General features: G+C 40.1%; 3 protein-coding genes and 1 non-coding gene across 11 annotated transcripts; 1 reads left to right on the top strand and 3 right to left on the bottom strand.

Annotated features, from left to right (window-relative positions):
* Positions 1-4,150: 4,150 nt before the first annotated feature.
* HINT3 (histidine triad nucleotide binding protein 3) lies at positions 4,151-22,037 on the bottom strand. The gene is made up of 5 exons (XM_044249409.1): positions 21,728-22,037; positions 13,980-14,097; positions 9,846-9,915; positions 7,295-7,421; positions 4,151-5,157 (listed from the first exon to the last, which is right to left on the bottom strand). Exons 1-5 carry the CDS (start codon positions 21,926-21,928, stop codon positions 5,125-5,127), a joined length of 549 nt encoding a protein of 182 aa, XP_044105344.1. The 5' UTR covers positions 21,929-22,037; the 3' UTR covers positions 4,151-5,124.
* A 15,967-nt stretch (positions 22,038-38,004) lies between these two features.
* NCOA7 (nuclear receptor coactivator 7) lies at positions 38,005-198,978 on the bottom strand. Of its 7 annotated transcripts, none has more exons than XM_044249430.1 (16): positions 198,317-198,978; positions 165,446-165,558; positions 116,581-116,801; positions 97,574-97,653; positions 93,992-94,099; positions 89,447-89,560; positions 88,760-88,885; positions 87,030-87,214; positions 81,694-82,739; positions 80,640-80,808; positions 56,570-56,717; positions 48,544-48,669; positions 47,028-47,180; positions 40,998-41,093; positions 40,485-40,558; positions 38,005-40,113 (listed from the first exon to the last, which is right to left on the bottom strand). In XM_044249430.1, exons 2-16 carry the CDS (start codon positions 165,496-165,498, stop codon positions 39,978-39,980), a joined length of 2,835 nt encoding a protein of 944 aa, XP_044105365.1. In that variant the 5' UTR covers positions 165,499-165,558; positions 198,317-198,978; the 3' UTR covers positions 38,005-39,977. The 7 variants fall into 7 exon arrangements, with proteins under 7 accessions (XP_044105365.1, XP_044105373.1, XP_044105387.1 ...); XM_044249438.1 differs by lacking the exon at positions 198,317-198,978 and adding an exon at positions 189,959-190,194; XM_044249452.1 differs by lacking the exon at positions 198,317-198,978 and adding an exon at positions 189,257-189,680.
* Positions 198,979-199,440: 462 nt separating this feature from the next.
* TRNAE-CUC lies at positions 199,441-199,512 on the top strand. Its single transcript has one exon. It is a non-coding gene; the product is annotated as a tRNA-Glu (tRNA).
* A 15,360-nt stretch (positions 199,513-214,872) lies between these two features.
* Positions 214,873-224,838, bottom strand: HEY2 (hes related family bHLH transcription factor with YRPW motif 2). 2 transcript variants are annotated; one of them, XM_044249477.1, is made up of 5 exons: positions 224,602-224,838; positions 222,580-222,658; positions 222,361-222,444; positions 219,962-220,043; positions 214,873-215,697 (listed from the first exon to the last, which is right to left on the bottom strand). In XM_044249477.1, exons 1-5 carry the CDS (start codon positions 224,682-224,684, stop codon positions 215,009-215,011), a joined length of 1,017 nt encoding a protein of 338 aa, XP_044105412.1. In that variant the 5' UTR covers positions 224,685-224,838; the 3' UTR covers positions 214,873-215,008. The 2 variants fall into 2 exon arrangements, with proteins under 2 accessions (XP_044105412.1, XP_044105421.1); XM_044249486.1 differs by lacking the exon at positions 224,602-224,838 and adding an exon at positions 223,461-224,107.
* Between the last annotated feature and the right edge of the window lie 63,520 nt (positions 224,839-288,358).

Raw genomic sequence — 288,358 nt, forward strand, 5'->3', positions numbered from 1 at the left:
AAAACAAAAAAAAAGTGTGGAGACCAACTGCAATAATTTAGACAAGAGATGGTGAGAATCTGGCCAAGATGGAGAAGTACAAGTGGGGAGAAGTGGCCAAATCCTGAATATATTTTGAGAATACTGCTGATAAGGTTTGCCAAGGGGTTGGATATGAAGTATGAGAGACAGGAGTCAAGAAGGACTGCAAGATTTTTGGCCTGAGCAACTGAAAGATTGCAGTTGCCATTAACAAAGATGGAGAAGATTGAGAGGAATGCAGAGGGGAGAGGGAAATAAGCTCGAGGTGCCTGTTTTACATCAATAGGAAATATAATACATTTACCTGAAAGATTTTTGACTTAGGGATTGGTTTAATTAATGGATAATGGTTGATTGTGGATCCATCTCCAACTATTTGACTTTAAATAATCATACAAGGATTTTTCTTTTTTTTTTTAAGATTTTATTAATTTATTTGAGAGAGAGGAGGGGGAGGAGCAAAGGAAGAGGGACAAGCAGACTCCGCAATGAATGTAGAGCCTGACATGGGGCTCGATCCCATGTTCCTGAGATCATGACCAGAGCCAAAATCAAGAGTCAGACGCTTAACCAACTGAGCCACCTGGAAGCCAGATTGGATTCTTCTTAATCAGAGGTAGACATAAGCATTTTAATTAAGTTTATTTAAGCTGAATCAGAGATTTTTTTGTATTTATATTGCAGAAAACAACTGATTCATAAGCAGATAAATCAAAAGGTATCATTTTCATTTTAGTAAACTAGAGTAGTGGGCACTTAATGAAGGCACGGGCATCAACTTTTGTTGATAGTTTTTTGATATCAAAATCTAAAAGTGTGTGAGCACTGCAATAATAAAGTGTGTGACCATGTATTCTTATAGAAAGAAGTATGTCTACAACTCAGACAGTGAATCTTTCATACATTAGGGCCAACCAATTATTAAACATTTGGCAAAAACAAACAGATCAATGGAACAGAAAAAAGAGAGCCCAGGGGCGCCTGGGTGGCTCAGTGGGTTGAGCCGCTGCCTTTGGCTCGGGTCATGATCTCAGTGTCCTGGGATTGAGTCCCGCATTGGGCTCTCTGCTCAGCCGGGATCCTGCTTCCTCCTCTCTCTCTCTCTCTCTGCCTGCCTCTCTGCCTACTTGTGATCTCTCTCTGTCAAATTAATGAATAAAATCTTTAAAAAAAAAAAAAAAAGAGAGAGAAAGAGACCCATATAACCAGCTAATCTTTGACAAAGGAGCAAAGGCAATACAATGGAGTAAAGATAGCCTTTTCAACAAATGGTGCTGGAACAATTGTACATCCACATGCCAAAAAAAAAAAAAAAAAAAATCTAGACACATAACTTACAACCCTCACAAAAATTAACTCAAAATGGACATGGGTCTAAATGTAAAATGCAACACTATAAAACACCTAAAAGATAATAAGAGAAAACCTAGATGGATCTTCGGTACGGCAATGACATTTTTAGATACATCACCGAAGTCATGATCCATTAAAGAAATAACTGATAAACTGGATTTCATTACAATGAAAAACTGCTCTGTGAAAGACGTGTCAAGAAAATGAGAAAACAAGCCACAGACTGGGAAAATATATTTGCATAAAGACACACATGATAATGGACATTAATACAAAATATAAAAAGAACTCTTATAACTCAACAATAAGAAAACAACTCAATTTAAAAATGGGCCAACAACTTTAACAGACATCTCACCAAAGAAGATACACAGATGGCAAACGACCACATGGAAACATGCTCCATATCATATTGATATCAGAGAAAAGGAAATTAAAACAGTGAGAAAGCACTGCACACTAATAGAGTGGACAAGTCCCAAACACTGACGCCACCAAATTCTGGCAAGGATGTGGAGTAACAAGAATTCTCATTCACTACTGTTAGTATTGGAAAATAGTATAGCCATTTTAGAAGACATTTTGGCAGTTTTTTATAAAACTAAGCATATGCTTATCATGTGACCCAGTAATCATGTTCCTTGGTGTTTACTCAAAGGCACTGAAAATTTATGTCCACACAAAAACTTGCATATGGGTGTTTACAGCAGTTTTATTCATAGTTGGCAAAACAAGGAAGCAATCAAGGTATCTTTCAGTAGGTAAATGGATAAACTGTAATATATACAGACAATAGAATATTTAGCACTATAAAGAGATGAGCTATCACACCATGAAAAGACAAAGAAACTTTAAATGAATATCACTAAGTGAAAGAAGCCAATCTGAAAAAGCTATATACTGTGTGATTCCAATTACATGATATTCTGGAAAAGGCAAAACTACACAGACAGTAAAAAGATCACTGCTTGCCAGGGATTGGTGGACTAAGGATGAACAGACAGAGCACAGAGGGATTTTAGGGCAGTGAAAATACTCTGCATGATACTATAATGAGAGATACATGTCATTATATATTTGCCCAAACTCATAGAATGTGCCACACCAAGAGTAAGCCCTAAGATAAACTACAGACTTTGGGTAATTATGATGTTTCAGTGGAGGTGAAGGTTTATCAACTGCAACAAATGTACCACTCTTCTGGGGAATGTTAATAATCAGAGAGGCTATAGGGGAAATCTCTGCACTGTCTGTTCAATTTTTCTGTGAACCTAAAACTGCTCTAAAAAATAAAGTCTATCTCTCTCACACACACATATATACACACAAAATCCAGAGAGTCAAAACTTGACACAGTATTTTTCCATATTTATTTAGCTTTCTTTCAGCTAAGTAAGCACATGACTTACCAATCACTTTACAGTTCTGCAATTACAAATAATATCATAACATGCAAAAGAAATGCTCTATATAGTACTTTAAACATTTTAAAGATAAGTTATAAATTGGTTTTGTGCTGAGCTAATGTTTTGGGTAGCTACTGAGTTACCAAATAGTCTTTAACTACTGAAAAAGCTGAGTGAATTTTAATTGTAATTTATTAATCTTTACAAGTAAATGAGAAAAGCTGCTAAGAATGTGAGGATCAAGGGTTTTCCAACAAAGAAGGAAAACTTAACTATGACAAGGTATAAACCTATATAAATCAAATCAATTGACTAATCATATATTTGAGTAAGTCCATAAAGTATTTGAGAATTCCTTACATACCTCCATGTTATCATCATAATAGTGTCAGTTATATCATTTCAAGTTCACATAGTACAACATGTTGTACGTATAGAAAATTCCTTTTCCAAAGCTGGTCATATTTGAGCTGATTTCTACAAACTTGCAACTGCTAACCTGTGTAGGTGGGTCAGTGAGCTACTTAACAAAGCAGTGCTGAAGAGCCTGGAAATCTAATTTTGAGAGCTCCAAACCCCTACGTCCATTTCCAGTGACTAAAACAGAATGTGAACGTTCATTTCTTTCTTTCTTTTTTTTTTTAAACTTTATTTATTTATTTAACAGAGAGAGAGGGGGAGATCACAAGTAGGCAGAGAAGCAGGCAGAGAGAGAGGAGGAAGCAGGCTCCCTGCCAAGCAGGGAGCCCAATAGGGGCTCGATCCCAGGACCCCGAGATCATGACCTGAGCTGAAGGCAGAGACTTAACCCACTGAGCCACCCAGGCACCCCGTGAACATTCATTTCAACTGTAAAGTAAATAATAATGGAAGCAGAACTCAGGAAAGTACATGTGGCCTAAACTTCCACTGTCTACTTGACAAACACTGAGTCTTAAATATTCAGTCCCACTGCCACCTGCTCTCAAAATTGTGTCCTTTCCACAGTCTCTTCTGTGAACGTTACAGCAGATAATCAGTGATTCTGTGATTACAGCTGTAATCACTGGTTTTGTCTGACCCTTGTATTAGCATGAGAAGGCAGACTATCCTTTCTCACCTGTATTTCCTGATCATTGCATGTTAAATATTCAGCAAATATTTGTTAAATGGATAAATGGATAAATATTTATTTCAGATGTTTTAACTAAATATCCCAGATATTTAATTAAACATTGTAATAAGTATTTCATTACTTAAAACTATGTTTAATATCATGCCAAAAATAAGAACAAAACCTAATCATCTCAGCCTACTTCATCAATACTTCAATCCTTGTGTTCCTCTATATTCATGAACATGGTGTTACTATACATTGACACAATGTAGGATCAGCTTTCAGTACCTTACTCTTTATTCACATTCACTATTAGTGTAGATCAGCACAATCCTTAAAGAAATATGTCTCACAAAATGATGTATCAGTAATGCTAACATTTAGCTATCAAACGTTCTCATCCAAGCTTATCTGTTCCTACTTTCAAATCAGGATTTCTTCATGATAAAATCCAGGCCTAAAACTTATTAATTCTACTCTTCCTTTGGTACAATAAATCATAAAACAATAATTTCCACCAGTTTTAATACATTATGATAACCGTTTTATGTTTCTTCCCCATTTATGTTCTTGCAGATAAAATGCTATTACAGTGAATTCTCTTGGATAGCCAAATTGTTCTTATAAATCCACCATTAGAATTTACTTTATGTATATTTTACAGCTTTCAGGAACAATTTATCACAAAAATATTAGTGAAAACCAGCATCTGAAATCTGAGTAAAAAGTGACATAAAACGATTCTTTCAATCAATAAGAACATAAGTCACTATGTAGTATGGTACTTTTCATTTTGAAATTTTGTGTGTAAACTTATATAACTGTCAAGAAACAGTTAATTTCTGTCTCCCCTTCATAGTAATAAAGGCTCCAATAAAGTACTTTCCATACCAGTTTATTCTTCATAAATAAATCACTATTATAATAGACTACTAAGAAATGAAAATATTTAAACTTTTTGAAAAAATAGTCCTTCCTGATTAACAGGGATTTGTTTTAATGGGATTTTATCTATAGTATTTTATACCTTAAACAAGTAACCATTAAAATAAAGAAGTCAATGACAAAGTATCCATGGAATTGTATCACGTATCTCAGGAAACAGACATTCAGAAAAGAATTAAGGCTAGCCAGTAATAACCTCTCATAAAACCCAATGAACCTTACAATTGTAATTAGACTTCAAAAGAATGAAAATATTAGTTTATGTTGAGCCAAGATTAGGAAAATCTTCCACTGTTGACATTTTCATATTCTTAGTTTTTCAATCAAACAGTCAGCCTGTAATTTTGAAAAAACATATTTTTAAATTCTGGTTATTATAGCCTACATGAAATAATTCTACTGGCACCCATATTATAAAAAGTCATAGCAGAAGAGCTGGTTATTACATACTCTGTTCCTAAATATATCTTATAAAAAATTTCTCAACAGTTTTATAAACTACAATAAAGGCATTCCACATTGTATATACACAGGCAGATTCTTATCTTATTTGTTAAAAAGCTTCAAGAAGAAAAGGAAAATAAATATAATACTAACATTTTACAAAGTAAACTAGATGTGGAGGAACCTTAAATACGTGTTACTAAGTGAAAATAGCCTATCTGAAAAGGCTAAATACTGTATTTTTCCAACCATATGACATTCTGGAAAAGGCAAAATTATGAAGGCATAGATCGGGATTACCAGCAATTAAGGGAGAGGGAGAAATAAATAGGTAAAGTACAGAGAATTTTATTATACCATAATGTTGGATACATGTTACTACACATTTGTCCAAACCCATAAAATACAGAACACCAAGTGTAAATCATGAACTTTGGGTAAAAATGATGTGTAACTATAATTTCATAGATTATAACAAATGTATCACTGTGGTGTAGGATGTCTATAGTGGGAGACTCTGAGTATTTGGGGAACAGAGAGTATATGGGAACTCTCTGTACATTTCCAGTCAATCTGGATGTGAGCCTAAAAGTGCTCTAAAAAAATAAAATATATTTAAAAAATTAAAAAGTAAACCAAAGTCTGTTAGTTATCATTATTTCAAATACTTTTCTCAAACATAAACATTATAAAAGAGATTTTAAAATAAATCCTAATGTCTTTATCTTGATTTTTTTCAAAGTCTCATAATATATGCTGACAGATCTAAGGAGATTTCAGATCCACAGAATGAACCAATAACAGATCTTATAACCTTGTTCATTCATTTTTTTCTAGCTAAAAAGTCATGTAAGGAAATATAGTTAAAAACATAACAAAAAAATGTATTTTTAGTTACTTTATTATAAAAGCATGGAGCACATAGAAACTTAGAAATATAAATAAGGAAAAAAATCCCTTTTTTAATCACACTGAATTTTTAAAGAGACCTCACCAACTGCCCTATCGAAGTCTACTAATTTTTATTTCGGACACACACACACATAAATATCTTAAATTATTTTTAAATTAAATAAAATCATCTGCACAAGTTGAAAAGAGGGATAAAAGTTTGAAACATGAAGTTTTTATAAATCATGCTTTTTAATTTCTTGGGTACCATGACTATAATAATAATAATATGCATTAACAGCAATTATTCAATTTGTAATTCAGTGACTACTTAAATATAGCAACTACAGGTCTCCTTACCATCACAGATACACAGTGACTGGTAAATTATTAGTCAAGTGGCTCTGGAAGGACAGTCACTTAATAACTTAGGCTTCACTGTCAGGGAACAGGCCTGTAATCAGCTTGAATTCGATTCTACTTTTGCCCTAGCAAAGCAGAATTCTGCAATTTTTTAGGTTCAATGGCTTCAACCTCAGATCTGACAGTTGATGCTACCAGGGAAGTCCTTTTCTAAACTAGAAAATTACAGAAATTCAATTTCTACAATTTCTACAATAATGTTGGTGATGATAACAGAGGCAACAGGTGATATTTACTAGTACTTACTATTTGCAAGGTACAGTTTTAACTGCTTTAATATAAATTATTTTATCAATCCTCTTATCCACCCTATAGCTGGGCAGTATTCTTTATAGGCAGGTAATAGATAAAGAACTTGGGTCTGAAAACATTTAAGTAACTTGCAAATGGTTCCTCAAGTAACTGGTAGAGCCACAATTTCAATGCAGATTGGACTCTGGGTTCTGAACTGCTAATGCCGCGGCTCTTCTATATCATATCCTCTGCTTGCAATGGAAAGACTTAACTATAACTTCTCTTCCTACAGATTTGATAACCTGGAAAATCCCTTAAATTAAAAATACTGCTTTGGGTACATGCAAGCAATACATTAAAGGAGAGGATCAAACCTACGAAAGCTGTTAAGTGCCTACTGTTGCCACGAAAAGAAGAACTACACCAAAAGGACAACTACTGTAAATATTTTTATATACTGCTACTAAATAATAACACTTACTGTGATAAACCAATAGGAATTCACTCTATAAACCAATTTTGATAAGAAGCCAAGTTGATCAACAGGTGCCAGCACATGAAGGTGCAAGTGGGAGATGGAACAAAATGGTGGCATGTGGAAACCCATTCTAAAACAGAAAGGTAAGAGAGTTGACTAGTCAGTTCTACAATAGTTTAAAGCCATTTTTTCATGCTAGAACACATAAATATTAAAGATATTCAAAATAGGTTAGACAGATTGCCACTCATCACTTTTACTGCTTTATATCCTTCTCAGTGTTTACACACTTCCTTGTCTTTCTGTGCTGAAGTTCGCAGTAACAAACTCTTCATAAGGGCTTAAGAGCATATAACGTCTCAGTAAATCCTTTAATAATTCTGAGTTGGCATTATTTTTTATCACCTCAGTCCTTATCACTTTTAACCTTTAATTCTCCTAAGATATGGCTCTGCAATGAATCTTTAAAAAAAAGTTACAGGGCACTTCTGAGATCTTTAACTTTTAGACTGTATAGCTGAGGCATAAAGTTGTTTGCTGTGTACTATGTTTGGCATAAATTCCACCTTTTTCTTTAAAAAAATTACATGACACTCAATAGAAGGGTTTCTTTATTCCAAGACATAGCCTTCTCCTTTAATAAAGTAGTCATTTCCTCATCAACCCATCTTCCAGTAGTGAGATTATTTATATCATTATTAAAAAAAATTATCATCAAATTTCTTGCTTAATACTGAAAATAAGTAAAATGATAGTTATTCATAATCATCTGCTTTATAAAGACATTTATAAGATAATTCCTTTGACTACTAACAAATTTCTACTAAGGAATTTTTTAAATATGATTCTATATCTTAAAAATCAGTTTACAATTTTATAAATCCACTTAGAAATTCTGAGTGGAGCAAGGCACACACATAACAATAATTCAAGCCAAAAACCTGGAAATATTTGCCCCCTCAATCTGTAAGTGAGTCTCAATTAAAAAAAAAAAAAAAAAGACTACAATGAGAGGGAGTGTAAGAGGGCATAGGAGATGTGGTCTATTGCAGCAACACAGGACTGATAATGGAGAGTCAGAAATACAACACTTACTGAAAAGCTTCCCCCAGGGGTGCCTGGGTGGCTCAGTGGGTTAAAGCCTCTGCCTTCAGGGTCCTGGGATCGAGCCCCACGTCAGGTTCCCTGCTGAGCAGAGAGCCTGCTTCCTCCTCTCTCTCTCTGCCTGCCTCTCTGCCTACTTGTGATCTGTCTGTCAAATAAATAAAATCTTTTAATTAAAAAAAAAAGAAAGGAAAAAAAAGAAAAGCTTCCCCCACTACAGGAAAAAGAGGCTGAGTTTTCCTTCTGGGAAACAGGATTCAGGTAATGTAGAATCAAGTAACCTAAAAGCTAGAAGCAATTCAAAGGTTCATTAACTCTTTCATTTCAAAAATGGGAAAGCCCAGATCCAAAAAGTAGGAGACTTCTCAGGGTCACAAAGTGAGGCAGTAATACAGCAAGGATTGAGACTCTTGGTCCAATGTTCATTCTTCTACTACACACTCCTCTGACTGGGAAGGGAATATATTGCTTTTGGCCAAAGGGTCTCAAATACCATCTGTCCCTTTCACTTGACTAGCACTTCATAGTTTTCAGACGATTTTCACACACACAATCTTATTTGAATCTGTATGTAGGCAGAACAGCTATTATCTTGGAGAGCATAAATGCCTCAAGTATCATAGCCAGTATGAGCCCAGTACACAACAAGTAGCATGGAAAGCGTTAGCACTCAGGTCTCTTTAAATTCCAGGTCAGATATTAGAAGTAAATCTAACCAAAATCTAGCCACTGGTCACACAGGACAAAGTCCAAAGTCTTTTATTTTTTTTTTTTAAAGATTTTATTTATTTGTCAGAGAGAGAGGGAGAGAGAGCGAGCACAGGCAGACAGAGAGGCAGGCAGAGGCAGAGGGAGAAGCAGGCTCCCTGCCGAGCAAGGAACCCGATGTGGGACTCGATCCCAGGACGCTGAGATCATGACCTGAGCTGAAGGCAGCTGCTTAACCAACTGAGCCACCCAGGCGTCCCAGTCCAAAGTCTTTTAAAAAGGAAAATACACTATTTAGATTAAGTAAAATAACTGCCACATTGAACATTATATGCTTTTTGCTCAAATGTTGGTGAATGCAGAGATCAGCTCAGCAGGCAACAAATTCAAGTTAATTTCACACTAGAAGTATAATATTTTTCAATCACATAAAATAAAATATTTTCTAAAGAAAGAAATTCAATTTTTATAGAAATAGACATACCAAACAAAGAAAGGTGGACTTGTAACTGTTACCTACCCACTGCTTAAATAGACTTGTCTGCCCAAACTCCAAGCGGTGATTATTAGATGCTGAGACATGAGAGGAAGAAGTTTTATTTATTAAATTTATACTACCAATGAACAATGTATGCTCACTTTCAGGAAAACTGTACTTAAGCCGTCTCCCCATTTTCTAGGAGAGAACAACATTTCAGAAAACCAACTACATATATTGGTTTCTATGTGGAAGTATACATACCTCGCATTTTTGAAGTCAGTGAAATTATTCCTTTCAAGAATAGTTTTTCCAACAGTCACCATGCTCTCAACTAAAAAACATGAAAGAAACTACATTACACTGTAGAAGACATTATTAAATTGTAATTAATTTTAAGTTTTCTAATCAAAAGTCATGTTCAGTGGGTAAACATTTAAAGACCTGTTTAATAGTTCTAAGTTACTGAGAAGTTTGCTCATCAACACTGACATGAAGGTTGAAGCTATCACAAAGTATGGTGTGCAGGCTGACTTTGAACAGCTGCTGAAGAGTACTAACAAGTGACTACTTAGGAAGTCTGATCCTATTGAGGTCTAATTCTAATCATAAGGAGACCAAGTAAGAAGCAAAAACATGTTTGAATCAAAAAGGCAGACAGGAAAACTGAATTTGTCTTTCAGCCCAAATTAAGGATATGATAGTCCTTTATGTCAACCTACCTCTGACTAGCTAAATGTTCATATATTTGTTTTGGCTTCTGAACTCTATCTGCCTTAGCATCTTTATTATCTTGGTGCTTTATGGCCTTCAAATAGAAGTGGGTTTCCAGAGGAGAAAAAATTTGGTAACCTGCAATCTCCTAAACACAATGCCAAACTTGAGATCTCTTTTGTTTCCAAATGGTGTAACCAAGTATTTGTAAGGGGGAGGAAATGAGAGAATCTATAGACGATGGTTGTTATAAAAGAAGTTCATAAAATTGTTGCAAATGTTTAGGTCTCTAAATCAGGCTTGAGCAAGGAGGATGACAGACTTCCATGACTAAGTCAGTACCATATGGTCTAAAAAAACAAACAAACAACTTATTACTTCAAGCAAGACTGTATCTTGTTTTCTTTTAAAATATTCCCAAGATCCCAGACATGGGAGAAATGTTTTCTCTTAAATTTTTTTAAGATTTTATTTATTTATTTAAGATTTTATTTATTTATTTTACATAGAGAGATCACAAGTAGGCAGAGAGGCAGGCAGAGAGAGATGGGGGAGAAACAGGCGCCCTGCTGGGCAGAGAGCCCAATGTGGGACTCGATCTCAAGACCCTGAGATCAAGAACTGAGCTGAAGGCAGAGGCTTAACCCACTGAGCCACCCAGGCGCCTTCTTAATTTCTTTAAAAGACATATGACTGGGAAGCCTGGGTGGCTCAGTCATTAAGCATCTGACTTCAGCTCATGTCATGATCCCAGGGTCCTGGTATGGAGCCCCGCATAGGGCTCCTTGCTCAGCAGGAAGCCTGCTTCTCTTTCTCCCACTCCCCCTGCTTGTATTCCCTCTCTCACTGTCTCTCTTTCTTGTCAAATATATAAATAAAATCTTTTAAAAAATAAATAAAAATGTAAAAAAAGACATATGACTGCTTAATGCAATAACTTTAACAATACCAAGATATTATAAAGCATGTAGATGTAATATATATGACAACAATAACACAAAGTGTACCAAAGTTTATCACATTTTTCATGAATTGATACAATGTGAATTCTAATTAGGCTATGATAATTACACTAGTATTTTAATATCTCTAGAGCAACCATTTAAAAAATTTGAAGAGGCATACATAAGAAGGCAAAAAATAAAGTAGAATAACAAAAAATATATCTGATTAACCAAAAGAAGGCAGGAAAGAAACAGAGCAATAACAACAAAAATGGGACAAACAGAAAACAAATGGCAAGATAGAACACCTAAATCAAACTGCATCAATAGTTACATTAAAGGATTATGAACTAAACAATTAAACACCAGAGATTTTCACACTACATTTAAAAAATAATAACAAATAAGCAAAATGCAACTATATTGCTATCTTCAAGTCTTTATTAATATTCACTTTGGTTGAAAGTATAGAAAAAGATACACAGTGTGGACAGCAAGTAACAAGAAAGTTATAGTAGTTAAATTCATGTCTTACAAAATAGACTCGAAAAGTATTTCCAGAGATAAAGAGGGACATTTTACAATGATAAAAAAAGGATCAATTCACTGAGAAGACATGACAATCTTAATTATGTATTCACTTAAAATCAGATTCAAAATACATGAAGCAAAACGTATAGTTTCTTTTGTATCTCACCGTTATCTACCCTATTATTTCTTTCTTTATACTTATTTTGGTCTAATTCGCTTGCCTATTTCTAGCATCCTAAAGTAGAAACTTAGGTCATTGGTTTTAAACATCCTCTTCTAACATAAACATATACAGCTATAAATTTCCCCATAGGTATTGCTTTGGCTACATTACACAAATCTTGATATGCTGTATTTTTGCTATCAATTCTATATTGTTGTCTATATTTATTTAGAAATTATTAAAAAGTGTGTTAATTTAAAAAATATTTAATACATTTCCAGGTTTTATTATTTTTCTACTTTACTTCCATTGTCGTCAGAGAACATATATTACAAGATTTCAATAATTTGAAATGTATTTAGACTTACTTTATTGCCTAGAATATGGGCTATCTTGGTGAACATGTGCTCTTAACAAAATGTGGATTTTATAGTTGGGTGGAGTTCTAAAAGTATTAATTATAATCACAATGCTTGATGGTGTTATTGAGCTCTTCCACATTCTTATTATTTTGCCAACTTCATAGATTGTATATAAATACTAATTCCAAGAAACTTTAAGCTTATTACGGAATATTAAAATACAAACAAGATCAGAAAGAACAGTATAATGAAATCCCAAATACCCACCACGCTGCTTCAAAACTGGTTAACATTTTATTTGCAACAGTTATAAAAACTTTCAATTAAGCAGAATGCTAGAAAAAGAAAACCAAGCACAAACATATTTCTCCCTCCTTAAAAAACATAAAAAGGAAATACTTAAGGCATGGCGGCTGCTGCTTGATACTAAATATTGCAAAAATATTGGCCTTTATCTGCTGGAGTAAATATGAAATGTACTCATAGAAGTACAGATAACAAAGAAATTTTGCAATATTGAGAAGAAACACTTGAAAAACTGGTAATTCAATAGTCTAAATACTAAATGAACTACACATCAAAGTTTTCCATCAAAGAATTTCTTATTCACCTCCAAAATATCTGGCCCAATCTATCTATCTTGTCAGCTACTTAAATATTTTTTTTAATTTATTTGACAGACAGAGATCACAAGTAGGCAGAGAGGCAGGCAGAGAGAGAGGGGGAGGCAGGCAGAGAGAGAGGGGGAGGCAGGCTCCTCACTGAGCAGAGAGCCTGATGCGGAACTCGATCCCAGGACCCTGAGACCATGATCTGAGCTGAAGGCAAAGGCTTAAACCACTAAGCCACCCAGGCACCCCAGCTATTTAAATTATTAACCAAACTAATCCCAGGCCCTGGAGACAAAGACTATGAAAGCAGATATGAAGTGAACTAAGAAATGTCTTGGGAAATGACTGGTAAGTCACAGAAATCATCAGTAGGAAAATACAGGATAATCCTAAGAGACATGATTCAAACTCTTCTTTTCAGAAGCTAAAAAGTCATTGCTTAAATCTCATCACTAAACTTTGGGGTTAGTACCTCTACACAAGAAACTTACAAGACAGGTACCAATATGGTCTCATTTTTGATAACACCTTCCATTTTCAAAGTCAATGAAAGCCATCATTTTAAAACATAAAGAGGCATTATGGACTCTGAAGAACAATCTGAGGGGTTTGAAGTGGCGGGGGGGTGGGAGGTTGGGGTACCAGGTGGTGGGTATTATAGAGGGCACGGCTTGCATGGAGCACTGGGTGTGGTGAAAAAATAATGAATAATGTTTTTCTGAAAATAAATAAATTGAAAAAAAAAGAGGCATTATCTTTTAGAGATTTTAAAGATTAAATAACATGATGTTTAGAATTCACTTTAAATCCACTGTGGGAGAAGGTTAATAGATGAAAAAGACTGGCCACAAGTTAATAAAAGTGGTACTTGGGTGATGACCACATGAAGATAAAACTATTTTCTGTATTTTTGTACATATTTGAATTTTTTCATAATAGAAGTTTCACAAAGTCATAATGTTCCTCTTTCGTTAACACCTGGCTAAGTTGTTTCTTTTTATTGTCACTGTAACTACTATCACTCATGCCAATTCAGGATGATATAACCATGAAAAATACTGTCGTCTTCTTACCCAGTTCTATATGATCTTTCTTTAGCTCTCTGCAGTTTCCAAGATGCTTCTTTGGCACCACAAGATAATGATGAGGTGCTGCTGGTCTGATATCTTTGAAGCAAACTAGGTCTTCATTCTGAAGGAAAAAACATCATTTGTCAGTGAATTTTTTAAAAAGAATTTTAAAAGAATTTTAAAAAGAATATTTTTTTTAAAGATTTTATTTATTTATTTGACAGAGAGAGAGAGATCACAAGTAGGCAGAGAGGCAGGCAGAGAGAGAGAGAGGGAAGCAGGCTCCCCGCTGAGCAGAGAGCCCGATGCGGGACTCAATCCCAGGACCCTGAGATCATGACCCGAGCCGAAGGCAGCGGCTCAACCCACTGAGCCACCCAGGCGCCCTAAAAAGAATATTTAAAAAGAATTTCTGCCATGTCTTACACACCATAAATCTCATTCTGATAGGGAAATGGTACTTATGTTATACAACTAATCCCAGCTGGGCATTAAGTTTATAAAGACATGTTTTAGCATTCTTCATGAGATGCTCATTAGTTAGCAATGAGCAATGTTGAAGCCTTATATAAAGCAATGTTGAAGACTTATATAAAGCTCATTTCAGGAAAACAATTATCAATGAACTTTAATAAGACTTCATTACCAAAGGGGTGCCTGGGTGGCGCAGTGGGTTAAGTGTCCCACTCCTGATTTTGGCTCAGATTGTAATCTCAGTATCGTGATCTCAGGGTTGTGAGATCGAGCCTCATATCCATTTCATGCCTGGGGCGAAGAGGGGGGGATGTCTGCCTGAGATTCTCTCTCCCTCTTCCTCTGTCCCTCCCACTCATGCTCTCTCTCTCATATAAATAAATCTTTTTTTTTAAAGATTTTATTTATTTGACAGAGAGAGAGAGAAATCACAAGAAGGCACAGAGAGGGGGGGAAGCAGGCTCCCTGCTGAGCAGAGAGCCCAATGTGGGGCTCGATCCCAGGACCCCAAGCCATGACCTGAGCCCAAGGCAGAGGCTTTAACCCACTGAGTCACCCAGGCACCCCCTCATATAAATAAATCTTTAAAACAAAGCAAAACAAAACAAAAAAACTTCATTACCAACAATCCCAAGGTTTTTTAAAATTTCTTTATCTATTTCTCCATCTCTACCTAAGGGTTTTTCTTAATATGTACTTTTAAAGGTTTGACTACAGAAACATAGCAAATTTGATAAACTATTTTTTTAAATTTAATTTTTTCCAAAATGGCACATTCCACAATTAAAACAGGAAAATAATCTAGCGTCCATATATCCAGAGGTTGCCTTTCTATACATTTTTATAGCACTTATACACAAATACTTTTTTGTTCTGTTTATAGCATTAAAAAGCCCTTAAAATGCTAAAACAAACTCCTGTATAGTACACTAAGTGTCCAATCCATTATATTAGTTTTCTGATTTACATACTCCACGAAGTTATGAGGAAAAAAGAAATGAAAAAGGGAGTCTTTCAACCTACTGACACTTGAGTTTCAAGCTTTTCCAAAAGAAAAATCAATATTCCCGAAATATCCTTATTCAATATCCTATCTAAAAAATTTTTCAATGGCTAAACCACACATGAAAAGATGCTCAACACCACTCATCATCAGAGAAATCCAAATCAAAACCACAATGAGATGAAACTTCACACCAGTCCAATGTTAGTATTAAAAAGACAGGAAATATGTGTTGGCATGTATGTGGAGAAAAGGGAACCCCTGGGCACTGCTGATGGGAATGCAAACTGGTACAGCCACTATGGAAAACAGTATGGAGATTCCTCAAAAATTAAAAACAGAAATACCATATGATCCCCAGTTCCACTACTGTGTATTTATTTACCCAAAGAAAATGGAAATACTAATTCCAAAAGATGTATGCACTCCTATGTTTATTGAAGCATTATTTATAATACCCAAGACATGAAAACAACCTAGGAATCCATCAATAGATGAATAAATAAAGGAGATACAATGTACATATACAATGAAATATTACTCAGTCATAAAAAAGGATGAGATCTTGCCATTGGTAACAACACAGATGGAACTAGAGGGCATTATACTAAGAACAAACCGGTAGCTGCGAGAAGGAAGGTTGGGTGGAGGCAAAACAGGTGAAGAAAAACCTATGCATTTTAGTCAGCCAATGCAATCAATGATTGAATTAGATTTTCATTAAGCTTTCTAAAATATTGAAATTGGCCCTCTGATGTTACTCTCTTTCCTGTTGCTACTACTAAACTAGCCATTATTTAGACTCTTCATTTTAAGACAGACTTTCTCCTATTCCAACGATAAATGACAAAAAATATGAAATGATACATGTACAAAGCTATCCTTTGCAGCATGATTTGTAATAGCAAAAAAAATGAAAATAACCCAAAGGTCCAAAATTCAACTAGGAGACTAGCTGAATAAATTATAGCAAATCCATACAATGAAGTACTATGTAGCTATAAAATATAAGAATGAAGATCTTTATACTTAAAAATCATTTCTGAAATGTACTTTGAAGTTAAAAAAAATTAAGGAGCAGGAGAGTGTGGTAAGGCCATCTTTTTTTTTTTTTTAAGATTTTATTTATTTATTTGACAGACAGATCACAAGTAGGCAGCAAGGCAGGCAGAGAGAGAGGAGGAAGGAGGCTCCCTGCTGAGCAGAGAGCCCGATGTGGGGCTCGATCCCAGGACCCTGAGATCATGACCTGAGTCGAAGGCAGAGGCTTTAACCCACTGAGCCACCCAGGCACCCCAGTAAGGCCATCTTTTATATAAGAAAAGGGAGTACAAATATAAACATACACATACAAATTCTCACAATGGAAGGATAAACTAAAAATATATTTTTTAGTTTTTTGTGAGGGAAAAGGAACAGGGTAAAGATGATAAGAGAATGGATGCTAGACTTTTCCAAATGTACTTAGCTTTACAATTCTGATGTTAAAAACATGAATATTTAATACTCTTTTGGGCTTCAAAATAATCCCTATGAATTGAAAAAAAAACAAATAAATAAACCTAACTATCTGTCACCTTTATAACATAACTACATAAAGAAAAGATTTCTTTTTTTTAATATTTTATTTATTTGAGAGAGACAGAACTAGAGTGCATGAGAGAGAGAGCACACAAGTTGGGGGAGATGGGCAGAAGGAGAGGGAGAAGCAGATTTCTCCTCAGAGCAAGGAGCCCAAGCAGGGCAGCTCTCAGGATCCAGGGACCATGACCTGGGCTGAAGGCAGATGCTTAACCAAGTAAACCACCCAGGCACCCCCAAAGAAAAGATATTTCAAGTGACTTTAAAACACAGAGTTTTGGCTACCCATCCTAATGACAACTAAATGAAAACTTTTCATTTATGCTTTCAATGTAGATCAGAAGCAAGCTTCTCAAGTGTGGAATGTGCCATAGTCATCCTTGAACTACAAGTGAATAACATATAGTAAACTTGAAAGATTAATAAATAAAAGATGCTTAAATAGAAAAATAAAGCTACCAATGCTTCCTTCTCTACTCCTTAAAAAAAATGGTGTCATTATAGTTTTTACTACTTTCCAAGATCTTTCAGTCTGTCCTCCAAAACACATTCTTTTTTTTTTTTAAGATTTTATTTATTTATTTGACAGAGAGAGACATCACAAGTAGGCAGAGCAGCAGGCAGAGAGAGAGGGAGCCCTATGCAGGGCTCAATCCCAGGATCCTGAGATCATGACCAGAGTCCAAGGCAGAGGCTTAACCCACTGAGCCACGCAGGTGTCTCCAAAACACATTCTTAAAGTTGGAATCATGGCCACTGTTTGATTTTAACAGTGTTTCTCAGCCTTTTTTCATTACCATCCCCCTAAGGAAACTTTTTAGATTTTTTTTCCCCTAATGGCTGCTCTCCCCCTGGATATTTTAATACCACAGCAAAATTGTACATGTGTTTCTATCCTAAGTGCTATACATACATTTTATATATATAAATAATAAACTTTTTTTGCCCCTGCTCCTGCCCCAGCCAAGAACATCAATTGTTACCCCTTTTGAGAATGCATGGATTAGACAACAGCTAGTCCATCTTCATTATCAGCACTGAATCCAAGCATCTCGGCTTAGCATCTATTAAATATGACAAACTATGGTAAAAAAGGTAGATGGGCACTCAACCCCCATTCCAAATGCAGTCTTTAGTACTGCAGAAATTTAAAAAGCTAAAACCCCAGATGGAATTTAGATCTTGCAAACTAGATGTACTTCAGACTTCAGTGCTTTGACAAGGTAACCCAAGAAAAAGTCCTCTTTCTGCAGCTTCCGCTAGTTCCACCAGGCAAACATGGTCAGCTCTAAGGAACCGAGATTGTTTTTTCTTTCTCCCCTGCCCCCATTCCAATGTCTGGTCAATTGCTAGTCAAGAGACAGACATGAGACATCCACTTTTCTGGTGCCATGACCTACCAGTGCAGACCCAGGAGGTACAGTGTAGCTCTGAACCTGTTATTTGTCAAAGTGGAAATATGTAGATGCCGCAAGCATTTAGCGCCCAGAGGTTGGAAATGGGAAACATCCTACAATAGGTGAAATAGCCTGAACAACAAAGCAGAATCCAACCTCAAATTCCTCAACCGTGGCAGTCACACTGCTTCCTCAACTCCGAGTCCCATCTACAGAGACATCTTCCTGAAGTCTAAGTTCCAATGGCAGTCACCTGACTCCTAACTTCCTGGCTGTGGCAGATGAAACAGGTCCTCACCATGCAAGTGCTGTTCTGGATGTTAGTTTATTGATTGATTGATTCATTGATTTTTTAGATTTTTATTTAAGGACACCTGGGTGGTTCAGTGGTTGAGCACTGCTTTCAGCTCAGATCATGATTCCAGGGTCCTGGGATCAAGTCCCACATGCATGTGCATGTGCTCTCCCTCTCTCTCTCTCTAAAAAATAATAAAATTAAATTAAAAATATATTTTTATTTATTTGACAAAGAGAGTGAGCACAAACAGATGGAGTGGCAGGCAGAGGGAGAGGAAGAGAGAGAAGTAGGCTCCCCACTGAGCAGGGAGCCCAGTTTAGTACTTCATTCCAGGACCCTGGGATCATGACCTGAGGCGAAGGCAGATGCTTAACAGCCTGAGCCACCCAGGCACCTCCTGGATGGCATTCTTGAAGGCTTTTCCTTCAACCCTTGCAATGACTTTTTTAGCAAATAACTCCCTATATTAAATCCATTTCTGCTTTAAATAGCGAGTTTTTCTTTCTGCAAATAACCCCACTGATATCTAAAGCAAGTAAGTAACATTTGAAAGAACATTTCAGTACCACCCCATCTGAAGTGGAGGGCAAATTTGGTTAAAGAGGAGGGAGGACATTAAAATTAAATTAGTATTTCCTCTGTGTGGCCTCAAGCAAGGTGAAAATAAACATTGAGCCTGGTATTTCTCAACCATGTTTTCACCGTCACCGCTCGGAAGACATTCTTAAGAACTCCCGGTTCCACTCTCATGATATTTTAATGCCACAGACATACTCTTTATCTGTTTATGTCCACTATGTTTACTTTTGCCTCACAGACAAAAAGATACTGTCACCCTAAAACCAACTTTTATCCCTCTCTGAGAACGCATAGCCTAGTATTAGCTTAGTTTCAACTCTGCAGTGTACAGCACAGATACACTATACAGATGCTTATGGAGTAAGGAGTCTTCTCTAGCTTTTGCCAGAAAGATTTCCCAGACTAAACCCACATGACGCTGGTAACTCCAATTATTCCAAATCACATTTTCTCCTCTGGACTTAATTAAGTCTACCCTACTTTATATAAACCCAATAGTTTCTAAATATTTACAATAAACATATATAAATGAATATAAGAATAGACTATATATATAATGCAAAATACACAAATTAAAGATTAGATTCTCTTTTTGAAAAGATAAATCTTTGAGCTCTTATATATGAAATCATTTTAGACTCAATTTTAAGATCTGCAACTGGGGCACCTGGTTGGCTCCAGTGGGTTAAAGCCTCTGCCTTCGGCTCAGGTCATGATCCCAGAGTCCTGGGATCAGGCCCCGCATCGGGTTCTCTGCTCGGCAGGGAGCCTGCTTCCTCCTCTCTCTCTCTCTGCCTGCCTCTCTGCCTACTTGTAATCTCTGCCTGTCAAATAAACAAATAAAATCTTTTAAAAAAAAGAAGAAGAAGAAGATCTGCAACTTTTTGAGGCACGTTGTACAAACATGTGCATCTTGCTTATGTTCTGTATTATACAGACTACTGTATATATTAATCCTATGCCACCTATGTAGGGTATAAATTAGTTAAAAGTATTTAAGGTGTCTAATTTCTCCTATAAAAATGTTCCAGGCTTTTTACATAGTTCACTCTGAGAATGTTCTTCATAGAGAAAAAATCCTGACCTTTGGCCTGGAAAAACCACGACAGAATTCTGGACCATCCCAACCCCTACGGGTGACCGTTTTTATTTTTAAAAATTAATTTACTCTTTTCCTAAGATAATTTATTTATTTGAAAGAGAGAGAGAAAGAAAGATCGATCATGAGCCCAGGGGAAGGGGAGGGAGGAAGGAGACTCCCAGCTAACCAAGAAGCCCAAGGCAAGACTCAATCCCAGAACGCTGGGATCAAGATCCGAGCAAAAGGCAAACACTTAAGGACTGAGCCACCCAGGTGCACCCCTCCATGACTATTTTTAGACAAAACTTTTTACATTATTAGTAGCTATTATTTACCAGTTTTCCTCAACATTGGTACTGGAGTGTGCATAATTTTTTATGTGGTGCAGTCCTGACTGTGGCTCAGTTCAGCAGAGGCCTGCTCTGCAGACAACTGATGTACTGACCCCTCTCCCTATCAACCGCTTCCTGTCTTCACTCCTTCCCCTGGTCAAGCACAGATTTCAAGGTCTATCACTTCAGTCGTCTCTCTAGCCATAAATTCTTACCTCTGTCTCCAACACTAGGTGGTTAGAACAAATTCAATTCACTTTTAACAAATGAATTAATGATTACTAAAATCAACAAGAACCAAAAACACAGAATCTTTGGATCTGATCCTCTCCAAAGGCTGTTTCTTTAAAGGCAAGTAGAACCAGCAGATGAAAATGATTTCCAGATACCTGTTTTCAAGTACCTGCGCAAAATCTCAGTGCTCCGAAAATGTGCATACGTCCCAACTGACAACGCCTGTGCGAACTTTACCCTTCAGTGGAAATCTGGGGCTTATTAAGAAACAGTTTGACCTCAGCTCCACCCCCGCCCCCTGCCTCACTTCTGTCAGTTCAACGAAGCTTTTCCCTATTACCATCGTCTCCTTTCTACCAGTTCTTCCCCTCAGTCGCAGAATGAGAGTGTGCAGAATTGAAAAGCGGTGTCGAGAAGCGCAGGGGGTGGGGATGCGGGGGTGGGCGGAGGATTCCCTCCAGTAACAACAAGCGACAAATGCTATTTTCTGCCAAATACCTCGTACCTGCAGACAGAAGCCCAAGTGTCTGGCTTTATCGCTACATTGTCCCCCCGCTGCCCACCCCCTCGGCACAGCAACAATAATGCTGGAGACAGACCCCACTCGCGAGAAGCAAATCCGTCATTAACACCAGGACACCCCGCCTGCCCCACTCCGGTCCACACCTGCGAGGTCTCCCTCCCGGGGGCCTGACACGACCCCACCGCGGTCCGCCACGGCGCGAGGCCTGCGTCCCTGCCCCGTCCCACGCCCGGTCCGCACGCAGCCCACCTCGCAGTACAGGAGCTCGGTGCCGGGTTCCTGCTTCGCCGCGATCCGGCAGAACACGCACTTGCTACTGTAGTCCTCCGCCTTCGATGACGTTGCGACAACATCTGCAGTCTTCGGTGAAGACACCTTAGAATCTTCAGGCTTCACTGCCTCAAAACCAGCCTCGGATTCGACTCTACCGCGCACCGACTCCTCAGCCATCCTAGCCGCCTCAAGGTGGACAGGAACCTTGACTGCTCTCGCGCCGCTCGCCCTGGGTTGAGTCCGCCTCCTGCAATGCCTCACTTTTACCTGGAGGTGTCGCCCTCCGCCTGCCGCTGGGAAGGGCAGGGATTTGAGCGCATGCGCAGATTAGTCGGACTGTAGAGTAAGGGCGACGACGCGACCCGCCTCACAGCCCGAGGCCAGGAAGGGGAAGCAAGAGTACGCACTTGGGCGCGACGGGAGAAGCTGGCGGGGGGTTTACGGATGTCGCTCCGCCCCCTGCGTCTCCTTGGTAATGACGCACCACGTCCTTCGAGACGCAGGAGCGTGCACCGCCGCTGTGACGTAACCGGCACGCCCTAGTGCCCGGCCAAGTGGAAGCTGGTGGGTGTGCTGGCGGTCTTTTTTCAAGCTGCATTTGGTATCTCCCAGGAATGTATTGTGTTGTTAAAAAAAAAAGTTTTTTTAAAAAAATTCATAGGTTTTAATAGAGAATGAGCACAATTTCTTTTCAACATAGATTATGTTTGATGTTTCGTGTGTACATTTTCAGCCACGACAGTTTTAGGTCCCTAAGTTCAAAATACCCAAAACTGAATTTCGTATCTCTTTTCTTTGTTGTTGAAAGCATTAGCTAGTTCAAAATAGTGGCCTTTATCTCACATTCCTTAAACACAGGTAGATGCGGAGTCGTTAAGTTTATAGTCTGTACTATTCCACGAATTCGTTGCTCGTGCTTCATGCCTCAACCACTACAGTAACCGGTTTCCCTCCTTGACTCTCTCATCACTCAAAAACCCGTAGGTATGGGGCACCTGGGTGGCTCAGTGGGTTAAAGCCTCTGCCTTTGGCTTGGGTCATGATCCCAGGATCCTGGGATCGAGCCCCATGTCGGGCTCTCTGCTCTGCAGGGAGCCTGCTTCCTCCTCTCTCTCTGCCTACTTGTGATCTCTGTCTGTCAAATAAATAAATAAATAAAATCTTTACCAAAAAAAAAAATGTACGTAACCGTCGCGCCCAAAAGAGAAAGTCTCAGTTAACTTGGTATTGAAGGTGGACTCTGATTTGACCCAGCTTTTCATTTTAATAATACTTGGTATTTGCTGAACACCTAAAGTGTGCCATGTATTTTCTCAACCAAACAAGGTTGGTTTTACAATCCTCATTACAGAGATGAAGAAACAAACTAAGAAAAAGGTTTGTCTAACTCCAGAACCCACCAGCCTTTTTAAACACAGACTCTTTTTAATTTTTTAAGAGATTTTATTTATTGAGAGAGAGACAGTGAGAGCATGAGCGAGAAGGTCAGAGAGAGAAGCAGACTCCCCATGGAGCTGGGAGCCCGATGAGGGACTCAATTCCGGGACTCCAGGATCATGACCCGAGCCCAAGGCAGTCGTCCAACCAACTGAGCCACCCAGGTGTCCCAGAACTCTTTTTTTAACACTGAAAAATTTCTTAAACTAGCTCATTATAGTATCCTTGTTATTTGTTGACTTAGAAAATACCTAACAACAAAGTCTTATTGTTAATTCAGTCTTGTTTTTGAATGATTTCTATTGTATTAATTGAAAGCATTTATGTATTTTTTAAAGATTTTATTTATTTATTTGACAGAGATCACAAGTAGGCAGAGAGGCAGGCAGAGAGAGAGAGGAGGAAGCAGGCTCCCCGCTGAGCAGAGAGCTCCATGTGGGGCTCGATCCCAGAACCCTGGGATCATGACCTGAGCTGAAGGCAGAGGCCTTAACCCACTGAGCCACTCAGGCGCCCAGCATTTATGTATTTTTAAAGTAGTTATACATAGGTGTTCAAGACTTTTTTCATTCGTCTTTCAGTTTGCCAGTGGTGTGGGGGACCACTATAATAGCTTCATACCTTGTTGGGAATCCAAGGCAGGGTTCAGAATCTGTACGTTACTTTGCCTTCCTAACTATCCACTATTTCCGTGCACTATACTACAGACACCATGTCACTTTTTTAATCCATGCTGTTCCTTCTGAAATATCTTTGTTTCTATCTCTGCACATCCAAATCCACCTTCCAAACCACTCCTCAACTGCTCTCTACTTCATGACATTTTTTTTAATTAACCAAACTGAAATAAGTACTTTATCTTGTGAATTCACAGAGTAGTTTTTCAGTACTTCTCTTGTAAAACTTAATGCTTTGTATTCTATACTATTTATGTGCATATATTTCTTACTAGAAGTCATATTCCTTGATAAAGAATGGGTGTCTTTGAACCTACTGTAGTGCCTCATAGAGCGCTTTGCATGTAGGTAGATCCTCAACAGCTGTCTGATGAATAAAAGAATCATTAGGAATTAGGCTGCTGCATGCATGGGACTGTTCAGATCACACACTGTAGAAGAACACTATAAATAAGAATATGCTAATTTACATTGTAGATAAACATTACCATACATAAAGTCACAGGCAGGCCTAAGAATTCTGGAGCAGTGAAGAGCTAACTCCTGTAAGAACCCACAATCAGTATGTGTAACCACATGCACACACTCTAGAGACCATTCATTCACCTACATATTGGTGCACATTTGCACAAGTTGTACCTGTCCTGACTACATTCCTAGTGACACCTGTGATTGGTCCCTCACTTGTCTGGCACTTTCAAAGACTTGCTTCCCATTCACCAACTTTGAATTTGATATCGTTGTCTATCAACGTTATTCTATCATGGAAGTGGGAGAAGCAACACAAACTGTTTAAAACTTGTCTGAAGTAGTGGTGTGGGATCAAGCAAAAGCCCGGGCAGTTGTGTGGCACACACAGGCACACACAGGCAGAACTGCTACCTATTGGTCCTCTGGTTAGCTCCTCTGGGAAACCGTCATTTGGGTCTTGTGACACAAACTACATTTTACTTGCAAAATGGAATGTTTTCTGATTTCACCAGGGTACCATATGGGCCAGTAGCAGCCCTGCTTCAGGCGTGCTCTGGAGTCAGACAATTCTACAGCTTACCATCTGTGAAGATTTGAGCTAAAGTGTTTATCTTTCTGTGTCAAGGCTGTTTCTTCATCCATAAAATGAGGATAATAACAATGCTTACTGCACATCTTATTTTGAGAACTGAAGCCTGGCAGCCTGGCACAAAACTCTAGACAGATGTTAACAGTTATTTCCAATAGGTAGTGATGGTATGTAAAACAATTTAAGGGATCAGATGTTTTACTTTAATTTAAATTCAGAAGCTTCAGTGCTCCAATCGAACACAGACTGAGTGAGGGTTTGTAAAGCCATTTCCTCTTCTCCTTCCTCCCTTCCCTTCCCCACTCATCTCTCGCCCTGACATACAGAAAGATACACATATTTGGTAAGATTCTTTTCTTCAGCTCTCTTGGTAATCCCGCATAGTTTGTGGCTTTGAGCACATATATGCCAGTGACTCCCAAATTTAAATCTCTAGGATAGACCTCTTTCCTGAACTCCAAGCTGCCAATTCAACCATCCCACACATGCATCTACCAGATATTATGTCTGAAACTAGGCTATGGGGAGAGTTCTTTTTCCCCTCCCAAAATCTTCTACCTTCTTACTTGAGGGAAAATTCTGTTCTGCCATCTACTGAGGACAGAAATTTTGAGATCATATTTGATGTTCCCCTTAACTCTTCATATCCAATCCATCAGGAAATTTAAAGTACATCCAGAATCTGATCTCATCACCACTGTCAGCCTTGACTGAGCTACCATCACCTCTCATGTGAATTATTCAGTACCCTAACTAGTCTTCCTCCTTCAGCGTCTTCCCTCTCCCTTCACCATGGAGTCTTAACACAGCAGCCAGAATGATCCTTTAAAAATATAGATCAGATCACATCTCTCCTCTGTTCAACATCCTCCAGTGGTTCTGTGTCTTACTGAGAGTAAAAGCCAAAGGATTTCGCTCTTAGGACCCGTAAGTCTTGACACTGTATACCACCTACCCACCTCCTCCCATTCTGACACCAGCGACCGCCACTTCCATGGCTTACTCTGCTCCAGCCCCACCAGACTCCTTGTTGCTTATGCCAGCCAGGCTTGTGCCCACATCTGGGCCTCTACACTGGTTGTCCCTCCGCCTAGAATACACTTTCTATTACTAGCCATGCAGATTTCTCCTCTCACCTTTACATCTTTGCTTAAATGTGTCTTCCCCAGAGGAGTCAATTCTGACCACCTTGTCAACCTACCCCCTCATTCTCACCCCTAGCTCTCCCTTTCCCCTGTTTTTATTGCACCTATTATCTTCTAGATACTTATGTTTAAATATTTAATGCTACATGGTAATATTATTATATGTAAGTGTTTAAATATCACATCATTAACATATTGTGGTTCTTTATTATTGTCTATTTCATTCTCATTGAATGTAATCTCGGGAATTTTTATCATTTTTGTCAGTTTTTAGTTCATCAAAGTATCCCCAGTGTCTACATGTGGAGTATGAGATACCAAGGGTAATCAAGGACAACTCAGAGGTTCTTAGTCTGAAAACTGGAAGGTTGAAGCCCATGATTACTAAAATGGAGAACTCTGGAAGAGCAGGCTTGAGAGCAGGGAAGACCAGGCATTCAGTTCTGGGTATACTAACTTGAGATGCTAGCTCAGTCTCTTTAGACTAAGTCTGTTGCAGTAAGCAACTCCAAAAAGTTTCATGCCTTAAAACAAAGGTTTATTTTTTACTGACACATGTGTCTGTTGCTTGTTGGCTCTGGCTGTGCGGACCTCATCCCGTGACCCAAGGTGAGGGAGCAGGTATGGTCCTGGTGTCAGAACAGAGGAAAGACAGAGTGCAGTGGAGCCTCATGATGGCCCTGATGGCTTCTCAGGACTAGCACAAGTCACTTCTGCTCCTATGTCTTGATCACTGCAAGTCACACGGCCAACTCTGACATCAGCAGACCAGGGTTAAATTTCTAGGACTGGAAAAGGCAAAAACTTTGGAACAATAATACAGTGCACTGCAGAAACCTATTTGACATTTAAGTGGCAATATCATTAGGTGACTAGATACATGAGCCTTAAATTCAAGAGAGAAATCCAGGCTACATGTATGAATTTTAGAATCTTTAGCATGTAGTGTTTACATTCCTGAAGTTAAAAAATATCACCAAAGGAGTAAGTATAAGCAAAGAGAAAATTTCAAAGGACTGAGCTAGGGAAACTAGGCTTTTAGAAAGTTTAGTGAGCTTTAGAAAGCTTAGAGATGGGGCGCCTGGGTGGCTCAGTGAGTTAAAGCCTCTGCCTTCGGCTCGGGTCGTGATCCCAGGGTCCTGGGATCGAGCCCCATGTTGGGCTCTCTGCTCAGCAGGGAGCCTGCTTCCACCTCTCTCTCTGTCTGCCTCTCTGCCTCCTTGTGATTTCTGTCTGTCAAATAAATAAATAAATCTTTTAAAAAAAAAAAAAGAAAGAAAGAAAGCTTAGAGATGTGAGGACAGGCCAAACATGCCTGAGAGAAAGTGGCCGCAGGAGAAAGTGATGTGCTGGACGAAAAGCAAAGATGGTCTTGGAGGAGGAGGAGGGAACAACAAGCTCTGTCAGAACCTGCTGATGGGATGCAAAGAGGACCGGGAATTGAGTGGAGCTTTTTGGTAAAGTGGAGAGAAGCAGTTTTACTGCTGTGTTGGAGGAGAATCCTTATTCTAGTGGGTTTGAGAGAGAAGGGGAGTACGTGAAGTAAGAGGAGCAAGTATGAACAGTCCAAACAGAGTATTCACAGGAAAAAGAAAGTACTGAAAGAATGTAGCCAGAGACTACAGCTACATATAAAGATCAGAGAGGCAGAGATGCTGGAATGTCTGAGCACAGGAGCAGAGTGGCTATTGCCAACTCAAAGTCAATGCACATCATTTAAGGTCATCCACTCAGGTGTCTCCATTCTTTGCAGTCTGAGGAAGTGACAGTAACTCACCATCCTTTCTCCACCAATTAACTCTACTTTTATCACATGTTTTAACAGAGGGAGGGGGGCCCGGGAGAGGGAGAGCCTGGGGCCCAACTCAAGGCTTGATCTCACAACCCTGAAATCATGACCTGAGTCAAAATCCAGAGTTGGACTCAACAAACTGAGCCACCCAGGCACCTGTACCTGCACATTTTAAATTCTTTTTCCTTATACGTCTTTTCTAAACTCCTCGTGTTGGATGGAGTGCCCCAGGGCTTACTCCTTGCTCTTCTTCTCAATCTATATTCACTTCCTTGATTTTATCCAGTCTCAAAGCTTAAAATATCTACACACCATGACTTTCACATTTCTAGCTTTATTTTTTTTTAATTTTACTTATTCATTTGACAGAGAGAACATAAGCAGGGGGAACAGCAGACAGAGGGAGAGGGAGAAGCAGTTTCCCCACTGAGCAAGGAGCCTTATGCGGGGCTTGATCCCAGGATCCTGGGATCATGACCTGAGCTGAAGACAGATGCCTAATGACTGAGCCACCCAGATGCCCCCGTTTCTAAATTTATTCATACTTTTCTCCAAGTCAGAATCAAACTGCATATTTAATATTTCCACTCAGGTATTTAGTAGCTTGAACTACTGCTCTCCCCAATACAAACTTCTTACTCACAGACTTCTGACCTTGGCTGATGGCATTCTAATCCTTCCAGCTCTAGATTCTGTGACTTCACTGCTCAGAACCTCCATTCCCATTGGCAGAGTGATTAAGAAACTTGCCCTGTGCCATCCCATTAGTCAGTGACAGAGCTGAGACCCCCAACCCTAGCAGCCTGTTGGGAAACTGTGCTCCTCACCACGGTCCTTTGACACTCACGTCTGTTCAGTAGCTTACACAATATTATGTCTAACGTGAGTCCACATTTGTTATATATACATAAGGATTTGTAAGAAGATGCTGAAGAGATATATATACCAATATATTTGCACTGTGATCTCTGGATGGATAAATGATGGCTTGATATTTTCCCTTAATTTTGTTGGTGTATATTTTACATCTTCAACAATGAAAATATATTACTTTTGTCAAAAGAAAAGCATCCTCACATATTTTTTTTAAATTCAGGATTCCAGATGAACTTCATTTCCTTTAATCATTCTGTGTTTCACAACATCTCATTCCATAAATTTTTGAGTTGTTCAACCCTGAGGTCAGAGGATACAGGACATTTTCAGCAAATTTCTTGGTATTTCTGGCCGAGATGGGCTATAGAACTGCTACATCTATGTGTCTGATACAGTGTAGTGTTTCTTTTCATTTTTCACTGAAATATGGAAATTATATTGAGGGATATATCTTAATCTCATAAAGTATGATCTCCACAGTAGGCACCCTTTTCCACATCCTAAATAGAAATTTCCTAAACATAAATACAAAGACCTTTCATGACTTCTATTTTTTTTTCATGACTTCTATTTTGTAAATGGAAGTAACTTTTTGTTATTTCGCCAGTCTCAAGAATGTTGGATTTTTCTGAAGGTAAAAGACAAGCATGAACATATTTCTCCTTTCTTAAGAAAAACAGTATAAAAGGAAATACAGGCTAAAATGACTATTGCCTGGTACTAAATATTTGCATGTGTATTGGCCTCCACCTGTTAGAATGAGTGAAGTGTTTAGGCAAAGGAAGGGGGAGGGAAGAGTGCTTGTATGTGGGAAAGGAGAGAAATTTCTAGCTTCTGACTCTGAAGCTGTCTTACTTAAAACACTCTTTGAATATATATTTGCAAGTGGTCCAGAGTCCCAACTTGTGGCTATTTGAGCTTTGCTAAAAGACTTTAAGGAAAGTTCCGAACTGTTGTTCTGAAGTGGAAACTGTGTAAATCATTTGTAATGGAAAGAATGACAAAAGAGAAAAAAAATCTCGCATAATGACTTTTGCTTCCAGCTATTTTCCTGATGAATTATTTTATGTACAGAATATAATACAGACATTTCTGGGTTTTTTTTTCCATAGTGTTTTCCTGAAAGCCATGTCTTCAAACAAATTGTTAATAGTAATTCTTACTTTTATCAGGAAAAAGGCTACACTTGGACTTTGTATTTCTGGTAAAGAATTCAGTATAAACACAGTTTGATATAATTAACATCATAACAGTACTAACTTACCTTCATCTGGCATTTTCTTTTCTTTTTTTTTTTTTTAAGATTTTATTTATTTGAGAGAAAGAGAGAGACCAGAACAAGAGAGAGCATGAGTGGGGAGGAGGAGAGGGAGAAGCAGAAGCAGGCTTCCTGCTCAGATGGAGGGATCCATCCCAGGATCCAGGGACCATGACCTGAGCAGAAGGCAGACGCCTAACTGATTGAGCCACCCAGGCACCCCAGTCTGAAGACACTTTCTTAAACCTACCATTTACACCCCATTTTCAAAGACACGTTCTTAAACCAACATTAATTTGATTCTCTGACAACTCAGAGAGGAAGATATTCCTGTGCCTGTTTTAGAAATGGATAACACGGGACACAGAAGAGGAATCAACCTACTCGGGATCATATAATTGGTGGTTGATAGAGGGGGGCATCCTGCAGCCCTTTTAGTAGCATCAGAGGCACATTCTGTCCCCCCAAATCGACAGAAGACAGCAGCTGTGTAAATCAGTACACCCCCTCCATCTTGAACTTAATTTTACGTCAAATTCAGACCTGCATTTCTTTAGAACTTCAAGGTAAAAAAAAAAAAAAAAAAATCTCATCTATACCATTCATTCTTGTTATTAGTTACCTTCAAACTCTTTATTCATACACAAATTACCTATGCTTCTTTCCCCCCAGCTTCTTTCCACTACCAGCCTCTTTGAAAATTTCCACTGCACAAACCACAGTTTCACTGTAAGCATTCTGTATCCTCAGTGTCCTCAGAGAACCATACCTTCTCTTTCTTGCCTTAAATGAAATCTGGCATTCCCCCCAAAGACATAACTTCCCTTGAGCCTTGACAAAAAAAGTTGCTTTTTCTCCCTGCCTTTCAACATGCCGAGAGAGATTTGAAAGGAGTGTTGGTATTCTTCTAGCCTCTAACTGCCAGTTCGAGGTGATTCCATGCCTATCTGTATGCAAATCCCCCACACTCTGCCGCCTTTTGAGTCTCATGCCGTAGCATGAAGCATAGTCATCATTGTCCACCAACTCTACGTCACTTGCCTGGATTCATAGAAAGCTTTAGCACCTGGGCCACAAATGATGCCAAACTCCCACTGTAATCTCAGACAACCTGCACGTCCATGACTCAGCTCTTCCAACACCTGGATCCCATTCCTCCTTAACACAGCTGGCAAAATCCTAACTTTACATTTACCCAGATGCTCTTAAAACCTAGAAACTCTAGGTGACTTTAGTAACTCCTCACACCTCTGGAAACACTGTCCCAGCAACTCTGAGATTCTCCTGACTTCTCAGTAATTTCTGTTCTTGACCTTTTTTCAATTCCTTCAGTTGCCCTCCCATCTTCAACTTTTATCCCTGCCCAGAATGGACCCCAAAGGGCCATCAGTACCCTGAATAGCTTCTGGGCACCCACCATGCCCTCCCTCCATCTTTGCTATACTCCCAGCCAAGTCCTATGGTTATCTGAATGGTTAAAGGCTGAATGTGCTAGGGAAGCCTTTTCTACCATTTGAAGTCTATTTCTGTCATTTAGTAATTCTATCCAGGACAAGTCATTAATCTTTCAAGGTTTCCATTTCCTCAGTTGAGACATAGTCATAGAAGTATCTGTCTCCTGACCATCATAAATTATCATGAAGATTAATTGAGATAATATATGTAAAGTGCTTAGAATAGTACCTGACTCATAAGCACTCAATAAATATTTACTATAGTTATAATCAAACTGCTTGTTGATATTTCTTAAAAAAAAAAAAAATCACAGGGGTGCCTGGGTGGCTCAGTTGGTTTAAGTGTCTGCCTTTGGCTCAGTTATAATCCCAGGGTCCAGTCCCATGTTGGTCTCCCTGCTCAGAGAGAGCCTGCTTCTCTCCCTGCCGCTCACCATTTGTGCCTTCCGCCGTCAAATAAATAAGTACAATCTTTTTTAAAAATCACAAAACCAATTTAATAAGTGCCAACACATGCCCAGATCTGCCAAGTAAATCACAATCTAACAAACATCCTCCTTTTTCACCCTTCCCTAGATATTCCCTGTTGCAGGGAGACTTTTGAGAAAATACCCATATAGGACCTGGGAACCTCAGATTTCATCATATTATTTGTCCTCCTCATCAGAAGTAGATAGGATTAGCACGCTGACATATCTGTTATTTGTAAGGCAAGAATGGCAAAGATTTCAGGTGACCACTTCCCAGAAAACAGACTAGAAGAAACAGGCATTAAACAGACATCTCACAAGAGAGAAAACATGAATGAGCAAGAAACATATTAAAAGATGCTCATCCTCATTAGTAGTCAGGGAAACATAAATTAGGATTACAATGAAATAAATTTGCACACTATTGAAAATGGCAGAAATGAAGAAAGTTAATATAAGATGTTGAACAAGGTATTCTTAGGATGGGCATATAAATGATACAGTTGCTTTGTGAAACATTGTGGGGTATGTTGTCAAGTCAAATAGTCACATGCTGGAGGGGCCAGTAGTTCCATCCAGTGAGTGTTTTGTTGCCAAAACAAAATAAAAAGCACATCCACTGACAGGAGAATGGATAAATAGTGGTATAGTGATACATTCACCAGAGGAATTTTTTTTTTTTAAGATTGATTTACTTGAGGGAGAGAGAGAATGAGCGAGCAGAGCATGCACACAGAGGAGCGCAGAGGGAGGGGCAGAGAGAAAGAGAGAGAATCTCAAGCAGCCCTCCACTAAGTGTGGAGCCTGAGGTTAGGCTTGATCTCACAACCCTGAGATCATGACTTGAGCTTAAATTAAGAATCTGGATGTTTGGGCACCTGGGTGGCTCAGTCAGTTAAGTGGCTGCCTTTGGCTCAGGTCATGATCCCAGGGTCCTGGGATCGAGCCCCACATCAGGCTCTCCACTGAGCAGGGAGCCTGCTTCTCCCTCTGCCTGCCACTCTGCCTACTCGTGATCTTTATCTCTCTGTTGAATAAATAATAAAAATCTAAAAAAAAAAAAAAAGAATCTGGATGTTTAACTGACTGAGCCACCCAGGCACCCCTCCCCAGAAGAATATTAAACACACACAATAAAATATAGCTGCAATAACAACCTGAACAAATCTTAGAAACAATATTGAAGGGCAAAGAAAAAACAAGTAAACATATCTATTATAATGACACTTTACTTATATTAATCAATTTCATTCTCATAACATCTCTTTGAGGAAGGTACTATTGCTCGCGTTTTACAGATGAGGAAACTGAGTCACAGAGGAAACAGTTACAGGTAAGTGACTTACTAATAAGTGGAGGTTGCAGGATCTAGCTAACATTTACTACATGCTTACATAGTATTGGGCACTGTATTAACTTGCCTAGATTATCTGTTTTATGGAAGATGCTCTTAAAAAATGTCCTTGTTTTGTTTTGTTTTGTTTTGTTTTGGTTTGGTTTGGTTTGGTTTGGTTTTGCATGGGGAGCTGTTGCTGATAAATCTCCCTAAACCAACGCAGTAAGTTAGACTGAAGAATCCGGTTTATCATTTGGCTTTGCACTCTTCTCTCAACCCATTTACCTAAGTGCAAAATCAAGGGATAGTTTGCTCTTCATTTCAATGGTCTTCTGTACCATTTTCTAGGTTTCACTTTTAGAAGTGTGATGTAACTCCTAGGCCATGTCCTAAATCACTGAAGCCCTGGAACTTCCCTTCAGTCTACATTTTTCAGAATGCCAATAACTGAGAGATCTGAAAATGAAGGCATTCTTTCCCCAAGGTCGGCTACACATGCCACCACCACCACCACATCCCCGAAATCTCTTCTCCTGTCTTCTTTCATTTATACCCCTAAGACTTGAGCAACAAGAGGAAGAACTTGAGCAGCTAGAGGAAGGACCATTCCTTTCTGTACCATAACCTTAAGAATCACGCTTGCAAGTTTGTGGCTGCATATACAAAGAATGCTTACAAATCCGTAAGGTGATTTGTATGGACATGGATGGAACTGGAGGGTATAACACTAAGTGAAATAAGCCAATCAGGGAAATGCAAGTATCACATGGTTTCACTAACGTAAGGAATAGTGCAGAGGACAATAAGTGTGTGTGAGGGGGGAACTGAATGGGAAGAAATCAGAGAGGGAGACAAACCATATGAGACTCTTGACTCTGGGAAACAAACTGAGGGTTGCAAAAAGGGAGGTGGGTGGGGGGATGGGGTAATTGGTTGAGGGGCATTAAAGAGGGCACATAATATGATGAACACTGGGTGATATACCAAACTAATGAATCACTGAACATTATATCAAAAACTAATTATGTACTATAAAAAATCAGTAAGATGATGAAAATAGAAAAAAATACGAAGGACTTGGATAGAACATTCAGGAAGAAAGACACAAAAATAGCCAATCTGTGGGAAGTTTTCAACATCATTGATGCTTAAAAATGAAAATGAAAATAAAGATACCCTTTTAGCAAAGATTAAAAAGAGATGGCCATAATCTCTAACTAGTGTTGGTCAGGATATGAGGGAACTGGCAAGTTAGTATAACTTCTATACAGGAATAATTAGTATCCTTTTAAAAAGAATGTATGTAACTCTGACTCACTGCTAAAAATTATCTCAAAAATATATCATTCATAAATGCACCAAGTTCTATATACAGGGATGTTACTCAGAACTTTTTAATAGCCAAAAAAACTTCTACTAATGAAGAACCATTTAACAATGATAGACCCATGCAATGAAGAATAAGTCTAAATATACTGTTACAAAATGTTGTCCACGGTATATTGAGTTAAAAAGACAACTAAAGAATGGTATATACAGTATGCTTCTATTCATATGAAGAATTTATAAATAAGTATATGTGTATAGAAATGCTCTAGAAGGAAGCCCAGGGACGTTTGATGGTTGATATCTGAGAATATAGGGAGGAAAATGTTTGCCTTTTACTGAATTGCCTTCTGTACTCTTTGAAAACGTTACCATGAACATGTATTATTTTTGTTATTAAGAAAGGAAACAAATCCTTAGTAAAAATATCTAAAGAGGAAATGGGAACTATTGCAGTGTGTCTGAAAATAGTTTTTATAACTAAATGAGTTGCTGTCTTAGAAAATGAAGTTTCCTTTGCAACTCTCACATTATTTGTTTTCTCCATTTGAAGGGGAGGAATTCTTTTCTTGTTTAGTAGTGCTTACTTTATGCTCAGCACTCCTGTAAGTGCTCTAATCATCATACAATCCTGGGTGGTCATTATTATTATTCTCACTTAGTAGATAAGGAAAGTGAAGCACATGGAAGTTACATTACTTAACCAAGTTCACATAGTAAGCTCTAAAGCAAAGATTCAAACCCAGAATGTTCACGCCTTGGGCACTATGCCAGCTGCCTTTTAAAATGTTTAGAAGCTCTGAGTTCTACCTGGGTGATCTGATGATATGACCCATGCTACATGCCCCCAACTCTTCTTCATGGACTCCGGGTCAAACCTATCCACTTTTCTGACCCTTTGGAAAACCTAATCGGGAAACAAGATGCTGCCAGAGAACACGACTAGGCCTTGTTGAGTATGAAGTAATAATGGGGCCTTTTGACAACTCCCAAGGTTGACACAACACCTCAACACAGCATGTCTTTGAAGAAAGATTCTTACTGTTAACTCGAGTCTTCAAAGATGAAAAAGCTGATCTCAGTCAGCTGTTAGGTAAAAATATCATTGACCCATCAGCTCATGAGTGAGATGAAGTCAAGAAGGATTGCTGTAGGGATTAAAAGCTGAATTGATCAGCTGAATTCCAGTGTTTTCAGAGTATGTCAAGGTAAGGAGGATTTTTTTTTAGCTGTGGAGACATGAGAAAACATGCCTTACCATCCAAGTTTATTGAACATGCGTGTGTTTCTTGCTGGTGTTTCCTGTTTAATATTTTCTTCAAGGGTTAGGTTAAGAAGCTCAATCAGTTACTTTTTGTAACCCTAGAGGTGAAGTGGTTGATCAAATGATGGGCCCTTGTTGATGTGTACATAGGACACTAAGATTATCCAGTGGCCTTCAGTGCTTTTTGATCATCCTTCATTCTAACAGGTTGATATTGAAAATTTGGTCCATATGCAAGCAGGTTCTCTCAGTGTGCATGTAGCTAGTGAGCATCCCAGTTGACAAGCTTAGTAAAGAAGATTGGTCACCAAGTATAACTATTTGGGGCACTCTTGGTGGTTCATTATTCTTTGATGATTCAAAAGCTGGATATACAGTTCTGTGTAAGCAATAAATAGTTTTTCCTTCCTGTGGTTCATTATGCATTTTGGACGGATGTCTGATGAGGGATGTGGCATCCTACGGGGCTACCATGAGCAGCAGAATGTCCAGTGCAGGAACAAAACACATGCTAATGGCCAAGGCAGAAAATCCCAATTTGAACCAAGGCCTGGGAGAGGTTTTCATTATCTTTGGTTAGCAATGGAAATCAATAATCCTATAGAGATTCAACTTTTCAGCTTGGAAAGATTCAGAGAACTCAGTCCTCTGGTCACTTACCTAAAACAGTAAGGATACACTGTTACTTTAGGTGGTGCCAAGTTGTGTGGATAATGGCAGAGATAAATAAAAGTACTCAGAACTCAACGTTCTCTTCTGGTGGAGGAATAATAGTCTGAGTTCATAGCTGATGGAAGAACGATTTGGCTGTGCCAAATCTTGATCTAGAGCTGGGCTGTTCACGATGGCAGGTGCTGGCCGCATTTGGCTAAATTTAAATGAAAATGAAAACTTCAGGTCGTCAGTCACTCAAGTCACATTTCAAGTGTTCAACACTAGTATGGTAGCTAGTACCTAGCATAAAGGATAGTGAACAATTCATGGAAACTTTCCATTATCATAGAATGTTCTATGGAGCAGCACTGACCTAGAAAAATAAACAATAGGTCCTCAAAGAGATTCTATCAAGAAACACCATTTTGGTGGTTTGACTGACCACACCAAGGAGGCCCTATCTACTTTTTATTCTGAATCACTAGATTTGAAATAGAAAGACAAGCAGTAAATTGGAGTGAATTTTAGTTTTTGGAGTGAATTGTAAAGCCTAATTTTCTCAGTAAAGACACTTCTGTTAGGGGATCACTGTGGATAACAGTCACAGGCAAGGAGGTAGGAGTAGAGGATGTGATGCTCTGAGGTTAGGGTTTCCTCTGAATGAGAAGTAGTATGTGACCTGATTGGGCAGAAGGAAGTGGTCAGAAGCACTTCTGACATTTGCATAAGGGGTGAATGTAACTGACCTAGAATTTCTGGAACTGCATTTGGTTTAGACTGCCTTACCTTTCTTATCTGATTATGTTGGTAAAAGTAAGTTAGGCATCCTCAAAAGAATAGGCATCTTAGCTTCCCTTTCTTGTTTAAGGGACTCTCAGTGCCTTCCTCAAAAGGAAGGGAGTACTTTTACTAGTCTCATTTCACATGCCTTTAGAAGTTTAGAATTAAAGAAAAGAACATCAAATGATGGGCAGTAATACTTCTCATGCTCATCAGGATGTCCCTGGTGACTCGTAGCATGGGGATATATCTAAATAATTTTCAACAGAGTCTAGTGAGCCATTAGGTTGCCCCCTCCCACTCTAGTGTTTTAATGTAGACTCATAAACTGAGGAATTGAGAAGCTGTGAAGACTGAGGTCTTCGTCTTTAGGGCTAGAAGATAGGATGCCTGGGATCAGAAAAACTAATGAGAGGGTAAGATCCTTCATGGATACTAGGAAGTAGATCAAGAGAGATGTTAAAAAGAGGGGGTCACTATTCAAAGAACAGCTAGAAGGATTAAGAACAGAGAAACTGGCTCAAGAACTAACAGGAGTTTTAATGAACTGATTAGAGAACAAGAGGGAGGCTAATGGGAACAAAAAGGGGCTTTCCAAGGCAGCAATAAAAACATGAGCACTGAACCTTGTTTAATTTTGGATATTTCATCATCCTCTCACACATGGAGAACCTCTAGCATCCAATAAATACCTGTTGAATTAATTCTCGGGAAAGAAATCACACTGGATGCATAAATTCCTTTATTGAAAATACTGGGCTAGCACTGCATTACATATACTCAATATCCATAAATGAAGGGCCACACATTTCTGATTGGACAATACTGTTTTAAATAGAGAACACAGCATCTGGATATGCTCTCACAAGTATAGTATCATGGACTAAACTAGGTAGGAGTGAACTATATGCAAAATGACCATTTTGTTCGTTAATAGCCTATGGTTGCAAATGGCATAAATGCTAAACTTGATCATCATGAGACATTCCTGATATCTCACACCAACACATCATTTAACAAGCAGATTAAGGTTAAACTGTCAATATGTTGTTAATCCAGAGTTCTCAATAGGAGGACTTGGGTGAAAGCACACCCAGATAACATATTTAAGACTTAACAGAATTCATTTAAACTTGCATGGAATGTGAGTGGGGTGAAGGAGTTGCTGATCTGACAGGAGGCTACTTGGTAATTTGTTCTCTTCCATAAATATCCAAACATAAGAGAATAATTTAAAGGAAATTTTCTGCCAGCTTAAGGCTAACATTCTATAAAGATGATTTTATTTTTTTTAAATGCAGATATATAAATGCTACTTGTTTTTAATTTTTCCTTTCAGAGATCACTGGGGATGAAATTTATGACAGACTACTTCTCAGCTTTGGCTATTATTTGAAAACTTTTTCCATTAGCAGTCTTTGGCTTTCATAAAAGTTTGGCAATCGATAATATTGTTTAATTTTTAACAAGGTTTTTAAAATAATTTTTAACAAAGAGTATTTTATGATATGAAAATGGGTTGTTAAAAAATAGGGTTTTTTAAATTCCAATTTTGGTATGAATGTACTTCTTTGCATTGCTTTTTCTCAAACGAGTCTAGAAACCAAGAGAATTGGGCTAATTTGACATTTTGCATTTGATATAAAATATGCAGAAATTAAAACATTCAGTTTCTTTTAAAACAGGGGCATATTCATTAATTTAAGAAGCTGGGGGAAATTATGCACAACACACTAAGAAAATAAAGTTTTTGTTATCAATACACATGATTTTGTAGGAAACAAAACATTTTCTTTTCAAAAGCAGGGATTGTTCTAAGTCTAGATTCAGAAAGGTACCATTTTTGTAAATACCAACTTATGACTGTGAGAAATGGCTGCTGCTGCTGCTTCACACAATTATGATCAGAGTAAGTAAAAATGTACCTTTTTAATGACTAAATGGAAGGCTGGCCTATAATAGTCAAATCAATATAAACATTGGTAATGAGTTTCTAAATTTCAGAATTATGCATATACATATGCTGCTTAAGACCTATCACCCTAAACAATCAGGGCAAAAAAAAAAATTCAATATAAAACTATATAAATCAAATGGGTTTGTTGCCAAAACATAGCACAAAATGTATACATTTCTTTATTCCAAGATTTGCACATTAAAAGAAAAAACTGCCAACACATTTCGACAATATACTAGAAATAATAAATAAGACAATTTTTAAAAAAATCATATATTCCCTTTAAGTGCCAAGCACTTTCAATTTTTCTAAATGAGACTAATCTTTTCCATGGCAAACAATAGTATGCTGTACATTTTGGTAATGAAAATTATGTTGATAAATACACAAGGCATGTATGTATTTCCACAGTATCTTTTTTTTTCACAGTTACCAAAAATAAAAATTGCATTCAACTCATACATCTATAAATATTCTGATTCCTCGCTGTATGGATGTGAAGGAAATGGGAGTACAAAGTCTTTCAACAATCCGGACTTCAACTCTCTTTCTTCGTTGTCTGCCTTCCACATGTCCCTTTGAGAATCCCTCTGCGGTGTGGCCGTGCTCTGAGACGATGGCGGAAAGCAAGCAGTATGGACGAGGCAGTCAGGGCCAGGGCCTGTCTTCCAGCCAGCTTCAGGAGGGCTGATGGAACCCGATCTTTATCATGTGGTATTTTAAGGCAGTCTGAGTGAGTTTCACTCGAATGTCCACACCTCAAGGTCCTGAACTATGAAGTCTTCCTTTTTGGAAAGGATATCATTATTGAAAGTGCTGCAAGAGTTGCTCCGTCCATGGTATAAGTCAGCATCTAGCCATAAACCAAATCGTCCGCTGAAATAATCACAAATACCAGAAGGTGAAAACACTTCAGTCTCATGTGACACACTTTCTGCCCTCCCTTCCCCCACCTTCTTTCCTTTATGCTACCAACGGACAAAACCCTAAACTGCTTGGAAAACAATACATTTCCTTTATTACATTTAAATGACCCATCTTTCCTAAAAGACAAATGATACCAGTCCCTCATTTAGACACATAAATAAATCATTTTGTCTTTGACTCTGAGGTTCATGCATTGGGCCACTGTCCTAATGAAGCAGATGGCCTAACTGAAATCATCTGACACAAGGTATTGGTTACCCCGGTTAAAACAAATTCTCACAGGTCAGGCAGTGAATTAATAACAACAAGAAAAACCTTACCCTCCACCACCAAGTTCCAAAGAGCTTATGTCTCCATTGATAAAGTATGAGTTTTCTCCACTCCACTTAAAGACCTTAGGATACAAACACAAGACAGAACAGACATTTCAATCTGGAGAATCGGGGAAGAGGGAATTATTGGGATAGTACGTCTGTGTGGAAGGAAACTAGCCCTTGAATGAGGAAGCTCCAGATTGCCAGACCTTTCCTATACCAGGATGAGATCTTCAAAGGAGTTATAAAGTAGGAAAGACCTCTTCAAGCACATGTTGGCTCTGACCTGCTATCATCCCTCCCTAGATCCCAGAACACGTGAAAGAGCAGTTTGCAAGGCCCAAGGAGGGACCCTAAAAGCAGTCTGTGTGCTATAGCCATGAAGAACAGACTCAGCCTCGCATGAGTCCAGATAAGGTTGTGCGACAGCTGCTGCTCCACCCCCACCCCCATGATCCTGACAATGCAACAGTGGGCATTTCTGTTATAATACAGTGGGTATTTCTCCCATTTAGGTACCTTGAAATTGGGGCTAAATGTGTACAGAAACGTTTCGCCTGTGCCATAATAGTGGTCACTGAACTTGAAAGGATGAGTTGCATATGCTCCAAAAATCTGTCAAAAGAAAACAGAAACATCTTTTTTCAAACCAAACCTCCCAAAGAATGGCTTTCTGAAATACTCCAACACAATCCTGTTCTGAGTTATCATTAAACCTCTTTCAGCAAAGACCATTACTGAATTAGAGCTCTTAAGTTAAAAAGATGACCAACAAACAAATAAAATATCCTTATTCCTAACTGGAACTCAAGTGGCTCAGAGAATGTATTTGTCAAAGGCCAGCAATTGTTCCAATTTTAAAACATTTCTGAAGATCCCTATGGGGTCAGATTTCCTCTTGTGAGTACAGATGACATACTGGGAACATTAAACAATAAGATGCATCTTGCACACAGAAGTGAGTGGTTGAGGGCGCCTGGGTGGCTCAGTGGGTTAAGCTGCTGCCTTCGGCTCAGGTCATGATCTCAGGGTCCTGGGATCGAGGCCCACGTCGGGCTCTCTGCTCAGTGGGGAGCCTGCTTCCCTCTCTCTCTGCCTGCCTCTCTGTCTACTTGTGATCTCTCTCTGTCAAATAAATAAATAAAATCTTTAAAAAAAAAAAAAAAAAAAAGAAGAAGAAGAAGTGAGTGGTTGAAAGAACAAAATCATGTGTCCTGTGTGTTTTATAAGTGCATTCATGGCCAGTCACTTCCCCAGAGAAAATCCATTTTTCTTTCAATTTATAAAAATGAGTTGGCAATATGCTTATTAAGATTGTGTTCTTGGGGCGCCTGGGTGGCTCAGTGGGTTAAGCCTCTGCCTTCAGCTCAGGTCATGATCTCAGGGTTCTGGGATCAAGTCCCGCATCGGGCTCTCTGCTCAATGGGGAGCCTGCTATCCTCTCTCTCTCTCTCTCTCTGCCTGCCTCTCTGCCTACTTGTGATCTGTCAAATAAATAAATAAAATCTTAAAAAAAAAAAAAAAAGGATCGTGTCCTTAACATGACTGATCTAACATCTCTTGGCTCAAGATGGCTTTTAAGAAAATAGTAACAATGCCATAAGACTATGGACTTTCAGGATGATTTAGATGTATTTGAACCAATAATTTTTCTGTTTTTTCTTCCTCACTGTCCTTGTTTCCTGTCTTCCTGCTCAGATCCTGACCAGTCCTTGCAAAGGGTAAGAGCTGGCAAGAGTGAACATACATACTTTGAAAACCTCCCTAAGTGATTCTGATACACCTCCTACTTCAGAAACCCACTGGAGAAACACTGCCTTAAATGGAGGTTATCTGAAAAATGTCGTTAACTTTTGAAAATTATTTTATTATTTTTTAAAATGATTTTATTTATTTATTTAACAGACAGAGATCACAAGTAGGCAGAAAGGCAGGCAGAGAGAGAGAGGGGGAAGCAGGCTCCCTGCTGAGCAGAGAGAGCCCTATGCAGGGCTCAATTCCAAGACCCTGGGATCATGACCTGAGCCAAAGGCAGAGGGCCTTAACACACTGGGCCACCCAGGCACCCCTTCTGACAATTATTTTAATTGGATTATCACCATGAATTATCTCTCTCTTCTTCACCAGTTACACTTAGTTCCTGGCAACCTGAAATACTAAAAATTAGGTAGGGGAAAAGTTTCTAAACTCTTTCTAAGTTCTTCATACTTCCTGCTACTAAACCCTTCTCTACAGCTGCTAAGAACGAACAAAAACAAAACACTACCAAAACATCAAAAATCCATTTTCCTTCTCCTGGTGATCTTTCAGTAAAAGAACTAAAATACAACTGAGATAGGCATCTACTTTTAAAAGCATGTGCTTAAAACAGAACAGGATGGGCAATGGCCATAGGCAGACAGAAGTGGGTCCTTTCCTGGAATGAAAAGGAAAAGCTACCTTACTTTCACCCTCTCACGATTCTAAATATATTCTTTTTTAGCTAAAAAACCTTCTTAGCAATCGTGGACATCTTTTTAAGGATTAGGGACTGGATGATACTAAGGAATTACTGTTAATTTTGTTAGGTACATAGCATTGTGGTTATGTAAGAAAATGTCCCTTTTCTATTCATTTATCTTGAAAGAAATTTTATGGTGTGTATATAATGTATATAATGATATTGTTGAGTCTATACCATTAAAAATTTAATATATTAACAATAACAGAACAAAGGAATCCATGGAGGAAAAAAAAGGTGAGACAGCCAGAAGTGGTAAAACAGAAACCAAAAAAAAAGGTTCATATAACAAAACCTACAAATGTGTATTTGCTCTCCTCTCCTCTCTCAGCTTCTTTAGTAGAAAACATTACATGAAGTAGTAATCTTTTTATATTTTAAAATTTATTTATTAATTCAATTTAATTAACATATAGCATATTCTTAGTTTCAGAGGTAGAATTTAATGATTCATCAGTTACCTATAATACTCAATGCTCATTCCATCAAGTGCCCTCCTTAATGCACAATTTATCATTGGGTTTTTAATATGTATCAATGTAATATGTATAACAAAATTACCATAAAAATGGGAAAATGTAATTGAGCAATATCAAAGTAACATTTCCGTACCTTATCTGGAATTAAGTTAGTATAAATCAGACTCCATCCATTGCCTGATGACTGCTCTATTTTCCACATGCCTTGTGGTATAAGTTACTCCACAGTCTAATTTGACTAAAATTGGGCCCTCCCTGCAGGGGTAATTTCTTTGGACAGTTTATGAAGTTTCTCCTAACTCTAGGAAGGCCCTCCTTAGCGATCTCTTTTCCTGGTTCTCTCTGCTCAACTAGACGCTCCTCAGTTTAGCTTGTTGTCTTTATGCAGTTACTAGCCTCCTCTTAATTGTTTACCCCCAAACTGTCATCATTTTCTAGGGTTCTCTTTGGCTTGAACTTGTCCATACTCTTCTAAATAAAGTCCGTTCCTTTGGGGACAGCTTCAGAGCTCTATGTCCTTTTTTGTTTTTGTTTTTGTTTTAGAGATATGCCGTGGACAGGGGTAGGCCAGGGTAAGTTCAGCCACTGTGTCTGACAGGCCAGGGGGTGTGGTAGATAAGTACAGGCTCAGGGAGCCCGTGCAAGGGGCTTGGTGGGAGCCACAGTGGACAAGTAGATGAGTGCAGGGCTGGGGAAAGTCTGTGTGCTACGTCTGGAGAGGCTGTGGTGGATGAGCACAGAGCTGGGGCCAGCTTCAGGGCCGGGTATGGCGGGGCAGAGGCCAAGCTGGGTGAACAGACGGCTGGCCCGGTGGGTTGGGGCACAGGGGAACGTGGAGTGAGCTGGTGGTACTAGGAAGGGAAACTGAGTGCACTAAAAATGGCACCCACCAGCCCCAGGTTTGCAGTAAAAAAACCAACAACAACAACAAAAAACCAGACCCCTGCCCTCAGGTATACTCTCCGAAACTAGTCAACTAGTCAACAAATCTCCCTCACGGGCAGCCCAGGTGCTTCTCAAGCTATTGCCTCTGTGTTGAGACTCAGAGCAAGTGAGTCTGTGTGTGAGCCCTTCAACAATGCAATTTTCCCTTTCCTATAGCCCTCTTGCTCCCCCAGAGATCAGCCGCGTTTTCAAAATTAGCCTTTGTTTTCAAAGACCGTTGTTCTGGGAGCTTGCCTTTCTAGTACAGGTCCCATGGGCTGCCTAATGTGGGACTGGACCCCTCACTTCTCAGAGAGGAGCTGCATGTTTTGTGATCTCTCTCCCTCTTGTGGGTCACTAGGAGGATGGGGCAGAGTCCTGTCAAGACTGCTTTTCTGCCCTCCTACCCATCTTGATGTGGCTTTTTTTCTTTTGTCCCCACCCTACCCCACCCCCAGCCCCGTCCTATGCTCTACAACATCTGTTCTGTTAGTCTGCAGGTCTTCTCAGAGAGAACTGCTGTACAGTTGTAACCTTGGTGGGTTCTAAGTCTTACAGTCTGCTTCTTCTCCTAGAGCTGGGAGCCAGGGGCTGGATAGTGGCTGCTTCCCTCAGGGGAACACTTTTATTTTATGAGGAGGGTAGCAGGCAGGGGAAGTAGCTCTTGGTCACAGAACTTCTGCTCTAAGAGCTGTGGCAAGGGCTTTTGATATTCCTTCATTCTACCATGCCTAAGGTAGAGCATATCCCCTACAAACAGAGGTTGGGTAGAAGAAAATAATCCTCCACCTCCAAGCCATACTTACCAGGAATTTAGCCTCTGAAACATAGGTCTTGGGTAGGGGTAAGAAGTGCTAGGGACCTACTCCTTGAGGATATATCACAGCAGTTTTTTAGAGACTTGAAGTGACTGTTGTTTTTATAATTTCTACCAGTTATGGTTGTTTCTCTGACTATTGATTCTGCAGAGCTCCCTTTGGTGCTGTTCTGCATACATAATGCTTTTAAATTAGAATTTTACATAATTTGTTCCCAGATAAATTTACAGGTGTTATTCTACCCTGTTCTCAAACACAGCAAAGCCACATTCTTGCCTTGGGGGGGGGTCACTGGGTGCAGGTGAAATTGTGCTGCATTCCTGCTCTGTGCTGCCAACACATTCCCCAACAAACTTTGTATCTTTTGGTAAATTAGTAGAACTAATCTGTACTTATGATGAGGGTTTGTATGTGATAAAACCCTCTAACCATAGCTCATATAAAACAACTCTAACATTTCACTAAATCCCTTTGTAATTCCATTTTAAACCTTTGTTGTTATTACTTAAATTTTTTAACCTGACCGTACCCATTTGGATAATGATTGAAGTGTCATCAATCAAGAAGTAGTAACAACAATGATAATAGGTAAACTACTCCTCACAATTCTTTATCTATAATAACACAGCAATCAAGTCACAGGAAAGATCAAAGCTGAGAAAGACAGTGCCTCCAGTAACCCCATCTCTCTGCTAATTTCTCCCAAGACAAATTATGATAGTAAAGATCGACTTCCCTAAAATGCCCACAATCATGTAGCTTCAGAGCAAGCAATGCTTCATGGTGCCCCACATACAACAGGCACTCATACATTTTCTCAACATATGAATAAATGAAAGGCTGTTGAACAAAACCTGCTTCAATGCCTGAAAGAGAAAAGAATGACATCTACATCTTAAAAATGTAAAGAAATTTCTTCTTGCTATAGCAGAGACCAAACTGAAATGACTAAATCCTGAAAGATGTCTTCCTTTTGTGGAGCAAAAACCTGAGTGGGTAGTATATGAAAGAAAGCCGCCCAGATTCCACTCACACCCATGCTGACAGAATACTAGTGCGGGTGCATGGGGCTAGTATCTAGAATTCACCACTGCCTCCAAGACCAAGAGAAAGGGCGAGGAGCAATGGTACAGAATATCCCTTGTAACAGTTGGGTCCTTCAGGTGCAACACACTTCAGCCCTGACTTGCTCTCCATCTGGGCAACCACGCAGGCAAGGTTTGTGGGCACTAGTTCAGCTACCTGTAAAGAGTTCTGGTATGGCACTGGAACTTTTTTCTGCACTATCTGCCAATCCAGACTTGACTTCTGTCCAGCTTTAGGTTGCAGAATATCATTATTGCTTCCTACTATACGGCGAGCACAGGAAAAAAGAATTCCTATATGTAACTGTATTTGGAAATACACTCCATTTTTTTCTATAGATACATTTGGAAGTATATTGGGGTGAGATGATATAATAATTGGGATTTACTTTAAAATACTTCAGCAAGGGACACCTGGGTGGCTCAGTGGGTTAAGCCTCTGCATTTGGCTCAGGTCATGACCTTGGGGTCCTGGGATCAAGTCCTGCATTGGGATCCCTGCTCAGTGGGGAGCCTGCCTCCCCTCCTTCTCTTGCTCTCTCTCTGCCTACTTGTGACCTCTGTGTGTCAAATAAGTAAATAAAATCTTAAAAAAAAAAATACTTCAGCAAAGAAAAACCAAAAAAGACCTATGAAGTGTATGCAAAGTCCTGCTAGCTATGAACTCAAGTTCTTACACTGCTATTGTGTAAGTTTGAACATCATCATCACAAAATGTTTTCTGTGAGATGAACAAGCCTCACCTGATTATCCATATCTTTGATGACCAACAGGACAGGACTGTCGAGGGATGCTGACTTCCGATAGAGAGTTTTCAAACTGGTCCCATGCTCTAATGTGCTGTATGCGAGTCTCCACGGATACCCCTGTACCCGTGCTGGAAGGCGTCGGGCCAGCTGCAAATCCAAAGACGGAGATGTAAATATACAACCTGTCCACAAATCTAATAAGCTTGTACCACTAAGCAAGTACCTGAGGCTCAAGCTCAAAATCACCCTTCCTCACATGTTCCTCCTTTTTAATCTGACAAATATTTGTAACTATACCCCAGGAAAGAGAAGGGAAAAATCTCTTCCTTGATGGTGCTACCTTGGCAGGGATGCTAGCCAGAGCATACAGTCCCTCTTAGGGACTTGAATGAGGGGTCACCAGGCAACTATACATCTGGAGATACAGCACCTAGCCTGTAGGAATTAGATACCTGCTTTCCCTTTTACACTTCAACCTGAACTTCAACAAACAGTTCATGGTTCTCCATTTGTTCTTTCTAAATGCTCATAAGCTCAGAGCTGCTACTGACAACTCAGTGCAGCTTCCCACGGAAGTGAGAGCAAAGAACACGGGTGTTTTGTGCTAGTAGTCAAATGTAGTCTGTATTCACCTTGCTGTATCTTTCACTTACATTAACATTTAGCTTAAACTTGGCTCCCATAAATACCAATAATGCATCTCTCTTCAAAAATACCAACAAAGGAGGCTATGAAGTACTGAAGTCTTCAGAATGCTTAACATCAGTTGTAATATCAGCATGAACCCCATTTCTGTAGCTGCTTGGTCAAATCTCTTGGCTTTCCTGAGCCTTCACAGATTCATTTGCAAATTGAGGGAGTTGAACTTGATTCTTTAAGGTCTCTGAAATTCAGGTTTCTAAGCTAACAGGAGAAATGCAAGAGATTCCTTACTACAGTTCAAATACAGCACATTACAGTATTTCATAAAACTAAAGTTACAGATTTTCAGAAAATATAAAGTGAACAAAGGAAATCACAGAAAAAGGAAAATTACTCCTAGTGGTTGGTAGTTTTCATACAGCTAGTAAAGTGTATTTGCTATATAACCTTTATTGATCCCAGTTAAGTTAAAACTATTGGAGCTCTGGCAATCATCCTGGTAATCACCAGGATAAATCTGGATCCTTTTTTAAGTATTAGGGATATGCATTAGTACTACAGTAGGATAATTTAAAAATTGGTATTGAAGACAAGAATGGGTTTTCATTCGGACTTAGAAGATGGATACAGTTTCTGGCCAAGTCCCCAAACTCCCGAAGAGGTGACAGGGAGCGCTAATGTAACCTCTCAGATGCTGGTATTGGTTAGGCTGCTGGTGTTCTTCCAGTAGAACTTAGCTCTTCCCCCCGCCCCCCTACCGTGAGAAGAGCAAGTGCAGGCAGGGATGGGAAATGCTTCTTTAAGGCCTAGGAAACAGGCACCCCCCACCCCACCCCACCCCGGTCCTGAGTCCCCTGGGAGAGCCCACCTGCTCGATGTGCATGTTCTCCAGGAGGGCACTGTGGGGCTGCAGGACCGGCAGGGCGGCCTCCTCATCATCCTCATAGTAACCGCAAGTGCTCTTCCTGCGCTTGGCCTCCTCAACGGTGATGATCTGAAATGCAGAGAAGCCCCCCAGACCTGATATAGCTGCTTTTCCTTCGCCTGCTAAAAACGACCTCAGGCACACAAGTGCTTGTAACAAAGGGTGGAGTTTTAGCAGTAGGACAGAAACTGAACCGGGACTTTGGGAAAAGGGCTAATTTCAGCTACAATTTCTGAGCAAATGCAGAATTTAACACAGTGCAGCGGAGACACTAAGTGCGTACAAATTAAAAGTCACAGGTTTTCCACTTTTACTACCACTGCTGAGTGCTCATGGAGTGTGAATTATTCCACAGGTGACTTACACCCCTGAAAAGCCCTAAATTACCCTCTTTTAGCCTGCATCTAAATTTGAATTGTTAAGGAGCTAATCAGCAATCATTCTGTAATCTTTTATAGATAGGATAATTGGGAAGATAAGGATAGTTTTTAAAATCAAGACTCCTGTTTTCTCTCAAGGCTATGGCACAAAGTCACAAACCCTGATAGAATTAACAAATGGTAACATCCACCAGAAGCAACAATACAAAGAAACACAAAACTTTAGGCTAAGTTACAATTAGGTTACATTTCTTTATGTACAATTCAGAAACTATCAAAAAAACCTTTCCTTCAAAACTGAGAAACTTAAAAAATGTATGTTTATAAAAAATAAATTAAAAAATTAAACCGAGAAACTTGATTTTGTACACATTTATTATTTCATTGTAACTATGCTTATGAATGACCAAAGTCAATTTCAACTTAAAAATCTATTCTTCGTCCCCCTTAATTAACATCTGGATAAGTCACTAAATGATATAGTGACTAATTCATCAAAATACCTGGGTACTAGCGTCAGTGGACTTTTGCATTATAGAGAAAAGGCATTTATGTACATCTAATCAAAGTTGCCAGGTACCACGCCACTCAATTTGCAATATGTACGGTGACAGATATAAAGTACCTACCACCCAGATTTACAGGTAAGGAAATTAACTAATATATTTTATTATCTTCTCATGGGGCTTTACCTAAAACCCTGTCAAAGAGTCACAATCACAGGATTTTAAGTGTATTAAATAAAGCACATATTTTTTATAGTGAACTCTACATTTAACGAGGTACAAACAGGGCTGAATGAAAAAACTATAATGTGGATTTTTTACTCCAAGGAGGAGGGACAAGCCACATCATATCCATCTCCCAAAACAAATAAAATACCTGCTTTGGTTGAAATGTCAGCACATCCTTTCTAATTAGGAGGCATTTGGAAACATACCCAGTGGAGGATCTCTGAGGAATCACCAGTGCCTCATTAGCTCTCAAGGACTCCCACATACCTTCACAAAAGGCTCTTGGTCAGGTCTGGCACAATAGAAAATCTGAACGTCCAAGGGCAACCTTCGGATTCTCATCCTGAGTGGGGGAGAACCGTCTGCTTGCTAATGAGATAGAAGCAGCGTTTTCCTGGCCGCCACACCACTGTTGCTGCCGGCCACGAGGAGCTACAATAGTTTGTGCTGCATCTAGCTTCCTGCATAATTGAGTTTCTGTTTCCCTCAGGAGAGGGTTCAGCATTTCTGCAGGAACACACCCAAATTAGGATTTAGAGCAAACACACACTTCCTGTCAGGCATACCTGTGAGGCAGTAAAATGACACTTTCACCTTTGAAACGGTAAGTTTCCTAACTGAAACAAAACTCCATTGGTTGGTTTGTTTGTTTTTCTTTGTCTTCTTATATTTTTCTTCCTTATAGTCCTCTGGCTAAGCTAGCTCTTCCAGCCCTGCCTTTTTGGAGTTTTTTCCAGCACCTTCTCTAAAGCTAAATTTCCATTTTAAAACTTTATGGATGTTGCCAGCAGTAGGTTTGAATCTTGAAGGAAGGATAAAAGGAGCCTTGACCCGAGGTAGGTTCATTATACTTAGGCCAATGGTATTTCGCTTCAATACCATATCATGTTTGTTAGATATGAGGAACTTAAAAGAATGGGAGAACATCTGGTTTATATGAGGCTGAGAAAAATGTTACTTTAGGTTCAGTTTTTCAAAAGAGCTGGCGAAGGAACATTTACCCTTAGTGACTAATAAGCACGATCAGCCCTCCTCTGCTTTCTGGATTCGATGGCATAGGGGGTTGGGAAAAAAATGTGGATTACCATTGGATCGATTTTTAGCGATCTTTCTGTGCCTCTTCCACATCAAAATGGTCTTTGGTACTGCTGAGGGGGTCAGGGGCTATGGCATAGCTCATCCCAAGGGTCTGTTCTAATGAGAACTCTGCCAGATACTCAGTAACCCGACCCAGGTGAACTAGAACTTACGTTCAGTGCAAGAACCACGACACAACCTGGGGCAGAATCACTTGGATTTTGTGCCCGTGAGCATTCTCTCCTCAGCACTGACCCTTTGCAACAGCTAGCATTTACCGGCTGCCTTCTCTATGGTGCCATGTGCCAGCTACTTTGCCAGACCTGGGGACACAAAGCAGTCCTCAGTCTCAAGTCTCAATCTTTTTTTTTAAAGATTTATCTTAGAGAACATGATTGGGAGGCGCATAGAAAGAGGGAGAAAACCCGAATCAGACTCCTTGCTGCGCCCGGGGCTCAATGTCACAACCCAAGATCACAACCTGAGCTGAAACCAAGAGTCTGATGCTCAACAAACTGCACTCCCCAAGTGTCTGAGAGACATTTATAAATAAATGAATGCCATTCCATGTAATACAAATGCTAATAGTAGCAACTCAAAGGTGGGAGGGGCCACCCAGAGAGTCTGGAGACGGCTAATTCACACAAAGGTGATGGGGCCTCGGTTTGAGAGCATAGGGTAGGGTGTGGGGAGATGTCCAGGTGGAGAGTACAGGAAGAAAACTGAGCTGTGTTCTTATGGTTCACTATGGCTTGTGAACAGAAAGCAAGAGAAGTTGAGATGAAGCTGGGGAGGGACAGAAGTGGTGAAAATAAAAAATGGTAATGCCATTAAGAAGCTTAGAACTTATTCTAGAGGCCACTTTTCCTAATATCTGGCTATTCTTCAAAATCATCTTTTTGGATGCTTTTAAAAACACAGATTTTGTTTTTAAAAAAAGGAGATTTTAAAAACACAGATTCTGATATTAGACCTACTGAATTAACTAACATCTTTAGTGGTAAAGGTGTAGGTTTCAGTTAAAAAAAAAAAAAAAAATTCACCAAGTGGTGATTCTGATGATTGGCCAGTGGGTATGACAGCTCTAGGCGATGGGGAGGCACGGAGTGTCATAAGCATGGGAATATATGTTCACAGGTGTTATTTCAGCAAGTAAAATAGCACAGAATATGTATAAGGGCCTTTTTAAAAAAATATTTTATTTATTTATTCACTTATTTATTCATGAGAGACAGAGAGAAGAGGAGGCAGAGGGAGAAGCAGACTCCCCACTAAGCAGGGAGCCTGACGTGGGGCTCGATCCCAGGACCCTGGGACCATGACCTGAGCAGAAGGCAGAGGCTTTAACTCACTGAGCCACCCAGGCGACCCAGTATGAATGCCTTTTACAAAAATAAAAAGCAAGACTTCCTACCCCTCACCCCCTAGATAACATCCTAAAATAAGTGAGGGAGAAAAAAGGAATTGAATAAAATGCACAAAAGTGTTAAGTGTGGTCATATTATTTTTTAAATGTTCTGCATTGTACTTTTCTGTAGTTTCTAAATTTTTCCACAATAAGCAGGTGTTACTTATATAAAATTAGGAAATAAAGCTTATTTAAAGAAACTCTGTATGGAAGAACAGGCTGGTGGTTGGGCTGGGATTAGAGGTGCCCTTGGAAGTCCAAGTGAAGGGTGCAGACGGGCTGACTGAGGCATGTATGGTGGAGGGAGTAGAGGTCCTGCATCACGGAGAATCACAGGAAGACTCTGACTAGATAATGAAGGAAAAGAATCTAGGATGGTAGCAAGTTTTCTAGCTTGGGACACCACTAATTAATATGGGAATATGTGAGAAGAGGCAAGTCTGTGGGCAAGAGTCTTCGTTTTGGACATGCTGAGGATCAGACACCTGCCAGCTTCTGGGGGAGTGAAGGTGCCTCTTCCCCACCCACAGAGGAGGAGCGGTGCCCTCACAGTGGCCTGGCTTTACGGTGAAGCTAGTGTGCAGAGCTTGCTCCTGCATGGAGGGATCGCGGCCAGCATGCTTCTACTCATTGCACTTTTGGACTCTGTCATATGGCAAGCAAACAGAGATAAGGTGGCCTGACCAGTCCAGCCACCTGTTTCTCCAGTTGTCAGCGCAAGCACAAGGAGCTTAAAATAGGCCAATGAATTTCTTCCTCCTTCTCTATCCCTTCCTTTCTTCTTCCTCTTCCACTACAGATGTAGAGAGTATTCTCTAGAAAAGAATCTGCCCTCCCTTTCCTTTTCGGCGGCTCAGCCCGAGAAGGCCACATCAGGTCATGTAGCAGAACTTTCTCTCCCTGCATACCTCTGTAGCTCCTTTTCCTCTGGTGCTGGTAAGAGTGGCCTCTCCTCCCACTGGGGTTGTCAAGAGCTGAGATTCAAGGATGGGATTAGAGGAGAGAGGCAGAATAGTCCTTAAAGACAGCTGCTTTGGCTCAAGATATTCAGGCCTTCATCAGGCGAGGATTCAGTCCCCAATGCAATCTACACCTTCCCTCTGGGCCTCCACACTAGAGCGAGAAGCCACCATCTCAATAAGAAAATGCACACTTCCTGGCTTTGCTTCATCTGTGCACATACCTTATGGGGGCCTCTTGAACAGAGCAGAAGAGGTGAGGACAGGACTTGATATTCCTGGGTGCCTTGGCCAGAATACGTGTATCACACCACCTCTTCCACCAGGGCCTATGCGGCAGCTATGAGCTCTAATGGAGCCGCTCGGGGGAAAGAAGCATGTGGCGGGGGCAGATGCGGGGGTCAGCAGCACAAGCCACAAGAGCTGAGCTCAGCCAAGAAAGATGTAACAGATGACAGGTGGTCAAGGACAAACTCCTAGGGAACAGCATGAGAAAAGGAACCAGGAAAGTCGACTGGGAAACACTGGCCAGAGACAGGAACAAAAACTGGAAAAAAAAACCCTAAATTGATAGATAGAGCCAAGGGAGGAAGAGCCCGATAGGCTTAAATATCTTCAAACAGTGGTTTCAAGCAAGAAGCTTTGTGAACTGCAGGAGACACGGAAATAAGTAAACTGGTGTGCGGTACACCAGACAGCTCTGAAGGATGAGCCGTGGGAGGACAGGACAGGGGACGGACTGAGAGCACCACAGCAGTGACAAAGGAGTCACTTGAAGGGTCCTTGAAGGAGGGTAGGAGTTTGCCACAGGCAGCTGTGTGTGTGCCCGCTGCACATTCAGGCCATGAGGGAGTGACAAAAAAGGAAGTGTCAGTCCAAGCATACATATAAAAGGACCCAGCGTTCCAGAAAGGATCAGACCCAAGGGGCAGGTTTATCACCCTTGCTCATCCCAAACTGGCAAGGTTCTGGCCTTGGAAGGATCCCACTGCCCACTCGAACGTAAAACCAGGCTGGGAGTGCTGGAGAATATCACCGCTCACTGCAGCCTGGAGCCACAAGGAAAGTCCAGTGCCCTCAAAAGCAGACAGCCGCCCCATGACAGTCTTCTGTTAGCATATTTCCTAGTGTCTGTAACTGCTGCTTCATACCTTCTCCATATTCCTCTGACTCCTCCTTCACCTCAGGAGGTGACCCTCCTTTCATTGCAAAGAAACCATTATTTGAAAAATGCCACAATTTACCACCACTGAAGCTGCATTTTTGGGTACACACTCTATCCTTTTCTACTACCCACGCCCACCTAAGACCAATCCTATCCCCCACATTTCCGCTGATTCTCAAGAGATCTGCTCTCCTGATCATTCCCTTCCTCCTGTCCGTATCTTCTGTAACTTTGACTTTGGCGTTCCCACTGACCTCATCCAAAGGTTAAAGTCTCTCTCAGGAGCGGGAAAACATTCTCCACCTCACTTCTTCCAGCTTATCATCTCATTTCTACTCTCCAAAACCAAATGTGAGTTGTTTCCCACCTCTATTAGTTCTACTTACTTATCTCCCACTCATTCTTTGAACCACTGGAATCTAAATTTTGAACTTACCACTTTAACGAAACTGCTTTTGTCCAAGTCACCAACTACCACCTCAGTTTTTGTTTTTGTTTTTGAAAAAAAAAAAGATGTATTTATTTATTTATTTATTTAACAGAGAGACCGAGATCACAAGTAGGCAGAGAGGCAGGCAGAGAGAGAGAGGGGAAAGCGGGCTCTCAGGGAGCCCGATGCAGGGCTCGATCCCAGGACCTTGATATTATGACCTGAGCCGAAGGCAGAGGCTCAATCCACTGAGCCACCCAGGCACCCCACCACCACAGTTTTAAACCCAGAAAACATACCTCAGTTTCTAGTGTCTGACTCCTCTGCAACGTAAGTCATTCTGACTGTTACCCTCCTCTTGAAACATTCTCTTCCCTTGGCTTCTAAGACATGACTCTCCCTATGTTTTACCTCCTTCCTGGCTTTTCCTTCTCAGTCACCTTTGTGGTCTCTACTGCTTTTGGCCCCTTAAATGCAGGTGTCCTTAATGGTTCTGCTCTGAACCCCGTTCCCTACCTACTGTATATACTCTTCCTATGATGACCTCATCTATATTCCTAACTTCAACTTTGCTAAGGATTTCCAAAAGTGTATTTTCAGATCTTTCTCCTTTTATTTTCAGCTGTCTCTTGGAAATTCCAGACACCTCAAATTTAGATTAAATCCAGAATGCAGAGCATTTTCTACTAAATCTAATACTCTTGCTATGCTCCTGTCTCAGTGAAGGGCAGGTACCACTACCCTCCAGTTCCCACTCTGAAAACCAAGAGATCAATCTTGACGTCTTCCTTAGTTTCCACATATAATAATTACTCACAAAATCCTGTATACTCCACCTTCTAATTCTTTCAAAAGCACTTAATTTTCTCCATCCCCACTGCCACTCTTTCAGCAACCATTAGCTCTCAACAATGATGACTGGAAAAGAGTCTCCTAATGGATCTTCAAGACTCAAGTGTTGTCCAACTCCAATCCTTGAACATCCATCAAGAAGGAGCTGTCTGAGATGCATATGCGTGTATAATTCTCCAGAGTCAAAAGGGTTCAATGCCTTCCACTACCTTTAGGAATATGCACAGGGCTCATAGGTCCTTTGTGATGTACCTTTGCTGGCTTCCCTTCCCTGTTTCGTTTCTTTCCCCTCCTTCGGCTTTGTACCCTATGGTCCAGCCACACTGACCTTCTCTTAAGTTTATTAAATGTGCTACATGCTCTGTTTCTCCCCTGGGTCAGTCCTCTGCACAGACTTTCCTCTCTGGCCAGACCGTGTCCCATGTCCCATGCCACCCCAACTGCCCAAACTACCCCTTCTGATCTTTGTTCTAATCACTCCTCCTGGGCGGCTCTTCCTGATCCCCCGGCTCTATTCAGGGACCTGGCTCCATGCTCCTATAGCACTTGGCACTTCACCTACAATGGCAGTTATCTCATTATACTGTAAGGATTCATCTATAGTAAATTCTGCTTATCTCATCCATTGTGCCCCTGACATGGGAAGAGCTTGGTAAATGCTCAAAAAAATTATGAAGGGCTTTTCAGGCGACATGAAGGAGCTTGAACTTCATCCTGTTCATAAAGGGGACCCATCAGTAGTGTTTAAAAGGAAAAGCAAAATGACCCAGCAGTGTGGCATTTATCTGACACATAAAACTAGCTCAAACAGAGGAATAAAGCTTTTCCCCTGATCACTTTCAAAGTACACAAGAAACCTAACTTCTTGCCAGCCAAGAAGTTCTTGGTGTCTGGACCCAAGAAGACTTCAATTACATACTGTAGCTTAAGGACCATGACGGTTCAGCCCCTCCTGAGTGCTCACCTCCCAGCTCTTGGTGGTTGGCTCACTGAAGAAGTTGTCAATCATGTTCAGTTCTTCCTTTTCCACCACCACGAAGCCTTGCTCTTTGGCATCTTTCCCATAGACGTCAGGAGACCACTGAACAAAGAATGTGTACAAGTGATCCACCCTGAAAAACATGTTTGTCATAGGAGTCAACACCAAATTCACTTTCCTGGCAGGCACAAGTGGGGACTTGAGCACTTAACAACCGTCTTTTCCCTCCTTGGCAAATCCATTGTACTAACTGGGAAAGGTCCCACTGTGAAGATGGTCTCTACCAATATATTCCAAATTTGGAAAATAAGTCAAAAAGTGAAAGCAGAGGTCCACAGACACTGAGAACCTGTCTTTCAATCTGAGGGAAAGATCATGAGATGGGACATGAAACTGAAAAAACACAATGAAGCATTTACACCAAATATTTACTCCTCATTTGGTCTTCATTTATTGGGCATTTGTATTCAATGGGGGAAAAAACTGATCTGATCCTTTAGCTGGACAAGATAAACAATACTTCAATGGGTTTTTATGTGGTTGACGCACTGTTACAATTTCAACAGAATACCTTTTGTAACTACAAAGTAAATAATACTAGTTGTTTTAATATTAGAAAGAGACCTAATTTTATTGACATGGGAATGTGGTCAGCTTCCTATTTCTCTGTTCTCTCATACATACTTAACATCTGAAGGTACTGTAGCATCACTCCAGACTTAATCAATAGATGGTTAATTTCCAAGCAGAGATTATTGCTCATCTTAAAATATTATAGTTATGTAAACAGTTTATAACAGTGTTGCTATACCTTCAATGTTTGTATCCCCCCCAAATTCATATGTTGAAACCTAACCCCAAATGTGATGGTATTTCAATAAAGGACCTTTGGGAAGTGCTTAGGTCATGAACCCTTGTTATTGGGATGAGTGCCCATATAAAAGAATCCCTTTTCACCATGTGACACAGTGAAAGGACAGTCACCTATCAACAAGGCAGTGGGTCTTTGCCAGACAAATCCAGCACCTTGATCTTGGACCTCCCAGTCTTTAGAACTGTGAGGAATACATCTCTGTTGTTTATAAGCCACTCAGTCTATGGTATTCTGGTACAGCAGCCTGAATGGTTGAAGACAAATATTAACAGAACTAAAACAAAAAAGAAATGTCCCTCTCAATTCTGAAATCCCAATGGATCAAATGGTTTCTAGGTTTTTATATATTTTGATCTGTCCTTGTTCATATATATAAATATAAATATATATATATATATATATACACACACACACACACACACACACACATATAATTTCCTTTTCATTGTCATCAGGGCAAGATATAATTGTTTGTGATATGTAACATTAAATTATGCACATCTGCTATGTTGCCATCTTTGTACTGATTCTTAATGGCTAATTTCATGGAAGTAATAAATCATGAAGAGCCTGGATTCCCGTGTCCTCAGGATATTTAGCTTGTTCCCATTTCTTCAAGTGTACAAATGTTACAGTGATCAACCTCAGGGTCTACGCCTTTCACCATCTTTTGAATTACTTCCTTGAGATTAGTTCCCAGAAAAGGGATCACTGGGCCAAAGGGCATGATTTTATAGCTTGTGATTCATCCTCCCGGGTTGGTTTTGAAAGGCTTTCGTTCACTCTGACACCAGCCCTGCAGTTTGCATTAGAGTTTCTTAACACTCTTGCTTATTACGCTTTTTTCAAAAAAAGAGTTTAATAAAAATTAAAGTTGCATTTCTTTGAGTGTTTGTGTGCTGAACAATTTTCACGTTTCCTTCCTGCTGCAGCTTTTCTTTCATGAATGGGCTCTTTGTGACTGTGGGGTCAGTGTTTTCCTTGTCAGTTTGTGGGAACTTTGAGAATGTAAACATGAATGACTATCAAATGTCTTTCAAAGTCCTTGTTTCCCTTTTATATTAATCATATCTTTCATAATACAGGATTATCAATTTTCGTATACTTGAGACATGTATTTATTTCCTTGGAGATTACTCCTACTCCTTCAAAACATGGAGAGCTGGCATCCAAGATAAGGTATGTATCAGTGTGTATGATATGCTGCCATTTCTATTAAAAAAACACAACAAATATAGATATAATTGTGCATGGGTGTGATGGTTAACTTTATTTGACAACAACATAGCCATATTTTAGTCAAATTCTAGTCTACAAGAGGCATTGAAGGTGTTTTTTTTTCTAAGATAGTTACCATTTAAATCAGCAGACTTTCAGTAAAGCAGATTACTCTCCATAATGGGAATGGGTCTTGTGTAATCAGTTGAAGGCCTTTCGAGAAAAAGACTGAGATCTTCTGAGCAAGAAGGAATTCTGTCTCTAGACAGCCTTCAGATCTGAGATTACTTGATCAAATTCTCCCTGGGTCTCTAGCCTGCCAGGCTCCCTGACAGACTGCAGACTGGTAAACTCTCACAACCACGTAAGCCAAATCTCTTAAAATGAATCTGTGTATATTTACATATACATATCCTTTCAGTTCTGTTTCTCTGGAGATCCCTGACTAGTGCAATGGACTCTTCTGAAATGTTACATATGAAGGCGATCAAAATGCTTACCTTTGGGGAATGGAAGAATGACATATTTTATATCATCTATATCTTTAAGTTATTTTATTTTTTGGAGTAGAAAAGACAACTTTTATGATTCAAACATCAAAATTAGATTTTAAGAAGCAAATAATGAGAAGTTTCCTCTCACTGACATCTCTGTCCACCACATCCTGTGCCCATCCTTTTCCCTTATAGATGACTCTATTCATTTCCTATATATTTTTATAGTGTTATATAGATATAAGTAAATATATATATATTCTTTTTGTTTTCCATTTCTACGAAAGATAGTACTATTCTATATCTTGTTTTCTTCATTTAACAATATATCCTAGATACCATTCCATGTCAGTGTATCAATGGTTTCCTCATTCTTTCTTTTATAGCTACCCAGTACTTTACTCTGTGGATTTACCAGAGCTTACGTAATCATTTCTATAGATGGATACTTGGGTTGTTTCCAAGACTGTGCTGTTATGAACTAAGCTGTGACGAGTAACTTTGTATGTGAGTCACTACACACATGTACAGGTATAGCTGTAAGATATATTCCCAGAAGTGGGACTGTGTTTTCAGAGGAGCAATTCCCTTACAACTTTGCTATATAAAACCCATGTTGCCCTTTTTAGGAAAGACATCATTGTTTGTCTTCCTATCCTAACATATCATTGGTGCCTTCCTTGAATCTTTGAAGTATTTTCACCATGTAGTATAAAATTTCCCATTAAAAATTAACTTAGAAAAAAATTAATCACTCCAGAGAGGTTTGATGAGTATACAATTCTAACTCTTTCAGTTTTCTAACACTTAAAATTTTGCCAATCTTAACTGTATTTTGTAACAGGGAACCAAGTATGCTTCACTCTAACTCTTGGAAAAGAAGGCAATTACTATGCACATACCCACATTGAATAACATGATTTCCTAATTATTTGCTGGCAAGCTTAGCCGTGAGAAAGAGAAAGTCCTGATACCTGGAGCTAGCCTGGCACTCCTAGCTAGGCCCTGGCTTTCTCCTGTTGAACATAACAATTTCACAAAACTTCAATGTCAAACAAGACTGCTCTATGACTATGACGAATCGTGACAAAAACAAGATCACTCCGAGATCTTATATCTGAACACAAACAAAAACATGAACATTGTCCAGCCATAAAAATGACCAAACATCCCTCCAATTTGGCTACTGTGAATAACTATGCTTCTTTATGTATTACAGCATTAACCTTTCTAGTCTGCCTCTCTAGTCTAGTTCCTGTCAGATAAGACTGATAAGACACCCAATCACAGCAGGACTTCAGCTTCCTGATAGCATCTAATCTAGAACAAATTCCCACTTCCTTAAATCCTTCCCTGTATCACCTAACACAAATCTAAATCCTATACCTCCTTTCTAGCACCCTCTTTCTGAGATGGCCCATGGTCCCATGGTGTGTGTTCCCCCTTACAGCAATCCGTCAACCCAACTCATTCAACTTTAGGTGTGTTTCTCATGGTCTCCGGCCATATGGCATTGTCTCCTTCAGAAACACTTCCTATACACCCACTCTGTGCTAGTGACCCTCCCCTCACGGAGATTACCTTCAGAAATATGAAAGCTGATGGGAATACTGGGTATCATTTAATTCAACTAACTCTGCTTAGATATAAGGGAATGGGACTCTGCAATCTGTCAGCATCACAGCCAGGACTAGATCTTCTGAGGTGACCACTGGGTTCTTTCAACCACACTACAAAACCCTCCCCCTCATTCCACCTTGGTTTCTAAATTATTCCCCAGTTCACTTCCTGGCTATGACACCAGACACATTTTTATCACTTTGTGGACTGACTTTCATGAAGGACTGCTCATGTATTCTCTGTTTCTATGTTTCCCACATAGGGAAAGTCACTGTGTAAGCATGAACATTGAAGAAGCAGTCCAAGAAATGCTAAAAGCTCATGCTGACACATATCCCTGTCTAAGACTTCAAGGGAATGAGGAATGAGGTATAGAGTTTACATCAGGGGCACCTGGGTGACTCAGCTGGTTAAGCATCTGCCTTTGGCTCAGGTCATGAACCCTGGGGTCCTGTGACTGAGTCCTGTGTTGGGCTTCCGGCTCAGCAGGGAGTCCGCTTCTCCCTCTCCCTCTGCTCCTCTCTGTTCCTCTGCTCCTCCTCACCCAACTAGTAAGTCAATAAAATCTTAAAAAAAAAAAAAATTTCATTCCTCCTTGGACATTTAAGAAAATATAAATTGTGCATGCAAACTGCAAGTCAATAAAGATTTTAAGGAGAGATGCTATCCTAGCAATTACCAGTTACTTCTCTTTTTGGTGACAAAGACGTTAAATTGCCTGAGGAGACCATTTAAGCAGTCCTGTTTATTTTGTAGATGTAAGGTTAGTAGGATTTATTATACTGGAGGGAGATATAATTAGACATTCCTTACTTGAAGACGAATTGTGCTTACAACCTGTTGGGTTAGAAGGTGGGAGAGAGGAAAGATCTGTATAAGGTCCAAAGATTTCCTAGGACGAAGGAATCCTGTGCCTAATACCCTCTCTTTGGAAGAGATTTTCAAGATTATTAGAGCATCTTTGACTAATTAAGGTGGTCTTAATAGAGATAAGACCACAGCATAGGACAATACCCCTCTCCCCACCCTACCCTTCTTGAAAAGAAACTCTTCAAGGCAGTGGAGGGAATGGTCTATATTAATGACCTGGGATCCATATGAATGCCATGATTACTTTAGGAGCAGGTCAATTTGGGCAGAGTGTGCCATTGGTAAAACTTAGACCAAACTATCGGCCACACCAGGCATACCATGGAAGGGAATGGCTACTTAAGTTATATGTAAATGTGTAAGTTTCTCAGGAACTTTTAACAGGTTAGGGCAGAGGGGGACAAGGTCAATTTTGGCATAAAGCATTCTTGCCAGCCAATGCTATTCTCTCTAGAAGAAATATCTCAGCCTGGGGCAGGAATCTGGGGTGACTTGGTGAGAGGGCCTCTTCTCCCAAACCTCTTCCCTTGGGACTGCTGGGTTTCCAGTGGGTGGTGAATCAAGCCTCTGGATTTGTTTGTCGCCAGAGTGAGTATCCTATTCTGCAGCAGTCTGTAGTGTGTAGTGTAGGAGCCAGAGCCAGTTCTTTAAACTGGGTAAGCACTGCACATCTTGGACTGGCTAGAGAAAGAAGTAACTAGAAAGGAGGAGAGAGGTACTCTCAAAATATCACAGACAACAGGGTCAGAGTCATAAACATTTTTAATATCAAACACAGAAGTGGCCTTATGTTTTAAGCAATGCCAATGAACTCTATCACTGACCTAAAGAGAAAAGATGTGATTCCTGTTTCAAGGACCTTCCATTGTACAATAATTCTAAGAGATAAGTATTATTACTATGTCCAGCCTGAGGCCCAGCAAATAGAATGATGCCCCAACATCCCATCTCTGGGAATGCTGCAGCCAGTCTAAGCTGACCGCCTCTTCCCTTATAACACTCAACTCCAAGGAGGACCCATCCACAGTCAGAGGTCTCAGACCATAGGTCAACTACTTCCTCGACTTCAGGTTTCATTAATGAAGCTTAAGTAATATTACCCAGATGCCCTAGGTGGCCCTTAAGGCACATGCTGCCCCCCCCCCCCGCCCCGTTTTTCCTCCTCCCACACCCTTCGTCAGGAGGCTCACAGTACCACCAAGACTGAGCTCCATGCTCAGGCAACATCACAGGGCAGCCGCCTCCCTTCAGCCATGCTTCTGGGAATGGTTCTCCACCAGCAGCAACATACAAGACAGAAGCCCTGAATGGCATCTCTACTGTCTCAGGTGGTAAGCTCCATCTCTGTTCCAAACAAGGTCACCCCAACCTTGGGAAGCCTCAGGTATGTTGAGATGAAAAACCTCAAAAGTATGTTGCACAAACAGGGCATCCTGATGGGGGATGTTCACGTCCCTTTTCTCAGGTGTTCGGAGCACTAGTACACCCTGCTTGTCTCCCTCAGCAATAGCCTCCCACATAAAATCTCCTCCTATCATGTAGGCAGAGTCTTCATCCTATGCCTCTGAGGGCAAAGAAAGAAGAACGAAGAATTAACACGGCCTGTTTCTCAAGAGAAAATTAAAGTTCATTTGGAACCAATCTGATTACTTAACTCAAGCCTCTGGAGACCAAATGGAAGGAATCAACGTCCCCCTCTTTCCAGCTCCACTTCTGCACAATTCTCGAGCCTTTGTTTATTTTTACTACTTGATTGGGGGGAGCAAGGAAGAGGATATGACTTCATCTTTTCTCCTTCTCAATTAGAGTGACTGTAAGTTTATTTAAGTTTATTTAACCTAATTCTTGGAATGGTTCTTTTTGGCTAACTGGGTTTTCCTGGTCATTAGTTCCCAGAAGTGAACCCTTCTGGAAAAAAGCCTTGAAGTTCTGGAAATCCCCCTCCTTGTCCTTCGGCCTCCCCTTCACCCATTCCTTCCCCCTTTCTGTACCGGCTCTACTCTCACCTTGACCCCTCCCTCCCCAACTTTCTCCAGCCATTAGCCCCTCTGGGATTCACACACTTCAGGCCAATCTTTCCATCTCACCCTCACTGTTGCCCCCTAGAGGTGATGCTTTGATCCTCCTACTCCACGGGTCCCTCCAAACACCTCCCAGAAACAGTCTTGCTGACTCCTCCCTTGTGATGATGGACATTGCTGGGTTTTCTTATTTGTGCTTAATGGATTACTCAAATCAAAGGCACCTAACTTTGGTCAAGAAAACCCTCCCTCACAGGGCTCCCTACTCACCTCTAACTCACTTCCTGTACTACTCCAAGTGGTAGCTATTCGAGACCTCTGTTTTTGCAAGCTCTCCACCTCTCTCTCCTACCAACCTTCCTCTCTGAACACTCTCCATTGTACCATCCTGATAATGCACTCCCCTGCACTGTCCCTCTTAGCATACTTCTCTTTAGAAAAAGACACTTAAAAAAAAAAAAAAGATTATTTATTTATTTACTTATTTGACAGACAGAGATCACAAGTAGGCAGAGAGGCAGGCAGAGAGAGAGGAAGGGAAGCAGGCTCCCTGCTGAGCAGAGAGAGCCCGATGTGGGGCTCCATCCCAGGACCCTGGGATCATGACCTGAGCCGAAGGCAGAGGCTTAACTCACTGAGCCACCCAGGTGCCCCAGTATACACCCATTCTTTTTTTTTTTTTTTTAAGATTTTATTTATTTATTTGAGAGAGAGAGACAGTGAGAGAGAGCATGAGCGAGGAGAAGGTCAGAGAGCGAAGCAGACTCCCCATGGAGCTGGGAGCCTGATGTGGGACTCGATCCCGGGACTCCAGGATCACGCCCTGAGCCGAAGGCAGTCGTCCAACCAACTGAGCCACCCAGGCGTCCCATTCTTAAACCTGCCTCAGATACTATCTGGATGGAGGCAGTTTTAACCTTGTTCCCTTCCTCCCTATTTCAGTGAAGCTGATTTTTTTTTTTTTGAAGGTGATTTTTAAATTTTTTTTTTAAGATTTTACTTATTTATTTAAGAGAGAGAGGAAAACAAAACAAAACAAAAAAACAACCAGGCAGGGAGCAGGGGCAGAGGGAGAGGGAAAAGCAGGCTCCCCATCGAGCAGGAAGCTCAATCTCAAGGACCCTGAGATCATGACCTGAGCAGAAGGCAGCTGAGTATGCCTCTAGGTGCCCCTGATTTTCTTAAAAGTGACCTCTTGTCAAACTCAACAGACTCGGTCATCATTTGTCTTCACTTCTGAAAGCCAGTTGTTAATGGTTCTTTCGAAATCCTTTCAGTAATTCACCCTGTTTCTGATGAGTCACTGGGTTTCTCTGGCCTCACCTATCTCAAGATCCCTCTAGTCCAGCCAACACAATTACCAGTAATTACTGCCAAACAGGCTGCTGTCCTGTAGCAATGGGTGTGGTAAGCGCATGTGAGCAGGGAAGGAGGTCAAGTGCTGGACTGTAGGAAAGCTGGTATTTATGGAGGAAACAGTGAAAGTAGTCCTGAAAGGGAAGCCAAGACGAAACAAGGGGAAGGCAGAGGTGATCTTACAAAATACAAATCTGATCACTTTCACCCAGCTGTATTAAAATCCTTCCAATGTCTCCCTGGACGTTTTAGGGTAAATTCAAAATCCTGGGGGTGCCTGAGAGCTCTGTCTTGTGCCTGTCTCCAAAATGTGCTCTTTGTTCCAGCCCTGTGTTCTCATACCTTGGCTCCAACAACCATTCTCATGCTGCTGCCTCTTTTCTTTATTATTTATTTTTTCTTAAAGAAGCATGATAACAAGGGTAAGCCTGCAGGAGAATCATCTCAGGCTGGGATCAGAGGCAGTTACAGGAGGAAGGGAGATGGCATTCCCCACAGGGAACATGTGCAAAAAGACATGGCACATGAGAGACCAGGGTGATGCTAGAAGGAGGGCACAGTGGACACGTTTGAGAGAAAGCAGCGCAATGCAGTTGGGTCACTGGTGCCTTCTGCCAGAGGGTTCTGTGATGCAGACAGGGCCAGGGGACCCAGACCCTGCCCTAGATCACTCAGGTAGAAGGGAGTAAACAAAAAATCCAGACAGGGTTCCAACAGCACAGTGATGGAAGCCACTGGGTGTCTGAGCTGGGACGTGGGCAGAGCAGGAATTCCTGAGGAGTGCAATGAAAGAGCCAGACTGAGTCTTTGCCGATTAGAATGGCAGGAAAGGAGAAAGAGCGAGCCAGAGGGGCTGGGTCACTGGGTGGGTCAGGGAGAGTCCTGAGCACAAGATAAATTGCTTGGACCTCTCTTCCTGCCGCTACTGTTCCCCAAAGTGTACTAGGGCAGTTCTAGCGACTTCTGAAGGTACACAAAGGACCGTATGTTAATAGCTACACATTTACTTAAAGAAGATTGGCTAAGTGAATAAAAAAGGACAGAAGTCCTTGGAAGACCTCTATTAAGCAAACAGTAGTACAGATGGCATGCAGATATGGGGTCGTTTGTGGAGGAAGCGTGTGAACAAGAGAGGCACGGCTTTGGGCACTGTGGAGGCAACGGCCTGGGCCTTGCCAGAAGCAGCCGGGCCAGATCTGTGGTTCAGAAAAATCGCTGGGGAGCCAAGGACCGAAGAGCCGGAAAAGCTAGGCCGAGAAACAAAGGCTGTGTGGAGCCGGCTACACTGGTGATCCGCCAAGAGCTGGTCAAGGCCACAGACCACACGTGGCAGCGGACACGGGGAGAAGCTTGCCATGCATACTCCTCTGGGCACGGTACTAGTACCAACCCATCCAGCAACAGTCAATACCAAAACTCAGCCCTCAAGCTTTGTTTAAGTTTTCTACTGACCAATTTGGGCTTAATCAAATTTCTTCATAAACTTCAAAGGTCTTTATCATCAACACAAGGTTCCTTCAGGGATCCACCCCAAAGGAGACATCCTATTCAAGTTACAAATCCCCATTTAGCCGTTAAAGTTGTCTGTGGAAAAGAAATTCAAAGCAATGATACAAGTTTTTGAAGGGCAACAGGCTCACCTCCGGGGCAACAAAGCATTAAGGGAAGGAACAGCAACAGCAGCAGCACAAGTAACTTTCATTAAGTGCATGGATAAGTTCGTTTTTTTCCTCATAATAACCCCATGAGGCAGCCACTATAGTCACTATCTCTGTTTAATGGAAGAAGAGGGTGCTTACACAGATTGCCTTGACCAACACCACAGAGTATGTTGGGGGGGACCGGGATCAACCTCAGGTCAGATCATGGTCTCAGTCAATATGCTTCACCTTTTCCTTTATAGTTATTTTATATATATATATATATATACACACATACATATATATATATGAAATATTTATTATATTATTATTATTTATTATTATAGTCATTTTCTTGAAAGTCCAGCACTGATAAAACTGTAGAGTCGAGGGGCACCTGGGTGTCTCAGTCAGTTAAGTGTCAGACCCTGGGTTTTGGCTCAGATCATGATCTCAGGGTCACGAGACCGAAACTGCGTTGGGCTCTGTGCTCAGCAGACAGTCTGCTTGAGATTCTCTCTCTCTCTCTCTCTCTCTCTCTGCCCTCCTCCACCTCTAAACTAAATAAATCTTTAAAGAAACTGTAGGGTTAAGGAATATAAAACCTGATGAAAAATCTGAGTTGATGCTTGGAACAAAACACTGCTGTTTATACTTTAAGTGTATGGGCTTTAGGCACAATTACAATCTATTTTCTCAAAATTAGCTATGGTGGGATTTTATTTACTGTTGCCTTTTTTCTTTCTTCTTCTTCTTCTTTTTTTTTTTTTTTTAACACAGTTGTGAGGTAAAGTGGAAAATCACACACATCTAAGGTAAAGACCTGAACTGGTCCCATTTGCTATTAGCTGGGGGCTTTGGGAAAGTTCCTGAAACTCTCTGAGCTTCTAAAATGAAGGTAAGAAAACCTAGCTCCTCCTATAGGTGTCTGGAGCATTAGATGTATAAGGAAGTTCTATCTACCTTCAGACAGACCTTTTACAAAGTCCCTTCCATGTGATTATCTAAAATCTTGCTACCACATAGACCAACAAATAGACCAAAGTGACCCCGAAGCAGTTAGGCATTCTCTTCAAGGGTCACTTCACTGGCAGGAAAATAAATTGGGGCTACACACAGGAAGATACAACCCCTAAACCTGCCTCATGATTTAAGCAGGAATCATCAGTTTCATAGCTATTACATTAGAAGCATACTTTACAATACATTAGGCACAGAGAATGGGAAATAATAACAAGGAAAGGGATGAAGAGTAAGAATGAGTAAGAATGTGACTCAAAGAATAAGGGAATACATGTACATGAAGTCCCACCATTCACTTGTATTGTTGATTATAAATTAAAGATACTCCAGTGCACTTCAATCTAGAACATTCCCAGGCTCCATACAGTCACAGACGCCCAGCAAGGCAAAGCACTCTGGACCTCCAGAGGTTGTTACCAGGAAACCACCACCTCTTAAACCCACATCAATGGCCTGACCCAAGGTCCTTGCAAGATAAAGGTCATTTCCCTTGCCCTGAAAGGTCCCTTTCAGATTCAGTATTCTACAACTCTAAATGAAAGCAATGGTTAGTAATGCCCTGGTATAATGCCCACTGTTAAAGGGTCTTGGTGTGTTTATAAAAAGGTAATTTATTGGGACGCTTGGGTGGCTCAGTTGGTTAAGCAACTGCCTTCGGCTCAGGTCATGATCCTGGGATAGAGTCCTGCGTCGGGTTCCCTGCTCAGCAGGAAGTCGGCTTCTCCCTGTGACCCTCCCCCGTCTCATGCTCTCTCCATCTTTCTCTTACAAATAAATAAAATCTTTAAAAAATTATTTATAAATTACCAACTAAATATGCTTCTTTGTCCTGGTTCACCAAAAATAATAGGACAGTTCTTTTGAGAATCCTTGATCAGAACAATAATTACAGTGATAAAAAGGATCACTTAAAAATAAGTAGAAACTAGAAGTTTCTCTTAATGTCAGTGCTGGAGGCCTTAGGCTGGCAGGCCATAGCCTTGGACTCAGCATCTGTACTTCTCTTTGTTAATTAAATAGTGGCTAATACTTAAAGATTGGAGAGATTTGACAGACATAATCCATCTTTCAATTTATTTTGAAAAAGACAGGAAGATCAAGCAACACCAGGCTCACATTCCCACACAGAGCATTCAGCTGGAGGGACACAGGTACGCAGCAGCTGTTCCCTAGAGAGGCTCATTAACACTGGCACCCCAGCCTCTCTCCCCCCGGTCCTCCATCCCGTTCCTACAGGCATCCAGGCTTGCACTAATTACTGTTTCTGCATACTTACTCCCAAACAGTGTGTGCGGCCCCCATCAGCATTGACTATTGTGCAGTGGAGACAGGCTCCGCGCTATGCTCCAGAGTGCGGGCGTCCACTCCTCCAGCAGAGAGCACAGCCACCACAGTGATGAGCCCCACGGAAGGGGATTATTTTTTCATGAACTTGGATCTGGCTACAGAGTCACTGATTAACTTGAGGCATTTGCCAAAGCTGGTTACTGAAATTACTGAAGGGTGGCTGCCTAATAGTGCTTCTGGAAGGGGATGATGAATTTCTAGACCCTTAAGTTAATGAGATGAAGGGTAAGGTGACCAGAAAAAGAATGAGAGGAAGCAGTATCACTACAAAACATTTTAAAGCATGATTTTAAAGCATTTAAAAAAAAAAATACTGGCATCAGTAACTAATAATTCTATGGCTTCTACTTGTATAGCAGTTTTCTAGAACTTCAACTTGTGTTAAATACAAAGGAAGATCGCTCCTTTAGGGTTTATTTTGGAGACCCCCCCCCTTTTCTTTCTTTAATAGTAACACTTTTACCTGAAAGATCACAATAAGAATACAGTATGATATGTGCTATACTTGAAAATCACAGGGCTTATATTCTCAAGTGTATCTGGTTTAGCTATGTAGGGCCTAAACTGTTCTAGAAAGTACAGTACTTTAAAGGCTATTTAACACTATGGTCTTACTGGCATTGACAATTATTAAAGATTTCAATTTAGCCCTGACCCTGCTAAAAAAACAAGATGACTTTGGATCAGAAAATGCAGCACTAACCATGGTTAAAGATTTCAAGCTAGAAAAGTAGGTTAGTTTTTGATTCCTTTAATTTATGCTTCTTTCTTCAAGGAAAATGCTCTTGAGTGCACTTTGTTAGTCTTCATGATGGTCTTATGATTTGGACATTTTTTCCTTATAAATCTAGTTTAATTAGAGAATCAGTTTTCTTTTTTTTTTAAGATTTTATTTATTTATTTATCAGAGAGAGAGGGTGAGAGAGCAAGCACAGGCAGACAGAGTGGCAGGCAGAGGCAGAGGGAGAAGCAGGCTCCCTGCAGAGCAAGGAGCCCGATGCGGGACTCGATCCCAGGACGCTGGGATCATGACCTGAGCCAAAGGCAGCTGCTTAACCAACTGAGCCACCCAAGAATCAGTTTTCTTTTTTATGATTTTGCTTGTTACCGTAAAAGTAATGCATGCAAACTAAATGCATGCCCAACATTTAATGGCAAAGCAAGATGTGTTTACATAAAAGCAGTTTACAAAATACATATATACCCACACATACACGCACACCCACAATTATCAGATACAGACAGATACACAAATGCTATCATTACATTCATTCATACATAGAAAAAGGGCCAAAAGTCTACAAAAATAAAAATAAATTGTAGTTAGCTTGGTGTAACAAATCTGAACTTTTTCTTCTTGCCTTTTTGTATTTTTCTAATTATATAAAGTCTGTGCATTATTTTAGTTTTAAAGAATAAGGTATTTCAGTATTTTTATCTATGAGACTATAAGCTAATTTATTCATGCATCCATCCAATTAACATTTAGGGTATATTACCTACTAGATCCTATACTGTTTTTAGGACACAGTGTCAAAGGCCCCAAGTAGTCCACACCCATAGAAGAGTGTATGTAGGAAGTACTGTGACAGAGGTGGAGGTACCCTACATCTAAACTAGACAGCGAAAGTCTCTTAGAGGAGACATTTGAACTAATAAATGTATGTAGGGGAGGTGGGTAATGGGGCGGGACATGGGAAGGGAAAGCTGAACACCCCAAGCACACCAGTCAGTATGTCGGATTCACCTTTCCTACCACTGAAACTCAGCCACATCCACAGAAGGGGCAGAATGGGAGCTAGAGATCCTAGTGATACAAAGTGGATAGAATAAGCTAGATGCAGTAATGGACTGGAGTGGGAAGATGACGAGAAGCAAGATTCTGTCCTCACTCTGGCCCTGGGGACTGGGCAGCTGGTGGCAGCAGTTACTGTGATGGAGAAAACTGGAGGCAGGAGTTGTGGGGATAGGGGCAGGGACAAAAGTAGAAATAAGAGCCCCCATGTAGGGTATGATCTGCCTTGAGTTTGTTTGATCCTTGGATGATCTAAATATTGAGAACCATCAGGTGTATATGTGTTTGGGGCTCAGTAGGAAGTTTTATACTGAAGATAACTGGACATGACTGGCATATAAGAAAGAATTAATTAGGTGCAGGCATTTGTATAGATAGTGAAAATAGGCTATTTAAGGGGTAACACTGAATGAGGAAACAGAAGAAGAAAGGACTGGGAAGGAATGACAGAAGGAAAGAGAGTGTCAAGAAAGGGATGATGGGAGGTGCCTGGGTGGCTCAGTTGTTGGGTGTCTGCCTTCAGCTCAGGTTGTGATCCTGGGGTCCTGGGATCGACTCTCGCATCAGGCTCCCTGCTCTGCGGGAAGCCTGCTTCTCCCTTTCCCACTCCCCCTACTAGTGTCTCTTTGCTGTCTTTCTGTCAAATAAAATCTTAGAAAAAAAAAGGAAAAAGAAAAAGAATTGGATGATGGTCAATGGTATCAAACAATATAGAAAGTGAGGGTAAAAATAAGGACATAATAATTTCCTTTTGTTTATGACAATATGGAGGAAACCTCACAGATTCTAGCATTCCATTCCAAATCCAAAGCTGCAGAATGTTCAGGGAAGGACCTGGGTGTCTGTATGTTTAAAGGCTCCTAGATGATTTTATTACAAAGCTAAGCTGGGCATCCACCCATCTAAGCCATGAGTTCTTTGTTAACTCTACATACTTTCATCTCTGTGCGACAGAACACATTCCTTCACAAGCTTTCGTCCTCGGTATTTCTGAATTTAGAAACTGAGATTGCTCCTGTAAGAGGAAAAGGTGCCAGACTTCAACTGCTCCCCCGCTCCCCCATTCCCCCCACTCCCTAGTGCCTCTGCGTCTGTGGGCTGTTCACCAGTCAAGTGTGGGTTGAGAAAAGATGGTTACTGCCAGTCTAGGGAGGTATCACTATGGGGGCACTATTCTGGGAAACAAAGGATTTACACAGCTGGAGAAGAGACAGGAACTACCCGAGTTCAGGAATACAGTGTTTTTAAAAGGTGCCAAGCTAGAAAGGTCCTAGACCTCACAGGCAAAAACCCATAAAGTGACCAATCTTAGTAAAGTCACAGATTCAGACAAATGAAGAAAAAGTAAGGAAGGTAGGCCACTCTGTAAATAGCTTTAACAGACAAACATGGGGTTTAAACTTTAGTTCCAAAGGCTTAGGATATTTTTTTGTGGCAATGTGACATGATCAAAAGACCTTTTGAGAAGATTATTTTGGCCATAAGGTAACAAAATAGATTTTAAGGGGAGGAACTAGAGAATGGGGAGCCGTAGTTTAGGTTCAAGCACTCTGTTCACAGAAGCGTCACATAAAATAAAGTCACCAGACCTTGTGACAGGAGCTTCAGAGGAAGGAATATTGTAGTGTTCTGTTTGTTCGGGGCCAGAGAACCCCCGCAGCACATAAAAGTTGATTCTAATAATAAGCCAATGCTAGAACCAGCCTGCAACCAAGTTAAGCTACCTAATATTACAGAAAGGACACCGTAGCCAAGCTCTTTATTTCTATACAACGTTGTCATTACACCACCTCAGTTCAATTAGGGGGCACCCACAGAACAGCACCCATAAAATATCAGTCACTTCCTCTCCGCATAATTAGTGAAACACGTCTAGTCAGAGGGAGAGCACTTCGACAAGGCCCAAGGATAGGAATCAAGCTGGGGATGCTACACATTTTCATTCCCTTGCTAGTCAAGAAACGACCTTGAATGTTTGCAGTATCTCCCGTCCCTGTTTCAGTGATGTCTACATAAAGGGTATAATTACGGCAGTTTCAGCTGCCTGCCTGATCTAGTTAGGAGAATGGAATCTGAAATCAAATGGATTTGATATTTGCCTGTTTGAGCAAGGTGTCGAAAACCAGTACGTTCCACTTCCCTCATTTCTTAAAATGCAAAATAACACTACACACCTCACAAAGCACTCCTGAGTTTTACATGAGATAACCACTCAGAGCACCATGCCGGGGAAGGGCTCAGGGGGCAGGCACTCCGCCTGCCCTCTTAGCCCTCTCTCCAAGCTGGGGAAACTGAATGTTGAGCTCATATTCCCCCCTTGACTTAAGAGTGGCAATCCTGCTTCCGATGGTGGAGGTACTACTGGAACATCATTTGAAAGTATGTGTTCAACCACAATAATCTGATGCACTTTAAAAAGCTGTGATTCACGCACCAGAATTCTATCAGGCTCCAAAGAAGCTTGGACTCATGGTTTAAAAAATGAATACAATTTCAGACAGATGGCACATCACGAAAAGCTCAGGATGGGTAGCTTTCAAGCTTCACTCTAAATATTCCAAAGCTAAGAGTGAATCCTTCTGAAAGATGAGAAGAAGACACACAGATAGTTAAAAGGTAGATCCTGACCAGGATCTGCCATCAACCAGTCACTCCTAACCATACAGCATAGCTTTGATGACCAAGAGGTTACATATATGGCCTTTGTATGTGTGGCTGTTACTTATGAAATGTGGAAAAAGGGAAATAAATCTCGAACTCTATGTACTACAGTAAAGACTTTAAGACTGACGGAAATCAGACTAATATAGTCTATATATATATATATGTAAAAGTCTTTAAACACACACACATATAAAGTCTTTAAATACATATAAATCTTTATATATATGAATACCCAAGTAATCTCCTAGAATTAAAATATAAGTAGAGATAAAATAAATGAACTATATTCTATTATCCCAATATCAGGAAAAATAGCAGAAAATTAAACTAAGAAATTCCTATAAAAACCTATTAAGAGAATAACAACTCTAAGCATAAATCTATTCTAGAGAGAGATAAGCACTGACTACGGACCATATTTAACCACAAAACACCTATTACTTGGCCATGGGATGGATTTCCATTGACTATAGTTGAGGGAAATGCAGACCTAAAGAAAAGGCACTGCTGCTAAAAATGGGGTCTTGCTCTTGCTTCCAAGCTTTCGGCTAGGCGACCATGCAGAACTTGACCAGATGAATCTCTAACTCAGGCAGTAGTACTTACTGCCCACAGATGGGATGTGAGAAACGTGCATACAACATGGATAGCACCTTTTAACAGGACAGCTATCTGTGAGCTCTCAATTTTGAAAGAATTAAACAACTCAACTTTTATAAAATCCATCAGTTACTCTTGACATTACAGAAGGAAATATCATGCTTTCTAAAATAGAATCAACTTGGGGCGCCTGGGTGGCTCAGTGGGTTGGGCCGCTGCCTTCGGCTCAGGTCATGGTCTCGGGGTCCTGGGATCGAGTCCCGCATTGGGCTCTCTGCTCAGCAGGGAGCCTGCTTCCCTCTCTCTCTCTCTGCCTGCCTCTCCGTCTGCTTGTGATTTCTCTCTGTCAAATAAATAAATAAATAATCTTAAAAAAATAAATAAATAAAATAGAATCAACTTAACTTGTACTTGAGTTTATTCTAAGTGTGGACAGGCACAAACTCTAAGTATCTTATATAAATCAAAGTGCTTGCTGATCTTAATGAGAAGCTTATTAGAGAACATGGTATTTTAGAATAATTATTAAATATATATTTGTACATCAAGGTATAAATAAATTTTTATTACTAAATAAAGAGCCTCAGGCCACTACTGACCTTACTATATAAACAAATATCATATATGAAGCACTCAGCTTTAAAACAAAATGAATTTATTTATCCCAGAGTCCTGGGATCAAGCCCCACAGTGGGCTCCCTGCTCAGTGGAGAGCCTGTTTCTTCTCCCTCTCCCTCTGTGGAGCCTGTGCTGCATAAGTAGCAACCTGTGCTTATGCTCTCTCTGTGCCAAATACATAAATAAAATCATCAAAACAAAATAAAACAAAAACGATTTTAAAGCTGCATTTGCTTTGTTACCAAACTGATAAGGAATCATATGACTTAGATTTCCCATCACATGGAGAAAAGGGCACTCTCATGCTGGTGGTATACAAATTGCCACACACTTCCACGAGCCCTAAACATATCCCGTGAACTGGTAAAACTATCTTAAGGATTTTATAAAGATGTTTAATGTAATACTGCTTTTAATGGCAAAAAAATTTGGAACCACCTAACATCCAAAGCAGGAGCATCATTAAATCATTCAGGGAATGTATGAGGGGTGCTATACTGTTCGTATGTCTATAATAACATACTATTTCATGTAGAAAATGTGTATAACATTAAGTGCAGGAAAAAGCAGGTTACAAAATAAATTCTGCTTCCCCCAATATACCTGTATGTTCAAGTGTAGCTAAGATTATCGTAGCATAATTATTTTCAAGTATAAAAAAATTTTAAAACACCCACAGGCTCTCCCTTTCCTTTCTCTTGTTAGCTTACTTATTACACGAATCACACTAACCAATTAATTCAGTTTGGATTTAACATTTATGGATGACTTGGCAAATTCTACAGAGTTCCTGCCATTTAATTCCATCTTATTTTAAAAGCTGGAGAATATGAAATCAATTACTCTAAAACATTTCACAGGTAGAGATCATAAGGAATTCAGGATAAAAAGATGTTTCAAGGGTGCCTGGGTGGCTTAGTTGGTTAAGCAACTGCCTTTGGCTCAGATCCTGATCCTGGAGTCCCGGGATTGAGTCCCACATCGGGCTCCCAGCCCTGCCAGGAGTCTGCTTCTCCTTCTGACCCTCTCCCCTCTCTCATGCTCTCGCTCTCTCTCAAGTAAATAAATAAATAAATAAATAAATAAAACCTTAAAAAAAAAAAAAAGGCTGTTTCAATATGAGCAGGAATTATTGGTTCTTTCTGAAAAAAGAAACAGGGGCACCTGGGTAGCTCAGTGGGTTAAGGCCTCTGCCTTTGGATCAGGTCATGATCCCAGGGTTCTGGGATGGAGCCCTGCATCGAGCTCTCTGCTCAGCGGGGAACCTGCTACCCTTCCTCTCTCTGCCTGCCTCTCTGCCTGCTTGTGGTCTCTCTCTCTGTGTCAAGTAAATAAATAAAAAAAATTAAATTAAATTAAATTAAATTAAATTAAATTAAATTAAAAAAGAAATAATCTTAGTATTAAGAAAAAGGACAACTGCATTTTTCACATAGAACAGTATCCAAATCTATGGAATACAATCCTCTCAAGTTTCTAAAAAGAACTAGGAACTATTTCAAGAGCTTTTCATAAGCTTCTAAAGGTAGACTCCCAATCTTATTTATCTAGAACTAGCCCAACACCTGCCCGGTCCTATGCACTCAATAAGTATTCAGACATGATCTAACTACTTAATGCTCCACAGTGATCCATTTTCCAAATTAAGAAACTATGTTTCAAATGGATAAAGTACCTCATTCTAAGGCACACTATTCCTAGGGATTCTCATTCATCACTGCCTGATTTTGTGACTCACTATTCCATGAGCCAGAGCTGGGCAGCCCAAGACGCCACATGCCCTCCAGGGCAGGGCACGAGACGGTTGTCTTCTTACACCCAGGACAGCTGCTAGTACAGACTTGTACAGAGTCAAGGGGCAAAAATACATGCCTGTCAACACCACAGACCTTCTCATTTGTATTCTATCAATTTCGGGTTTCCTTCCAGATAAATTATTTCTTTAGGAGCAACAGTCTTGTTTTTATAGACGTAAAACTATAGATTAATAACTAAGTTCAAAAAATTTTAATGAAATTCTCTGCAAAAAATTAGGGTCGAGTAAAGGAAACAGAGTATAGGCAGATCAGTAAATTACAGTGAACATGACTGGGTGTAACAAAGTTTTAAGCAGTCAAAGCCCTAAATTATTTGGCTATTATGGTTCATAATCAGTTTCTGAATGGTGTATGGGCCCGGTCTCATGGTCTCATACTTGACCAGTGGTTCTCAGCGCGAGATTCTTTTGTCCCTCCGACAACTCCTCCCCCTGGTGATGTCTGAAGACTCTCTCAATTGTCAACTGGGGAGGTAGAGGTCACAGATGCTGCTAAATAACCCATAATGCAAAGTACATCCGCTCAAAGAATTAAACAGCTCAAAATGTCCACAGTGCCAAGGCTGAGAAATCCTATACTAGATGATTAATAGAAGGTGAGACCATCCACGGTTCTCAAGTTTAAATTAGCATCAAGAGTGAGAGGAGGAAAAGGCTAGATGTCCCAGGCCCCAGACAAAGCAGATATCCCCAACAGACTACTGTCCTCTGCTGACTGAAGAGAAGTGTGTGCATCTGGAAGCTGCGATGGAGGCAGGGAGGGTTTCAAGCTGACAGGCACCTCGTCCTCAGTGAATGCGCACGTGTCTCAAGTAGCAGCGTACGGGGCTGCAAGGGGTAACTAACCACTGGCTTTGCTGGATCCGCAGTGGTCAGATCTTCTGATAATCTAAAACTGTTACTATGTAGTTAGGGAGTTCTGTATCTAGATCTGAGTAACAAGGATTGCAGGGGGGAAAACCCCAACAAAGATGTTAAAGAGCAACTATATGATTGCTTCCCCTGGCTCCCGCCCTCCCCACTTTCTCACTTGGTAGACCATTCATTAGGCAGTGGCACTCTGGAAACCACAGGGCATGCTGTAAGTGAAGAAGGAAATATTTTGGTAGCGTTAATTTCTTAGTAATAATAACAAAAGGGGAAAGAACAAACATGTTTTAAAAATATCAGGAACAACAGAGAGAAAGACTGAAACACATTTGTGAAGCTACGTCGACATGAGAATATTATCTCCTATGACGAGAAGCTTCGATGCACTGGAGGAACGAGAGAGAGACCTCCAGTGAGAATACGGCGCCACACCTGGAAGGTCTTTGAGAGGACACTTTAACCCTGAAAGGGAGCCACTACCAGGGGGACTTCACTCTGCTCCTGAACCTCTAATGGATGCAGGGATCCAGTAATAGAAAAGCAAGTAGAAATGCTCCATTTGATATAGCAAGGGAATCAAGAAATGATCATCGGGTAAGGAAAGCATTGCATGTCACGTTCTTAACTCCTCAAGGACTTGGTTGAGCCTGAAATCCAAAAGATTTTCATAAACTGGAAATAAAAACAACCTTTTCTTATTTCTCACTCTGTACTTGGAGTTCTAGGTGGGAATTAACTATAGAACTGCGCCATCTTTCCCAGTCTTAACTAAAATGTGGCTTCCTGTAGGGTAGGTAGACAGGGAAACATACGGAAGAGCAATTAAAACAATAATTTCCGGGGTGCCTGGGGGACTCAGTCATTAAGTGGTTGCCTTTGGCTCAGGTCATGATGCCAAGGTCCTAATGCCTGGTCCTGGGATCGAGCCGCACATCGGGCTCCTTTGCTCAGCGGGGAGCCTGCTTCTCCCTTTCCTTCTGCCTGCTGCTCCCCCTGCTTGTGCTTTCCCTCTTTCTCTGTCAAATAAACAAATAAATAAATCTTTAAAAAATTTCCTAACGTCTCTACAAAGAAATCCATCAACAACACAGTGGGATATAATGCCTCCCAGAAAATGCTTGGTTAATGCATGATTACTTTAAGAAAGAAAACTAAGTCTATCAGGTTAGCCAAAGACAAAAGTCACAGAAACTATAAAATACAATATAATGGAATTCAAGAAGTGACCTACTTGAAAAAGGCCACAAGGGGTGCCGGGGTGGCTCAGTCAGTTGAGCGTGGGACTTCTTTCTTTCTTTCTTTTTTTTTTTTAAAGATTTTATTTATTTATTTGACAGAGAGAGAGTATAAGTAGGCAGAATGGCCGGCAGAGGGAAAAGGAGAAGCAGACTCCGGGCTGAGCAGGGAGCCCAATGCGGGGCTCAATCCCAGGACCCTGGGATCATGACCTGAGCCGAAGGCAGCCACTCATCCGACTGAGCCACCCAGATGCCCCTGAGTGTGGGACTTCTGATTTTGGTTCAGGTCATAATCTCAGGGTCCTGAGACAGAGCCCCACCTTGGGCTCATGCCTAGCGTGGAGCCTGCTTGAGCTCCTCTCCTTTTCCCTCTGCCCCTACCCACCTCTCTCAAAATAAATAAATAAATAAATAAATATTAAAAGCCCACAAAAACCACCTGTATAAGAGATCAAAGAGAAGTATGTCAACATTACAGATATGTTCTGGGTTAAAAAATGACAGTAATATAATAACTGCATATGTGGGATTGCTGTAATTATTCTAGAAAAGTTCCTGGTGTGCACGGTTTCATTAAAGATAATAGATTAAAAAACCACAATTTCCTTATATTATAAATAATACATGTGCCCAAAGAAAACAAGGGATTCTTCTGGTTGACTCTGTAAGCCCATCTCACCAGCAACATGGATGAAAGTTTCAGTGCTTTGTTTTCCTCATCTAAAAAATCAGGAGTGGGCCCAAATCTCTAAGGAATTGTTGACTGTGAAATTTGATTTTAGAACTCTCATTTTACCAGGTCTTCTGAAACTTAACATTGCTTCTGTTAAACATTTTTAAATAAAAAAAGACATTCATTTTCCTCTTAATCTCCCCAATATCCCGAAAGTTTCCATGAAACACCATGGCAGTTGCAGGCATGGGTAGGAAAGTATAAGACCTAAAGAAAAATTTTGGTCAACGTCCATGTTAACACAGCTTTGTATCTAAGACAGGGAACAGATATGGGCAAATTCATTAATTAAAATCCTATTAACTATTTTTCAGGTTAAACTATAATTTATTAAAACAGGGCAACTCCCTTGATGAGAATTATTCTGGATACTCATCAACCAGAAGGTGTGCCCTTGCTTGGAATTTAATTTTGCTTTATTAACAGTTCATGCCTAAGGAACTTTGCTGAGTATATTCGTTCTTGGCAGGTTGTTAGCCAAGAGGGCTGCCCAGATGATAATGTTAACAACTAGATAGAAAGAGGAAAGATATGTGAGTTTTACAATTTTGAAAACTAACTGCAAGACCTCTGTAAAGACATTTTTATTCTACCACACATACAAAAGGAAAACGCTTAATTTTTTCTAAAAATAATATCTCCTAACTATTTTCTATTATAAAGATGTCCCTAATGATGTACCACTAAAAAAATTCTGTACCACTGGGCTCACCATCCTAGACTCATATAACCAGTAACACTTCTTCTTTGGCAGTTTTAAATATACAAATCTCTCTAGAGGGTACAGTCCCTCAGACCCACCCAGGTGATCCCATGTTGTCTCAGCTGCTGAGTCACTGAGACTCTCTCCTCAAGGCCAAAGCAACCGTTAGTTCCCTAGAATAATAAGCACTTCAAGAATTGTACCCATGCCTCTCTCCTGCCCTTAGAGAGGTTTTGATCTGTTCCACAGTAGTCTCGACAGAATTGCACTTCCAATTACCAGCACTTAAGAATATCTAAATCTTCCTTCATTTAAAATTCAACTGTGTACAAGTCATAAAAGGGTTTCAGCACAGATGACCTCAAATTTGCTAAACCGAAGCCACTCATTAACAGAAAACGACTCAAAAAAGTCCTCCTAGAAATTCTACAAGATACAATTAAGACAAATGTCTTATTCAAAAATAAGATTAACTATTTAAAGAGCTAAAATAAAAAAACCAAGGTGCAGTCAGAATCTAGTAGTCCAACATTTTCCATTTCAGCCCCCAATTACCTTTCCCGAGGAACGGCAAACCAGTACTCTGGCTGCTTTCTTCGTTTGCCGTACTGCTGGACCATGGCTGCGCTCTGAGTGGCAAAGGATTTTCTCATCGGCTTTCCTACTTTAATGCACAGAAACATGGGTGGGGTCTTGCTTTTCTCCTCTTTTGAAGGAAGCATATCTGAATCACATACGGGGGAAAAAAAAACCTTCCTCAATATTGACAATACTGGTGAAAGTAAAACCTTTCAACTAGTAAAGAACAGTTCCCAATCCCCATTAAGTGACAAAAAATCAAAATATATGACAGAAACACCATCATATTAGAACTAATCACATTTTCCAGACCTTCTTTAGCACAAAAAGGACAAGGATTGCAGTTTCGGTTGGTTCTGCATCATGTAAGATGCAACATGCTGGGAATAAGCATAAAAACCCATACAATGTGGCACTTCACAAGGATACCTCTCAAGGAATGACACTGAGGACCCACTTACACCATAAGGCAATCTGGCTTAGCACTGGATTATCTTTTTTTTTTTTTTTTTTTTTAAGGTTTTATTTATTTATTTATTTAACAGAGAGAGAGAGAGAGAGACAGACAGACAAAGATCACAAGCAGGCAGAGAGGCAGGCAGAGGCAGAGAGAGAAGCAGGCTCAGCATGGAGCAGAGAGCCCGATGCGAGGCTCGATCCCAGGACCCGGAGATCATGACCCGAGCCAAAGGCAGCGGCCCAACCCACTGAGCCACCCAGGTGCCTCAGCACTGAATTATCTTAAAAAACACTTCAAACCCCTTTAGATTTAAAAGTTCAAGATGAAAAGGAAAGCTCCTTGAGATTAAAAACCAAACTACTTTTGACCTAGAAATCTAGGTCACAGTTCAAGTTCCAAAATAGATACTATATAATGCTAAGTTTTTTCCCAATTAATGTTATCAGTAAAGATATGGTCTACTGAGAGAACACGATTCTCAAACAATTGTCCTAATTTCGCTTGTATTCACAAGTTTCAGAAAGCCAACTGTACAGCAGGATATAAAGACACTAAAGAGAAGTAGCTTACCTTCAATGGGTACCTGAATTCTCTTTAAGAGCCACAGCTGAATTTCAGACTTATTATCCATTTGCGCGCCTTGACAGCTGTTGTCCAGAGTAGATTCTGAAGAGGTGTCTAAAGACCCTTTATTCACATTTTCTTCTGTAGAAGATGCCAGTTGCAATGGGAGGGATACTCTGTCTTTCACCCAGGTTTTATCTGGCTCCTTACTGCCCTCAGTTGGGGGACCACCCACCTGGGGAAGAGAACTACTAAGGGTGATATCTATTCCCACTGGCTCAGTCTTTTTGGCATCACTTAATTCTGCCTTCTGCAAGTTTTCAGTTAACTGTGACCCTTCTTTGTTCTTATTAAGGTAATACTCAATGAGTTTAACTTTATCAAGATCTTCATGTATGTTCAGTGTGTTTTCCACCTGGCTTTCTGGGGAACCAGACTGCTTGTCCACCTCTGGCATTATATCTTGCTTCTCACAGGTTTCTAAATCTAGGGCTTCCTTCAGTTCGGCATCATTATCTGCTCCTGAAAAGTTCAGGGCTGACTGCACCTGCATTTCTGTGGTAGAACCGATGATGTGGGACTTAGCCTTCCTTAGCTCTCTTGGGTCAAGAGAAAGGCACTCTTTTGAGGTGTCTCTTTTATCCATTCCACTATCAGGTTGAGAAGAAAGTTCTTCCAAGTCAACAAAGTCATCATCTTCCCCTAAAAGGGAATTTTCTTTGGCTATAGATTCAAATGCAGCACGAGTGTCAGAAGGCTCCTTGCTGACCTTAGTCACTGTGGTAGATCCACTGGTTGCCTCTGTAGAAGATTCCAGTATCTTTAACTTTCTTGACAGAGAGTTATCTGAGGGCTTTATGTATGTGTGTTCTGTTGACTTCTCCAAAGGTCTTACTGATTTGGAATCCGAAGAGATGCTTCTCTCCCCATTCTGCTGCCGTTTTTCCTTGTTGAGAGACTTGAACTTACTGAAGGGGTTGATGTCTTTTTCTGAAGCCAGGTCTTCCCATTCTCCAGGCCTGTACAGAGGACAAAGATCCTGAGGTAGGTCACTGTCGGGGGAAAAATGGTGGGTGCACATGGAATGTTAAAAACAAAACCAAAAACAAAATGGAGGAAAGGCAAAAATTAAAACAAAACCCAACCAAAAACTGAAACATAAATATACCACAACTTAAATTTATGTTTAAATGATTTCAAAATAAGGAAATGAAATCAAGAAATTGACTTGAAAAATGAAACATAAATACATCACATGAAGGGGTAAAACAAAGAACCATGAGAGCTGCATATCCTACTAGAAGGACATGAATGATTTTTGAAGTCATTTATGAACATGGAGATATCACCTACCAGATTTTTAGTGATGAAACAATGTTTCTGATATTCACGAAGGAAAGGACCAAGGAAATGTTTTAGTACTATGACCTAAATTCTTTAAGTATTCAAAGCTGCTCCTTTTTATAAAATAGGATATAAACCAACTACATTAATTCTGAATGGCTCATTGACTGATTAGCTACTCATTTAACTATTTTATAAATTACTAGTCCTGAACCCTAACTTTGAGTTTCAGCACTTTGACCTGATGTTTCCAGTAACAGATTCCTTCTACTCCTGAGAGAGATGCAAGAATCTTTGTCCTCTGTATAGTGACTATACAGCACTTGCTCCATTTTACATTTTAAAGTTTATAGAAAAGAAAATCAAGTAAGCTCTTAAAATACTTAGGTTAAAATTCTTAATTTCTTGACTCATAACAATACCATTTTACTTTATGATAATGGGCACCAGTTTATCAGCTGAAACATACTGTCCCTTAACAACAGATGCTTTTCTACCCAGATCTGAATGACACAAGAATATTGATTAGACATGTTTCCCAAAGTTTAAAACAAATGCTCGGGAAATATAATCTTTGAGCCTTGACTGGCACAATTTTGCGTAACCTGTATTTTCACTTACCTTAGTACTGATATGGGGTTTAAACACAGATATATAAAGACCCTTTTTAAAAAGAACATTTTTAGATTTCAGAAATAATTTTGTTTCCTAAAAAGGCTAGATCACATTCAGGTACTACTTTATTACTCTGGCTGTCCAACAACTAGGGCAAGAAAGCCACAAAGTACCAGGAAGTCCTCAAGTTATAAGACTATCCCCCCAGACTTATTTTATAAATCACATGCATGGAACATCCATGCTTTTTCCAATAGCAAATAAAAGCCTACATAATAGCTAGGCTCTGACAGATGCTTGAAAACCTTCTTTAGTTCATAATTCATTTCAATTCAATAAGCATTTGTCGAGCCCCTACATGCCATATGCTAAGCGATGATTCCGACAGTGTCTCTGCTCTGCAGGAACCTGCATGCCCAAGAATGTGCTACCCAACACTAGCATCCAGAGACACGGAAGATGCTCCAATCCCAGAGCCAAAAAACTAGTGTCATGTGTCCTAATTTCCATTTTAGGACCCCACACTTAATGTGGCATAGAAACTCAGCTCTTCACACGCTTGGTTAATACCAAACTTTCTTCCATGAACATCCAAGACCCCATCTCATCTCTCCCTTCTCTGCCCAGTTGGCTCCCATGAACAGTTGGGACTGCACTCTGCTCAGCCTCCTATATTACCCTGTCCACCCCTCCCTTCCTCCTCATCTACCTAGTCCAAGTGGGGATTAATTTACCTGTTTTTTACGCTACAGCTGCCAAGCACTGTTGGGGCAAAGTACACAGTGGAGTCAACTGGCATGACTGTTAATGTTTTCTAGACTCAGCCAGACACCCAAGGGTGATCAGTAATCCCTCCAGTTGTTCCCTTCCTATTATCTGTCTGTGGCAGCTGGACTTATGAAATAGCCCACACACAAAATACGAAGAGTGAAGGGGAGGATGAGGAGATTTTACACACACACACACACACACACACACACACACTGATTTGCATATTGCAGTCATATCATTTGTACTTCCTTTTTTTAAAAAAATAAAGATTTTATTTATTTATTTGACAGACAGAAATCAGAAGTAGGCAGAGAAGCAGGCAGGGGTGGGGGTGGGGGTGGGGAAGCAGACTCCCTGCTGAGCAGAGAGCCTGATGTGGGGCTTGGGATCATGACCTGAGCCGAAGGCAGTGGCTGTTTTTTTTTTTTTTTTTTTTTTTTTGAAGGCAGTGGCTTTAACCCACTGAGCCACTCAGGCGCCCAGATCATTTGTACTTCTTGTTTTACCAGACAACTTCTAGCAATAATGAAATTTGAACCTATTTTTAACTTTTAAAGAATTGTTGGAGTGCTGAAGTCACTACTAATTTTATATCACACCGATCCCACTCGCACATTCTATTTTGCCCATTGGTGCACAAACTGTTCTGTAGACTGCAAAGTCCTCTTCACACACTTACATCCAAGGCAGGAATCTACACCATTCGGAAATAAACTGAACACGGTACGAGCCAATTCTTAACTCTTCTCTCTCCCTCCAGCTACAGCTACAGACCTGTGCCCCAGGTCGTTCAACCCTGTCTCACAATGAGGGAAATCTTTCTGTAAAGACGTACCTTCCTTTTTTATTATTAAAAGGAATCCTTAACGTCCTGAACCAAGGATGTGCCAGAGTTACGCCTCCATTAGAAGCCACCAGAAATACTCTCCTGCCTGGCCATCTACTTCTAAACTGAACTATAGCTTTCTTCATTCACATCATCTTTCCTCTTGCTGTAGAGAACCTAATGTTCATTCCTTATTCCCAGAGTCAATCCCTCACGTCCTCTTCTCTGCTGACTGAGAGACCAAGGCAGCTGGCCGCTCCCTCACAGAGGTCCGCATGGGACACTATGTGCCCTTCTGTGCACACGACACAATTATCACTTCTCCCCAGCTGTCTCTTGTGCCCAGCAGACTGCAGGCTCCTCCAGGACAGAGGCCAGGACCACTCCTCTTCGTATCCTTGCCACTCAAGAGCCATGCACTAAGATGAAGGAGAAGCCTCAACTGCACAGACTACGAGAATCCCAGAATGGTTTCCGAGATGAACGAAAGGTTCACATGGTAACAGCTTATACTTGGTAGGTATCACGCTATTTTCTAAGAGTCTGGGTGTATCAATACATTTAGTTCTTAAAACAGCCCTACAAGCTGAAGAATACTATTCATTCCATTTAACAGATTAGAAAAATGAGGCTCGGGACTGAGAAACGCAGGCAGGTCATGGAGCCATGAGTGGCAGAGCCAGGGCCACCCAGGCAATGTGGCTCCAGACTTAGTCTTCAGGCAGAACTGCCTGGCCTGCCACTCCGCCTCCTATGCTCTCACTTGGACACTTCTGGCAGAATTTAGAAGCTACTTCAGTGCTTGTGCTCTGTGCTAGCTTTAGTGGCCTGGAGTCGGGTAAGGGCCGAGGGGGGGTCAGGCGCCAAGGACTGTCAGAGTCCAGGGATTCCTGCTGGTATAAACCCCTAAGGACTTTGTGTCTGGGTTAGTTCTCTAACTACCATCCCTTCTTTTCCTAAGTCCCAGGGGCTAGTTTACCCTACACAATTAGGACCCACTGCTTTCTCTCAACCTTCCTATCACTGAGGGGTTCTAAAGATTTTTACTTCTAGCGGACACAGAGAGATAGAAACGCTAACAAAGTGGCAGTAAGAGTCCAACCATCCCTCTACATGAATCAATTCCCTGAGCTTTCTTAACTCTCTTTCTCTTTTCTCATGGGGAGCTTCCTTCTCTCTCTCTCTCTCTCTCCTTTTTTAATCAAAAAAGGCAAAATAATCAAGCCTAAGGTTAATATTCACCTACTTTTCAGAGACAAACAGACCACTATTCCTCCCTCTTCACACCACGGAGGGTGGTCTGGCCTCCACGCTGTCCAGGCCAAGCTCGCTCCGTGCAGGATTAAGGGAGAACGTGGGGTGGCAAGACTGCCTATCCTAGAATTTGAATGAGAAGAACCTAACTCTGCTCGACAACTCAATGGAGAGGAAAACACTATTCTCTGATTGGTAACCTAACACTTTTTCAGAGAAACTTCATTTCTTCTTTCCATAATTCATAAAGAATATGCATTGCTTCTCAGAAAAAAAAAGAAAAAGAAATGCCATTTTAATGCCCTGGCATTTTTGTTTTTCTCCTTTCATTTGTGTATGTGCAACCTTTCCCTTTATCTCCATTTCCTCTCATTTGTCCATTTTTAAAAAAAATTTACTGCACCCATCCTCTGCCCTCAGATTCACCTCTACACAATCTCTCACTCCTGCCAATGCCCTCATTTTTTACTTGCATGTAATTCTCCAAACACCTGAGGTTTGTTGGTTTGGTAAACAAAGAAATCTTTCTTACGATGGCAGGGCGTCTTTGATCTTCATGTGGGAAATGTCATTGTAGAGAGCAATGGAAACCACCTCTTCCATGGGGCAAATGAGGCCATACTCCTCGCAACCATTCTCAATGACCAGGGGATCAGACTTGTGAGGGTCAAACATGATGTTGTTAGGAGTAACAATCATGACGCCTCCGACCACCCCCTGCAGGAGAAAGGGACAAGAAAGAATCATTACTGGCAAAAAGGCAACCACCACAACCGCTTTAATGAACTCCTATTGCCTTTCGGTTGACTCTGGGGAAGCATGGTTATCTTATGGGACAGTCGTGTCCCGTTTCAGAGGACTAGGACAATAGGCTGCAGGAATGTGACCTTGGGTACTAAGCGGGGAGGCTGAGAAAACAGAGCTGCCCCTCCATTGTCATCAACAGAGCCTAGTTCTGGCATAGCCTGGCCATAGCACAACCGTGGTGGAACCTTGGCTGTAATGCCTCACATGCCACAGTTCCCTGTAGAATAGAAGGGGCTGTCCCAAGTGTTTTCCCACTTGAGAATTCACTCAGCACACATTCCCCATGTGTCCAACAAGTGCATGGTACTGGGCTCAGGAAGCATCTGTCTCAGAGCCGTGGTGCCAAATGAGAGTCCTAACAGTTTTCTCTAAAATGTTTAGAAAGGCCACTTTTAGCAAAATTTGACACAAATTGGAATATGAAATTTTTGCAACCAGAGATAAACACAACTAAACCGTGGAAGTTAATGGCCAAACCCAGTAATTCAGTGGGAACTTCTGTCTGAAGCTTGGTCAGTTTACTCTGTTACAGATGGTCCCAGGGAGATTATCTCAGAGGCAGCAGGATACACAGGTCACCCTATAGGGAGACCATTTATCTTCATACTCTTAATGAGTACTGAATCAGCTTTGTGAAGAATTCTGCATTTCATCATGAGATGAAACATCTCAGGACATAAGATCATGACCTGAGCCCAAGGCAGAGGCTTAACCCACAGAACCACCCAGGCACCCAAGTGAATTCAAGCATCACTTATCCTTGGTTGCAAAAGCTATAAATGCATATTTATAATGTATTTTCCAACCACTTGGAACCTGGCATGAAGTCTCTACTATGAACATAGGAATTCACTTTCTATCAACATGACCCTTTCTTCAGAGGCTCACTAGAAGTTGGATTTGCTTTCTAAAACACACCAACAATCAAAAAACCACACGTCACAGACATTATTTTTAATACCAGCATCTCCAGCAGCAAATGGGTTGAGAATTTCACATTTTCCAAGTTAGATGCTAAGATCTTTACAGGGACTATCCCTTTTAATTACCACCACTCCCCAAGATTAAATTTTATTATTGATCCTATTTTACAGATGAGGAAAATGGAAGCTTAGGCAACTCTATTACCATGCCTGTGGTCTCAGAGCTAGTGGTAGCAGAACTGGATTTTAAATTCACTGAGTCTAACTCTGGTCTTTGCTATCGAGTGTGTACTATATTGCCTCCCTAGCAATGGATGGGCCAAGAACTGAAAGAGGAAATGATAAATCCAAGGTCACAAGGAATCATATAAGAAGTAAAATGCCAGGCATCCAACAAGTGAAAACAAACAGACACTTATGAAATCTTACGATGAAAGTCTGGGAAAAATATTTTAATGTCTTGAGTAATCTGGAACCTGCTTTATTTTTCCATGGAGTCCAAGAGAAGGAAACAAATTACACTGCCATATACCTTTCCATCAGTGAAGTATCGGCAATTCATTTTGAGAAATTTTACCACGCCTGGCTCATCTTCTTCAGAAGTGGATGATAAGACTCTTTCAATGGGTTTTAAGGCCTTTCTTGCTAAGTCAGCATCCTTGAAGAAAGCAAAAATCCCCAAAATCAAATAGAAGCACTGTTTAAGCAGTTTATGCATATAAATAGTTTCCTGTAAGGAACCTGTTTCTGTTTAACATGAACATGAAAAAGAGGCAAATATCCTCTGTCCTTCAAAAATTATCACAAATACAGTAAGTATCCAAATCGCATTAAGGTTTAAACAACACCATGAGCGTATGTGTGAAACTGTAAAAACAGCTCATCGAATGTTTTTAGAAAATATCCTAAATGAAGGAACTCATATTTGACTCAGGGCTCAAGTTCTCTCGAGAAGGGAGTAAAAGCCACACAAACAATCAGTCTCACTGAGACTTTAACTTCATACTTTTACATAAACGAGGTGTGCATTTTTGCCTCTGAGACCTTCAACGTGAACAGGTTTCTTTTGATGGGATGCATTCTCTCAACTAACGACAAATCCTTATCCCCACCCCTCTGGGGGCATTTCAGATGAAAACCTGTGAAAAACAACATGTAAAATTCTACAACTCAAAAAACACGTTTGATAAGTATGTCAGCTCACGAATGATATACATACAGGCAGCTTATCATATTCTGCATCTGATGATGAAGGAGAGACCGTAGCACCAGGACTGGATGATGAGAACCTTAAGGTACTGGAAGGAAAGTTGGCATCTGGCACAAAAAGGACCTGCAAATGGGAAAGAAAAGCTGAGGAAGAAGAATCAGGCAGGCACGCACTAGGCAGTGTTTAGGACAGTTGCTCTCTGCAGAGTATCATGCTAAGTACATGGCTAAGACCTGGGTGGCCTTTGCAAAATGCCCAAGTACCTTGGGGACTTTTAGACTAATCCAGGAAACAATGCTCTACAATAGGAATGTGTGTAGTGCAAAAGGTCTGGGACATACCTACAGACACTGCAGGAGCTCACAGAAGAGGAAAACGAGGTGGGTGAGCACCCTGGGCAGGTCATAGCCAGCAAGTGGGCCCAAGTGAAACTTTGAGCAGTATGGGAGATTTAAATAGGGAGGAAAGAAGCTTCCGGGGAAGGGTACTAATAGTACCAGGGGAGAGAGAGAGAGTAGCATGCATGCTTCTAAACATAACACCTGCATCAGGAAGAAATGGAACAAATCCACGCTTGCTAACAGGCCCTGAGTGCTAACATAGTAAGACCATTGTATAGGAAGTCGTACAATGTAATTATCAATAACCTCAATACTTTCTCTTCTATAGCTGTCAGCTTATCAAAAACAAGTATTAAAATCTCCCAAATTGTACAAAATAGCCTCCTTCTGCAAAATGTACTGGGTCCTGAAATGTCATTATGATCTTGTCATTCAGCACACTTATAATGAAACATGTGACATTCTGGCATATATCATATACGGTATTAAAATGAGGACTTCTGTTACAAAACACAATAAGCACTAATCATGTAACAACTGCTCAATAGTGTTTGTTATTCACTCTTTCCCATCTTGTCTCCGCTCTAACTTTAGTTATTCAAACCTCTCTTCAATCTAGGAAAAATGAGAGGCAACAACAAAGGACACTTTATGATAAAGACAGGGAAGCCAACATCAAGAAGAAGTAAGATGAAGACTAATTACTACTGAAACTATGTGCTCCAAGATTACCGCTCATTGAGGGGTGAGCCATAACACAGTTCTCAGTTTCCAAATAACCAATGCAAAGGGATGAACATCATTAGTCAGCAGAATTCAACGACCATAAGATAAAAGCCAGCTTCTCTTGAGTATTTTCTCATTACGTCTCATAAAGAGTGTCCCAGGCTGAACTACTTGTCTTTGATGACACAGTGATAGTTCATACAATAGCCAGTTTTGGAGGACTGTTCTTTACAACGTCTTCAATGTGAATCAGTGGCAAATGCGAACGTGTAGAGTTCCATAAGAGCAACTTACAGAGGCCTGTCATTACACGGTCTTGGTAGACAGCTCTTCTACTTACCTTACGTATCTAGACCAGAGGAATGAAGAGATGACATTTCTTCCAAGCAATTCTCCATGAGTATTTTTTTGTATCTGAGCTCTTGACAAGTGTTAGGCAACACAGGTTGAGAGTCTACTGTCCGGCCAAAGAGATAATTCCTGTGTTTACGCAGTTTGTTGCAGTGCAAACAGAGGTGACCATTGGATGTTGGGGAGCTCAGTAGAAACACCTGCTACCTCACATGGAAACGAGCCTGAAACTCTGGCAGGGGTAAAGGTTGCCTACTGACTTCAGAAAATAATGCTAGGGGCGCCTGGGTGGCTCAGTGGGTTAAAGCCTCTGCCTTCAGCTCAGGTCATGATCCCAGGGTCCTGGGATTGAGTCCCGCATCGGGCTCTCTGCTCAGCAGGGAGCCTGCTTCCCCCTCTCTCTCTGCCTGCCTCTGCCTACTTGTGATCTCTCTCTCTAAAAAAGAAAAAAAAATAATGCTAGGTCTGCTCCAACACACAGGCAAATGGGGGATATGAGGTCATCACGTTCTTTACTGTAAAACAAGCCTGTCATCATTTTAGCTTAGAAATTTTTCTAAGTGTGTGTAGCCAAGCCACCCAGTGAAAATAAAAACAACTTCAACCATGTCTCTGCAAGGGAACTTCTGAGTGCGTTCAAGATAAACTACTTGAAAAAGTACACTTTTTTTCCTGAAGTTTGATGTTAAGTATCCAAACTAACATCCAAAAAAATTTTATGCCTCAGTTATATAAGGTTTATCTGCTGTGGTTTTGGTCTTTTAAATAACAAAAGGTCTACAGTAAGTTGCAGTTCAGTAAGTTACAGATTCCTCTGAAAATCACCTCTTACATGTACTCACCCAGCCTGACCAGTTTCCTTTCCTACCTCATGGTGACCATCAAATTGGTCTCTAGAAGGGTGAGCCTCAACTTTTTTGGAATTAGAACAGATAAAACCAGCTTTGAGTTATGAGACCTACTGAGATGAAAGGAATACCTACCCTTCGGGCACTAAGACAAAAAATTATCTACAGGGGCGCCTGAGTGGCTCAGTGGGTTAAAGCCTCTGCCTTCGGCTCAGGTCATGATCCCAGGTCCTGGGATCGAGCCCCACATCGGGCGCTCTGCTCAGCCGGGAGCCTGCTTCCTCCTCTCTCTCTGCCTGCCTCTCTGCCTATGTGATCTGTCTGTCAGATAAATAAATAAAATCTTTAAAAAAAAAAAAATTATCTACAGTTTTTGAAATCCTCTCAATTTTACTCTTCTTGATTTCTTACCTTCGTTAGCAAAATCCTCATTACAGCTGGGTCCTGGGACAGCCAACAGCATGTAACTGTATAGTTATATGAGGGGCTAGACAGCATAGCAAAGGCTATCATAGAAAACACATCAGAGATATTGTGCCCCCCCCATTTCAGGGATTAGAAAAATGAGGTCACAAGAAGGAAGGGACTTGCCCATGTCAAGCAGCTACCACAAGGCCAGTCAGAAATAAAGCTTTAGGGCTCCTATTTTGGGTATTTTTGCCATCACAATCTGCATATTAAAACAGTCCTTTTACTTCCCGTTGGCTGTGTTTATGGACATAGTTAAAAAATAAGGCATCACTTTAAATTTTGTTTCTGCATTCTACTGTAGTAGAATTCAAAGCTATAGTCTTTAGCCTTGAATTAGTAAATATACACCCAGGTACTCTACTATAGGTCACTGATATGTAGCAGCACTCCAGATTATAAGAAGGACAAATCTACTATTAATTTTCCTAGAGATAAATTTTCATTAATTTTTAAAGAGTTTTAAATGCATATTTCCCCTCAGTTACCCGGTATTGGCAATATGCTAATTTCTCTTTTAAATACTAAATACAAAAGCACCAAAAGTACTCAAGAGTAAATACCAAATACTAAATAGTAAGGCACCATATACAAACTGGCCAACTTAGGTCTTACTGGCTTCATATGGGGCCCTTATACTTAGGATAAGTAGCAGTATCTATTCTGAAAGAAATCAAATGTCACTATCACATAGAGGGGCAGAAAGATGCTCAAGGAAGTCAGCAATGAAACCCGCAGGTGCTCATGGCAAGCGGACAGTTCTATGGATGGGAGGGGATACTTGGCCTCAGTTAAGGACCTGCCAAAGACTAGGTCACTTATATTAATCGGTTAAATGTAGGTTGTTTTTTTTTTTAGATTTTATTTATTTATTTGACAGAGATCACAAGTAGGCAGAGAGGCAGGCAGAGAGAGAGAGGAAGGGAAACAGGCTCCCTGTTGAGCAGAGAGCCCGACGTGGGGCTTGATCCCAGGACCCTGAGATCATGACCTAAGCCGAAGGCAGAGGCTTAACCCATTGAGCCACCCAGGCGCTAAAGTAGAAATACAAGAACATCTTATTAAATATGTGGAAGGTACTAAAAGAATTTGCTGGTTTAACTGACAGTGGCAAAATTACACAATTAGTCAATTTCATTTGGTTTAATAAATAAGGCATTAAAAACCTGGGGAAAAAATCGTGTAGCTTTTACTTGAGAGTCCTACTGAATTTCTCCACTTTGGGCTGATCGACCATTTTTTTCGGGTATCAAATCAAGACAAAAATGACAAAATTCTATCTTACTTAGTTAGTTAGATATTTTAAGTAGGTTCCATGTTCCGTGTGAAGCCCATCGCAGGGCTTGAACTCATGACCCCTGAAATCAAGACCTGAGCTGAGATCAAGAGTTGGATGCTTAACTGACAGAGCTATCCTGGTACCCCAAAATTCTGCCCAGTTTAAAATCAAGTGAAGGTCATTATGTATCCCAGGGGTAGAATAAACTGAAACTTGCACTTCTAAATTAAACCTTCTAGGAACATTTGAGTTACATTCTACAGAAGAAAAAGTCAAATTTAACTTCTCTTGCTGCCACAGAGAACATCCACAACATACACTAATGATTAAGTAAACTGTGTTAATCATTTGCAAATGCAAAATGAGAAACACAGTTCCTCAGTTCCAGAATGCTTTTGAGTTCTTGATCCAAGGGAAAGATGGGACTAATGCACATTATCACCAATGTGGATCCTGTGACACTAACAGTGAAGCATTAAAAATGGCGTTAACGATAAATGCAAAATTCCTAAAAAGTAATATCCAATAAGAAAAGAATTACCTGGCCTGGAACAATAGTGTGTGTGAAAAGTTTATTCAGTTCCACTAATTTATTGGGAGTGATGTTAAACTTCAGGGCTATGGAGTTTAGGGTGTCCTGGCTTCCAGCCTAGAATAATCAGACAAACAAGATTCAAAATATAAAGCAAAAACAAAAACAAAACAAAAACCCTTCCTTGTAGTAGCCAACATTCATCTATTTGCAATATGAATGGATGAAAAGTAGTTCTAGCCAGACATATCCTGAAAAAGAAAAGTGAGTCGAGTCTCAAGTCTTAATGAAACCACTGAAGAGCGAGTTCTTAAATCAGTTCATTTCTGGGCTTCCTTATCTTCAAATTTCAGTGTCCACTAATTAGATTTCTAAACCTATTTTGGCACAACTTCTTATATGGAGTAGAAGTCCATGAGATACAATACAAAACTGTTATGTAGAGAAGAAATAAAGCACAGACACAGTACCCACCCAAAAGGGAAGTCAGGGCTTTCTCTATTCTCAATGCTGTCTCTTGCCAGCCTCTTCGCTGCTCTAAAGGTTCCTAGAGAGGGACTGGTTAATGGCTGATTTCCAGTGTCAGCACAGTGCCCAACACACAGAACAGTACTCAAACATTTGACAAATGAATACAATGGAAGGCAAAGAAACGGGAAAGAAATTCAGATTAGCTACCCATCATTGTTCAGTCATTAAAATGACAACTTCTCATGGTCAGCCAATTAAGGTTGTCTAAATCTATGAAACCTGTGTACACACCCCAGATGGAGGTTTCTTTCCTTTGCTAATAGGGAGGAAACGGACCTAGAGAGGGCAATGAGATGATGGGAAACTTCACAGTAAATAGGTCTACCCAAAAAAGTCTGCTGCCTCTAGGCAGGTCAATATCCCAAACTCCTGGTCACTGGATGGAACTTGTTAGTGGGATGCCACTCTGGTGTGTGTCACTAAGAAGTCTCCATCTACAATCCCGGTTCAAGACCCGTGGCTGTACTGATAACGCAAAACTGGCTTTCCCAGGTAAGCCCTGAATGAGGTAGCAACGGAAGGCAGGGATGGGAGGTCGTGGACCAGGGAAGATGCAGATGGAGAATGAAACTCACTACCAGTCTGAGCATCAAAAACCCCCTAACCTGATGAACGGTCTCAGACTAATCAAATTCACAGTTACCGATGACACCAGAATGACCTTGAAGCATTTCTGAACAAGTCAGTATTTTTAAAAAGTCATTGAAAATTTAACAACATATGCCCCTACTTCTACTCTGGGCAAAACCAGCCTTACCAAAAGTGTAAAAAAAAAAAAAAGAAAGAAAATGTTTTAAAGTATGTATTATTTTTTCAATATTAGATATTTATATAATATTTTCAAATCTAGGAGTTTTCAGGGTATAGGAATCAGTACAAGACACACTGAGAATGGAAATTACAGCCAGACTGCTGGATCTGAATTGTGAATCTGCGACTTACTAGCTGTGTGACCTTGGGTCACTTGCTTTTAACTTCTCTGTGCTTCAGTTTCTTCCTCCATCAAAAAGATAGTTATAATTCCTGCTTCACAGCACTTACTTCATGCCAAGTGATCAAAAAATTTGCTTCATATTTTTAAGAAAACACTTGTAGAATATACTGGTTAGGGAGCTCAAGGAAGGAGAAAAACATTAACAATCTGGAGTTATTACATATGGATAAGACATAAATAGAGAAGCCAGCCACAGACCCTAGGACAGACACTGGAATCATTAAATGTCGGATGCAAAAAACCCAAAAAATAAATGAACAAACAGACAAAACCAAAACTGAACAGATGTTTAAACGAACATCCACAGCTCTGGAGCAAAATAAGCAATCCAGTAAGTGGTTCTCATGGTTCTCTAAACACGAAGTTATGAATCCCCTTTTATTTCCAATGACAAATACAAAAAATAACTTGCCAAGTAAAACCAATCTCATAACCTGTCAATCAAACAGGAAGGCATCCCTGCATTACGAATCTGATCCCTTGTTTCTGTAAGTAACATGGGCGTTGCCGTGTGTCCTCGCTGCAGCAGTTAGTATATACTTTGTGAAGCATCTCCTAGCCAATAACACGTCTCATTTCTTTGGGGGGCTTGGGAATGATACTGCTGGATACACACATGGCTTTGGACTTTATACCATTACTAATAATAAATAATCCAGTACTTTTTGAGTACCTACTAGGAGGTTAGGCACTGTGCAAGGTGTTATGGGGATCAAAACATATTGTAGACCATGGCAAAGTGAAATAAAAAAATCACCTCAAATCCCTTCCGGAAAGGCCTAGTCCTCTAACCCCCAGAAAGATGGCTGGACACATTCATAGAACACTGAGCATGAAATGCCTGTGCCAGGCTCTCCTGTGTGACTCTAGAAGGGCTTGGAGATAACTCAGCATTCCAGAAGAGATGCCAGGGAAGGATCAAGTCTTGCTGCTCGCCATACAGAGAGTGCTTGGCACAGCATATGAGTAATGAGTAGAAAAACATACACATGAGAAAATCACAACCAGGTAATGGCGACAGCACTTCATTTCTTGTTAGCAGTCAGAGAACATGCCTCAACCATGCTCCTTCATAGTGAATTAAAATAAATCTAGACCCGAGTGTTCACTTTGTAGCAGAGCTGGGATAAATGCACGCAGCTCCTGGACTCCAGGAGTTCACGCTGCAGGAGAGAGAGGCGTACACGGCACATACACACATGCACAGCATTATTCATCTCCTGATTAAAGAATATGGAAGCCTATACCTTGCAAGCCCCAGAAATACAATGATGACCAAAAAGTGGTCTTTCCCCATGGGTCCATGAATTAAGGCACAAGACAGACATTAAAATAACAATCACGGGGCACCTGGGTGGCTCAGTTGTTGAGCCTCTGCCTTCAGCTCAGGTCATGATCCCAGGGTCCTAGGATTGAGCCCCACATCGGGCTCCCTGCTCAGCGGGAAGCCTTCATCTCTCTCTCCCACTCCCCGCTTGTGTTCCTGCCCTTGCTGTCTCTCAAATAAATAAATAAAATCTTTAAAAAAAAAAAATAAAGTAACAATCACATTAGTGAATCAGTAAACTGAGACAAATTTGTAAAGGAACATGAATCTATGAGAGGTAAAATAAAGGGATCTGGCTGAATGGTCACAGGGATAAGAGTCATGGGAAGAAGATGTCAAGGATGAAGTTCTGATTGTAGAAATGGGTGGCTGATGAAGCCATTGCTTCTTGAAAAAAACAAACAAACAAACAAACAAACAAAACCGAGCCTGGAGATCTAAATGGATATGATAAGCAGGCAAATGACTCTGGTTATGGAACTCAGAAGGCATGGATGGGATGAGACCTAAAGTTGGCCATTGTTGGCATAGCAAAGATAATGCAAGTTACAGGTTTACATGACATTGCCTAGAGAGAGAATACGGAGGGAAGAGAAATGACCTAGAACAGGTCTTAAAAAGCTTCATTAATTAATGGGCACACAAGAGGAATGCAGCTAAGGGACAGGATGTGTCGTGGGGAAACATCATGCAAATCCAGTGGTATTAACAAATGTTCACACCTCCTGTTTATACTTACAGTATATTCCATAGTACCATGGGGCTTCTGAACCACCATCTTCTTCTCTTTTTTATCATGTGTTTTGTTTTGATTGTCATCTGAAGAATAAAATGTATATAAATGAATAATTTCATTTTCAGCGATCGAGGATAGGGTAATCTACAGTACATTAAAACCCACTTTCAAGGGGCCTTCGGGTGGCTCAGTTGGCTAGGCGACTGCCTTCGGCTCAGGTCACGATCCAGGAGTCCCGGGATCGAGTCCTGCGTCAGGCTCCCTGTTCTGTGGAGAATCTGCTTCTCCCTCTGACCCTCACCCCCCAATGGTCTCCTCTCACTCTCTCTCAAATAAATAATAAATAAAATCTTTAAAAATAAATTAAACCCACTTTCAGGATGTTTGGCTGGCTCAGTCGGTAGAGCATGAGACTCTGCTCTCAGGGTTGAGAGTTCAAGCCCCACAGTGAGTAGAGAGATTATTTAAAAATTAAATCTTCAAAAAAAACCAAAAACCAAAAACCCACAACACAACAATTTCAAACTGACTGAAAAAAAAAAAGACACAACTAGAAAAATGGACTACAGGCACAAATAGATCATACTCTTAAAAAAATACTATTCATCTATGAACACTTGAATAAATGATTTATGTTAACTATAATCAAATAGTACAAATAACAATGAGGCAATGTTTTATAGTTACTAATGTAATGGTTTAAATGATAATATATAATGATACCGTTAAACTAATATACTTATGATATACATGAGGCATCATGTGAATCAATCCCATCCTTTTATTTGTTTTTTCATTATGAAGTATAATTAAAATAACAGTGAATCAACAGTTACTCAATTATTACTCAATGCTCACCATACAATGTTATTACACTATTACTGATTATATTCCTTATGTCGTACTTTTCATTTCCGTGACTTATTTATCTTATACCTGGAAGTTTGTACCTCTTAATCCCTTTCAACTATTTCACCCATCCTCCCTACCTCCCCTCTGGCAACTACTGATTTGTTCTCTGTATTTAAGAGTCTGTTTCATTTGTTTATTTGTTTCTTAAGATTCCACATATAAGTGGAATCATATGGTATTTGTTTTTCTCTGTCTGACTTACTGCACTTAGCATAATACCCTCTAGGTCTATCCATGTTGTCACAAATGGCAAGACTGCATTACTTTTTATGGCAGAGTAATATTATACATATACACACAGTCTCTGTGTGTGTGTGTATGACACAGTCACATCTCTATCCATTCATCTATCAGTGGACACTTGGGCTGCTTCCTATCTTGGCTATTATAAATAGTGCTACAATGTATCTTTTTGACTTAGTGTTTTCATTTTCTTTGAGTAAATACTCAGTAATGGAATTACTGGATCATCTGGTATTTCTACTTTTAATTTCTTAAGGAAGCTCCATACTGTTTTCTACAGTGGTTAAACCAATTTACATTCCCACCAACAGTGCACAAGGATTTCCAGCCCTTTTAGAAAGTGATTTGTTAATATATACCAACAGCCATAGAAATGTTCATTCTTTGATTCAGTAATCTTTCCCTTAGGGATTTATCCCAAGCAAAAAATCCAAAGAGGAAAACCACCATATATCGTAACATATGATTTGTGCAGTATTATTTATAATACTGAAAATCTGGGAAGACCAATATGCCCAACAACATATTTTAAGTTGGGCCACAGACTTTACCGTTTTTATAGGTCAAAAGAGGTCAACCTAAGGTTTAGCAGCTGCATTATGATTTAAATTAATTCTCATGGTTAAACACATCCTTATATAATCAGCCCAGATATTGAAAACCAGAGAGACATACTGCAAAGGATAACAATTTAAGTGACAAGGAAATATACAATTGAATTAACGACATGAAAAGATGCTCTAACCTGTATGTGATCAGAAAAATGCAAACTAAAATGAGGTATCATTTCCCAACTATTAGCATGGCAAAAATCAGAAAGTTGGATAATTTTAGTGTCAGCAGATATATGAACTGCTAGTAGGAATGTAAGCTGGTATAACCATTGCAGCAAATTAAATCTGTATAGCCCTTATGACTCAGCAATCGGACAGACATTCATCCTCTCCCAGGAGGTATATACTTTATAGATATCAGAAAGTCACTTGCTGGAGGATGTACCGAACAGCCTCATCAGTGGCAGCAGGAAGCTGGAGGGTAAGCAAAATTTAGTAGAAATGCTCTGGAATTCTAGGCAGTAATTAGAAATAACAAACCAGAAGTATACACTGTCGTGTGTTTACATCAGAGAAAAAGAAGGGGATATACAGAACAATACCATGAGGTATACTTAAAACAGAGGCACACAAAGAAAGTACACATTTTTCAAGTCACGTCCAAATATAAGTCTATACACCAAACATAGCAGGATGTGTGTGGTAGGGAAAGAAATGGGAGGGGGGGAATGAGGATGCAAGGAAATTAATGAATAAATAACGAGGAGCCCAGCTTGGCCGGTGATGATATGCCATGAACTAAGATTAGCTCTGTGCTCTACACCAGGGGTCCTACAACATCCCACGGTACAGGCGGATCAACAAGACCACCACATCCACATGATAAATAGGAGTTTACTGAGAACTGGAAGGTAACACAGCAACATGAAAGAGTTAATTCATATGGTACTGATCTGCCTTTTAAACATTTCCTTTATATTAATATTAAAAACCAAGAAAAAAGGAAGAGGTGCTGTCATTAGAGTTCCTTTCCAGTCATTTCTATGTTCAATCGGATCCTTTTATAGAACCAAAGAGACTCTGGAACTTTCTCCTGACTATAAAGAAAGTGATCCCCCCTCCCTCAGGTGGCCACACAGAAATTACTTCAGGAGGATGAGACAGACAGCGTTTTCTTAGAGCTCCAGATCTCTAGATTCTGTAGGTAGGGAGAATTTACAAAGCCCAGTGAAAAACCCAATCATAGTACTTTATGACTCTTACGATCTGGTATTCCATCCTTTTAATATGTCAGCTCTACTCTCTGGCCCACACTCCTGCCCTTCTCTTGTCACTACAAACAGCTGTCACTGTAGCTACTCCTGCTTTCAGAACAGACCCTTCCTACCCTTTTGTAAGCGCTTCCCATTTCTAGAACCTATCCTCTTCCCATCTGTGGCAGCTTCCAGTCCACGCCTGCACATCAACTGTGCATAATTATTTCTGGTCCCAGTGGATCCCTGTTTTAGCCACGAAACCGTGAGTTTCCATACTGCTCAGCTGCAGAAGAAAAACAGGTGCTTGCTGAACCTTTCAGGATAAAGCGAACATGAATACCTGAATTAGTACAAAAATTACTTTTCCTTTGTCACAGGTGGGTAGGCCAGAAAAATGTCAAACATAGTAACATTATAAATAAAGGAAGGGAAGGGACGCCTGGGTGGCTCAGTTGGTTGGACGACTGCCTCCGGCTCAGGGCGTGATCCTGGAGTCCCAGGATCGAGTCCCACATCAGGCTCCCAGCTCCATGGGGAGTCTGCTTCGCTCTCTGACCTTCTCCTCGCTCATGCTCTCTCTCATTGTCTCTCTCTCTCAAATAAATAAATAAAAAATCTTAAAAAAAAAAAATAATAAAGGAAGGGGAAAAAAGCCTTCCCTCCAGAATCTAAGATTTTGAAACTCTTGAGGTAAGGACCATGATGTCTATCCATCTTTGGATGTCTTGTGCCTTAATATGATACCCAGAATGTATGATCGAACGAACTTCCCAATACAGGTCAATGAACCCGACAAGTTAGATTACTGGCAACATCGTCACTGACAGAACATCGCACCAGGAATATCATCTGAACCTATCAAAGCCATAAGCCATTTTTACAATGGACTCAATACAGACAGCAAAGAACTCTCTGATTCCAAGGACCTAATTCAATGGTCATCACAACGTAACAGCACAAGGCAGGGTGTCTGGGTGGCTCAGTCAGCCTTTGGCCCAGGTGGCAAACTCAGGGACCTCGGGTCCAGTTCCGCATCGGGCTCCCTGCTCGGTGGGTTGTCTGCTTCTCCCTCTGCTCCTCACCCTGCTCTCTCTCTCTCTGTCTCAAATAAACGTTTTCTTTTTGTAACAGCACAGGGTGAAGGTTCATACTGCTTCCTAGGGGTTTTTTTTGGGGGGTGGGGGGGCTGGTGGTTAAGTTTTAAAGATGGCCAGTGCGTGTGTCTGTAAGTGAAGGCCTGCGTACCTCACCTAGACAGGCTCTGCAGCACATAGCCCATGAAGCCCTGGAGAGGTTTCCCGCCCTAAGGAGAGCTGAGAAGAGACAGCAGCGGCCTTGGGCAAGGACTACTCGGCCTCGAGGCAGGATGGGGCTCCATCTCGTGTTTCTAGGGAGGGCCCGTCACTACCTACAAGGACTACTTACAAAGACGGAAGACTCTCCCAGTGTCAGTGTCACGCCTAGCGTCAGCCTCCTCAGACCCTTATATCTACACACATTCAGACCCTCCTCTGCTCAGGAGAACCTGCAGCAAATGATGGAATAGTATTTACTGCTGGAGGGGAGACCTGGCAGATGTTCCTCAGAAACTATGAGAGCAAAGCAGCCAAACCTCCGCCTGCCCCACCTCAGGAAAAAAAAACTCTTCAGAGGTCACGTTCTGGAGCCGAGTAAGGAAGAACGGTGACAAAACTGACAAGACCCCTAGAGGAGAGAAATGCAGGCCCCTAGCCCATCCCGTCTCATTTCTCATAAATTGCAGATGTGGGGCTACCTGCCTGGCCCCCCATCCTGCCTCTTCCCTCCCACCCCAGAGGAGGGCCGGGAGTGTCCCCAACACAAGGCTGCCGGCCCGTGCATCTGAGATTCTAGACATGTTTCTTTTCTTTTCTTTCTTTTTTTTAAAGATTTCATTTATTTATTTGTCAGAGAGAGAGAGAAAGTTAGAGAGAGCACACACAAGTAGGCAGAGTGTCTGGCAGAGGCAGCAAGAGAAGCAGGCCCCTTGCCGAGCAAGGAGCCTGATGCGGAACTCGATCCCAGATCCCAGGACCCCGGGATCACGACCCCAGCTGAAGGCAGCGGCCCAACCAACTGAGCCACTCACGTGCCCCTAGACAGAAGAAGTTTCTTGAAAGTAGACTCCTCTCTCCCCGAGCACTGGGGCTAAACGCAGTGGGCATTCAGGAGACTGTCCAGGGCCCACAGGGGCGTGAAGGCTGGATGTGAAGCAATTCTTTGCCGCGTGGTCTGTGAAGTCTTGTGGGGGTTACAGCTGCTGCAGGAATGCATGCTTAGAGAACCTGAGGTTTGAAGCCAGGAAAGCTTAGACGTGGGGAGTGGAGCGAAGGGCGGCTCCTGGGAGTGGGGAGTAAAAGTGGGGAGCACACGTGGAGAGAAGCTCCAGGAACATCATGCTAGACAGCGTCACACGCCGCCGCACAGAGGAGGAGAAAGAACACCTGCAAATGGATACCCCGGGAGGCCACACAGTTCCGGCACGAAAACGGGAAAGATTGCAAGACAGGCGGTGTTAATCCTCGAGGTGATGTTAACCCTCTCGGTAAAGCAGGGAGAAGGCCTTTGGCTAAAGTGAAACGGGTCACAGACAGGCTTGGGAGCCTACGGGATTGTGAGATTTGGATGAATTACTAAGGTTTCAACGACACATGACGACTGAAAGCAGCAGGAAGGGTTCCTGGCAGAGGGAGGGGGTCTGAGTGACGGGCCAGGTGTGGAGGAAGCAAACCGCAAGCCGCCATAGCGACCTGGGGGGGATGTCAGGCCTGCGCGCAGGGCAGCGAAGCAAGGGCAGTGGCAGGTGAGGAGGCCTGAGACGCGGCAGCGAGGAGAGTGGCCTGACGTCTTCCTGTCCTTCTGCTACTCTATTACCGCAAATGTGGGGCCTCCGCATTCAAAATAAACCCAACTTTAGTAGGTTCCAAGTCTGACATGGGTCCCAGTGGGCTAAAATCAGTGTCTGGAGGTCCCAGGGAAAGACTCATGTCCTTGCCTCCTCCAACTCCTACAAGTAGGCTGCTTTTGTTGGCTCAAGGTCCCTTTCTCCACCTGCCCAGCAACACCCAGCAGAGTCCTCCCACGTGCCACTTCTCTAGCTCTTCCTCCCCTCCTGCTGCTCTTTCACTTTTAAGGACGTTTGGGTTTATACCTTTGGATAATCCAGGATGCGCCCTTAAATTCAATTGATTAAGGAACCTTAATTCCATCTGTAACTTTTATGCGACTTTGCTGTGTAACCTAACAGGTTTTGGAAATTAAGACGCATACCTGCCTACCACAGGTGGAGAACAGGTTTATAAGAAAAGATAAGGGCACCTTTATCAGTTAGTGAAGCATCTGTCTTCGGCTCAGGTCATGATCCCAGGGTCCTGGGATGGAGCCCCACACTGAGCTCCCTGCTCAGCGGAAAGCCTGGTTCTCCCTCTCCCACCCACCCCCCACCGCTTGTGTTCTCCCTCTTGCTGTGTCTCTCTCTGTCACAGCAAGAATAAATAAATAAACTCTTCAAAAATTAAAAAAAAATTAAAATACAGGAAAAGATAAAAGGCTCAAATTCAAAGAGGGAATTTTCAGGGATTCAAGTAGTGATCTGAGCTGTGAGTGCGCTGGGGGATGGGTGGGGGATGTTAAGGAATGCAGCACTGGCTAGATGTTCTGGTTCTGAGAAAAAAAACACGCAAGAATAAGGCAATACCAATGTCATTCAAAGCTGAGCATCTGTCACAGACCACAGGAGATGGGGTGAAGTCAGGACAACAGACATTGTTCACTACTGTCTTTGAAAACAGAGACCAAAGACAACTCTGAATTCCCTGGATCTTGATTCCATATCTCTGTATAGATACAAGAAAGACAGAAAAGACAGTATGTAGCCTTTTTTTCTGCTATCAATTATCTGAATAAGCAGAAACAGAATGAGAAAGTATCAGGGCCAATTCTGTACTTGCCTTATACTTAATCAGTGTGTGGGTGTCCTCTCCTCTTACTCTTCTTGAACAATCCATTCTCCCCCTTCCTTCCGTCTCTATCATAAGACCATCTAAATGGGGTACATGGACCCTCAAGAACTTGTCTAAAGAGGGAGGACAGTTTTCCATGGCATCCAAATGAGATGAATTTGTAGAGGCAAAAACTGTCTCTTGTCTCTCCAGATCCTTCTATGAAAGGGGCACCCTGACTGACAAGCAGAAGAATCTACTTCCAATGACAGGCATATCCCTATCCTAGGAACTGATGAATTTGGCTGTGACAGTTTGATGATATTAACCATAAAATCAAGTCATATGCCGTCTCCCTTATGTCACTAAACATTTTTCTGATCACAGTTTGGTTTGGGGGTCAAAATGAGCTGAGTTCAAATAGCAAACCTGATAAATTCTCACAGCTGTGCAACATTAACCAAGTTATTTGAAATCTTTGTGCCTCTGCTTCCTTGTCTATAAGAGGAAGAGCATTCTCATAATGTTGTTCAAAAGATTAAATGAGATGACAAGCACAGTGTTTCTCTCAGAGCCTGGCACAGAGTAAGTGCTTAACAAAGGCTAGTATTAATAATAATGCAGTCAATGCAACTTAATAGGAATCTGAACAGAGTAGGGTATGAAAAGAATTCTAAACCTTAAGCAAAAAGATTTCATTCCCAAACACGGGAGTGACAGAACATTGATAGATTATGAATTGTTTAAAAGAGAAAAACCCAATCTAATCACTTGGATTCAATGCCAAGGAAGCCTTCAATGAAATTAAACAGCCATTATATTAAAAAAAAATTAAAAACATAACACTAGTTAGAAAACTAAAAATAGGAGTGAGCTTCCCTTAACACAAAGAACTTTTAGTTATTCTTTGATATGCATTAAAAATATGCTCCTGAGGGGTGCCTGGGTGTTCAGTGGGTTAAACCTCTGCCTTCAGGGCATGATCCCAGGGTCCTGGGATCTAGCCCCACATCCCACTCTCTGCTCAGCAGGGAGCCTGCTTCCTCCTCTCTCTCTCTCTCTCTCTCTCTTTCTCTGCCTATTTGTGATCTCTGCCTGTCAAATAAATAAAATCTTAAAAAAAAAAAAAAAAAAGCTCCTGAAAAAATCAACAGAACCCTAAAAGCTGTATATTAAAAGTAATTTGCCTGTGAGAAGGGAAGCTGAAGGACCTTGAGAAATCACTTCCTGGTCTGTACTAGCCTGTTCCTTGCTAAACACAGCCTGAACTAAGGCACCAGTGAGCCCCCTCCCCCACCCCAACTTTCTAGAAGAAAGATTCCAGGGTCTGCAGCAGCAGAAATACCCCCAGGCATTGCAGGACCTCCATCCCATTCTTCTTTTGTCAAGTTGTTCTGTGGGAGACACAGGCCTAAGAGCAATTCCAGCAAAGCTCTAAGGCTTCTGGACGTAACATCTCCCACTCTGCTCAACTCTAACACAGAGGCTAACCTAAGATGATACAGGACTAAACCACAAGAATTTAAGGTCATAAAAATAAACTTTGTCATGGAGATAAAAGCAGCAACACTGCAAGGACAACAGAGACCGACAGGTTGGAACTCCCAAGGCTGAAGAGGGAATCTCTGCCACTCTTTGGCACTTCGAGACGAGACAACGCCCGCACCTGCCTAGAATGTGTACCCACCTGTTCACCAACAGTCTCTTTAGAAATCAAGCAAAGCTTTCCAAGGTATACCTGAGGCAATAGAGAGGAGCTCTTATATCAGAAACTGAAAGCAAATATTAAAACACCAATATAAATACAAGAATTCCTACTACCACGGTTTATACTCAACTGTGTTTTGGAATCCCTAGTCAAAGGAAAAGATAAGAGTTTTAAAAGAGACATAAAAGAGATCACATTTTGATTATTCACAGATGAACTGTCTACCTAAAGAACCAACATCTTGAAATATCCAGAAAATCATGAAATTGTTCAGTAAGGTGCTCAGATATGAGTCTTTTATATTTGTTATAGAAATGTATTACAAAAGAGTACCAGGCATAATAGTAAGAAACAAGAAAATGCCTAGGAATAAATAGAATGAGACAATGGCAAGATATATATGTATATATGTGAAGAAATTTTAAAAGGTTTAGTAAAGTTGATGTAAATGGAAGCTTGAATAAAGGGAGGTATATATAATGTTCCTAAATTGGAAACCTCATTCTTGTAAATATTTCACTTTCTCTTCAAATTAATGTTTAAGTTAAATGCAATTCAAATAAAAAGAATTTTTTTGGAGAGGGCAAACATGTCAAATTGATCATCATATTTCTTTGGAAGCATAAATAGATTATAAGAGTATCCAAAATTATTTTTAAAAGAAAAATGACAGTAGGAATCCTGTACTGATGTTAAAATGAATGATTATAAAGCCATAGCAATTAAAAAATGAAGTGAAGTATAAAAAATCAGGTCTATATTGAAGGAATTTAATGGAATACAAAAATGCTTTTATAAACTATTAAGAAAAGGCTAGCCTTTCCCATAAATGTCATGTAACTTCATCTTTGAGGGGGAGGTTTTGGCATCAGACAGACTGAATGACAGTACTGGTCTGCCCCAGCTCACTGTATAATTAAGTAACTTTATTTAATCAAAGACAGTTTCCCAGCATGTAAAATGGGAACACAGGTGTGTCTGGCTGGTTCAGTCAACAGAGCTTAAGACTTTTGATCTCAGGGTCCTGAGTTCAAGCCCCACGTTAGGGGTGGAGCCTACCTAAATAAAAAAAAACAATTGAAGTAGATAAATGGGGATACCAACTGGACTCCCACCAAGTCACTCTAAGGATTACATAAGGCAATCTGATTAAGGTAGAGCACTGCACAATGTGTGAAACAAGGACTCCAGAAACCTTAAGGATTACTATTAAATGAGGTTGGGTGAACACTGGTTAAGATTTGGAGAAAAATCCAGACCACTCTTCAATCAATGCAGACAGATTAAAGATTTAATAGTTAAAAATATGAAGTTAGAAATGTTCTTGAAGAAAAATACAGGATTCGTATTTGCTTAAAGAAATATGTTCTCTATCGGCGATACACACTTCTGAAATTACTGGCCTCACTTGGTCAAGAGTGCAATGAAAATATTAAATATTATTATTAGGTATCCTAAGGGTAACTTCTGGAACACCTGAATCATAAGCTGTTACAAGAAAAATTTTTAAAAGGTATGCCATGAGGAATCTTCACCTCTTGAGGATGGAGAGGGCAGGGGTGTGAGGAAGAAAGAGTACACTAAATATGAACTCCATGTTTTCTCCTCTGTTGACACAAAGGGAAATGCCATGCAGATGTTGTTTTCCTTCCTTTAAGCATGCCACATGACCAACGTGAGTGGAGTCACAGTCATGCTGATGTACAATCTAGAATGCAAGAAGGGTGGGGGAGTTGTTTATGGTGAAAATCTTTACCTCAGAGCCTAGTAGTGCCCTCAGCGGGAAGCTGGCCCTCAAGTACTTGTAGAATGGGTCAACTAACCTCTCGCTCGGTATGGAAGCAAACAGAGTACTTCAGTTATTGAGTCAGCTTCGGACACACCAGCCATAAAACCCGTCAGTGTGTTGACTGTAACAACATATATGACTAGGTCAAGCCCAGGGAGAAATTTCAACCTTATCGTCATTCACATTCTAGCTCAGGGGAAATGGAAACTCCATGTATAATCAAGTTTTTGTCCTTACTAAGAAACCACAAGACCTAAACTTTTATTCAACTTTTGGCTTCTTTCTCACTGAGAGCTGACTTGGGGAAGCAGAACAATGTACAGTGGCATCATTAGAACTTTTGTGCCAGAGCTGGGCTCAAATCCCTGCTTTATACCGATCCACAGTGGGACCTCTGGTTAAGTTACTCAGCTTCCAGATTTTCTCGTCTGTTTTAACAGGCTCCTACTACCTGCATTAGATCATGATTACTAGTCAATTAAATAATGAAATAAAGCATTTAACCTACAGGAGACACTCATCTAAAATAGGCTCTTTCATCTGAAAACTCAAGGTAGTGTTTTTTTTTTTAAATAAAAGGATCAAAAACTTAGTTGGGTAAATTTAAAATTTAGAAGAGAGTAAGAACTATAAAGACCAATTCTGTACAAATACAAACTATAAATGGTCATGAAAAATACCGCGGAACAAGAGAAGAAGATACAAAATCACCCATGTTACTCCATCTGGAAAGAACCCAAGTTTACATTCTGGTGACCACCATGCCAGCAGTTCTCCACCTCCCTTTTTGTATGTATACAGAAGAGTTATTTTTTTCAACAAAAATGGAATCATAATCTATATACTATTGCCAACCTGCTTTCCTACCATAACAGTATTTTGTGAAAATTTCCCAGTGTTTTTCTTTTTTTCTCAAAGATTTTACTTATTTATTTGACAGACAAAGATGACAAGTAGGCAGAGAGGCAGGCAGAAAGAGAAAGGGGGAAGCAGGCTCCCCGAAATCATGACCTGAGCCAAAGGCAGAGACTTTAACCCACTGAGCCTCCTAGGTGCCCCTCCCACAGTGTTTTTCTACATCCTTTAAAAATAGCACACAGTCTTCCATCTTATGTCCTTTACGTTATTTTTATTTTCCCACTATTTAAAACAATGCAATGAAGAAGATGTGGTATATTTATATAATAGAATATTATTGGGCCATAAAAAAGAAGGAAATCTTGCTCTTTGCAACAACACGGATGGAACTAGAGAGTATAATGCTAAATGAAATACATCAGACAGAGAAAGACAAATGCCATGATTTCACTCATATGCAGAATTTAAGAAACAAAACAAGTGAGCAAAGGGGAAAAAACAGACAGTAGAGGACTGGGGGGGGGTGCATTAAATAGGGGATGCTGATGAAAGACTGCACCTGTGTTGAGCACCGGCTCATGTATGGAACTGTTCAACTACTTTACTGTACACCTGAAACTAATAAACGCTTCATGTTAACTGGTATCAAAATAAAAACTTAAGGATAAACAAACAAATAAATGTAGGAACAAAATAAATAATAAACAATGAAATGATAGTCACTGTATTTAAATCTTTTGGTATGCTCATGACTGGTTTCTTAGGATGAATTTCTACAAAAGTACTGTTGGGTCAAAAGGTATGGAAAAGGTAAGTAAGTCTCTTGATAATAATAGTTACTGCCTTCTAGAAAGATCTGACCACATTACTCTCCCACTATCAATGTATTGGAGCATTTTTTCCTTTGTCCTTTCCCCAGGTCAATCCTAATTTAACATCTCAAAACCGCTAAAGCTGAAAAATCACTGACAATACTTATGTGATCTCTGGTCCTTGTTTCAGCCCAAATTCAATCTGGGTCTTTCTCGTACAACGAGATTTTTCCCAATACAAATGTGATATGGCAGATTCATTAGCGAACAATATTTGGACTAAACAGATCAATTATAATAGGACTAGATTCAGATCTAGCTCTAAGACAACAAGTTTTAAAACACAGCTGTTTGGTTCGGTGACTGTACTTTTTGCTTCAACAATGACAAGAATGCATTACAATATACTCCATTTATGGGAGCGCTGGCATTGGAAAAGGAAGAGGAAGGAATGTCCCTTGATCACTGTCAAGTTACCAGGGGCTGGAGGATTGGGGGACATGGGTAGATGTTGGCTAAAGAGTCCAAACTTCAGGGCGCCTGGGTGCCTGGGTGGCTCAGTGGGTTAAAGCCTCTGCCTTCTGCTCAGGTCATGATCCCAGGGTCCTGGGATCAAGCCCTGCATTGGGTTCTCTGCTCAGCAGGGAGCCTGCTTCCCTTCTCTCTCTCTGCCTGCTCTGCCTACTTGTGATTTCTCTCTCTGTCAAATAAATAAATAAATCTTAAAAAAAAAAAAAAAAGGAGTCCAAACTTCCAGTTCTAAGATGAGTAAGTTTTGAGGACCTAATATACAGCATGGTGGTCACAGTTAATAATACTATATTAAATACCTGAAAGTTGCTAAAAAGTGGATCTTAAATGTTCTCACTACAAAAAAGGTAATTATGTGCCTGACGGAGGTGTTAGCTAAAGCTATGGCAGTAATCATTTTTCAATATATACATGTATCAAGTCAACATACAGTCTACCTTAAACTTAGACAATGTTATCGCAGTTATAGCTCAATAAAGCTAAAAAAAAAAAAAAAAGAGGACAGCTTTTTGTATTCATGCTTTTTAAATTTTTAAAAATTTTAATATTCATGCTCTTAACCATATTTTCAATGGTTATGTATTTTTAATTTTATGTTTAATTAGTTACAATGCTCATCACCAATTTTTTCATAAAATAACTTTTTCATTTTTGAGGATTAGATTTTTGATGGGTGTCTCGGGAAAAAATGTCTCTTCTACTCAGTAACTTTGTTTAGGAAAGGTATGACATAAATGGTATATTTCCTGAGACTAAGTACGTGGGAGAATATCCTGTTTCTTTGACCTTGAGAAACAACTTTTACTCCACAACTCTTAAGATTTCATTCTTTTGGTGTTCATCGCTGTAAAGTCTGTGCCTGGCTCTCTACTTTGTTCTTTTGTACCTAAAATTTTTAATAAGTTTTTATTTATTTACTTCACAGAGAGAGAGAGAGAGAGAAAGCAACAGAGGCAGAAGGAGAAGCAGACTCCCCACTGAGCAGAGAGCCAGATGCGGAACTCAGTTCGGGGACCCTGGGATCATGACCAGAGCTGAAGGCAGATACTTAACTGACTGAGCCACCCAGGTGCCCCTGTACCTACCATTCTTTTAAAAAAGATTGTATTTGCCATTTATCCATAACCTATAAACATTTGCTATAGCTTCTCTACATGCTGAGTCTTCCCCCCTCATTCTGCCCAAATATGGTAAGCTCTTTTGATTTCCAAAGTCAGGTATGAAAGCATTCTTCTTATGCTGTGTTTAATTACTACATCTCTTCACCAAGAACACCTTTGATTCTCAGACCCGTCACTCATGCTTCCCGTATCTGTCATCTTCTCTCTTATCACTTGCATTCCTTCCTTAACCCTGTGCATTCCGGGGGTACCTGTCAGGTCTGTCTTGTGCACCACCTAGGTTTTCACAGCATGACTTCACTTAAACATTAATCGGAGTTCCCTGATGGCCCCAAGAAGCACAGGTCCCATTATTTCCATCCTAATAATACCACTTTATTTTACACCCAAGTCCCTCAAGTCTCTATATTCTGCCTGATTTAAAACACATTAATTTGGGGTGACTCAGTCAGTTGAGCACCTGACTCTTCATTTCAGCTCAGGTCACAATCTCAGGGTCATGGAACTGAGCCCACATTCGGCTCAGAGGTCAGGGGCGAGTCTGCTTAAGATTCTCTTTCTCCTCTTCCATTGCCCTTCTCCCCACCCCCTACCCCCCCCCCATCACTGGCATGTGTTCTCTCTCAAATAAATAAGTAAATCTTAAAACAAACAAACAAAAAAACCACACACACAGTAATTTGGTTCTTGATATCCTCTTTCCACATTAAAGTCCATTTTAATCCTGTATTCTGTGATTCTGTGAGCTCTAAAGCACCAGAATGACCACTACCTGTGAGGAGAAGGCAATGTGATTCTATGTTGTGGTTTGACCTACTTTTATGTTTGGCAATTCATTTATGATAATAACTTAACTTTGGCTTTCTGAACTTCTTAAGTGAAAAAGAGAAATGACAGATAAGAAATCTTCACACGTGTGGAAGATTTAACCACACATGTGTGGTTAAAACAACTCTATGAAAAAGTAAGTATCCATGTAAGGAAAAGTGTCATGGTTGCATTGTGGAAAATAATTCACTGACTGGTAACTTTCATGTTGTGGCAAAACCCCAAAATATTTAAAAAGGACAAGTAGAGAACTTCATTTATTATTTTATTCTTATTAAGTTTCTTTTGAATTTAGGAGGAAAAGCCATGATTTGAAATGATTATAATAGAGACATACAGATTCATTATTGAAAGCTAAATTCATTCTCTATCCTACAGAGGTTTTCTCTCTAAATAAATCTTTGATTGTGATAATCACAAAACTGGCTACACTCTTACTTAAGTGTTTTCTGTTTGAGAAAATAACCTCCCAATTCTCTTAAAATGTCTACTTCACTATCAGGATTTTTAGTATTAATCTTTTATGCTAAAACACTACAAAATCATAATAATATATTTTATTCCAATTTAGGCTTGCCTCCCTCGTTTATAATATTTCTCCATCTTTTTCAAATCTTGTACCTGCACACCTGTGTTTCAGTTAAAGACCTTTACTACGAGACATTACCCATTTTGTAAAATTCCCCTTCCCATCTCCACTTCGACAAAAGGAAGGATGTGTGTTATTCTAAAATTAAGGAATAATTTATTCTTTTACTGTGAAAGAATTTTTGATATAATTCATGCTGTTAAATATATTTGGACACTGTTAATATTGATGAGACAAAAGATACATATGTACACATTCCAACATAACTGTGTCAACTTAATGATAACTTAATAGCTAATTTTGAAAAATATACTGAGATACACTATTACCAAACAATTCCTTAAGAGTTCACATAAATAAACACAAGTTTAGAAAGACTCCTATGTATCAGTAACAGTGCAAGCATGGAAGAGTTGCCTTCACATATTCTGGAAAATTTTGTGGGTGAGGGGAAAGTCTGGAGATGTTTAGTGTGTGCCAGGTGCTACATTAGGTGTTGGATCTAGATTTATCTGATGCCTTCTGCCTCCTTGTAATTACTTCATTTCCATTCTCCTGCTCCATTCTCTCAGAAACAAAACATTTTTAGCATCTGCATCATTTTGTTACAATGGGGCAAGTGCAGTGATTCGATATTTCTGTAACATCTTTTATAGGTATCTAACCATTGTGTTCCTCTAAATCTTAAGAGCTAGCAATGAACTGCTTGCTACCAGAGGCTTACATGAGGTACCGATAAATCTAATTCAACAAGTAAAAATGTTATTTTGTTCCTTAGATTAGGTAGATGTTGGTGATGTGGAAAGAGATACTCACAGAAAGTTACTATGTTCCCCCTTATTGATTATGGAACTTTACATTTGTTAAATGTTCCTTTTGCAAGCCCCTTGGGTTTACTGTTATTCATTTTTCTGTATTTTTTGATTAACATTAAAAATAATGGTAAATATTTAATATATTTAAAAAAATGAAGAAAACAAAACTCCCTTGCAATTTCTGTACTCTGAGAAAATGGTTATCAACATATTGTCACAGGTTCTTCTAGTCTGTTTTTCTATATTCATTATCATTTGTCATCCATTAACTTTTTGTTTTTGACTCTGTAGAGGTCCCTGTTTCTTCTCTTACATGTGTGGATTTATGTCATACCTTTAAGTAGCAATTTCTAGGCCTCTCACCTGAAATGTAGGTCCCTTTAGACAAATCCACTTGGTACCTCAAAAACATCTCCAAACACAAACACACTGAACTCTTTTTTCCTTCTTGAGTTTTCCAGTTTATCAATTTTTAACTCTGTTCATTTTGTCCCTCATACCCTAAAATGGTCACCAAATCCTGCTGAATTCTATGAGGAAAATCTCTTCGTCAGGTGCCTTTCTCCTCTTCCCCACTCTCCAACCAGCATTACCTGACTTCAAGCTGATTTCTACCCAATGTCCTCAGATTCATCATCGTAAAACACAGAGTTAATGCAATTCCCCCAACAGCGCCCCACTGACTCCAGCAAAGTCCAAATCCTTAACGTGGCTGATGAGAACCTCCCATTTTAGTGTCTCTTCTCAGACTAGAGCCACCAAAAGCACTAGAAATGGGATTACTCTTGATTTGAGGCCTACTGCCCCACCTAGTGGTATGGAACAACACCCAGGATGGGACTCAGGGGACTACACCAGGTCAGATCAAGCAAGCCTGCCCACAGGGGTCCAAACCAATTATCACCGCCATTCTTGAGAGATGAAAATCTATGATGGCATCTCTACTTACCATGACCAAAGGAAATCAGACTAATTCTGACCTATATCCTTCCCTAATTTTCATGAAACTCCAAGCTTACTGAAACAGTATTCATTCACCTATGTATTAATTCATGCCCTTGATGCATATTTAAAGAACACCCGTAACTCAAATACTATTCCAAGCTAATGACACAGGTCCATGTGATGACAGCCCCCAAACAGGAAAGCATATAAATAAATCCATAATGACAACACAGAAGGAGAGCCTAAGCTAGCCACAGGCAGGGAGGGCATCCTGTTAAGAAATGATGACTGAGCTGATTTTGAAGTCAAGTTAGACTTGGATAGGTAAAGGCCAGAGTGAAGGGTGTTGTTTCGGTTTCAAAGCATTACACATGCAACAGAGGGCCGCACATGAAAAAACTATCCTAACACAGCATCTACAGTAAGCACAGCATCCTGACTAAAAGAAACCTCAGTCAACAGGACCCTACCAGTGTCTTCCAGGGAAATCCTACAGAGCAAATGTCTCCACTTCAAAATACTCACTAAGCAATTGCATTTACAATAAGGGTGAAAAAAAGATAATATTTTAAGCTGCACAACTCTTCAAAACCACAGGTTTCCAAATCTCCAACGTGCACAACTCATATGTAAAAGAAGATGAGAAATGGGATTTTCCTTAATCCTCTTCCTTTTTTTGGAAAGAAGGGATAATACTCAACACTTTAAATTTTAAGGGAAGTCTATTAACACTCACACAGAAGTTTTCTCAGTAGGTGACAGTTACAGCTTTTTATAAAATACTAAGTGGCTTGAGACTGAAAGCAACGGTTAAGCTCTGTACTACACGATATGATTACATTATCATGCATACATGATATAACCCCAAATGGACCACTACAAACCACACACCCGCCACAGCAGATACCTCACCTGCCTTCTACTAGAGCAGTGCCTGCAAAGTCACCCTGATTAGCCCCCCAGAGGCAGCCCATGTTATCTCTGATAAGCACTGCTCAAAAGTTCTATTAAACATGGAGACACGATCTGTCTTCCAAGAACTCTGGCTGGCATTAACTGTGACCAAATGTGGGGCCCCCAGGAGAATCTGCTACAAAAGCCCGTATTACATACTGTCCTGCAGTCTGTTCTCAGAGACCCCGTCTTGTCTCTTAGTCTAGCAATCTTAGCACACAGTACCCAGCGTGCCACAGCAAGGTCTGACTCCCACTTCCTGTTCCCTGCACTCTCCTCTGCACACACCCCAGCCCTGCATGTGATAGGAGCAGTCGGTGTGACACGGATCCCTGAAGAGCAGGGCTATTGCCTCCACCATGCTAGCTATGCCACTTCTGTTAATATGGTTTCCAGCACAGGGAATATTCTGAGAAACTATAATATTGCACACTTATTTCAAAATTTCCCTTAACTGGGGCACCTGGCTGGCTCAGTTGGTGGAGCATGTGACTCCTAATCTCGGGGTTGAGAGTCCCACACTGGGTCGTGGTATTTTTTTTTTTTTTTTTTAACTGATGGCTGTTAGGACTAGTCTCTGCCATTTTCTATTGCCCAGCTGATGCCAAACAGTTCAGACATTTCTAGCTACATATTTACAGAGAAGTCTATATACATCAGGAAAAATATTTCTCATACAGGGAAGGTGACTGGATAGATATTTATTAGCACACACTAAGTGCTGGATCCTGGAAACACAAAGTCTAATGAAACACACCAAATTATGTCCCTCTTATCCCTTTATACAAGACTATGTATGTAAAACAAGGGTATGTGGTATATCATAGCTCTCAATAAGCTGCTGTTATTATTATAATGATGAGCAGTTATAAATTAACAGTCTTTTAAGAATTATTAGTTGTTTTTGTTTTGGAAATTTTTCTTAGAGAGAGAGAGAAGGGAGGCGGGGGCAAAAGGAGTGGGGGAGAGAGAATCTGAAGCAGCCTCCACGCCCTACACAGCCCAATATGGACTTGATCTCACAAGCCTAAGATCATGACCTGGGCCGAATCAAGAGTCACACATTTGACGGACTGAGGCGCCTCTATGATAGATTTTTAAAATGAAAATACTGCATCACTGCCACCAATACTCACCAGTACTATAATATCTCTTTAGTTCTGTACGCCTGATCTCCTTTAACTGATTATTTTTTCTCTTTTTTTTTTCATCAGTAATATATTCCTCTTCTACAGCAATGTTGGCCTTGTCTTGTTCTAAAATGACTGCTTTAGCATCCTCTTTTCCAGTATGGGTCCTCGTAGCAATGGCTGAGGCTGTCTCTGCATTTTGTTTGGCTTGTTTTTTCTTTTTCAATCTAGGAAGGAGGGGGGAAAAAAAAGGAAAAACATTGGAGAAATGGTTTTCTAGGAGGAATTACATTAGTTTCATGCTGCTGGGCTTTCAGAAACTAATTAACTGATATGGAACACACTTTCTTTATATTACTGTCAATCACATTTTCCTGCTAATTTTTTCTTTTCTAATCACTTAAAAATTCTTACATGGAGACCAGTAGCATTTCCTCCACTTTACATCCTCAATACTTAATGTCTCAGAAAATTATCAGGAAAAAGTCCTCTGGGCCCGAGGAAAGACTAGATTCTTCTACAGACTATTAAATGTTGAACATTCTCTTAATCAAAATATATGGCTGCCACCTTTTCAGTGTTACATCAAAAAGCAAACAAACAAACAACAAAACAAAAACAAAACAAAAAAAACACACAGAGAGAGAGTTTCCAGTTTTCAATGGGCAAACACATTTGTAAAAATAAATCCTTTATAAATGATTCACATACTGAGTTATATAGAAGTCTGGCAAGCTGGTTCAGGTTTAAGCAATTCTTTTCCTTTATACGTATCACAGTAGTACTGAAGGAAGAGCTGTAACCCCAAGACAAAATGCCATAATGACACTATATGAAGTGACCATTATGATTACTAATGAACCAGCTGACTGATAAATTGGTTAACATATCTCGTGTTTTTAATTCCTCACTCCTAAGTCAAAGAGGTGAAGTTTACTAGACTTTGCTGAAATCCAATAACTCAAAATATTTTCCAATTGATGTCTCACTCTTATTGATATGTCACTCTGTACTTACCAGCCCTCCTGAAGAATGCCTTCACCTTACCAGAATGTAAAGAACCAGGGTCTTGGCCTCTAGCATATGTGACAGTCTGCTCCTACATAATTATTTTAAATTAGGACTCTTTGGGCTCGCTCCCTTTCTGTTTACACGTGGTCTCTTACACGTATGTATCTAGTTCCTTTGCTCTCTTGAGCATCTATCTACACAAATTGATGTTGGGCAAGGATAAGTAAATGTTCTGGGAGAAAAACGAGATACCTATAGGATAATAAGGGGGTTAACTGGTTTGCTTTGTGACATTGCATAAACCCATTTAACAATCTGAACAGGTCCCTTGCTTAAATAAGAGACCCTTATTCAACAGGGTCTTTTACTAACATCAATTGAGATAATCTACGTCAACATATAACACGAACAGAAACAGAAATAATATCCCCTCATATGACAAAAATCATATAATGACATGAGAACTAAGGATACACGACATATTCAGCTTTGGAAATAAGGTGTCATATTCTTTTTTTTTTTTTTTTAAAGATTTTATTTATTTATTGGACAGAGAGAAATCACAAGTAGATGGAGAGGCAGGCAGAGAGAGAGAGGGAAGCAGGCTCCCCGCCGAGCAGAGAGCCCGACGCGGGACTCGATCCCAGAACCCTGAGATCATGACCCGAGCGGAAGGCAGTGGCTCAACCCACTGAGCCACCCAGGTGTCATATTCTAACAAAATATTTCAACTAGGCTATCATTCATTGAACACTTAGCAGCCAAGCTCTCAGATTTTCATTAGCTAATAAACAAGTATATGACCTAGGAGAAAGGACAGCTAGACACAAACCACAGATGAATACACTCCCCATCTCTCAGTTTAGCTATCTTTTTATGCTTACTCATTAAAAACCAAACCAAACCAAACCAGGGATTCATAAAAAGGACTTCTATTCAACGGACATGTTTTTATTTTCTAACCTCAGATTTTAAACTATTTATTATTATTATTATTATTATTCATTATTTCTGGTAAGAATGGGTGGCTCCATGTTGAGTCGGTTAAGGTTTTTAATAAAACAACTTCTTTCTTGATCAAGATTACTATGTGATGCTAAAATTAGTATGAAGTAACCTAGAAATATACAGAAACCAGGACTTCACTTAGGGAGATCTAGCAAAGAGCTGACCCCTGTGTCCAAAAAGCTGGGTATGGCTGGTCTGATCTTCTCAAAAACATGCTTGAGATGAACCTTATTGCCCACTTTCAAAACTGTTCCTTCTAGGAAGAGAGAAAAGAGGAGTCAAAAAATAATTCTATGCAGCCTGAAATATACTGCTTCTTCCTCTTCTGGATTTTTCCACTTTAATTTGATTTAAATGTCCTCATTTCACGGTCCCTGTGATAATTAAACTCACTCAGATCTAGGGCACATGTTTTGATGAACACTAGCACTGTCTAGGGACATCTCATTAAAGACTGATTTTCACACATGGAAGTAACAAAATGGGATACATTGTTTCATTCATTTGACCCTGTTCTGCACAGACCATTACTCTCAACACTCACAGCCAAAAGTAGTTGTTTTTTTTTTTTTTTTTAAAAAAGGCTAGAAAATAGCAATACCAAACTTGTTTAACAGAAAACAGAATCCAATGTAATACCTCACTAATTTTACAATCAGCTACATCTTTTGATTTGACTAGAGTTCTCATGAGAATTTGTCGCTCTGTAGTTTATCAACATGACCAAAACATTCTGATCTTATGATGTGAGTTTGGGAAGCCCACTGTAAAACCCTTCCTTTAAAGCAGAGAATACATTTTTAAGGCCTTGTCTAAGAAGGAATAACTGCCATCGAATGTATGTGGTATATTTATTCCTCTTCAAACGTTCCCATTTAAGCCTTCTCTGTTTTTCTGCAAGTCAGTATCTATCATGGTAAGACATTCTCAGAAAAGGGTTTTGTTATCACCAAATTAAGGTAAACTGAAAAAAAAAGGTTACACAAGAAAATAAACCAAGTTTTTTTTAATGACCCCAAATGTACATTTATATTGTGGACCAAAAAAATACTTAGCAAATCATGTTCAGCAGATGAGTAACTGTAAACAATGAGACATATTTATATTTGATAGCTGCAAATACGAGTCCAAAATTCCCTTTATTTTGTTATGCTGCATTTATCTTTCTTTAAAAGAAATCATAATTACATAAAACAAGTTTTGTTTTGTTTTTTTTTTTAAAGATTTTATCTATTTACTTGACAGCCAGAAATCATAAGTAGGCAGAGAAGCAGGCAGAGAGGGGGGACGGGAAGCTGACTCTGCTGAGCAGAGAGCCCAGTGCAGGGCTTGATCCCAGGACCCTGGGATTATGACCTGAGCCAAAGGCAGAGGGTTAACCCACTGAGCCACCCAGGTGCCCCTTAAAACAAGTTTTATTATTCAACCTCCTCTCACTAGTCTAACCAAGCCCTATTGGTTCTGTTTCCTAAATCCTTCCCTCTCAAATTCACCTTCTCTTTTGATCTCTGCTGCACCCAGTGAATCATTTCAGGTTTTCATCATCTCTCTGGACTATTTTTACAAGATAATTATTCTTTATTTTATTATGAAATTCATATGTGTTCATATTAAAAAATACTGAGAATGCAGAAAGGTAAAAAGCATAGAACTTATATCAAATGAAATGCTAACACTAAGAAGTAGTCGTGGTTTGGGAGAGAGACCAGGAAAGCCAGAAGGTTGGGGAAATCACAGACCTTCCCCAAGCACAGGAGGAGGAGGCAGAGCGGCTAGCAGTCAGGATTTGGAGCTGCTTATTTGTCCCTTCCCTACCATAAAGGAGTGTTAAAGGACTGATTCTATAATCTCTTGGCTTTTTTTAATTGAAATTTTAAAATTAAAAATAGCACCCAACCCAGAGTTAGCAGACTGAAGGAAAAAAACAAGGTGATTCTGCTAAAGAAAACATTCTTAGTGGCTGAATGAAAACTGTTTTCTTCTGAAGCTTTTTCCTTTCCTAAAGGAAATCAAGTTCACTGGCAACAATCAGAGCCAGGGCCTTGAGCAAGTTCCTTGCTTTGTCTCTGCATAGGTCTCTTTTGCTCCTTCCAACATCCAAGGCAATGAAGCACAGAAAGGCTGTGAGCACTGGAGTGAGAGCTCCTTGAGGGCAGGGATTCGACTAGGTTTTGTTAAAATGCCATATGTACACATGAGGTACTCAGGAAGGATTTCTGGAATGCATGAACAAATGAATGAGCAGATGACCAGGGCTCTGTTGTGATCTGGCTGAGATCTGTACTTGTAACCAGGGCTCTCCTACAAAGATGCCATTTCACCATCTTCTTAACTAGGAGCATGTGTCAAAAAGAAACATCTTAATTAGATACTTGACTTAAAAAGAAAATAATCTAAAATTTATTGAACTATAGACTTCTTTAATTAATATTAAATTAGTAGTTCTAGATGACTCTTTCCCTAATTCCACAATTTGGGGTCCATGTGTTTCTGTACGTAGTAAGTGCACAGACATAAATATCTAGCACAGCACTGCCCAATATGGTCATGCTAGCCAGCCACTTGCAGTTATGAAATTTAATTAAAATGAAATAGAAGTTAAAAATTCAGTTCTTCAATTGCAAGAGCCACGTTTCAAGAGCTTAACAGACTTATGGGCTAGGGGGCACCATAGTGGGTGACAAACCTAGAGAACACTTCTTTCATCCCAGAAAGTGTTGGACAGTACTGACTTAGAGCTATTGATTCAATAGTTAGCTCTATTAGAAAGAGACTAGAGGGAAGGGTGAAGATAGAAATCACTGACTACTTTAACTTATGTAGTTAATGCAAAGACTATGCCTACAAGGGTACACATGAAAAAACAGTAAAGTGAGTTCCCGGCAAAAGTTAGTGGCAAGAGGGAAAGACAGAATAAGAAAATTGACTTTTCATTGTGTTCTCTTCTGTGCCTTTTGAATTTTACACCACATATAAATATTAGCTAGTCAGAAAAATATTTTTTGAAGTTATTGGTCTATGAAGTCTCTTAATTTAACACATACTGCCAAATTTTAAAAATCAAGTTTTGCTCTTTAAAAAAGATTATGGGGGGAGGGCTGGGTGACTCAATGGGTTAAAGCCTCTGCCTTCGGCTCAGGACATGGTTTCAGGGTCCTGGGATAGAGCCCTGCATCAGGCTCTCTGCTCGGCGGGGAGCCTGTTTCCTCCCTCTCTCTCTTCTTGTCTCTCTGCCTGCTTGTGATCTTGGTCTGTCACATAAATAAATAATCTTTTAAAAAATGAATGAATGAATGAATGAATGAAAAAAGATTATTGAGGGGCGCCTGGGTGGCTCAGTGGGTTGAAGCCTCTGCCTTCCGCTCGGTCATGGTCCCGGTGATGAGAGAACAGGAGGCTGGCTGAGGACAAAGCAAGAGCTGGCACCTTGTACCCCCTCTCCACCCGCTCCCCTCAGTAATATGTGTGACATTCCTCAGGCACCTCTGGCTGCCCTAAAAGAAAAACAAATAGTTAACTTGCAGAGATCACAGTCCTGCAAGACAGGAGTTTCCCTTGGTTTACAAATGTCTTTGAGATTTACAACAAAGAAGTTACCTTAGCAATAGCCCAATTTCCAAAGGCACATAACTCAATTCCTCAAGCCCTAATGTCACCCTCCCCTCGATAAAAACTGAAGAAGGCTGAGGCAGAAGGAAAAGTAAATAAAGTTATATTTCTTCTAAACTCAAATCTCACTAACAAGGACACTTGATAGGAGAAATGTGAAACTTTATCTCTAGATCTCCAAGATAGTGTCGAGAATCATTCCCAAGCATATGGCCCACTGATATACATCTAAAGGGTCTCACAAGAAGATTTTTATTACTAGTAATGAATAACCTTCCTCCCAACAATAGCTAGCCCCTCAAGGTCCTGGAAACCTTGCTTCCAAAATTCCTTAGAGACTAACATCACCCCCTTTTTACCTCACCTCCTTCCCAACCGCAGGGTACATAACCTGCCATCCCTCACAACCCGGCGCAGCATCTCCGTCTGCCCACGGGTCCTGTCCCCGTGCTCTAATAAACCACCTTTTTGCACCAAAGACGTCTTAAGAATTCTTTCTTAGCCGTCGGCTCCGAACCTCACCCCACTGAACCTCACCTAGGTTCAAGAACTTCATCACCAGGGTCCTGGGATTGAGCCCCGAGTCGGGCTCTCTGCTGAGCTGGGGGCCTGCTTCCCTTCCTCTCTCTCTGCCTGCCTCTCTGCCTGCTTGTGATCTCTGTCTATCACATAAATAAATAAAATATTTAAAAGTAAATAAATAAATAAAAAGAAAAAAGAAAAAAGGCTATTGTCTGGGGTTCCTGAATGGCTCACTAAGTTAAACATCTGCCTTCAGCTCAGGTCATCATCCCAGGGTCCTGGGATTAAGCTTCGCATCAGACTCCTTGCTTGGTGAGGAGCCTGCCTCTCTGTCTCCCCCCTTGCTCGTGCTCTCTCTTGCTATCTCACTTTCTTTAATAAATAAATAAAATCTTTTTTAAAAGATTATTATCAGAAGTTTGAAAGAGCTTTCTTCTAACAGAAACTACAGTTGAGTTGACTAATGAACTAGACACCATGCTGTGTACGATACAAATATTATCCCTCCTTCACAAAAGCCCAGCACAGTAGGCAATCTTCTCTTCCAATTCAGATAAGGAAGGCTGAGAAAAATTAGGGCCTCCCAAAGTCACGGCATGTTGAGAGAGCAAAAGGCAAGTTGAGCACAAACCATAAGTTAACACCTTAACACCCCCTCCAACCCTCGTCCCACTCCCCCCCCCGGGGGGGGTACATGTGACATTCCTCAGGCACCCCTAGCCGCTCTAGAACAAAGGAAAGGGAAAAACAAATGGTTAACTGATAGAGACCACAGGCAGGCAGGACAGGAGTCTCCATCAGTTTGCAACTGTCTTAAGGATTTACAAACAAACAAACACAAACAAAAAGCATCTCCAGAAGTCTAGAGGCTCAAGTTCCGGAAGCCCTAACATCACCCTCTTCTCTCTACAAGACAGAAAATCTTATATCATCAATCAGCTATCCTCACAACCCCAGTGCAGCTCTTTCTGCCCATCTGTGCTATTCCCGTGCTTTAACAAGACCACTTTTTTGCACCAAAGACATCTCGAGAATTCTTTCTTGGCCCTGGGCTCCTGATCCCAACATTTCCGTATCATTTGGCATCTGAACACAGGTCTCAGTCTTCTCATCTGGACTCTGAGCCATGGTGCAAAGTGGTGAATCCTTTCTCTTCTCTTCCTTTACTTTCATTTGAGGGGCTTTTCAAGGAGTCCAGTCTTATTGGAACACTTTCATGTCCATTGTTCAGGCTGCATGCAATCCACTAGCCCCTGGCCCTATAGGGAGGAGAAAGTCTGACTTCTGGCTGGAAGTGATTTCCCTGGCCAGAATGGTAGTAAGACCCAGAAACCTGATGCCCTCTCTTTATTCCTGTCCCTATACAAAGTTGTCTGTCTTGGGCAAGGGGCCGCCACCTAAGTCCACCAGGACAGCCATGAGACTGAGACTCCCATGAAAGGTTTCCTCCTCATTGGTCTAATGTGATCTCTTCTACATCTCCAGTCCAGCCATGAACCACAGACACCCTCCCAAAGCCAGACAAAACCAGTACCCTACCGAATTAAAACCCCACGGTGCGGGGGGGGGGGGGGGGGGAGGGGGGGGCGGCACCTGGGTGGCTCAGTGGGTTAAAGCCTCTGCCTTCTGCTCAGGTCATGATCCCAGGGTCCTGGGATCAGGAACGAGCCCCGCATTGGGCTCTCTGCTCGGCAGGGAGCAGGGAGCCTGCTTCCTCCTCTGTCTCTGCCTACCTGTGATCTCTGTCAAATAAATAAATAAAATCTTAAAAAAAAAAAACCAAAAAACAGGGACGCCTGGGTGGCTCAGTTGGTTGGACGACTGCCTCCGGCTCAGGGCGTGATCCTGGATTCCCGGGATCGAGTCCCACATCAGGCTCCCAGCTCCATGGGGAGTCTGCTTCGCTCTCTGACCTTCTCCTCGCTCATGCTCTCTCTCACTGTCTCTCTCTCAAATAAATAAATAAAATCTTTAAAAAAAAAAACAAAACAACCCAACAGGGGGCCATTTCCTAGGGAACTCAGCTCTAAGGAATTGCATGTGTTGGAAGGTTGCTCAGACCATCATGAATTTCTGTCTTGACTGTTTTCCATCAATGTTCCCTACCAACTGCTTAAATTACAAAATTCAGTAATTTCTCCTTGTAAAAGTTTTCTAGTGTTTTCCAAGGGTTAAAAACAGTAGGTTCTTCAAGACAAAGCAAAATAAGGCACAGACTTCAAGGCAACGCAAGGCCTTCATGGCATCGTCTTCAAGACAAGACACAGTATCTTAAGTCCACTTGTTGGCACCCATTTGGCAGTCTAGAATGCAATGAGGAACCAGGGACAGGGGATACGATTCCCTCCTCCAGGGCCTTTAATGTCAGGGCACTGATCATAGTGATTTCCTCTGGAAAGTCCTCTGGAAAGGAGGCCTCCAAAACCAAATAGCCCCTGATACCCAGACTGCAGCTGGAGGAGGCCTATAATTAGAGGGCTGACTTCTAACAGGACCCAATGGCTAGGCAGCTCTAACTTGTGGCCTTGGCTCTCCTAGGCTGGCTAGGCTGCCTGACTCCGGGTTTTGCCTAGATGCAAGGACACATTTTTAAAGCTATTACCAACACAGCCAACCCTCAAATTTAAAACAACAGTGGGCATGTTCTGTGTCTTATTTGTACAAGCACTGAGCATCCAACTTTGTTCCCTCTTTAGGACTGGAGGTGTCATTTGGCACGCGGACGCTCTTAATAAGTACACAGTCAAAGCCCTAAATAACACTCAAAATAGCGTTTCTCTATGAAACACTGAAAAAACTCAATCATAAAACAGTTCTACAAGACAGAACGGGATTAGATGTTTTAGCAGCAGCACAAGGCAGTACATGGGCCATTATAAAAATCCAATGCTATGTATGCGTTCCAGATTGTCCCAAACAAGGCACAGGGCTATTGAAAAATCTGAATACCCAAACTGAGGCTCCACGAAATCCTTCTCTCCCTTTCAGGGATTAAGTTCCTGAGTCTGGGGGATAACTACAGTCAACTACGAAGGGTCTCCTTGTTGGACTTCTCATTCTTATAGCCATATTAATCCTAGTATGTTGCCTTTTTCAGTGTCTTTCTGCTTGGCACTAAGACTCTCATCTCCAAAGACTTCATGTCCACAGATGATTCCCAAAGATTCCTAAAGATGTACTGAGTTACTTCTTTACTAAATTGGATTCAACTGCCTCCTCCTTTTGCAACTCCACTATATGTTCCCGGGCTAATACTGACCCATAGGTAGGGATATCCCTACACCCCTACTGAGCAGGAAGAAGCTACAGAGAGTGAGACCCTCCACCTTCAACAACCTTAAAGATTTTAAGGATCAAGACTGTTGGGGGGAGGTGGCGGTAAATGATGAGGGAGCAAAAAGCAAGCTAATGGCAAAGCACAAAGCTAACACCCTGCACCCCTCCCCCGGGTGGGATACATGTGACATTCCTCAGGCACTCCTAGCTGCTCTAGAACAAAGGAAAGGGAAAAACAAATGGTTAACTGATAGAGACCACAGGCAGGCAGGACAGGAGTCTCCATCAGTTTGCAACTGTCTTAAGGATTTACCAGCAAAAAAAAAAAAAAAAAAGGAGACAATCTCCCAAAGCCTAGAGGCTCAAGTTCCAGGAGTCCTAACATCACCCCTCCCGGCTCTACAGGACAGAAAATCTTATATAATCAGTCACTCCTCACAAACTCAGTGCAGCTCCTTCTGCCCATGGGAGAAAACCACCATTTTGCACCAAAGACATCTCAAGGATTCTTTCTTGGCCCTTGGCACTGAACCCAATGTTTCTACATCCACGGGGCACAGTCAAGTGTGCAGGAATTCACAAAGTTAGGTGTGAGCCAGAAGCCTCAGGGCCTCCCAGGTCCACGCCTACAAGTGTTCTACACATACATATGTATCTTTTTTTTTTTTTAAAGATTTTATTTATTTATTTGATAGAGAGAGATCACAAGTAGATGGAGAGGCAGGCAGAGAGAGAGAGAGAGAGATGGAAGCAGGCTCCCTGCTGAGCAGAGAGCCCGACGCAGGACTTGATCCCAGGACCCTGAGACCATGACCCAAGCCGAAGGCAGCGGCTTAACCCACTGAGCCACCCAAGCGCCCCGATATGTATCTTGATTTAAAATAAAATTCAATGGACTCTGGAAATTCTATGAATTATCTGGGGGAGACATAACTGGCAATCTCGTGGGCTTCGATGGAGAATGCACTCGCAGGAAGGAAAGATTTCAACTCTAGACGTGGCTCTCTGTGTAAACTGGAATCTGCTTCTGAAAGCATAATGAACCACCTCTCCAGCACTTCTAAGGTAAAACCAAAGCAAGAGACTGATGACAGGATTTTCAAGCTTTGGTCTGGTTCTTACAGTTTACACTTAGCTGGATGAGAAATGTGCCGAAGCAGTTTTGAGGTTAAAAAAAAAAAAAAAAATCTTTTAAATCCAAACTAAACCTTCCCCAAACTCTGCACTTCCCTGTGCTCCCACACATCTGAGTACATTTTCCTTTCACTGCAGCTTCCATCCCTGGGAAAGTCCAGAGGCCAACTTGGAACCACTGATGCATGAACCACTGTACATGAACCACTGACATAAAAAGGCTATTAAAAAAAAAAAAAAAAAGGCAAAAAAAAGCACTGCTCTATGATTTGAAGCAAACAGCTCCATGAAGGAAAGTAGAAAATGTCAGAATGGATCAACCATGAGAAAAATATCATCTTCTCTTTACTTGTTCATTTTTTGTTTTCAATTTTGTGTTGGTTTTTTTTTCATCTTCCTTAAGGATACCCCTTCTTGTCCTATTTCATTCAGTTACAGGTAAAGAGGGAATGAGATTTAATCTGTGGAACTCGAGAACATATTAATGAAGGAGAGGAAGCCACAGAGTAATAAAAGTTAGTTCAATGTAACTTTCTAGGGGCGCCTGAGTGGCTCAGTCAGTTAAGCATCTGCCTTTGGCTCAGGTCCTGTGTCCAGGGTCCTGGATCAAGCCCCGTATGGGGCTCCCTGCTCAGTGGGGAACCTGCTTCTCTCTCTCCCTCTGGCCCTCCTCCTGCCCATGCTCTCTGTCCCTCTCAAATAAATAAACAAAATCTTTAAATATATATAATACACACACACACACACACGCACGCACATGTATGTATGTATGTAAGTATGCATGTATACATTCTAACTGAGCAATCCAATAACAGAACTGACTGCTCCATAAAGTAGCGTTCCCATTACTGGAAGTATACAAGCAAGTCAGGTCCAAGTTCTGACTGAGAAAACTGTATGGGACTGCCCTGCATCATTTTTTTCAAGATACAATGAACATAAACATTATATGAAGTTCAGGTGAACAACATCATGGTTGGCTATTAGTATATACTGTGGAATGACCGCCAAAACAAGTCTAGTTAACATCAGTCACCACAGTGACAAAATTTTTTCTTGTGATAAGAACTTTTAAGATCTCTTAGTAACTTTCAAATATGTGATATAATAGTATTACCTACAGTCACCATGCCATACATTACAACCCCAGGATTTATTTATTTTATGACCGGAAGTCTGTACCTTTTGACCACTTTCACCCATTTTGCCCACCCCTCTAAAATACACTCTAATACCTCTAAATCTAACTCTTTTTTTTTTCAATTTATTTATTTTCAGAAAAACAGTATTCATTATTTTTTCACCACACCCAGTGCTCCATGCAAGCTGTGCCCTCTATAATACCCACCACCTGGTACCCCAACCTCCCACCCCCCCGCCACTTCAAACCCCTCAGATTGTTTTTCAGAGTCCATAGTCTCTCATGGTTCACCTCCCCTTCCAAATTCCCTTCTCCTCTCCTTTCCAGAGGACTTTCCAGAGGAAATCACTATGATCAGCGCCCTGACATTAAAGGCCCTGGAGGAGGGAATCGTATCCCCTGTCCCTGGTTCCTTACTGCATTCTAGACTGCAAAATGGGTGCCAACAAGTGGACTGAGATATTGTGTCTTGTCTTGAAGACGATGCCATGAAGGCCTTGCGTTGCCTTGAAGTCTGTGCCTTATTTTGCTTTGTCTTGAAGAACCTACTGTTTTTAACCCTTGGAAAACACTAACTCTTAAATGACTCAGGGCAGGGGTTGGGGCACCAACTCCCACATAGCCCCAAATCCACATATTAACTCTTGACTCCCCCAAAACCGAACTACTAAGAGCCTACTGTTGACTGGAAGCCTTACTGGTAACATCAACATTCAATTAACATATTTTCTATGTTATATGTATTATACACTATATCCTGGCAACAAAGTAAGCTAGAGAAAAGCCAATGTTATTAAGAAAATCGTAAGGAAGAGAAAATGCATTCACAGTACTGTGCTATGTTTATTGAAAAAATTTCGGGTGTAAGTGTATGCACCATTCAAACTCATGTTGTTCAAGAGTTATCTGCAGTCTTCTTTAATACAAATATTTTCCTCAAAATTGCCTCTGTAGGGAAATAGGAGTACTCACATAAAAGATATAGATGTAAGAGTCTTTCATGAAAAAAATTATAGAACAGTATTGTAGTCTGACCCTGTTTTTGTGAAAGAGAACAAAAAACAAAGCAAAACCCTTTCAAACCAGCAACTATCCCATTTCGATATATACTTACATGCGTTTAGATGTAAGGGTATGAGAAAATGGTCAACAGAGGAAGGGGGGCAACTTTTACTTCACATTTATATAATTTGGTATTTTTGGTACAACAATTATATATTGCTTCTGTAATTATCAGGCTAATAAATTTGTAAAATTAAATTTCCGCAGCTATGGCAACATTTGGCCAAATCTGCCTGTGGTTTATTCTTTCTCCTGAGTCCAGCTATCACGGGGAAATCCTGCAATACAGCCCCTCTTCCTCCGTTACCACACATAGCTGGGCTATTGCCCTCAGTGGGGACTACCTCATGGGTCTTGCTCTTGGCTGTTCCACTGCAACCTTGTCATTGCATGGCTCTCAGAGGCTAAGCTGTTTCTCCTGGGTGCTGGAACCTGACTCTGGCCATTTCCAGACTCAGGGAAATGGAGTGTCCTCACGAAATGAGCTGAGCCTCTGGGTCAGAATCATTTGTATTTGAAGCCTCATTTGTTCCTTCTTGGTGTGCATCCTTGAGTGAGTTACTACATCTAAACTCAGGCTCCTTGGCTTCAAAGGGATAGAATGGCCTCAGATGGCTTTTTTGTGATGACTAAACTAACCAGCACAGAGAAAGCATACAATGACTACTGAACACAACCTGCGCTTGGCCCATAGCAAGGACTCAATAACCAGAAGTTACTCGTTTGTTGTGCTGAAACTATTGCCATCACTTGGGGATTTCTCAGGATCCAAGAAAATAAGTTAACATCTAAAGCACTGTAACACATCAAAGAAGGTATCTGATAAATTCTAGATGTTATCACGTGCTCACATTATTTTTCTTGCTATACATAAATATTAATTTAACTCTGCTATGGATTTAGTCACCAGTACAAGCTATTTATTATTTTTAGCAGAATATCCCTTCTAATATTTCATTTTGTGTTTTCACAAAAGGAAGGTCAGTTTTCAGTTTCCACTGCAAATTCCCAACCATGATATGTGCCAAATAACATCTTAACTTCATGTCAGAGGGGGAAGACAGTTAAAAACAAAAACACTCACTTAATGAAAATTCCTCTTAGAATTATGATCAAATAAAATCAAAAAGCTTAGGAATAATCCCTAGAAAAGTCTATAAATGTACCTGATTCTAGGGCCAACCTCTGAGATGCACATTCTCTTCCTCACTTTGTTTAACTTTGACAATGTGATTTCCCCCCACCCCCCGCCAAAGAAAATCAATCAGTCAGAATGGAAATACTCCAGTTCAGAAACACTGATTCAGTCAGAAAAAGAGATCCTCCGGCTTTGAGTTCAAAACCTAGCGATATACCCATACAGGTGAGCACACAAACACATAATGGAATTTTCCCTGGTCTCAAAAATTAAATGGATTCTAATACAGGTTGCTAAATGGAATGCCAATCAAGGACAAAATACCAAAGTTCCCCTTTTTAGGATTTCTATGAAAACAGTGATGGGATCAGTAGCTCATAGGGGACTTTGCTAATCAAAGGGCAGGTGCCAGGAATGGATGCAAAAGTGTCACAATTTCAGAAGAGACCTGGCGTGGGTTCTTAAGGGACATTCAGAGAACCTTATGTGCCCCTCCGCAGTACCGGGCTGACAATGGCACTACCACGAAAAGAATGTTTACTGTGTAGAATGTTTGCCTTGTGTTTATGAAACAAGACAGGCTTTTGTTGCATATATAGATTGCCTGTGTGGGATTCTGGTTCCTTCTTCTTAAAAGTCAGGATGCTGAGTCACAGCCTGAGAAAGTTACAGGGAAATCAAAGGCACTGACACGGTAATAAAGAACTCGGCTATAAACCGAGGAAGGGAAGCAGAAAACGGAACCTGCTCCAGGTGATAAGAGAAGCGCCTTGTGCCAAGAGGAATTGGCAAAGTCCTGTAACTACGGTATTTACATTTTGGGAATTTTACTGCTTTTCCATCAAGGATAAGCTGATAAACACAGCAACAAAGAAACTTACCCAAAACCTGCAAGTAGAAATGTTAAGAAGCGACAAAGTATAAACTGTTAAATTTCTTTTGCTTTACCATGTATTGCATGTGGCTTATTTAACTTAATACAGTTGAACTAAGGGGCTCTATTAGTTCCCTATGTCTACCGTAAAAAAACTACTACAAACTTGGGGCTTAAAATAACACACAGTTATTCTCGGACAGCTCTGGAGGTCAGACTGCAGGGCTGCATTTCTTGTGGCCCCTTCCTCCAGCTCCGAAGCCAGTAGCACCGTCTCTGGCTTGAGTGTCTTCCCTGCCTCCTTCTCTATAGTCAAACCTCCCTCCACTCCTTCGTAGTGGACACCTAGATCGCATTTTGAAGCCCACCCAGATAATCCAGGATAATCCCCCCATGTCAAGATCCTTAATTTAGTCATATCTTCAAGGTCTCTTTTGCTATATAAGGTAACACTCACAAATTCTGGCATCACGACCTGGCTATCTTTGGTGGTCATTATTCAGTCTACCACACTGGCTATATTAGCATGTGATATAAATAATTATAAACTCAACATTATATCCCATGTTCAAATCATTACTAGGTCTCAGAAAAGTTCACTGTTTGCAGTGAGTGGTAGTAAACATGTTATTTCTAAAGCAAAACCCAAAAAAAGTCTACTTAAAATGATCCTGAAGTCTCAAGATGCAGTGGAAATATTACAGATGTGAGCTTTCATTTTATGTTCAGGAACCTTCAGCTTCTTGGAGATGGGGATATTGGAAAAAAATTTTTAACAGGCTGGATTTCCAAAGGGTTAAATCTTGTTTTCGTATTTGATCACTTCAATCATCACTGAAATCAGTCTTCCAGTGTTTATAATCACCTACAAAGCTGAAGAAGTCTTCCAAATATTTTTCCTTTTATTAGATCTCCTTACTGTGCCAGAAATCATTTTTAATGACAATTAAAAAAAATTTTTTTTAATTCAAAACCAATCACATGCTTGGACTCCCCAGTGACGCCACTAGGATCTATTTCAAAGACATACATTATTTCAGTACAGCAGCAATACATTTCAAAGACAAGATTCTTCTGGAAAAACAGAAAAAAATTAATTTCTTGAAGCTATTCCAGCAAAACAAGCAACTAACTAAAGAAGAGCTACTTGAAATTTTCCCAGCAGAAATAAAGTGATTTTATTCTGATTTTTAATCTATTCCCTCCTAACTGCCTAAATTATAGAAACATGGAGGCAAATAAAAGCTAAAAACTACAGTCCAGAAATAACCAGTTTAGTATATAAGTTAATACTCTCCTAAAAGCCTCATGAGTGAAACATAAAATCTGTGATTAGCAGAAATGTCCTGCTAAGGAAAACAAGTATGAGTGGCATAAAATTAGAATGTGCTCTAACTCAACTTCTCTTCCTCCTTCAAACTTTTAAAATATATTCTAATAATTTTAACTGCCTATGAATAATTTTAGACACACACATATGCTTCCTCTTTTATGATAATGTTATTTCAATGCTATAAATTAGAAGCAGCCTCATAACTCTTCCTGTCATTATAGGTATTTTCAGAAAGAATAATGTATTATCAGGTATAAAATCTGAAAAATTATTTTGGCAGGTGCTCTCAACTTAGTTGGCTCACATCCAGTATGTCCATTCAATTTCTTATGAGTATTTTTTGTACTTATTACATACCGTCCATATCCTTGGGAAATGACATTGCTCAAATATAGGATTCGGGGGTGGAAGACTAGTAATATCTACTTTGAATTTTTTCCCTTCTAAAATTGCTGTTGAGCTCTGAGGTTATTCATTCATATGTAAAGGCACACCAAAAATAGATTTTTAAAGAAAAACCTTGGCCTTGCTTTCGTATTTCTGAGGGCCAGTCTCTGGGGCAAGACCTTCCAACCACATGGCAGCCTTGGTTGGGCTTTTCAAAATGCCTCAAGGGTGGTGATCTCTTAAGGGTACTAGTTTGCTCTTAACCAATCAAAAGAACCCCTGTATTGTAATAAAAAATAAATGCCTGGTCTTTTTCCCTCCCAGGTCTGGCATCCAGCTCCTAAAACACTTCCAATCTCCTGAGTGATAAGAATATATTTTGTGTGTTAATAAATGACTCCTGTTGTTGGGGGGGGGGGCAGTTAAGGCAGCCTCAGGACAGGAAGTGGTCACCAGAAACACCAAGCCTTGATTAGGAGATTGTAAATTTTGGCCCCACCTCCAGACTTCTGGGGAGGGGAGAGGGGCTGGACGTGGAGTTCAATCACTAGCACCCCTGATTCAGTCAGTCATGACTCTACAATGACACCTGCACAGAAACCTTTACATGACAGGGTTTGGAGAGCTTCTGGTCCGGTGATCATACAGAGGTGCTGGGAGGACGGCAGGCCCAGAGAGAAGCACAGAAGCCCTGCCCCCTCCCACTCCCACACTCTGCCCCACGCATCCTCTTCCACTGGGCTGCTCTGAATTACATGCTTTAGAGTAAACCAGTAAATGTAAGCAGTGTTTTCCTGAGTCCTGTGACTTGTTTTAGAATTGTCAGACCTGAGGCGGGATCCAGGAACTCCCAAGCGTATAGCCAAATTGGACAGAAATGCGGGCTGACTGGGACTTAATGAATGGCGTCTGAATTGAGGACCATCTCAAAGGACTGAGCTCGTAAACCTGTGCCTTTGACACTGACTCAGGGCCTGTTAGGGTCAGAATGGAATTGAGTAGCTGGGATATCTAGTTGATGTTGAGAATCGGAGAACATCAGACTCCAGACTTTGCCAGAACACCCATCTTGAGCACATCAGAGAAGATGAAAGTGAGACTGATGGATTTGTACAAAAAACAAGCAGGCTACCCTTTTCTCAATCAGAGATGCGACTAAGTGCCTGCTGGTATGCTCTGCTTGGACCACAAGCACTTTTTAAAAATCCTAATTGATGAGGGAGCAGGAGGCTGACTCAGGACAAAGCAAAAGCTGGCACCTTGCACCCCCTCTCCACCCGCTCCCTTCGGTAATGTGTGTGACATTCCTCAGGCACCCCAAACGATAAACAAATAGTTAACTTGCAGAAATTACAATCCTACAAGACAGGAGTCTCCCTTGGTTTACAATGTCCTAGAGATCTACAAACAAAGAAGTTACCTTATCAATAGCACAATTTCCAGTGGCAAATAACTCAGTTCTCAAACCCTAATGTCACCTTCGCCTCCATAAACAAAACAGAAGGAGGCTGAGGTAGAAGGAAATGTAAATATAGTTAAATCTCTTCTGAACCTAAATCTCACTAACAAAGACGCTTGATAGCAGGATTGTGACATCCCACCAGGAATCTCCCAACCATCTTTTTTTTTTTTTTTTAAGATGTTTAAAAAAATTTGACAGAGAGAGATCACAAGTGGACAGAAGCAAGCAGAGAGAGAGAGGAGAAAGCGGGCTCCCCGCTGAGCGGAGAGCCCAACGCGGGGCTAGATCCCAGGAACCTGATATCCATGACCTGAGCCCCTGAGGCGCCCTCCCAACTATCTTGATGTTAATGGCTGGCTAAAAGACAACATTGATCAAGCCTCAGGGCCTCCCGTATCCTGGAACCTTGTAGGCCCTCTTTAGCATATGAAAGCTCCTTTGAAACCTCCCTTCTCCTCACCTTCCCCCAACGGCAAGATACAAAACCCGCCATCTCTCACAACCCGGGGCAGCAACTCTTTCCTGCCCACTGGTCCTGTCCCTGTGCTTTAATAAACCACCATTTTGCACCAAAGATGTCTCAAGAATTCTTTTTTGGTCATCAGCTCCGGACCTCGGCCCAACGAACCTTACCTAGGTTCTAGAACTTCATCATAATGACTAAAACACAGCATTTAAAATGAGGATATTTCACATAAAAAGGCAGATTTCAGGCTCACATTGAAGAATTAGCAGACATGATAGCACTGGTCCTGGGCCCCCCCTGGCCAGCCAGGCTGGAACAAAGCAACAGCAGCTTCCCTCCTTGGAAAAGGCACATGCAGTCATTACCAGGCCCCAGTCCTCCTTCCCCACAGTGCACCAAAATTGGAGGAGGGCAGTTACCACTTACTGTCCACTCGTTTCCATCACTGCTTTGGTCTCTAAGGTCAGTGTAAGCATTTTTTGCTCCAGACAGTGTAAAGTTTTATTCTTGGGTCAATTCAGATCATCAGAAAGCTGCAGTCTTTGGACCATGTTATGTCAGCCCACTGCAGAATATCTTTTACTGAGCCCTATATTGGCATCATGTCCTCTCTTGGCATTTTCGCTGCAATAAACTGCATTTATGAATGTTAATAACAGACACTACTACCACATCTTTTTAGAGTTCCTTTAAATTGGATGTGAGGTCCTACATAATTTTCAGGGTTAAGGGTAACGAAGGGTTTTGACACCTGGAAAACCAGTAAGTGCTCTACTCATGAACAGGGAGAACTGTGGAAAGAAGTCCCTTTGTTTTTGTTTTTTTAACATATGTACATATGTGTGTATGTTTATTGGCAAACTTATGGATTGACTGTAACCTCTAAACCCAACTCATGACCCTATGGTAGGATCATGAGTTGCATGCTCTTCTAAGCCAGCTGGGTGCCCTGAAAATGGGATCCCTTCGTAACACTGACCACGGAAGTAGTTCTGAACAACTACACAACTAATAGCATGAAGTTCAGGGTCAAGAAAAAGGAAGGAGTCTGGTGAAACAGCCAATAGCCATGCAAAAGTTCAGATGGCGAAAGAGGGTTTCAAAAAAAGTTCCATCAAATAGAACTAACTACCCTCTTGGAGGTTTCCTGAGAGTTGAAGTAAATATCTGAATTATTTTCTCTGGTGTGCTTATTTCTCTGGACGTGACTTAAAGCTGGGAGTGGACAAAACAAGGCTGGTTGCATGTGTATTACACACATGTAATTTTTATAAGGTATCTCAAATCCTTGTAGAGTAAGGTGGGGCACGGATGAATGAATGAATATATAACAAATAAGGAAATGAAAAAGATTAGTCCTGGAATGATAAAGTGGGCCAATGACAAGCTGAGTTTTATCTGTGTCAAATTTCAGAAATTGATAAAACCCTTGAATCTGACCATGCCACATAGACTAAAACGGACTTCCTATCAAGGGAAGCTGCTCTATACCCTTCAAATGACAGAAATCAAACTTCACCCAATACCAATCTATTAATTCAAAGAATAATATAAGATGTTTTCAGAGGCAAGACCCAAGAATTTCCCCACCATTCAAAACACCTGCCTCCTTCCCCCAAATAAAGAAAACTGGACTTCCTTATCATTAATTCTTCTTTGTACGTACTATGTCTCTCATCACGCAGAGGTAAAAAAAGAGTTCATTATATGTCACTTAGTCATTAAACCACCCTCTCCAATAACAATTTTGTACCAAGAAACTTATACTCGGAGTTTTAATAGTTGATAAAAGGCAAGGTAATTTTCACAGATTTGCATTTATTTATATAGTTTTAAGTGTTCTGATCTCAGGGATTCCTTTTAATACACATTATAAAACTTTTTAAACCCTTATGACATTAGAATAATAATAGTCATCCAAATTTCCTGTGGATTCCCACGTTCCTTTGGTAAACCATAAGAAAACTCAGCTGGACTGTATTTTGGCTGAGATTAAAGAAGGCTTATGAAGAAAACCAAAATATAATGGCAATGATACTGCATAAGATGGGGGAAAATAAATATATTTAACTATTGTGGAGATTCTCTGCAAAGAGCATATTAGCCACAGTACAAATGAAAATCAAATAAAGAAAAGTTTCATTGCTGGTTTAATGGATTAGATAATAAAGCTCTAATCGATAAAAAAGCAAGATTCAGTATTTAACCCATATATACAATTTCACAGTAGCATGGATTAAAAACTAAAAGTCAGCATTTATCAACTATTATATCTTTAGTGAGTTATTATACAAACAAAAAGCAGGTATTCTCTATCAGTATATTAGTTCTTCTATATTTTTCTATATTCATTGTTTTACAGGAATTGTAATGTCAAAGAAAGCACTGAATTGAATTTTCAGAATTCTACATAAAGCTGTCACAATATTAAAAATCCTAAAAGGATAAATTTAAAATGGTAAGATAATTACCTAAGGGGGGGGGGGTCTTTTCCAGTTTGTTTTCCAAGAAGTATAAATTATAAAATCTCATGTAGGAAAGCTCCTTAAAACGCATCTGATCAAATCATCCAATGATGGAATTCAGTACTATATTTACAGCTGCTCTCTCAAAACTCTCCAGTTCCTAGAAACTCACTGAGACTCAACATCTATCATTCTTCTTTTTAAAAACTTTAATTGCAGTGCCTAGTTCAGTGTCTAACACCCTACAGATAATTGTAGCTGACTTTTGCTGGCCTTCCTACTATCTTTTCCCCTTGTTTTAAGATCAAGTTTCAATTTTCAGTAAATACACCCTCCCCCCTTTTAATACCATATCTGGGTAAGGAACCCCCTCAGCTCCAGGGATGAAACACTCAACCCAACCCAATCAAAGTACGGAGGCCTCTTGGATAGCTGCCTAGCAGCAGTGACTCCAAGAACCAGCACATGGCCTAGGCTGGTCCAATCACAGTAAATCCTGCATCAACTACTGGAAAACACACTCGCTTTGCCTGATGTTGCACAAGGGACATCCTGAATCCGCAGGGTTTGCCAAGGAAAATCTAAGAAGACAAAAGAGTGGAAGAGCTTGGATACAGAGAAACTGAGTCATGATGACATTATCTGGGCCCCAATCCAGGCATTCCAGAAGTCAAATCTAAAATTTAACCTGGACTTTTAACTTATGTGTGCCAGTAAATACCCTAATGCCTTCTTTTCTCTCCTCAGCGAGTGTGATCTGTTTTCTCTTACTTGGGACTCTTGCTCTCTGCTCCCAACAAAGGGAAAGACAGTCCTGGCTATTATGGAAATTTACATAAGAAATAAGGTTTGTTTCCTGTGAAGGATCCCAAAATGTGGATTGGCTGAGCTGGGGTTGGATGTCTTTGTCATACAACAATAAAATGGATGTCATTTGTACCTTAAAACCAGATAGTGTGCTGATCAGAACTGCATTATTAGGGGACTTAAGAGAATTTTTAGGATTCTAGAGTGAACTCTCCATTTCTTTCAGCCTTCAGTAAGATTTTACAAGAAGGAGGCACGTTTAGGCTATAATTTATCAGCTTAAAGGAGAACCAGGTGAAAATACACCTTTGCTAAGAGAAAATTTTTGTTTGTGGCTTGCAGGCCTGGTGACCTGGAGTCCTGCACAGGTGGGAAAGCCAAATTATCTGCCCCCAACTAAAGTCAGTGCAAAAAAGGTAGGAGACGTTGCTGTACTGAGATGAGGGTTTGTAAGCAGCTGCTCTTCCTCAGGCACTCCCAATACGCCTCCACTTATTCCCTCTGCCGCACACACAGGATTGTGGCCCACCGTGCACTGCACCTGCACTGATGCAGCTAGAACAGTCCAGGGCTCCTAAGAAGCAAATAAACAGCACCTCCCCAGGTCAGACCACTGGTTTTCACTGCCCTGAAACAAAGGCCCAGAGGGCAGCGCTGCTCTGAATGCCCAGGACATGAGCTGACTACTAGCCCAGTGCTGAGAGACCCAAATTCCTGAGCCAGCTATCTCCATCCAAAGTTCCACGGTCCTGGTAACTAACCCATGGAGTGTGGCCAGTGAAAAAAGAATGAAAGCCTGCAAAATTTTTAATGAATTGTACTGCCAGAGAAACCCCTCATTTGTCAAATATATGAACTTGTAAATGCTCAACTCCAAAGTAATGCCCAGGTCCCCAAATCTATGCCACCAGAAAACGGGCTCTGAGGGAAGTCCGGCTCCCAGACGGGCTCCTCCTCAGTGTGGTCAGGGAAATGGATAAGAGCAAGCCACTCTGAGCAGAAAGCGTGGCTGCCCCAAGGCTGACCAGGGAACTGCCCCACTGGCAGAGCAGGGAAAACCTGCTGTTCCTGTTCAGCAAGACAGGAAGTGCCGTGGACCACTGGCCACTGTGCACTCCCCGTCTGTTCCCCCTCCCAAAGGGGTGTTTTCAGTTCAGTCAGAGCAAAGCAGAGCTGGGCAACTGACTGAGCCACCAGGAGGTACTCCTGTTTGTTCCTACCCAGGAAGATAGAGGCTGGCGGTCTTCCTGTTACCACACACCAAGGGTCCAGAGCCCCAGGAGTAGCACACTGCGGGGTCTGAGGGTGAAGGGGGAAACAACACAGAATGTCACAGCATGCAAACCCGGAAGTCGGCCATTCTCAAGGACCGTCTCCTTGAGGTCTCCCTAGTCTCCTGGGGTTTTCTTGCCATTTGCATCAACAGGAGCACTCACTGATAGAGAAAACAATTATTACTTATAAATCTATAAATGGCATTTATAAAGTTCTTTGTGATGCTGAATGCCAGAATCCACCTCCAAAGCTTCCAGCCATTGGTCTGCCTTCTCTCCTCCCCTGTATCAGAGAACAGAGACTTCGCTCCTCACGCAGGCCTTTCAAGATGGGAAGCAGATAGCACGCCCACCCACCAACTTTTCTTCTTTAGGCTACATATCTCCAGCACTTTTCATTTCTCTTCATACCAGCTGTGTCTGTGCTCCTATGTATTTGCTGCTCTCAAATGAACATACAGTTCATTGCTTGCAGTATCCCAGCAGGCACCTGAGCTGAGAGGCAGGAAACTCCATTATCCTCTCCCTCAAGAGGAGGTGAGCTGCTTAGGGCTGTTACAGCACACACTCCCCGGTGTGGGTGGGATGGCCTCTGTGTAAATACAGATGCCAGGATGGAGGGAGGATGGGAGGGCCGAAGTGAGGAAAATAAGAGAGGGAAAGAAGGAAGAAAAGAAAGCTAGGAAAGGAGAAACAGAAAATGAGGAAAGACAAAAAGATAGGAAACAGGAAGGAAGGGAGAGAGGAGAAACTGATGTAGACTAAAACATCCCCAAAGTAGCAACATTTTATTTCATGTATGTATGCATGTATGTATGTTCAGTTAGAATATTTCTAAAAGGATCGATATGATCCTATCCCCCAGATGATCTTTAGAGAACAGAAACTGCAGGGGAGAAGGAAAGAAAATGTCAAGACTTTAAAAATCTTTTAAGCTACCCTCTTTTACACTGTTTCAATTTCTTATCATTATCACTTACTATTGCTTTTAATCATAAAACATGGGTGAGCCCTGCAATCTGTAAAAACCATATACTTTCTCATTTATCCTCTATTCCTCTGGTCTCTATTTTCTGTTTTATGGAGAACAACGCTTCACTGTGCAGTTCCTTTGACCCATTAGGTTTCCAAACTCCTTGGTGGCACAGGATTCCACACTCATCCCGGGGGCCCTATGGTCCCAGAGCAGCTGGCTTCAGGAAGTGCCTCACAGAGGGCTCAGCAAGGATGGAGGGAGCAGTGAGCCAGGGCTGCGAGGTCTCCGTGGACACTTTCCAACTCTAATCTCACTCGACCCTTAAGCGGCAATCAACACTACCAATCAGATAGATATATTCCAGCTTTCTTGATGCCACACCCTGCTCTTGTTTGTGTTCCAGGAGGAAGGCCACATCGGCTGGGGGGGGGTGCCCAGGTGAACACTGATAAGACCAGATCAGAGAGGTTGGCAGAGGCTGAAATTTGCAGGCTCTGTACCAAGGTAAAGAGTTTAGATTTTATTACAAGGGCTATGAGAAGCCACTGGAAGATTTAATCCAGAGGATGAGGTGATCTGATAGGTGTTTTGAAAGTTCTTCTGGGGCACCTGGGTGGCTCAGTGGGTTAAAGCCTCTGCCATCGGCTCAGGTCATGATCTCAGGGTCTTGGGTTCGAGCCAACATTGGGCTCTCTGCTCAGCAGGGAGCCTGCTTCCTCCTCTCTCTCTCTGTCTACTTGAGATCTCTGCCTATCAAATAAATAAAATCTTTAAAAAAAAAAAGTTCTTCTCTGACTCCTATGTGAAGACTGGGATTGTTAAGGGTAGGAGTAGAAGCTAGGAGACCCTCTCAAGGCTACAGCAGCCGTCCCGGAGAGAGAGGACAAAGGAGATGAAGTTCACAGACTTAGGTTACGTTCTGGAGGTGAAGTCAACAGGGTTTGCTAATGAATCAGGTGTGGAAACTGAGGTAAAGAGGATTAAAACCAACTCCCAGATTTTCAGATTAAGCTAAGGGGTAGATGTACTTGCAGTCATGGGGAAGATCAGGGATGGGGCGGGGTTGGGAGTCCTCTCTTCCCGCTCTCTTTTCAGAGGACCCATGGCCCACAAACTCCATTTTTATTCCTAAACTGATGCCTTTTCCACTTTATACTTCCAGTTCAGAATTATGCTCCGAGCTTCTCCCCTGCGTATCCAATCACGTCTTCCACTTCTCCACGTGCCCTTCCCAGAGGCACACCAAATTCAAGGTGACCCAAGCCCCGCCTGTCATTTATCTGCCCCAAACCTGGTTTCCCTGAGATGTACCCTCCCTTACTGGCAAACTGTTCAAATAGAAACCTGGGGGGCGCCTGGGTGGCTCAGTGGGTTAGGCCGCTGCCTTCGGCTCAGGTCATGATAAATAAATACAATCTTAAAAAAAAAAATAATAGAAACCTGGACCCTGCTCCGTCTCAATCTCCACGAGCCACCAGTGCTATTTCGCCATTAATTTTTCTTTGCAGCAATTATCAATAATCTAACTGCAGGGGCGCCTGGGTGGCTCAGTGGGTTAAGCCACTGCCTTCGGCTCAGGTCATGATCTCAGGATCCTGGGATCGAGTCCCGCATCAGGCTCTCTGCTCAGCAGGGAGCCTGCTTCCTCCTCTCTCTCTGCCTGCCTCTCTGCCTACTTGTGATCTCTCTCTGTCAAATAAATAAATAAAATCTTTAAAAAAAAAAAATCTAACTGCATCATCACTGCTGCAATTTAGCTGTTCAACATCTGGTTCTCCCCACAGAATGTAAGCTCCCTGAGGGAAGGGACAATATCCCGCTTAGTTACATATCCCTGTATACTCAGTGCTTACACTAGCCAGGATATACACCAGAAGCACAATACGTTTGCTGAATGAATGGGTAAATGATGCCCTCACTAGCCACTAACTTCGGTTCAAGAACTACCTCTCAAGGCTCAGTAACTCAGTTCGAGCAAGAAGTCAGCTAAAGTCGTTTTTAAGATATTTTCTAGCCCTAAATTCCATACGAATAAACTACTAAGAGATAAATCTAAATCTCAGGAAGATTAATTTATTCAGAGAACAAAATTCTTCATTATTTTAAATGAAATTTTCTTTTCTTTCTTTTTTTTTTTTTTTTGATTTTATTTATTTATTTGACAGAGATCACAAGTAGGCAGAGACACAGTCAGAGAGGAGGAAGCAGGCTCCCCGCCGAACAGAGAGCCCAATGCAGGGCTCGATCCCAGGCCCCTGAGATCATGACCTGAGCCAAAGGCAGAGGATTAACCCACTGAGCCACCCAGGCGCCCCAAATGAAATTTTCTTATATGTGCAGAGGATGAACTATACTATGTTCACATGTGTTTCATAAGCATCATTTATATTTTTAAGTCACTTTAGTTTCACCTCATGATGATTTCAGACACTCAGATAAGAATTTTGTGAGGCTTCCATGATTAAAGCCAAATGTTTGCATTTACTAAAAACAAAAAAACAAAAATTAGCCACCCACAAGTTTCTTTTAATACTTCTCTCACTGTGCATTCAATTACAACTTATTTTTAAAGGTTCTTTATCAGTTCTGCAGGGTGCCTGGGTGGCTCAATTGTTTAAGAGTCTGCCTCCAACTTGGGTCATGATCCTGGGGTCCTGGGATTGAGCCCCCACCTTGGGCTCCTTGCTCAGTAGGGAGCCTGCTTCTCCCTCTCCCTCTGCCTGCCTGCCTGCCACTCCCCCTGCTTGTGCTCTCTCTCTCTCTAAAAAAAGAAAATCTTAAAAAAAAAAAAAAAAAATTCATCAGTTCTTGATTAGTTCCCTACAAAAATATTTTTACATGCAGTATGATTTTTAATAAATAGTGACAATTTCATGGATTAACATGCCATTTTTAAAAAAAAAGTTCCATTATTCTCAGAGGAAACAATTATGTAGAACCAACAAAAAGGAAGGAAGAGACAGAGGCAAGAAGGCCTTACTTAAGCGAGTGAGGCCAGTCTCTCATTGTTCCAGGAGGAAGTGAGGAACAGAATTGAGATTTGGGAGGGTTAGGAAAGGTTCTGAGCCTTGCCTTAAAGCTGCATCTGCTAAGCAAGTAGACTTTTTTTAATCAGGACTGCTATTTTGAAGTGATATGTGAGGAGTGCTGATGACATGGTCATTGAGAGAGGGGACAAAGCCTCTGTCCTGACTGACACCAAAGACCAGCCCCACTTATTTCTTCTAAGAGTTTTAGCTATCTGCCTCATCAACTAAATGTTTTCTGTGTCTGTATATGGCCTTCACTCTAGGCACGTTTGTCTTTCCTGGTTTCTGATTTTTTCCCCCTGAATTTCTTTTTTTCCCTTCAATGCAGTTAAACTATAAGAATCACTTAAAATTGTGACCCCATATTAAGAAATCACCAGATTTCCAGAGCCAATAGTTTCACTCTACGGAACACAAAAACTTTTATTTTGAAAAACATAAATATTTCCTTAAATAGCATTTCCAGAAATTGGAAAATAATTTATCAAAGATACAAGAAAGAAAATTAGTCTGAAGCTCCAGAGAGAAACTGAAACCAGTAAAAGAATTCTGGCGGCCAGAACGTGTGGCAGGGAGAAGCAAGCCTCAGACAGCCGTGCAAGGAGGTAGCATCAGTGCCATGGATAGGAGAGCCACCAGTGGCCTCAGAAAACACCAAGGGCACCTGAGAGATCACAGCAATTCCTCACCAGTCCTATCCGAGAACTTCCCACTCCCAGCAGCACTTCCCCAGAAGTAAACTTGGTGCTGAGTTTCACTATAAATCAGTTGTGAATTTTGAGTAGGCTACCAGCCAAAGCTGATTTTTTTAAGAAATTGAAAACTTTGAGCATCTTTGGTGTGTTAGACCCTCATGGGCCATAAATGAAGGCTCTTTACTGACCAGTGAAAAATGGAACTGCTTAAAGCCAATTATCTGTGGGCTTGTGGACTCGTGCCTCCTATCCTGGGTGCAAACTTTAATCCTTAGGTAGCATAAACAATGAACGGACGTGTGCTCTCTTGCCTGCAAAGTAAGAAAATTAAGTTGGTAATTATTTCCCTGATCCCTTTAATAATTAAAAGAAAAGAGGAAGGTATCTAGTGGCTCCTTGTCAGGGGGAATAAAGGCAACCCAAATTCACCCTGGTAGAATTAGGTTTAGCACATTAATTTAAAAAGTGGCAGAGAACAGCCTAAGAATGATCAAAACCATCAGTCAAGAAAGAGTAATTGGTCCAGACACATGGTCATGAGATTGGTCCCCAACAGAAGAGACATGAACAGACTCTCTGGTGACTGAAGTCCTAGGTAGGAATCTTAGAGGTTTGGGTCTTTCACAATGTTTTCCCCTTACCTTCCAATGGAAGATTGGGACTGTGAGTCAAAAGAAGGCATGGAAATATACAGCAGATAATGAGAAAAAACTGACCCAAATGATAGGCTTCTCTTAACGAATATAAGGACTCCATCTCAGTGTCCCAGTCACATGTAAATCCCATGTATTTCATGCATTACACACAGTTCTCACCCCTCCCCCGCCGTGAGAAATGTCCTTCCTTCACTTTCTCCCCACGACATCTGAAGACAGCACAGCATCACCTTTCTTATGATGATGCCCAGGCTCTTTTGGGTAGTCACTTCCTCTGCCCCATATTCTTAGCACCTGGCAGTCCCCTTATCGGGTACTTATCCCATTGTTGCCTCTTTTTTAAGCATCCTGTTATTATACCAGACCGTACACTCCTACAAATATTTTTTTATTTACATACAGATAACACACAATGTTACAATAGTTTCAGGGGGTACAACACAGTAACTCAGCTTCTCTGTATGTTCTGCTCTGCTCACCACATGTGTAGCTACCACCTACCACTATCCAACGCTATTCCAGGATCAACTGGCTGTATTCCCCACGCTGTGCCTTTTATTCTTATGACTTATTCATTCCTTAACTGGAAGTCCACATCTCCCTCTCTCTTCCACCCCTTTTGCTCCATCTCCCACTCTCCTCCCCTCTGGCAGCCATCAGTTTGTTCTCTGCATTTACAGGTCTGATTTTGTCTGTTTATTCCTTTTGTTTTTTAGATTCCACAAGAATGGGGTGCCTGGGAGGCTCAGTCATGAAGTGTCTGCCTTCCACTCAGGTCATGATCCCAGCGCCCTAGGATGGAGCCCCATGTCGGGCTCCCTGCTCAATGGGAAGCCTGCTTCTCCCCTTCCCACTCCCCCTGCTTGTGTTCCCTCTCTTGCTGTGTCTCTGTCAAATAAATAAATACAATCTTAAAAAAAAAAAAAAAAAAAAAAAGATTCCACAGGAGTGAACCAATGAATGTTTGCTAAGGGAAAGGACAAATGAATATAATCTCATGGCCAGAGCTTAAAAGGAACATGGCTCAAGAAAGATGAGGTTCTTCAAAACAAATTCTGTCAACACTGTCACAAATGAGCCTACTGAAGAGGCAAAGCAGAAAGCATCTCGAGAACCAAATGTATCCTGATGAACTCGAGTTTTCGGCAGGCATGTACAAAGAATGGCAGAAAGGAACAAAATGAAGGTCAGACAAAAGCAACAAGCAAATGATAGAAACCTAGAGGAACAACAGTGGAAATTGGAAACTCAGGATGAACAGATGGTTGTAATCAACGCAAAGGGAAATGTCACAAGGAAATTTTCGGGATGTTGAGAGAATGAGGCTTCAAGAAGCAATGGGGCCACTGCCCATGGCACACTGGGTGAAGTTAACTCCTAAGAAAGAGAACGTGCATCTAGTCCACTCCAGCATGGCAGCTCTCTCAAACAGACTAAGGGAAAAAACTACAGAAGACGAAGCATCACAGCTAAGGAAATGAAATCCAGGACGAAGTCTCTAGCCCTGTATGAAACAACTCCCTGAGTTGTGGAACCCATTACCAGTAATCTCTGAAGAGAAAGACTGGAATCAAAACAAAACAAAACAAAACAAAACTTGGGGCACCTGGGTGGTTCAGTGGGTTAAGACTCTGCCTTCGGCTTAGGTCATGATCTCAGGGTCCTGGGATCAAGCTGCTTCCCCTTCTCTCTCTGCCTGCCTACTTGTGATCTCTCTGTGTCAAATAAATAAATAAAATCTTTTTTTTGTTTTTTAATCTGGTTTTCAAAAGAAAAAGAAAATCAGATTCTAGAAATGGCACACTGAGCAGCTTGATAATGACTCCCCGAAAAATAAAATGACAGATATTAGACCAATCAGCTGTGATTACTTGAAGAGAACTTACTGCTAGGAAACACCATGGGTGTAAGAAAATGATGGAAGGGCGCTTGGGTGGCTCAGTGGGTTAAGCTGCTGCCTTCGGCTCAGGTCATGATCTCAGGGTCCTGGGATCGAGTCCCGCACTGGGTTCTCTGCTCAGCAGGGAGCCTGCTTCCCTCTCTCTCTCTCTGCCTGCCTCTCTGTCTACTTGTGATTTCTCTCTGTCAAATAAATAAATAAAATCTTTAAAAAAAAAAGAAAAGAAAATGATGGAAAACGAACTAACATAATTCTCTTTTTTAATAGTACTGCTAGATTTCGCCTATCAATGGGCATGTTGCAAGGGACAGTATATCAAGATTTCCGTAAGGCCCTTCAGAATGTCTGACATTACCTTCTTAAAAAGTAAGATGGAAACAGCTGGGCTAGAGAATTGGGTTAACTGAACTCAGAGCAAGATGATTTATAGCAAGTTGAAAGACTTAAAGAAAATTATTTAATCCTCTGATGGTACTAACATGCCAGGATGGGTACAGCTCTCCAACTGAGCATTTTTTTTTTTAAAGATTTTATTTATTTATTTGTCAGAGAGAGAGGGAGAGAGAGCGAGCACAGGCAGAGGCAGAGGGAGAAGCAGGCTCCCTGCCGAGCAAGGAGCCCGATGTGGGACTCGATCCCAGGACGCTGGGATCATGACCTGAGCCGAAGGCAGCTGCTTAACCAACTGAGCCACCCAGGCGTCCCCCAACTGAGCATTTTTAATCAACTACCTGGATAAGGACAGAGAAGACAAGCTGCTCGGGTTGTTAATCCGACCCAAGTGAGGAAGGACAGCAACCATGTTTGATGTAAGAAATCAGGTTTCAAAATTTCTGGAAAACTAGATTAAGGGATAGAAAACAAACAAGATAAAATTAAAAGTCCAATTCCCATAAGGAAAACCCCTATTTTCCCCTCAGTGTGAATACAACTGTTATCAACAAACAAATAAAGTGTAATACTATATTCATGAAAACAAAAGGATAACAATATAAATGCATTAATCAGACCACACTGAGGTAGTGAAGAATCTGAAAACTGTCTTAGATGGATTTACTTTTTATTTTTATAAAGATTTTATTTATTTGACAGAGAGAGAGGGACACAAGCAGGAGTGGGAGGAGAAGCAGGCTCTCCACTGAGTAGGGAGCCCAAAGTGGGGCTGGATACCAGGACTCTGGGATGATGACCTGAGCCAAAGGCAGAGGCTTAACTGACTGAACCACCCAGGAGCCTCAGATGCGGAGATTTAGAAACCTGGAATATTCAGCATGGAAAAGAGAAGGTTCAGGAAGAACAGGACATTGCCTTCAAATACATACAATGTTAATATATGAAAGTGGGGCTTGATGTATTCTGCCTGGATCCTCAGTAACTGAGAATATAAGTAGGATAAGTTGAAAAAAAGTAAATTTTAACTAAAAACTTAAGAACAACTTTCTACTAACAAGAGCTTTTCAAGAAACAAATGAATAGCCTATGGGTGGGACCGGGGTGGGGGGTGGTGGGGTAACCCCTACTATGCCCCTATAGGTGGAAAAGCTCAAATCCAGGTTGAAAAAGGCCTATTTGTCAGATGTAGCAGAGATTCTGTCCTTGCTTGGCCTCTTGGTCCCGATGGCCTCAGCCCTACTCCTAAAAGATTTTATGCTTCTGAACTTAGACATGGTGCCCGTATTAAAATGATGAGTGGAAGAATAAAAATGAAATGTCAAGTTAACATGAATTTGATGCTTACTAAAGAAAATGCTATCTTTTCTTTCTAATTTATCAGTCACTTCTTAGGGCCTTAATGAATTACCTCATTACTTGGTATACATCTATATCCCACACCTATTGCTGGAGAGGGACGGAAGTCCCTCATGTGATGTGCCTACAAAAAAAAGTCACTGTGAGTGCGCGAAACAAAGGTCTTCGAGACACTCATTAGAATTCCGACTGCAGGAACAGAAATTGAGCAGCTGTTACAAGAGCTGTGCTCCTCAAATGTACTGTACATCAAGCTCCTACCCCCAGCATTAAGATCGGCATTCTTCATTTAAAGTACGCATGAATGACTAATGCTCACCTATAACAAAAAGCTATGTTAAAACGCCAACAGTTTAAAACCCAGTAACTTACAATTTATTTTTATGATTTATAACAGTAAGGAAAAAGTCTTAAACACTTAGGAGGAATTCTCCAGCTACCTTTGGACATATATTACAAAGAGGACACATTAGTAATTGCTAGCAAAAAAAAAAATTATGACAAAATTTCTATAAAGTTCTAAATGAATATATTACAACTGCAAATGTCTAATATGGAATAGACTTGATTCTACTTATTTTTATACTATACTTGGAAGGCAGTATGTAAGTTGTAGTTAATAAAGGCCTAAGAGCTGAACACAGAAGGAAGAAATCCTGACTTGTTACTTACTAGTCTATCTCTTGGGGAGTTACTGAACTGCTCTGAGCCTGCTCTCTTGCCAGTCAAAATGAGGAAAATACCACCATCTACCTCTGCTCTCTTGCCAGTCAAAATGAGGAAAATACCACCATCTACCTCATGGATTGTTCTAAGGATTAAATAAGGTCTTATCTGTAAGCCTCCTGGCACACAGTGAGCAATCAGCAAAAAAGTGGGTAGAACTGTCAATACACACAAGTAAAACTTTATAGCGTGTTATAGGCTATAAATATATAGGCTATATAGGCTATAAATATCACCTATATATATAAGTATTATATATATATGTCCAATATAACACGCTATATAGGCTATATTATAGCCTATATTTATAGTATATTTATTATATATAATATTATATATTATATATTATAATATAGTATATTTATAATTTATAATATATACTATAATATACTATTATTATATATAATATTATTATATATTATAATATATACAATAATATTACAATATTATATATTATATATTATAATATAGTATATTTATAATATATAATATATACTAATATATAATATATACTATATATTATATACTATATATTAATATATATAGTATATTTATATATACTTATAGTATATTTATACTATATATACTTATATACTTATAGTATATTTATATTATATATATAATAATAAATATACTATATTATAGCCTATATAGCATGTTATATTGGACAGGGTATAGGAAATCTGGTGTGGCTCATCTCCTGCTTTATTGCTTTGTTAATGTCCCCATGACTTTACATAAGGGTCAGTCACCAAGCTGGCCTCTCCAGTGACCCCACCCCCCAACTCTGATGGACCATCCCCACTAACCAAGTAACATGCTTTACTTCTCTTCTCCTCCATCCTTATAAACTTCTCTTTCCTTGACTTCCACATCTCCCTCCCACCATGGCCCTAATTTTTGGCTTCCCTTCCTAGCCAAGTTCCCAGAAGAACTTGAGCCTGGAGCTCTGTGTCCATTCCCTTACTTCCCATTTGCATTACACTGTCTTCTCCCAATACGGCACTGAAACTTTTATTCAATCATCAATGACCTTCAAGTGGCCAAACCTAATATATACTCTTCAGTCCTCATTTTTTTTTTTTTTTAAGATTTTATTTATTTGACAGAGAGAAATCACAAGTAGGCAGAGAGGCAGGCAGAGAGAGAGAGGGGAGGAAGCAGGCTCCCTGCGGAGCAGAGAGCCCGATGCAGGGCTCCATCCCAGGACCCTGGGATCATGACCCGAGCCGAAGGCAGCGGCTTCAACCCACTGAGCCACCCAGGCGCCCCTTCAGTCCTCATTTTAATTTACCTCTCACTGCTTCCAAAATCTCTGATCGTTCTCTCTTTCTTGAAATGCTTGCTCTTTTCTCTTGGCTGCTGTGATTCCATCTCTTCTGGATTTCTTCCTACTAGACCACTAAATGCTGGAGTTATCAAGGTTCCCCATCCCTAAGTTCTGTTCTCTTTTCCCGTTATATTCTCTCTCTATATGGTCTCATCCACTCCCCTGCTTGCTGGGGCCAACAACTCCTCAACTTCTCCCTCAGCCTAGACCACTCTGTTTTCACTCTAGGCACATATACCCAAGTCACAGTTAGTGGTTCTACTGAGATGGCTCATAAGCATCTCAAAATTAACATGTCCAAACTTAAATTCTTGAAAAAAAAATGCTCAAAACTGTTATTTTTCTAGTTTTCCCATTTCATTTAATGGTATCTCCATTCCCCCAGCTGCTTAATCCAAATTCCCAAACATGGCGAACAAACACCTCCGTGACTTGTCACAGCACACGTCTCCACCGTTCTTGTGCTATCCTCCCTAAAGCACTCTGTTCCAGCCCTATTGGCTTTCCCGCAGACCCAGAAATCTGCCACGCCTCCCCCCCTCCCTTAAGGTCTTGGAATCTAAGTGTTTCCTCTAATTAGAACAGACTCCTTTCCTTTTTCCCCAGCCCTTCCCCTAAACACACAGATCATATGGCAAATCCTGCCCAATGCCAAGATCAGCTTAAATACCACTATTCTCTAGAGGTCTTCCTTGAATATCATTCCTATCTGAAGTAGATACTGCCCTTACAGTTCTTTCATAACATCCTGTTATTTTCCCTCATAGCAAACCCTGCAATTTCTAATGGCATACGCATTTGTATTTCCTTATTTCATGTCTTTGTGAAAAATAATCTCTGTAAGAACAAGACCCATGTTTATTGTGTTCACTGTTGCACACACTGGGCTTAACAGATGCAGGCACATAAGGTCTTTCAGAGATATAAGCAATGTTCAAGTTTCTCCCCTTAACACAAGAATCTATTTTAAATCCAAGGATAAACATTGTATGACTCAAAGTCTTACATTTGAGTAAGTCAAAGAACTGAGAGATGTCGTAAGTATCTACTTGCATCAGATAATATAAAAACCAATATGGTCATATACTCAAACTTAGAAAAAGGTTTTCCTGTGGATAAAAATAAACAGGAAGAAAGTCAAGATTATTTACATTAGGTTCATAACTCAATTAATTTTATAATTTTAAGTTTTCATTGATCTGTTAAGACAGTACAAACTGCACTTAAAGATTAGATATGTATTTATAATTAACTTATCTTTTTAAAAAATCCATATGTTCTTATAAAAGAAAAACTGTTAAATGTTTTTGCACTTTAAACCTATTTACTCTTATAAAAGAAAAATAACCTGAAATCCTGATTATATGTTCGGGCTACAGTTAGAAAAATTAAATTTCTCTCATTATGTAGTAAAAGTAGTCAATTTAGCAAAAAGAACCCCCCCACACACACTTTAAAAACAAAATGATGGAGCTACTGAAATGGATGACTCAGTCCCCAGTGACCTCACCAGCATCTGCTTCAATTACCTTATGAAATTGCAATAACCAAATTACCATTCAGCTTTCTGCTGTGCTAACAAAATTAATCTGAAATATCAAAATTCATCTGCTTTAAATTATATATCATACAACTTCTAAACCCAAGCCTCTACTGGCTCTAAACTGTGAAGAACACAAAATGCGGTTGTGATAATCAACACGAACATGGTCTCACAGACACAGGAGAAATGAATAAAATGATTAATGACTTGGCTCAAATCATCCTTGACGGTAATTTCATTTAAATCACGCCACCTATTCAGGATGGGAATCCATCAACTTTGCATCTATTCTGCTTTGTACAACAGATGTGTTCTTGAAAATGTATGTGCAAACCATATTTTAAATGCTGTAGAGTGATTCAGAAATATAATATGGTTTTGTTTTTTGGCTTTTCTTTTTTTTTTTAAGTATATAAGAATTTTTTTTTTTAAGATTTTATTTATTTATTTGACAGAGATCACAAGCAGGCAGAGAAGCAGGCAGAGAGAGAGGAGGAAGCAGGCTCCCTGCTGAGCAGAGAGCCCAATGTGGGACTCGATCCCAGGTCCCCGGGATCATGACCTGAGCTGAAGGCAGAGGCTTTAACCCACTGAGCCACCCAGGCGCCCCTAGAAAAGAATATTTGAAGCACGCTGCCCTCTGATTTAACTCTTCCCTAAGTTCACATGATTGTATTTTGGTCATCTAGGTTGTCAAGTATTCCTTAAATACACTAATGAAAACCATTTTAAAATATAGATGTAATCCATATTCTTGTTCTTTGGTGGTTCTATGTCTACTTCATACGCTATGCTCACACCTACACAATTCATGTCTCATGACTGTCAAGTTACATTTCTCACTTTAGAATAGGAGAGCCTCACCTCACAGTCATCTCTGATTCTTCTTCATGGGAAATTGGCTCTAGTAACAGAACTACTGAGAAAAGACCTCCTTTTTGCCGTCCACCAGTCTCTGCCTCAGCAGAAGCTAATTCCTTCTTGCTCTGGGAAAGGGACCCAGGGTTTCCCAGATCCAACTAACTCATCATGTCTTCTTACCCTACGAGACTTGGGTTCATGCTCTATGGTAGTGACACAACAAGTCTGCCTTATTTGGTGCTGAATCACACTGCAAATCATGGACTACAATGTTTCTGACTTGGTCCCCTTAAACTTGGCACGTTATCCTTTTCACCACCAACTTCATTTACATGTGAGAAGAAAAAAGCTAGAAAAAGTAGGCAGAGCTGTTGTGCCTTCACTGGTATATACATCACAAAAGGAGTCCAGAAAAAATTGGGGAATTAACCATGTGTTTATGCAAACTTTATTTGAAATGGTAAATGATAGGGAGAGGGTGGTTGGGTTATGGACACTGGGAGGGTTATGTGCTGTGGTGAGTGCTGTGAAGTGTGTAAACCTGGTGATTCACGGAGCTGTACCCCTGGGGCTAATAATACATTATTATGTTAATAAAAAATTAAAAATTAAAAAAAAAAAAAAAAGAAATGGCAAATGAAGGAAAAGGGAAGTAAAACGCAAGAACACATGACCCATGGCTCAAGTACCAAGCATCTCTACAACAGAAATGCCCAAGCAAGGAGAATTTCAGCTTGTTAGGGCCTCCAACTTTGAGTCTAAAGAGGAAATAAGAGGGCACTTCTTGCCACATCCCCAAATATACAGAGAAAGGTCAGGAGACTGGTGACTTTTTGTTGGTATGTGAAAACTTTCAAAGTTTCCTTGAATGACTAGAGACTCCTTATTTGTTCCAAAGCTCCTAAGAACAATTTTGCATTGAAAATCAGCAAATACCTGTTTAGTACATTAACACATTTAATGATCTAGATCAGCGAGTCTCACTTATATTTGCCTGGATAACTGATAAAGTTCTATGAGATTCCATTTAACATAGTTTACTGAAGAATTGGCATAATGATTAGAGGCATGAGCTAGGGGGTCTGGCACACCTGGGTTGAGTCCTGGATCTGCCACTTTGTAGTTATGTGACTTTGGGCAAATTCCACAATACCTATAACAAAGTTTAGCATCTTTATCTGTAATCAGGATGATAACAGGACCTACCTCATGGAGTAATTATGAGATTACATGAGTACACAAATGTGTCTGTTACACAGCAAATATTTAACAAATTTATCATTCACACTGAATTACCGTTAGATGCAGGGCATAAAGTTAGACCTTGTGCAGAATATAAAAATGAAAAAGAACCAATAATAAATAACAAAAAATAGGGCAGAGAAGCATTATGGGGACATCCAAAGACAGAATGTGTTAAGGGCCCCAAGAGGAGGCAGAATGAGGCCTTAGCAATGACCTCTGAGTCCAGTGGCAGGGAAGGGCACATCGAGTTGTGTGTGTGTTTGGGGGAACGGTTAAGAATTAAGTGAAATAGGAAAGGTGTCAAGGAGACAGTATGACAATTAGAGATGGGTTTGCCATCACTGTATACAGGAAGACAGTGACAGCAAAGTTCATCATACAAATAAAGCATAAGACATATAAAGAAAAATCCAAGTAAGACATAAAGACAGAAAGGCAGGAATGAGCCATACTGTGTGGAACCTCAAAATTTGAGAGAAGAATCTGGGAAGCAGAAGTGACATATCTGAACCTTGCCTCAGGAAGACTAATCTGGGAAGATGTGTGGGAAGATAACGCAATTAGCATTTAACTTATGAGGGTAGGAGGGGTTGACGACTGATGGAATTTTCAGGTAAGAGTTTCGGAGAAAAAGAAAACTTTCTACTAAAATCACCAATACCTGGAGTCCCGGCATGAGCTAGGAAGTTCCAGAGCTGTGAGCACAAAGTGTTTTTCTGGTTCTGAACTCCATTTTCTCACACTGAAGAGTCACTGTACCAGCAATAAGGAAAAGTTTTCAAAGGCATGTGCCAAACTCTTTCCAGCTGAGACAGTGCCAAGTTTCAGACAAACTCAAAAGTCAGTTCAGTTGAAGTCTTCCTCAACTGTCAGCAACAACATTAAAGAAGGAGGGAGACAGCTTCTATCATTTACTTTTCGAGTGCTTTAGCCTTATCTACGTCTACAGACTTGGGTCTTCACTGAAGGATCACTGAAGGACTGTGGTCAGCATGCTTATGGACAAGTTTCATGGGACATAAAAACTCCCTGAAAACGTACACCAAATGTATGCCTATGTATTTATTCTGACTTTTTCTCAATTATTCCTGTATTCCTCATTTAGGCAGCATGCTTTTATATTAAAATCCATTAGTGCTAATTTTTCATTGGCACTTACTCTAGAGATTTATATATTTATTTTAATTCAGTCAATCCTCCAACAATATCTTATGGTAGGTACTGTTATTATTCTCATTTTGGAGAAAACTATACCCTAGGCCCCAGAGCCATTAAGTAGATCTACAGAGGACAGACCTACAGGCAGACCATACACAAGTTCCCCAAGCTTCATGATCAAAACAGTTCCATTTGGTGGTTTTGTAAGGTTACAGTTTCATCAGGTCTCACTCCAAGATCTAGGACAATCTAGATCAGCCTGAGATTTCAAGCAGAAGGACATTTGCTTGTCACTGATCCTTGAAATCAGTTTTATAGGAAGCCATTATACTGCACTGGGAGAAAACATATTTATATAACAGGTACTTTATGTACAGCTGTCTTTGAAGAATTGGTTAACAGGTATTAGATGAACAATTTTCAAAGAAATTTGTTGTTCAGTGAAGAAAATAACCTCACTCCCAGTATACGAACCACTAAGGACTCCTCTAGAATAAGAAGTTCTTTTGATCGTGGCTCACAATAAAAAATAATTTTAAACTGTAACTCAAGACATACATACATATATACATTTAAAACAAAATTTTTGTGAAATACTATTTATTCTGACTACCTACAATGCATTCCAATCTTTTCTATTCAGTTTAGCTTTAGTCCAGACTAATCTATTCTGTTCCATCCCATTAGAAGAAATGCTGGTTCTTATCCACTAAATTGATTTCATGAAGCCCCAATGGGTTGTAACCTACAGACTGAAAAACAGTACACTACACGGAATTAAATCAAGTAACCCTGCGTGTTCTTTAAAAACAAAGCATGAGGGGCACCTGGGTGGCTCAGTGGGTTAAAGCCTCTGCTTTCGGCTCAGGTCATGGTCCCAGGGTTCTGGGATAGAGCCCCGCATCAGGTTCTCTGCTCAGCAGGGAGCCTGCTTCCCTTCCTCTCTCTGCCTGCCTCTCTGCCTACTTGTGATCTATCTGTCAAATAAATAAATAAAATCTTTAAAAAAAAAAAAAAAAGCACGAGTCTATCTGTAAAATGTCTAAATGTTTATAAACCTTTTAAAAAATCTGTAGAAAAAAAGTTAATGATTTCTTAAAAACATCAGCAGCTCCAACTTGACCATGGACATTTTCCTCATTAATGAGTGCCAGGCAATATGTAAATGTTCTCTTAAGTGCTGCTTGATCTGAACTCAGTAAAAAAAATACGAAGCATAAGCCTTAAATGACATTACAGCTCGTTTGAGAGTTTAATCAGCAATTAGTAATATTTTCAAATAAGGCACAAGCAACTTTTTAAAGGAAATGGTTTTAAAATATTCTCGATGTTTTTTTAAGAGTAGTAAAATTGCTGAGTATTAAAAAATTTGTGGTGATAAAAATTAAGCCTTGGGGTGCCTGGGTGGCTCAGTCAGTGAAGCCTCTGCCTTTGGCTCAGGTTATGATCACAGGGTCCTGGGATTAAGCTCGCATCCGGCCCCCGGCTTGGCGGGGGAGCCTGCTTCTTCTCTCTCGCGGCAGCTCATGCTCTCTCTCGCTCACTCTTTCTCTCTTTCAAATAAATAAATAAATCTTTTAAAAAATTGAGACTTAAACTATTTAGATCCTACACTAAAGAAGCCGTTTTAAATACTGTCTTTTAGTCAGTAAATAAAAATATTTAACACTTGCCACATGCCAACTGCTATTTATTTAAGGAGGCACATGGAATGAGCACTGACCTACTGGAGAATCCCACCCCTCCAGATGGCCCGTTCTGGGGAAGACTCAGTGCAAACCCATGAACAAGAGCTATGAAGATCATACACGGAAGCGTTCCTGGGCCATGCTATGGATCACAGCAGGCACTAATGGCAATGACAGTCTTCTTGGATGGTTCTAGAAATTGAAATCAAATACGCTTTCCAGTAAAACCAACTAAAACATTCTCCTTCCAAAGCCATGTACAATTTTTCCTACTTACGTTATGATGCCAATAACATGTTCTACTCCCTCTCTCAAAGTAAAAATTAATTCCTAATGCAACTGAAACCAAGATAGTATGAATCAAGAAAAATAATCAGAGATACGGACAAAGCAGACTGGGATTCAGGGCTCCCCTCGTCCATTTAAAGGGTAAGTGATGTGAGGCAAGTTATTTAACCTCCTGAACTACAGATGCGTCATGTGCATTTTTATCTACTCGGGCGATCACTGTGAGCATACAGGGAGAGAATGCACTGTGAGGATACAGGGAGAGAATGGAGGCATTTTGTAAAGGGCCAACAAATGCTATTATTAACTTTTATTAGAATCACAAGACATAGCGAAACTGAGAGAATAAAATATTCACCAAATATTAAGACAGTATAGCATTATAACATTTACCAAGCACTTAAACCCGTTCCGTATGCTTTTCATGTATCAGCTCAATGAAAACCTGTATTATGACTGAATATCTGAATCCAGCCACTCATAATAATAAAGTTTCTCCTCAAATCTCGGACATGCTAAGGTTCTTCTCTAATAGTCCTTGGCCAGCAGGAAAAAACAGTCTACACACTGTTACTTAAAGGAAGGGCAAGAGTTCACATCCCACCACTCCACCCATGTGGGATGTTCCTTCTTAGCACAGGCACACCACAAAGTGCAGCTTTTCCCGAGGGTTCAGAGACAGCTCTGTGAGGCTGGAGAGAGGGGGCCCTCGCTTATCCTCAGCAACACTGCAGACCAACCAGCAGGACCCGTCCAGTTGATCCCTGCCACGGGATCTGGGACTCTGTGCTTGCCCAAAAGGGCATTTTGGGGTTTTCTGACCAAACGTATTTCTGCATGCATTTCTATTATAGGCAACTACTCTTAAGAGGCAATCCCAGCGAGTAACGAGGGTCTCTGTAACGTAATCTTGACTTAGGTAGGTGGGCTACACAGACTACATGTTTCCTACTGCCTTAGTTGGTCAATACTCTGACATTAAACTTGACAAAACATAGTATGGGATGTTCCCACAAGCTATAAACAAGTGAGCTTTTTAAGAAGTCACTTAGAACTTGGGATGCACTTCTGCACATGAATTCACGATGAAGTGAATTAGCCTGTGCTCTACGGGCCCCCTTCTGCCATCACGTTGCCCCACTGCCATGGGCTGCGCTGCAGAGCATGAGCTGTGGTTGCATGAGGACAGAGGGGGGCTCTGATCCTGCGTCCCCCGCCTGCTGTCTCATCTCACTCAAGTTTCTCCAACGCACTCAAGTTTCTCCAACTCCAACTCCAACTCTGGAAGTCTAACTTCCGTAACAATCTAATCATATTTGGGTATGAAAATTTTTATAGATCAGATGCTTGGTATGAAGGTAAGGTGGACCAGTTCTCTCGAACTTTTTCACAGGAAAGCACACACAGAAGAGGGCAATACACTCTACTCGGGATAAGATGCTACTCCTGGCTAAAGGTGACCAGCCTATGTGGTCCTACCTGGCCACTCTTAAGGGCTGAGGAGTCGGGTGTCCCCAGCTTGCACACCCAAGATGCGAGAGTGTGCCAAATCCCGGTGGTGAGGCTCTGAGGACCAGTTACTATACATAAAGTGGCCTGGTGTGGGGGCATCAGGTCACTGACAATTTCACTCCATCGGCCTGGGTGCCTACTACAAAATAGAAGCATGCTTTAGAAGTCTCAAAGCCCTTTGGACTATGTAGTTCCAATTTATGCTATTCCAGAGCCTGGCTGTGCTCTAACAATGTATCTTTGGGAAACTACTGATTCCGCTCTGGACTGCTGAGATCACTCCTGCCTCCCTGATCTGAACCACAGGAGCAGCTCATGGAATGGGAGTAGGGTACCAAGATGAAGATTTTTAGACGAAGGTGCAGGTAAGCACAGAAGCCAAGGTCACAAGTGGCTGAGCACGCACTGGGCCAAGCACTCTGGATATGTTACCTTCGTCCTCACGGCACCATGGTTTGGTTTTGTTTGAATGGGAGAACCCCACAACTGACTCTGTATATTTAATAAAAAGGCTAATCAGTGGGTTCAAGTATCAGCCTCTAGGTCCTCCTGTCTGAAGAAGGGGCCAAACCTCAAATAGTGCGTGTAAGGGTCCAGACCGGGTCGACTCAGGTCCTCCATGCTCTGTCCAATTTGGACTTCATCACCTTGGGAAGGTTGGGAGGCGTCCTTCTTCAAAGCCATGTTGTTAGTAGGCTATTATTAGCCACACTTAACAAGAAATCCAGGGTGAAATTTGGAAAACTTGGCCAAGGTCATACACGGGGAGTGCTTTTCAAACACAAGGAGCTCTGCTGGCCGGTCAGAGGTTTAAGGATGAAGAACTACCAGGGAGGAGGCTGGGGATGGAAGTGGGGGGTGTCAGAGGAGTGAGGATCGGAGCCAAGACGTGTTCTACAGTTTGCAACCATCAGAGTCTGGGATGAGAGGGTGAGGCAGAGAGAAGAGCGTCACCCCCTCCACGCTGCAGGCTATGGCTCGGCCGTGGCATGGGGAAGAAGAGAGCGGGGGTAGCAGCGGGTCGGCTCTTCCAGATAACCAGGAAGCAGCGGCCAGAGGGACTCATACAAACCTAACAGAGTCTACTGCTGAGCCTCTACCACTCAGTGTCTATGTACAGGCCCCATCAGACCTCAGCAGAGGGGAAAAGTCAATCTCCCACAAAACAGCACTTTAGGTCCACTGAAAATATATTTTTGATATCCTACCTTAACCCTCAATCCTGAATGCTCTGTTTTTTAAAAAATGTTCAAACACACAAAGAACATAAAGAGACCTGCACAAAAAAACACCAAATGGGTTCTAAATTCTGCAAAACCCATATAATGTCAAAGTGTGGAAGAAATAGTGTTTGGCAATACTGAAAAAAAAAAAAATGCATTCTAACTATAAGAGGAAGGAGGGGGAGCAGGGGCCATAATGAATAATGAGCACTGCAGAGAACAACACAGGGAGTACAATCTGCTTTAATAACTCAGTTTTTCATTTAGTTGCAAGACCTGTCAACTATCAAGGAATTAATTCACATATATAATACACTTATTCTGTATACACAAATTCTTTGCAAGAGCATGGGGAAAGGTGTCATGAATCATTCAATCTGGAACAGACAACTGGTATAAAACAACACCAAAGATCCTGAAAACAAGGTGGGCCAGGCCAGGAGATCCCAAAAACTCTTAAGCATTTCTGCAAAATAAATCTATCTAGTAGTAAAGCTAATTCACCCTTCCATTTAGAGTTACATCAGCATATTTCAAGATAATTATAAGAAAGGAAGTATTGGGGGATGCCTGGGTGGCTCAGTTGGTTGGACGACTGCCTTCAGCTCAGGGCGTGATCCTGGAGTCCCGGGATCGAGTCCCACATCAGGCTCCCAGCTCCATGGGGAGTCTGCTTCGCTCTCTGACCTTCTCCTCGCTCATGCTCTCTCTCACTGTCTCTCTCTCTCAAATAAATAAATAAAATCTTTAAAAAAAAAAAAAGAAAGGAAGTATTGGGTGATCCTCAAATCGCTAATTTCAATCCAAAAATTATTAAAATGGGCTCTTTTAAACTTAACTTTGCTTCGGTGTTAAATTCAGAGAGAGGGAGAAGAACCTCAGCAAAGGAGGTAGATAAAGGATTATTTACCAAACATGTGAAGCATACAATGTTCACAAAACCACATGGTAAAAAACAGTACACCGAAGAAACAGAGGCTATTTAATGACATGGAAGGAAAAAAGGATGAAGAGAGGGGGAACCGAGTTTAAAAGCAATTTTTGGGGACGCCTGAGTGGCTCAGTTGGTTAAGCAGCTGCCTTCGGCTCAGGTCATGATCCCAGCGTCCTGGGATCGAGTCCCACATCGGGCTCCTTGCTCGGCAGGGAGCCTGCTTCTCCCTCTGCCTCTGCCTGCCTCTCTGTCTGCCTGTGCTCGCTCTCTCTCCCTCTCTCTCTGACAAATAAATAAATAAAATCTTTAAAAAAAAAAAAAGCAATTTTTGGGGTTTCAGATACATATTATGGTAACAGGTAGAAATAAGGACAAATCTTTTGATCTCCTCTGCAGACCAGTAGAGATTTACGTAAGGTGGTGTGATTTTATCAGGTCAGCCTTACCCTTGGTCTGACTCGACATTCTGCTGAGGCAATCTTGCTTGGACTGCCCTTATGCACACTGCTCCAGGGAAATCAGCCCTGTGCTGTCAGAAACTGACTTTCAAGTAGGTCCTGTTGGTCATTCCATATTATGGTAATTCCACCATTTAGTCAGAAAGCATTTGCAAAGAGTATTAGCATTGGTTGCCCCTTTTCTGATACTGGAGGGTTTTCTGGTTTCCCTTTTGCTTTTAATAGCTTGACCATTTTTGACCACCAATGCACGGTAACAACTAAACTACAGATTTGTCTGTTCTCTCTCTCCATCTCTCAGTTCCTATAACTAATCCTGTTAGCATGCTGTTGGAACAGCATCACTGATGTTTGTTCTTGGTCTGTTATCCTTATGCTTGTAAGGTCATACTGAATTTTTGGATGTTTTTCTTTTCATTGTTAGAATACTTGTCGCAAGAGGTCAAGGCAAGCATGACAATTAAATTTTGCATTTCTGAGCTGAAAAAAAAAATGGTGCTGTTCTTCATTCTCTGTTGAAGGGGTTCCCCTTATTCTACATCTTAGTAACTAGAGGGATTAACTTTGAGCAGGTTTTGAACCACCCATCACCCTTCCTTTTGGAATCAGTGTGCATTCAAGGTGAGAAGGCACTGAAGCTTTCCAAATCACTATCTAGGGCATCTATAAGCAGAAAGGAAAGAAAACATGTTGACCGAAACTTCTATCTCATATAAAAATTATTTCAAAACAGATGACTGACAAGTATAAAACACAGTATTATAAAACCTGTAGAAGAAAAAAAAAAAAAGCCAATCTTTAGGACCTACAGCTGGGTAAAGCAGTAGAGTTGAAGGCAAAAGCATAATCCATAAAAGGAAACACTAATAAACTGAATCGTATCAAAAGTAAAAACTTGTGCTCTTGCAACAGATGCTGCTAAGAGGAGGAAAACAAAAGCTACAGACTGGGAGAAAAGAGCTACAAACCCTCCATCAAAGGACTAGTATCTAGAGTGCATGAAGAACTCAAAAAACTCAACAGTAAGAAAATAGGTAAGACATGAAAAGGCACTGCTCTGCAGCTAGATAGGCAACTAATAAACACATGAAAACATGAAAAGATGTTCAGATGTATAAACTATACATTTATCAGAATGACTAAAAATAAGAGTAATAATACCAAATGCTGATGAGGATATGGAGAAACTGGGTCATTTATGCAATGCTAATAGGAAGGCATTATCAAGTGGTACAGCCACTCTGGAAAAGGGGATGGCACTTTCTTGCAAAATTAAATATGCCCTTACCATCTGACCCAGCAATCCCACTCCTGAGCATTTATCCAAGAAAAATTAACTTGCACCCAAATGATCCTAGTGGCTTGATCTGTAATAGCTCTAAATTGGATATAACCCAAATGTCCTTCAATAGGCAAATACTTGAAAATTGTGATATAGGCACACCATGGAATACTACTCAGCAATAAACAGGAACAGACTGTTGATACATGCGACATTTTAAACAGATCTCAAGTGCTATGATCTGAATGTTGTGTACCCTCAAAATTCACATGTTCAAACCTAATGCCAAATGTGATGGTGTTGGGAGGTGGAGCCTTTGGGGGCGAGTAAGTCATGAGGGTGGGGTCTTCATGGATGAGATAAGTGCCCTTATAAAAAGAGGTATGAGAAAGCTCCTTGCCCCTTCTGCCATGTGAGGTTAGAGGGAGAAGACAGCCTTAGATGACCCAGGAAGCAGCCTCTCAGCACAGAACATGGACAATGGCCTTGGACTTGCAACCTCCAGAACTCTGAGAAATACATTTCTGTTGTTTATCAGCCACCAGGTCTATGGTGTTTTGTTACAGCAGTCTGAGTGGTCTAAACACAAGGGAACTGCACTAAGTGAAAAAAAATCTCATCTCAGAAGGTTACATATCATAGGATTCCATGTCTGTAATATTTCTGTAATGACACATTACAGAGACTAAGAACAGATTGGCGGCTGTCGGGGGTAGCAAGCAGAGGGAAGGAAGTGAATGCCACTACAGGAGGGTAGCCCAAGATACCTGTCTGATCTGTATCTCGATCTTGATATGGTCACACAACTCTGTACATGTGATTACACAGAACTAGATACACACAAATACACAATGAATGCTTGTAACCCTGGTGAAATCTGAGTAAGGTCAGTGGATTGCATCCATGTCAACTTCTTAGTGGCCATATTACAGGACAGTTACATAAGGGGCTTCCATTGTGGGAAACTGGATGAAGGGTGCGGGGTAGCTCTCTGTAATATGTCTTACAACTCTATGTGATCTATAACTATCTCAAAATAAAGTGTTTTTAAACATCACTGTATGGTCCCTATTTATTCTAAGTGCCTTCTGTCTAATGTTCCACCCATTACATGCCTGATTTCTTTCTTCCCCAATCTTGCTACTCTGTAGTCATAATAGTGCAAAACACCACACTACAAGAAGTCGTTTAACTCTTGCTTTCCAAAAACTCTTACTCACAGTTTACTATTACTCACTGGGGCACGCCAATATTTGAATATTGACTTTTATGCTCCATGAAATGAACCAAATGCTTTCTGGGTCTTAGTTACCTCACTGGTAAAATAGGGAGAAATGTAGGTTAGGTTATTGTGAGATAAATAAAATAATAAGTGAAGAACTTTACACATAGTAGTTCCTTAAAAGTTTATTTCCTTCCTTTTCCTATTAATAATCTAAAACCTAGCTTTATTTCTAAATAAAAAAAAAAATCAACAAAAATTTTTGGTTTTCAGTTTCAAAGGCTTACATTTGGAAAACAAGAAAAGTGTCTTTTTTTTTTCCTTGGTGGGGCCTTGTTTTTTATTGACATAAATCTGACATATAATATATATACAACATACTGATTTTTTAAAATTATGCTGTTAGCCACTGCACAGTACATCATTAGATTTTGATGTAATGTTCAATGACTCATCAGTTATGCGTAACACCCAGGGATCGTCACAACACGCACCCTCCTCAATACCCATCACCCTGCCCCATCCCCCTATCCCCCTCCCCTCTGAATTCCTCAGTTTGTTTCCCAGAGTCCATAGTCTCTCATGGTCCATCACCCTCTCTGATTTCTCCCCCTTCAGATTTAAACCCCTTGCCCTATGGTCCCCCGTGTTACTGCTTATGTTCCACATATGAGTGAAACCATATGATAATTGCATCTTTTAACAAGCACAGACTGGGAATGTGGTGAGGCTGAATTCAGTTCTTAAGAAATGATTCGATTTAGGAGACCATAATGATAATTTTAAGCCTATGTGTTCTCACTTTGAGTTTGAAACCATTCTATCAAAATGGTAAATGTTTTAGCATGTCAAGCACTTTATTGTGATGAGTAGTTGCCCATTATACGGCTAAATCTGTGGAGAGTAACTGATCATCTACAGATTATATCTATTCACAAACCAAGAACTGTGGGCATGTTGCATGAGTTCAGCATTAGTAATGACATGAACTCCAATGGCAGAATTTCATTTATTCCACCTAACTACAAAAATACTTTTCAGGAACGGACTTCCAACAAGATAATAAGCTTTAAATATGTCATAGACTTTTAGTTATAGCTAAACCAAGTAAGCTACTAGAGCAGCAGAAATGAAGCATAGCATCTAAGATTTCATGTAGGTTGCTAAATGCAGGGTCCCAAGCAACATGCAGCTCAGTGCGTAATGACCGGCCCGGGATAACCATCAAATATGAAAAGACAAGCACCGAATGTTCTTCCTCTACTGCAAGCAAGAAAAAAGATGAAAACAAAGTACACGTAACTCTTATTGGACACCTGTTTTCTTTACAAATGCTCACCAAACACAGACTGCCAACTTACACTTGAGGACAAAGTTCCTCCTCAATCATTTAAATATTGATGATAATTTTGCAAAGCAACGCTTACCGCGCAAAATAACTTTGTTTCCGTTCCTTCTTCTCTTCCTTGGTATCCATCATACACAATCACAACGCGAAGTATTTGGAGAAGTCCTTCTTTTTTATCAGTGAGTCATAACCCTGTAATAAAAAAACAACAAAGTGACTGTAAATTATGAAATTTATAATAGCCGAGATGAAGAATAAAGCAGAGTGGAACTACATGGCCCGCCACAAACGGAAGATAAATTTGAACCAGTAAACGAGGTCACACGAAATGCAAATGTTCACAGTGTGGGGGGATTAAAACCTACCATCAGGATCCATCCTGATGGATCCTTTTAGTTTAGTGTTAAACTAAAAGGTAGCTGGAAAAGAAAACTGAAGTATTTTCCTCACAATTAACAATTACTTCAAAATGTGCTAAAATGAAAATCACTGATTTTTGAATATTTTAGGCTACCTATGCAGAAGAGCTAATTTTTTTAAAAAATTTATGAACTCATAATCACTTTATAGGTAATTGATCATGTATAGGTCTCATACATAATTATGAAAAATAGATCACTTAGGTGTTTTACAAGAATGTTCTTTCTTTAAAAATAACATCAGTGTCCCGTTTTATTTTCGGGAACATGCCAGTGACTACATCCCACATGAGCAAATGAGGAAATGAAAGTACAAAGCCTCCGGAAACTCTTCTTCAAAACGGCTTTATGCTTGTCTCTGCCTCTCCCTCTCCCCACACTGCTACCCTCACCTAGGCTTCCCAGGAACACCTTAAACCTGTAATAAAAGATTGTCGCCAGATCAACCTTCCTTAAATACCACTTTCATCATGCTACAGCCCTGCTCAAAAATTTCCAATGTTGGGGCACCTGGGTGGCTCAGTAGGTTGGGCCACTGCCTTCGGCTCAGGTCATGATCTCAGGGTCCTGGGATTGAGTCCCACGTCGGGCTCTCTGCTCGGCAGGGAGCCTGCTTCCTTCCCTCTCTCTCTCTGCCTGCCTCTCTGCCTACTTGTGATCTCTCTCTCTCTCTCTCTCTCTGTCAAATAAATAAATAAATTTAAAAATCTTAAAAAAAAAATTTCCAATGTCTACTTTCTACCTGATTCACTAACCTAAATTTGCTGCAAAGCATTAACCTTCCCTAAAATCTATCCTCTCATTCTGAGGAGTAAAAAAGTAAAAGCAAAGAACGTTCATCAATCAAAACTATTTGCTAATTCAATTCAATGAATTATTCTTTTTTTAAAGACTTTAAAGCAATTGCTATACCCAGTGTGGGGCTCAAGTCCCCAACCCCAAGGTCAAGAGCCACATGCTCTACTAAGCCAGCCAAGTGCCCCTTCGAAGAACAATTTAATTCACAATACACATTCCATGGAAGGTACTGTGTGACCAGTATCAAAGGCCAAAGATAAATAACCCATGATATTTGCCCTAACAGAGTTTACTGCCTTACAAGGGAGATGCTTTGGGTTTCAGAGCATGGGATACTGACCACTATGGAGGAGACACCGGTGCCAGGAGCATCCAAAGCAATCACTCTCAGCCTCATGCATGGCCCACCCCCTTGATTCCCCGTGCACACCAAGATTGCAAGGATGAGTATGGATCTCCTACTAAGGGTACGGGGAAGCAGGTCTAGCATGAACAACACAAGAAGAACAGTACTTCTCTGCTGCTCCAGGATTAAATGTGAAGCAGGGCAATGGTGGGGGTGGGGATGAAGACAGAGTCAGGATTAGGGGCATGGCCGGCCGTTTATGTCCCACTGAAGAGCTTGATCTTAATCCTAGCTATGCATTATGTGCCACATGCCCCTTCGCGGCTCCTACCTCAGACATCACTAACTAAGCAAGAGTGCCTCACTTGCTACAGATGTTACTGAATTGATCAACAGGAGATCAGATCAATTTTCTCATCCCTGATGTACATGGAAGGAAATAACCAAAGTGTTTTACACGAAGGATTGTGATACACCCACACTAAGGATGGACTTGAGAGGGCTGAGTGAGCGTGAAATAGATCTGTTAGGAAGAAACTACAGTAAAACTAGTTCAGAGAGGAGGGTCTACATTTAGGCAGCAGCACCCAACACAGAAAGAGGGGGGATGCACTCAAAAAATACTCAGGAGGCCAATGAGTCAAGGTCTGGTGACTCATTCAGTGTGGACAACATCAGAAAGGCAAGATGAAGAATGCCCTCCAAGCTTCTGCCACAGGGGCTGGGTAGACAGTGACACCACAGGCAGAAGAACACCATCAACATAAAGGGGCAAACCGGGTATGGATCAGGGCATAGAAACAGATAAAAGAACAGGTTTTAGACACATTGCCTTCAAGGTGCCCATAGGATAGTCAGCTAGAGACACTCATCAGATATTTGATTGCCTTTAAAGCATAAGAGCATGGTGAGGGCTAGGGCAAAAAGTTTAGAAATTATCAGTATATGGTTGTGGTTAAGTCAGAAAAAAAAAAAAAAAGAAAGAAAGAAAAGAAAAGCAAACAAGCAAGAAGCAAAAATACAGTAACACCCTGCAAACATGACAGCTATGCACAAAGCCTTCCATGGAAACAAAGGATCACAGTCTGAAGTGACGGCTTGACCTCCAAGTCCCTGACGTGCCTGATGTGTCTTTCTCAAAGACTTTATCACACAATAGGGAAAATAAGATATGTGCAAAACACTAAAATGTGAGATGGTAACTCAGAGTCGTCCAAAGACAAATAGAGAAGACACAAAGTTCACTTTGGATCAAGGTGATGACCTAAGTCTTTAAGGGCAGTGAGAATTTCAATAGGTAAAAAGGAGAGAGAGAAAATTCCAGAAAAACGGATCAGTTGGGTGTAGGTACAGACAGAAAAAGAACAAGAACGTTCAGACAAGGACAGACTGGCTACCAGGTAAGAAAAGCAAACCAATCATAATGCCTGCCTACGTAGAAGTTATTTACTTCAACATATTAGCCACATGTTATCTCTTTTAATCCTTATAACCACACTGTAAGTTCAGTATCCTTATTTCCACTAAATGGAGTTTGAGAGATCCTAATTTCCCTAGTTCCACAGCACCAGCTGTGGTGGAGAAATGATTTAAATCCAGTTTGGTGCATGCTTCGATGCCTTTCAATAACCTTTGGAATCAGAAATACTTGGAAATGAGTGAGAAAAAGCAGTCTAGAATCAACAGCACCCAATGCCTCAGCAAAGTCTGCAGGTCAGAGCAAATGTAGCTGCGTGTCGGGGGAAGGCGCCACCCTCCCACAGGACGGCACCAGGAGAGGGGTAGGGGTAGAAGCCAAGCCTCAAGGAACGAGCATTCATTCAAGAAGCTAGGTGATGTTACTGGGTATTTACCTTAAAGATACAAATGTAGTGATCCAAAGGGGCATGTGCACCCGAATGTTTATAGCAGCAATGTCCACAATAGCCAAACTATGGAAAGAACCTAGATGTCCATCAACAGATGAATGGATAAAGAAGAAGATGTGGTGTGTATATATATATAATGGAATACTATGCAGCTATTAAAAGAAATGAAATTTTGCCATTTGCAATGATGGGAATCGAACTAGAGGGTATTATTCTGAGTGAAATAAGTCAGAGAAAAACAATTATCATATGATCTCCCTGATATGAGGAATTTGAGAGGCAGGGCGGAGGGCTGTTGGGGGTAGGGAAAGAAAAAATGAAACAGGATGGGATTGGGAGGGAGATAACCATAAGAGACTCTTCATCTCATAAAACAAACTAAGGGTTGCTGGGGTGGGCGGCAGGAAGAGAGTGGTGGGTTATGGACAGTGGGGAGGGTATGTGCTATGGGGAGTGTTGTGCAGTGTGTAAACCTGATGATTCACAGACCTGTACCCCTGGGACAAATAATACATTGTATGTTAATTAAAAGAAGAAGAAGAAGCTGGGTGATGAAAGAAAGAAGACAAGACAGTGGTGTCCAGATCTCCCAAGCTCAGTCTCACACTGTGGCCGGAACCCAGTGGGGTCCCTTCAACATCACCCTCCCCCGCACTGACTCCACACCATAATCCTTACTCTTTCTTCAAGCTTCAGGTGACTTGACTACACTCCTCCATTTGACCAGATCTAGCACAAGGCCCAGTTCCGCTCTAAAGCCTTCCCTGACCACTGGGGTGCTCTCCTCTCTCTGACTCGGGAGCTTATTTCAACGTGAAGCACTTAGTCATTCGCTGCGTGACCATGCTGCTTCTCTTAGCCCCCTCGGCCACAAACAAAGTGCCTTCGGGTCCAACAAAACCCACCATGTTTCACCATTTCCTTTTATATCCCTAAATACCTAACACAGAACTAGGCAGTAAACCTACATAAAAGCTAAGGGAGGAATTAATCCAGGTTGGGGAGAGGTCGATTATAAGGCAGATTGATATAAATCCAAGAATCCTGCCCCCCACTACCAACAATTCAGAATTACTTGGAGGCAAATAAATAAAACGGGGGCGAGGGATAGATGCAAACAGGTCTCTCTCTCTGACTCCAGAAAAGAGGAGAATCCCTGCCCTGGGCCAGGTGGTTTATTTTAAAGTTCCTCTCCGGCATGCCACCATATGTGATGATCCCTGTTTATTAGATTTCTCCTCATGAATAAAAATGAAGTCATAACAATGTAATTGGAAAATTTTTATATTGCAAGCTGAGCCAGAAACTAATATTTGGTTCTAGTGGAAAAATATTGACAAGAAGAAGCACAAGAGAGAACGATTAAATGATCCAAGAATGGACATCTGGTGCCGCTGAGTCTGTTTAGAATTTGGAAGCTTTTTTTTTTTTTTAAAGTATTCTCTTTGATAAACAAAAAATATACTCATCTTTGATTTCTTTTAAATGTCTGGGGATTTTTGTATTCCTTAAACAAGACATATGCAGCCCTTTCAGGTCCAGACACACCAACAGATTAACCCGGAAGAAGCAGCAAAGGATGCTATAAAAATGATTTGCACGGAGCACCGTAGAGCAGCCTTCATGCTTCACCGAAGAACCAGAGCTCCTTAAATCAATCTCTAATGGGAACTACATTTTCCATTATAAGTGGTCCTAATGGGCTTCTTAAAAGCCCTTCTTTCATTTAATGTTGATTTTTCTTCACATCAATAAACTCTAGGCTCATCCAAACACTGAATTACAAGAGTCTCCTGCATTTATGGCACATAACAGACCAAAAAGAATTTCGTGAGGTAAGCACAAGATGAATCTTCTATCTAAATAGTTCTTTTTGTGATCTGAAATCAGGATGGTCCATTTCAACCCCAAATCCTTTCATTATGCAAATAAAAAGGGCACCTACAAAATCCTTACCTTGTAAGCGCTGTGTTGAAGACAAAATATTTGCTGTTATTACCTGCAAAGTATTCCCTGTTTGAGACCATGGCACCACTCAAAAAGAATTTAAGCACTGAGCGACAGGAGACTCCTGGAGTACATCAAACCAGCGTGGACCCATGCAACCCAGGGTGGCTTTCTGGCTCCGAATCTAACACCCTGCTGTTCCTTGCATGTTCAGGTATAACCAGTCGGAACTAGAAAAACACCAGTGTACCTATGATGTCCATCAACTGTTTTCCCCACAACATGTTTCCTATTATACACATGAAATAATGACGAAAACATGCTTTGAGGCTTGGTCACACTATGTTTGGCCCCTCGGGGGACAGACCAAACTGTACCTTTCTATGCCTAGCCTGTTTTCGCAAGAACAAGTGATTTGTGTCATTGGTAGAAGTTTTCGACTCAGGAAACAATGACTGTGTGGCTTTTATAATTTCATCAATAAAAGAGAGAGGAGGAAAAAAAAAGAATACTTATACTTCTACAGAAATAGAAGAGGTGTTCAGTGTTTCTCTAAGCCACAGTCATCTAAACAAAGGAAGGATATTTAAATTTCAGCATTAACCAAGGTCTGAATTTGAATACTTTAACAAGAAACCTGGGAAGATAGACATAGCAACAGATAGGAAAGGCCGCCACAAACATGTAAGCGGAGCAACCAAGGGATAATGCCCCCAAGTAGACAAATGTGTGTCACAAAACCAAAACAACAGAAAACAGAAGGTAGAACAGAACCAAGAGCTAAAAAGTTACGTCTGAATCAAGGTGATGATCAAGGACAGGCCAATGGTCTCGGCTACTTGGGAAAATGGGGCAAAGCCAGTGGATAGCAACATGAACGGAGAACTCATCAGCTCTTGTGGCACTCTTCTTCACTTAAGGAACTGGAATTAGGTGAAAAGAATTAAACCAATGTGAGTTTGATTTAAGACAAGTATAAAGAGGGGCGCTTGGCTGGCTCTCTGTAGAGCATGCAACTCTCAATCTTGGGGTCCAAGTTCAAGCCCCACATTGGGCACAGAGTTCACTTAAAAAGAAAAAAAAAGAAGTAGAGAGATTTCATCAAAGCTCCTAGGTATTTTAAGATTTTATTTATTTGAGAGAGAGAGAGAGAGAGCATGGGAGGATGAGAAAGAGAGAGCACACAAGCAGTGGGGAGAGGTAGAGGGATAAGTGGACTCCCACAGCAGGGAGCCTGATGCAGAACTTGATCCTAGGACCCTGGATCATGACCGGAGCCAAAGGCAGATGCCTAACTGACTTAGCATCCAGATACCCAAAGCTCCTAGATACTTTAAATTAAGACCCATCTCTAGGCTAGATAGATCATTTTATATGTTTCATCTAAGAAGAGAATGTGCAAATGAAATTTCTAAAAAGTCATTAGTAGGGTCAGGAATTATCGAAGATGTGGAAAGTGCCAGCAGCATGACAATGGACAAATACATTTTAATTTTCAAAAGTTAGAAAGAGATTGTGTAAATCACACACTGCAGATCACACAGATTCCCAGCAAAACTTTAGAGATGATCGCAACAGGCAGGTAGGCCAGGACTTGGAAGAGGACACAGTGAAACTTGGGGTGGAGACTGTTTACAGAAAACTAACCATTCAGTGGAACTGTAACAAACAGGCAGACCCCTTCTTAAAGAGGTCTTATCTTATCTTGGACCAAGTACTCTGCTGGAGATAAAAGATGAACACCAGCATTCACAGGGCAAGAAACTCCGGCAGCGGAAGAGGCAAGTTAAACCCATCAGCTGGTACAGCAGGTGGCAAGTCCCCCGACACTGCAGAGCACAGAGGGAAACAACGAACTGCTAAGAAGGGAAGGAGAGTCAAGGAACCTCCGCAGATGATGCCAGGGCTGGGCCATGAAGGAGGAGCAAGGGCTTCCCCAAGGAAGCCTTAGTGAGGCTGGGCTCACTAGGCAGACGGAGGCCGGGCGAGCCAGGTCGGGGACTGTGCGGTCCCAGAGAATCCTGAGTGGTCTGGGGTGGCTGGAGTGCAGGGCTGGTGGAGGGGAGGAAGTTAAGGGAATGGTGGCTTCCTCAAATTACATTGACCTAATTTCCCTCTTGGACATAGCTATTATTCTCATACATTAAGGAAATCGAAGTAAAATACAATGTAACTGTACTTAAAGGCATTTGGTAAGTTTCTCTTGATCTGCTTGTGGATAAGATGGGAGAAATGTGGGCTGGACATGGGTGGATGCTTCGATGATTACATGGATGAAGAAAAGCACTGAACCCCTGTACCAAGAGGTTTGAGCTGATCAACTGACTGACCTAACCCAGAGCCCGGAGTTGACCTCCATCTTCAGCCTTGAGGGAGGACGCTAATAGCTTAATGCAGTATTTGTTCTTAGCCCCTTTTCTCATCAGTAAATTTACCACCAACTTGAATGACAACAGGGACCTCCTTATTAGACTTTTGGAACAGGGATCAGTAACATCCCGGATAACAGCATTTGGATTCAGACAAATGTCAGCTGTCTGTAGGAAGGTGGAATTCACCCCAAATGAACCTGAGGTTGTACATCTAAGTGAGGAGCTAAGGAATGAGAAAGACGGCTCAGCAGTAGCACAGCGAGTATGACCTGCCCTCTTAGGTGACGGTAAACTCCATGTACCCAGTAGTGACATTCCACCGCCCTGCCTTCCAAAAACGGAGGCAAACAAAAAAAAAAAGGCAAACAAAAAAACCAAAAAAACCTTCTTAATCAACCCAGAATAAAGAAGATTATGTGTGTGCCACCCTTCTTGAGGATTAGAATATATCACGATGACTGCATTTCACTCTACTCTTCCACTATAGGAGAACTAGAAGGCAAGTGGAGCATCCAGGGTGGTTAAGTGACATGAAACTAAGCTTTAAGACTGAGTGTCAAAGGAGCTGGTCAGGGTTCGCCTACAAAGAGTTGGAGTGAATTGACATCTATATTCAAATGTCTGAAAGATCTTACCTGGTCATGGATTTAGGCTTGTACCAGTACACCTCTGAGGGGGAATACCTGGGACCAGGCATTAGATATGTAGGGAGAGGGGTTTTGGTTCAACGTAAGGAAGAACTGTTTTACAGACAGATGCAAACAGCCACCTCAGGATAGGGCGGCTTCTTGATCTCCAAAAGTGACTTGAGCTATAGATCCACAGTTCTCAACCTTATCAAAATCAACGCCCCTCCTCTAAATAAATAGGTATTTCGCAATATGCCCATTATGATATTGAAATGAAGTTCATAGCTAATATAACCTACTTATACACCAAATTTTACGAAAGCAATATAATGCCCCAAAGGAAAGTTATTTATAACAGCTATTTCAATATGCAAATTCTCGGGCACTTGTTCACTAAAAGACATAATGAAATACTCAGATGCTTACACCTGTTTCTATAGGGCAAGTTTAGCTCTAGGAGAGGTGGGATCAGAAACGATTTCATTACAAATGAGAAGTATAAGCGAACAAAAAAGCTGAGGTGAGGGGCGCCTGGGTGGCTCAGTCGTTAAGTGTCTGCCTTCAACTTGGGTCACGATCCCAGGGTTCTGGGATCAAGCCCTGCATTGGGCTCCCTGCTCAGTGGGAAACCTGCTTCTCCCTCTCCCGTTCCCCCTGCTTGTGTTCCTTCTCTGAATGGGTATCTCTCTGTTAAATAAAATCTTAAAAACAAAAAAACGGAGATGAGGGGGGATAGGGAGAGTGGGTAATGGGGGGGTTGGGGTACAGAGAACATTAGAATAAGAACTAGGGCTATGAAGAAGAACTGGGTATTTCTAAACATGGTAACTTAAAGCTATTCTCTTTTCTTGAGAATGTCCCAATAAACAGTCACATGGGTCCTACAGAAGATATAAAATACCTGAGTGTAAGGGACAATTCCCTGTTGTCTAGAACTGCCCTGCTCATTTCAGAGCATTTGACAGGACACTTCTGCCTCCCCCTCAACTAAACGCCAGAAGTGCCCCGCCCCCTCCGATAACCGTGGAAAACAAACTGCATCCCGGTCAGGGTGAAGAAAGGGTGCGGGGGAGGGGGGGGATGGATACTAAACTCATGGAGAGCTACTATTACAGAGTAAAGTGAAGGTCTGTAGGGAAACGAATACTTAAATTTTTAAATTAAAAATGTTTAATTTCAAAAATTACTTCCTAGCTGAGATTTTAGAAATTCCATACACAAGAAGTTCTCTGTTTCCAAGATGCTCGTGCTTCATCTGACCTCTCTGACCCACTCTATCAGGGCACTGCAGCACCACTGAACAGGACGGGCCTGGTTAACTAACATCCAGACTCCCGCATCTCTGAAGTACATAACTTTGGGAAATTTACTCAGTTTTTCTGGTCGTCGACGTCCTTATCTGGAAAGGTCTATTATAAGAGACTAAATGTGTCCCAAAGGTGTCTATTAGAGTCTAGTGCTCCATGGAACAGAAAACTCTATCCAGCGAGCCCAAATGTTCAAATATTCACAACCACCACCAGAAGAGCTAGATTCAAATTTGTCCCAAACAGAACAATCGTATAGGAAACTAACTGAAGCTAGGCAGCTCCAGCGACTATAAAGATGACACCAATTGCAAAAGTTAAACATTTACTGAACATTAACCACAGGCAGCAAGTTTTTTTGTTCAATGCAGTTACACTGTTTAATCTTTAGGAGTGTATGAGAGTTAATGTTCTTAATCCTTTCCAGATAAAGAATCTGAAGTTCAGAAAGGTTAAAGAACTTAATCAAGGTCAAACAGCCACAGAGTGAGAGCCAGAATAATGAGCTTTACCGGATTCCAAAGGCAAACCCACTAGTAATAGCCTCTAATGCTAGGCTAGATCTCTACACAGACTTTTTGCTTTAGCTGCCTGGTTCTTCCTGCACTTACCCACCAGTAAAAAGAACAAGAGTGTGAACACCCAGCTTTCTGGCCAGTTGTCTTTTAGGATATAAATCCTGAACTGAACGCTAGTCACTAATATTCGTTAATAAAAGCACTGCAGTGAACATGTCTATGCGTTCAATAAATATTACACCGAATTAGACTTAAAGAGCTAACTGGAAAGCACACTCCCTTAATTCACTAAACTAAATGGATTACCTCCTAAGTCTTAAGGACAGAAGTAATGACATAACTTTGAATAAGACAAATATTTCTTAGCAGTTGATCTTTCATTTGGTTCTGTTATAAAATGTAATCTTCTGACCATCCAATTATTTTTCCACTGAAAGTTAGTAAAGACAGAGAATCAGAAAGTGGAATTTAGTAAAGACAGAGAATCAGAAAGTGGAAGTTATTTTTTTTTTTAAATAACATTTCTAGGTGCCTCCTTAGCACAGTAGTAGCATGTCAGTCTCATATAATAACATTTCTTTACTGATTTTTTAAAAGATTTTATTTATTAATTTGAGGAGTGAGAACAGGAACACAAGCAGGGGAAGGGGGAGAGGGAAAAGCCTGCTCCCCCACCCCACCCCAGCAGTAAGCCCAATGAGTTCCATTTTGCACAGTTTCTACCAGTGCACGAAGACAGATTAGAGAAAAATATGCAGAAAGTCATATAGAAAGTTACTAGAGGCAATGAAAACTGTTCAGAGTCTACTCTGCCAAACCCATGTCTCATACAGAGAAAACTTCCTCTTTCTCACCATCAATCACTATTTATTGGGCGTCTGCTACATGCATATGATTGCCTTTCTCAAGACGGGGGGAAAATCTGCTGCCTGCATCATACACAGAAGTGGTTTCTGGGGACATCCCTACTGCTCTAGCACTGCCAGATCCCCCAGATGATCTCAAAGATGAATCTAAATGTGGTAGACACCACAGAGCATTAAGAAAGGAACAGGTGACATGGGAACAAAAGTTCATCCTCAATTACTCTTGGACTTCCTTTCAATATTATCAGACCCACTGTTAAAATCCTTGGAACTTGGGCCTTTCGGGGGATTTTTGGTTTTGTTTTTTGTTTTTATTCCAGACCTCTTCTGGACTTGGTCCAAAAGGAATATGCTCCACACTCTTCTGGCGTCTCTCTACTGGTACAGAACCGAAGTTCGTTCCCCAAGGCCTTGCAGAGAATAGATGCCAACTTGAATCACTGTGCCAGCTCCCTGGGTTCATGGCAAATGCTGTCACTATTGTAGGGGCTGTGGTCTTCCATGCCCCAGCTCCTTTGATTTTAGGACAGAAATCACTTTGAGCTGTGGTTACTACTACTCATTTATTGTTGTTATTATTAGCAATTACGTGGAAGGTGCCTATTTGCTATATCTGAAGTAGAGGGAACTGATGCAAACAAAACCAATAAAATTTAATAGACAGAAGATATCATAAGTGGAATGCCTTTACAAAGAACATACAGTTTATGGGCTTCAAACACTAGTTTTCGACAATTTGAGTGTCTTTTGAACTATCAAGAGACATACAAGTTCACTCTACCAGGTAAACTATTTCACTACAGAAAGGGTGACACACTTCTTCATTCTCTTATGGATAGTATCTGCAGTTGAATGCATTTTCCAAATACATCAGCATATGCACATACTTGTAAAAATGCAAACTAAAAAACAATTGAATTATTACTCTTCTTAATGTACTTTCAGTATATTTATTTACTTGGAGATTAAGAAGGCAATAAATAATTTATATTTACTTCAAAACAGTGCTTTGTCACATATATATATGCAATCTCTTCAATTCAGTAAGCATTTACCAAAAACTTCTTTTATTCCTGTCCTGCTGTACCATTTATCTAAAACCTATGAATACAAAAAAGGACTCAACAGACACTAAGAAAACTTTGATTTTTTTTTTTTTAAAGATTTTATCTATTCACTTGACAAAGAGAGAGAGATCACAAGTTGGCAGAGAGGCAGGCAGAGAGAGAGGGGGAAGCAGGCTCCCTGCTGAGCAGACAGCCTGATGCGGGGCTCGATCCCAGGATCCTGAGATCATGACCTGAACCGAAGGCAGAGGCCTAATCCACTGAGCCATCCAGGTGCCCAAAACTTTGATTTTTTTGATGAGACAAAATTAACATAAATAAAAAATCAGACAAAAATGGGTATGATAAAAATTAATGACTGGTAAACTGAGAAGCATTAGTGGAAAGAAAAGGGCCAGGTCACATGCGCCAGTGTTCTTAGGAAAGGCCTGAAGTAGGACCACATTGAAAACCACCATGCATGGTTCTATTTCAACGGTGCTACAAGAATAACAATCATATCTGTAAACCAGAAAGTTTTCCCTTAATGAAAATGTTCCCCATCAGAGCATGCTCAAGAGGACGGTGAGTCTACCAGCTTCCGCCTCTGACGTCTCAAAGACAACGGAGAGGGTCACGTAGTGCTTTGGTCAGTACAATTGAAAATGCGCTGAATACACAAGTACGGTTTCAGGAAGAAGGCATAATGAAAAGTGTCTAAGGGGCAGGAAATCTCCCCAACATGAAATTAAAACAGTTTTGTGAAGTACCATGACCTCTACTTGGAAGAAAAAAAAAATGTATGTGGCTTCAACTATAATTTTCCAAGAGACTGGGTTAAGAAACCAAGTCTGTGGCTTAATACATTTTCTTCTGAAGGTTTATTAAGTTGCTTCACATAAAAGTTCTTGTAGAATTCACAAGAAAAATTGCCCTCTAGCAGACTGGACTGTTGTTTCTCAATGATGCACCTGCTCCCCGTGAGAAAAATATACATCCACACTCTCCGCTATGCCACCTTGTGGTGCTCTGCACGACTATGCAAACGGTGCATCTCCACCCACCTGGCCATGTGGCTTGTTTTGACCAACAGACTGAGAGCTAACAGTGTACCTAATTCAACTTGAGGCTCTAACAGGCTTGGCAAAGGTCTGCTCTCCTTCAGAAGGAAATGCTCCAGGTACCAGTTTTCCCTTCTTCAGCCCCTTCCCTTCTCAGGATCAAATGTGTGGAACAGACCTGCACTCCTACCTTACTTTGGAGGCCAGCTCACCCCTGCCAAACCCAACCGAGAGCAGCCAAGCCGCAGTCAGTCTGCCGATTTATGAACGTGAAATAAATAATTGTGGTTCTAAGCCACTAAGATTTGGAAGCTGTTATGCAGCGTTATCACAACTAAAAACCCAAAACATCCTTAGAAATATCCTGATCCGCAAATTACTTTGTGGATTTTTACCAGGAAGACCAAAGCCACATAGTTAGTACATACTACTGTCTAGAAGAGTATGTACTCTTCTAGAGGCGTGGAATACCAAAGCCCAGAGACAGAAGCAGCCAATTAACACAAATAGCCAGGAAAGCTTCCCTTCCTTGCAGTTATCATTCACCAATGAGTGTGGCTATTGAAGTCAAGCCGTAAGAAGGCATCATCTGACACTAAGGGTAACTTCTGCACATCTTGGTATATACACCTATAGACTTTGATATTACTTTTTGTTATGAGGTGAACTGTGTTACCCCGCCCCCCAAAACGTTTTAAGTTGTAGCCACAGTACCACATAACATGACCTTATTTGGAAAAGGGGTACCTGCAGATACAATTAGTTAAGATGAAGTCATACTGGAGTATGGTGGGCCTCTAATCCAGTAAGACTGGTGTTCTTGTTAAGAAGACGGCCATAAAGTGGCACCTGGGTGGCTCAGTGGGTTAAAGCCTCTGCCTGCGGCTCAGGTCATGATCCCCCAGGGTCCTGGGATCGAGCCCCGCATCGGGCTCTCTGCTCAGCAGGGAGCTTGCTTCCTCCTCTCTCTCTCTGCCTACTTGTGATCTCTGTCTGTCAAATAAATAAATAAAATCTTTAAAAAAAAAAAAAAAAAAAGAAGATGGCCATATGAAGCCAGAGATACACAGGGAGAACACCAGGGGACAAAAGAAGCAGAGATTAGGGTGATGCAGTTGCAAGCCAAGGATGTCAAGGACAGCCAGCAAATCTCCAGAAGCCAGAAGAGGCAAGGGAGGATTTCTCTTTAGTTTCACTGAGGACATGTCTCCACCAACACCTGGATTTTAGACTGTCTCCAGAATCACAACACGATGAATCTCTGTTGTTTTCAGCTACCCAGTTTGGGCTGCATTGTCAGGGCAGCCCTAAGAAACTAACTCACTTATTTTAAATTGTATACACTAGCCCTGTTCCAAAAGAATACTGCATGAAAAATGCTCCTTTCCCACCAAAACTATTCTGCCACTTCCTCTTGTAACTTAAAGAAACGTGAGCAAGTAATTGAGAACACTGGTAAAATTTTTTGAGTATTAGACTAAAGGCCCCCCCAGTTAATTAACATTTGTACCTAAGAGATAACTTAAGCATAGATTATTTGAATAGGGGGACAAAGAACTAACCTGATTATCCAGGAAAACACTTAACATAAAAAGGGTTTTGAAATATCCTGAGAATGCTGCATCCCCACGTTTTATGCTGCTTTTATCATTCTTGGGCGATTTCAGTCTAACCACCTCATGCTGCCAGGTTTCCTGTGCTTACTTAGGCATATCTTAGTTAGAGCTTGTAATATTATATCTAACTTATACCATTTTGGTTTTGTTGCTGTTAAAGATTTTATTTATTTATTTATTTATTCATGAGGGATGGGGGCGGGGAAAGGGAGAAGCAGACTCCCTGCAGAGCAGGGAAGAGGGGGATCAGGACCAGAGCCAAAGGCAGATGCCTAACCAACTGAGCCACCCAGGTGCCCCATCTTGTACAGTTTTCTAACTGATTGCTCATGATGCCCCATGCTAATCATGGTGTTCTCTGCAATTGAGCTCTTTAGTTTTTACGCTTTAAGAATGAAAATCTATTATCAAAACTTAAGGTAAATATTTATAAGACTCAGAGAACCAAATGAGGTAACATTCTGATTTTGAAAAGAAAGTAAGGAGAAGATTGGACAAAGGAAAGATGAAACAGAAAACTCATAAATCATGTCTTAAGAACACTGTCAACCCAACAACACCCAATCTTCCTGTGTCCCATGTGCATATATGTGAATAACACTGCTAGAAAACTGAAAGCCACAGAGTAATATAAAACACAGTCCTATCAGCTTATTGTAAGAACAACTAAGCCATAAAGCAGCAAATGTTTAATTCGTGGTACAAAGAGTTAAGTGACAAAATAACTAAAATTAGGAGTAGAGTAGATGTCCTGGGAAGTGTTCATGGAATTAAGCATCAACATTATGCAGAATGTTGGGTTTAAAGGAAGAAACGAGCAAGGAAATTTCAGATAAAGGGGGCAGTCAAAAAGCAAGTGTGTGAAAGGGGTACTGGGGCGCCAAGTTCATTCAGGTGGGGAGTGGGAGATAGGGAGGAGTGCCTGAAATGTGGAGACGATACACAACCTTAGCTGCATTTTCTTGCTTAAGCTTTCACGAGAAAGCCACCACCACCAAAATGTCATCAATCATTTTATTTGGTTTACTTATCCTTGAAGAACTAGCCTTGGGGCTGATCTATACCCAAAACAAGCAAGCGACATGCAAGAAAATATGAAGCAGATGGCACGTGGGTGAAAATGTTGGGGAAGTGAAATATTAGTAGCTTTGAAAGGAGGAAGAGAAAGTAAAGTATGTCAAAATGAATATGCATTTGGTAAAGAAAAGTTGAGAATATAAGAATCCTAGGACACCTTAATTTTAGTAGTTTCTAACAAGTATCATTATAATATATATGGATAATACAAATGTGAAAAATAGAAATTACCTATGATCCCATCAGTGGGGAAAAAAAGCTCTACTATTTTGTCACTTTCCTGTCTTTTCTTCCACGCAGGTGCATTTTAAAATAAAATTAGGATCCTTTTGTGCATACGTTTTGGTAAACTATATACTATCACTTAAAAAATGACTCCACTGTTGGATTTGTCTCAAATTCTCCAACTATCGCCCTTGATTATAATTACTGCAGTTGCTTACTCTGTGAAAGGACTTTACATATATTAATCCATCTAATTCTCAATACCATGTGGGAGGTACATGATATTCTCTTCATTTTATAGATGAGAAAATCAAGGAGAAATTAACTTGCCTAAGTTCACATAGCTGGTAAATGGTGGGAGAGGGTTCCAAGCCAGACAACTTACTCCCGTATCCCTCCTCATAACCCCTGACCATTCCACATGCCCCCTCCCCGCAACTATGCTGATTGCTGAAATTGAGCCTCATTCCCGATTCTCTTAGGATGTACTCTTAGAACCACTGGTGCCAAAAAATTTAACTAGCTGAACTGTTCTCAATATAAAGTATACCAACAGACCCTCTCACCATTCATGAGAAAGGACTATGACCCAACCTCAACTTTGCCAGCACCGTTACGGACTTTTAAAATCTAATTTCAACCTGCATTTCTTTGAGGCAATGAAGGTGAATATGTTTTCCTGTCTTGGCTATTTGCAGTTACTGTTTTCTGAATTTGCTCTTCCTGCTATAGACTATGTCCCCCAACCCCAAATTCATACATTGGAAACCTAATGCCCAGGTAATAGTATTAGGTGGGGCCCTTGGGATATGATTAGGTCATGGGGTCAGACCAGCCCCCTCATCAGCGGGATCAGTGCCCTCATAAAACAGGTCCTGGAAAGACCCCTAGTTCCCTCCACCGTGTAAGAATACGAGGATTATGTCAGCAGTCCACAAGCTGGGAGAGAGGTTTTGCCACATGTGGCTCGACCATGCTGACACCCTGATCTCCAACGTCCAAGTAACGTCCAAGTCTCCAGAACTGTAAGCAATAAATGTTGCCATGTATAAGCCTTCCAGCGTATGGTATTTTGTTACAGCAGCCTGAATGGACTAAAACAATTCCTTACTAGAATACTCTTCAAAGAGTTAAGGTGTTTTAAATTGAAACTACTTTGCAAAGTGTTACGATTTGAGATATCAGAGAGCTGCTCACAAGCTGTTTCAGTGGGACCCAAAAGAGAGGCAGTATGTTGAGGGAATCACCAGGACCTCAGGAGGAGGGCTCAATTTTAACTCCCACAACTGAGCAGGCCCTCCCAACACACTAATGGCACAAAACTGCTTTATATCATCATACAACAGGGACTGTTCTTATCCAACGGCTAGAATACTCTTTACTACCCCTCAGGACACCCTAGGATCAACATGCCTGAGGAAACAAATCAGTAAATCTGATGTTCGCTTAGTGAGGTCAAATTTCAGCAGGAAAATGAAAGATCTTGAAGGATCTCATACCTACAAAGTCATCTCGTGCATTTTTCCTACTCTACAAGGCATACCTGATTAATGACCAGAATAGAATCATCCACCAGTCAAGATTCCACATGAACAGTGCTGAACAAACACTATTATGGTCCTACTCTCTAAATCCCCTGTTAATCAGTCAACAGCGAACAACCTCGTGCCAGGCACTCTGCAATAAAACTGAGCACACAGGACACCCTGATTACTCAGCTTGGAATTAAAAATACCTCATTCGCATGTACAGGAGTCACTTCTTAGGATAGACCATTCTCTCCCGATGGTTCATGTCATCTGTCAGGGTCAATGTTTAATGGCACCCTATTTGGAAGTTTTTGCCACTCTGTGTACCAATTGTAGAGGGAAACCCGAGGGCAGAGGCATCAAAGACGCTCTCCGAGATGACGGCCATAATAAATACGAACGTTATTTCGAATGAGTGTTAACACAACATTTGAGAGAGAATTAGAGAAGGCAGGATGCTAGAGAAAATGATACAGGCATGTATTCTCCTGGGGGACTGGGGGAAAGAGTAGAAGAGGGATGAATGGTTAACCTGGGTGTTTTGGTTGTTGTTGTTGGTGGTTTTTTTTAATCAATCTTAGGATGTTATCCAAAATCAGAGTTAATTTCTACTAGAAAAGCAATTTTGTTGTTTATGAGAAATGCCTATTCCCAGTATGGAAACTGATTTGGGGCACTAAATTACATGGGATAGTCTCCGTGAGTTTATGGAGTCTCAACAAAAAATGGCCCCTAGAGAAGACACCAGACCTGGGTGTGGCTTGCTAAGGGAAACAGGAGCACAGAGTTCCAAGCAGAGGGAACAGCATGGAGAAGGAAAATCGTACGCTATGCATGTTCCAGAAGTGACAAGCAGTTTTGTATGACAGCAGAGATTCTTAACTTGTGATCCATACACAAGGACATGCAGGCAAAATGGTGTGTGGTGTGTGATAGGACTATGAACTTTTATCAGATTTTTATCAAGGGTCCGTAATTTGGGGCAGGGGTAATGGGGCAGTGAACAAAAATGCGGGTCAAGGGCATGACAGGGAGGTACAGGGGGCAACAGATGAATTCCTCAGAGCCCCAGAGACTGCTAAGATCTCCAGCAGACTCCTTCCCATGTAGGATGGTCCTCAGAGGAAAGCTGAGTAGGAAGACTGGCTGAAAAGTGGAGAGCTGAGATGTGGCAGAAAGTAAAATGCAGGCAACAGTCCAAAGCATCTGAAGAACCAAACAAGGGCAGTGGGAATGGAGAGAAGGGACTTCGAGAAATAGTAGGGAGATGTAACAAACAGGCCGAATATTCCTATTTGCTTGTGTATACATCAAATGTCACCCGAGGATTCCCACTTAAGAGACAGCACTGGTCACCAGTGGATAGTGGAAGCATGTAACTGGGGCAAGGGGACGAGAGAGTCCTTTTATTATATATCCAATTGCACCTTCTGAATCACATGAAGGTATTAAGTGCCACAAAAATAAATTTTGAAAAAGACATAGAGGTTATTCAAATGAAGTGCTTCTGTGTAAAAATCTGCCCACATCTCTCTTCAAAGGATGCTAAGGTTTCACATTCCCTTTTGAATTCAGATTATTTTTCCCCAAAGTCTCCTGTACCACACCCATGAGTGAACCTTCAGAAGCGCCAATCTCTCTTTTGATCTGGGTGACTCTGTTATCAAACAGCACTTGGCATCATATAAATGTAAATACCTGGTTACATTCAGCCAACTTAACAGGTAGCTGTCAAAATACCAGAATGAAGAAATTTTAGTCAATTAACTAAACTATTAACAATTAACTAACAATTAACTAACAACTATGTTATGGTAAATAAATGAGACACAAAGAAGAATCTATTAATCTGATTCATTAAAACAGAGATGAATCAAATAAATTACTGATACGAAAGAGGTCAGATTTGAGGTTTGGTGTGGTGAGTGTTAAGCAAGTTTAGGCTAACGCCCAGGGCTAAAAATGACTTTAAAAGTTATATGGAATGAATCTCCTATTCAGCCTAACAAGCCACATAAGATAGATTCCAGGAATAACTGACTTAAACTTAATGATTTGAGCAATTTTTAAATTGGTGGTAAGTGGATATAATTTAATATTACAAAATAAATGGAATTTAATTTTGCAAAACTATGGAACATTGTTTTCCATTCGGCTATCTAAGTTCAAACACACGTGAGTGGAACTTAGTTTTGTGAAACTAAAGAACACTGTTTTCCATGTGGATATATAACCTCAAATATACTAAACTTCAACATTTATTCAAAACACATTGAATGGAATTGATTAAACTTGCTAATCAAAAACATGTGTCTAGCGATCAATTCTGCAAATGTTTTCATTTGGTTTTATGTATTATGTTTTGCCTTGTTTCACAAAGGATATGAGTCAGCTTTAAATAATAAATTCAATATAGTGGAAAAATAAAATTAGATAAAAATCAGAATAAAGAAAAACAAAGTAGAACAGAAGCTCAGTATCAAAGGTAAGTTAGAACATCAATATTAGGTCATAGGTTTTTACAGGGTTATTAAAATCTAGTTGCAAATTTGATTCTGCATTTGCTAGTTGCCAAATCAGAAAGGGAAATATAATCAATTAGCTGATGCTAGATTTGCATTGTGAAAAAAAGGCACACAACATTTGTGCAGGAAAAGTAAAGCTTTTCTTTGTCCTCTATCGCTAAATGGAACTTGCCTGGGTCTTCACAAAAGAGCTGCGAAAGGAACAATGATCTTGGTAACCACATCTCTTAAATAACCTAACAGCAGGTTCCTTGTGACGCCTATTATTAGTAGAACCCTCCGCATGTGCACAATTGGGTGTGGGGTGGGGTTACAAAAGATGCAAAACAAGGTCACCAATGTACTTATTTCAGAAAATTTCGCTAGACTCCCAGTCTAACATCTAGAACTGGAATGGAATGGGTGGAGCTTATGGCCTTTATTCCGCCAACCTTCTAGAACCATCATTTCTCTCCATTAAGATTCAGATCAAATTTATGAGCTGACAACTGATATTCTCTGGCATGTGCAGAAATAAAGGCATTCTACGCCACTGTTCAGAAGAGATTAGTAGACAACTATTCTTCAACCACCACCTCTCCATATTTGAAATTCGAGGTCATACAAATTTTCCTTTCCATACTTTCTCTGCAATTATAACAATTCTGGTTTCAATATATATAAATTGAGTGGATCCCACCCAGATGTAAAGAACAACAACAAAAATTATGGGCTGGTATTTAAAAAAAAAGGACAGTAAATAACATTTAGCAAAGAAGAGATAGAGGTTTTGGTAACAAACCCTAGGAAAGATACGGAAAGAGAGGAGAGAGACTATACCTGGTCTTAGAATTGCATTCCAGTGGCGCATATGGAGACAGGGTGTTGGGGGCTCACCGGACAGGGCCCTGAGAGTGAGTCATCCAATCACAGAGGCATTGCGCATTTGGATGAAGGACACACACAGAAAAATTCCTCTCTCTGAGATTAAAAACTAGCTCTTACTTGACTGGTTTCAAGGCCAAGAGTGTCAGCACAGCCTAAGTACTCAATTTCTATTTGTCAAACGAACAAAAAAGTGTTTGTTATCTGCGATATTAAAGAACAAATAAAACAATGTGAATTAACTACTCAATATTGTTGTTTTTTTTTTTTAAAGATTTTATTTATTTATTTGACACAGAAAGACACAGAGAGGGAACACAAGCAGGGGGAGTGGGAGAGAGAGAAGCAGGCTTCCCGCTGAACAGGGAGCCCAATGTGGGCCTCGATCCCAGGACCCTGGGACCATGACCTGAGCCAAAGGCAGACGCCCAACGACTCAGCCACCCAGGCGCCACTGCTCAATATTCTTGATCACAAATGTAAGATGTATAAAATGTAACTCTCTTTATTTGGGGGAGGACTTTTGCTGCATTTTAATAAACTGTAATGTTTTCCATATGTTCCCTCCCACTGTTGGTTCCCCCAATCTTACCACCTTTTACATAAAAGTGTAATTTCCTCACCATGTAGGAAAGGCCTAAGTAGGATGGAGAAACAATAATAATAAACTATGGCTTATTGTCCTTTTATGAAAATAATTATTTGGGGTAATATATAGTGAGGATAGTGGCAAGGTATTAAAATGACAAAAAAGGGACACCTGGCTGGCTCAGCCTATGGAGAATGCAACACTTGATCTTGGGGGGTGTGAATTCAAGCCCCATGTGGGGTGTAGAGATTACTTAAAAATAAAATCTTAAAAACCAGTAATAATAAAATGACCAAAAAAGTAAAGAAAAAAGGGAAGAGGATAAAAAGACTGGACCACTCCCAGATAACTGCGTTACACAAAGTTACTGGAAAAAGGTTAATACTGATTCATAAAGCTTACATAACAGGGAAATAAAAACAAAATCAAAACAGGAAATCTCACAGTGCAAAAATAAAGCAAATGAAATATGATGCAGTGATCCTTGACCCTTCCAAGATAACACAGAATTTAAAAGCAAAAAGACACTGAATCTTCCAATACCCTGATTTCCAAATTATGAAATGTGGAAGGCAGCTATGTTCACCACTATACCACCAACGCATGCAAACTGTCAAATTTGGAAATTGATATGCTTATACACCAAGGAAAGCCTGCAGAGTTGAAAATATGTATCTATACCATACATTCTAAATCATTTAGGAACCACGGACACCCCTAATGCTTTACTTTTACTTTTACCTGTAATAAAATACATTATAATTAGATCATCTACAACTCAAGTCTAAACAGAATTAATATGTCACTTAGTAACCAAAACACTGTTACCTCTGGAATAACAGAATTTTCTTGTAAACATGAATTGTATTTTTGAAATTGTGTTTGAGAGTTTAACAGAAATATGTTTGATTACCACACTAGAAAATCTGCAAGCTGAGACATGAAATGCACTTCTATTAGGGGTTGAGGAGAATTACTTCATTTAATAACACAATTTTTTTAAAAAAAGCATGTGGTCCTAAGAATGCCAAAATTCATATTTAAATGTAAAGACAATCTGACCCTTTCCAAAAACGGGCAATTTTTAAAAATCCAGTTAAACTTCAAGAGCCGCAGGGCAAATACACTGTAATCCTAAACTGTCTTTAGATGAAGCCTGGAACACAGTTCATTCAACTAATAACTAATGAGCACCCAGCATGCATCAGACGCAGAGGATTACAGAACTGAACAAGATTCTGTCCTCCTGGAGATGACATTAGCTCATTTTCCAAAGCTCTAAACCTTAATACATTAATATAAAATTGGAGTTCACAACGATCTACTTTTCCAAAACTCTTAATCTTCTTGCTTAATATAAAATAAAATTTTAAAAAAAGAAAGAAAGCGCGTGAAGAGATAATCTTGCCAAAGCCCTGACGTATGAACTTCACACCTGGGGGAAAAGAAAGAATTCATAAACCAGTTTCTCAAAAAACCGAACCGTAACACCTGGCTGGACGCTAGGCTGTGCCCAAGGCTGCCTCTGCTGGCCGCCTGGGTGCATCCTTCCAGCAGATTCTCAACTCCCGACACCTGTATCCAACTTGCCACTCTAAAAACACATCCCTTTAGGGAAAGCAGGAGGTTCCCGAGTAGGCATCACCAGAATACCCCAGCCTCACGTAGCTCCGGACAAATCTAACTTCTCGAAGGGCCTTCCCTAACTGGTACCAAACGTTGCCTGTAAGGGACTGAGCGATCACCAACTGTATACAGCACACAGCGGGTTCCGAAATGTACAAAAATCCCCGGCTACTTCTACGCGCTGCTAAAATAACGCTTTGCTTGGCTACACGTTTAGCTAAAACAGGAAGAAAGCATCTGCTCATTCAGTCGAAACATTACGGTGACATATTTTTACCTGAGCTGCTGAAAATCCAACGGTACTCTTCCCTCCCCCCTCCCGCCCCGCCCCGGCCCCCAAATAAGCCACTAGCCCTCCGGTCCTCCCCACCCCCGCCCGCCGCACGCAGTCCACCGGGCCGGGAGGGAGCTGGGCGGGCGGGGAAAGGGTCAAGCTCTCCTTCGCCACCACTCGGCCTTCCGAGCTCCAGGAGAGGTTGTCAGGTTCACCGGGTCTGCGCCCAGCGCCATTAGCACACCTTCGAGCGCTCTCCCGAGCCTGGGCGGGAGGCAAGTTTGGCGGGTCCTGGCCCCGGGCCCCCCTCTCCCCGCGCCTCTCCCCAACGCCAGCATCAGCTGCGGCCGGCGGCTAGGGCTGGTCCCCGCCTCACCCACCTACCTACAGGGCGGGGGCGCCGGCTCCTCGGGTCCGGGAGAAGGGGATCGGGCGCACGCATTTCTGGGAGCGGTGGCCTCTGCAGCTCGGCGCGGGGGAGCGCATCCTCTAGGGTGGGGGAAGGAGGGGTCGGGGGAGGTTCGTGCGGCTAGGAGGAGCAGGGGCGGGAGGGAGGAGCGCCGAGGCGCGCGCCCCCTGGGACCGGCGTCCGGAGCTGGTGGACTCGGGTGCCGCCAGGACTCCTCAGTCCTCTCCCCTAGCGCGGCACCTTGCCAACCCTGCAGCTGCGCCCGCGGTCAGGGCATCGGCCGCGACAGGCTCGCGGGCCGGGCCGGAGGCGGGGAACTGCGGGTGGCGCGACGCGGTGCAGACGCCCGCCTCTAGCTCCGCCCGGCCCGCGCCACGCTCTGCGCCCCTCCGCGGCGGCGGGGGCCAGGAAGCTCCGCGGCGGGGCTCGGCGGCTTGGGTTGTGGCATCCTCCCCGCCCCGGCGACCTCCGAGCTGGAAGGCTGAGTACCCCCGCCAAACCTCGGCTGCCGCAGCCTCCGCGGCCCCAACACAGACCCGGCCCTGGCCCGGCGGCTCCGCCCCGGAGAGCTGCGCGCGCGGCCTCCGCAGGCCTCGGCCCATTGTGACGCGTCGGAGAGGGAGCTCGCTGCTGCACGGGCGACCGGACGCCGGGCGGCGCAGTCTGGGATGGTCGTCTTACCTCGCCCCGGGCCGCATCCCCTACAGCTGGCTCGCCATGGCCACCACTCTTCGTGGAAAGTGAGGCTTTGAGAGCAGAGCTGGAGTTACAAAGCGTCTCTCCGAGTTTTAAAGCCTTGAGTTTCCGTCCAGCTTGGGGACCACTGGCCACAATAAAGTCATCCTTCTGTCCTTTCCGGCTTTACGTTTCTCAAAGGGGCCCACCATCTCCTCCCCCTCCCGCTCCCGACCTGGTACAGCATCCCGGATGCTGCCAAATTGCTATCAGTACAGCAGTAGGGACGTAGCTATTGGATTTTCCAGGCCGAGTCTTGGCAGAGATCCTAGAGAGCCTTGGTTGGGAGGATTTGCATCAGCAACGGGGCAGTGCTGGTGAGCTTCCCATCCCTTCTTGGGAGCTCTTTCCTCTTTGGTCCCATGACCAGCACTGCAAGATGACTAGGAGGATTTGGCCTTGAGTTTTACCCCTTACACACAGGGGGAATAAAAGTCAAGGCAGAGTCTGCAGCTGGTCTGATAACACTGGTATGTCTGAGGCCATACAAAGCACACTAGATAGTGGCCTCCTTTGGGTTGTGGATGCCGCTTACGGGCTTGGGCATTTCAGTTGCAAGTGGTCACGTTATACTATCTTGCAAGGTATGGAATAATTGTCCAATTCTGAACTAAACATATAAAATTGGACATCCGGTTTATATCTTTAGGCAATTGCAGTAATTTGCAAATTATTTTCAAGGGAAAAATTAGACTCAAAATACAAAGAGCTGATTTTATTGAATCAAAAAGAACATTGTTTGAGATCTCCAGAGAAACTTATCCATTCTCACACTTGTTTGATGAGTGCTTTTATGATGTTGAAATCTAATATTTTTTTTTAAATGGCAAAGATAAGACATGTTCCATAGGAGTACAAACTGATAACATCGCTAAGGCTTCTTGAGAGGAGTTCCATGTGGAGCAAGGTAGAAGCTGAACTGCTTAGGAGTCAGGAAAACAGTGGCTCATGACTTCTCCACTTTGAGGACTCTGATAGAGAGCTACAGTTTATATTCAAAAGATACCTATTAGTATTCATGATATTTCCTCCCAAATGCAGAATAACTCAATTATAGAAATATTCATGTAGTCTACGGCGGTACCACCCTGAACACACCCGATCTCGTCTGATCTCGGAAGCTAAGCAGGGCCGGGCCTGGTTAGTACTTGGATGGGAGAAATAGTCATGTATATATGTGATGCATAAGGACAGAATGAAGTCACTTAATGAGAATTTAGCAGTTGCTTACTCTAACGTGTTTATAAAGAAGTCTGCCTTAGAATGCAGTTTATAGGACATTTGTAGAAATGTTCATTGAGTGGCAATTCTTGACTATCTGTCCTGGTATAATAGAGATTTCTGCTCCCCAGCTTAGAAGTAGAGAAAAATTACCCTTAAAGATTCATCACTAGTTCCTTCTCATTAATTTAACATTTATTGATTTGTCCAAGCCCTGTCCTTCTGGAAAGAGACACCAGAGGAAAAAAAAATAATTTCCTTATCCCCTAGTAGTTATGTACTGTCCAACACTAGCCACATGTGGCCACTTAAATTTAACTTAAAAATGTATTTTTTCATTACACTAGCCACACTTCAAATGCTGAAGAGCTACACATGGCTAGATAGAATAGATCATTAGATAGAATAGATCATTTCCAGTATTATAAAAAAATTGTGCTGGGCAGTGCCACTCTAAATAGAAGGTGAAACTTTAATTGGGAGATAAGATGAAATACATAAAATAATTTGAGAAATCTTAGTACACTAAAGATTGAACCTCAATAGAACATGTACTGTTTAAGAATATGGCAGTCTCTTAAGAATTCAGGCTCTGATCTCAGACTATAGCTCTACCTGTGCTGACGTAGGATATGTTGCTTAACCTCTGCTGCTTTATCTGTAAAAGGGAGATAATAGTATCAACTTTATAGGATGGATATAGAGATTAAATGAGGTAATCCATGAATGATACTTAGAATAGGACCAAGAAAAGTTAGCTATGACTCTTATACGTTATTATAGTAAAGGTTTTCTTTCTTAAAAGTTGTAACCTTTGGGTGCCTGAGTGGCTTAGTCAGTTAAGCTTCCGATTCTTGATTCCAGCTCAGATCATGATCCCAAGGTTGTTAGATTAAGCCCTGCCACAGGCTCCAGGCTCAGTCCAGTCTGGGGAGGCTTTGGGAAACATCAACAAACAATAGCAACTGTCACTGCAAATATGTGCAGTATTTTTCTTATGTATCTATCTAAATATCATTTTGTAAGGAGAGCCGTGGAGGGATCGGGTAGCTGGATGATGAACACTGGAGAGGGTATGTATTGTAATGAGCACCGGGTATTATATAAGACTGATAAATCACAGAGCTACACCCCTGAAACAATACATTATTTGTTAATTAATTGAATTTAAATTTAAAAAGGAAAAACAACAACAAAAAATAATTTTGTAATGAAGTGTGGCTAGTGTGTCTTTTTTCCCCCAAGGGAGGGAGAGCATATGCCCACACTGAGGCATGGGGGTAGGAGTGGAGGGAGGGGAGAATCTTAAGCAGAATCCATGCTGAAGCCAAGGTGGGGGCTCAGTTTTATGACCCTGAGCACATGACCTCAGCGAAATCAAGAGTCAGATAGAAGCTCAACCAACTGAGCTACCGAGGTGCCCCTAGTGTGTCTTGTTTTTTTTTTTTTTTTTTTTTTAAATAAACATATAATGTATTTTTATCCCCAGGGGTACAGGAGCGTGTCTGTTTTTTAAGCACAACACTCACTGGTTACCTTTCCTTGAACTGGAATTCCAGGAACATCAGTAAATACTGCTCTAATAGTTTGCCATAATGAAAGCCTCATTGGATAAGCAATGAGCTCTCAACCACTGAAAGAACTGAAACTCCTTTGGAAGTTTTCTCCTTCAAGGTATTGGAGAGAAGATTTGTGTATTGGGTGATGAGTTTAGTCTGCTGGCACCAAGAAAGTTCCTGCTGGCACCAAGAAAGTTCACTCTTAATGGTTAAACCTATCCCTCTCTTCCCAGCAGAGAAACACCTCCTTTCACATGCCTGACTTGAGCTGGTTGAGAGACAGGAGTTCCAAAGGGAAGTAAATGCTAATGACATCTGTGGAAATGGACTGCTGTCTGGTCACCTGTCAGCATGCAGAATGAATGGCTGATTATTTATATCAAGCCCAACAAATTTGCCCTTTTTTTAAAGTCACAGTTCATTAAAAAAAATTATCTGCTCTTGGAGAGTTTCTGCTGCTTTATTTCTGCTGGAAAGTCTGTTCAGTAGCTTGAGAATTCATTACATGTTTTTTTACATTTTCTGGAAAATTTAGTCAAATAAGCTGGTACAAAGACATTGCAGCTAAGATATAATTTAAAATTCTGAAATGAACCCCTAAAAAGAACTGGTAGTTGTTGCCTTGGATTCATTAGATGAAAGAAATTTACAGTGCAATGAACTGAAAAGGGTTTTTTTCAAAGGACGTTAACTATAGATTCACAGTTGAAAAAAATATATATGGAAGTCCCAGGTTTCCCCTTGCCCCTCTCCCACAGCTCCAGTTGTCCCTCCATGGTAACATCTTGGGTAGCTCCAGTATAATATCAAAATCAGAAAAATGACACAGGTATGATCTTTCAAGCTTGTTTGTATTTCATCAGTTTTACATATTCTCTTTTGTGTTTGTGTGTCTTATGCAATTGTACCATCTGTACGGATTATCCCAATAAGACACAGGACTGCTCTACTACCACAAAGCTCTCATGACCTCTTCCTTATAGTTGCATCCATCTTCCTCTCCACCACATCTCTGATTCCTGAAAATCACTCATCCCTTCTCATCTCTAAAATTTAAAAAACGCTATATAAAAGGAATCATACTGTATGTAACTTTTTAGATTTTTTTTTCATAACTCCCTTGGGATCCACCCGCGTTGTTAGGTGGATCGATGGTTTGTTCCCTTTTCTGATAAGTATTCCATGGTATGGATGTACCACAGTTTAACTGTTCACCCACTGAAGAATATTTCTGTGGTTTCCAGGTAGGGCTTATTATAAAAAAAAAGCTGCTATAAACATTTGTGGACAGACTCTGTGTAAACACGAGTTTTCATTTCTCTGGGATAAGTTCCCAAGAGCACAAGTGACGGGTCAGATGATAAGTGCATGTTTAGTTTTATAAGAAACTGCCAAATTATTTTCCAGAGTAGCTGTACCATTTTACATTCCCATCAGTAAAGTATGCATGATGAGTGGCACATTTTTAATCTATTAAATATATTTATTAAAGTATAGTCCTACATGTCTCTTAATATCCACTACTCTACTGTAATTCCTTATTTACTTGAACTCTACCAGACTGAACTTCAAGGTCAGGAATCCCATTTTGTTCATCTTGATGTCCTTCGTGCCTAATATTATTAGTCCCTGCCTAATACAGTCCCTGACATATATTAGTAAATAAATATTTGTTTAATAAATGAACAAATTAATGAACAGAAGAATAGCCGAGTCAGACTGAAATCAAATTGAAAAATAAAATTGTCAATAAATTATAAGTGACTTTGAATTGGATACAATGATTTTTCTTCCAATATATAGCAACATTTTCAAATCAGAAATCAGCACTCTATAAGAAATCGGAGCAAATCTGTAAAAACTAAATGCCAAATTATGTTGGGCCAAGTTATTCATATTACTACTTTGGTAAAAGAAGAAGATTGGAAATAATCTAAATGACTGATATGAACTGCTTTAATAAAATACATAAATAGTGGAATACGATATAGTTATCAAAAGTAATGAGAAAACTTTTTATGTAAAGAATGTCCCTCTTTTAGGGGCGCCTGGGTGGCTCAGTGGGTTGAGCCGCTGCCTTCGGCTGGGGTCATGATCGCAGGGTCCTGGGATCGAGCCCGTAGGGTCCTGGGATCCAGCCCCGCGTCGGGCTCTCTGCTCAGCCAGGAGCCTGCTTCCTTCTCTCTCTCTCTCTGCCTGCTTGTGATCTCTCTCTGTCAAATAAATAAATAAAATCTTTAAAAAAAAAAAAAAAAAGAATGTCCCTCTTTTAAAAGATATTAATTTTAAGAAGTTAGAAAAAGTATGTAGAGTATGTCCCTCTTTGTGTAAAAATAAAACAAAGAGATTAAAAAAGAAAAGATATATGCATAAAGACCTTAATTCTCTCTAAGCCAGTCTATGAACTACAGGGTGTGCCTGAACCATCTTGGGACAGAAGGTAAAGAAGTGCTCAAAAATATATCAAAAGAATATGGGAGCAAACTTAAAAGGATTCCTCTGGCCAAATTTGGGACAATTTAATTATTAAGAAAAATGACAGTGCTGGATTATAACACACTGAATAAAAACAAAAAAAGAATATATGAGTCCAGTCTGATATTTCAAAATTAGAGAATAAAAAGAGAAAGGAGAGAAAGGGAAGTTATTTACAAGAGAAAAATAAAATGAAAACACCATTTTGCAATCACCACAGTAATAACTGATTCAAGCAAAGATTATCAGTGGGTGAAAGTTTACTGAGGAACAGAAGATTCATACATTCTCAAAGCATGGTGGACACCTTAACCAAATGCTTGAATTTACTATATGTTTCCTATAGCTGCTGTAAAAAAATTAGCACAAACTCAATGGCTTAAAGCAACACGAATATATTATCCTACAATTCTATAATCCGGAAGTCTGACATTGGGTCTTACTAGGGTAAAATCTAGGTGTTGGGAGGGCTGTTTTCTTTGTGGAGGCTCAAGGGAAGAATCTGCTTCCTTGCCTTTTTCAGCTTCCAGAGGCCACCTGAATCCCTCAGCTCAAGGTCCTCTTCCCCTTCTTCAAAGCCAACAAAGGTAGGTTGAGTTTTCTTCCAACCACATCACTGGGACACTAATTCTCCTACTTCTCTCCTTTACTTATAAGGACGCTTGTGATGATTTTGGGCCCCCTCAGAGAATCCAGGATACTTTCCTGTGTCTCAGAATCCTTAATTACATCTGCAAATTTCCTATTGCCATGTAAAGTAACAGATTCATGTGTTCTAGAGATTGGGATGGGGACATCCCTGTGGGGGCTATTATTCTGCCTACAACATTGACCATGAAAGACAATATGATACATCAGCATTATGCCATTCTGATGTCATGTACTGAGAAGGACACATAACTTAAGGTTCTTTTCTTTTCAAAAGAGATATTTATCTGAATTGATAAATTCAGTTCTGAAAGAACTGTCTTTCACGATTCAAAAAGATCAATATTGTTAAGAAAAATTGGGAATTGTTCCAGAATTATTCCGGAATAATGGTTTCAGAATCTTAAAAGTCTAAGAAGTGTTATTTTGACAAGTGAAACATTAGTTTTTAACTGTATAATAAATAATATTGTATTACCTTTAAGACTTTTTTTTTTTAAAGATTTTATTTATTTATTTGACAGAGAGAAATTACAAGTAGATGGAGAGGCAGGCAGAGAGAGGGAAGCAGGCTCCCTGCTAAGCAGAGAGCCAGATGCGGGACTCGATCCCAGAGCCCTGAGATCATGACCCAAGCCGAAGGCAGCAGCTTAACCCACTGAGCCACCCAGGAACCCAATATTGTGTTACCTTTAAATTACCTAAATGTGATAATTGTATTCCTTGTCCTTAGGAAATACAGGATAAAGTATTTAAAAGTAAAGTATTACGATGTCTGCAACTAACCCCAAATGCTTCAGAAGAAAGATGAAGAGAAAGCAAATACAGCAAAAAAACAACAACTGGTGAATCTAGATCAGTACTGGAAAATAGAAATAAAATACAAGGCACATATATAATTTTAAATAGTCTAATAGATACCTTAAAAAGTGAAGAGAAAGTGAAATAAATTTTTATGATATTTTAGCCTGATATATTTCTTTAAAAAAATTTTTTATGTAGAGAGGGACAGAGAGAGAGCACCCACCTGAGCGGTGTGAGAGGCAAGAGGGAGAGGGAGAGAGAGAATCCCAAGCTGACTCAACGCCAAGTGTGGGGCAGGACAAGGGGCTCAATCTCATCACCCCGGGATCGGGATCATGAACTCAGCTGAAATCAAGAGTCCCCCTCCCAACCCAGCGAGCCACCCAGGTGCCCCAACCCGATATATTTCTAATTTAAAAACATAATCAAAGTAAACATTATTGAGCTATTTTACTTTTCTTTCCTTCTATATTAAGGCTTAAAAACCAGTAGGCAAGGGTGCCTGGGTGGCTTAGTGGATTAAGCCGCGGCCTTTGGCTCGGGTCATGATCTCAGGGTCCTGGAATCCAGCCCCGCATCTGGCTCTCTCCTCAGCAGGGAGCCTGCTTCCCTTCCTCTCTCTCTGCCTGCCTTTCTGCCTACTTGTGATCTCTGTCTGTCAAATAAATAAAAAATCTTAAAAAAAAAAAAAAAAACCGAGTAGGCAGTCATCACCTATAGAACATTTAAGTTTGCGTTAGCTGCATTACAATCCACAATAGTCACATGGGCTGATCTTACTAAATTGGACAGCACAGCTTCAGATGAAGGAAATATGTGTGTTCATTGTCCTACACTTGCAATTTGCTGTGGGTTTGGAATTTTTCAAGATAAAAAGCTGGAAAAAAGAGGGAGATTAGTTTGTGTATGCATAGACTGTTTCTAGGATACAGAAGAAACTTAACACTGGTTACCTCTGGGAAGAAGAAATTAGTGACTGGGGAAAAGAGAGGGATGGTGGTGTTTATTGCACCTTTCTGTCCTTTTGAGCATATTGTGACTAAGCCTATTAAAACTTAAATTTCTAAAAAAATAATATTCACTTTGTCTTCGTGTTCAAAACCAGATCCTTTTCTACTAAGCGCTGATAACTAGCAATTCAGAGGAAAGAGCTCCACCTACTGAACCTGATTTCCTAAGAATTCCTTGATAGAGGAAAGTGTGTGTCCTATTTAAAATACAATAAGTTTAGAAATTTGTTGTGATTTTTCTATCTTTATCAGCCCTTAAAATTCCATTTACTCTTCCTGCTTGCATATTATTATTATTATTAAAGATTTTATTTATTTATTTGTTTGACTGAGAGAGAGAAAGTGCAAGCAGGGGGGAGCAGCAGGGAAAGGGAGAAGCAGGCTCCCCACTGACCAGGGAGCCTGACGTGGGATTTGATCCCAGGACCAGGGCATCATGACAAGCGGAGGACAGATGCTTAACGGACTGAGCCACCCAGCACCCCACCCCCTGCATATTATTAAACATTTTAGACAAATTTTATCAATAATCTAAACCATCTCAGGGTTGCCTGAAAACAAGAAACAATATTCAAACAGAGGCTCACCTAAATTCTACGACGGTGGATGACAGTGGGAACTCATCGTGGGGCCAGAGGTTGTGAGCAAGTTCATGGTGAATTGCTATCAGCTTTCCTGAAGCCTCCTTCCATCTTGCCGCGGAGCTGGGTCTCTTGGGTTACGTTTGTTCAACTGGAACGGTTGGCACTTCAAAGTGGAGTTACATCCTGCTGCCTTCGGCTCCTGTGTCATGAGGGTTTCTGAATTGAGGCTGGGCCGTAAGGCTGGTTGTTTCTTGTTGTTGTTGTTGTTGTTGTTTTGTTTTACTCCTCTGGTAATTGCATCACTTCCTGGCCGTGTCTCGCACAGAACCCTGAGCCGTGAAGCAGTTGCCCGGGTAATAACACTTCAAAAATACGGGGATGATGGAAACGCTGTGGGTCCGAAGGGTTTCCTCGGACCGGGGGCAGATGCTCTCCGCAGCGCTCTAGGCACGGCTCCCCCAGCACCCAGCGTCGTTAGCCTGTACTTAACTCAGTACGTAACCATCAGTACTTAACTCAGTACGTAACCATCAGTACTTAACTCAGTACGTAACCATCACGACAGCCAGATAATCGCGTCCTGGGAGGCCGCTGGGCCCTTCGTCCCCCGCAGTCCCAGAGCCCGCGCCGCGGGCCAAGGTGGGCCGTGTCACAGCCAGCTCCCCTGCGCGAAAGGCTCTCCGCGGGCGACAGTCCACCTTCAGACTTAGCACCAGGTTTAGTGGGACTTAACGTCTGCGCGGGAGGGAAGGTCAGCAAGAGACAGAGGGGAAACTTAGAAAGAGCAGCTGGATGGTGAAAAAAATAAAGCAAGTGACAAGCTTCCCGCGGTACTCTAACATTTGTATTGGTATAGATATTTATGTTACATAATTAGCATGAAGTATGTAATTAGTCTTTTCTAGCAGGGCAGTCGGACTTGGAGGGTCCAGTTCCCCCCACCCCCGGGAGCCACCTGGGTGCTGGGCTGGGAGCGCGCAAAATTTGCATTAGTTTAGGAGGCCTTGACCCAAAATGGGAACGGAGTGGGTGGGGCTTAGAGCGTAGAAGCTCTCTTCTTACTGGTCCGGTTGACGTAGAGATTTTTTAAAGTGGCAAATACATTTCAAGAAGAGCTAGTGCTAACTTCCCTGGTGGTCTAGTGGTTAGGATTCGGCGCTCTCACCGCCGCGGCCCGGGTTCGATTCCCGGTCAGGGAAAGCTCCTTTTGCGAGTACTAGGAATTCTTATTAGCAGTTTTGTTTTTTTCGATCATAAAAGTTGTTTTTTTAAATCATATTCATTTTGTTCGATAATAAAAGTTGAATTGGTTTTAAATGTTACTTAATCTAAGATTTAACACACGCCTTCATTTCCGCCCAGATACAGCGGCAGGTTCTATCCCTGTTCCTCAACGCGTCCGCGGGGTTGTTGGCCCAGAAGAGAATGTAAATACAGGGTTCCACCAGCTGGAGCACCTGCTGAGACGCTTTACCTAGATAGGGACTGGAGGGTTGGAAGGGAACAAAGTGAAAAGTGGAGGTCCTGTGAGACCTGAAGGGGAGGCCTGGATAGAGAGGAAGGTGCGTGAAGAAGAAGGACAGTGAGAAGAGTGGTGAGTGGGGAAATGGGGGCACTCCCTGTTCCAGTGCATGTCTCCTTAACGAAACCAGAGTGCAAGAACGTTGTGGAAGGAGAAGCAAAGCACTGAAGATAGAGCAAGCACTCCAACCCGGGGCTGACCAGGTCCTCTGTACATAATTAAAACAAAAATGGACGGAAGTAGAGCGAGGGGAGATTTGACCCTTACCCAGCACATAAAGGGGCAAATAAAACTGCCCATCACAGTTGTGTAAAAAGTCAAAGGAGAACATGTTTAAGGTTTTGAATATGGTCACTAATTTGGAAAGGGTGCTGACTGGGAGCGTGGTAAAGCAGGAAGCCGTGTTACAGTAAGATTTGGTTTGAAGAGGTCATCCAAGTGAATTTGTCCTATATGTGTGGAGTGAAAATTTTGACTAATAATGATAGATTTGGAGGAGATCCTGCTTTGAAAAGTGAGAACTGAAGGCCCCAAAGTAGAAATGCTTCCTAAGAGATTGAGTGCCGCATAAAGAGGCAAGGTTTGTAGGCTTGACTTCCACTAGAGGAGGACAAACTAAGAATGCCTGAAGGAGAAGAGTCAGTACAAGTCAGGGTTAAAGAAGCTAAAGAAGAGAGTCTAGAAATTGCAGTGTACCCACTAATAGGTATTTAAAAAATATTTAAATATTTAAAAATAAAAGGTGTTTTTCTCGCATGGTTAATTTTAAAAAATATTTTATTTATTTATTTGACAGAGAGAGAGAGAGAGAGAGATACCAAGAGAGAGAAGGAACACAAGAACAGGGAGTGGGAGAGGGAGAAGCAGGCTTCTGGTAGAGCAGGGAGCCTGATATGGGGCTCAATGTGGGGATCGATGGGGGGCTCAATTCAGGGCTTCATGTGGGGCTCAATGGGACCACCCTGGGATCATGACCAGAGCCGAAGGTAGACGCTTGACCACTGAGCCACCTAGCCTCCCTGGTTGGTTAATTTTTTAGTGGAGTTTTATTTTATTTAGTCTTGGTGTCATCCTTATTGTGTTTCACCAATACAATTGCTATTGTTAGTCAAATGAGTACACCTTTCCTAAATAATATTGTCATTTAGACACAGCAGTACTATATCACATTACATACACACAGCACAAAGTCGCTGCTTTATAGAGCCAGACTATTGTGCTCTGTTCCATCCTTATGGAAAAGGGGGAAATGCTGAAGGACTCTTTGTAGAAATATTCCACATATGAGGAGTTTCCTTAAATATGAAGCAGTAGAAAGTAATTAACCAGCACAGATGAAAGCAAAGGTTATTTGCTGCATACCAAAAACATTTTTCTGAACTTGTCAAGTTATTTCACTTTAAACACAAAATCATCAAATATGAAATTATTTCATTTTAAACACAAAACCATCAAATGATGCATAATTGAATATTAAGATGGCTGAGAGGAAGCAGGGTGGGAAGGAAGGAAGGGAAGGACTTTCATCAGCATCTAGTGCAGTGCTTGACATATGGTTGGTGCTGAATTAATGGATTACTTTATCAATTAAATCAAGGAGTTGATTGCAAAGACTTCACTTGAAAACAAGTGTTCAGCCCTCATAATTCCATTTTTTAAAATGAACCACAGCTCTGTATTTCCACTGGAAGAAGCAGAAAAGGAATTACACTGAATCAATCTTAATACACAACTTAATGAATTCTTTCAGATTCTGAGCACTGAATGAACTAAGCCCTTTATCTACAATAATCAAATCAATTCATACAACAATTAGCCTTGTTTTGTAGTTTGGGAAACACACACTCAGAAACATTATTTAACCTATTTGAAATCATACAAGTATGTGGGGAAACCAGGATTCCAACCTGATTTACCCATCCTAAATCTGATTTTCTTTAAGATTGCTCACACTACAACAAATTTTCTGGCGGCACATTGGCATCTTCTTTAGAGCACACTTTACAGATAGGATACAGATAGGGAGTGTGACACAGAAGTATATGACATTTCAGGTTCTCTTTTAAAGTTATAATTGAATCCTATACACGAAAAATTTAGTAAGAGTCAACTCTAGTAGTTTTGGGGGCTATCAGATTCCATAGAAACATGTGGAAAACATTTGTTTGTTTGTTTGTTTATTATTTTTGAGAGAGAGACAGACAGCAGGAGTGGTAGGGGCAAAAGGGGAGGGAGAGAGAGAATTTCAAGCAGACCCCACACTAGGTGCAGCTGAAAGCTAGGCTCAATCCCAAATCCCTGAGATCATGATCTGAACTGAAACCAAGAGTCAGATGTTTTCAACTGCACCACCCAGGCACCGTGGAAAACTTTTAGTTAAGAAACAAGCTCAACAGCAAAGGCAGTGTACTTACATTTATGGATAAGCATGTTGATTTGTGAAAGTGTTTTCTTTTCCCCCCTTCGGTACAATTTTTATTTATTTAAAAATCATCTTTGCCACATCTCCATTTGATCATTATTATTTTATTGACTTAAAATGATTCTTTTAAATTAAAATATTCTTCCTTTAATAGGTAGGCTATAGAAAAATAATACTTTTACATTTGTTACACAAAAGGAAAGCAATTTAAATTTAAACTACGACTGACATGACTAGCTTTTTTACCAGCTTGTCACATCCTATGAATTTTTATAATTTATATCACATAACACATTGTAATTTATATAACATGCTATAGTTTTATGTAAGTTATGTTTTCATAAATTCCTGGATGTCAGAGTTCATAAAATATACTTCTTCTGCCTTGCAAAGTGATAATCATATCATTGGTGGCCAAAAATTGTTGCTGTTTTTTGGTCTCGGTAATTAGTATGAAGCCTGAAGGCACTAACGGGATAGTAAGCCAAGAGCTCTGTGAGGGCAACACCTGTATCACATTCCACTTTGTATCCCCAAGGCTATGTTGGTACTTGGCACATAGGAGCAATACAAATGACTCTTGAGTGGAAAAATGAAAGAATGAGGCAAGACTGGAACTGACACTTCTCTCAAGAAAACTATGTGAGGAGTAAATTAAAAAACAAAAAGAGTATCAAATTCTTTTGTAATTAGGAAATGCAAATTAAAATTTAAAAGATTCTGTTTAATGAAAAAAAAAAAATCTTGGGGCACCTGGGTGGCTCAGTGGGTTAAAGCCTCTGCCTTCGGCTCAGGTCATGATCCCAGGGTCATGGGATCTAGCCCAGCGTCGGGCTCTCTGCTCAGCAGGGAGCCTGCTGGCTCCTCTCTCTGCCTGCTTCTCTGCCTACTTGTAATCTCTGTCTGTCAAATAAATAAATAAATAAATCTTTAAAAAAATGAAAAAAATCTTAATATCAAGTGTTGACAAGGATGTAGAACAACAGAACAACGGCACTTACATGCTAATGGAAGCAGTGTAAACTGGCGTGCTAAAATAACTTCGGGAAACAGTATGGTGTTATCTAGTAGACTTGGAGTTTCCCATGCCCAGCAATTCAACCCCTGGGAAGTCCCTGCACAGGGGCACCGGGAGATGCATAGAATGTTTACTGCAGCACCATCATAATAGACCCAAAGTGGAAGCAATCTCAATGGCCATTAAGAATAGAGTGGCTAAGTATATTGTGGTTTAGACATTTGATGAATTACTACAGTGTAGTGAAAATAAATGAATTACAGCTCCGCTTATCAACATATGAATCCAGAAAAATATGATTTAAAAGCAAATTGAATACAGAATGATTCCATTTTTTGAAGTTTTAAAATGCTAAAATAAAAATAGTGTTCATTGGTAAATATATAAACAGATGGCAAACTATAAATTAGAAAAGCAAGAGAGTGGTTATTGCTGGCTGATAGAAAAGAGGGAGGAAGGATTTGGCAAGACACATGCAGGGGCATTTTGAAATACTGGTAATTCTAGCCTGGTTGTACTCAGTTGTTAATTCTCATTTGATTATTTATAACATATTACACTAGTTTTCTCCACCAGTTCGATATTTAATTAAAAAACAAAAGGGAATGAATGCTATGTTTGGGCAAACTCTTTGGGACGATGGTATGCCAGCAATATTTCGTTGAGCAAAATCTCACTCCTCTCCATAGCCATAGTTTATAATGGTGCTTTTCTATAAAGTAGGAAAGGTCTAGGCATTTTGCAAGTGACAAATGTGAAAATAAACCACAAGGTGGCATCATAGACTCGTGTGTCTCATTCAGACACATTTAATCCAAGTAATACACACTTACTTTGGAAATGTTGAGTATAGTTAAAATCTAGAGTTTATTGTATTTATAGGGAGTAGTAGAGGATATTTTTATTCTTTTACCTTCTTGCTTCTCATTTCATCAGTTGTGCTTAATTTTACTTGCATATATTCTGTGTCATCAGATTAAAGTTTGAGGGAAGCAATTCAAATAAATCCAACGCAGCAAGGACGCAGGTCCCGCTTATGACATTTATTCCTTCATTCCTCATTCAGTCATGCACTCGTATAGTCATTCATTTAACCAACGCCTGCGAATATTTGTTGATGTTTCTTTCTGTACCAGACGTAAGTCAAAGAAGCCCTGGAGACTTACTATGAGCAAAAAATAGTCATTATCATTTGCTTTTCACACAGTGGATGAGATAGTAAATAACCGTATCCTTACAAATTTAAATTGCAACTTACAGATTCCATAAGATGTACATGATTCCACACTAGGGTTTTGAATCAGTTGGAGATGTCAGCAGAGCCATCCATCTTTTGAGATCTGAAAAATGAAGATGAGTTACCTAGGTAAAAAGGAGAGAAAAGGCCTTTCTAAGTAGAAGGAAAATGTGCAAATGCTGGTAGCAGGAGACAGCAAGGAGATTATCAGGGGCTGAATGAAAGCCTGGATGGCTGGATGGCAAGTCAGAGGTGGTAAGGCAAAGTGAGGAGAGACCTAAGAAGTGGGCAGGAGATAGCTCTTCCATGGCTCTCAGCCTGAGGGTAAGGATTTTGTCTTCGTACTGAGAGCATTGGGGAGCTAGAGGAGAGCAAGAGAAGTATGGTCTAAAGCCCTTGACCTGTCACTGGTAAATCCACAGCTTCCGTCAATGTCAAGGGAAGATTCTGCCTGAGGGGCCAAAAAGGGGCACAGCTCTGCTCACCTGTGTATGCGTGATTTGCCTTTTGATGGTGAAGGACATCATTTAAAGACAGTAATAGAATTTCAATCTCAGCCATATTCATTAGATTCAAGATTTTTCTTCTAAAGAGACATTACTCCATTGTATTTATTTTGAATCAGTCTAATAACCATTGCTTTTGAAGACGGGAAACATAAAGCATGATTTCTTAACCAACCAATAGACCTATTCAGCTCACACACAACAAAATACAAAGCTGTGGCATCTAAAATATAAAAGATATGAAAGAAAACGTTTACTGTCCTGTTGTCTCAAAAAGAACCATGCATTAGAAATCAGGAGATCTGTGTCACAGGACTGTGGGAAAGATGATCTTAATTTTGTTGGGACTCAGTTTATTTCTTCTGTAAAATGAAGCATCAATCTAGGTTATATTCTTCTAACTCTGAAATTTATTTATATAAAGCAAAATATACAGGCAAATAATGTAAAGAGAACAGGCATTGAGGAAGTAACTTGGTATGAATTTGAATAAAGGTGTGTGAATGGGACTGAATGAGACTTATTTGGATCTTAAGACATTTTCAATAAACTAAATTTGAATAACCTATGCTACCATTTATTGATAATTTATTATGTACCAGATCTTATGAACATTATCTCACTTAATCCTCAGAAAATTCTTGTGAGATAGGTGTTGTTTTTAGTCCTATTTTGCTAATTAAAAAACAAAGCTTACCCAGATTCAGTAATTTGTTCAAACTCACATTGTTAATGCATCTTAAGATATATCTTGATCTGTTTGACTTCAGAACTTGTCCTTTTGGTTATTATACTATTTATTATATTCTTTGAAGAGTTGGGGATTTAAAAAATGACATATATATTGAGTAAAATAGAGATAACTTTACTAGAATCACAAATATAGATTTCAAGTTATTTTTAAGTGATCTGTTGAATAAGTATCAAGAATTTTAATAAGCTCCCACATCTTAAAACAAACAAAACTGCTTAATAGACTTGATTTAATGAATTAAACATGCACTCTCCTGGATATGGCTGGGAAGTTGCACTATTATTTTTATTTATTTATTTATTTATTTGAGAGAGAGAGACAGTGAGAGAGAGCATGAGTGAGGAGAAGGTCAGAGAGCGAAGCAGACTCCCCATGGAGCTGGGAGCCTGATGTGGGGCTCGATCCCGGGACTCCAGGATCACGCCCTGAGCCGGAGGCAGCCGTTTTAACCAACTTCGCCACCCAGGCGTCCCGCAGTTGCACTATTATTAAGCAAACCATCTCCTTGTATGTTTTTGCTGTATCAGTCAAGGATACACTTGCAGAATCTTAACTCCTAAGCTATATATTTTAAAGGAACAATTGGACAAACCGCTTCCATCACTTTTCTTGCTACATCATATCCTGATGACAAACAATGGTGAACATTGTTTCTCCTTTCATCTCAAGCTTCTGATACCCAGAGCAAGGAAGCTGCTTGCCAGACCTTGTCGTTTGGAAAAGTGGCTAAATGCATTTAGGTTGAGTTATTGCTCCTGTGTTGTTTTGTCTATAGCTCCTGCTCTTGGGCAAGCTTGAGGTTTGATGGTTCACATCAAAGGAACTGTGTTCTCAGTTGTTGAGAACTGGTCAACGCCAGACAGATAATTCATCGGTTTAATCCTGCGACCTGTTCTTATGATGGTCACGGTCAGGAGGCACTTGGTGTTTGAATCTGTTCCTTCGGAGCAATACATTTGTCTTAACCCTGCTTAATGATTCAGCTGGGATGGGCTTAAGGATATCTATGGGGTGGGGGTGCTTACTGAACCTTGAAAGGGGGCACAGTGGCCCCTCAAGCTTCCTTATGGTAGGAGTAAATGATGTTTGTCATCAGAGGCAATGCTTGCTTACCAGCCTTGGCCGTACCCTCATCTGAGGGTCACCAGACTGTGGGCTTGATGATGCTACCACACCCAGCCACTTGTACTGTGCTATGCTTATCTTTCTGATAGAAAGCTGTCAAAACAATAAAATAAACCTAGCAGTGGTGTTTGCTAAACAAAAAAAGTGGCTGGCTTAGTTCCTGTTCAGGAGGTGGCGTGTGACTGTGACAGAGAAATATATTATGATGAGAATAAAATCTGGTCTATGTGCCTCTGTGTTTTGCCCTCCTGACTGTGAGCACATCTCTGTCATCTTGCCAGACCCCAAGAGAAGCCTATTTAAAGCAGGCATACTGGTGTGGACTAGCTAGGACAAGGACGAGGCCAGCCATTGCTGGCCTGGGAGAAAGTCTACACAAACAGCTACACAAAGTGCTAGTTGGATTGCTTTGGTGAAATAAAAAAAAAAAAGTCTTTATGTTCTCTGTAATTAAAGGAAAGGTTTAAAAAGAAGTGATGAAAGATCTAGGAAGCAGAGTTTTACAGTATGGTAAATAATATTCAGCTTGATAGCTTATAATCACAAAAAAGAGGGGTTAACTCAGTTAAAATACTCAGTTATTTAGGAGTTTATGAGCAATTTAAAATTTATCACCCCACTTGTACAAGTGAGACATTATGAATAACAGCAATTCTTAAGCAAAATACTTTTTCTTCACATGAGAAAACGTGACTTTGTTATCACTGTGGTGAAAACACAAAACTATTGCAATGCACACTTAATTGCAAGGAACTTTAGTTAATTTGTCAAAGACACTCAGCCTCGGTCTATCCCTTAAAAAAACAAAAACTAAAACCAAAAAATGAAAACCCTTATGAGACATTCTATTACATGCATACCCATTTCATATGCATGAATCTCTTCATTCCCACAGACTAATAGAATGACAACTAAGGTCAAGGAAACAAAATATTCCGTTTTTAGAAGACTAGGAACTTAGAGGCATATAAAAATGCCTCTGGTTATAAGATTTTTAAAAAATTTATACACATATAAATGGTTAACTGCTATTTGGAAAACATGCTTAACAGTAGGCTAGTTCAAAATTCTTTCCTGATAATGAGAACTGTTACAGTGGATGGGTTACTGGGCAAGTCTTTGTAGGCCAAATGATGAGTATTGGTTTATGACATGATGGACCCAGAATATATAAGTATTCAGAATGATCCAGCATTCTCCCCCATCCCATCCCCATCCCCCACCCATAACCTCTTATCTTTTACATCCCGTGGGAGACTCGGGGGTGGGTATTTTCTCTTCAAACTCGATTTTCTCAGATACCTCATCTCTCTCTCTCTCTCTCTCTCTTTTTTTTTAAAGATTTTATTTTTATTTATTTGACAGACAAAGATCACAAGTAGGCAGAGAGGCAGGCAGAGAGGCAGGCAGAGAGAGAGGAGGAAGCAGGCTCCCTGGCTGAGCAGAGAGCCTGATGCGGGGCTCGATCCCAGGACCCCAGGATCATGACCTGAGCCGAAGACAGAGGCTTTAACCCACTGAGCCACCCAGGCGCCCTCTCTCTCTCTTTTTAAAGATTTTATTTATTCATTTGACAGACAGAGATCACAAGTAGGCAGAGAGGCAAGCAGAGACAGAAGAGAGGAGGAAGCAGGCTTCCTGCTGAGCAGAGAGCCCAATGCAGGGCTCCATCCCAAGACCCTGGGATCATGACCTGAGCCGAAGGCCGAGGCTTTAACGCACGGAGTCACCCAGGCGCCCCACTCTCTCTCTTTTTTAAAGTTTTTATTATTTATTATTTTATTATTTATTTAAGTTTTATTTATTTAATTAATCTCTACACCTGAAGTGGGGCTCAAACTCACAACCCCAAGATCAAGAGTTGCATGATCTTCCGATCGAGCCAGCCAGGAGCCCTCAGGCACCTTGTCAATAGTTCACCATTTTTTTACCTTTGCCAACCACCTTGAGTGAGATAATTTGGTAGCCATTACTGAGGCTTATTGATTAAGGTAAGGTAGGTATGACCTGCTTGAAAGCTAAAATGAGAAAACTGCCAAAACTATTTCCTTTTATGCTCTGTGATGGAATAAAGTGGAGTTATTCTTTTTTTTTTTTTTTTAAGATTTTATTTATTTGTCAGAGAGAGAGGAGCGAGAGCGAGCACAGGCAGACAGAGTGGCAGGCAGAGGCAGAGGGAGAAGCAGGCTCCCTGCCAAGCAAGGAGCCTGATGTGAGACTCAATCCCAGGACACTGGGATCATGACCTGAGCTGAAGGCAGCTGTTTAACCAACAGAGCCACCCAGGCATCCCGAGTTATTCTTTTTTTTAAAACCCTTTCATATATTAAAAGGGTAAGATGATAGATATTTTTATGCTCATATGATAGAGAGATTTACTCTTGTCAATAATTCAAAGTGATTCCATGCCTGATGAAATATTCTTGAGTCTGAAAAAGCAGTGTCAAAAGCCATAGCCTAAAGGTTCAAAGGTATGGGCTGAAGAATCAGACAGGCCTGGGTTGAGTCATAGCTCAAACTGCTAGGTATGACCTTGGGCAATTAACCTCTTACTCTCCAATTCCTAATATGTGAAGCAAAGATAATAATATATGCATACCATAGGACAGTTACAATAATATATGCATTCCATAGGACAGCTTATTAAATGAGACAACAAATTTTAAACACATAGCATAGAATTTAGCACAGAGAACAACTGAACAATATTTGTAGTTAGTATTAACATGTTTTATTAGATCTATGACTTAGGTAGGTAATGTTTCTCCATTCTAAGAGGACTCAATTCCCTGACCAAACCCATTCCTGTCTATTGAAAAGATGGGAGAATGTGCTACCTGGTACCTAGGGAACCATTTCTCAAATGCCTCTGGCCCCATATACAAGACTGTCGATGTAAGCTAAGGGGCTTTTTTTCTTTTTAAATTCTCCCATCTGAGTTCAAAGACGTATCCTTCCAAAGAATTTGAGCTATAGCCACAGTTTATGATGTCATATTTACTGCAGTGCTTTGTTTTAGTTGCTGAAATATTCACAACCTCAGTTATTGCTTAGATCTTAAAAGAATTACAAGGGAAGTCAAACTCCATTCTTTAATAAAATGCAGAGCTGGGAATAGTCCCATTGGGCAATAAAAACATAAAAAGCTTCAAAAATATATCTATCTTTAGGTCATTAAGCTTACAAAATCAGGGTGCCTGGGTGGCTCAGTGGATTAAAGCCTCTGCCTTCAGCTTAGGTCATGATTCCGGGGTCCTGGAATCGAGCCCCGCATTGGGCTCTCTGCTCACTGGGGAGCCTGCTTCCCTTCCTCTCTCTCTCTGCCTTCATCTCTGCCTACTTGTGATCTCTGTCTGTCAAATACATATAATCTTAAAAAAAAAAAGCCAACTTATAAAAACAATTCAGATTCATAATTTGACTAGGACCCCATCCGATGAGATATTTTTAAAGTAAACTAAGTCAGCCACATCTTAATCTCTGTATATCTCTAGCCATGGATTTTTTAAAAAAAGATTTTATGTATTTATTTGACAGAGAGAACACAAGCGGGGGCAGCTGCAGGCAGAGTGTAAGGAAGAAGCAGGCTCCCCATTGAGGAGGGAGCCAGCCAGACATGGGGCTCCATCCCAGGACCCTTGGATCATGACCCGGGCTGAAGGCAGACACTTAACAGACTGAACCGCCCAGATACCCCATAGCAATGGATTTTTAAAATTTGCATTGAATTATGTTATTATACTACAGTATTGCCTCAGATTCAAGATGTATCCCCCCCCTTTTTTTTTCATTTTTACACTCTGGAAATTGGAATGTCTTATGATCAATGGGTAATGTTCTCTTGTGGTAGCTCTTTTCCTTAAAAACTGGCCTTTACCCAATAGTGTATCTTGCAGCTGTTGGAATCTTACACTTACGGAAATTACTTTGTGATGATGACCTAAGGTGATCACTCTTACTTTGAATTCATGTAATGACTGGAAAAGAAACAAGTTGATATTAAAAAGATGATCCAAAACGCTTCATTAAGATTTATGATACATATGTACATATGGATCATTAGAGCCACTGCACTAATTAATATTTGGCCTTTTTTATGTTTCAATTTACTTTAAAAATGCCTCGGATTTGTTCAAATGATAAGATTATTATATTTATAATAGCAAAAGATCCCAAAGAGACCAGCCTCTCTAACTAGTTCTCAGAAACCCCTTGCCTCACTCTCTCGGCACGTTCTTCTTTTCAGGTCCTTGTAAAGAGCTAGAATGACAGCCATACCTTTCACTGTTAGCGTATAGAAGCACATGTGCATGTACCACATGTCACTGGCAAGTTAACATGTACACACAGTGCTGGGCACAGCATTCAATAAAGACCTACTGGCTCACTGATGTGAAATACAGAAATGTGTTTTAATGAGCACTGAAATACATTTCTAGGCCCAGGATGAAGCCACTACTGCCCAGTCACTCCATCAGCAAATGGAACTTTATATAACTTTTGAGTCTCTGTAAATGTTCCCCTTGAGCAGAAATGCAGGATATCCAGTTAGCCAATACTCCAATGCCAAGCCAACTCTTCTCACTCTAAGCAAGGTTGATTGTATAACCCTGCCAATCAGATATTTTCCATTTTTCTCTTCTTTGTTCTTTATGCTTTATCCTATAAAATCTCTCTGCTTTCTGCCCCATTTTGCAGTTCTCCAAAAGAAGACTGCTTCATTAAGTATTAGAGTTTGTTTGTATCAGCTAAATTGTTTATTTATTTTTTTTAACATTAGGCATGCATATAGCTTTTAATATTTGGGGAAAAACAAATTTCTAAAAATGTCACTTCTTTCCTTTTATCTTACCCAAATCCCTTGAGTTAATTTTAGGACTAACTTTGGCATAAATAAAAGCCACCAATAAATTAAACTTTAAAAGTTCTTTTCCCGTTGGATCATAAAAACTGATTTTTTTTTTCTATTTTGGGAATGAACATGAAAATTAACCACACCTAAGGGTGGGATACCACTTTCACAAAACACTGGACCAGAGATGGGAGCAGTTGTTAAAAAGAAACAACAGACCAAAATGGAGCCACTTGTGCAGGCCCCAGCCCCATATCAGCAAACCAAGACTTAATATCTAACCAAACTGCAGCGACTTTCAACCAGTGACCTTTAGCCAATCTGGAATTAACCAATCAGTAACAGTGAGGTCATCTGTGTGACAGACCACTCCCCTCCCCCAAAAGAAGGTGACCTTGCCTGAAACAATCTACTCTTTGTTACCAACTTCCTTTTTCAGCCCCCTCTGCCTATAAAAGCCTTCCATTTTGTATGGCTTCTTCCCGCTCCTTTCTATTTGCTAGATGGGATGCTGCCCAATTCATGAATTGTCGAATAAAGCCAATTTGATCTTTAAATTTACTTAGTCGCATTTTGTTTTTTTAACAGTGAAATGTGATGTTAATAGCTGATGATGTGAAACATTTATCAAGAAACAATTAACTTCACATGACCAAAATTACAGACAACAATTATCTTTAGGAACTATGACAACCCTTAGCAACTATGGGTAAGTTGTTTGGCAAATATTTTAATCATTTAATTGGAAAAATAACAACTCATATGTAGCTGGGAAGGAAAAAATATAAGGAAAAAACAAAAAGGACAAGAAAGGGAGGAAAGGAGGAAGAAGATCTATCTTAAAATATTTAATCAAAATTAAAAATAAAAATTCCTGATCTCAAAAATAGTTTACATTCCAAAAAAGGAAAGAAATTCTTTGAATGCTGACATTACAACAGGCACAGAATCAGCTTTTGATCTTAAAATAAGAATTATTTCTATGTGTATTGTCCACAAACCATGATTAAAAAGCAAACTTCAAATACTACTAAATTCATTTTCTTATTTACTACCTAATTCCATCAGAGCTAATTGAAGATACAATGACCACAGAACTTACAGACAGGAGGAACAAAGTGATCTGGTTTTGCTTATTTTTTTTCCCACTTACAGACAAAAATTAGAACAACTATATACTTAATTTTTCAAAACTACAATAATGTAGGAAACCTCACACTCTTTAACTGTGAGCATAACTGATATGAATAAAAACATTCTTTTTTAAATTCTTTTCTTATGTTTGGCCCAATAACTTCAGGTAATGAAATAATCTCTTCTAGGCTTCATTGAAGGAGAGATATGTGCATAATTTTTACAGCATCAAAAGAGTTTCACTGAGGTAGGTACAGAGGATTTATCATCAGGAAGCATGTATATGCTTATCACATATGCATATGATGTTTTAAAAACCCTCTACAAACGTTTTTGAGTTACAAAACGTATGACACATTCTAGCTTATTATCCTAGGTTCAGTTTACTATTATCTGGAGTTCTTGTATTTGCACTTTTCCAAGAACCATGGTTAAGAATAAAAGGGAGAGGAAATCACTTCCTGTTTCCAAATAATGTCATACCTGCCTATGCCTAATTGATTTACAGGCTCAGATAAATGTTATTTTCAGGCAAGCTGTGAACTATATTAAATGACTCTGAAAGAGAGAAAGAAAAGCCACTGCTTAAACTCTCAGTGAAGGAAGACCTTGCTTGAAATTCATGTCAACTTTCCATTCTGCAAAGCAACTCATCCACATGAAAATAGTCAAAAAGGACTTCATTTAATTAGTGATATGTAGACTTTTGCATAGAAAAAGGTTACATAGTAATGAAAAAAAGACTGGGTACAATAATTTTAAAACACGTATTTAAAAAGTATAATTTTGCATAATGTTTAACATTCTCATGTTTATTGCTCTCTCCACACAGCAGAGAAATGAAGTGCATAAGAATACATGCTGTGCCTTTATCTTTCAAACATAAAATCTCATGTGCTCAATTTCAATGTATTAAGAGATTATGTTGTCACTAAACAAACAAACAAAAAAAACAAAAGAAAAACACCACTATGTAGCACTAGTCTAGGCATGAACAAAAATTTCTGTACATCCCACTGCATACATTCATCTTGATTTGGGATCAAATGCAATCATGAGCTTGATAAAGAGCATTTAAAAATCGTGGCTTTTCTCTTCCCAATGCTCTCTCCCTGTCTCATCACCTCCAGAAATGCAACTTTTCCCAAAGGGTGACAAGAATAGATATTACACATTATTAGGACAAAATGAAGAGGATAAATATGTAAAAATAGTCTAAACGAAACAATAAATTAACCTAAACTTTTACAAACTGGAGAATTTTCAAGTTGGCATGAATCAAATAGCTTCTGGTGGGCACATGGTAGGCAACTGCTTTTAGGTGCACTCTTTCTATAAATGCACGGTTTACATAAAGAAGCACCATATTTTGAACCGTGAAAAAAAGTGCCTGGGGGCTTCCAGGCAGGGCAGAAATGGTTGTTAATCTGAGCACTGATGGAATAATTGCTTATAGCAATGCATTGCTAAATGTCACCACTTGGCAGGCAAGTCTGTACAAAGAAGCAAACTAAGATAAAACCAGGTCTTTTAACTTGAAAATTATTTTCAGCAATCCTTTTGGCCAAGAAAAACCTGTTGGTTTCAATAGAGTACTCTTCTCTGGCACCTTATTAAAATGTCTGCAACCTAATGCAAGACTTCTGTCCCTTACCTTTCTTAACCTAACCTCTACACTCTTCTTTACTTGTGCAATGTTATGTATTCAGAAGAAAACTTTACTAGCTCAGGCACTTATGAAACACGAGTATATTTTTTCCATCTAGTTTCAAGAGAATCCAGTCAGGTTTTCTTTGTTGTTGTTTTGTTTTTGTTTTTCCCCCCAATTCAGACATACTGATGCACTGCTGGATGATACAGTCCATATATTTTCCAGGAAACATCTAAATGAAAACAAGTGTGAAGGTTTCAAAAGTTGCTGATGTCAGTTACCAAGCTGCCTTAAACAAAACACGAGAAAAAAGATAATACCACATTTCCACTTGGGAGGTTTGTGTCTCAAATAGCTTTATTGTTCCTTTGTGGATCTGTAGACATCTGTATGGCTACTTTCAGGGTGCAGAGGTTTAAGCTGACTCTGAAATGAAGGACATTCAGTTACTATTGCAAAAAGTCCAATGAAAACTTAAAAAGCTCCCACTTCTGTCCCCCAGGGTCGGTAAGGTTTACTGTTTGTTGCACCGCTGGTCTGCGGCGGGCTGGACGTGGCTGCCACGGTTAAGGGCGGGCTGATGGCTGTGGCGGCTGCCACGGCCGCAGCGGCGTTAGGTGGGAGCATGGGGAAGGCCCCCGTGAAAGACAGAGGGAAGCTGTGCGCCGCGGCGGTGGCTGCGGCCGCGGCCGCGTGGACAGTGGCGGACAGGGACAAGAGGGAGGTGGAGAGAGGTGGCACGCAGGGGGCAACGCTGCCCGTGGATGGCATCCGAAGGGCAGAATCGGCGGCGTGGGCGAACGTAGCCGTGAGGAGGGCGGAGCCGTGGGCAGGAGGCACTTCCGAAGCGGTGGAGAGGCGACAGGGCGAGGACTCAGAGGCGTGGAGTCCGTTGGGTTGGAGCAGGGCCGCGGGGAGGTGGTGGAAGGCTGCCGCCCAGTGGTGCGGGTGCAGGGGGTGGTGGTGGTGGGCCAGAGAGGACGTCATGGCCGCCGCCTCCCGCTGCGAGGCACACGTGCTGAGATGAGAGACCAGTCGCACCCGCAGGGGGTCGGAGGAGTCCAGGCCCTCCACGGAGCTCAGGTACCGGGCCACTTCTGTCAGGCACTCCCGGAAGCCAATGCTCATGAAGTCCATGGCCAGAGCATGTGCGTCAAAGTAGCCTGAGAGGGGGATGGAGCAAGGGGGGGGGCAGGGGGGCGGCGGGGCGGGGGGCGGGAGAGGGAGAGCGAGAGAAACCGGTAAGGTGACTATGAGGAACCACTAACTGTGCTCCCCTCTGTCCTTCCCAAGTTTCAAGGAGAATGGCGACCCTTTCCGAAAATGCTGCCAGTTATTTCTAGTTGTAATTTTTGTAGGAGAAATTAACTTTGCAATTCACATGTGTGACAACACTAGCAATGCTATACACTATGGTGGTTCTTGCAACCAAGTATCACTGTGGGGGAAAAAATTAAGAACTTCCGTGTTTCCAATACTTTCATTAAAAAAACAAGGTGGGGCAGTCCTCTCCTGTACTGTGACAGTGAAATTCCCTAGTGAACTTTTTCACGGTAGTACAGAGTTTCAGTCTCTCTGTCTCTGTCACATGCGATGGAGATTAAAGGGTTTATCTGAAACATCCTCACTCTTGGCATTGTAACAGAGATACAAAATGCATGTTAGCAGCTTGAGGACTTTCTTTAAAAACGTGCTAGAATTTCTTAATAAATTCATATATGCTTCCTGACTTGGTTTTTTTGGTTTTTGTTTTTGTTTTTAGCAAATTATATGAAAAAATTTGATGAAACAAAAGATCTTTTTTTAATTTGGGGATTACTAATTTGAAGATCTTATTTTTCTATCAGGCAATAGAAGGCTGCTTTACTGATATGAGATTATTATAACTCCTTGCTTTCCTGAAATTCAAAGATATATCTCCTTCACTGGTTAGCTTACATTTTCCTGGCATCCACCCAAGAAAAAAATGTGTATTAATTTTTCAGTATCTATACATGCACGCCTCCCTGCCTCCCTCCCCCCACCTAAGGTTACTACCATTAAAAATGGCTGGAGCAGAGTCACATATATGAGAATCACATTTTACCCAAATAAAATAATTAGATAAAAAATAGTAATGTATCATTATTATCAGTGCAAATTTAGGGTATAATGTTAATCAGATATTTGGGGAAATGTCACCACTTCGAATGTGTGACCTCTAATGTGTACAAATGTATCCTTTTCAGATTTTCATTTACAACTTATTTTTTTTTTTTTAGCAATTTTCAAATTAAAACTTTACTCAGTTTTGGGATATGGGCACACATAAATGAGAAGTATTACATTCAAAGTTATTTTTACCTAAAGCATTTACTACATTATCTTTTTCACATTTCTGCAGATCAAAGTATTACCTGTTTCATTTGTCATCTAAAAAGTAAACCATCTTACTGTATCACCAAATCACTTTGGAAAATATAAGTCACAATATTCAAACTCCTAAAGGTAGAATATCAGCAGAAATTTCAAAGTCCCCAAAAGACATACGGGGTAAAAATATTTACCATTAAAACAGTAACAATGACAGCACAAATCTGATGTAAGAGAATATCATGAAATATGGAAGATCAGCAACAAAAATAGTTATCATTCCAGGACTTCAGTTTAGATAGCAACAAAGTCCCTGGGATTAAGAGGGAAAGCTCTTCCTGAAGACGCCTCCATAGAAAGATTTGACATGAGAACCCTCAGGGTTCTTTGTTGGGCTTTGCAAGCTTCTAATTTTCACGAGGAGGGGTGTAATCAATAGGGGACAGCGTCCAGAAACACACAGGGATCTAGAAATGTAGGTTACTCTACTAAATTCTCTCCAGAGGCCATTGCAATACCGAGAGAGACTATGAAGAACGGACCAACAGAACTGGAACCCCAGGGCCTTCCAAGAATTTTCATGAGTGGGCAAAAAGTGATTGAAATTTGTGGTTTGCCAGTTGTATGCTGTTATATATGGCTGAGTTCTCTGTTGTGTACCAAGGAATATAAATTGTGTAATTCCTATTCTACTGCTGAACGCAGACGGGAAGTGACGATGAGCAGCTATCCCCTAGGATTAATCTTGGGCCAATAATGAAAGCACTTGGGTCCATAGTGCTTCTCTGTGCCATCACTGCTGTGTGGCTTTAGGTGAATACACTCCCAACAACCTTGTGAGATAGACACCATCACTGCCCTCCTTTTAAAGATGAGGAAACTGGGGCAAAGGGGGTTTGTAGTTTACCCAAGGTCACACAGCTAAGATACGGCAGAGCTAGGTTTGGAAACCAGGCAACCCAACTGCAGAGTCTCTGTCCTTCACCACGACACTGTGAGGCCCCCACAGCAGTTGTGAGTCTTGGATGATGTAAGCACACATTGCCAACAGCCCTCCCCCACCTTCAAGGCCCATATGTTCTCCTGTGGGATGACCTCTCCAATGACTTGGCAGTCAGGCGACTTGTATGGATGGCACTTGCTTGCAAATGTCTGTTCATAAACTATTCTGGGATGAATTTTAGGACTGTTTAGGTAGCCAAGAATAGCAACCAAGAATGGAACAAGTTTTTATAATAAGGCGTAAGAACAATATTACTCTTTAGAAGTTTAGCTCATGCCAAATATTTGAAACCCTGATAAGAATTCTCAGCCTTGTGCGGAACATCACCAAGAGAGTCAGAGCAATCAGACTGCTGTTCCTGCACCATCACCAGCTCAGTCTGTCTCATACTATCCTGAGGTGGCAGGTGCAGAATCAAAATCATGGGGCAGGAGGGGCTTTAGAGCTCAGAATGCTAGTGTAGGCCTTACAGCACAACAGAGCACTTCGGTCTTGGGTTAAAGGCGAGGCAATGGCCAAGCTGGCCTGGATCACTGGTTTCTATGATTTCATCCAGTTCTCTTCTCTATTATGTAAGTTTTTGCATCCTATGCTGAGGGCTACATTTTAATGATTAGAAATCACAATTCCATACCCATTCAGGATGGTTTCTACGGAAGGTGCAACTGAGGTTAAGTCAAACCAAGGGGGCTTCTCTTTACAGTGATCACCCCCCCCCCACCACCATACCTGATACAGGTAAAGGACAGTGAAGGCCAGGGCTGATGTTCCACAGGTCCTCAACAGTATGGCCATACTGGAGTTAAATACTTCAGTACTTTCATTGCAATCAGTAAACTGCTATTTACCTCCAATACCTTGTCCCTGCTCTGATCTAGGACAAACTGTGATACTATGTTGTAATGAAAGGCTAATGCTGAACAGAGAAGCCGCCAGGGTGGAGGGCAGCATTTAGCCCTTCGTGGTGGTAGCCTCTCCCTATCCACTTATCAAATATATTACTTAACAAAACACTCTTGGTGAAGGTGAATAGCAAAGACCTGTTTGAAGGATGAGAAAGATACAAAAGGGCAAAATCAAGTCTGAGTAGAAGAGGTATCATGAAATCTGAATGGATATTACAACTTTCAGGATCTCAAGTCTATTTTTTATTAACATATAATGTATTATTTGCTTCAGGGGTACAGGTCTGTGAATCATCAGTCTTACAAAATTCACAGCATTCACCATAGCACATAGCCTCCCCAGTGTCCATAACCCAGCTACCCTAACCCTACCTCTCACCAACCCCCCCACAGCAACCCTCAGTTAGTGAGATTAAGAGTCTCTTATGATTTGTCTCCCTCCTGATCCCATCTCGTTTCATTTTTAAATGTGACATGAGGGCCCATCTCTGACCTCTGGATGATTCTGCCCTAAATCACTATCCAGTACAGAAGACGTCTCTCCCGGGCACTGGGCCCAGTGTACCTGTTCCTGTTTGCTGTCTGCAGGAATGACTCTGCTCCCTTAATAGTTTTCAGTACAGAGATTCACTACCTATACTTCAAATGTTCTGTCTTGTCTAAACCCAAGACCAACCAAAATCTGAAAATAGTGAAAATAATCCTCAAGTCAATTCCTTTGGAATGGCTGCCTTATGTTGAAACCTAGTCTTGATTTAATGGTGGGGGTGGGGGGTTCAAGGGAAGGGAAAGGAGAAGAGAAAAAGATTGTCTTTAAACTCCTGTTTATGTTTGGATGTTTGTGTGTTTATTTTGTCTTTCTGTACAGATTCCAGCATGTGCTCCTGAGGTCCCAAACAAATCTCTGACCAGGCTGCTGTGAATGAAGCTTTACTCCCACAGTATTATGAAAGCAAACACAAGCCCAGGGTCAAGTGCTTCTTTTGTTCCAGAAGTTCTTTCCCACGAGTTCAATCCTGCCATTAGCATTGATTTCCACAGCTTTAATCTAGGACCTCCTATCTCAGCTTGTTAAAGAACTGTTCAACTATGACTTTCCTATAATCTTAGAAGGAAAAATGAGAAGTAAGAGGTGGAAAGGGGGTAAAAATGAAGTCACCTACTTACCTTTACCCCCAGTTGCCTGAAGCATCTTCAAATGATCTACTGTCATTTGCAATATTTCGGCTTTCTCCAACTTTGCAGATCCCTGCATAAACAAATAATAAAGTCTTAGAAGTTCTATGGAATATTGTACACTGGATTTTCAATTTTCCTTTCCATTAGAAGATTCTAAGTTTAATTTTTTTCACAGAAACATCTGAGTGCTTTGCGAACTTTACATGTAAACAATGACTGTTGCATACTTAATAACAGATATTTGCCAATTTATCTTTTAAAGAATAAAAGGCATAACAATTTTTTAATCCTAAAAATAATTATACTCCTAAAATCACTCCACTACAACAATTATAACTGCAAAAATCTCAAACCTTACATCCAATCTCTACCTTATATTTCATTAGGGGACATCCTGTAGTCTTACATAATGCCACAGTACTAGATCAGTTAAATCCCACTCTGAAGGATAAGGAGACAGAATCTTAGAAAATTAGATTTTTCAAAAATAAAAAGTTGCATTAAGTCTTTAAGACACACCTCTGGTAAGCAGAAACAAAACAAAACAAAACAAAATAAAATAAAGGGGAGACTTTTAAGGTGTTTTTGTTTTTGTTTTTTTTTCCAAAAATTACCAGCAGGTGTCACTGTGAATTCCAAAATCATAAACAAGAAAGCCTAATTTACTACCCACCTAGTAAGCATCAGAAATGCTTAATGGCAATAAATGGCACCTATTTATTTATTATTGGTTTGAACCCTTTACAATAGTTCTTAATAAAATATTTTGGAAATATATTTATATGCCCTTCTTTTTAAAAGAAGGCAACCTCTGGAAACCAACTGAAATAAAAATGTGACACCTTGAACTGCCTCAGAGAACTGTGGGTGGCTTCTAATTTCCTGGAAAAGCTGAATAATTAAACCAATATGTCTTTTTTGAAAAGGAAACTCAAGTTTTTTTTCAGGTTCGTACGCTCTACTTGTTTTGTGAAAATTATCAGCACCCTGTACATGGTGAGAGTGCCAGAGTTATTTAAACTGCTAGAAAGAACACTCTTCTAATCATACTGTGACAGGGCCAGCTCACTAGGGTTGGTAGCCAAGCTTGGCAAATGGGAAAGCCTGTGTTTATGGTAACTAACTGCCAAACAACTGAGGTTTGCTTTTAAGGTTTGTTTTAAGTCGACATTTAAGAAAAAAAAAAAAACCCAACAAACTAAGGGGGAGGGGGAAAATCACCAAACTGACTGTTCTTCATAACTGCAGACATTTCAGTACTCAAAATGAAAACACCAATTACTGATATTTTTCATTTTCAGCCTATTGTCATTGAAAATGTTACTTATCAAAACTACAATTTCCACATTACATTTAGCTTACCAAAGACAGCTTCAGCATATAGGTATCTTGTTTTCTCTCAAAAATGTACAATCAAGAGCGTATTACATCTTGTATTTCTGTCAATTTTAAATATATCCATGAAAATGCACAGCAGTTTCAGTGAAAATGATAAATAGCAAAATAACAGTTTCTGGATAATTTCCAAGGGCTTTGTAGGGCTTGCTGTGTTTGTGGTTCATGAAGCAAAGAATAAGATGAAATAAACAAACAACTGCTGCCTTATACCCTATTTTAATTAAATTCAAAGTATTTTCAATAGCATACCTTACCATATTCGTTGAAAGATGCTCACAGAAATCTGTCATTAGCCATTGCGGCAAGAGATATAAAACTTTTCCAAATGACAAAGGAAAATTTAAACATGTGGCTTCTCCCTTTTCTAAGTGTGCAAAATCTTTTTTTTTTGGGCGGGGGGTAAAGGAATACCCTGAATTCTGAAAAAGGAAATTTATGACTAGTTCTATTTTTACCAACTTCCAAAAAGATGCCACAACTAGAATGCTATTCTATTAATCCAGGCACTAAAAATGAAACCAAGTGATTTGGTAAAAAGATTTTATTAGTATTATCATTTAGGAAATAGAGCTAGAGATGTTACTTCCTGGACTTTGGTTATTTTTTAAAATAAAAAGCCCTTCTTTTTTTAATTGTTTGACACAAAAATGAAATTTCACATGATATATTTTTTAAAAGAGCACGACACACAGCTCAGTTTTAAACAAAACCACTACTGGTCTTCATAGAAAGAACAGAGAAAGCATGAACACTTTTACCCTTAAGGGAAAAATAAGCTGAAGAATGGAAATGTTTTTCAACTTCATGATGGATTATGTTTTTAATAGTTTTGCCACAACAAAGCATTTTATTGAAATAGCTGCTCTGTGCCAGATCAGGGCACATACACCATTATTTTAATGAGCTTTAACAAGAACCCACATTCCCAGATGAGAGAATCAGATTTTTTGAGGCTTTTGGTGGAGTAGTCAGGGGTAAGGGTAGCTTACTTGTTTTTCAAAAGCAGTTGGCACCAGTCGTCTCAACTCAGATAAACTGTTATTTATCCGATCTCGACGCCTTTTCTCTATTATCTATCCCAAAGGAAGCAACACAACAACAAAAGTTTATGAATACACAAATGATAAAATTACTTTTAATGGAAGAATACAACTGTTACACATTAGGCTGGATTACATGAAATAAAAAGAAAAAAAAAAATCACATACCCCTCTCCTTTTCTTTCTTGCCATAATCTGAGATGTTGTTGTTGGAGAATTGGATCTAATCACAGAGCTAGTACTTTGCCTATGAAATAGGAACAGTATGTCAGGTGCTGCATTAACATAACAATGGTTTCTTCTGGTTTCTTCATGGCACCCATTAAACACTGAGTGATTGCACAGTTCAGGTCTGGGTTATTTTATTCTTAATTCTTAACTTTTAACATACTTTGTTTTCAGTCCTTCTATCTATTTTTAGGTAAGAATTATGCCCTCCCTGCTTTTTCAACAAGTCATCCAGACACCAAATCCACTTGCAAAAACATCCCTAAACTTTAAAGTCTTGCAGTGAAAAACTTACAAGCAGTCAGAGTGAGAAGTCAGTTAGTACTTCCTAGCTCCACTCATAAAAATTTCTTAAAAATAAACGAATTCTCTAATAGCATCCTTCCTCCAACCTTTGGTCAGATACACTAAACAAAGCGAAGCTATTTTGAAATAAAGGCCATGTTTAGCACCACTATCAAACAGATAGACAGTCATCACATGTTAAACTGTTGTCCCTAGATGCAATCTTCAAAATAAACAGAAGTTATCTTACTATTTCAAAACTTCAATCATATCTCACAACAGAGAAAAAAAATGACAAATGTTACGTTTTATATACAAATCTTCCAAAAGAATGCCCCAATTAAATATGCCACTGATAGGGAAATTAAAATGAGATCAAGTACTAGGTAAATGTTTTACTTTGAAAATAAAACTGTAGGTACTTCCTAGTCTTCAGCCTAAACTTAAACCTCTAGAAGCTGCAATCCATCTTGAGTTTACTAATGAAAAGATATTTTACATTGAAACTGCAATCAAATCATTATTTTGTCACTTACAGCTTTTGCCATCCGTTCTAGTTTGTACATGTTTCTCTTCATAATTCATGGATACTATGCTTCTTTATGTTCTCAAATTCTCCAGGTTCCTGTTATTTGTTCTCTTTCATTTTAGGACTGTTGCACACACCAGGTTCTTATTACCTCACCTCGCACTTCTGGATCTTATTTCTGAGTTAACTGTCCCCCTCCGTCCCACCCCGTCCCAACTGGTTTCGACTTTCACATGACTTCTTCTGTTTTTCAGATCTCATTTTTTAAGATGACGCACACTTTAATAATTAAAAGATACTTCGTGAACAGCGTTTCATGTAAATATCTCTGCCGTTGCTGATTTTACGCTTTGGTGTGTACTTATTAGAATAACGACGTGGAAAGAAAACCCGTTTTCCCAAGGTAGGAAGAATTTTGCTCTTTATAATTAAGGAACTTGTGAGGATGCCAATTAGAAGCGATTATCATTTGACCCGCCTTGGCATTAAAATGCCTGGTAATCTCCCTCTGTCCCAGAAAAGTGGAGGTCTGGCTTCTGTGATCACGACCCCGATCTCTTCCAGACTTAAGAACAAGCAGTCACAGAGATGATCTACGTCCGAAACGATCCTTACGTCTGTCACTCACCCTCCCGTCCGCCCACTCACACACAGTCAACCTGGAAAGCTCAACCTACGTAGCCTTTAGATTACAAATTGCTTTAATTTGCTCTTAATGACAAAAGGCAAGTCCTCTTTTTCGTCTCCTGTAAAATAAATAACATCAATCTGTTTCTCTCTTCAGCTGGCCCATCCAGAAAGTGCTCCCACAGGTTTCCGTGGCGGGGGCGTCGCCCGTCGCCTGCGCCCGCCTGTCCGCGCGCGCAACGCTGACAGCCGGGGACCCTCCCTCGCCAACTCCTGCGCCGTGCTTCAGTCGCGTCCACTCTCCTCTCCGCCCCACCCCTGGTGTGAAAACCGACGACCTCCCGCCCCACCCCAACTGCACGCTCCGTGAGCGCCCACCGCTCCAAGTTTCCCGGGCAAAATTTCTCTCGGCTCCGTTAGGACGCCGCGGAGAGGAGCCTCGGGATTTCCAAGGGGCAGCTCGTGCACAAAGCTCCCCGACGCCTCGAGCTCCGGGCACTTCCCGTCGAGCCCGCGCTCACCCCGAGTAATTGTTCTCGCTCCCCACGTCGATGGTCTCGTCCATGTCGCTCTCGGAGGTCGTCTCCTCGCAAGGGCGCTTCATCGCGGGGAAGACGGCGCGGGGCACTGCCCAGTCCGAGCAGCCGACGGGGAGCGGGGCGCAGCGCCCTCCCGGCCTGCCTCCTCCCTTCCTCCCTCCCTTTCTGGGCCCGGGAAGGCGCGGCTGCCGCGGCGACGCGGTCGGCTCCTCGCGGCTCTTTCCCACGCCGCAGCCGGGATCGGCCGCAAGAACCGGCGCCGGCCACGCCCCCCCGCGCGGGCGGGGCTACCTCGCCCGCCTCCCGCGCCTCTGCCCCCACCGCCCCGCCGGGTTCCGCCTCCTTGGGGTCGGCGTGGCCCGCGATTGGCTGGGGCGGAGGGGCGGGGCCGCGCTCGTCCCTGCTCGCGGTGAGCCTCCTGCCGAGGCGTGGGAACGCTGCCGCGCACCTCGCGTTCGGGAGCTGCGCGCGGGCGGGAGAGGCAGCGGCGAGCGTGAGCGCGAGGTTGTTAACTCCGCTAGGGCAGCACGCGGACGTGGGCGCGGCGGGGGAGGGCCTAGAGGGGCGGGCTCCCGACCTCGGGTTTCGGCCCTCCTCCTCACCTCCCGCCCCCAGTCTGGCGGGGAAGTTGCTGTTCTGTGTTTAAAGAACAACCCCAAACGCGTGGCTGAGTGTGAGCGAGCGTGTAGTGACGTTGGGAGGCGCCGTGGCTTAACCGAACCGCCCCACTCGGCTGTCCCCTGTCTGGACCAAAAGTGCTGACTGGCTGACCCGGAGGGTCACATTTGCCCTCTGGGGTTTTTGAAACCCTTAAATCAAAGTTGCTTTTCTCCCTGGCAACTCCCGAGGCTGCTTCGCGGCCTCTGGGCTGTGGACAGATAAGGACGTGAGTTTCCCCGACCAGGTACCTAACCACCGGCCGTCGGAGGGTCTGAGGTCGGCTACCCTGTGACGTTCGCTTTGCTCGAAATCAGTTATGTCCATTGGGCCACGGGGGCCGTGGATAGTAAACTCCGCCGAGTGGACCGTGAGCCGCAGTTGTGTCGGTTCTGGTGGCAGGAAAGACTAGACCCATGATGCAGGTATTTCAGGACCCCCATTTTAGTCGTTTTTCAAGTTCGAGCTCTTCGGGCTTGGACTATGCAGAGGATGGCGATTCTCCACTGCCCTTGGTGTGTGCAGTCGCCGCGGTAGAGTGAATGAGAATTCCGCTCGTGAAAAAAATCGGCGCTTGGGAAACTCAGTTTGGTTTTCTGAAGCACTAATTCGAGTCCAGTTTTAGAGCGTTGGACAACGTGGCTTGTGAGAACGACAGACGTGCTTTCAGAACGTGTTTCTAGCGGCTCTTCCCGCGTGTCGCGCTGCTTGAACAGGCTACGCCAAGGTGCCTCCGCGAGGGCTGGAGCGCAGCGGAGCGAGCGCGCGACGCGGTGGGGGCTCGCCCGGCCCGGAGCCGCGGGGACCGCCAGGCGGGCGGCGGGTGGGTCGCGGTCGAGCCGGACCCGTTGCTCCGGGACGGCTCCGTGCTTTCGTGGAGGAGAGAAAGCTTTGAGAGAGGGGCGTCTGTCATTCATCACAACCCTGCGCCACGGACGGATTCCTGATTTTCTAGGGACCAGCTTAGGGCGTCCCATTGACACTCCATTCCGTCCCCACACAAGACTGGCGCGGGGCCGGGTGGAGGAGAGGAAAGGATGCGGCGGGGGAAGACTGGGCCCGGCGGGGGTTGGGCGGGGGAGAGCGGGAAGGACTTGCAGCCAGCGTGTTAAGCCCTCATTAAAACACAAAACCCCCTTCTCCACAAGCCCTCGTCTCTTTTGTGCGGTCCCCACCGCGGTGCCTGCAATAACTGTGTGAACAGAAACCCAAAACGTATTCATCCTGACTTCTGAAACTTAACCTCGGGCAAAGCACACAGTCGGCGGGGGCCAGGCAGGCCCTGGTGGGCTGGACCAGGTCAGCTCAGGACGCGGGGGACGCTGAGGGGGGGAGGGGGCGGCAACCCCCTCCCCCAACTCGGCTGCCTGCTTTAGGGTCGGTGCCCAGCCCGCGCGGGTCTCTGGGCCTCTGCTCTTCTGCAGCGCTGGCAAGCTTAGCGCACCAAGCGAAGCTGAGCGGGTTGACCACCTACAGGCTCCGACCTCCCCTGACGCCACCCGCTCGGGATCCCCGTAGCCCTGCAGTGCTGAGCCCCACCGACTGGTTGCCCGTCCCACCTCCAAAGGAGGATGTGCCAGTGGCCAGTCAGCTCCGGCCACAGGTGAATGCGCTGCACCAGGCCTGGCGCGAATTCAACCTTCACGACTTCCAGTGAGGGCTTACAGGTGCAATTACCGTTTGCCAGGCGAGCAAATAAACCAACGCAGGACGCAAAGTCTGAGATCCTCACTGAAAAAAGAGAGTTCATTCTCACTATATTAGTGCATTTGATTACTATAGTTGTGAAAAATTGCGAAGAGGGAAATGGTTTGCTTGCAATAAACGCAACTGGTTATAATCTTTCCATATTTGTCTTTGAAGACTTAACTGCTGTTAAGTGTTATAAGAAAAAGTACATAAGGGACGTTCGAAAAGCACACGCGGATTTAATGTCGCTTAGAAAACTTCTTTAAGCAAAAAGGGCCATATTTTAAAAAGTGTTTGGAAGAGTGCCGGCACATGGTAAGCGCTATATAAATCCTTTAAACAAACAAGAACGCATCGGTCAAGAGACCTCCGTGTTTTGAGCACTACCAAAAGAATAATATCCTCACTTATCTGCAAAATACTTAGCCGCGATTAGGCAGCATGGGGTTTTTCAATTAGGTCTTTTATTCCCCTCAAGTATTCCATTTGACTATCCCCTGGTTAGGCGTCTTGTCTGATCTTTCACTAAAAGTAACTCTCGGGTCAGAGGAAGAAACAGAGGGAGGATTCGCCCCGGTTTACTTAGAAACGGTAGTGGATTGTCCGGAGATAGAGGGGGACGGAGGGGTTGCCTGTCCGGATAGAAAGAAAAGAGAATGAGGGAACGGCAGGATTTCAAGCCTCATCGCCCCTCAGCGACATCCTTTTCAGTCAAAGTTGGTTGAAGGCTTACTAAGAGCCCGGGCAGAAGAAAAGATGTCCGCGCACAGAGCAAACCACGGCTCTTTCCTTTTCAAAGATTTGTACAATGAGATAATGAGACGGAAAAATATGAGAGACTTTCCTAGAGACGAAATGCCATTAGGAGAGAAAGCTCAGGGCGAGGATCTAAAGGGAATGGAGGAGGGGGGGAATCTGCCGTCTTCCCGAAATTGGTCATTTAGCCCAAGTTTTGTGTTTATGTGATTTAGCTCAAAGTCGTGGGAGTAAGATATAGAATGCCAAGATGTGGAAACATCAGGCTCAATGACCTTGATCCTCCTCCCCAACTCTTCTACCCATTTAATTTTGCAGCTGTTTAAATTACAGTTTTTGTACCTGTGTTTCTAAGATTGGCGATCTTGACTTAGTTTTATATTGTCCCACAAAACATGGGTTTTCTTGCACAGATTCATGAAGTGCTTACTTTGCTGTAATTCTGAAATTCTCCTTGCACCATTTAGGGAAGGAACCTAGGATTAAAAAAAAAAAAATCTTCTTGGTCTGCTTTTTTCTTCATTAGAGCACTCTAATGTTTCATGCTTTTTTCTTCATTAGAGCACTCTAACGTTTCATGCTTTTCCTTCATTAGAGCACTCTAATGTTTCAAGATCAATTGTCACACACTTAGCTATTTGTAACCTCTCTGAATCCTTCGAGATGCTCTTTACAATTACTTAAAAAGTGTCTGCCATTCCAAAATTTGGCTTCTCTTAGAAAGTCACCAAGACATGAGACCACTTTAAAACTATGGTTTAACTTGGTTCTCAGTGAAATTGTAGGCGGCTCTTTTATGTAAAGACTATGTTAGTCTGAGAAGCCTATGTGCATATAGTTCAAATTAAGAAATCCAACTTTGGGCCTGTCTGAAATATATATTATAATTATTTACGAGCTTTCTCTTGCGAAAGGGAAGACCAGTAGGTTGCTCTGAAAAGTTGTAGTCTATTTGCAATTGCTGGGGCAGGTGACAAGCACGTGCATCTGTGGGCAGCTTTGTTGGGCTGCCCTCTCTGACTGCAAGGCTATTGTGAGCTGGCAGTGCTTTAGAGTGTGTGAAAAAGCTGCACCCTGAGGGTGGAGGGCAAGGGCAAGATCCTTGTAAATTTTAATACCTTTCTCAACATCAGGCTGGCAGAAGGCAGGCCAACCTAGGGTCACGTAATACAGGATACATATTAGCAAGCCAGTAAAGTAAAACAAAGCAGAAAGCAAGGGCAAACTAGGCCCACCAACCTTGAAGTCAACTATAAAAAGGAACTGCTTTACAATTATTCTTGCTTGGTCACATAAAGTGCATCATATTTCTTGGCTCACCCCAATAGGTGCTACTTATTTGTTACATCAAAAACTCTGAGGTTGGAAATCTTAGACCCAAAGCCTCCTTTCTTTGGAGTTAGAGTGTTTAAATTGATTCTGTTATTAAGGGATAATTTATTTAAAAGCTTTTATTTCATTAATGATGTTATTAATTCTTAGAACATGCCGAAGAATGAAATCTGGTTTTATTGCTGGACCCTTGAGAAAGTTATATAATTAAGTAACTAGTATTCTGTACCCCTGTAAGCCATAGCCAAAAGATAACTACACTCACTGTCAGCTTCTTTGTGAGGGTTAAATTGATATTGGCAGGGTTTTCTTTCAAGGAGATTCTTTTGAATTTTTGTTTTCTTGAAGTTGGTTTGACTGGAATTCTCCCCACCCCCCCCCCACCTGGGGTATGGTTAGATATATTCACTTCTCTCATGGAAAGAAAAAAAAAATATATATATATATATATTAATCTTATCGGAATCCTCTGGAGTAGGGGGTACACAATAAATGGTTTGAACTGAAATTGTTTTTGAAATTAATGATTTTCCTGCTTCTTTCCACATATATAGAATTTAAATTCATTAGTGTAATAAAATAGCAATAAACAACCATGAATTTAAAAGCTGGAAAAGCATTTACTGTTAATGGGATCTGAGTTTAGCTCTGAGCTTCCTGGCAGCCAAGTCAGAAAGAGAAACATAGTGAGTTTTCTAATTCTTGTAACCAGAAAAGAGGAAGCACATCTGTTTTTCAAAAAAGAAAAACTTTATCCAGTAGCTGACTTTTAAAACTGCATGACTGCTTTGTTCACAGACTTTAAATTTTTAATTTTATTTAAAACAATTATTTTCTTTATCTAAAGTTCTCTTCCAAGTATCTGTATTAATTACAACATGAACATTCATATTATGTATAAATGAAGATAGTAGTTTATCTCCTAATAGCTGAATGAGCCATCTACTAAGCTCTCAAGTTTATTAATTGACATAACTAGGACCAGTACCTCAAACAGTTACAAAAATCTAAATTCTTCATAGGAAAGTGTCTGCTTCCAGTTTTAGAAAAAAAATTAAATAAAAGATTACTGGAACTGGCTGGTTGGCATTACTTGATGAGAGTGAAAGAGAGAAACACTATAGGTTTCTGAAATACCAAATGCTGTGAAAAATATGAGTAAAATTATTTCTCTCTAGGATACAGATGAGCATCTGTATTTCCATAATACTTTCATTGGAAATGTTATTAGATATGTGTACATTTTATGCTCTTGTCTGCTTATTTTAAAATTGATAGATGACTTTTTGGGGAGGAGAACTCTCCTAGATTGGAAAGAAGATGTTGCTAATTTTAGATTTTCTGTGGAAATAAAAATAACAGGCTATTTTTGGACCTTCATGCTTTGTTAACCTATTGAAGTACATACTTTATGAGAAACATAGAAAAATAGCAAGTTCCCCATCTGCCCCCTGGAAGACAGAACTATATTGGTTCTAGCAGATACAAATTTAACTAACTCCGGGGATCTGTTGGTTGAAAGACAAAACAGAAGTTTTAAAATTTTTCTGCCTATACCCTTCAAAATAATTTAATGTAATAATGTATTGTGGGCATTGGAGATAGAAATATTTTTTAGAGATAGATTTTGATCTTAAGTAATAGCTCATTCCATTTCTAGGAGATGAATACTTTAAAAAAAAAATAACAGTTCTCTTAGGAACTGCAACATTCATCAAGATAGTGCACCCTCTTTGAAAAGAAAATGTTGTGGTGCTTACCAAAGAGCAAACATGCTCAGCTGTAGGATGGAAAAGACTGTGTACTGTGCCTTGAATATGTAAAAAAGGTATACCTTGAATATGTAAGAAAGGTGCACCTTGAATATGTAATAAAGGTGTTTCCATAGCACTTTTAGTCTGAGAATCCTAGGGAATTATTGAATCAAGCATGAATCAAAACTAAGAGCATTGTAAAGTTTATTTCTCAAGGCTATCAGGATTTTGCTAGAATAGTCTCAACAGGAACATATTAATTAATTAAGTCTGAAAATAGGTCAAGATATGGACAGCAAATAGAAAACCCATACAAATGTTGTTTATGGACACTTAAGTGTTTATCTATAAGTAGACAGAAGAGTCTGTAAACAGATAGGATATAAAAAGCGCAAAATAACTCAAAGTTTTTAAATTGACATGACTTGATTGTTAATATATAAGAGACTATGGTAATATCTGGCACAGACCAGTAGTTCAAGTCATAGAGGAAGATGCTGCATTGTGTAATTAAACTACTATTTGTAACATGGAATTTACAAATTTTGTAGGTTTTGTATTTTCTCTATTTCTGAAAATTGCATTCATTATATTTAAGTTTATTTTAGATATTGAAATATCCCTATTCTGTCATCTATATTTTTAATTAGTTTCTTCAATTTTTAAAATTTACACCCTTGGGAAAGCAGACTTTAGTATTTTGAATCTCTTGGTGCAAGGGGAATAAGATTGTTTGTTATATTAAAGGGTTGGGAGAGTGAGTCTCTCTGGTGTTCAGGTGAAACACCTCAAAGATCATGTTCTATTTGTGTGAACTTATGAAATATTGATAAATTAACTATATATGTGTTTACCTAGATTCCAGTTGTGATAACAAAGCTGTGAGCAAAATTTAAAATTGAAAAATTCTAACAATAACTTAATGTTTTTGTGTGAATTGGGAAAAGAATGTCTACATTTTGATTTTAACAATGAAATACTGTTCTCATTCAAAAATGTAGTTTGAGAACTACTATGTGGGGGAACATCACAGTAGGGGCTAAATAAGCAGAACTGTGGGGAAATGATCTAAAAATGAAACCAAAGAGAGTATGAACACAGATAACTAACAGAATTGTTAGTGTACTTGAAAGTAGTAAGACTCAGTTATTAATCATGCCTGAATTTTTGGACTGTGTCTTTCTTAATTTTGTCCTCATTTCCAGACCACTGAGGTATTAAATACCTACTTTGAGCTTTTCCCTGCTAAGCAGTGTGGATAATACGTGGTGAATGAGACCAAATTCCCACTCTCCAGAAATAGCAGGAGAAATAATACAGGAGTCTAAACACAAAGGACTGTTACACAAGATGGGATTTACTCAAGGCCAAAGCAAAAGAAATCTGCATGCTGTGGCATAAAGTGAAAAATTAATTTTTAGAGGGTGATTTCATCAGTGGTAGTTCCAAAATTTTTGTGTAGGATTAGAGGCAGCGATCCTGTTGGAAGGGTGGGGGTGACCCAAGGATTTTTGTCTTCAGTTTCCACTTATATAAAAAGCACAGTTTTCATTTAGATATTATGTTTATTGAGATGTCTTTGTATTGCTGTCAAACATTATGAGGAGTGTTGTCTAACCCTTTATCTATCCTTTGGTGCAATCGTAGGGTTAAAAGAAAAACTGGCATTTGAGCAGAGTCTTAAATGTCTGGAATAGCGACAATCCTAAACACACTTTCTTGGAGAGGGAGCAGCATTTGCAAAGATACATAAAGGCTGAAGATGTAGGTCATTCTTAGGGAAAGAAATGATCCTTAGCTTGAGTGAAGAATACGGAGGAGAGGTAAGGGTAGAAGGGAGAGAATTGTCTGGGGGAGATGAATTAGGTTGTAGCCAAATCGCGGAGACTCTTGCCTGCCTGCAAGAGCCATAATTAATTAGATTGATCCAAGCATGTTTCTTCCTTGTTTTGTCATCATTAATTTGAATTGAAAACATTGCAGTAGAAGAAAAATTCCAGGAAAATTTGTGTTTCTAAATGGAATTTTTGATACTCCTTGTTTTTCTGTGTCAGTCTTTGGGCCACTGGAAGAGAATTGTCAGGATTGTTAACTTGGCCTTTGGGAAACTCATAGTATTTAATTACATTTCTTGGGTTTATTTAATATGACCCAGTTTAGATGAAAGAATGTGTTCGCTGTCTATTTTGTGGAGTATTCACAGAATTATGCCATGACTTGCACATTGATATTTATAGATTTGTTTAAAAATCTGCCATGTCATTATTAAAGTCAGCACAGAGTTATACTCTCAAGGATTAAGAGAACTTTCTAAAAGTGAGATTTTTCAGCTTCATTGACTTCAGAGTAACTGGTGGTACATGAACACTGCAAATTATCACAGATTTACCCAGATCAGGTACTTGCAGTGGACGATTGAGTCTTGATTCTTTCCTGCTACTTTCTTGCTGAAAGAAAAAAGTAAGTTACAGTTTCTTTTCTACAGGGTGCCATAAATATTCAGGGATGTTACAATTCAGGTGTCCTTTAACTGGTTTTAGACTCATAAATTTACATTCTTCCCTGAAAGGCCCTATGGAAGTGAAAGTAACTTGCATTCAAATATTGAATATTCAATCAATAAACAACAGTAATGTTTAAGAAAGAAATGCAAGACAGTCTTAAAATAGTGATTTTCTTTTAGTCCTTGCATGGCAGGTAAGAATAAAATAGACCTTCTATTAGTGAACAAAGGTTAACAAGGTTGGGTTATTACTGAATTATTGAATCAGAGTGGAAAACTTGTAGTGCTGAGATTTGGCATAGGATATTACCTTACATTCAGCTTCAATCTACTGGTCAATCATCTAGTGAACTCTTTTAGGGAATTCAAAAGCCGTGTGACATGTGATTTTGTGTGTGTGGGGCGTTTACCATCCAGAGATACATTAATGATCAGAATAGCTACCATTTAGCAAGTGCTTACTTTGTGTCAGTTAGCTAACAAAGCACTATGTGGCTTCATTTCTTTAATCCTCACCGGAACTCCTTGAGGTAGGACAATCATCATCTTTATTTTACTGGTGAGAAATCAGACCCAGTGAGGTTAAATAACTGCCCAAGGGTTTATGGGTAATAAGTGGTAGAGTCTACCACTTGACTCCAGAAATCCAAAACTGGGCCAGTGCTCTTACCCATTACTGGATATTGCCTCCCAAAAAGATGCATGTGACACAGATACAGCCAGTGCAAACAGGTAGAAGCAATGCACAGCTTGAGAAAAATTTGTTTACCAAAGATCATTTATAAATGTATTGTTTGGAGTACCAAATCTCATAGCAGCTATTGTAGTTTTTTTTTTTTTTAAAGATTTAATTTATTTATCAGAGAGAGAGCGAGTGAGCACAGGCAGACAGAATGGCAGGCAGAGGCAGAGGGAGAAGCAGGCTCCCCGCCAAGCAAGGAGCCCGATGTGGGACCTGATCCCAGGACGCTGGGATCATGACCTGAGCCGAAGGCAGCTGCTTAACCAACTGAGCCACCCAGGCGTCCCAGCGATTGTAGTTTTTTTGTTTTTTGTTTTGTGTGTGTGTGTGTGTGTGTGTATTTTGTTTGTTTATTTTGAGGATCTACATTCAAAAAGCCTAACTACTGGGGCGCCTGGGTGGCTCAGTGGGTTAAGCCTCTGCCTTCGGCTCAGCTCATGATCTCGGGGGTCCTTGGATCGAGTCCCACATTGGGCTCTCTGCTCAGCGGAGAGCCTGCTTCCTCCTCTCCCTCTGCCTGCCTCTCTGCCTACTTGTGATTTCTCTCTCTGTGTGTCAAATAAATAAATAAAATCTAAAAAAAAAAAAAAAAAGCCTAACTACTTAACAACAAGAATCTTTGTGGTTAAGGATACAAACTTTGCCTTCCAACACTAGGGGGTCATTCCCAACTCTGTCACTAGCCACATGGCCTTGAGCACAGTCCTTTTTCAGAAACTAGGACCTCAGGGGTTAATGATACCTAATAAAGGGTAAGGAACATATAAAATAATGGGTGTCAACTGCTTGGTAATATGCTTGACACATGAAAAGAGACATATATTTTAGCTAATTAACTGTGGGTCCTGAGAATAGGGGACCAACTTCCTTGTTACCTTTTATTTCTTTATTGAAATTGAAACCATGTTTTATTCTTTTATAATTATATAGTACCAATATATGATTATTGCAGAAAAAATAGTAAATTTAGTTAGCAGTAACATATAAATTGCCATTTAATCTGATAATCAGTCACATTAGTTATAAGGATGATTATCCTTCCAATTTTATATATTTTTTCATTTTCACAAAACATGAAGTCATTTTGCTTAATGCTATTTGGTAGACTGCTTTTTAAACCTAAATTAGTATAGTGAACATTTCCTCCACTTTATTAAATAGTCCATAACATCTTATTTTTTTCCCCTCAGAGTGTAGTAATCTTTGGTATGAATGTATCATAAATTTACTTAGCTGTTTCTTATTGGGCATTTAAATGTTTACAACTTTTTTCCATTATGAAAAATGCTGAAGTTTAGAGAAACCTTATAGGTAAAAAAATGTGCACATGTTTTATTTGTAATCTAAATTATCGAGAATAGAATCAGATGACCAAACAGCATTCAAATTGTAATCAGTTTTGATATTTCCTGCCAAATTACCTTTAATAACAGTTGGACCAATTTATAGCTCTGCCAGCAGTGTGTAAGAATATTCATTTTTCTGAATCATCATCAATAGTAGATAGTTCCATAGTTGCCAGCCTGATGGGTGAAATACTATCTATCATTTTAATTTTGGTTTTTTATTATTAATGATGTTAGATTTTTTTTTGGTAATCTTAATGGCTAATTTTATAATTTTTTTGTGACTGTTAATTTATTTAAATTATACTTAACTTTTCTCTTGAGATAGTTGTCTTTTTTTTTTTATAACTGAGTCAAAGCTGCTAAATATAAACCAAGGCACTTAATGTTTGTCTCATATATTAAAAATATACATTTATATTTATCTCAGTTTGTTTTGTTAGCATGTTTTCATCAATGTTGTAGTATGTATCATGGTTTTATGCTGAACAACAGTCCGTTGTACGTAATACTGCATTTTGTGTATCCCTTCAACTATTTATATAGTTGGTAGAGCATGCAACTCTTGATCTTGGACTTATAAATTCCAGCCCCAGGTTGGGTGTAGAGATTACTTAAAAAAAAAAAATGCTTATACTTCTGGAAGAACTTTAGAATCATTTTCTCAATGTCTTTTTTTTTTTTTTTTTAATTTTAAAGATTTTCTTTATTTTTGCCAGAGAGAGAGCACGCATGAGCAGGGGGCGGGGGGGGGGTTGGGCTTAGGGAAGGGCAGAGGGAGAAGCAGACTCCCCACTGAGCAGGAACCCCCCCCTCCCCCCCCCGCATGCAGGACCAGATTCAATCCCCAGCACCCTGGGATCATGACCTGAGCTGAAGGCAGGTGCTTGACCAACAAACAATAGTCTGAATTGTCCCTAAGGGAAAACAGTCTGAATTGTCCCTAAGTTGGGAATGTTAGATGCCTCTCAGTAGGAATGTGTATTTTAGGAGGTACCTGGGTGGCTCAGTGGGTTAAAGTCTCTGCATTTGGCTCAGGTCTTGATCCCGGGGTCCTGGGATGGAGCCCCACATCGGGGGGGCTGCTCAGCAGGGAGCCTGCTTCCCCCTCTCTCTCTGTCTGCCTCTCTGCCACTTGTGATTTCTGTCTGTCAAATAAATAAGTAAAATCTTAAAAAAAAAAGAATGTGTATTTTAGGAAAAGGATTCTTTTTTAAAGGTTTAATTTATTTATTTGAGAGAGAGAATGAGAGAGAGCAAGCGTCAGAGGGGGGAGTTCAGAAGGAGAAGCAGACCCCCTGCTGAGCAGGGAGTCTGATGTGGGACTCAGTCCTGGGACTCCAGGATCATGACCTGAACTAAAGGCAGTTGCTCAGCCAACTGAGCCACCCAGGCACTCTGGGAAAAGGATGTTTGCAGGCTTAAATGATTTGCTATTTTTTTTTTTTTTCAAATTCTAGTCTACAGAGGGTTAATGTATTTTTGGCATGAGGGCCAGCTCCTTGAGTCTGCCTGCCCATCCAAGCTACCTGAAGGCATTCCTGTTTTGTCACATATTATTTCTGTCCTTGCTGATGGACCCATTAATTTTCTTTCTTTTTGGAGTTCCTGCCATAGTAATGACATTACTGAGCCCGTTAATTGTGGATAGTGTGTGTGTCTGATTGGCAGGGGGTAGGTATAAATCAGGTACCATTTTAAAATAGAGACTTAATGTAAATAATGCTAAAATGCTAAACTGTGGATGCTAGTCCACGGGTCAGGGATGGAAAAGAGAAATGAGACTGGCATGTTATGAGAAAACTCCATGGGTATTTAAGAATAATTTATTTGAAAAAGTTATGTTTCTTCTAGTCTTTGCAGAGGTACAGACAAGCTCCTGGAAGAAAGAAACTACAGTTGACCCTGGAAAAACATGGGTTTCAACGGTGCAGATCCATTTATGTATGGATTATTTTTTATGCATATGGTATAGTACTGTAAGTATACTTTCTCTTTCTTTTGATTTTTTTTTATTTTTTTGGCAAGATTTTATTTATTTATTTGACAGACAGAGATCACAGGTAGGCAGAGAGACAGGCAGAGAGAGAGGAGGAAGCAGGCTCCCCACAGAGCAGAGAGCCCAATGTGGGGCTGGATCCCAGGACCCTGGGATCATGACCTGAGCCGAAGGCAGAGGCTTTAACCCACTGAGCCAACCAGACACCCCTCTTTTGATTTTTATAATGTTTTCTTTTCTCTAGCTTACTTTATTATAAGAATAGAGTATATAATACATATACAAATTTTGTGCTAATTGTTATTGGTAAGGTTTCTGGTCAACATTAGGCTACTAGCTGGTATGTTCTTAGAGAGTCAAAACTTATATGCAAATTTTTACTATGTAAGGGTTGGAACCCCTAACCCCTATGTTGATTAAGTGTCAACTGTATTAGATTGGTGATGTTTATTCTTCCCTGTTTTATGTATAATGGAAAGAGCAATGGCTTAGGAATCGTGGACTTTGGAATCATACAGACTAAGTTCTTGGCTCTGTCACTTAGTAGCCTGTGTTATCCTAGCTGTATTAATTTTTCTTCTAAGACTTAATTTCAGCTGTAAAATATACATCACTCAGTTGTTTTAAAGATCAAATAAGATAAATAACATGAAATCTCCTAGCAATATATATAGTCCATTGTGTATTCTCAATGAAGGTCAGTTTCCTTTTCCTTCTTCCCTAAATAACAACAAAAATAATCTGTATGGGGAAATGCATTTGTACCATTGAAACTGAATGTCAACTCTTCTTGGTTAATGGGTGAATAAAGATAATGTCTGAATTTTTCAAAATGTGTCAATTTTCCTATATATAGCTTTCATTTCACACCTTGCTAAATTATGGTTCTTGCAAATCTCCTTGAACTTTATCATTACAAAGCACACTGTAAGCAGGATGGAATTAACATTATCCCTGGTCTATAAAGTATGGTACCTGCATTCTTAGTGATTGACAGGATACATGTGTGTACTGTTGTTGTCGCCAAGGGACATATTCTGGCCTGAGTCCCACAGCACTGTTTCACCACCTGTAACTGTGCTGAATGAAAATGGTCCCATCAATCATTTCTGTAGCTTTTCCTCATAGAAGCAGTCTTGATAAGGATAAAAAATCCAGGACATCACAGTATCAACAATCCTTTCCTCTTCAAAGGCATCTTTCAGACAAGGCTCTAACAGTCCCTTAAAAACATTAATTATATAAATCTTATACACTATTGCTTTGTGGGAGGTGAAATATTTAGTAAAAATGCTCATTCGAACAGAGGTTGTCTGTGTGGGGGCAGGATGGAAATATGAAAAGTGGGAAGTGGGTGCTCAACATGCATTCATTGCTGATACAAGGTCAGCTGTGTGCTTGGCTAGTCCTGTACACACTTCTGCTAGGTTTTCAACTAATGTATGAAATACAGGCTATTCTTTGTTAGAAATTTGTGAGTGGTATGAACTACTTGAATACTAAAGATGTTAATTCTTAAGGTTAATTCTGCATACTGCATACCCAATGGCACCCTTAGGTCATATGATGAAGAAGCAATTGAAGGTTGAGCTCAGATTGAGTCAGAATGGCTCAGTCTGACTCCTGTAGGGAATTAAATGGCAAATGAGAAACTTGCAGGCCCTTCATCAGAGTGGTAGAGCATGGTTTAGTGAAGAAGTGAGCTTTAAATTTATCAGCAGCAGTGCATAGGATTTATATGATTTATGTGTTAGTGTCTACATTTTTTTGTTTTGTTTCATTTTTGTTTTATCTTACGATTATTGTTCCCAATCTGGGGCCCTTTTATCACGATATCAGTGAGTCACGATAGTAGTCATGAATATTTTTTTTTTTAAAAGAAGTCATTATTTTTAAAAGTCCAGAAAGATCACATACATACTATTTATTTTAATCTTGAATAATGCTTTTTAAGCATTATTATTATTTTTTTTTAAAAGATTTTATTTATTTATTTGTCAGAGAGAGAGAGAGAGCGAGCACATGCAGACAGCGTGGCAGGAAGAGACAGAGAGAAGCAGGCTCCCTGCTGAGCAAGGAGCCTGATGTGGGACTCCATCCTAGGACGCTGGGATCATGACCTGAGCTGAAGGCAGCCGCTTAACCAACTGAGCCACCCAGGTATCCCTTAGGCATTATTTTTATTGAATAATATTTTTATTTATATCACAATAATATATTTACATCACAATGATTATATCACAATGATTTATATCACAAAAAATCTATATAGATATTTATATCACAATGATAAATAATATATTTATTTATATCACAAGGACTCTGGATATCACTAATAAAAATGTCACTTGTCTTCCAAGTTTCAGTATTTCAACTGTCTTCAAAGTTTTATTTTTTACTTTTTAGGATTTCTTAACATGTATGTCATTTTTTAATCTCTTAGGATTTCTAATAATTTATGTGTTTTTGATTAATCTTTAAAATGGAAAGACAAATGAATAGTTTTGTTGTTTGTTTGATAGGTAATTTTTTTTGTAATGTAGAATTAGTGTAGAAATAGTAAAGAGATCCTTGGTGTCTAGAATCTAGCACAGCACCTGATACACATAAGTAGTTTTTAAAAGAATCAAAGCTATTGTCATAAACCATTTCGCTTGGTTGAAATCTTTGCTAATTTGATTCTTTGTTTCTGATAAACTCATTATTTCTACATTTTATAAATATAATTTAAAATAGAAGGATTATTTTCTTTGATGAAAATCATATACTTTCACACAGTTATTCTTGTCCAGAAAATAGAATAGCTGCTCTGACAGTTGATGAGGACTGCTGGAGTGAACAATGATTATCTTCCCAGTACCTATTTACTCCTTGCCCCCCAAGTGACAATACTCAAATTTTCCTTTGAAGAGCACCCCCATCACCAGGTCATAGCCATTAGCTGAGGTGAGATTGACCTGACTCTAGTCTAGGGGTACACCCTGAATTGGGATAGACCAGCCAATCAGAACATGCCCCTTGTGCTTGCTCTAGGATTACGTATGCCCAGACTGCTGGGATTGATCAACCTGGGAGCATCCTGAGATGTGAGAACACATGAAACCCTCCTTCCTGGGGGGCTGTTTTGGAATTCTGAAGGATGCCTGACGATAGCATTATGAAGAAAGCCAAAACCAAGGAAATTGTAGACAAAGAGAGCCATGTCCCTGACTGAGCTATACCTGAAACCAGTCTTAACACTGAATCTTACTGTTTTATGAGCCATTGGGTCCCTTTTGTTTTTAAGCGAGTTTGTATGTGGTTGCCTGTCCTTTGCAAGGGGAAGAAAACCTTAATGAATATATAGCCTCAACCTAATCACATTTTTAAAAAAAAGATTTTATTTATTTATTTGACAGACAGAGATCACAAGTAGGCAGAGAGGCAGGCAGAGAGAGAGGAGGAAGCAGGCTCCCTGCCAAGCAGAGAGCCCAATGTGGGGCTTGATCCCAGGACCCTGAGATCATGACCTGAGCCAAAGGCAGAGGCTTTAACCCACTGAGCCGCCCAGGTGCCCCTAATCATCTTCTTTTACAGGAACTGTTAAAAAAATACTAGGCTGTCCACAAGATATTTTGATTACGTTTTTGCTTTTAGAGAGAGATACAACTAATTCCAAAAGCACAAGCTTCCTCTGATTAGAATACAAACATACATTTATGTGTTTTAAATAATAAAACCTGTAGCAAAACAGGTTGAAGTTTATGAGAAACTCATAAGTATTCCATACTTTTTTTCCCACAAGTACCCAAGATATTATGGGTTTTCGCATGGCACAATCTATTCATCTATCTTTACACATACCTGATAGCTATTATTATACCTTTAAGGCACTGTTCGTTAGAAAACAATCTATTTTGAAGGAAGTTAGAAAACAAGTCGTTGTTAACCAAAAGTCCATTTAGGTAACCTTCGCAGAGTTGGTGTTTTTTTCATGCCAACAAGTCTTTTTGCTTTATATTCTGCCTTGGTTTCTGTCATTGTTCATTTCAAAACCTCCCCAAGTCAGACTTTCCACGAAGAGTCATCCAGAACAGAGTATATTTGGAATTCGGCTTCTCATGACCTAGTTGTATCACAAGAGGGATCAAAGAGGTTTTGTTCTGTTTCTATAATCAGCCATTTCTTTGAGAGGACAGATTCATAAGAGTTTGAATTATGCTTAGAAATGCATACAAGGCAAGCCGCTACATGGCATTTTAATTACCTCCCTCCACTCCAATGAAAAACAACACCAGGCACAAACTGACATCTCAGGTTAAATTCAGTTGATTCACTTCACATACCAAATAATTCGATTGTTTCTTTTCTTCCTGGTCTTTTTCTTTTCTTTTCTTTTTTTTTTTAATTTTCGTCTGTTTGCTCTCCTACCTCTTCCTTTTTATTTCTGAAGCACTCACCTTTTGCTGATGTTACGAAAATTCCTACTGGGCAAATTCTTCTCCTTGCTAGACTCTCCATGACATAGTATTAATATCCACAAAGGGAACAGATGGCTGCCTTTGGAATCCACCAATTATAGTAGTACCTTGCTTAGTCCGAATTGACTAATTAAAATCCTCAATTAACTAGAATGGAAAATTCAGCATGTACAACCCCTATGGTGACCTCATGTTATAGCAAGTTTGCAAATGAGTGTTTAGACTTCTTTCCCTGCCTTTTAAGGGGACAAAAACAAAAGGCAAGGAAACAGATTCATCTAAGGGATTTATGAAAATGCTGAGGAAACTCAAACTCTGATATCCATGGCATCAGTATACAGTATACATCTAACCAGATTTCCCATATTTTTCAAAATAAACATCTATAATTTTGTTCTTTTCAATCATCACTGAAATTCAGATTAATCAATATTTTGAGATTTTCATTTCTATATTCAATGTGATGAGCATTTACTGAACCTCCATAGTACTCAAAATACTATGCTATTGGGGCACCTGGGTGGCTAGGTTGGTTAAGCATCTACCTTTGGCTCAGGTCATGATCTCAGGGTCCTGGGGATCAAGCCCCAAGTTGGGCTCCCTGCCCAGTGGGGAGCCTGCTTCTCCCTCTCCTTCCCGCTCCTGCTCTCTCAGTCTCTCTCTCTCAATCTCAAATAAATAAATAAATAAATAAAATCTTAAAAAAAAAAAAACAAAAAAACATGCTGTTAAGGCTCCCTCCCCTAAGAGTTTTCTAGTTACCACTGCTGCCGAAGAAATCACCCAAAACTGATGGCTTAAAATAACAGCAATCATTTTATTATGGTCACAGATTCTGTGGGACAAGAATTCAGGAAGGCCTCAGATGGATGGTTCTGTCATTGAGTATCTCTTGTGGTTGCACTAGGGTAGTGGTCAGACCTAGGAGAGAAGGGGGTTGGAGGAACTGAGGACTTTATCTTCCTTCAAGCAGCTTCATGGGGTGTCTCTGAGTGGCTAGTTTGGACTTCCTTGCAGCATCATGGCCTCAAGACAGTTGGGTCCTTTACATGGCAGTTCAGAGCAGATGTCCTGGCTATCAAGGTGGAAGCTAATCACCTTGTATGACCTAACCATTCAAGTCAAGCTGTGTCCTTGTTGCTACATTTTGTTGATTACAAGTGAGTCCCCAGTCCCTCAAAATTCAGGAGGGAAGAGAGTTAGATTTTCTGTCTCATTGAGGGAGCGGTAAGTTTCTAGGAGAGCATGTGGGACTGAGAATGTGGTCATCTTTGAAAGATACAGTTTGCCAGGATGAATGAAATACAACATTTTTTCCAAAGAAGCTCTTAATCTAGTGAATAAAACCATGATTGTCAAACTGTGCATCCAAGTACCCCAGATATCTGTTAACAAATTCACAGGTAGCCCCAGGATACTTCATGTTTTTGAGGGAAACAATATGATGTCTGTCAGACATGACATGTATTTTTACCAGTAGGATGTTTAGACCTAATTACTTACAAGTGGAACTATTGGGCATTTCTTTTTTCCTAGTTATGCTATGAAAAAAACTTACAGAGACAGAAAAATTTTAGGAATCTTTGAGATAAAAGCAAGACAGAGACATTCAACTAGTCTTAGCAGGGCCATAATTGACATATGTAGGGTCCAGGGCATGAATATGGGCTACTAAGTGCTTGTTCCTTTCTTTTACTATTATGGGGTGACATGCATGTGTGTGGACATGCCAGCCTTATACCCTTATACCCAAGATCTGTGGATTCTCTCCCCCACTGCAATAGCAGCTTCTCCTTGGCCCTTGGAGTGACTATCCCAGAGGTCACTCTGGGATAGCCCTCTGGATGAAGGGCCAGTGGAAGAAGCTCTGGGATAGCCCTCTGGATGAAGGGCCAGTGGAAGAAGCCCACACAGAAGGAGACTCCGGATTTAAGCTTGGAATTCTGTAATTCCAAGTACCTGAGACACGATCTAGGGAAGGAGATCAGGATTTTGGATGTGCATGCCCCTTTGCCTTGCAGACCCTTAGCCCATTTGGAGGGGAATGGCTTGAGGGCCTTCTAAAACACAGGGGCCTGGGCAAGTCCTGGTCTAAAGGAGGTACTGAGTCCCAGCACAGAATCTGGCATATAATTGGTCCTCAAGTTGTATTTGATGAGTAAATTAATCCGGGGCAGAGTCTGGTAAATACGATGACAGAGATTAAGTACCGGCTGCTATGGAAATTGAAACAAAGAACAATTAATTAAACTAGGTGTCTTGGGAAGGCTTCTGTGCATGTTACCTTCAAGGATGAGGGAGAGATGAAGCAGAAAGAAGTGGGATAGGAACTCAGTTAAATGCAGAATTAACGAAGTTGCTAGAGGCAAGCATCAAAAGAAGATATAAAACTGTGTTCACCATCAGTGGTGAATCTGAGTTTAATAATTTTCCAAAGCATACACAGAGGGACTGTCTTTCAAAAAAAGAATGTGAAATTAGATACAAGAAGATCACACAAATTGTACATTTATAAAAGCTCACAAAGTCACAAATACCAAAGAAAAGTCTAAAAAGAGGAAGGGTGCCTAGCTGGCTCAGTCAGAAGAGCATATGACTCTTGATCTTGGGATTGAGAGTTCAAGCCCCATGTTAGGTGTAGAGATTACTTAAATAAATAAAACTTAAAAAAAAAAAAAGCCCCCAAAGAGCAATTTTAAATTAACTAGCTGTCTGCCACACTTCTATAATACTTAAAATATTGTTTTGGCTGTGTAGTCTGACTGCCTTTTTTTTTTTGACTGCATCTTTATTAAATATCAATTTTATGTTCTGTAGAAAGAATAGAAAAATAATTTGCTCTAGGGTTGATTGGATATTTAAGAAATTATTTATAGTTTATAAAATTTTAACACCATCGTTATTAGTAATGCCTGCAGACTGCCGTTGACCACTGTCAATTGGGGAAACCTCTTGTCATGCTATGGAACTATTACAGACCTGCTCTATTTTTGGTATAGGTACAGTCTCTTCCCTTCAAACCTAGCAATCCTGAAATATTCTGTTTCATACAGCTACCATAAACTATAAAAAATGTGGAGCATTTATAATTGTCTGTACTGCATTCTCAAATATATTCCCGAGAGGAGAAAGCATCTCTTTTGACTAGATCTTGATGGAAACCAAACCCTCTGTAAAAATCTTATGCACTTGATGATTGGAAGAATTTTCTATATATTAGCTTCTGGCCCCATGATTCCAACCTCCACCACCACATGCTGTCAGACTGAGCTATGTAATAACCTCTGGCTCTGTACCTTTGTGTCAAGAGATCAGTAGAATTGACACAGTGGACAGTAAGAGTATTCTTAGAATCTGTCCCTACCCTGGGATAGCTAGCTGGCAATAACTTTCGTGGAACTTAAACTGTAAACCATATAAGATGATATACTGAAATTGTGTATATCAATCAGTTTAATCAACTGCTCCTTAACTCATATCCTCAAAGGCACAAGGCTACCAATACCACCTAGTATAAGGAGAACCTGGAGAGGAAAGAGACAGTGGCCTTAACCAATTGCTGTTAAAAAAAAATTACTTTGCACATTTTACAAAATCATGTGCCCATATGAACCTAGTGTTGTGCCCTCCCAGGACCCTAGAAGGGCCCATGCAGACTAGGTGCTTGAAGCTTAACCCTCATTTCTGTAAACCCACCTCTGCTCAGCATTGTCCCTCTATGACTAAAGGAAAGAAGTAGCCCAAACTGAGAAAGCATGTTCTGTAATAGAAATAACACTGAACTGGAATCTAGGGAACTGGAAGGCAGCTATGCTCACCACTATACCACCAACGCTGGAATCTAGGGAACTGGAACTCTGGTTCCAGCTCTCCTAGCTCTGTTCCTCTGGGCCACCCTTTGGGACTTAGACTTGTTATCTGTTAAGTATTGGTTCTTCCTCATCTGCAAAAAGGAAATGGGAAATTGGCATTCCAGTGTGGGACCTGGGAAGTAAATCATATCGAATTATGCAAATTATGTACATGTTAGTCCATATTATTTCCATCAATTACTACTGCCATTTCTGTAACTCACATTAATGTGAGAATTATAACCAGTATTCAAGAACTTAAAAATAGTTTTCTCTGACGCAGAGAGGTGGACGTACCGCAAAACACTCGGGAGAGACAAGAACAAACAAATCATTCTGAATACCATCGCTGGAAGTACACTGGAGCATTTTTCCTCTGGAAAAAAAGTTTGCCTTTCAAAAAAGTGTGCGGAAGTTGCATAAGCTCCTGTAAAAACACTTCAGTGCAGAAATTTATATAGCAAAAAATACAGGTCTCATCTCCAAATTTCACTCCCGAGAGGAATTACTGCTAACAGTTTAGACAAGTGTGTAGCCTTCTAGAACTAGTCTATGCACACACAATGGCAGATGGCATTTTGAAATATTAACCAAGGGGTTTTCTTTCCACTGCATTTCCTGGTGGTCCTGCCCTTTCACCCACTCCATCAGCTAGCCCATTCGGTGTTCACTGCCTCCGGGAAAAGATAACCCAACTGCTTACATTAAAAAAAGGAACTCAACGACTTTTGAGTCTCTAATTCTTGAGTTTCTAGTCCTTGAGGGGATAGAAAGACACAGGGAATAAAAAAAAGATTTGGAAGAATATATAGTAAGTCAGAAGAGGCCTTAGAGCTTTTAAGATGAGATTAAAAAAAAAAAAAAGATTTCAGTTCTTGGGAGAGGAGAGAGATGTAGGAAGAAAGGACCTCTGGCAACTTATGCTGCTTCTCTCTGAAAATTAGAAAAAGGGCACCTTTTGGTGAATGAATTACAATAAAGCACCATGTGGAGCAGATACTTCCTAGGGGCAGTGGCTTAGACAGCTGGCAACACCTTTGTGTAAAGATAAAAGCCCGTCCTTCTTCCAGCAGCCTTGGCCCCATGCCAAGGGTCTTGCCTTTCTAGATCTCAGCCCTCCCTACTCATGCCTCAGCAAGCATCTCTCTACAGTGTTCAAACTACAACACCTCTCCTTGTGGGTTCCTAAGAAAGAAGGTCTTCTGTCCTGCCTCCCCAATTCAAGTGAACTTGGTAGTAAAGAGGACAAAAGCAGGCTTAGGGAGTTTCAAGGTAGAGATGTTGTGCCTGCTTTCTAGGTAGACTCTCAGGCAGGGGTGGTGGCAAGGCCCCGAGGGGGAAAAGAAATGTCAGTGGAGGTAGCTAGCTTTTTATAGTAATGCAGTATTTTATTTATTCTGTCCATTAATAACTAATATTTGAGAACATTTATAATATTAATGGAACTTAATCTAAGAGAAATTCAACTTACTTTTTTTACATTTCACTATCAGGTGTTAATAAAAAAGATAGTCAAAATTATGGTCAAAGTTATATCAGAAATTTATAATAAATTCCAGTTCTTTGTCTATATACAATTTAGTTTTTGACATTAAGGTCTTTGACAGCAAGAAAGAACATTTGGTTTATTGCAGTAATAGGAATACTTCTTTCTTCTCTCTCTCTTTCTCTCTCTCTCTTTTTTTAATAGAGGGGGAGGGACATAGAGAGAGGGAGAGAATTTTAAGCAGGCTCCATACCAGCACACTGTTTCCAGGGCTTGATCTCACAACCCTGAGATCATGACCTAAGCTGAAATCAAGAGTTGGACACTTAACCAACTGAGCCACCCAGGTGCCCCACTAATAGGATATTTCTTAGTCCTGGGATGGTCTCTTGGTATTTCTTCTATTGTTGATTTTTTGTAGAGTACCTATGATTTTATGAATGGCATTGAGTGGAGAGGTACTCATCATGTTTATTCCGAAGAAGAGTACATAACCAATTACTATAGTAATGAGGAGATAGAAAGAAAATGCAACAATATTTTTGAGACCAATAGGTTTTGAGTTTTTTGTTTTATTTTTGTTTTTTTGTTTTGTGGGGTTTTTCATTTGTTTGTTTGTGTTTTATTTATTTATTTATTTGAGGCCAGTAGGTTAAGCCTAAGAAGTTTAGCCAAGATTCAGGAATAAAAGCCCACAAAAGATCTAATATAAAGCCAAATTGGGAGTTTAAGGAAAGAATGAAGTCATAAATCACTCTTTCTGGCAATGACAAAGGTGAATTTTTCACCATTTTCCCTGTGGTTTGAGACAATCTCCAATACATACTGTGTGTATGTATGCATAAGACCCACTGGACTTTAGACAGCCTCTCAGAATTTCCTGCAGCCTAGCATGGATGGAATGACTCTCTTGGGAAGGTCATGGGAGTAGCTGGGAGAGGTGAACTCAGGAAGGGGAAGACATAGAAATGATTGGCATGACCCTAAGATGGGTGGCCAGACAGGGTAAGAATAGATTCTAGGATACCAGTATGATAGAGGGTAAAACCAGGGATGAGCGGTCTTTTCACCGACAACTTGGCTCACATAAACCTTCCTGGAACTCAAATGCAGTATCAGAAATTTATTTCCTATTACCACATAAAAGTAAGGTTAAAAGTAAGTAAGAAAATGAATTCCTTATTTTTTAAAAGTTACATTTCTTGTATATCTAAGTTCGTAAATTGAGATTCATACTTCATTAGCATTGCAATGCTAATATAACTGTAAGTATACTGGACAATATATCTGTAACAGTCTTCTATATGAGCACATATAAATCTACCTCTGTAAAAAAATCCTTTCATAATATGGCTAAGTGTAATGTTTTCCTAACAATTGGCTGAATGTTTAAGTTTGTATCAGAGTTTCACTCTTACGAGTATTGCAGCATTAATTATCCTTTTACAGAAACCAGCTGTTGTTAGCACATCCTCTCTGAACAACCTTTTGGTGTACTTAGATGTCAGGTATTGAGAGAATGACATTCCTTTTTTTTTTTTTTAAGATTTTATTTATTTATTTGACAGAGATCAGAAGTAGGCAGAGAGGCAGGCAGAGAGGAGGAAGCAGGCTCCCCGCTGAGCAGAGAGCCCGATGTGTTGTGGGGCTCCATCCCAGGACCCTGGGATCATGACCTGAGCTGAAGGCAGAGGCTTTAACCCACTGAGCTACCCAGGTGCTCTGAGAGGATTACATTCTAGTTGGAAATGCACACACACACACACACACACACACACACTCTCTCTTTCTCTGTCTTGGTCTCTCTCTCTCTCTCTCTCTCTCACACACACACACACACACTCACATCAATATGAGAAATTGTGTGCAAAAATTCATGCTCAGTTGGATTTTTTTAAGCACCATTCTCTTTTTTTTTTTTTTTTTAAAGATTTATTTATTTATTTATTTGACAGAGAGAGATCACAAGCAGGCAGAGAGGCAGGCAGAGAGAGAGAGGAGGAAGCAGGCTCCCTGCTGAGCAGAGAGCCCGATGCGGGACTCGATCCCAGGACCCTGAGATCATGACCTGAGCCGAAGGCAGCGGCTCAACCCACTGAGCCACCCAGGTGCCCCGCACCATTCTCTTTTAAATAAATGAAATATTATGTGGCAAGTCCGTATTTTAAAGATAGGAAGTAGAGGCACCCTGGATGGGTAGAGGAGGAAGGCTAGGTCAACTCTATTCCTGCCTCAGTGTCCCATTTTCTCCTGGCTTCTGTCTCTGAGTCAGTTCCAAGGCACAGGGATGGTACTGTGGCCTTTTCCATGGTCACTGGTCAGGAATACGACAGACAAGATTTAGGATGTCAGTTTGGTAAAGGCAGCTAGGTGTCTCGGTGTCTTTTATGGCTTTTTGACTTAAGCTTCTGTGACTTAGTATCAACGATTGTGAGGTGAATTGTGTTTTCCCTTGTGTTCTCATAATACATAGTGTTTAATTCAATTATAGCACTTACCACATTGTTCTTTCCTAAAAATACTATTCCAGAAGGGGAACATTTCCTGTAGCTTCGGAATCTATAGAATGTACCCATAAATCTTGGCAAGTACTAGGTTTTCTGTAAGGGCCTTCTTAGGAATGAATGCATGCACGAGTCACACACATTTGAACAACTTAAACATAGTACACACAAACTCATCTTCAAGTGTATAGATAGTTTTAAAAAGAACGGAAGTACCTATTTTAGTCTCCCCTAGACTTCATGGGACCTACTATATAGCTCTTCGAGTATTCTTGCTTTAGAACAGATTTATAGAAAAGGGTTGGAATTGGTCCAAACGTCCCACATCATATCCTTGCCGCCACCTTTGGTAGATGACATAATGAGAGCAGCATATGTACCTATAACAACTACTACTTTGTGTGAAGGATGGATTTGGTAAAAGTTAAGCAAAAATGGAAATATATCTGTTTTTTACATCTGAGAGTTAGGAGAATCAAAGGTTGCCCACTCCACCCAAACTCACATTTTTGTTACCAGGATGAGTGGGTAGAAGATGCTGTAGAATGGAAAAGAAGAGGAAGTAGAGGAGAGAGCACATGATAAATGCCCAGTATGTAATGGGGAGATCAGCCACATGAGGACAACAATAAAATCATTTTGTTTTAACATACATTCAGACTTCTAGAAAAGTTGCAAGGAGATTTCCAAAGATAACCCTTCACCCAAAAGAGTCTCAAAAAGATAAAAATTGAAAGTTGCAGAGATGATGCTACTTACCCCTAAATATTTCAAGCACACACACTAAAATCAAAGACATTATTTTACATAACAAATATGATCATCAAAATCAGGAAATTAACATTGATATAAATTATTATTTAATATACAGATTTATCAAATAGTCCCAAGTAATTCTCTTTATAGAAACCAACCAACCAACCAAATACGACAGCAACAAAAGAAGCTGCTGGGTCTCACATTGGTCTCACTCCTTTAACCTGGAACAGTGCTTCATATTTTATGACACTGACATTTTTGAAGTCTATAGCCAGTTATTACAAAATGTCCCTCAATTTGAATTTGTGTGATGCTTCCTCATCATTAGATTCAGGTTACCCATTTTCAGCAGGAAAAACCTAGGAGAGATGCTGTGTCCTCCTCATTCTGCCTTAAGAAGTTACTACTTTTTTCTTTGTGATTAATAAATATCTAATGGGAGAAGCTTTGAGACTATGTAGATATCTGTTGACTCTTCAAATTGGTACATACTAGTTTATCATCCATTGATGATTCTTGCCTGAAGCAATTATTTCAATGGCAGCTGCTGAACAGTGACTTTCCCTATACAACATTTCTTTTATATTTACTAGTGCTTTTGTACTAGAAAGAAGAGCTTTCTCGGGATGCCTGGGTGGCCCAGTTGGTTAAGCATCTGCCTTCAGCTCAGGTCATGATCCCCGGGTCCTGGGATCAGGTCCTACGTTGGGCTCCCTGCTCAGCGGGGAGCCTGCTTCTCCCTCTGCCCACAGCTCCCCCTGCTTGTGTTCTCCCTCTCTATCTCTGACGAATAAATAAATAAAAATCTTAAAAAAATAAAGAAGAAATTCCTCTTCCTACATATATGTGTATATCACTATGGACTCATGATTCTTATTTTATTCAATAGGCTATATAAGTTACTGTAATTATCACTATGATGTTCAGATTTCCAAGATTTTACTAGTGAGAAGGCCTTCAATCTGGCTGCTTTGTGCTTTTGATACATCCCTATCATTCTTATTTTCTGCCACTCAAGTTGTACTTTCCCTGTCCCAAACTTGTTTTGTTTTGTTAATGGAAAATGGCTGTCATTGCTTCTAGATCTTCTCAGCTGACAGAGCTGGGAAGGCCGCAGGGATCATCCAGAACTTCCTCCTTTCCACATTTGTAACTCTCTTCTTTGTCAGTGAGAAAACTTGCTCCCATTGACTATAGTATATTGAATTGTTTGCTTAATACTGGAATATGCAGAAAGTAGTTTCAGAACTGCCCCTCTATATATCTATGAGGAAAAAAACCCTCTACTGATTGAACTTCAATAATTATTAGCACTTGTTGTCTTTAGCTTGAAGGGATATAGTCCAACTATTCCGCTACAAGTTATTTGAGTTCATTCTCCCTCCACTTTGGCTCATTTGTATGTTTCTGTTTATATTTCATTTTTTAGTTTTTCCTCTCTCATCCTTGTTTTTTTTTTAAGATATTTATTTATTTATTTATTTGACAGAGATCACAAGTAGTCAGAGAAGCAGGCAGAGAGAAAGGAGGAAGCAGGCTCCTGACCCTCCTGGGTCAGGTCCTGATCCCAGGGTCCTGGGATTGAGCCCCACATCAGGTTCCCTGCTCAGCGGGAAGCCTGCTTCTCCCTCTCCCATTCCTCCTGCTTGTGTTCCCTCGCTCACTGTTTCTCTCTCTCTGTCAAGTAAATAAATAAAAATCTTAAAACAAACAAACAAGCAAAACAAGTGAGTGGATGCATGTGTATTTTCTAAATCTCTCTCTTTTCTTATACAAAAATAACTTAATATAGATATTTTTCTTTCTTTATTTAACAGTATATCCTGGAAGTACTCTGTATTGATTTATGGATCTTTTTCTTTCTTACAGTTGCATAGTACTCCATTTAATGGATGTATCAGAGTTTATTCAACTGCTCTCCTATAAATGGGCATAGAGGTGTTTCCAATATTTAAAAATTATGAAAAATACAGCAATGAATAATCTGAGTAATATTGTACAGATATATTTTTATATTTTTGGAGGTATATTTTTAGGGTAAATTCCTATAAGTGGAATTGCTGGCTCAAAAGCTAGACACATATGTAAATTTGTTAGATATCCCACATCCCTGTCTGTAAAGTTTTGTACATACCCACTAGCAATGTGTGAGAGTACCTGCTTTAATTTTTTGCCATATGATAAGTATTACCTCATTACAGTCTTGACACTTATTTACTATGAATGAGGATATTATATATGTTTATGGGTTATTTTTGTATCTTTTTTGATGGATTATCTATTTACATATTCTGGGAATAATATTCAGTTATCTCATGGAATAAATGAAGTCAATGAAATAAATATACTCACCTTTAAACACTTTTTGAAAGAGTGACCAGCTCAGTATTCAGAGGATTTCAGGTTTCCTCTTCTGTAACCCATTGTCTACCTAAGCTATCCCAGAGAGAAGGGATTTACAAAGTAGGAAGTTCTGTAACAACTAGGGACACTGTTCTTATGTTTGCAATTGCATTAGGAAAATCAGGGAAGAAAGAATGAAAATGAGAGCTGGTTTTTCCGCTTAGTTGGCTGGTTGAATTAGCTGACCTTTAAGGTCTCTTCCACCCTGAATTTTATGATTCTATGAATCATTCCTCTGACTTAGGCCAAGTTAGTGATGAAATTGCCGGGGAGGTGTGGAGGTCAGAGGTGAGCAGAAGATGTGGAGAGTGGGTGAGAGCAAGGAGAATAGGGAAGAGATTTTAAATCAGAGTACAAAGTTAAGAAATATTTTTTTTCTCCTTTGGTATCAGAGGGGGAGTAAAAATGTGCACCGGTGAAAAGGAATATTGGGTGGATAGGAAATTTCCTGGGGAGTGGTAGTATGGTCATGGTAGAGAATGGATTTAGGGAGTTGGACAGGGTTTTAAGGATGAACAAGACAAAAAAGCGTAACCAGCCACCATCCCAACGGGAGAACAAAGCAGTTATGGGGGTGTGTAAAGTCTTCAGAGTGATTTATCCTTCTTCCAATTTCATCTATTTTGCGTATACATATTTTAAAAAACCCTTTTTTTGAAAAGAGACACATGCACTGCATTTTCAAAAACTCTCTTCAGATTTTAAGGCCATACTTAGAGGGTGTACATTAAGGGAGACATGCGAAGTCTCAATAGATCAAAGTATTTATAAGAAGAGATTGAAAAGGTCTTGAAGGAACTTAATGTTATTTAGCTATTCAACTATAGAGGATATTTTCCTTCAGTTAACCAAGGAGTTGTTGAGGTGGCAAGTCACTGTATATGAAAGTGGTTGTGTCATTTTCATTTCATCTTAAAGAAGTACTCAAAACAATAATATACAAAAGAGAAGTAGCCTGGGGGATGACAGCAGTGACAATGGCATCATGGTGACTTAGGATGGGTACATAACATTTGTCTGTTGCAGTAATGATGATGAGAGTGGTCATGATAATAATAATTAATTCAAAGACTCACTGAAAAGCTTAAGCTTCTATTTTGCTGGTATGATGGCATCTTTCTATCACTAAAGGAGTGGAAAATGTGTGAGAATGAAAGTTCCCATCAAGCAGCACCAAGGTAGAATACATAAAACGATAATGTTCAGGGGCACCTGGGTGGCTCAGTCGTTAAGCGTCTGCCTTCAGCTCAGGTCATGATCCCAGGGTCGTCGGGCTCTCTGCTCAGGGGAAACCTGCTTCTCCCTTTCCTACTTCCCCTGCATGTGTTCCCTCTCTGGTGGTGTCTCCCTCTGTCAAATGAATAATAAAATCTTAAAAAAAAGAAAAGTAAAAAGATAATGTTCACCTTTAAATGACTTCAGTGGTCCCCAGTTCTTCTGTGTTGGCTCAACCTCTGACTGGCTGAGCACAGAAGACAAAATAAGTATCCCCTGTTTCAGCCATCTGTGCACTATACAGCTCCTCCATTTTGAATTGAGCAGAAAGAACAATGAAAATGTCTTTTATTTGCCTTTTGGCTCTTTTTTTTTCTTTTGCACAAGTGCATTTGTTCAACAATTATTTACTGAAAATCTACTCTGAGCTAAGAACTGGGTAGTTCGTTACAACACCTTTCATTGAACAAATGCTGAATATTTATTTGTTTTATAATTGCTGTGTAAGTCACCAACACATAAGCTCCAAGAAAGCCAGAATTTTGTTTATTATTTTATCTCTAAGGGAAAAAAAAACCCACTGATGAAATGCACATTATATTTGTTTAATGAATGGAGAAATAAATGAGTGGGTAGATGGAAAGGGGGTATAAGGATGAATAAAAAGGAATAGTTTACCCTTGAGTATCTTACTCTGATGTGGTGAGAGTGGTAATAGACAAGGACAGGTAGATAAAGCAAGGAATGAATTCAAGGAATGAAAATACATGTGAAGAGATTATAGAAACCCATGTCCCAGGCTGGGTTTGCTGTGAATGTGATGGAAAAATATTACATAAATATGACTGTGTTATTAGTTATACTTGTATGATCCTATTTTACTCATTTTTTCTTATCTTCATTTTCTTCAATTTAATATTTAATGTCTATGTATAACTATGCCTGCTCAATAGCAAAAATATGGACTTAGTACTAGAAATAGCTAATAGTAGTTCAGTGCTCTACTCAATGTCATTTCCTTGTCAAAATATTTTGCTATTTTAACTCATTTAATTCTCACAACCTCTGAGGTAGTTACATTTATTATTCTCCTTTTTTTTTTTTAAAGATTTTTTTAATTTATCTGACAGAGAGAGATCACAAGTAGGCAGAGAGGCAGGCAGAGAGAGAGGAGGAAGCAGGCAGGCTCCCCGCTGAGCAGAGAGCCCGATGTGGGGCTCGATCCCAGGACCCTGGGATCACGACCCGAGCCGAAGGCAGAGGCCCTAACCCACTGAGTCACCCAGGCGCCCCTATTATTCTCCTTTTATAGATACAAAAACTGAGGCATAGAAAAGCTAAGGGATTTGTCCAAGGGCACAGAGCTAGGAAGTTGGTAGAATGAGGATTGCATTCAGTTACTTAGTTCTTGATACTCTTTTTTTTTTTTTTTTTTAAATTAGAATATAGTTGACACACAGAGTTACATTAGTTTCAGGTGCCCAACATAGTGGTTCCACAAATCTATACCTTATGCTATGGTCACCACAAGTCTGGCTCCCAATTGTCCCCATGCAACACTGTTACAGTACCATTGACTATACATTGTATCCCTTTGACTTATTCATTCCATAACTAGAAGCCTGTGTCTCCCACTCCCCTTCACCCATTTTGCCCATCTTCTATCCTCCTTCTCTCTGGCAACTATCAGTTTGTTCTCTGTATTATTTATGGGTCTGTTTCTGCTTTTTGCTTGTTTACTCCTTTGGTTTGTTTTTTAGTTTCCACATTGTAAGTGAAATCATATGGTGTTTGTCTTTCTTTGACTTATCTCACTGAGCATCATACCCTCTAAGTCCATCCACATTGTTGCATATGGCAGGATGTTATCTTTTTTATGACTGGGTAATATTCATATTGTGTGTGTGTGTGTGTGTGTATATCTATCTCATATCTTCTTTATCTATCCATCTGTTGTTAGACACTTGTGTCGATGCTTTCTGATTAGTGTGCCTAGGCTTTTTCTCCCTCACTTCCTACCAGAATGTCAAAATGTGCTTTCTGAACTTTCTTTACATTAGAGTGTAAGTGTACAATAAGTTTAACATGCTATTTACCTCATGAGTAAACACTAAGACAAGAGAGTAACTTTTAATTGTAGAATCTCAGTCACCAGATTATAGGAACTTTTTGTGTGTGTGGGGGATCTTTAAAAAAATGCTCCTTAAGTCCGTCCATTCAGTTGTCAGCCATTCAATTGTCAGCCATTTACTGAGTACATCATGGAGGTATTCCAGGTTATGTTCTCTGGAAGCAGCTGCTGAAATGGAATTGGAGTACAAGATGTTTATTAGGGACCAACATCTATGAAAAGAAGCAGGTGGAAGCAGAACTGGAGCAAGGGAGAAGTCAAATTGCAAGGCAGGGCTGACAAAATCTTGGTCCATTTGTCACGGAGCTCTGGACTCAGAACTGCCCATCAGCATTGTCCCAGATTGGCTTCAGCCTTTGTCCTCCTACATCACTCCCCTTGGTTGCCTGGGTACACGATGCAGGTTTCCAGAAAAGGGCATGATCTCAACTGAGGCAATCACTATCTACGACTGAGGACAACCTAGATAGAGCCAACAGCTGGAGGCTGACTGCACTGCCGGCAGCTGGGCAGCAACTCTTTCCATGAAGTGCTATCTGGATGGCACATCCCTGCATCTACCACTGGGTGCCAGACCCTGGGTAAGTGCAAAGAACAAGAAGATAGGGAAGACACAGTCCCTTTGTTCAAGGAGAAATAGTTCCATCTAATCTATGGTCACCTCTGACTACTTTTCTTTCTTAATAATTTTGATTGCCCCAAACCCTAGATTTGCCCAAAGCCCTAGAGTGACTTCCATGTTTATGGGCAAACAGGAATGGTTATGGAAAACAGCACAAGTAGACCTGAGTTTGCCCTTGGGAAGTCACTTTTCCTGGGCCTTTGTTTACTTATCTATGTGGTATTACAAGTATCCTTTGGAGAGAGTTCTAGAAGCTACACAAGATATTTATAAATTTCCTAGCAAAGAGTTCTAAAATTTACTAAGCGCTCAGTAAATGGCAGCTGTTGTTACTGCCCTCTTCATCATCGTTGGATTCATGCTTACCACCATGGGCCTTCTTTAAATATCTATCAAGGTGAGCTTGAATCATCTTTTCTGTCCTTCATTTTGACAATGACATATCTTCTCAGATATGTCTAGATCCTCATATTCTGCCTCAAAACTCTCTAGCTCTCTGCTTCTTATAAGTTAACTTCTGTCCCTTTCCCCACCTCCTGATAAAAATATAATTTTTTTCCTTTCTAGGAAAAATTTCCTTAATGCTTCTACTCCATCTGTAAGTTTTATTTCCTTGGCTACAGCTCATGTTTAGGAAGTTTGCATCTTTTAGCTAAGCAGACATTTTTACAAAATGTTTTCTTCTTCTGTAAATTCCTCCAGGGTGACTGGAAGAGAGCAGCAAACTCTCACCGACACACATCCCTCATGATTCCCTCTTTACTATAATTGACTATCACACAGCATATGCTTTCTGCTTATATGTAGCATTTATAGACATTCATTACTAGGACAGACAATCATTTAACTGTAAAGCTAGAAGTAATAGAAACTTTCGGCCTCATCTGCCTCATATAGAAGATGGGGAAAATATTTTTAGAGAAGTTAATTAAGTTGCTCATATTCATGCACTAGTAAAGCAGTCACAAGCCTTGGTGATTAAAGTTGTTTAACTCTATGCTCTTGTCTCTTCTTTATTTTCTATACCAATAATGCCATTTTAAGTTTCATGTTCCTTGGGTATAAATACATGAATCTATATGGTCACCAGAGTCCTACTCCATAAGAACTTAATAAACATGTAAGGGAACATGGTTCTTGTCTACCTTCTGTTTTCCAGTTAGTCACATCAGAATAAGGGAAGATGGGAGAATCTTGAGCAGGTAGATGTCTTTATCACCATCCTCCCTTCTCTCCTGCCTCCATATTTCTGCCTTGGTTCCCACCCACACCATTAGCTAAGATATCTCTATTAGGTGATGTTTCAGGAAGAACTGGGTCCAGATTAAAAAAAAAAAAAAAAAAAAGAATTGTGGCCAGTTGCTTAATGTCAGGTTTCAACCATCTTGCAATTCCAGATCTTAAATGTCATTTTCCTGGGACTTTCCTTTAGGATGAAGGTAGGACCCTATATTGCAAGTCTCAGTGCAATGTGGGAATCTGGAGATGCAGCAAGTGCTTTCAAATCTGAGCTACTCAGGAGAATATACATTTAATCTAGGATGGAGAAAGGGAAGTAATTCCAGTTTTCTACTCATGAGAAAGGTTTACTGGGGCTTAGATGGACATTTTAGCCATGTGAATAATTCCTGCCCTTTCCCTAATACAAATCACAGAACCAGTGACTTCAGAGGGCTATGGGGTTTTCCCTTTGCTCAAACTCTGGGTCATGGTGCTCTTTGTTGACAGTTTAATGCATATTTAGGAAAATTCAGTTTGTCTTGGGCCATTTCCAAACCACAGACCTCCTTTGCATTCCTGACTTCTCTACTGTGTCCTCTATGGGATTTTCAGAAGAGGACAAAGCAGTGTGGAGAGAAAATGATTCTGTATTTATTAATTATAATGATAAAATTTTCAAGCTGGGAAGGTTATCTTTAAGTCAAAAGCTATCTCCCAAAGACCACAGAAGTGAGAAATTACAGATTGTTTCTTAACAATGTGTTTCTTAACAATGTATTTTTGGTGAACACACCTTCCTTTGAGTAACTCAACAAGTTTCAAATTGGCTATCCTTTCAATGTAATGGTTGGTTGGGAAATTTTTATTTTCCTTAATTTTTTTGAGTCATTAGTTCAGCAAACATCTTTTCCATTGCTTTTTGAAGCCCAAATACTGTTTTTGCTCATTCATTGATGATAATATGGTTTATATTATTAAGAGACTGTTGGTAATATGAATGCGATTTTGTAATTCCCAAAAGCCATAGAATTTTAACTTAGTTGTCTTTATAGTTCCTAAACAATCAAGAGGGCATTGCATACTTTCTCCTCCTTATAAACATCCGGTCACAGGGACAGAGTGGTGATAGAGAAATGAGCTGCGTCTGCCCTCATGGAGTTCAACATCTAGAGAGAAATTGACATAAAACAGGAAATTATGTACCACAAAGACCTCTCCTCCTTAATCCCTGAATGCTGTTGTTTAATAAAATTACAACTGACACCAGATAAGAATTATGAGTTGCCAAAGAGACAAGTGCACATAGGAATTATTCAGACTGTGTTGAATACAGTGGTGATTAGTTGGCAACCTTAGCAGAAGAGGGCTAGAGAAGAAAAGGGGCATTTTCACAAAGATAGCCCATTTTTTCAAGTTTGCAGTTTCTCTCTTTTTCAAAGGAAACCTAAATAATGGCCTTACGGCTTTGGTTCAGAGCACAACTATTTAATCTGGTTGTTCCTGGAATGGTCTGGGGAGTCACAGTGGGCAGGGAGGGAATGTAGGCCTGGCTTCATTTTCGCTTGCACAGATTTAAAACACTGACTTCTTTTCAGAGATCCTGAAGGTCCTTTGTGTAACAATATAAATGAACAAACAAGAATAATAAAGTTTTCAAGAAAATAGACTATTTCTGAATGTTAAGAAGCCTGTGTCAGTTGGATGTCCTAGCCTCTGGACTAGCCTGTCTAGGAAGTATGAGAAACCTTGTTGCTTGAAATTGTTTCAAACTGGAGTGACTAATCTGATAGTGAAACAAAAGAAATCACTGCTTGCCCTAAGGAAAGAATAGGTGAAAAGACTTAGTAAACATTTTCTATGTCTAGGTTTTTATCTGTAGTTTTCATACGTGACCATTGCCAGCATAGGGAGGATAATCATTTCCTACTTTAAGAGGTTTCTGTTGGATAAATAAACACATAGTATAATAATAAAAAGCAAGAAATTTTGAAATCATTACATGACAATAAAATTACAGTGAGACATTTCCTTGCTCGGCACATATGGAACAAATATTCCCCATAATAAAGGAGAATATTGGGTGATTTTTTCAGTCTGTTTCAATTCCAGGAGCTCATGGTGGATATACTGCATGAGAGCCCTCTTTTGTTTTCATAATTGAACACTCCAATGTGGCACCATAGCATCAACTGTGAAACTTTAGCTAGATTCCTCTGCCATCCTTCTGTCCCTAGCACTTTGTATCATTTTTGAAATTCAGCTCAGGGTGCAAAAGTCAGATGGCCACAGTGTATACTTTCAGGATCCATTCCTTTCAGCTTTTTAAAACTTTTAGATTCATCATTATCTGTAGAATGAATATAGGAAGATACTTCTATTTAGGGAATGCTGAATAAAAATAATTTTGTTTTTTGGCCTTAGCATTCTTAACTGGAAGAATAAGATGAACCTGACAGACACCCAGATACTATGAGTCTGAAGTACGGTCTCACTTGTCCAAGAAAGTTTTAGCATTTGAACAAGTTAGAAAGTAAATCTTTAAATAAATCAGGAGATAGTTCTGAAATATCAGGATCAGGCTATAGCAGACCAGAGCAGTTGGTCACATTCTAGAGATAAGAGATGAGGCAGGATGCTCAGGTAAGAAGCCCTGAGGCAGGGGACAACTGGGCACCTGAGCAGAAATGGCCATGCAAGTCCTGTAGGCAAAGGTCACCAAACCCAGCTTCTGGGAGGCGATCAGGAGACACTCAAGGTGAGCTGTGAAAAGAAGACAGAAGTGATTTGTTCTCGGACTCCTTTGAACTCCTGCTATGTGGGTGGGCCGGAGCCTGCAGGTGTCTGTAGCCAGGAGAGACAGGACCTCGCTAAGATCAGCTTTCAGTTTTCTGTTATCCTCGCCCCTTGTCTCAAGCTATTCAGCCAATATTGCATCTTTAATGGTTAAGCTCTGGGGCAGGTGGCTATTTGTAAGGCTACTAATTAGATAAAGGGACTGATTTGCACCAGGATGCAGATAATGCATGGAATTGTGCCAAGACCCACAGCTCAGGAGTTTATGACCCCCAGCTACCATGGCGACCATGCCTATTCAGGCTGAGGAGTCTTTTTGTTGTGGGATAGGAGGCAGTACACAGAGCAGAACATCAGCTTCTGTGAGTTTGAAACTGAAAACCGAAAAAGGAAGAGAAGAGACAAGAAGGCAAGAGGACATTAGATTTTTCCATTTACACCCCAATTGGTACATTATTCTGCGGATTTGTTTCCACTTACTCATTAGAAAAAGCAGGGCCTTTCTTTGAGGGCAACTGTCAGGTGAATCTGAGATTTGGAAAGAAACGTTTACTTGTGGATTTTTGTTTCTTGCACTGTCTTCACTTCAAAGCCCTCACCTCTCTACCTTTGATTTCTTACCCTTATCTTAATTTTTTCCAAATGTTTCATTGTGTACACTAAACACACATATTATAAGGCAAGCCCATGACTTTAGAAAAAACAGATCTATTTTCTGATTAAAATGTGTGTAATATAATCATGGCATTCTACAACTAGAAGGTGCTATGGAGATAGATGGTCACATGTCTAGTTTCTGTGCAACTGTCTTGTTGTCCTAATTAATAGCTCTTCCTTTCATGCTCAAAACCAACCTAGTTGGCAATGGTTATCCTACTTCAAGACTGTATTATCCAACTCTTCATTCTATAGACAAAGAAAAACCCAGAGTTCTTAAAAAACTTGACCACCAGGCTGGAGTCGGATTCTTTGAAATTGAGAGTATCATTAAAAGAGATATGCGCCTGGGTGGCTCAGTGGGTTAGGCCGCTGCCTTCGGCTCGGGTCATGGTCTCAGGGTCGTGGGATCGAGTCCCGCGTCGGGCTCTCTGCTCGGCGGGGAGCCTGCTTCCTCCTCTCTCTCTCTCTCTCTCTGCCTGCCTCTCTGCCTACTTGTGATCTCTGCCAAATGAATAAATAAAAATCTTTAAAAAAAAAAAAAAAAGATATCATCATAGTCAGTGACGTGAAGACTATTGAATCTAGGCTAAACTGGGGGGGAAAAACATAAAGAGGCTTAAATATTGGGAGAATCAGGAGAAAGAGGGATGAGGCATGAGATTGGAGAAAGAACAGTCATGTAAGTAGTCAAATGAAAGGATAAGAAGTTGTAGTCAGAGACTAGGATGTTGAATTTATGCTTTCAGAGGTGGATAATTAATAGTGTGGCCTGAAGTTGTGGAGACCCCAGCAGGAAATTAATGACCTGGTAAAGAATTAACCAAGGAGAGTTTAGGGGCACCCGGGTGGCTCAATCATTAAGTGTCTGCCTTTGGCTCAGGTCACGATCCCAGGGTCCCTGCTCAGTGGGAAGCCTGCTTCACCTTCTCTCACTCCCCCTGTTTGTGTTCCTTCTCTCACTGTCTCTCTCTTTGTCAAATAAATAAAAAAAATCTTTTTTTAAAATACGAGAGAGTTTAATAAAGGAGCCATTTATAGAGATGTGAGAGACAAAATAAAAAATGCAAGCAGGAATGGTAATACATTCAGGAACTATCAGTGACAGGAGGCTAAAGCTGTTTTCATTCAGAGACCTGAAGAACCAAGGAGAGGGAGTGGTATTACTAGAATCTGGCTGGTTTTATAGCCATGGGAGAGGGATTGCTTCTAGGAGCTCTGGCCATACCTAGATGAATGCAGCCCTTGCCAAAACCTTGGCTGAAAAAGAATGTGGGCAGATGGGGTCACTATCTCCTCCCACCCTTGGATCTCTTACCAGGACACTCTATTGGTTAAACCTAACCAAAAGGCAGAAAGAAGCAGAGAAGCACAAAATTTGGATCTGACAGGCAAGCATAAAATAATCAACACTTAAAAGAATTGTGGAAATAGAGTTACAGTAGTTGTCTGTACATATTGGCTTCATCCAGGATGATAGATATGGGGTGAAGAAAAGATGTAGTATTATCTTTCAGAGGTATATATACTTCAGTGTCATTCTACAGAACTGTAATATATGATAACTGAGTCTTAGAAAGATGACCAGAAGGCAACCCAAGATTTTGAAGTTCAAAAAGTAAATAAAATGTGTTCAGATAATTTTGATGTTACCTGTATTTTATATTCCTATTACTCTAAATTACAGATCTTTGTATAGGCCATTATAGAAAGAAGCTGGTTATACATTCTACCTTAAACAACGAGGAAACCAAAGAAAATATATGAAGCAGTGGTTTTCAGACATGGTCAACAGGCAGCTCAGGGGAGTGATTATTGAGAGAAGGGGAACAATGAAAAGAACTCTATGATTTTCACGGTTTATAGCTTGAGAGAGTTTCCAGGCTGCAGCCCACTGAAAGGAACCCTTATGGAGCCTGTATGAGTTACCAAATTACTGAATTAAGAGGATAGAGTCCTTAGTTCAGAGAGGCCAAAGTGGCTAGAGACACATTCTTGAAAGGAGGAAGCTACAGAGTGAAAACGGATTCCAGAGATATACTGGGGCAGGGGGTGGGGGGAAAGTTCCCTCAAGATTTTGGCTATATACTTTTCTAAGCATGCATATGAGAAAATGCTTCTAGGCTGGGGAAAGAAGCATTGTAAGGGAGTAGGTAGAACAATCCCTACAACTTAGACAGCCTAGGAATAGTTCAATTTCCTACCAGCCAGAATAGAAAGACCTAATACATGGGACATTAGATATATAGGGTCTTAGAACGGACAAAATTTAGCTGTAGACTATAGAGTCCTCTGGATTCACCCTAACACGTTTTAAAGCATTGATGAAATCAAACTGATTACCAGCAATTAAACCGTGTCGCAGAAAAAGGGTTACAATATTCAAAGAATATAACAAAATCCAGCAACTAAAAATTTAATATTTACTAGGTCTAGCATATAAACAAAAAGATTATCAAACATTCAAAGAAACAGAAAAGTATGACTTATAAGAAGGAGAATTCAATCACTAAAAACAGATTCAGAAATGACCCAGAGTTAGACTTATCAAATAAAGATGGTAAAACAGCAGTTATAAATATACTCTTATACATTTAAAAGGACAAAGAACAATATGAACACAACAGGAGAGGAAACAGATGATTAAAAAAGACAAAGTGGATTTCCTAGAGTTGAAAAATACAAAATCTGAAATGAAAAGTACAATGAAAATAATTAACACCATGTTAGACACTGCAGAAGAATAGTGAATTCCAAGACATAACAATAGATTCTACACAAAAACAGAGAAAGAAAAATGGCTAAGAAAAAGTGAACAAATCATTAGTCACCCATGGGACACTGTGTGAAACAATATCAAGCCATTTAACGTGGGTATAATCAGACTCCCCAAAAAATAGATAGTAGAAAAATATTTTAAAATAATAATCATTGAAAAATTTCTAAATTTGATGAGAACTAAAAATACATATATGCCAGAAGCTAAATAAATTGCAAGCAGAAGAAATATGAAGAAAAACACACCAGGGAAGAGTATAACACTAAAATTAGTCAAAACTAACAATGAAGAGAAATTATTAGAAGTAGATAGTGGGAAAAAGACCTCTTAAATACAGAAGAACAAAGATAAGAGTAACAACTGATTTGCCATTGGAGATCATGCAACCCAGGAGACAAGGAAGCCGTATTTTTAAGGCTTTTTGAAAGAAAAAATAGTCAACTTAGAATTCTTTCCCCAGTGGAAAGATCATTCAAAGACAAAGGTGAAATAAAGCCTTTTTCAGACATATGAATGCTGAAAGATTTAATTAACAGCAGATCTACATTACAAGAAATATTAAAGGAAGTGCTTCAGGCAGAAGGAAAATGATACCGTATAAAAATCTAGATGTATATAAAGAAATGAACAGTTCTGAAAATTCTGAAAAAAGAACAATTTTTATTTTATTTAAATATCTTTAAAAGATAATGAACTTCAATAAAAAAAGTTCTTTATCTTTTTAAAAAGATTTTATTTATTTATTTGAGAGAGATAGAGCACAAGCAGGTGAAGGGGCAAAGAGAGAGGTAGAGAGAATGAGAGAAGCAGACTCCCTACTGAGCAGGGACCCTGATAGGGCTCTATCCCAGGACCTGAGCTGAAGGCAGACGCTTAACCGACTGAGTTATCTAGGTACCCCAGAAGTTCATTATCTTTTATGATCACTGGGATAGATATGCAAATATCTATCTCAGAGCTTGTAAGAAATTTTAAAAAAAAGCCCCACAAACAACAATTTAGAAAGTAAACTTTGCACAGAAAAAAAAAAGCACTCAATGGACTTAAAATTCAGTAGCATTTTTGAATATTCTGTACTTTGCATCTTCAATGTAGCAAATATTTCTTTAATAGTAAAAATTGATTTTAAAATGGTGAAAATTGATTAGAAAAAACAATTAGAATGACCTAACCAGTTATAAATAAGCATTTTGTGGTATTCTTACATTGTTCTATCTCCCTACTTTTTCTCTCTCAGTCTCTGTCTATCTCTCTCAAGTATTAACAGTTTCAATGATGGAATCTTCAGGTTTCTGCTTTCTTTTCACTTACAAAAAGTATGAGAATTTTCTATGTCCTTAAATGTCTTTAAACATAAATTAAGAGCTCTCTAATATTCCATTGTAAAGAAATACCAAAATTTAACCCTTCCCTTCCTCTAGATCATTTAGGTTGTTGTCATATTTTTATTTTAATAAATACTGTTCCATTGAATCTTCTTGGAATGCATGTTTACTAAATCTTTAGGATAGCTTTTGGAAGTAGAATTATACTAAAAAAATTATGGACACTTAAAAAAGATAATGATCTTTTAACAATGTAGTATGAGATTTGTAACATATAGCAGTAAAAAGTATAGCAAAAGTACAATGGATGAGAGGAGGTAAATAGAAGTACACTGTTGTGAGGTTCTTCTAATATGGCAAGAAGCAATTAATATTATTTGAAGGTAGATTTTGACAAACTAATGATGTATATTAACAACTCTAGAGGAGCCACTGAAAAGTGAAACAAAGAAGTATAGTTATTAAGTCAATAGTGGAGATAAAATAAAGTAAATTAATCTTCAGGGAATCCAAAAGGAAGCAGTTAAAGACACAGAAAAAAAGAATAAAAACCAGATGGGACAGAAAAGAAAAGAAATATTAATATAATAACCCATTCATGATAAAAACTCTTAGAAAACTAGAAATAGAAGGAAACTTTCTCAGCGTGATAAAGAATATCTGCAAAAAAACTGTAACTGATATCATACTTAATGGTGAGAAACTAGAAACTTTCTCACTAAGATCAGGTACAAGGCAGGTATGTCTCCTTTCACTACCTTTTTGTAACACTGTACTGGATATCCTGCCTAATGCAATAAAGAAAGGAATGGAAATAAAATGTATACAGACTGGGAAAGAATAAACAAAAGTTTGTTCATAAATTATATGTCATCCATGTAGAAAATCCAAAGAATGAACAAAAACACTCCCCAAACTATAAGCAACTACAGTAAAGTTACAGAATTCAAGGTTAATATACAAAAGTTGATTACTTTCCCAAATACTAGCAATGAACAGATGAAATTTGAAATTAAAAGCACAATAGCACTTGTTACGTTATATTACATTACACCCATTTACATTAGCATCCACCAAAGTGTAATTTAGGTATAAAAAATAGTAACAAATGTGTTATAAATAATAACAAAATATGTACGAGATCTACATGAGGAAAATTACAAAACTCTGAAGAATGACTCCAAGAAAAACTAAATAAATTGAGAGATATTCCACGTTTATGGACAGGAAAAATCAAGATATCAGTTCTTCTTAATCTGATCTATAGGTTCAATTGAATCCCAATCAAAATCCCAGCAAGTTATTCTGTGGGTATTGACAAAAGTTTCTGATGTTTATATGGAGAGGGAAAAGACCCAAATAGGCATAATGATATTAGCGGAGAAGAACAAAATTGGAGGAGTGATGCTACCCAACCTCAAGACTTACTATAAAGTCAGAGTAATCAAGACAGTGAGGTATTAGCAGAAGAATAGACAAATAACTCAAAGTCACAGGAGATAGAAGGACCAGAGATAGATTCACATAAATATAGCTAACTGATTTTTCAACAAAGGAGCAAAGGAAATACAATGGAGCAAAGATAATCTCTTCAGCAAATGGTGCTGGAACAATTGGACATCTACATGCAGAAAAATGAATCTAAACACCGACCTAACACCTTTCACAAAAATTAACTCAAAGTGGATCGTAGACCTACATGTAAAACAAGAAACTCTAGAACACCTAGAATATAACATAGGAGAAAACCTACACCTAAACCATGACCTTTTTAGATATAACACGAAAAGCACGATCCACAAAAGAAATAACTGATAATTCGGACTTCATTAAAATTAAAATTAAAATTAAAATCTTCTGCTCTGTGACAGACAATGTCAAGAAAATGAGAAGGCAAGTCACAGCTTGGGAAAATATATTTGCGAAAGACACATCTGATGAAGGACTATTACCCCAAATAGACAAAGAACCTTTAGAATTCAACAAAAAGAAAATTAACAACCAGATTTTAAAAATGGCACAACGACTTTAATAGATATCTCACCAAACAGATGGCAAACAGGCATATGAAAAGATGCTCCACAACTTATGACACCAGGGAAATGCAAATTAAAACAAGGAGATCATATTACACACCTATTAGAATGACCACAATCTGCAACATTGAAAACAAATGCTGGAGAGGATCTGGAACAACAGGAACTTCTCAATTATTGCTGATGGAAACACAAAATAGTACCACCACTTTGGAAGACAATTTGGTGGTTTCTTACAAAACTAAATATACAGGGCTCCTGGGTGGCTCAGTGGGTTAAAGTCTCTGCCTTCAGCTCAGGTCATAATCTCAGGGTCCTGGGATTAAGCCCCACATCAGAGCTCTCTGCTTGGCAGGGAGCCTGCTTCCTCCCCTCTCTCTGCCTACTTGTGATCTCTGTCTGTGAAATAAATAAATAAAATCTTTAAAAAACAAAACTAAGCATACTCTTACCATATGATCCAGCAATCGGGCTCTTCATAATTACTCAAAGGAGTTGGAAAATTAAGTCTGCACAAAAGTCTCCACATGTTGTTTATAGAAGCTTTATTTATATTTGCCCAAACTTGGAAGCAACCAAGATATTATTCAGTAGATGAATGGGTAAACTCTGGTACATCTAAAAACAGTATATTATTCAGCTCTGAAAAGAAATGAGGTATCCAGTCACGAGAAGACATGGAGGAAACTTAAATACCTGTTATGAAGTGAAAGAAGCTAATCTGAAAGGGGTACATACTGAATGATTCTGACTGTATTCCATTCCAGAAAAAGCAAAACTATGGAGACAGTAAAATGATCGGTGGTTTCCAGGGGATAGTGTTGAAGACAGATGAATAGACAGAGCACAGAGGATTTTTAGGGCAATTAAAATATTCTATATGATACCCTAATGATGGATACTTGTTATTATATTATTGCCCAAACCTATAGAATGTATAATACCAAGACCGACCCCTCAGGTAAGCTATCGGCTTTGGGCAGTTATGATGTGTCAATGTAAATTCATCAGCTGGAACAAACGTACCATTTCTAATGAGTAATGGTGATAGTGGAGGAGGCTATGCATGCATGTCTGGAGGCAGGGACATATGGGAAATCTCTCAACTTTCTCCACGTATTTGCTGTGAACTTAAAAAATTATGTCTTAAGAAATTCATGGAGTAGATTTAAACCGAAATGCATTGATAATGATATTAAATGTAAATTGTTTAAACTAGCTTTGTATATAGAAATATAATATGAGCCATATTTATAATTTAAATTTTTCTTTAGTCACATAAAGAATAAAGTGAAATTAATTTTAATAACCTATTTAGCCCCAAATATCTAAAACATTGTCATTTCAATATATAGTCAAGTAAATATTATTAAGATACTTTCTATTTTGTTTCCATATAAGTCTTCAAAATCTTGTCTGTATTTTATACTTAAAGCACATGTCAGTTTACAATAGCCGTATTTCAAATACTCAATAGTCATATATGGCCAAAGTCTACCATATTGTACAATGTAGGTCCAAATATTTCAATTAAAAGTCAGATATTGTCATCTTGGATTAAAAAACTAAGACTCAACTATATGCCATCTATAAGAAACCCACTTTATTTATTTAAATTCAATTAGCCAACACATAGTACATCATTAGTTTCAGATGTAGTGTTCAGTCATTCATCAGTCGCATATAGCACCTAGTGGCCATCATCTCATGTGCCCTCCTTAATGCCCATCACTCAGTTACCCCATCCCCTCACCCACTTCTCCTTCTGCAACCCTCAGTTTGTTTCCCAGAATCAAGAGTCTCTCATGGTTTGTCTCCCTCTCCGATTTCTTCCCATGCAGTTTTCCCTCCCTTCCCCTATGATCCTCTGCACTATTTCTTATAGTCCACATACGAGTGAAACCATATGATAATTATCTTTCTCTGATTGACCTATTTCACCTAGCATAATGCCCTCCAGGTCCATCCATCTTGATGTAAATGGTAGGTATTCATCCTTTCTGATGGCTGAGTGATATTCCATTGTACATATTAACCATATCCATTCATCTGTTGAAGGACATCTCAGCTCCTTCCACAGTTTGGCTATTGTGGACATTGCTGCTATGAACATTGGATAAACTCAAAATGGATGAAAGACCTAAATATGAGACAGGAATCCATCAAAATCCTAAAGAACACAGGCAGCAACCTCTTCGGCCTCGGCTGCAGCAACTTCTTGCAAGACACATCTCTAAAGGCAAGGGAAACAAAAGCAAAAATGAACTATTGGGACCGCATCAAGATAAAAAAGCTTTTGCACAACAATGGGAAGAGTCAATAAAACTAAAATGCAACTTACAGAATGGGAGAAGATATTTGAAAATGACATATCAGATAAAGGGCTGGTATCCAAAATCTATAAAGAAACCCACTCTAAATATAAAGACACAGATGGAGTGCCTAGGTGGCTTACTTAAGGTCCAATTTTTAAAATTTATTATTTTATTTATTATAAAATTTATTATATTATTTATTATATTATAATATAATATAAATACAAATATAATAGAAATAATATATTATTTATTATAAAATTTTTATTATTTTATTTAATTTATTTAATTTATTTATTTGGCAGGCAGAGATCACAAGTAGGCAGAAAGGCAAGGAGAGAGAGAGGGGGAAGCATGCTCCCTGCTGAGCAGAAAATCCCGATGCAGGATTGATCCCAGGACCCCAAGATCATGACCTGAGCCAAAGGCCGAGGCTTAACCCACTGAGCCACCCAGGAGCTCCTAGGTCCAACTCTTGATCTTGGCTCAGGTTATGATTCGAGGGTCCTGGGATTGAGCCCCACATCAGGGAGTCTGCTTCTCCTTCTGCCCCTCCCTTCCACTCATGTTCTCTCTCAGACAAATAAATAAAATCTTTAAAAAATATATAATGACATAGATAATAAAAAAATAAAAGGAAATAAATAGATATTCCATGCAAAAGAAAGTTGGAGTTGCCATATTAATATCAAAGTAAATTTCAGAATAAGTAATATATAGGGACATTTCATACTGATGAAGAGGTAAGTCCATCAAGAGAACTTAACAAGCCTAAATGTTATTGCATGTAATAAAAGAACTTCAAAATGTATGAAATTAATCTGATAGATATCAAAGGACAACAAAACAAACTCACAATTATAGTGGTAGATTTTAATAGTTCTTTTTGTTGATAGAATTGACAGAAAAATTAGTGAGGAAAAGAGAGCTAAATAACACTATCAACAAAATTGACGTAATAAATATTCCTTTCAAGTGCATGTGGAATATTCACCAAGGTAGATTATATTCTGAGCCATAAACTGAATCCCAATAAGTTAAAAAAAAAATTGAAATTATACAAAGTATGTTCTCTAATCATAATGGTTTTAAAAAGAAATCAATACAAGAAGGATATCTATTTGAGGAATCTTTGGATTTGGAAATTAAACAACACAGTTTAAAAAACAAACAAACAAACAACAAAAAAAAAACAAGACGTGGGCCAAGGAAAAAATTACAAAGAATGCTAGAGATTATTTCGAACTAAAAAAAAAAAAAAAAAAAAAAAAAAAAAGACAGAGTATACCAACACATGTGGGATGGAATGAAGGCAATTCTTCAAATGAAAATTTGAAGCATTAATTTCTATTTGGATGGGAGAAAGTTCTCAAATCCATGATCTAAGCTTCCACTTTAGGAAACTAGAAATAGATAAGAAAATTAAACACAGAGTAAATAGAGGAAGGAGATAATAAAGATTAAAGCAGAAATAAATGAAAGAAAAAAGAGGAAAATAGATGAAAATCAATGAAAAACATATTTCACAGTAATCCCTCTCCGAGGTACTTACCAAGAAAAAATGAAAACAAATGTCCACAGAAAGACTTGTACTTGAAAACTCAAAATAGCTTTATTTGAAATAGTCAACAATCAGAATGAATTCAAATGTCTATCAGTTGGTGAATAGATTTACAAATTGTGGTGTGTCTACACAATGAAATATTACTCAGCAGTAAAAAGGAACAGACTACTTATACATACATACAACAACATAGATGAATTTTAAAAGTATTATGCTAAGTAAAAAAAGGCAGATGCAAAATTTTATATGATTTTGTTATAGGATTATGGTGCATAAAATTCTCGCAAAAGCAAAACTAATAATACAAAACAGATCATTGAGTATGGTGATTAATGTAACATAATAAAAAGCAAGCAAGCAAGCAGATCAGTGGTTTCTAGGACCCAGTGATCGTGTTATGGAACTAGTAGCAGAGGGGTAGGAGCAAGTTTTAGGAGTGATGGAAGTGTTCTATGTCATGATTTATGATAGCTGCTGTAAGACTGTGTATGCAATGTTAACTGTTTGTCATAACTCTTCGAATTGTTCACTCAGTGAATTGTTCAGTAAGTGTATTTTGTTACATATAAATTGTACTTCAATAATAAAAAAGAAAAATGTGAGCTACAGATGATGTTTTATAAGCTAGTTTTTAAAAATTACATGTTTACATGCTTATTTAAAAGAAAAAATAAAAACTGGTAAAAAGGGTATAAGATGAAAAAGTGAAAATTTTTTCTTCAATTTCCTACTTCCTGGGACATATTACCAAATAGTTTCTGTTTCCTTTATTTCCTTCCCTCCCCTCCCCTCCCATCCCCTCCTCTTCCCTCCTCTTCCCTCCCTCTTAACCAAACAGAACACCAGAAAATAAGACTGATAATCAACAGACTTCAGAATGGACATACTAGCCTTCTAGAAGTGCTAACTTCTGACCTAGACCTCACTGGTTCTGTGTGCACAGCTGGTGAGTGAAGTCACCAATTGTTTTCAGGAATCTGTTCTCTCTCTCTTTTTTTTTTTTCATGATCATATTGCAGTGTGTTTTCTTTATAGACCTGCCACTTGAGATCTTAAGAAGTAGAGTATATATCAGCGTGTCTCTTGGAGTTTGTGTTTTAGTTTTAAATGCTTTTCTCTCTTCACTGTTCCTTTCCCCCATGGGTATTCAATCATGTATATGACAAACCGGCCTTGCATGTGACTCTCCTAGTAATGCCATATGGTTTCCCTGAATGGGGATGGATGGAGGAATTTATTGACTTTGATCATTGCACTATAACAAATACAATTATGGCATGGGAAATTTCCTACTAGAGTTCAAGAGAAAATGGGGTAACCCCCTCCTTTGGATGATTTGTGTGTCTGAATGAATCAGGAGGTTTTCCCCAGATCCCATCCTCTTTCATATGTAATCATGGAGATGATGTGCCCATCTGCATTACTGGTGAAGGGTTTCTCTCCACCCCCTTTGCCAATCAAATAATCACTCCTTTAAAACAGAGGGAATGATTTAGCAGTTGAAGTGTTGGCTTTGAAACATTTAGACGTGGTGGCATCTTTCAAAATTTCATCAGGATTGACTTAGTCCTTCATTCTGGAAATATCACAACCACATGGAATCCTAAGCCATTACAGAAAAGCTGTCTTTATAAGAAACCCCAAACTTAGGGGTCTATTGTCTCTGAGATTGTTGAAAATCAAAGCATCATTTTCTCAGCTGTGCCATACAAGTAAGCACCTAAAATTCTGACCTTAGATATCCCTGGTAGGTTTCAGCATTTTAAATAGAGAATGTAAATTAAATATTTAGTTCAACTTTAACCTTACAATGCCATGTACATTTTCAGACTGACTGCTTTTATGCTTTTTATAGTTGGATAGTTGTCCCTGTGGATAGGTCACTTTGTTTCGGTAAGTTACCATTTGAATGTTGCCTTCTGAAACTAGCAGCATTAGCCTTCGTTTAATTTGTGTTCTTAGAAAGGGGAAAGAGAGAAACTAAGGAAGCTTCAAAGCCTGGACACCCAGTTAGAATTTCTGCTTTATGCACTATTTCCAATGAAGTGAATTGGCAGGAGTTGGATGCCCCCTCAACCTTAGCGTGGCCGCTTTGAGGACTGTCACTGTCACTGTGGTGACCCATAGCTTCAGTCAAATAATAAAGAATGTCTCCTGAGCCCACAAAGCAGTGTCATAGGTAACACAGTGTCTGAGGAAGGCAAGACGAGGTGGAAGCAAAGGGTCGAAGCAAAGGTCGCTGGTATACAAGGAAATACTTTTGTGTGGGAGGTACAACCTGCTGTGTGATTGCCAAGATCTCTCTGGAGGAGGATCCACGAAGTTTGTTCTCACTTTTGATGGGATGAGAAGCGTCCTCGGGAGGGTGCAGTCTGCAGAGTGGCTGGGTCACTGAGAAACACAGGAGCCCACTTAAGCCAGACCTGAGCGAAAGCCATTAAAACAGTAAAAATATAGCCATGCAGCCCTTTTATTCAGGCCCCATTTAATGGCAACCGTTCTGTGTCTTTTGGCAGCCCTGATGCCTCTCACCCTTGTTGTCCCAGGACTTTGACATCATGCAACGCCAGAGAGCTGTTCAGACAATCATTCTGTCTGCACTCCTACTCGGCTCTTGGGCTATCTCCCTGAGCCCTTGCGCTCCTGGGTAGTTTCTGATGTGTTTTTCGTCTGTGCGATACCGCTTGCAGTCCTTGTTGTTTGGTGAGTCTGCGGCGGATCCTCCCAGGCTTGGGAACAAAGGGTTCTGATAAGTGTCTCTTGAGCAGCTGATCTCTATTAAATAATACATGCCTTTTTTTTCTTTTTTCTTTTTCCCCCTAACACCCTGCACACCCTTCCCTAACACCCTAACAATGGCACTGTGTCCCCCTAGTCCAAACAGCACCAAGGAATGGGATCCTTGTGCGTTTTCTTTTTAAAACAGCCAGTAGGTCTCAGTAAGGGCTCTTTCTTAACATCAATCACCATCCTGTTGAGGGTCCTGGGCAGACCATTTTAATTGACCAGAACCAAATCCAGTTGTTCGATGACGGGAAACGAATGCTATTAGATTGGTTTCTCTTTTGCACACTTCTCAGAGTTAAAGATTAAACATATAAGCACTCTGTTACTAAGATATAATAAGCCAAATAATTTCAAGGGCTTTTTTCATCTTACAAATTGGATGGAATTTCAAGCATCATGATGAAAAATATTCTCTGTGCTAACAGAGGGTTCTATGGATCCTTTATTTTCCTCTTATATAACTGACATTGATGTAGCATGAACAGATGGTTAAGGGCTCTGTTTAATAGGAATTGCAAACCTGGACAAATTTTCTAGTTACTCTAAGTTTTCTAGTTATTCTTCTTCTCTGTAAAGTGGGGGTGATAACAGCACCTATCTCCCAAAGACATTATGAAGATTTAGTGAAATAATCCATGCACAAAGACTTCCATGTAGTAAAAAATAAATGTTAGCCATGAAAGTTTTCCTAGTACAAGTGTGCAGAAATGTCATAGTTGGCTAAGTGAATTTGATTGAAATAACTGTATAAAATTGAGTCTTAAAAATTACAGAGGGAAAAATTATATGTGTTGTGGCCTACAGTTAGTGGGTTGTGTCCTTATGCTAGATAAAATAAACCTTTTTGTTGTCTTCTCCTTCCTTTCCCCACTGGGTTGATGTATCCAGTATTAACTCATCAGGGAGAATTGGGGAGTGCATGGGAGGATTTTGTTTTTCACTCCCTTCCTGTGCATATATCTCTCAAAGTCTTGACTAAATTGTATTGGGATTATTCACTCAGTGGTCTGAGTTAGCCACTAGGCCAAGGGCTTTTTTTTTTTTTTTTTTTTTTTTTTTTAAAGATTTTATTTATTTATTTGACAGAGAGAAATCACAAGTAGATGGAGAGGCAGGCAGAGAGAGAGAAGGAAGCAGGCTCCCTGCTGAGCAGAGAACCCGATGCGGGACTCGATCCCAGGACCCTGAGATCATGACCTGAGCCGAAGGCAGCGGCTTAACCCACTGAGCCACCCAGGCGCCCCTAGGCCAAGGGCTTTTTGAGGACGGAGACCTCATCTTATTTTTCTTTGTCTCATGACTACTTTGTTTCATAGCACTTGGCACATGGTGCGTTGGGAGGTCCCGAAAAAAATGTTTCATGACTGATTGAATGTATTTGTAAGGACTGTGTGCCAGAGTATAGTAATACTTAGTAATTATTAACTATGGGAAGAAAAATTTTTTTAATAAAATTAAGCATTCCCAGTAGTTTATTTTTACTGTTATTTCCCTTGCCTCAGGTGACAGATCTAGAAAAGTGTGGCTATGGCTGATGGCAGAGAGGTACCACCTGTGCTCTCTTCAAGGATTTTTATGGTTTCAAGTCTCACATTTTGGTCTTTAATCCATTTCGAAGTGTGTGTGTGTGTGTGTGTGTGTGTGTGTGTGTGTATACTGTGTAAGAACATGGTCCAGTTTCATTCTTTTGCGTGTGGTTGTTCAGTTTTCCCAACACTTTTTGTTGAAGAGTCCTTTCTTTTTTTTTTTTCCAATTTATTTATTTTCAGAAAAACGAAGAGTCCTTTCTCATTGGGTATTCATTCCTCCTCTGTCAAAGATTAATTGATCGTATAATTGTGTGTTTATCTCTGGGTTTTTGGTTCTATTCCATTGATCTATGTGTCTATTTTTATGTCAGTACCATACTGTTTTAATTACTACCACTTTGTAATATAACTTGAAGTCTGGAGTTGTGATACCTCCAATTTTGTTTTTCTATAATCTTATAGAAAGATTTTATGGCTTTGTCTTATGGCTTTGTCTTATGGCTTTGTCTAATTGAGGTCTTCTCTTGTTCCATACAAATTTTAGGAATTATTTGTTCCAGTTCTGTGAAAAATGCTGTTGGTATTTAAATAGGGATTGCATTAAACCTATAGATTGCTTTGGGTAGTATAGACGTTTTAACAATATTTCTTCTTCCAACTGAAGAGCATAGAATGTCTTTCCATTTCTTTGTGTCCTCCTGAATTTCTTTCATCAGTGTTATATTGTTTTCAGATCACAAGTCTTTCATCTCTTTAAGTTTATTACTTGATATTTTATTGTTTTTGATTCAATTGCAAATGGGATTGTTTTCTTAATTTTGTATTCTGCTTCATTATTAGAGTATAGGATTGCAACAGATTGATTTTGTACATTGATTTTGCATCCTATATATATATTTTAAAGATTTTATTTATTTATTTGACAGACAAAGATCACAAGCATGGTGGGGGAGGGAAGCAGGCTCTCCACTGAGTAGAGAGCCTGATGTGGGGCTTGATCCCAGGACCCTGAGATCATGACCCGAGCCAAAGGCAGAGGCTTTAACCACTGAATCACCCAGGCACCCCTGTATCCTATATCTTTATTGAATTCATTTATCAGTTCTAGTAGTTTTTTGGTAGAGTCTTTAGGTTTTTATATATAGTTGTATGTCATCTGCATACAGTGAGAGTTTTATGTCTTCCCTACTAATTTGGACGCCTTTTATTTTTTTTATGTTGTCCAACTATTAAGGCTAGGACTTCCAGTACTATGTTGAATAATAGCAGTAAGAGTGGACATCCTTGTCTTGTTCCTGACCTTAGGGGAACAGCTTTCAGTTTTTTACCATTGAATATGATGTTGGCTATAGGTTTTTCATATATGGCCTTTATTATGTTGAGTATATTCCCTCTAGACCTACTTTGCAGAGGATTTTTATCATGAATGTATTTTGTACTTTGTCAAATGCTTTTTCTATGTCTATTGAAATGATCATGTGATTTTGATTCTTTCTTTTATTGATGTGATGTATCATGTTGATTGTTCTGTGAATATTGAACCACACTTGCATCTTGAGAATACATCCCACTTGATCATGGTGTATGATTTTTAAAATATATTGTAGGATTCAGTTTGCTGATATTTTGTTGGGGATTTTTGCATCTATATTCATGAGAGATACTGGCCTATAATTCTCGTTTCTGTGGTATCTTTATCTGGTGTTGTTATCAGGGTGATACTGGCCTCCTAGAATCAACTTGGAAGTTTTCATTACTCTTGTATTTTTTGGGAATAGTTTGAGAAGAATGAGTATTAGCCCTTAAGTGTTTGGTAGAATTCACCTGTGAAGCCATCTGGACTTTTGTTTTTTGGGAGTTTTTTGATTACTGATTCAATTTCATTGCTGGTAATGGGTCTTTTCAAATTTTCTATTTTTTTCCTGCTGTAGTTTTGGTGGGTTATATCTTTCTAGGAATTTATCCATTTCTTCTAAGTTGTCCAATTTGTTGGCATATAGGTTTTCATAATATTGTTACATCAAAATAAAAAGTTTCTGCACAATGAAGAAAATGATCAACAAAACTAAAAGGCAATCCACTGAATGGGAGAAGCTATTTGCAAATGACATATCTGATAATGTGTTAGTATCGTACATATATAAAGAACTGATACTCAATACCCCCCAAAATAAGTAATCCAATTAAAAACGGGCAGAAGATATGAACAGACATTTCTTCAAATAGAACATACAGGTGGCCAATAGACACATGAAAAGATGTTTAACATCACTCATCATTAGGGAAATACATATCAAAACTACAATGAGATATTCCCTCATACCTGTAAGAATGGCTAAAATAAAAAAACATAGGAAACAAAAGTGTTGGCAAGGATGTGGAGAAAAGGAAACTCTCTTGCACTGTTGGTGGGAGTGCAAATTGAATCAGTCACTCTGGAAAACAGTATGGACATTCCTTTGAAAACTAAAATTAAATCATCCTATGATCAAGGAATCACATTTGTGGATATTTGCCCCCAAAATACAAAAACACTAGTTCAAAGGAAAACATGCATCCCTATGTTTATTGTAGCATTATTTGTAATAGCCAAACTATGGAAGTAGACGAAGTGTCTATCAATAGATTAATTGGATAACGAAGAGGTAAGATTATATATATTATATATATATATAAATATTTTTATAGATATATGATTACTATATATATAAAATTCAGCCATAAAAAAGAATGAAATCTTGCCATTTGCAATAACATGGATAGAGTTAAAGAGTATAATACTAAGTGAAATAAGTTAGTCAGAGAAAGCAAAATGCCATATATATGATCTCACTCATGTGCAGAATTTAAGAAACAAAGCAAATGAAGGGGAAAAAAAGAGATAGACAGATGAAGCAAGAAACAGACTCATAACTACAGAGAACAAACTGATGGTTACCAGAGGAGTGGTGGGTAAGGGGAATGGGGGAAATAGAAGATGGGGATTAAAGAGTACACTTGTCATGATGAAAAAAGAAAACAAAATTAAAAATTTAATTTAACATAATTTTAAAAAGCATAAAATGTGTTTATAATGAGAATATTATTACAGTGATGAGTATATCAAGTTTTAATATAAAATAATTTGAAAATAGTTCTTAAAAATTTTTAATTCTTTAATATTTTAAAAATATTTCAAGCATACCGAAAAGTTCAAAAACTAAAATAACAGATGCCCATATACCTATCACTAAAATTAAATGCAAATACATTGCTTTAGCGCTCTCTCTGTCTTTATAAAAACACAAGGTTAAAGATAGAGCCCCTCCCCTGCCACCCCCAACTCCTGCCTCTTGTTTCTCTCTCCCTCTCTTTCTGGAGGTAACTACTATCCTGAAATGGTATGTATTTTCTTTACAGTAGAAGTACAAAGTTATTGGAAATTTTATTTTTTGAAAATCAAAGTAGAAACTTTCAAATATAAAGTCTTTTTTAACTTTCTCTTTTTTGGTGACAGCCTTTTTTCTCAGCTTAAAAAGACATGGTAACTAGGACAGGGGAAAATGTCACAATACATCTTTGGCCGAAGGACCTGATTGAGGAGGGGCGCAGGTTTTAAATTAAACATAACTATCCCAGACTTTTGTTGGCTCAATAAAAATATGTGATGTAGGAATTGAAACTCCTTATGTTTCTTGGTCTTAAAACCGCCCCCCCAAAAGCATATGTAAGTACTAGGCACTTTGTTTTTCACAATCTATATCAGTTTTGGATATAGTCACTAACCTCCTTGTCATGGGTGTATGAAAACTTTTCTGCCAGAAGGAAAAATAATATTGATGTTGTCTGTTTTCTAGCAATATACCTCCACCTGTCTGCCCTCTTTGCTGTACCTGCACTCTGCATGTGTCACAGCGAGTACACCCCAGAATGTAGTGCATTTTACACAACTTGTCACTCTGCAGATTTGGATTTTTTTTAATTGAAGTTTAATTTACATATCATGATGTTCTCCTTTTTAAGATGTACAGTTCAGTAGTTCCAAATATATTCAGAAAGTTGTGCAGCTATTATCACTATCTAATTCCGGGACAGTTTCATTCCCCCCAAAATAGTTGTGCAGCTATTATCACTATCTAATTCCGGGACAGTTTCATTCCCCCCAAAATACCCATTAGCGGTTATCCCACATTTTCTTGTCCTCACCCAGCCCTCAGCAACCACTCTCTACTTTCCGTTACTATAGATTTGCCTGTTCTGGACATTTCATCTAAATGGAATTATATAATCTATGACCTTTTGTGACTGTTTCTTTCTTGGTTCACCCATCTTGTAGCACCTATTGGTATTTCCATCCTTTTTACAGAATATATCCATTCTATGGATATAGCACATTTTGTTTAACCGCCCATTAGTTGATGGGCATTTGGTTGTTTCCACTTTTTGGTTATTATAAGGAACGCTGTATGAACATGCATGTACATGTTTTTGTGTGAATATGTGTTTTCAGTTCTCTTGTGTATATATGCATAGGAGTGGAGTTGCAGAGTCATATGGTACCTGTATGTTTAACATGTTGAGGAACTGTTAAATAGTTTTCTAAAGTAACTGCACTATTTTACATTCCCACCACCAGTGTTTGAGGGTTCCAATTTCTCTACATCCTCATCAACATTTGTTATTATCTTTTTTATTATAACCATCTGATGGTTGTGAAGTGCTGGCTTATGGAGGTTTTGGTTTCCATTTCTCTGATGATTAAGGATATTGAGCATTTTTTCATGTGCTTATTGGTCATTTGTGTATATTTTGGGGGAAATATCTATTCAAATCCTCTGCTCATTTATTAAGTGGGCTGTCTTGTATTATTGAGTGGTAAGAGTTCTTTATATATTTTAGATAGTGGATCACTTTCAGATGTATGATTTGTAAGCATTTCCTCCCATCTTGTTGTTTATCTTTTCACTTTTTGGTAGTTTCTTTTGAAGCAAAAATTCCTAAATTTTGATGAAAGAATCTCTCTATTTTTTTCTTTGGTTACTTATGCTTTTGGTGTCATATCTAGGAAACCACTGCTTAATCCAAGGACATGAAGATTTAGTCCCCTGTTTTCCTTTAAGATTTTGATAGTTTTACCTCTTGCATTTGGGTCTTCGATCCATTTTGAGTTAATTTTTGTATGTGGTATGAGATAGGGGGTCCAACTTCATTCTTTTAAATGTGGCTATCTACTTGTCCTAGTACCACTTGTTAGAAAGCCTATTCTTTCCCCCATTGAATGATCCTGGCACCTTTGTTAGAATCAAGTGAGCATAAATGTCTAGGTTCATTTCTGGGCTCTTAACTCTACTTTATTGATCTAAATGTTTATCCTTATGCCAGTACCAGAAAGTCTTCATTACTGTAGCTTTGTGGTGAGTTCATAGTTTTGTAATTGGAAAGTCTGAGTCCTCCAACTTTGTTATATTTTTTCAAGATTGTTTGGATATTATGAGTTTTAGCTTGTCAATTTCTGCAAAGAAAAGGCAGCTGAGATTTTTAAAAAAATATTGGGAGTGTACTGTAATTGCCACATATTTTCAACAAACTTATAATTTCCACATACTTGTTAATTTGCCAAAATTCCTTTTGTTACTGATTTCTAATTTACTTCCTCATGGCCAGAGAATATGCTTTAAAAAAATATTTATTTATTTGACAGAAAGAGTGAGAGAGTGCAAGCAAGGGGGAGCAGTAGAAGGAGAGGGAGAAGCAGGCTCCCCACCAAGTGGGGAGCCCAATGTGGGGCTGGGTCACAGGACCCTGGGATCATGACCTGAACTAAAAGCAGATGCTTAACCATCTGAGCCACCCATGTACCCCAAGAGAGAACATATTTTGTATAATTGCAGTCCTTTTACATTTATTGAGACTTGTTTTATAGCGTAATACATTGTCTGTTCTGAAGAATGTTCCATCTGCACTTGAGAAGAATATGTGTTCTGCTATTGTTAGATGGAGTGTTTTCTAGATACATTATGTCTAGTTGGTCTAAAATGTTATTCAAGCCTTCTGTTTCCTTGCTGATCTTCTGTTTAGTTGGCCTACCCTTTTTTGAAAGTGGCATAATGAAACCTACACTCTTATTGTTGAATTTCTCCCTTTGGTAGTGATAGTTTTTGCTCCATGTAATTTGGGCTCTGTTGTTGGGGTCATATATAGTTATAATTGTATAGGTTCAGATTAGGAATGCATCAAACCATGCCAAACAAAACAATTGTATATAGATTCATATAATTTTAAAGATGGAGCCTACCTTAGTCCTTATCTGGCCCTCTTACAGATGAGAAAAAAACTGAGATACATTGAGATTAAATGATTTTCCAATGTGATAGAGCTACTAATTATTATTGCTAGAGGCAGGGTTAGAATTACGATCTCTTGACTCACAATCAGATGCTCATCTCTACTAGAACCCAGTAGCAGCCAGGAGCTATTTTTAAAATAGTATATATATGTTATCTTTTTATTAACCCTAAAAATTATCTTCACTATAAAGGGATAGATGAAAAATTATTTGTCTAGTTTCCTAAAATAGAAAATTTTACATGTTAATATTAAAAAATCCTAAACAGAAGTGTCATGGGGAGGAAATATGGCTAAATGATGGTAATGAATTTTATGTTCCTAATGGAAAAATCTGCATTTTTAAAACATTTGCCAAAAGACATACTAACCTATATCAATATTATGGAACATAATGGAAAAGTAGTCAAGGTATTAATTAGTGCTTACAATCCAGCTGTATTATGTCAAGAAATACTTGAAACTTAGAGCCCCTGGGTGGCTCAGCCATAAAGCATCTGCCTTTGGCCCAGGTCATGATCCCAGGGTCCTGAGATCAAGCCCTGCATCAGGTTCCATGCTCAGTGGGGAGCCTGCTTCCCCTCTCATACCCACCTTGCTTGTGTTCCCTCACAACCCCCTTGCTTGTGTTCCCTCTCTTGCTATCTCTGTCAAATAAATAAATTGTTAAAAAAAATACTTGAACCTTAAAAAATTTTTTTTCACAGGTTGTCTCCTGTTGAACTGAGTAAATGGTATCATTTTTGGTTGCTTATCTGTCTTCAACAGAACTTAAGTAAAATTTTTGGTCTAGTAAAAGCCAACTAATTCAAATTTCAGGACGAACTTTTCTACCGGGGGAAAAAAAGACAAAAATAAAGAAAACAGATGTGGCAATAAATGTTGAAGTGTATTAACTTTGATTTTTTTCCCCAATACAGCTGTGAATCCTTTCTTAAAATTTGCTTTGTTTTCAGTAGTCTATGATATCAACTAGATGCATTAAAATTTGTTGCAATTTAAGCCTCAAGTACTATTCCTTCCTCTTCTTCCTGTTTATTTTCGTAGTCACATATAGTTATTGGCTGGGTATGGCTGAGGGTATGCCTTTTCTTATTGTGTAACCTAAATGACCCCTTTCCCTAGAGGTGTGGATTTAAACTGAAGTCTGTTACATTCCAAGCATGGCTCATAGTTGTATTTATTTCCCCCTATTATATTTTTTATGCTCTATTTATTTTTATTCTTAAACAGCATATAATCCATATATGGGTTTTTCAAAGCTCACCAGTCTCTTTACAGTCTCTTGCTTTTGTAAATTTGCAATTTTTGCCCAAGTGATTTATTTGACATGCCATCCGTCTGCTTTCAGTGATCATGTGTTAAGAATCTGAGTGGACAATAAGAAAATCCAATTAAGGGTGGCCCTGCGCAGCACACTCTAGTCAGATGGCAGCGGCCTGTAAAATAGGAAGCCAAGAGGGGTGCAGGGGGGGCCCAGGAGGAGGGGCCCAGGGGGGAGCCTGCAGCCGCAAACCCAGTGAGAGTAGCTATCAGGCTGGTAGCTGCAGGTTGCCTCTGGCAAGAGTTGAAGTGCTGGTGGAGGCAGACCCAACGTAACCCTTGAGGGACAGGAAGCCATCTTCATTCTCACACAAGACTGGGAGACCATTGCAAAAGTGCCTACTGCTCTGTGCAGCAAGGAAAGAGGAAAACCCTCCAGGGGAGAGATTCAAATATTGCACTAGAAACTGTGGATAAATTTGCTTTTCTGGAAGGAACTTTGGGTTGATTGCTGAGTTGGGCAATTTTGTGAGCCTTCGCCAGTGTCCTTGTGCTAGCTCCTGTCCTGTGGGCCTCAGCTTTGAAGAACAGAGTATTTAGAATATTGTACTTCGATTCTTTTCCTGTTCTACCATCACCTAAGCTGGGATAAGCAGAGATCTCACCTGTTAGCTTTTCTCTACAAGGCCCTCCACTAGTTTTGTCTTCCATCTCAAGCCTGGAGGCAGCAGCTGTTGTTTGAAGCCAAGGAAAAGAAAATGGTTTATTTAGGCTTCCCAATGAATGATGAGAACCATAATCACAATCAAGGTCTCTGAGCAGTCCCCCTGGCCCCAAAAGAAAAGAAAAGAAAGTCCAGTAAAACTAGGACTTGTTGGGAAATTTGGCGGAGATTAGATTAAGGTGGATAAAGAAAGGAATATCCTTCATGTGTTCAACAAATATTTAAAGGACTCCTACTATGTTACCAGATATCATTCAACAGTGACCAAAACTGACAAAGTTTCTGGCCTAAGGGGGCTTACATTCTAGTTATGAAAAGAAGATAATAAAGAAACAAGCCAATGCATGAGTCCTATGTTAATGAGTTCTAAGAAGAAAATAAAGCAAACCAGGGGAATAATACTTAAAAAGAATACATGGTTAGGGAGAGCCTTTCTGACAAAAAGTGATGGATGAGAAGTCTGAATAAAAGAGGAGTGAGCTATCTGGATATCTTGAGATGAAAAAACTGGCTTTTGAGGTAGGAGTGTGCTGGGTGCATTCAGGAGTGATAAGGAAACTAGTGTGATTGGAGACGGAAGAGGTGAGCCAGCAGATGAAAGCAGAGAGTCTTGTACCCCATGGTTTTCTTTGAGTTGGATGGGAGCCTGGGAGGTTCTGAGCAGCAGTGACAAGACCCAAGTTAGGCTTTAAAAAGATCACTCTGGCTTTTGTGTGAAAAACACAACATAGGGAGACAGGGGTAGAAGCAGAGAGACAAATTAGGAAACTTTCATATACCAGGCAAGAGATGGGGGTGGTTTAGACCACGGTGGTGGCAGGGTTCCAGGAAAGGGGAAGAGAAATACTAGGTACTGGAGGTTTGGGTTGATGAGAGAGAAATGGACGTATACAGAACCATGTGACTCTTCTTCTTCTTCTTCTTTTTTTTTTTTTTAGCTGTGTACAGAATTGATGGGAACAATGTAAAGATTTTTATTAAAATGAACATGACGATTCATCACCCAGATTAAGAAATAAAAACATTGCCGGAACTTGGGTGCCTGCATGGCTCAGTCAGTTAAATTGTGACCTGCTTTCAGCTCAGGTCATGATCCCAGGGTACTGGGACCAAGCCCTATGTGAGTCCATCTCCCTGCTCAGCAGGGAGCCTGCTTCTCCCTCTCCTCCCTGGCTTGTGTTCTCTCTCACTGTCTGTCTCTTTGTGTCTCTCTCTTAATAAATAAATAAATAAATAAATAAATAAAATCTTAAAACAAGTATATTACCAGAACCTTAAAATCCTTTGTGATCCTCTCCCCAGTTATATGTGTTTCCTTGCTTCCCAGAGGTAACCATTGTTCTGCTTTTTAAAAAATTATTTTCTCTTATGCTTCCTTATAGATTTAAAATATATTGTTATATATTTTATCACTATACAACATATTGCTTACTATTGGAAAATGGTAGCAAGCACGGACCTAGCTGTGTAGGGAAAGGATAATACTACCATGTTGAGATAGATGTTTCTGGGAAAAGACGAGTGAACAGAACTCTATGATCACAACCGGGCTTTAGCTTCCCTGAAAGTTTACAAGACATCTCCTCTGGAGAAGTCTTTGGGCAAGATCCTGAGTGGATCCTGGAAAACACTGGGCTAGTTACTGGGATTGGGCCAGTAAGTAGGACTGTGTTGTGGGTTAGGTTTAGATGTTTAATAGTAAAAAATGTTTCATGGGGGAGTAATTTGCTCTTTATTTTCTGCTTCTGCACTAACCATTGCTGCTGTGCTTCTAAGCTTACCTCCAGCTCTCAGGAGCAAATCAAAGTGGAACATTCTGGGGAAGTGAACTAAATGTCTTGAGCTGATTTAGGCTGTGGCACATGGAATAGAGAGCTGTAACTTACTCAGAAGTCTGGTCTGGTTCAGGCAGGCATTCTCAACTCATGATGAAAAGGAATATGTGGGCCTATATCACATTATTCCAATCTTAGTTAACTGCTCTCTCATTCCAGTATAGCTCTCTCATTCCAGTGTAGCTACCATCCTGGGAATGTCTCTTCACTATCCTTCTTGAGAGTTCCTTTGATTTTATCCTGTTCCCTGCATCCCATGTTTTCCTGAGGTCTGAGCTTAACCCCACCATGGTTCTTCTTTTTGATAGTAATCCTTTAGGTTGATCAACATCCCATTTTTTAATGGGCTTTATTCCTACTAGTATCTTCATCTTTCCATTTGGGACCACTTTCCTTTTGCCAGAAGACCACCCTTTAGAAATCCTTTGATGCTTGTCTGCTAGTGGTGAACTCTTTTGGTTTTCTTATTTAAAAAATGTCTTTATTTTACTTTTATTCTGCGTAGCGAATCAGCAGTAATAAATTTTTTTTTTTCACGTGAATATTTACTGGCCTTTACCTGACTTTCTTTTAGCACTGTTTGGACCTATTTGCTTCTGTATGACTGGTTTTTATTTGTGTTTTGTTTGTTTGTTGTGTGTGTGTGTGTGTGTGCGTACACAAACACACAACACCGTCAGTCATCTGGCCGCACCCAAATGGGTATGTGGGCATCTTTTCAACATTCTCACCCCCTTCTCCACTGGCTGGCCCTGTTGAATAGGAAGGGTTCACTTCCTGATCTTCTGTGCTTTCTGCCCTTCGTTTCCTCTTGCCTTTTGACCTTTCACATTCTCCTCTTCAGAGGTCTTGTTTGCCCCTCCAGATCAGACTTGGCACAGTCTCATGGCGAGGCTCTTGACTCCTTCCTTGACTATTACCCAAATTCTCTTCTAACTATGCTGCAGGGAACCGCTCTTCGTAAATCTCTGTCCCAGAAGCTCTGACTTCAGTACGGTTTCTATGGGCATAAACTTGGTGTGCTGGTTCAAAAAATTCAGGTTCTGATGATGACACATTTAATAGAAAAAGAAACAGAGAGGATCTTGGGCTAGATGGGGGAAACTCTCTCATAATTCATCAAAGTAGAAATTTAAACATTACTTAGAACAAATCAAAGGAAACTCCCAACATGTACATACACATACATAGCTTGTTTAAATAGATATGAATTTTATCTGAACTGTTTAAGCTATTTTTGTATAAGGGATTTAGGACAATGTTTTATGATTTTTTAGTCTGACTAAAAAGAATAAAAAGTCATTCTCAGAATATAGATGTGATTATGCCTTGTAAATTTATTGATTCTCTAGAATTAGAAGGTGAGGTGGTAAAGGGAAAGAAGTGTTAGCAAATCATTTTCAAATTATTACGTATGAAATAAAAGTTGGTTTAAAACATATTGCTATTGTTACAATAATCTATTTTATAGATTTATTTGACTGATTGAATACTTTAAAATAAATGCCAATTTCTTTTTGAGAAAAGTATGCTCTCCAGAAAGTGACTTTTGTAGTAGTTTGTGAGAAAAAAAGTTGCAATTCAATTTTGTGGTTCTGATTTTCAGTGGGTTTGAAGGGATTAGTTTATTGGCCTGGACCTTACTTTCCTCAGCTATGAAATAGGAAGACTAATTGTTGCAAATGTATTATGAGAACCTTAAATGGAAGATAACTATCAAGGTACAAAGAATAACCAGATATTTTACTCCATTTGTGTTCATCTGATTTTGAAATTTCTGCTCTTTTTCCAGTCCCATAAAGGAAACACCAGCTGCATAATTCATCCTGTTGTGATAAATTATAAGACGGCATGTGGAAGTTGACTCTGAATTTCCTCTTCTTTTGGTGTGTGTAAACCAGTCTTTAATGTTATTGCCCTGTTGTTTTGTGGTTTCCTTTCCTCTACGTCAACTATGTCCGTGTAAAGAGCTTTCTCCAGGATTAAACATTTGCCTCATTGGCAGCATTTCTGAATTTTCATCTGCCAAACTCCTCACACACAGACTACATCAAGGCAGTTCATTTTCCGCTGAAAACCTGACGATATCCCAGCCACCTTGTGACAGAGAAATTGGGCAACTGATGTAAAGCAGTATTGGATACAGAGACAAAATTGTGATCTGTGTGTATGTATGTGTGTGTTGCGGGGGAGATGGTGGGGAAATAGAAGAGTACAGAAGAAAACTCTTTCAATTAAACAGGAATCCATTTTATCCAATAGTCTGATTTGACAGAAAGATGGTGTCAGGGATTGTAAGACAGAGATGTGAAAGTCAGGCAAGCCGAGAATAGTGGGTGTGTCCAGTGTATTGCTCTAGTCCAAAATGCTGCTCCACT

Source organism: Neovison vison, chromosome 1, assembly GCF_020171115.1.
Source record: "Neovison vison isolate M4711 chromosome 1, ASM_NN_V1, whole genome shotgun sequence".
Taxonomy (NCBI): Eukaryota; Metazoa; Chordata; class Mammalia; order Carnivora; family Mustelidae; genus Neogale; species Neogale vison.

What these genes read in the sequence shown, in the direction of transcription:
- HINT3 (XM_044249409.1), bottom strand. Translation starts at nt 21,928, where the DNA reads ATGGCTGAGGAGTCGGTGCGCGGTAGAGTCGAATCCGAGGCTGGTTTT. An exon ending in ACTGACTTCAAAAATGCGAG is followed by an intron (nt 7,422 to 9,845) that starts GTATGTATACTT and finishes TTTCTGTTTTAG; the next exon opens with AATGGGTTTCCACATGCCAC. An exon ending in ATTCCTATTGGTTTATCACA is followed by an intron (nt 5,158 to 7,294) that starts GTAAGTGTTATT and finishes TCAAAATTACAG; the next exon opens with GCTGACTGTTTGATTGAAAA.
- NCOA7 (XM_044249430.1), bottom strand. Translation starts at nt 165,498, where the DNA reads ATGATGGATACCAAGGAAGAGAAGAAGGAACGGAAACAAAGTTATTTT. An exon ending in ATCAAAGACGCCCTGCCATC is followed by an intron (nt 82,740 to 87,029) that starts GTAAGAAAGATT and finishes TTCCCCCGACAG; the next exon opens with TGACCTACCTCAGGATCTTT. An exon ending in AGAACATGCACATCGAGCAG is followed by an intron (nt 47,181 to 48,543) that starts GTGGGCTCTCCC and finishes TTGGATTTGCAG; the next exon opens with CTGGCCCGACGCCTTCCAGC.
- HEY2 (XM_044249477.1), bottom strand. Translation starts at nt 224,684, where the DNA reads ATGAAGCGCCCTTGCGAGGAGACGACCTCCGAGAGCGACATGGACGAG. An exon ending in AGCGAGAACAATTACTCGGG is followed by an intron (nt 222,659 to 224,601) that starts GTGAGCGCGGGC and finishes CCTATTTCATAG; the next exon opens with GCAAAGTACTAGCTCTGTGA. An exon ending in TCAGGCAACTGGGGGTAAAG is followed by an intron (nt 215,698 to 219,961) that starts GTAAGTAGGTGA and finishes TCCCCCTCTCAG; the next exon opens with GCTACTTTGACGCACATGCT.